The sequence below is a fragment of the Pagrus pagrus genome (assembly GCF_965226575.1).
Source record: "Pagrus pagrus genome assembly, chromosome: 6".
Classification (NCBI taxonomy): domain Eukaryota; kingdom Metazoa; phylum Chordata; class Actinopteri; order Spariformes; family Sparidae; genus Pagrus; species Pagrus pagrus.
Genome location: NC_140190.1, coordinates 21779026 through 22019851, shown reverse-complemented (window position 1 = coordinate 22019851; position 240826 = coordinate 21779026). Strand labels below are relative to the sequence as shown.

Here is a 240826-nt window from a genome sequence, read left to right as displayed (position 1 = left end):
CACCCCGCTTACTGCATTTCATTGTCTCTATACTTGTACTGCACACAATGACAATAAAGTTGAATCTAATCTAATCAAAGAATGGATGAATTTACCCCCAATTTTATTTATATACTGTGAACACACAAAACTTCATGAACTTTGTCTACATCTGACTTTTCCTAAGCAAGTTATAGCCATTTATTATAATATTATTTGAAACAGGTGTGATCCCATATTTCACTTACTGACCATGTTGATGTGTTTAGAGTAAATATAAGGGTTATTAAGTGATAACACAGATTGTTATTGGTCAGTGGCTTTTTGTCTTTGTTGATGTTTGTTCTAGTGTAACATGAACCAGACTCGTTCACAATGAACACTTTATTTTCACCATGAAAAATAGACAGTATCTCAATTAACAATAAACAATTTTTGTCAACAATGTTTCAACATGTTCTTCCTCATGTCTTCCTCTGGTTTCAAATATACATTCTTTAGTCTTTTATTTACACCAGACAGCAGGTGTTTTATGCTAACGGCCAAACACAGAATACAGAGGCATCACATTTATTACCCACAAAACACAGTACAGCACAAGTATAAAAAGACAATCTTTGGGTTGGTGGGTGAGTTAGTCCATGCAGATGTTGTTGCGCAAGCTGCCTATGAATGCAGTAAATTCTGCGTCCAAAAAGATCACCTGCAGTTAGTCAGACTACATCTGTTTTCATCATTAGCTGGTTTCCTTTAGTCACAAGAATAACTTTGGATTGAAATCCAAGATTTGCCTTCACTTCACAGTCTCATGTGCTTTGATGAAACCAAAACTGTGCAGATTATGTGCCTTTTCTCTCTCACTTTCTGTGCATTTATTTATTCTCTTTGAACCTCTTTCATGTTTCACTTCAAATGCAGCTGAAACAGCTCGGCAGAGAATGAAACACAACATGTTTTCTACATGATGCAGATGGATGAGAGTGGATGAAGGCACAAACAGCATTACCACATCCTATTTATGTGCATCGGAGGTACAACCACCTGTGAAACACGCTGTACATATCAGATGTTTGAAGTCACAAGATGCTTACTGTCTCTATCAGCTCCATTCCTGCTGCTCTCAGTAGCCCCACATTATTCCTTCAGGCGAGCCTCAAGTTCAATGTTCCCAGCACGTCCTCTGCATCAGTAACCAATGTCGGAGAAGCAGTTTGGCACAGTTGAGTCTGGGTTTTGAAACCCTATAAAGAAAGAAAGAAATGCCTACAAATGAGGCTTGTGCCCTCCTGACGTCTTTACCCGCAGAATACAATAGCAGCGTTGATGAAAATCAATTTGCATTCATACACACGTCGAGGTATTTTTACATTTGCAGCTCCACACCTCACTGTGACTGACGGAACATATTCAAATCTGCTTTGGCAAATGCTAAATCATGACACAGTCCACAACACAATGGATTCAAATGTGCACATTTTCATTTAAAAGCAGTCTGGGTTAGGAGGCTCGCAGCTGGGGCGTCTTGTGGCTGAGCTGTGACTTGCCTCGTGCACGCAGCAGTTCTGAACTGTGGCAGGTACAGCAGAGAGAAGCTGTGCAGCTCGCTCGAGTCCTCAGCGCCGAGCAAAGGGTGCGACTCCGCAGAACAGTCCTCTCTGTTCAAGACTACACTTTTAAGCAGCCCAGTTGTTGTCTCTTCTTCTCTCTCCTCCTCATCTTCCTGGCTGTCCTCGTCCTCTGCTGGATAGTCCATTCCTAGATAGCACAAGTCCTTCTTCTCTCTCGCCTCCCCTTCGTCTTCTTGCTCTGATGTTTCAGAAAGCTCCTCCACAGAGTTGTAGGAGCAGGAGCGCCGCGGGTCGTCCAGCTCCCACAGGCCACCGTGGAACGATCCGGAAATGTCTGAGTTGTTGGCAGAGAAATTGCCCTCGTCGCTGGAGCTGCTGCCACTACCATCCTTGTAGCGGAGATGAATGGGCTGCTGCTCCTGCTTGGGATCAGAGAGCAGCACAGTGGCGTATGTGACTGAAGACTGAGCAGAGCTGTCTGTGCTGCCTGGGGGCTGCTCTGCGGGGGGGTCGACCAGCTGTAAATCATCTAGTCTTGGGCAGGAACTGGTTAAAGCGTCCAGATTAAGTGCAAAGGAAGGAAGTCCACGTCCCTCAACGGGTTGGGTTTGGTCGACCTCCGAGTCAAACCCTGGAGGGATTGAGATAGATAAGGCAGAGGCTGGGTCTGGAGTTAGGGACAAACGCGGGGCTTGGACTAAAGCTGTGGTCAGAGCTGAGAGATCAACTTTGTCCACTATGACAACTTTGGAAATGTTCTCAGAGGGCAGGAGCAGCGGCCAGGCTGTGAGGCCTTCTGCAGGTCGGAACAGGTGGTCAAAGTTGTCGGCCTATAAAGATATGAAAAAACACTTAAGGTACAGACTCATGCAAAAGAATCACATCCAGGAGCAATCAGCATATAATGAATGTTTGAATGCATGTTACTGTAGTTTTATGTTCATTTGTACCTTTTTGAAGTCGAGTCCTTTGGCCCAGGAGCACTTGTTTGGGTTGGGCACATCCTTCCACACAAACTTTCTCATCCTGGAAGGAAATACAGCGGATATTTAGATTTCATCTCTCTGTCTAAAGGCTCCCTTCCTCCCCTCAGCTAACATCAAGTGTAATTACACCCCTGTGACCTGTTAAATGTCACACTACTTATTTTTCATGCTGGTGTCCCTACTCTCTAAATTAGACTTCATCCCAGAGATTTATATCATTAATCATTTCTTATAGGTGTCTGAGTAAAAAACTAATTTGATGTACACAGATGTAGTGTGTACCATTAGTATTGTACCTGGTGCAAGATCTGCAAGTACTTGCAGAAAGTAAATTGTCTGTTGTAAGACAACATATTGCTGTTGTAGTAGTTATTGAAACACCGCAAACTCATTTAGTATCGGACGTTTTACACATTAATTTTCTGGGTGCAGCAAGTTTTTTTCATTTCTAGTACAGATGTCTCTTTTTCACTGCGCAGGAGCTACTTACTGGTTTTGGGAGAGGACCAGGGTGACAAACAGGACGATGGAGAGGAAGGAGATGATCATCAGCATCATATAAGCTGCAGGGTCTCCTCTGGTGGCTGTAACAGTTAGAAAAAATACACATCAGACCTATAGTTAATATCATAATGAAAGTGCTGGCATTGTCAGTCAGCCAGTCAGCTGGTGCGTACCTGTAGTGTACACTGGCTCGCCCTCTCCATCAGCAAACACAGGGTACAAGTAGAAGCCAAACTCCTCAGAGCCGAAGAAATCACCTGAAACGATGCAATGAAATCATGTTGGCTGAGTGTACTTGCTCTTTAACAGTATCACATACTGATCAATGTAAGAATTTTGGCCAGTTCCAAGGAGCAACGCGATGCTGACTACAGTTTACTGAACAACAAACTGTGTCATTAATAACAATTATTTTTTGAACATTACATATAGTGACTTTAACAGTTAAATCAAGAAATTAAAAAAAAGATAACAAACACAGAGAAGAGATCATGTTACCTCTCAGATAGATGGGACGATCAGTGTAGGGCAGTCTGGCCCACATGTCTCCACTCTGGCCTTTGTGATGAGACCACTGGACCACCATGAACAGGGGGACAGAGCTGTTGTCCAACAGAGTCCAGGACAGAGACACACAGGTGCTGTTGATAACCAACACGCTGAACGAGCTCACACAGCGACCTGAAGTACAGAAAAGAAATATACTGACTGAATACGATGCTTTCAGGTGACTCCAACTGTTGTGGTTCAAGTTATTACACAAACTAATCACAAAAGTTTACTTCTCTACTTCTTCTACTTCTCTACTGGAGGGATGAAACACCATTATACCAAATAATGTTCCCCTTTTTGGTGTTTTGATGGTGGTGATTGAGAACAACAACAACATCAGCGGATGGACTCATTTATCCTGCTGCTAGTTTTGCTGCGAAACACATTTTCTCAGAATACTCATGGAAAAATGTCGAACAAACATGTTCTGCGAAAATAGTTTTCTCTGACTCATGAGTATTGGGCAAAACAACTGTTAAAAAAAGTGCTGCTAATAGTATTAATGTAGGACACTCAAGCTAATGGCAGCAGGGCTCAATTAGAGCCTTTATGGGCTCTCCAGGGACGCATGGTTTAAGCGTGACGCCTAAATGGATGGCTGTTTGTGTCCTCAGCTTTGACGTACATTTCTCTGCTGTACGCTGGTCATGGTGACAGAATGAACAGACAAAAAGGAAAATCTGTTTAAAAGGTAAAAACAGGTCCAAAGCACTGTATTTTCTCAGCTCAATAACTTTGAAGGTAAAGTGAATAACAAAAAAAAAAAAAAAAAAAAAACCTGCCATATTTTACATAGTTTGGAAAGAAGGGAAAGCTTTAGCAGCATTTCTTTTTATCCGAGTCGACCTTGTTTTCTTTCTGAGGACATGTGCTGTCTGTAAGTGTCGGCAGTGACCATGAATCAGATCGACTTTACATTTGTACTTTTTTCACAATGAAACAACTATTCTGATCACACCTACAGTTCCTCTAAAATCACTGCTGAACAAACTGTCTTTCTTCTGGCTGCTTGAATCTTGATGTATCTATCTCACAGAGTTGTTTTAAATTGGTCTCATTTGTATCTCTTGTAGATTTTATAACCACATTTACGTTTAATTAATACTGTGTGTTACATGTCTGTATATCCTGGTCATGAGATTTGTGATCTCAGTGAGGTTTTCATGCTCAAATAAAGTATTTTTTATCAAGCTACTGTATAGTTTAGAGAGAATAATAGGTCAAAAGAAATTAAGAAAAAAGAGAAAATAATAAATGTTCACTATTTTCCATGCAGTTGTTTCAAATCCAATCCATCCCTTCTCACTTACGTTTGGGCTGCCTCTCCAGCGTCATGTCGATATTGTGCGGCGAGCTCCCCAGACTATTGTAGGCCTCCACAGTCACAGTTTGGAGCATCTGGTTCCACTCAAAGCTGTAGGAGGACGCCAGGTCGATCTGCTCCCTCGTCACAGAGCCACTGGAGGTCTGATGCTGCACAATAAATCCATCCACGCAGTAAGAGTGCCCTGATATTTGGAGACGCTGGGGGAAAAGAGCAGGAAAGCCAACATCTTTAATCCCACGTCTTAATTACAAAACCAGAAAATGTTAATATTTGTGTTTGTGTACCTCAAATAGCAGAGTGACATTAGTCTGGTTTCTGTATGGATCGTCTTGAAGAATTCTCCAGAAATCTGGACCACGTTCAGGAGCTGAGGGGGAGACGGACAAACGCATCACATGACAGCTTTCACCTCTGATGGTGTGATGTAACATGTGTGCACGTCACAGTTTCCAATAGAGCTAAAATCAGAAGGTCAAATATAAATGTAAATGCATCAAGCGCCATCTGTCATTATCTTTAAAAAGTGTTATTTGACGTGTTTCAGAGCGAAATGAGTGGCATTCAACATTACCTCTGCTGTTTTGAGGTGTGGAGAAGACCGAGTCGCTCCATTCGCTCCAGTAGCCGGTGCCGTTGGTGTGCATGCAGCGTACCTGTACCACATACACCCGGCACATGTCGGACACTGCGACCTCTGCCCACGGCACCCTCACTGGACTCTGGACCTGCAGAACGTGTGGCAAACAAAAGTTTACAATACTTGCACTTGACCACTTTTATGATTTTTGGATAAAATCAACATGGTCGCATGACTTCAAGGTCACCACCACTGAGCTTCCTACTACAGTATATTATAAATTGATCAATCTACTAGTCGGAAATGTTTAATTAGTTTATGTGTTCGGTGTGAAGATGTTCAGTGTCCCCGACAACCTCCGTAGTCACGCCTTTTTTAAGAAACATAAAAGCTTCAAAATTATATTAGCTGAGGTATTTTATGTGGTAGAACCAAACGTGAAAATCTCTTAAGCTTGTGCAATCCATCCATTATCTGTTACCGCCTGTTTGCTGTGAGGCAACGGCGCTAGCCACTGTTTCACCGAGACAGAAAGTGGAAAAATGCTAACTAATTTTGAAGTTTTAGGCTCTCTATGACCTAATAATTACAAGCAAACTGATATTTAGACAGTTTGCAATGTTCTGGAGGACATCGCCTCTACCTCTGAATAATTGGTTTTCAATAAAGGTTGACTGCTGTCCATAGTGCCTCTAGTGCCCGTGGATGGTCAACAAGCTCACCTTCCAATCCGGCTGGGCTCTCACAGCGGATGGCGAGTGGTACCGAAACTGACACTGGAGCCCATCGACCGGCAGAGACGGAGGCTCCCATGTGACTGCCAGGACCCCGCTGCTCCGGCTCACTGCCTTCACATTAGTGGGTGTGTGAGGCTTCACTGCAGAGGGGAAACAGCACTGATGAAGAAGACTGTGAGTTTGTCTTTCACACCTTTTTCACTTCTTCTGTGATGAATATGAATCACTTCTTTAACCTCAACATTTGAAGGTTATCTTCAAGCACACAACTCTTTTCCTATAAATATTTAATCCAGCAATGGTTTCCTTTGAAGTTCAATACTACAGATTATCTAGAATATCTCAGTTAAACAGGAACAAATTCATATTCTTTAGATGTTTCTACATACACGTTTCTAGATATTTTAACATAAAAGACATAAAAATCATCACAAAGAAGTGCTGTTGCAGAAGGAGTGCCACAGTTATGAGGCGAGAAGGATCTTTAAATCCGACCTCCGTGCTCACCGTGATCGATGGGGGACAAGTAGACGGGTTTAGACCTGATGGGTCCAAGTCGGGACGGCACCTCCAGCCACAGCTTGTAGCAGTTCATCCTCAGAGGCTGGATGGTGCAGCTCTTCTGCCTGGATGGCACCTGCAGGCAAGGAGGTCCCATCTCCCCTACTATCTCACCCGCTCTCTCCCTCTCCTCCATCACATCACATGTTAGGTCCGCCCACCTGCCATCAAGACGAATGAAATGAAATAAATGACGTCAAGATGTTGTCATGTTAGTCCTGTAGGATTTATTTATATATATACAGATTATTAATTGACTAATACTTTTACTTTAGGTATTTTAATGTAAATTTGGTGCTCATACTTCTGTAGTTTTACTTAAACGTACAATGTAACTTCTGCCACTAGGGGGCTCTCTATCAAAACAAAACATTAAGACATTTGCCAAGCGTGCAGCGGTAAGAGTCGCTGCAGCTGCTCAGAGCTGGCGAGCTCTGTAGGAGAGAGTCAGGTGCAGACTCAGACCCTCTGGAGGATAAACAGTTGTCACATCGGTCTCGCTCTGATCTAAATTTACTTATCGACAGTGGAGCTCGGAGATTACTCCTGTTTATCAACCTGACTGCAGCAGCGAATTACATTTCCTATCCTTGTTTAAAAGATTGAGAATTAGAGGAAAAGTAAAAAGCAGGCGGGGTTCAGTTACAATGTCGTGTTGCACAAGAGGCCTCTGAGGAACATCAGTTAGAAACGTTTCATCACTCAGTCAGTTCCTCATTGTTGTGGTTTCGCCTTCACTTTTTAAAATGTGGAGACTTTCTGTTGCTCTGAGGTCAGAAGTACCAAGGACGCTGACCTCAAAAAAACTTCCTGTATCACTTCACACAACTATCTCCAGGGTGTGTTCAGTAAACGAGCTGTCCGGTACACTGTGTCCACTCACTTCCAGGTTTTCACTGAGTTCTGAGCTTTGATTCATGGTTTCACTAACAATGCTTGCACTAACATCCGAATACACTTCACTAAAAGGAGATAGCTACTGTGAAATGTAAAATGCTGCATTACCTGGATCTGAACTTGAGTTTAGTCCTCTGTGTGTTCTTCCAGCTGCAGGCCATGGCATCAATATCCCCGTTGGTTTCACAGTTTATATCAATTGAAGCTCCTGAAACACGCAGGGAGACACACTCAGGACTTAGGTAACAATGACAAACTTCTGAGGTCCGTGCAGGGGGATTATTTTGGTTCACATTGTTGTGCTGTCACATGCCGCCACCCTCTTTCCTGTTTTTGTCTATTACAGTGGAAAACTGGAGCAAAAAAGGGACACGGACGTCCAGCAACTTGGAGGGAAATGTTGATGTTTGACTTTCAGTCATACACTGTACATAAAGCATGTCTTCCTTTCTTTGGATGTGTTCTAGTATTTTCTTTGACATTGCATAACAAAACCCCAATTCCAAAAACAACTGGGACGCTGTGTAAAACCCAAATAAAACAGAATGTGATAATGTGATCATCCTTTTTGACATACACTCAACTGAAAACAGTGAAAGACAATATATTTCATCAACTTCATCGACTTTTGTAAATATTTGCTTATTCTGAATTTGATGGCAGCAACATCTTTCAGACAAGTTGGGATAGGAGCAACAAAATGCTGGGAAAGTTGTGAAATGCTCAAAAAACACCTGTTTGGATGGTGATAGGTGAGAGTATCATGACTGATAATCAACTGGTAAAATACGGCAGCTTGGTCAGTGGCCTTAAGGTTCAAGCTATGATGCTCTACCTTTCCCTCTAGCATCTATAATGCAAATGAAGAGCTCCGCTGTAAAGTTAGCAATAATTTGCAATGTGGAACATCTGGTCCGACTTTCAAAGTAAAGTTATAATTATAATCTCACCCTCTACATAGATCTGGCTGTACGGGATGGTCCACTTCTGAGTGCACTGCAGCAGGTCGTACATCTGAGTCTCTGACGGACGCACTGTGATCTGGCTGACCTGTTTTTGGAAAGGAAAGGTCTTAGTGCATAGACAAAAACACAGGAAAGTCATTGAACTTTTTGGGGAAATGTTAGTAACATAAAATGAGTTTTGCGTACCCATTGGTTGACCGGGTGGTATTGGCTGCGATGGAGCGGCTGTTGGAGGTTGAGCATCCACATGGCCGTGCTGGCGTTGATGTTGTGGTCGTTGAACACACAATACACTGTCACGTTCTCCCCCGGTCGCACCACCACCTTCTCAGGGATGTAGCTCACCGCTGCACACACACAAACAAAACATACTTAAGTCACTTTCCGGAGATTATATAGACTTACATTCACCACTTGCCTAACCCTAACCCAAAGACTTTTTCAGATATTTTACAACTTTTCTTTTAATCGCAAAGTCTGAAATGGGTTGAAATGAGTTTATGGGTGCCTTTATCTCACAACCTCCTCAGATGTAGCTAACAGAAACATCTGGCTGGAGTTTTTGCTGTTCTTCCAGCTAAAACAAAAGAGATGTGACTCATCTGCAAACCAGGTGATAAGCCCAACAAAAAAGCCTTTCAAATTAATCTAAAAAGAAAGCTGTTTGTGACTCATTCAACTGTTTTTGGCTGAATTTTGCTGCTGATAAACATTAAGAAACTTTCCAAATGTCGTTCTTTTACCTTCCTCAAACATTTCAATCAATTCAGTTTGCTGTTTTTGGCAGACTTCCTCATCATACATATCATTTTCGGTAAGATGACTCAGAGTTGTAGAGTATTACTAACTTGAACCCAATGACACATAGACACATTTTTTCACCAGGGTCAAGGTTGTTTCTGTGACACGGAGTAGAAGAACAACCCTCTGAAAGACCTGAAATGCCCAAAGACCTATGATAGACATACAAGCCCTCAGGCTGATGTTCACATTTTAATTAGCAGTCTGATGTTGCAGATCACAAACCAACAAGCAGCAAACATGACCAGTTCATAGTCTCTGAAGGATCATCTAGCGTTCTTGCTTTCATTTCTCTATTCTCAGTTTCATTAAAAAACTTGGATGGCAAAGATATTCCTGTGTGCCATTTTCCATTCTTTAAAGCCATTGTGTCACATGATTTGCAGCAGGTCACTGTCCTTGGGGACGGCCTCTGATTCACAGTCTATTGACGCTGGCCACACTAGAATGAGCTCTTCATTAATAGCTCAGGCTAATGAGCTTGACTCGTTTCAATAGTTCAGCACTGACATAAATCTACCTGAGAGATAATTACAGCCAGCGTTTGAATGTAACACAGTCGGTGAGGAATCCTCGTCTGCTGAACCTCTCAGGGGGAATGAGCGTTGAATTGCAGCCATCGGGAAAGGTTTAAAATGTTAGCTAACCGAGTTCACTGCCTGCTAAAAGGTGACATTAAATAATTTAACTCCCTGATTTTAGAGCCATCAAATACCCAAATAACCTCTCAGTTAAGCTTTTTCAGCTCTGAACCAACACCGTTAACAATCGAGTTTAAAAACATCAGCATTGTTTTTCCTGGTGTTTTTGTTTCATTCTAATTTAATTTAACAAAATTTAAAAGAACATTTCAGTTCGATGTTTTGCCAGTTCTGTCATTTGAACACAAAATTACACCTCACTCTACACAAAGACGTGCCAACATTTAAGGTCGACTGACGAGAGCAACCAGCAACGCAAAGAAGAAGGACTAGTTTTTGAGAAGATCTTTATAAACTGCACCGCAGATTGTAAAATGCCTTTAACTTTTTTTAAAAATCATGTATGTATTTGTTACAGTAGGAGGTTTTCTAAAAACATTTCAAAGATTCAATCCTGCTCCAAAACTGCAGGTCATCATTATATGTGATTAAACAAGCTTTTAGAGGCTGTACTGAGGCTATTCTATGCTAATCAGCACTAAACACAAGATATATTTGAGGCTGAATGTCATAATTTGGTATTTGGTCATTTGAATTTGATCTTCAATCTTTGACATGATGATGGCTCTAGAGTAAAAGTCAGAAGATCATCTAAGTAATTAAGATTCATCTTAATGGGAATTTTTCAAACAATTCCCCAAAAGCTTATAGAAACAGTGCAGGGTTGTACTGAGCAACACGCTGACACTGATGCAAGATGCACCTGCAGTATTTGAGCACAAGTAACAAAATAATAGTCTTGTATGTTTTATCTGCCTCTTTCTTAACAGTTGGAGGAGGCCGGTTCTTACTGTCTAGGTAGATGTGGTGAGGCTCACTCCAGTCGCTCCACAGCGGAGGCCTGTCCAGGCTGGAGCAGCGAACCTGGACGGTGTAGTTCAGTTTGGCCTTCAGATCCAGAGACGACCTTGGTGCTGGTGCTGACACCACCTGGAGACAGCACAGAGGGAGTCAACAAACACACAAGCGCACAAGCACATTAAACTGGATGAGATAGTCGGGCGTGTTCACATGTGAGAACGATGACTGAATCAAACAGTCATGTCTGTGGTTGATGTCTGACGTCTCATCAGCTCTGTTACCAAAATACACAAACCGGCTACAATCACAGATGTGTTTGTACACCTGCAACTTCTGGCAGTTTCCCATGAAAGCGTTTTTGCCATGTTTTAAATTAAAAAGGTGCCTCCGTGGAAACACAACGCAACTGTAGCGGTGAAAACTTTCATCATATGACCATTTTAACCATGAGCCAAAAGGCACTCGGACACCTAAAGTTGCCTGCCCTCCTCCAGGATCCATATTCTTTATATATTTTTATAACCTATATATACTTTTTTGATGATAATTTTATTTTCAAATATCTATATCTTTTATCTTAGTCCAGCCTGAGAGGGATGTTTCTTCCATTTTTTCCCTTTTGGAGTGTTTTTCCTTATCAGAGCCGAGGGTCTAAAGATAGAGGATCTTTGTTTATCGTATCGTATCGTATCGTATCGTATCGTATCGTGTAGACCTTCAGGCATACTTAAGATTGATTTCATTTGACTACACACCAAGCGGGACTTCAACACTCAAACTAAAGGAAAAGATATTGAGAGAATCACTGAGACCATATTTTACTGATGCATCTACAGGAGTCTTTAACAGCAGGATTAAGTCTCACAGCTGGATGAATCATGGAGCGTCTGATCCGCTGCAGGACACTGAGCGCACTGTTGAATGCTAAATGCACCGTACGAGGCCATTAAAACCCCAACTGCCTGCGAGCGAGTCACACTAAACAAACACAATGTCTTGTCAGTGGAAATGTGTGCTGACCGCTGCAGTGAAAGACTAATACAGTAATTGTGCATGCGTGATTCCCTCAGGACATGACTTGAGTCACATAACCAAACTTCTATAAGTTTAACCAGAAAGTATATTTTCACTTCTCCTTTTTAAGCATGACTTTCATTCATCGCTAAGGCTTCTCTGTTTTGTATTGAGAGTTTGAATTGTAACTAGTAGCTACAACTGTTTGACAGATTAAAATATGCCTTTATTAAAGCATCTACAAGGAGTTTCCTTTTTGTGTTGATTGTGGAGGCCTCTGAGCACAAAATCGATCTTGATCTTGTCAAGCAAGTGAGAAAAGACGCAACAAATTTTTAAGACTTCTACCGTTCCCTGTATCCTTCTGTTTCCCTTCTCTTCTGGGGGCAATCACAGTGCTTGTGGTAGAGTTTGGTGGGAAGATGCCGTGGGCAGTGATCGTCTGAGGACAGCTGCACTTTTTTTTTCCTATGTTGATGAGTCTATTTCTGTCATTGGCTGCTAAAGTTCAGTATCAGCCCAATTTAACTTTTGATACAGCCTGTGCCATATCTGCCAAATTTGATGTCAACAATAAAATAATAAAATCCTCCACAGACAAATCTTCTCATGCTGCCTTCTAACTGGCTAACGTACAACCCACTGCCAACTTTTGCCTGGGAAAATGTAAACATGGGCTCCTTTGGTTTGAGTGTGGCACCCATTAGGAATAACAATACAGAAATAGCACATCTTCTCACTGGTGGTCTCATTTGCTTATAGGTTATAAAGAAGCATCAGTATTAGATTGAGACTGTTTCATAAACCGTTAAAAAGAGTTTGTGGTACATTTAACAACCACGTTTGGGTTGTTGGGTTGTAAAAAGTAGGTAGTTTGACTTCAATGTCCACGTATTAACAACGTATTAACTTTTTCACCTGCAGACTAGATTGATTATTACAAAATGAAAAAACCTCATGAGCATTTATTGATGGATGATCAGCCTGTAAGTTTGCCTGTCTGTTTTTGTTCCCCTTGTGTGTCTTGTTTATCATCACAGCTGTGCCGCAAAAACAAACAACAGTAGAAAGCAGCAGATCATATTTCCATCAGACTACATCCAGAAGACGTTAAACTTAAGTCTTAATCAATAACATTCTGGATTTGACACATAGTTTTTCCCGAGCGGACAACAGAAGCAGCGAAGGAGTGAGACATCTTGATTAAATGCCATTTATACAAATTGTGAGTCTTTTGTCCAGTGTGGAAGAGGCAAAAGAGATTTTTAACAACTTGGAAACCCAAATGTTGCTGTTATTAACAGCTTATAACAGATCGATTACCGAATACAGCCTTTAATTACAGTTTACAAACTCCTTAGTATTTTATTTCTACCATGCTTGTAATGCTTTGCTTGATGTTACCTGCCAGGATGGGTGAGTGGTGTTGGAAGAGTATCGGACCTCGTATCTCAGCAGGCTGGTATCATAGTCTGGCGGGTCGTCCCAGAGTACAATCAGTTCTGCCTCAATGGTCTGGATGTGCGACAGGTTGACTGGAGGACTCGGTTTCACTGTAGACGAACAGAAGCATGTGTTTACAGTACATTTTTTTTGCCACAGCAGAATCAATAGACATCAGATACATTACTAGCAATCATAATGCCAATTTGATCCTGTTTTAATATCAATTCATATTCTATCAAAGATTACTTAATCCTGTTGATCAATACAATAAGTGTAAAATAAAATTAGAAGATCATTTTTGCACGATGGCTCACAAAATTGCATTTGTAAGGGATTTAAATTTCCACTGTGCAGCCTCAAGGTCACTTAATATTGCCTATAATATATTATGTCCGAGTATTTATAGCTGGGTAGTTATGTCTAATATACGTCATAACAGCACTGTGCATCTTAAGGGGATATTTGCTGTATCTCAAACAATGAAGATCAATATTCCAGTTCTTACGCCATCAATATTAGATAAATAAATTAATCACATCCTGAGTTTGAGTAAATGAAAAATATAGATCGCATGTAATTCAATTCATCTGCTTGGCATTAAACTCGTGTCTTTACATATATGTGAAGCTTACGCACTTAAATGTCAGTGAGGGGGGTTTGACTTCATATCCCATGATTCTTCACTGAGCGATCGGTTCAGGTGGATTTCAGAGGTGTGTATTAACTGTCATTAACTGAAGTGAGATGAGGTGTAGCAGGCCAGATTACAATCTCCCATTTCATCACTTACTTATGACAAACGCAGAAAGAGATAACTGAGTCTCATTTAACCGCAAAGATGCCCGTTGGGAGAAAAGATATGACTCAGCATTATGAGTAATGGTGCAACAATTTTTTTTTCCAGACTGTGCGCACGTTAAGGACATGAAAGGCTTTTAATTCTCCTATGAAAGGATCAGTTTAACATGTAACTCGAGGAGAAGCAGTGATTACTTCCTTAATAGAATTATAAATCACAAATCAAGTGCGGTCCAACAGAACACTCAGTGGTGGCTGAGTGCAGTAACTAGAGATGCAGTGAAGATAAGATAAAGGAGCTTCAAGTTTCAAGCAGAAAAGTTGTTCCGCTTTAATTTTTTATCTTAATCATCCCCATGAATTTACACAACACCTAAAAATGCAGATAGTCTGCTGCAGTCTGTCTTCACTCATTCAATGTAGCCAGTTTGTTTAAGAACATTAACTTTAGTGATTATTATTTAAAGTCCATAGCTTTTGTGGATCGAGGTTCTGTTTGGCTGCATTTCTATCTGTCTAGTATTAATAATAGACAAGCAATATAGTACATTAAATAAGAAACTTCGGATAGGTCTGAGCACCGTGTTTGACTCTGTAACTTTACACATTACAGCTACGGTCAATAATAACAGCAGGAATTAACACGTTTGTACCTGGATGTTACTGTTGTTTTTACCTACAAAAACAGAGTGAAGTAACTACACATTCAGTGAGGGATAAAACTGCAGAGTTGAGAAAACCTACAAGTCTGGACAACAGCATTACAGTTACTAGTCGGTTTCTGATCCGCTCTGTCAGTTTAACAAAAAGGTCTGGTTGAACAAACACAGCATGGAAAGTCCTTGTCTATCACTGTGGAGATCTCACAGCTTGGATGCAGTTGCGCACACATGAACACACACATCCACAAGGTCATGGCCCAGTTCTCCTCCGCTATTCCGGTCAGGTCTGCCAATGACAGCTGAATGAAACTCTTTCTCCTTATCTGTCCGGATTCATCCCTTTGAAGCAGCAGGTCGTTGGAACATGTAGGTGTTTTAAACAGTGAGGAGGCCTGCATCATCTCCATACACGGCTTTATTGAATTTATTACCAGCAACTGAGCGACTTCGGAAAGACGGTGAATGTCGGGAACTAGCTTCTTTGATGACTTACTGTTATGCACTTAAACCAGTGTAGCGAGCAAGTTACAGATAAGTGGAGTCATGCTTATACCAGAACGTACGTGAACATTTAGTCGATTCAGATTTCCAAAGGGCATCTGGAGTAACTCTTGCTTAATTAATGTTGAATAAATAATTTAGCAAAAACTTCTCCGATCAAAGGACATGCCATTAGATACAACTCACATATGAACTCTCATTTCTCAGCCACACTGGCTCACTAGCAAACAGTTTTACATGTGTATAAGATTATTTCATGGCAGGTTTTTAACTTTTAATTTTGCCTCATTAAAGTGTACTTCAGCCAGTAATGTCATACTTTTCCCAAAATCCATCCGTGAAAGCAGCACAGGCAGTGCCAGATTCTGCCCCTCTCCTATTTGACTCTGCAGGACTGAAGCTTATTCGTTGTTTTAACTTAAGTTGATATTTTATCTTAAACTATGGGAAAGCAAATCGTTTCACTGATGTATAAAACAAAGAACGAGACAAAAACAAAATCCTTTTCTCACCAGGTCGGGCAGGGATTCTGAGTAGGACCGGAGGAGCTACGGCGTCTGAGATGCTGACGGTTACCACGGTGACAAAGCTTGTCGTAGTGTTGAGGGTGATTGAACACGTAAAGGAATCCTCCGCTTCACAGACAACAGGATTATTAGTTTCCTCTTTCTGCGACCTGGGAAATGGAAATGAAAACACTTCAGCTTGTTTTCTCAGTGGATGATCAGAGTATGAAAGACCAGTTCAGCAGAATTATGTCACATCTCTCCGTCTTGACTGACTTCAGACTTGTTAACAACAATGATGGACTGTAACTAAGTACATTTACTCAAGTACTGTTTCCATTTTCTACTCCTTTGTACTTCCATACCCAACATTTTGGAGGGGAATAATTACATTTTTTACTACACTACATTTATCAGCCACATGATATAAACAGAGAATAAAACAAATTAAGTTGAAGTTAATTAAGTTTGTTTGTTTTAGAGATTTTTTTTTTTATTTGATTGTTTTTACATTTTATTGTTGCAAACAGCAGTTGATAACCTCAGCTCAATGTTTGTTTATTACCTTTGATCGCTTTACATTATCTTACTTAGCTCTGATGAGAAGTCTTAAAAGTGCACGGGAACAAATGGAAATTTGAACATCTTTAACGTCATTAAAACTGGGAATCTTTATCTGCTGATCCAGAATCTAAGAACAGTGTTTGGCAAGTAAGAGCTTTGCAACGTCTGGCGTCTTTTAAAAGGTGTGTATGAGATCAGTGGTGAATCGGTCTCCTTATCCCCGCCATAATAAAAGCCTGGAGCCTGTGTGATTTCACACAGCTTCCTCTGCTGACCAAAGTTAACACACATACTTAACCCCCCACTGAGCAGTTGGGAAAGGTTCGGATTACATTTAAACACACACACACACACACACACACACACACACACACACACACACACACACACAGGAAGACAGACAGGAAAGAAAGAATGATAAGAAAATGCAGCTTCATACTCACAGTAGACGCTGTAAGCTAACTGCCATGAGGCCAGCTGCCAGTGTGGTTGACGGTGGACCGTGAGGCTGCAGGTCACAAATTAAATTTTCCCAGTTTTCATCAACTCTGCACAGTATGTCCAAACAGGTGCCTGACGAGAAATTACATTTGCATGTTAGTAGAGCGACCAACACCAGCTGACTGTGACCTCCTAATGACGGCTTCTGAGAAAATGGCCAGGCTTAATATTCTGAGAACTCTTATCTGAAACTTAAGTGAGTGAAATACAAGCAGCAATGTGGTGGTAGAAGGGCTCCAGCCTGGTGATTCAGTCATTGTGAGAGCTCAATTTTACAATTAAATCATTCGTGGCTAAGGTAGGGGTGAACTGGAAAAACCTGTGTGCGACAACAAGACTCAGTCTACAGTGAGTTATAGTTGTAATATCTGTAAAATTATATCACGTAAAGGTGGAACGCCAGCAATATGCTGCAACATCTTTCCACGAGACATTAATTTGACACACTATGTACGAGTACCACTGCTTCCCAACCGAGCAGCACGTCCGTTACCCAGCCTAAATATGCAGGAAGCATCATGCAGGTAGGTGCTTCTCTCTGCAAAGAAAAGTGTTTTATACTCTCTTTTATTATAAACTCAAGTCTCATCCCATATGAAGCACAGTGATGCTAACATGCTGATGTTGTGCCGGTATAATGTTTACCATGTTCCACCTCTTAAACTAGCAATAAAGTTGTCTATTGGCTTTAATTATCATTCATGAAGTAGAAACCGATTGCACAGTGAAATGTCTGTAGAAAAATGATTCCATCTGGTTCCCTATAAACCATCTGTGTCTGCCATTAAGCAACCAAAACAGGAGGAGGCATTGTTTTCCTCAGTTTATCCCCAGGTACGATGAAACAGCTGGAAAAAAATACAGAAATATTGACACATCCAAACCCAAACGTCTCTGTTCTAGGATTGATTTTCATATTAAAAAATCTATGTCTATGCTCAGTAATGTAGGGTGGATGTGTATTTTACACACATTTTTTCTCAAAAGAAAAAGAAGCCCACTGATGGAGGAGGCAGAGAAGGTGAGAGTGATGGAGACCGAGGTAAAACAAGAGCTGCGAGATTAGTGAAAAAACCTGCTGACTTATTAAAACAACCAGTTGTTTTATTCTGCCTTTTTCATATCGCTGAGATCAGGATTTCTACGTCAAATTTGGATTCTTGCGGTTCTTCTTTGCTTTGGACAGTAGCAAGACCATTAACTGTATCCATGTTGCCCAACAGTGATACCACAAGGACATGTTAGGAGTTGGGACTTTGAAAAGCTGTCTATTTCGGCTTTAAGTTAGCATGTTATTTAGTAATATGTGCAAATTAGTTTTGAATATTTAAAGGATAAAGTTCAGTATTTATGTCAGACACTTTATCTGCAGCAGGACTGATCATCAGAACTCCTAACACTGAACTTTTGTTCAATCTCGGCCTTCAGCAGTTGTTCACCCACACCTGTCTTTAAGACATCTTTAGTCCTGAAAGCAACAAAAGATTTGGATAAAGTAAATGTGACAAACAAGCAGAAACACAGATAAGCAAATGACCAGGGACCTGAGAGCTGAATCACAAGCCTGTCAGGAGGCACAGAGTGGTCCTCTAACCTCTGTTTAATTATCTTTGTTCAGACATCACTGGAAGGTCTTAACTAATCACCATTGATTTTAATGCGTCACAGCGCCTCACAGATCGATGCAAACAAACACATCCTCCTCACCTCCTTCATGTCTCTTTATTGCCTCACCTCCACGCTGATAACACCAAGAGAGCATCATATAATTATGACTCACTTCACCCCAGAAAATTTTTTTTTTTAAAAATGCTTCTCAACAATCTTCATACTATCTCATCTTTATTAAAAAGTGGTGGAGCGCAACAATTTCCAAGCTCAGCAGAGGTGATAAAAGATAAGAATCAGCTGGTGTGATTCTGTTGTGATCACTGATTGAAGCGAATGCTTGTGAGCCGGAATATCACAGACTCACATGGTCCCTCACCCTGACACGATGCTGGGAGGGATTCCAGCTGAAAAGCCATTAAAGTGTAATGAGCCTGTCAGGCTGATCGTTGGGGGCATCTCTATTAGTGACAGGTGACGCAGCTGCAGGGAGAGTTACGGGCTCTGTCACACCAACCTGCTGTTTGTTCTGATGAGCAGGAGCAGCATCACACAGCTACCCTGCTGCGACTGCTGTAATGTCCTCGTGTCAACAAACACAATGCGCTCATGTTCCCTCAATCAGAGGATAATGTCTGTCTCGTACATCTTTTCGATGTACCGCTCGGTTTGGTTTTTTAGTTCAGCTATTTCCTGTTTTATTTTGTAGATTCTCTCCTCATGTGTCATGTTTTGCTTCACACTTCCTGTCTTTGTCTTTTTCGCACCTTCTTTCCTGTTCACCTGTGTTTCATTTGTTATTTGTCCCTAGTTCCTCCCTGGCTTTATATCAAGTTTTAGTCTGTCAGGACGTGATATTTTGTGGAATTATTAAGGATTTGTCAAACCAATAGAGCCCCTCTATTTACATTCCTCTCACTGTAATAATAATTTTTCCTGACACGGTTATCGTACCATGAAAATCTCATACTGTTGCATCCTGCAGCAAGTTGTGAAACACAATCGTAAGAGAGAGATAGACACTAAAAAGTCCTGCTACACTTCACTCGAGTCGATGCAGGCAATTCTTGTTGCAACAAGTCTTTTGAGAGCCTCGAGACCTCATGGAGTTAACTTAATTATACAAACACTTGTTGCTTGTCTATTAATGAAAACCCAGTAGAGAAACCTTGAAGCTTATGTCACTACTGCCATTGTATTTGTTGTGGGAAAAGTTAATTTTATCATTCATCAGTACAGACTCTCCCTATGAAAGACAACAATCTTCATATTTATGGAGGAAAAAGTTTTGAGCGTTTGCCTCCAGCTGCTCTCACTAACCTGAATCCTCACAGCATTATGTTTGACAGAAATTTCAGCCTGTTTGCTACATGTGAAAACACAGACACGGTGTGAAAAACATGCACCGACTCTCCACACAGGGCTTATTGACCAGAACAGGAGCAACTCAACAAGCCTTAAATGCATAATTTCTCTGTACATTTTTGATAAAAGTGGTGAATGAACTCCTACCAGCGGAGAGCTCATGACGATGTGATTCGGCTGTCGAGCTCCTGAAGCTGCAGCGGGGATAGTGTGGGAGGTTTGAATCAGAGCGGTTTGTCTCTGGTGCGTGCACGTTGCTTCCCTCTGCAGTGAGGTGGGCTGAAGGTGAGTCACAGCACAGCTCATCCTGCCAGGGGAGGTCCACGGCACCTGAGAGGTGGGAGGCTCCCTCGTCAGGCTCCAGACTCTGAGCACCTGCTCCAACACAGGAGGGAAAGAAATCGATCGATATAATTGATAACTAAAACTAACTTAACTTAACTAAAAATACTGTATAAAAATCTCTCATCATACTGGCAGCTGCTTTGTATTCATGTGTAGACTAGAGGAATAAAGGTTTAGTCCGAGTTTCTTCTTTTTGCAAATATACCGTACATAATATAACGGGTGTCATATAAACACAGGCTACAATCTACATGTTTACTAAACAGTGTATTCCATATATACAAATGTATGTATTCCCTTATGACTATGCAAGAAGGAACACATGATTTAAAAATGATGCAAAGTAATAATACTATAGTCACACTACTAATAATAATAAATAATAAATTAAAAAAGGGGAATGTTCAAAAGAAATCACATGCATGTAGTGCTTCACATTAAAACAAGACAGAATAAAACAAATATTTTGATTAAATCTGTGTGTTAAAGTCTTGTAAATTCTATAAAATGTATTTTTGTTTGTTCTCCAAATTGATAAAAATCTGCAAATTTCTTTAAAAGCTCTAAAAGACAGCATTAGTGGGAAAGCATGTAAGGTTAGGTTAAGGTGAAGAGTGACAGAAAGAGTACATCCATTTTCATTTTGGCAGATCTGCCCACATGAACCTCACCTGGGAAATCTGTCAACTGTAACTCAATAAATCTCAAGGAGTCGTGTCAACACTGGTGTGAGGCGGCTGCACCCTGTGTATCTGGAGATTTTGTAGACTTACACGTCCCGACCAGTGTTACTTCTACAAACCCTGAGTACTCCTCGAATAGAAATGTCTGCACCTGTTTAAAAGCTCCTCTGTTCACTCCAGAGGTGACCAGGCTGGACGTGAATATTTTCTAAGACAGACAACAAGAAGAGATCCTACAAGCTGAGAGGCCACAGCTGTTGTGTTGGGGCTGGAACTCACCCTGGGACACCAGGAAGATATGCAGCAGGACTGTCAACATCACAGACCGAGCCCTGGAGAGAGACGGAGAGGGGGTGGACAGAGAGAAGGACAGATATTGAGATTGCAGCTGTACAAATGAAACTGGTGCTGAGGTGTAGATCAGGTCTGGTGTATTTGTTTAGGATTATGAACGTTGATTTCTTATTCCATCCTTTGAGACACTTCCCTCTGATGACTGTGTGTAGATGTGTTCTCCAGTATATTTCATCTTCAGTCCGTCAGTGTGTTGTGTTTATTTAACTGTCTTTGAATTTGAAGCTCATTTTGAACAATTATTGATTTAGAATCGATATTGTGTCAGCCCTAACACTGAGTGAGTCAGGTGTAAAGGGAAAGAGTAGTTGCTGTATAGGTGTAAATGGGTTTCATACGTTTTGAGCAATATCTTTAAATCTAGATTTCAACTGATGCTGGAATATGACGACTGGAGACGTGATCTACCTTTCTTCCGGCAGATGTTTTTAAAAAGTAACGCACTGAAATTAGCTGGAAAAAGGCGTGAGCTCTGCAGGAAACACATGACAAACAAAAGTCCACGGTTGATGGGATGACAGAATGAACTACTACCTCCACAGATTAAATGATTGCTCAAGAACTGTTGAAATCGAAGATCAGTGGGAGGTCTCGGCATGTACAACACCGTTCCACAGAACAGTGGAAGAGCAGGTGGACCAACTTCTCTGCAGATGTCATGACTCATGTCTGTTCAGTCTGTGCTGAGAAGCATTGCAACACAAGACGCCGGTCAGCAGTCTGGATTTTCGGTATGTGTTTTGGATACTGATGGTCAGACTCATACTGTCCAGAGTCTTTGTGTCTGGCATCCCTCCACATCCCTATGAAATGACCTCCATGACCCTTTTAACCAGAATTGCCACTGTTAAGGCTTTTTCTCAATTTTGGTCTAGTTTGCATTTGTACTACTATTTGGATTGGCCAAAGCTGGATGTCTCAACCATATATCTCTTCTTTTATCAATCACTTTCAACTTCTTTACTTATTTACTAACTAGCTTTCACATACTCTTGATTAGAGCCGCAACAATTAACCTATATTCAACTGTCTTCATAATGAATTGATTGGTTTGAGTAGTTTTTCTAAGTAAAAGAAAGAGGCCAACTTTGTAAATGTGAAACTTTCTCTGGTATGACAGTAAACTGAATATCTTTGAGTTGTGGTCCGAACAGGACATTTGAGGACGTCATCTTGGGCGACATTTTATCGAGCAAAAAACTGTTTAATCAAGAAAATAACCAAATATGAAAATGATCATCAGTTGCAGCCCAACTCTTAACCGCAGTAAGTGATGTTCAGGCGCTACAACTGACTCATGAATGTCTTGAGCAATCATAGCTTGCAGTTTTATTGTTCCTTGTTCCTTGTCACAATAATTACATTATGATAAGCATCAAGCAACGTGTAATCCAGTGTTTATCTTTGTCCTAACACAAATATGCTAATACATTTAGTCATAATCTCTGTTGAGTTCAGATGAGCGGAGCTTCTTCGAAATCACTGCCCTAGAGTAATAGACTGTAGGTTTGAGTAAATAAGCACTGACATGAAATCATATAATTATAACAGACACTTAAATATTTGTACCTGCAACTCACCAGAACCACACTCACTGGGCTGAGCTGTTATCAGCTGCTCCAACATTAAACTTCAACTCTGTGCCTGTAAGTCTTTTTCTCATTAAGTTGTGCCCCCGAAATCCTCTAAAACCTTCATCTCTGCAAAGTTACGCTTCCCAGCTGCAAAGAAAATAATTTCATCCACCTGAACTGGAAGTTCTCTTTCCGTCTTTCTGTCTGTGTGCGGTATGTAGCTCCCTCCAGTTTCTCAATGTTCACCCGACTGACTTTTCATATAACTTGTTTGGATTTGCACGCAGCATTAACGGAGACAAAGCACGTTTTGAACAGGCACCGCACTAGTTTTCGTAACTTCATGACTGCCACGTGATTATTACAAGATGTATTTCAACTGATTATGAGGCAAGAAATCATGAATTGCAAATGTCTTCTTCATCTTCATCTTCATCCACCTATCTGTGGTCGGGTCGCAATGGCAGCAGGCTCAGCAGGGTGCTCCAGACATCCTTCTCCCTAGCAATGATTTCCAGCTCCTCCTGGGGTGTCCTGAGGTGTTCCCATGCCAGATGAGATATGTACTACTAGCTCTACTCCGAGCTCCCTCCGGATGTCTGAGCTCCTCACCCCATCTCTAAGGCTTAGCCCAGCCACCCAACGGGGGAAACTTATTCTGGCCGCTTGCATCGACGCTCTCGTTGTTTCTACCCACAGCTCGTGGTCACGGTGGGGGTCGGAACATAGATGGACTGGAAATCAAAATCCTTTCGGCTCAGCTCCCTCTTCACAATTGCAAATGTGTTGATTCATCAAAGCACTTTCAAATCCATCCTTCGAAGGTCGGACAATGTTAGTGTTTTGAGACTGAATAACATCCCTCATCTGTCAGAGTGGAATATTGCATGCTCTGTCATAGCTGATTAGTCTATACATAATGCAATACTTACATTGTAGTTGTCATAGCTTGAGCATGGCCTAGCTGGGCGCTGGTAGAGGTGAATCTCACTGAGGAAAGAAGGAGAAGGCTTTCAGAGACTTCTCGAGGTGATAAAACACAAGGGTCTGAAACAGTGCTGCGAGTCAATAGTGACTACAGCTGGAAGATGAACTGAGACATGATTAGAACAAATGAGGATAAGACAAAAGCCAGCAGTACTTATATTAAAAAAAAAAGGAAAGAAAAAAAGATGCTTCATATTCTCGGCAAAGGCAGAATGCAAAGGCAATTTCTCTAGTAGTGGCATTAAAAGACTTTCCCAGACACATCCAATTTATAGGGGCAGATCTCTCTCTGATAGGAGAACCTCCCACTCACCCTCTCCAACCTCCTCAGATAAGAAATACTCCAGAACTGCTGGTGACTCATGAGAAAAGCTAATTCTGGCTGACACCGGGCACGAGGAAGTCACTTTGGTCCCTTTAAATCACTTCTTTATTTTCCCTAGAATTCAGTGGAAACATGTGCCAGAACCATTTCCCTGAACGAGAACAGGACGTTGCTGTATGCGTTTTGTTTTTGTCTTCCTGAAACCCAAACTTCCACTCTTTTCTTGACTAGAAAAATGCAATCATTTCCTTGCAGATATTTCTTCCCTTACTCATTTATGTTGTGCTCTATTTTGATCGACACTGCCCGTCATTACAAAGCTCTCCGCTGCTTGTTTCAGTGTCAAACCAGCGCAGCAATGTTATAAATGAATACAGTGAGTACATCTATTAATACACTGAAACATTAGAACGAGACGAACACGGCACGCAGCGCCATGGACGAGCTGAAGTGTGAACTTACCGTATCCGTTGTGTAAATAAGGTGATCATTAGCAAATTAATCTGTAAATGTGTACTCAGTGTTGTCAATGTTTGGGAGAATCTGTGTCCGCAGCACACACGTCCACTGGAAACAATAACAGACTGGTACAGATGTTCTACGATCCAAATAAACAAACATAAAACGAACGCGATTAATTGATTATGGGATGCGTCACCGGCATGAGGAGGGACAGTAGAACAAAACAGGATCTCATGTATTTAAACACAGCTCTTCCCACACACCTGTCATCGCCTCCAGGTGTTCAAAACAACGCTTCAGCATCAGTCGCTCCTGAGACAAGTGATGACATGTCACGTTGTGTTAATTAAACAGGTAGAAATGTTTTCCACGTTAACTGAAACACAAGCCTCGTCGAGGGCGCCACTGTTACTGATTAACTGTACACTCAAGGCTGCAAAGGTCTCACTGTTTCTGCCCGTGCAATGTTAATCTTTGATTGTGCTGGAAGTTTGTTGTGTTCTTTTTTAAAATAGTGGAATACATTCAATGCAACGCTTTCTCACAACGATCATAGAAATCATCAAAACATCAAAACATTGCCAAGAAAACATCGATATGATTCAGTCAGAGATATTAACAGGATAACTGTCACAGTATAAACAGAATTAAGAAAATCTCTGACACATTAATTTCATCCCTGTGCACATTATCATAATGTCGCCCACATTTAATTAAGTTAATCTCAAAGCAAACAGTAAGACTCTACTCACACATACAGAAATGTGTGTTGTCTCTGCACTGACGATGCTGCGGTGTTCGGATTTAAAGCTTAAAGAGACTCGATTAAAAGAGCAAACGCCAGAGTGGCTCAGGAGCGCTGCTTTACAGACGCAGGTAGCTCAATAATCAAAAAAAGGCTTTGGATTTCTTTGGTTATGACTTATTGATCACAAAGCAAAGCACAAGTCTAACCTCTGTTTTCCGGTTGCTTAAACAGAATTAACTGTTGACTCCAAAGATGTTTTGTTATGTTGCTGGTGCGACACACACAACCAAACATCAGAATAATAAATGAAGGTCATCTTAGCTCCACTGCTAACAAAACATCCCTGAGTAAGCTGATGGATGCCCCAAAGACAAAGAGAGAGACAGACAAAAGAACGGAAACGTTGAGGAAAGCAAAATACAAAATAAATAAAAACATTGAATACAAGGTGCACAGTAACATGTTAACACAATCTGCAGATGGAACAAGTGAAAACTGTCTAAAAACAAGTCCCAAGTGATCCCAAAACAGGTGATCTGCATTTAAACTACATTTAGTAAGAGAGTTTTTGCGATGAATTTAATCTGCAACTATTCCGATAATCCATTATCGGTTTGGGTGGCCTATTTTTTATGAAAAAAATCTCTGACTCCAGCTTCTTAAATGTGAATATTGTCTGGCTTCTGTCCTCCTCTATGGCAGGAAACTGAATATGTTTGAGTTGTGGACAAAACAAGACATTTGAGGACGTTATCTTGGAAACGTCTTCAACAACAACAACAACATTCTTCACCATTTTCTGACATTTTATAATCAAAATAAGTAATCAATTAATTGAGTTAATATTTGACAGACGAACCGACAAGGTGAAGGATGGTTAGTTGCAGCACTCGCTCTAAAAGAATAAACTTTGTTTTTCAGCCGAAGCAGGAAAATTGTCTTTGGTCTCACCTGGGAAAACATAAAAACAAACCTGTCGACAAGATTAAAAACCATCACATGTACAGAAAAAAGCTCACTGAGTGATGTTAAGGTGCTAAAACTGATACAGGAGTCTCCTGAGCCATCGTAGCTGTTTCAGTATCACAATAAATACACTAAAGATCGGCATCACAGCCATTTGTAATCCAACTGATCAGTCGAGACGATCATCAACACATATTTGCAGCAGCCAAACAATCAATGACAGATGGTCAGTGTAGCTTGTTTATATTTAGTTTTTAATGAATCGTGCAGCGTATGTCGTACCATAAAAACCAGACTTCAGTTGTGACAGCAGGGATGTTAAACCATTGATGCTCATTATCTTCAAACTGCAGCAGGTAGAACTAGAGCTCACACTGCTGGGTATTCATTCCTCCTCCCTACTTTAACTCTGCTGCTGCTGCTGCTGCTGCTGCTGCTGCTGCCATGTGTGACTCCAGCTTCCTCATCCTCTTTGGAAACAATTAGGCTACATTAAGACACCCATCTGAAACTATTTTCCACATGTAAGGGAAGCTCTGCCCCTCGAGCTCCGTCTCCTCCAAGGCCTCCACCTCGCCAACTATTCATCTTGGTCTGACTCACTGCCCGCCGGTCTCAAGCTGCTCTGCATGGAGGCGCGCCGGGGCTTGTTCCCTCCCCTTCTCATAAGAAGCAGCATATTTCTGACAAGTTGATCTCTGCCCTAAACAACCGGTGAGCACAAGTTCTCACAATCTCAAACTGCTACGTGTTTATTAAATGATGTGATAAAGCAAAACCTGACTTTCACCTTGAGAGGTGGAGCTGATGGTGATGGAGTTGCAGGAGACGAGGTTGGCAAGAACAGTGACCACTTCGTTTGGTTTCATTTGTAGGTGATACCATTTGATGTTTTAAAGGAGACTTCGGGACAATTTCCAGTCGTGTTTGTGGCAAAAGACAGATATATTTAGAGAGAAGTCGAGGCATCTGCAGCCGTGTTTGTGGGAGTGTTTCACAAAAAGTTGCTTCATCTGTAGGTGTGTTTGCAGGAACACAAAACGGATAATTTTGGCGAGAAATCAGGCAATCCGCAGCCGACAAAATGAACATAATTTTAAGGAGAAGCTGGACAAGTTGTGACACTTTTCACTGGATGTTGGGCATCTGCGGCCGTACTTGTGGTGACAAAAACGGATATTTTGACAAGCAGGCGTGTCATCTGCAGCCATGTTTGTGAAGACAAAAAATGTATAATTTTGACTGGAATTCAGGGCATCTGCAGCTGCAGCTGTGGCGGCAAAAACTGAGATATTGACAGGAAGTCAGGGCATTGATAGCCACATTTTTGGTGACAAGAAAACTTAATTTTTAACAAGAAGCTGGAGCATCTGCAGCCCTGTGTGGTAACAAAAACGTTGTTTTAACATCTCCTGCTATGTCTGTGGCAACCAAAACATGTAGGCCAAAGTATTCAGACCAAATCAGGATGTTTTACGAACTCGAACCAAGTGGTTTTTGTGCCAAAACCAAAGCACAGCCGTGTGAGAAGCGACAAATTTGAAAATGAACTTTTTGAAAAATGTTAACAAAGTTTTATCCGTGGCTTTGTAAACTTATCGACAGACACTACACTGCACTTTTCCATTAGACATCTATCTATCTATCTATCTATCTATCTATCTATCTATCTACTGTTAAAACACAAGTGTAAAGTGCTATAAATGGAGCCTGGAAGTAGAAAACATCTAAGCCGTCAGTCAGACAGAGAGGTGAGTAATGTCTCACCTCCGTGTGACAGACAGGGTCTGACAGGTCACAGAGCGGCTGAGACCAGAGAAACATCCAAACACAGTGAGATTCAGTAATAATGAGACTGTTTCCTTACGTCTCTCCTGGAGATGTCTGCTGGGTTAGTGTCCAGGTTTCCCTTTGTGCGCGTCGGAGTTGGTTCAGGTGAGTTTAAATCCTCAGTGAAGATATCAGAGCTCTCCGGTGTCCATCGTGAGTCTGAGGTCCAGTCCGATCTCTCTCTCACTCACTCTGTCTCTCACGCTGCTTCACTGACGTACAGCCGGGCCTCCCTGAGCGCAGACACGAGACTGAGGCTGGGAGCAGACCCGGAGCAGAGCAGCCACAGAGGAGGGGCGGAGGAGGGAGAGGCGCTCTGACAGACACACAGAGCCCAGCCCACCGTGAGGCGTTCACTGACACCTCCGGAAATCACAACACTCACGATGTAGATGACCAGCAGCCTACTTGACACAGACATTTGTTCGGGAATAGAGAAATACAACACGAAGTGTTGGAATGTAACAAGTACTATACTTCAGTCACACATTGAGGTACTTTTACTTCTGAATTTACATTGTATTCTATTTTATACTCCACAACATTTAGGTGACAACAGTTTCTTTGCAGATTCAGATTATGAATACAAATTTTATGATAATGGCTATTGTATTATTATAGACCACCAAGCAGTCACCTTTACCAGCTGCAACCCAATGATATACACCACTCAAAATTACTCAGGGATTTGGGGATATTTTAGTGTTTCACTTGATTGTTCATGTATGAATATACTTACTGTACACTGTGGGTCGATTGATTATCAGACTGACCAATTATCAGATCGATATTCGGCATTTTTTGATTACTGGAATCAGTGTTTGTTAGTTTGTTTTCACCGGACTGTTGATAAAATAAGTTAATTTAAACACGCACTCACTTGGCTCTGATGTATGTCAACATGTCAAAGTAACTAAGTTAGTTATTAAGTTAGTATGTAGTCAGTAAGTATTAAGTTATCTGTTATTAAATTAATGTAGTGGAGTAAAAAGTACAATATCTGCCTCCAAAATGCAGTGGAGTGGAAGTATAAAGTACTGGAACATGGATGGGCTGAAGATTCACAGCACACTGCAGTAGAGAGAATGAAGTAGATGGAGACTAGTTTTAAAATGAATAAAAAAACAAAGAATGGCAAAAAGTGTGTAAATATTGTCTTTTCAAATCAGTTTGTGTCTTCCAGAGACTCCAAAGATTCGACAGTGTTTTGTTAAATAATGCACGTTCCTAAAGGGCAAGTCACATTTTGCAGATCCTCCCATTTCCACTTATCATCAGCTGTATGTGATGATAAACAGACTGCTGGCAACATGATAAATGCTTTAATCAACCCAACAGCTCTGTCTTCCTCTCAGCATCACTCCCCTCTGTTTTCTGTATCTTTGAATAAACAGACTTCCAGAGAAAACGGTCACTGTCTGTTAAAAACCACGCCAACCTCACAGATGTTCCACACGTCTGTCACGCAAATACATCTTGAATTTGTATGAAACAGGAGTCGAGAGGAGAAGAGACTGCAGACAGAAACGGAGAACAAACAGTCTGGTTACCCGCATGCTTCTGCAGAGACTCAACTACTTTCTATTCAAATACTCCTTAAAAGCACAGTGTTTCAGTCCTGGAAAAAGTCTCAGTTGTACAGATGTGGATTCTTGGCCACACCGCTAAGTCAACCTACTTTTCCAAATGCAAACAGACGGTCCAGTTAATAATCTGGTATTTGAATGGAAAGTCTGTGTCGCTATTGACGATACAGGGAGTTCCACATAGACCAGTGAATAGTGATTTTGTTGTTCTGGTCAAGTGGCCTCATATTTCTGTATCATATTTATACTTCAGTCCATGTTTCCCCACATTTCTAACTTCCATTACACACTCGTTGAAAACACAGAGCAGACTGTGTTACTGTACTGCTGCCTAGTCTCCATACATTACTTCAGTTTTATCTTACAGATTATGGCTTTCATTTGCACATAACATACGTTTTTTGTTTTTTTTTCATATTTTGTTTTACTTACTCTCTTGCAAATATAGCGCATTTCATTCAGATTGATTTTGTATATAATTTCATTTTTTAAATATGTATTTGTCTATTGTCTCAAATGTCTTAAATATGCCTTAAACACACAGTTTGCATGTAATATCTTTCCTGTGTGGGTGGATTGAATCCGGTGTGTTTATTTGTTTATCAATGTACTCAGATTTACTTTATCTATATGGGTTTTGATTTCTGTACGCAATTTTGTAAAAGTAACTATAGAAAGGACAAAATAAAGTATAAAGTAGAGTATGTAATGACAAAAAGATTAGAAAATCAAGGAATGTGCTGAATTTCATGCTAATATTTATTAATCGAGGAAGAAATGTTATATTGAGCCATGTTATATTGTTTAGAACAGTTTGTTTTTGAGTGTTTTTCTCTCACAATCATATAAAAACGTTAACAGCACTCCTGGCTGTTTGTTAAGTTTCAATACTGCATGGATGTAATGAGATAAAATGTAATATCATTACAACAGGTAATCAGTTCCAGCCGGACAGCTCAGAGCATTATACATTAGTAGCATTATGGAAAGTGTCATAGCGAAGACATATAAGAGAATGGCTGATCTGTCTGTATTCAGTTGGGGCTGTAAATTTCTAGTCCCACACCTCCGATTATACTTTCTTTTTTATTGGTATGCTGTCATCAGCCAATCCACACTGCAGAGTTTTGCTTGATGGTTGTCAAAGGACACAGTGTGTGTATGCGTATGGTTGCTTAATTACAAAATCTGAGTACATATGAGGACTTATTAGTGTTACTGTTATTGGTTTATTTGTATAGCACATAAAAACTAGCGCTACAAAGCTTAACAACAAACACAAAACCTAACCAGTGAAATACACAGTAAGTAGAAGTTTGGATAAACAGGACGGCATAAGAAATAAAATGGGAATAGAAATGATAAAAAATTGATGATTAAAACCATAAAAACACTAAGAATGAAATGTAAAAATAAGACAACAAACAAACAAACAATGGGTAAATTACAGTAGATGTGCGATGTCATGATTGAAGTTCATCACTCAAAAATATGAAAGAGAAACAAACCCAAACACACCTCTGGTCCTCAGAGAGTAAACCTTTTTGGGGTTCTGACTCAGACTGCGCTAAGGTGAGCCTTCAGGCGCTGAATGTACACCATACATCTTTCACACAAGTGCATTATTGTTGGTGGGGACAAAACTACCATCCACACATGGTTAATTATTTATTTTAGGGCTAAAATTGATTTTAGGGTGAAGGTTAGAGGTATCCATCCATCTCATCTACACACTGCACAATGACTGAGAAGCAGGGAACACTCTGGAAAGGCTGACAGTCCACAACAGGCTTAACATGGGCTATATAGGGATAAACTGGTATGGGAGTCTCCACTTGCATGCTTTTGGGCTCTGAGATGAACCCAGAGCACCTGGTGAAACCCAGACACACATGGTGGAAAGTATGCAAAGTCCACAGAGGACACAGCTGGCCTGGCTAGCAGATTCAGAACCGTGAAAGACCTTCTTAGGAGGCAGCTGTGATAACCTACAACCAGGCTCGGGTCATGTTTATGCAAATTAATGAAAACAAGCAAATAATAAATGAACATATATAATTTAATTGTGGAAAATTCTATTCATATGTGAAAAAAAGACAATCACTTGAGAAAATGTCCAGCTCACGTGTGATATCATTTTGCTTTCACATGTTAAAATATTGGATCACACGTCAAAACAGTCAGTTGTTACAACACTTGTCACATTCACCCGTTCATAGACCGACAAGGGCTGCAAGGTGCTGATCTGCTCATCAGGAGCAGTTCAGGTTTCAGTATCCTGCTAAAGGATGCTGTAACATGCAGCCGGGGGATCCTGGGATTCAAACCAGCGACATCCCAAGTGCTGACCAACCTGCTCTACCTACTGAGCTACAGCCACATTGCTTCAATGAATTTCTGTCCACATGTGAAAAAAGTCAGTCACATCAAAATGTATGTAATTCTCATGAAAATAGCCAAAGATATAAAATAAAGTCGTGAGAGATTGAGGTACAGGTCTGTGTGTGTGCGTGTGTGCGTGTGTGTGCGTGCGTGCCTGCGAGTGTGGGAGTCACTATCACACTTTATGACGTAGAGAGGATGCGTCACTGTGTTCTTGCACACATTTCCCTATGAGGCGGTTCATTTGCATGTGGGTTCCTTGATCTGCGTCATGATGGAGGCAAATCACTTTAATTTTACAGCCCACTGATCTTTATAGAGATGGATTTGCTCGTTAGTGTCAGCTAACTGGTGTGCCTGTTGGGGATTGGAAGCATCTGGTTTCACATCAAATTTCCTCAGAGGAGCAGAAAGTTTTAATGAAGAAGACAATTGACTCTTTTGTTACATTGTCATGTCCAATAACATATTATTGTCAGATGCTTTATTACATGATTTCACTGCAAAAAGTCAGCTTGCAAAGACATGAAATCTCATGGAAACATGAGATAATGCTCTCAGTTATGTAATCGTTTCTACCTTCATGTTAGACCTACATATATTTCTTGAATTGATCATGAATCTGTCTCCAGAAATCTCCAAACTGAGTAGTTTACTGGTAAAATGAGCTACACTAGACAGAGTAAAGCCACATGCAATTCTCCTTCAGTCATTTTCCACTTAAATAGTGGATTTTCTTCGTGTACCTTCGTCTTTATGTTTTCCAGATTAAACTGACAAATTTCTTGCACTTTTTTGCATTTTAACTTTTATTTTTTATTGCATTGTGCAAAAAAGTAGACGAGCACCGATAACAGATCCAGGTCTGATTTCTAATATTAAAAAATTATGATTTCAAAGAACAAAACAGAAAGCAGCTTCTCAATGCTGGAACCCGATAAAAATATTTGAAAAATACTTTTTGGTGGAAGCTATTTTTGACACTGGAAAAACACACAGTCTCGTTCACTCTTGCTGTCGACATTACTCATAAAATCAAAATGCTTTGGATTCTTGAAAAAGACTGAAGAAAAAATAAACATGCTGCCAAAGATCATCGTTTATGAGGTTATTCCCCCCAAACCATGATCTCCAAAGCATCTGTGTTCCTGTTTTGGAGAATATTTCCCATTCCATCCTAACACAGCTTTAAAGTGATACAGGAATGTAACATTCACTTACAGTTCGTAAAACTAGGTTAAAATGTAAGGTTCACTGAGCAGACAGCGATGTGGAGGACAGCGTGAGCAGCCCTGCCTACAGTATGCATTCAAAATGAGGAGGTGACATCATTCCCTCCAATGACATCATCCCACCCTGTGTGGAGGAATGACATCATCCTCTCGGTAGGTAATCCTCATGTGTAGATGTTTGTGTGGTGCAAAAACAAACAAACAAATTAACAAAAAAACAACTAAATGAATGGATAAAATATGATAATTATCCAAGATTGACATGTTTGATCAGTGACACCTCGCTTGCATGTGCTTACACATAGAGCCAGAGTCAAATTCCTTGTAGGAGTCAGCATACTTGACCTTTGAACTTAATCCTTTTTAAAAATACATTTAACAAATATCATCCACTTGGTCCTTTAAATGTCATCACCACAAAATGTATTTAAAATACTATTTTACCCTTATTTAACTAGTCAACAGGACATCAGTTCATTATCATTATTCCCACCTCATCATTGCTTTAGGGTGGAGCAGAGCAGCAGTATCCTCACTGCAGTAGATGAGTGAAGCTTTTAACACTGCACCAACATTATGAGTCCAACAAACAGAGGCCGCGGTGTAAAAATGTCTCGGCAACTCAAGCAGGGAAGCCGCTCATGAATAATCAATTAGATGCTGCACAGGAGAAAGAAATCTTCGGGGGTGGAGGGATAACATACCGAGAGGATGATGTCATTATTACAGACTGGCTGGGATGATGTCACTGAAGGGGTTGATGTAATCTCTTTATTCCCGACGCATGTGTGATCCTGCTGCAGCGTGATTCCCCTGAGTGTTTCACATGCAGAGAAAATCACGTTGGTCACTGAAGGATAAAATGTAACTTGATTTTGTATAATAGGCCGTGAATCTGATATCTTTCTATCACCATAATGTTCTTTCTATGGGAGCGAAGGCTTGAAATAAGGTCACGGTTTCATGTGCGTGTTAGTGTTCTTTTCAAGGGATGGTTTGACATTTTGGGAAATTGCCTTATTCACATTTTTCATGAGCATTAGATGAGAAAATTGACTGTGCTGCCACTGTGATGTCCATCTGTGTGGCAAATGTTGTGTTACAGCCAGCAGTCGATTAGCTTAGCTTAGCTGAAAACAGGAGGGAACAGCTGACACGAATTTGTCAAAAAAGTGAAAGGGCACTTCTAAACCTCACTAATTTGTACTAGTTAAAACCCACAGCGTGAAATAACAAGATGTGGTTTCACGGGGGGATATGTGCTGACGTTTTTATGGCCTTGAGTCTCCGCTGGCTGCCTGGCAATGCCAAGGCGATGACAAGACAAAGCCAGCCTAGCTGTTTCCCCTGTCTTCAGCCTTAATGCTGAGCTAAGCAAACAGTCTCTTGGCTTCTCATCTAGCTCTCAGCAAGAAAGTGAATAAGCATATTTCCTTACATGTTGAACTTTTCCTTTAAAACCTCTCCTTAATCAGCTTTGACTAAAAATATATCCAAATCTAATTTAGTCCAAATGTACAGTAGCTTTCTGTCCCACAGCTGCACGATGACATCATGAATATTGTATATTATAAAAACAGTACTATTGGCATGAGAACCTTTAACAAGATTTCTATATTTACAGTATGCTTTCTGAATAAAGTCAGGTGTGATCCACTGCCAGGATGGTTACTGGTCTGCTGATGTCTGAAAACTCAAAAAAGTAGGTCATCCTCTTGATGCTCATTTTCCTCTGGGAGGACTGCATGGAAAAGGTCGGGGCACGGAGTGTGTCACACAATCGCTGGTTTCATCCTCTGCAGGATATATATAATGTACTGTACTGTACGTAAATGCAAATGTTTTGTTCTGAGGAGACGTTTAGACTTTTTGTACATTCAGTCTGATCTTTTCTAATGAGTGAAGTCCAGCGCAGCACGAGCAGTGCGGGAAGTAAAGTTTGTCAGTTTCTATGCCAAGTGGATACAAGGCCAAAACCTAATATTGATATAAAAAACGTAACTTTTTGGCTCCACCTTCCTGCATCTTTTCATCTAAAGGTCAACTGGATTTGTTGTGAGAGGTGAGACAATGACTTCAAACAGCTTTTGAAGCTCTGCTACACAGATTTTCATTTCATGTTTACTGGAATACATTTCCACATCTGGAGCACATTTTCATATCTGATCTTCCAATTCTATAATGTTTGTACTATCAAGCTCTGTGTCTTACGTTTGTGGAAAGTTACTGGACATCTTTATTTTCATTGGCATTCAGCCCATCATGTGACGATGAACATCCTTGTTCCTGAGAAATTCAGCAGCAGCAGCCACGCTGTGTGAACACATGGATCAAACCAACACCTCTGCCTGCTCTCAAGAGCTCCTGCTTTCATATTAGAAAGACAAAATCACTGAGGCTGCATGTTAAGGTCATGCACTGACTTCATCAACATGTGCTGACAAAGTTTGAGCATGATGTCTTTTCCAGAGCACGGCTGTATGTCATCTCCCTGAAAGCTATACGCATGCTGAAATACAAGCTGACCCAGCTTTTTATTCAAGAGTTCTGGTTATTGCAGGTGAATTATAATAAAACAGATGAATAGTTTGAACCCATCAGGAAGAATAATAAAACCTGCTGTCACGTCACCAGAGGAGCGTGTTGCTTGTGACGAGATCTTGCGCATGACTGTATAAAACTATGTAACTTTATTCAGTGATTTGGGTGGAACTGGACCTTTACTTATTGCTAAAATAACTGCTAACAAATGTCCTGATGTACTGTACTGTAACCAGCAGCTTCCATTGAACAGCTCTAGACTGGGGCCAAACGTGGCCTCTGAGAACGACAATGGAGGTCAACAGAGGAGTTTCCTGGTTGACAGACACTGGTAAGAGGGAAATATACATTTTTGATGTCAGGGTGAACTGTCCCTTTATTATCAGGATTATCTATGTATGTCAAAGTGAAAAGTTTTCATTTTTTTGTGCAGGTGATAAACTTTTGCAATTCAACACACAGACCTGTGGTTTCCCAATCGCTTTCTCAAAGCAAGCGAGCCCTAAAAACTTCACAGGTTCACAGTTTTTGCCACAATGATGGATATTTAAACCATAGAAACAAGCTGGAAACACGTCACTGACATGCACCTTTGAAGTTAATCTGGTGAATTTGTTGGCAAATAGTTTATTTACACACCCTGCAGGTAAAGAGCATCACTCCTATTCATTTTCAATGACATTTCGTGCCACCTCAAGGATTCAAGTTCAGTATTAGCTAGTCTCCAACTGTGTCTGTCTACAGTGATGTACTGAGCAGGTGTTTTACAGTGCTTTTCTGTTTGTTTAGTTTTTTTAACTTAAAACAACACTATGAGAGTGTTGACAGCCAATCATAACAGAGATGTTTTATTTTATTTGCTCATTTTGCACTGTCGGGATCGTTTCATCAAAAGCAATGAGAATGGTAGATCGGTCTGGTACTTTCCCACAGATGAGTGGCTGTTTATCAAATTAAGAGAAAAGATTTCCAATTGCAGAGCTGCACATGAGACACAGCACCTGCCAAACATCAGGTCCAGTGAGAGATGACACATGCAGAGAGTGTCAGCGAAACAGAGGAGGGAAAGTGAGTGAGTCAACCACATGGCAAAAAAAGTTTTAAACTGTCCAAAATTACTGACATTTAGATGTGCTTTTTTTTTTGCTATTTGCAGGAAAGGACAAACCCTTTCATACATGTTGCCAGCTCTTTCGCCTCCTGGCTTTCCTTAATCGGTTTGTCCACAAGATTAGCTGACTAATTAGTTTACAACTGTGATGACTGATCAATCTTTGAAGTCATTCATCAACCCAAAAAACTTTTCTCTGTTATGTAACATTGTAAACTTAATATCTTGAAGGTTTGGAGACCTCAGGCAATTTTAGATGTATTGATTAACCAATCAAAAACTGATGTAATGATATAAATAATCAGTAGCTACAACCCTGCTTCACTATTTCCTTTCACTTGTTCTTCCATCTCCTTCTTCTGTGGTCCTCTTTCCCTTTTTCTCTCTTTGGAGGTTTGCCTGTGTGTCGCAACATAACTGGAGCTGATCTGAGATCATGTGCGCACTTATGACACAATAAACCAACCCAACCCAACCACTGTGTGTGTGTGTGTGTGTGTGTGTGTGTGTGTTTGTGTTCACAGCAGTGTATGAGACAGCCACAGCTCATAGATTTAAAGGATCTTAGTGATAGTACTCATCTGCTGGCACGAAATCTGGCCCGGAGAACACAAGAAGCTGAGCTGTTCGGGTTTGTGGCTCCACAACATGTGAACAACACAATTACGCACCAGATGTGAGTGGTTAACATCTGATAGTGACACCAGCAAGGCTTAAAGATGAAAGTTTGCGGGGTAATGTTCGGCATCGGGGGCCAAAGCGAAGAGCCTGAGGGGTGAGATGAGCATTTCTTATTCATCCTGTGGTCCTTCCTTGCTTTCTTTCTTCCTTTCTACCTCGGCCTGACTACCACTCTCTGTCTTACACATAAACACGTGTCAGCACACAGCAGTGTGTGAGCGGTGATGTGATGAAATGACAGCACTGCTTTGACTCTCAGCTCGCTCTCTGCACTGCTATAATCACATCATCAGAGCGTGATGGAGTCACTCATAAAACCACAGTCGCAGTGGACACAATCTCCAACTTGTTTTCTGCACACATACACTCATACATTCATCTGCTCTGTCGCTTATTCCACACCGAGTGGCTTATGGGCTCATACACTCACACAGCTCCCCTCCGACTTTCTCCTTTGAGAGACGAGATGGATTATAAGGAGAGACCTCTCGTCTTTCCATCTTCTTGGGGGAAAAAAAAAAAACAAACGTGGAAAAAATTTGAGACAAAAGAGCTGAAAGAGAGAGGCGTCCCAATGCCAAGCATGTGCGTCATCAGATTTTATTATCTAAAACCTAGTGAGCCATTCTCTCCCAGCCAGCACAATAAAACAACAGCAAGGGCGTCATCATCTGGTGGCAGACGGAGGCTGTTAGCGCTGCTGTCACCTTGATATCATTTTGCGACTGCCTGAAAACAGATTAGGGTTTGAGAAGAAAGGGTGAGCAATTTCAACAAGTTGTTCTATTGTTGTTTTCACCGTGCAGCCAAGAAACGTCTTTGGTGTATGCGCGAGATGAGCAGCTCTCATTGGTTTGAATGTTCGCGATCTTTGCATCTGGTATCGCGTTATCATATTAATCTATATAAACCGCCTGGCTGGGGCCTTTCTGTGGGTTTTCTCCGGGTGCTCCGGTTTCCTCCCACAGTCCTAAAACAAGCACTTCAGGTTAACTGGTATCTCTAAGTTACCCGTGGACGTGAATGTGAGCATGAAGGCTTGTTTGTCCCTGTGATTAATTGGCAACATGTCCATGGTGACCCCACCTGTCGCCCAATGTCAGCTGGGGTTGGCTCCAGCTCCCTGCGACCCTCTAAACGTCAGCAGCTATAGATACTGGATGGATGGATTTTTGTTCCATCCTGCAGCTTCTGATTAACCATCCTGCATTCACACTGACAGATGTATCAGAGAACCACGTTTTTAATCTCATAAATACCAAATTAGCATTATTATGTCATTAATAATTATATCATCACAATGTGAAATTTCATATGGATTCAGATTTGATTCAATGTCCATTTTTGTTGAATCAAACTGCAAAAATTGTTCTTCTTTGTTGTTTCATGGCTCACTAGTAAGCGCAATGAGCAATACCACAAAATGTAGCACACTGACTGAAAATATGCACATTCAAGGTCTACGATACAGCCTGGAGTGATCAAGTTTCCTGAGGAGCAACACAAAAGGTTCAAAACGTCTGTGACTAACACATAAATCACTGGACAAGCTAGGCAAAAAAACGTTGCTTTGCTGAGTGGGAAAGAAAAGAAGATGTTAGCTAGTCACTCAGTACAGCACCAACATTAGCCGTATTGTCAGAGCTAAGCTAACGTAAGGTCACTGTGGCTCGTTTTTACACTCTTGGAAGAGCTGCCAACTGACCTTGTTGCTTATGAACTTGATGGTGCTTTTCGTCATTTTACTAGCCAGCTGGTTAGCTGAAAAATGCTAAAAAACACTAGCCTATATAGGCCTACAAAACCAAATTGTAGATACTGTTACTACAAAGCTAACTGTGCCAGGTGAAGTAACTAGTTGAAGGATGGAAAAGCACTGATCATTAAGGTTGGAGGCGAACGTAACGTTACTGTAGAGTTGAAAGGAAGTAAACAAACCTGCAGTTTGTAAAATACTTCAAACTACATTGTGCAAATAGAAAACCGGTGAATGATACGTCAAAGCATGACAGAAACTGATGCCATCAACTGATGCAAGCACGACTTCAGGCGGAAGTGAAGAGAGCAGGTCACGCATGTCCTGACCACCCACATGTGTCTGTATATGAACTGATGTTTCATACAATGCTCTCATGCTGAATCAGTCAAACAACAATCAATAACATCCAGGCAGCTCTCTCTTTGAGTTAGACCCTTGTTCCCTATTCAAACCCTCTTTTTTCTGAATGAGGCATGAAAGCCTGGCAGGCTTTGTGTCATTTGAATGCACAGGAGAAAGGTTTCTTACAGTGTTTTCCTGAATGAGAGCGCTGAATTAGGTCCTGAATGAGGCCATATAAACAGCTTTATTGCTTTGTTTATATTCCATTGAAATGATTTCCAAAAAACGTCACAAACCACATATCTTATCTCTTTTATGGATGGCATTTAGGGTTCTTGGTATTACGAAAATATGTTTCCTCGCTGCATTTAGGAAACTAATCCCTTATTTTAGGGTATGGTTTTTTTCTATTACAGAGCTGATAGGCTCTTCAAACCTGACGGTCAGTTCAGATCAAAGATTCAGAACTAGACAAGCTGAAATTTATTTGCAAAAGAATGTGGTCTGCATCAAAGGTACAGAGAGGCTAACATCGATGTTAGCTTCTCCAACAGGCTAATATCAATGTTAGCTTCTCCAACAGGCTAACTCCAAACGGCTTACATTTTACACCTGTTGGAGAGGCTAACATCAGTGACAGCCTATTGGAGATGTTAATATCGATGTTAGCCTGTTGGAGAGGCTAACAATATTCTTTCTAATCAAGCTGCTTCTTCATAAAAGCCATTGGGGCTGGGAGCATTGATAGTTAAAAAATGTAGAAGTAAAGAAGACTCCAAACTTACTGTTTAACACGTGAACTGTGAATCCATATTACTGGCACGCCACATTAATGCAGCTTGACATTTGTAACAATTTGCACAGATCCGGCAGTGACTAAGGAGCACTCTGTCGTGTGTGTGTGTGTGTGTGTGTGTGTGTGTGTATGTGTGTGTGTGCATGTGTGTAAAAACCAAACACATAACAAGAACATACCTAGTAATTGGGGGTTATTTAGTGTGAGAGAAACAGGAATGAGGACAGTAATGAATGAAAATGGAAACAAGCAGAGGAAACAACACAATAAATGACCCAAAGTGGAGAACTTCATTTTACTTGACGTATGTGATGTAGATATTTTGCAATGGAACAAATCTACAAGATTTGCCTCGAAAAGCATTATTATTATTGTTATTATGATAAACCGAAAAACAGCAAGTAAAGCCAAATAATTTGTTGACAGACTCTCAGCTCCAGAACATTTGGTCATGATGTGCTAATTTAGCCTTTGAATGGAACGGATCCAAGCTGATTCACGGGAGGCCAGACAGACAGACAGACAGACAGACAGACAGGGAGTGGGTTGAAATGATCAACAAACTGCACAGAAACACAAAACATTCACAGATAGACGTTTGGTCTGCACAGGCCCATGTAGTTTATGTTGGAACTCAATAAAGTTATAATTCAAACCAGGGTGAATCCAAGTACATCTAGGCTTAAATGAAACCTTTAAATGTTTGAATGTATTTGTCATGTGTTCATCTGTACATTAGCTCTGCCATCAGCTCCATGTGACCTTGAAGAGCAATAAGCAGGTATAGAAAGTGCAGGATTGACCTACTGATTAAAAACAACCCTTTTTTCTTCCATTTAGCATTTTCAGGACCTGGGTTTGTACCTGCAGGCTTGCATTAGCTGATCTGTTATTTTCGTGCCTTAAAATAACATGTTTTTGTTATATTCTGTGATATAAATACAATTCTTTTTTGTTGTTGACAACAAGTCGGGACATCTCCAGCCTTGTTTCTGGCAGCCAAAACAGGGGTTTTATGGTAAAACATTATGTTTCCTAACCTTAACCAAGTGTTTTTTGTGCCTAAGCCCAACAACACCGTAAGTACAGCGTTGTCACAACATGATAGAAAATTGAACATAAAGAAATGAAAAGTTGCAACATGAAGAAATGGAAAGTTTCAACATATCCATGACTTGCAGAAACGTAAATGGCAAACATGTATCTTGGTGACTGCCTTGGCTTTTGATGCTGGTGGTAGTTACCTACATTTAGTTACCTATTAACTTACCGAAGCTAACCTGTCCAGCTGCTGGGGTTAGCAGACATTTCTGCTAACCCCAGCAAGAATGAATTCAGATTTGATTCAATGTCCATTTTGTTAATTTAGCCACAAAAGTCTCACTAGTAAGCCCAATGAGCAATACCACAAAACGTAGCAGATTGACTGAGAATAGTCGAGGGGAACAGCTGATCATGCAGCAAACCAGGTTAGCTAAAGTCACAGATAAACCTACACTATAGCTTTTAACATGATTCTGTTGGAGAGGCTAACATCAGTGACAGCCTATTGGAGAAGCTAATATCGATGTTAGCCTGTTGGAGAGGCTAACAATATTCTTTCTAATCAAGCTGCTTCTTCATAAAAGCCATTGGGGCTGGGAGCATTGAGAGTTTAAAAATGTAGAAGTAAAGAAGACTCCAAACTTAATGTTTAACACGTGAACTGTGAATCCATATTACTGGCACGCCACAATAATGCAGCTTGACATTTGTAACAATTTGCACAGATCCGGCAGTGACTAAGGAGCACTCTGTCGTGTGTGTGTGTGTGTGAGTGTGTGTGTGTGTGTGTGTGTGTGTGTGTGTGTGCGTGTGTGTAAAAACCAAACACATAACAAGAACATACCTAGTAATTGGGGGTTATTTAGTGTGAGAGAAACAGGAATGAGGACAGTAATGATTGAAAATGGAAAAAAGCAGAGGAAACAACACAATTAATGACCCAAAGTGGAGAACTTCATTTGACTTGACGTATGTGATGTAGATATTTTGCAATGGAACAAATCTACAAGAATATTTGTACTGCTGCCTCGAAAAGCATTATTATTATTGTTATTATTATTATTATGATAAACCGAAAAACAGCAAGTAAAGCCAAATAATTTGTTGACAGACTCTCAGCTCCAGAACATTTGGTCATGATGTGCTAATTTAGCCTTTGAATGGAACGGATCCAAGCTGATGATTCACGGGAGGCCAGACAGACAGACAGACAGACAGACAGACAGGGAGTGGGTTGAAATGATCAACAAACTGCACAGAAACACAAAACATTAACAGATAGACGTTTGGTCTGCACAGGCCCATGTAGTTTATGTTGGAACTCAATAAAGTTATAATTCAAACCAGGGTGAATCCAAGTACATCCAGGCTTAAATGAAACCTTTAAATGTTGGAATGTATTTGTCATGTGTTCATCTGTACATTAGCTCTGCCATCAGCTCCATGTGACCTTGAAGAGCAATAAGCAGGTATAGAAAGTGCAGGATTGACCTACTGATTAAAAACAACCCTTTTTTCTTCCATTTAGCATTTTCAGGACCTGGGTTTGTACCTGCAGGCTTGCATTATATTAGCTGATCTGTTATTTTCGTGCCTTAAAATAACATGTTTTTGTTATATTCTGTGATATAAATACAATTCTTTTTTGTTGTTGACAACAAGTCGGGACATCTCCAGCCTTGTTTCTCGCAGCCAAAACAGGGGTTTTATGGTAAAACATTATGTTTTCCTAACCTTAGTGGTTTTTGTGCCTAAGCCCAACAACACCATAAGTACAGCGTTGTCACAACATGATAGAAAATTGAACATGAAGAAATGGATAGTTTCAACATATCCATGACTTGCAGAAACGTAAATGGCAAACATGTATCTTGGTGACTGCCTTGGCTTTTGATGCTGGTGGTAGTTACCTACATTTAGTTACCTCTTAACTTAATGAAGCTAACCTGTCCAGCTGCTGGGGTTAGCAGACATTTCTACTAACCCCAGCAAGATGCAATTCTTCCTAAAAATACACATCATGTAAATGTTTTGAACTGCAAAATACAAACTGCTCCCCGGGTTGCTAAACCCCACAAACAAGAGACTGAGGATGAGGCCTTTGTCTCCTTACTGGAAGCTACAGGTCTGCCTTAAGTGTGCACATGAAGATCAAGTGGATTAGCACAGGGTTAAAGAATCATTTACACATTTAGCTCCTGTGTAAATTAAGCCCAAGAGGTCCAACTGAGCAAACAGCAGAGTACAGAAGCCCCTCATCACCATGGTGATCTCAGAGATCATAATCACACCTGAGCGCCTGTGCAGCTTGAATAAACCAAATGGACAAATGGGCAGCAAACTGCCCCTTGCACATCAACCATGGCTGTTAACTGTGACACAGATTGAAAAACCAGAGTCTGACCTCTGAGAATCTAACACTGGACTGTCGATCGAAGCCAAGAGCCCGAGGCTCGTCTGAAATGTGTCTGCGGCCAGAACACCTAATGTCAGCTCACTGTCTTTTAGATAGTGCAGTCTGTAAACAAGGCAGGTTGAGGATCATTTCATTCATTTTGTACGGACAGTGGTGCCCGTGTCAATGCCGGACAAAATCCTCTTGTTGGGCTCTGAGGTGACATTTTGCCCACTCTAAACTTTGGTACAGTATTTTTATTACACAAATAAGCAACACTTTCCTAATAGTCATTGGGTCACAATATGCTTTAATACTGAAAAGCACCTCTTGTGCTATGAAGCTGAGAAAACAAAACTTAAAAATTGTGTATTAGAAGTGTTTCAGCTCTTCAACTTTGGCTTTATTTAAACATTCAAAGCAACCAAATAAATGTATTGTGGTCCATTAAGCAGTAAAATTAGCATGTTCAGCAAATCCTGCATCAGTGGAGCAACACAAACACACTGTCCTCATCCACAACTGTTTTACTGACCGGGAACCCAAATTGTTCTTAAACAACTGAGTTAAAGGATGCAGGAAAGTCTTCAAGCTATAGCATTGTTCTCGCCGATCAGCTTGTTGTGCTAACCTCAACACATCGCAAAGCACACATGGCTAAAGATATACTACGTGTACTACATACTGCCCCCATTCCCTGATGGTTCACTGCTCCTGACCGAGAAACAGTCCAGCATATAACCCTTCCTTAAAACCCTAACTTGTCATTGTTACACACAATTTTTCACCAATCAAAGAAATAAGATAGTGTAGACATGTTTTGGAGAGAGCCGGGCTAAATGTTTCCACGTGTCTACCTTTTTTAGGAACCTGACAAATTAACATTTTGAAGGACTTCTTGGTAGAAAACCTGCACAGATAACTCTGAGCTCACGCCACATTCACTTTTGTTTTCTGATAAAAGCTTAAGACACACAACTGTCTGTGGTTCCTGTTGCACTGCCTCATTAAAATTTAAAAAGAAACAAAAAGGAGATGGAGGAACAATGTAGAGAGAGAAAGCAGCAGACATGTCATTACAACAAAGACAGTTCAGGGTAATCAATCAGAGAAAGGTGACGTACAGGGAGTCTGAGGGAGGACAAACTGCTGCTTGAACAGGACAGAAGAAAAAGAGCTCGAGGCTGCAGCGTTGTTATTGTTAATTCCCACAGTGACTCAGTGTTAAAACAATAGGTGAACTGACAGTGTTTTAAATTTCGAATAAAGTGAGTCACTGTGGACAGGTTGTGTGTGGGGTGTCGTTCATCTCAAATGTTTTGTTTCAGTTCTTGTGAATTACTCACCACCGCCGCCGCACCAGCAGATCTCCAAAAGTACAACTTGGAAAATAAAGTTTTCCTTCCTCCTGATATCCTGAACATGCGATTGGAAACTGACATGTTGCCGTCCCACAGACAGAGACCTTTATGTGGAGCAGTGTGTCTCTGGGCATGAGGGGCTATTTCTGAGACGGGGAGTCAGAATACACACCAATCACACAGGCCAGGGTCAATGTGTTTACACTGATCGGTATCTGCAGGTGTGTGTGTGTGTGCACTCTAAGGGTTAGATTTTACTGGATAAAAGCCATCTCTATTTTTGTGTGCATGTATATAGCCTGATGTGTGTTTTCATAGCTGTGGACACATGAGGATTTCACACCTTAGAGAGTTTAGTGACAAGCCTCAGTCAGTCATCGCCCTCACATTTTCCCCTCTTGTTGAGGTACAGAGGGGTTTTCTGTGTGCCAGTGTGTGTTTGTGTATGTGGGCGAATGATATTTGATACCATAATTCCTCTGACGCACTCCAGCCAAGAGCTGCCTTTGGGTTGCAATGTCACTCGGTTTACAACAGCCCCCTCTGTGACCACAATGATCCTGACCAGGCAGAACCAACTTTTTGGGAAGAAGCCTGCTTTATTTATCAGGTAGGACAAAAAACACCTGAAGGAAATATCCCACTGCTGCCAGTTCACACAGAAATTGTGTTTGTTTAGGTGACAACAGTCACACTGCAACAGACATAAAACTTAAAGGACAAGTTCACCCGAAAATGAGAATTCATCAAATCTTTAGCTTGTATTGTATAATCCAAGTCTACAAAAGATCCCAAATTAATTTAGAAAGAGGTTATTTACACCAAGTCAAAATCTGCTGCCAAACTAATATCGTCTGAAGTGGGTGGCTGAGCTTGACCACGTCCAGGGTGTTGATACGTCTTCTTAAATCAGTTTGGGATCGCAGGACTTACGGAGACTTGGATTAATTACACCAGACAAGCTGTTTGGAGCTACATACTGTTTTGCTGTGAGGCTCCGGTTTTGTGGACTAGGAAACTTCACACATCTTTCCATTGGCATGTAGGTGAGTAGATAATGACTGAATTTTCCTTTTTGGGTGAACTTCTCCTTTAAAGCTGCTATACTCAATAAGAACGAAACAAATGTTTATGCATACAGTGACAGAAGTTGCATTTCAGCATCTTTCAGTTCATTGTTTTGGTTTCCTGAGCAGTTTTCAGCAATAAAAGCTCCAACTAAAATGACTCCCTTGCAGTTGTATGCCTCTTGTATATGTATGTATATGAAGTGATGATGCCAGGTAGTGTAGTTCGAGGCTAAATTGAAGTTTTTTGACATGTATGAATCTAGTTAATTATTTTCAGTGACATCACTTGAAGACGATTTCTACAGGGGTCTACAAAAGACAATAGACTGGGATGAATAGACTACAATAGATAGGGGAATACAAGGACTGATAGAAAAGTTTGTCACATGGTGCAACAGCAAGCACCTGGAGCTCATTATCAGCAAAACCAATAAGCTAATAGCACCAAAATGCCTTAAATATAGATGTTGCTGCCAAGAAGCTGCAAATTCTATATCGCAGATGCGTTGGACACCCAAGACTAGCATCCCCAATTCAGTATCTGACCCAATGTGAAATATGGTCACAATCTTCCCTTCTGTTCTGAGTTATGCTGTTGAATAATGGCCAGAAAAGTGTTTCTGTAAAACATTATGATGTCAAAGAGAAGTTGTCCTTTGACCTTTAAGATATAAAATTGTATCCTATTAGACATTTGTGAGAAATTTTGTCAGAAGTAACATCGGAGTTCTTGAGTTAAATCCAAGAACATGTTTGTGAGGCCACAGTGACCATTTAAATCTATTAATTTCATCCTTGAGGCCAAGTGGACATGTTTTGCCAAGATTTAAGAAATCCACATAAAGTCTTCCTGAAATATGAATTCAGCGGGATTGAAAGGCATCCTGTAGAGACATAAAAAGCCACTGTACGCTACATAACAGACGCAGTTAACGCGTATCTGGTGGACATAGTAGAGCTTCCAGCGGCCAGAGAGAGGTGTTTCCCCCAGGAGTGTGTGGAGACAGCAAACGGCAACAAACCCCAACAACAGCGATTCTATTTAAAAAAACAGCTTATAAAAGTTATTATTGCCGTGCCATTGTTGGTTTCCATCACAGCTGCAGTTACATGTAACGCAGGTTGTGAAGTGGCAGAGCCGAAAGGGGGGAGGCCTCTATTTTTAAACTGCCAGTAAGATACTAAAACTCTGCTGACTAATGCAAAGTTGACCTGCATGACACCTGAAGTGGTATGAAAAACACCATGTATAATCCTGTGTTACACACACTAAGTGACCTCTGGCTTCTCTCTGGACAAGAGCTGTCTCTCTGACTTTTGTTGCGTTTCAGGTCTGCAATGACATTTAATTCCAGAGAATTATTAAAAACACATTAAAAAGGAACTTGAGGGCAGGTGGTAATGGTTACCATTTTTGTTTTGCCTCATCTATTTGTGGAATAATGCTTGTATAACAGCAACCCTGTAATGCAATATACACTTTTTTTCCTCGGACAAGTTGGGCTACCACAATATGTATACTGCAATGATGTCACATGAGTGTATAAATAGTTATGTGACCATAAAGACAAAAGACATAACATGAGTGTTAACTTTATTCAAACCAAACAGAATAATAAACATTTTTGGTCTCTGAAAAATTTCCTCACACATCTTGGCAAGCAGTGAAAAAATAAACATCGAGAACAACAACAAAAAAAAAACAATTATTTACATATATAAATTAGAACTGGTTCATTTTTTAAACATCCCTTTTTTTTAAACCAGAAGTCTAGCTGTGCCATGCCTCGAAGCAGTTCCTGTCTGCAATGAGACAGAGGGCCACATCACACTCTTTACACTTCCACGGTGTAGACTGACCGACCTTCCTGGTCTGCCTACAGTGTATACAAGTCTTTCGTCCATAAGAGGCCCTCCTGCTAATATCTTGTTGAGTACAGATTGCCACGGGTAGGTGGCTACTCTGGGCCTTGGCAGGAGGGATCGCAACTGAGACTCCACACAGCTGGGCTGTCAGCTCCTCCAGGAAGGCCCTGTGGGTCAGGGGTTCCTCCTGCTTCTCTCTGCATATTTCCTTGTGAAGGAGGTAGCTGTTTGTGGCTGCAATGTCCAAGAAGTGGTAGAACAATGTCCCGTACCAGCGCATGCTCTTGTGGTGAACAGAGTAGTAGTGGATCAGTTGGTCTGACAATTCAACACCTCCCATGTTCTTGTTATAGTCAACCACAGGTGTCGGGCATGGAATGGATTTCATGGCCCACTGGCCTTCGAGAGTCTTTACCCTCCTGTTCACTGTGCATCCAGAGTTTGCCGAGTGGATAGTAGAGCAGATGGTGACCTCTCGTGAGTCTATCCACTTCACAAAAAGCAATGGGCCATCACGAATCCACCTGATGGATCCTCTGGGATAATTTGACACTGAGCAGGGGCAATCTTTTCTATTGTCTCTGTAGGTGCCACATGCTCCGATATTCAGGCTTAACAGATCCTTGAAGAGTTTTGGACTGGTGTAGAAGTTATTTACATACAGATTAAAGCCACTGCCCAGGTGTGCTGGCTTTACCAGGGACATGACAGAGTCATATGCAAGTCCAGCGCCTGTGGAAAACGGTGTCTTCCCAGTGTACACAGAAAAGTCAAAGGTGTAGCCATTGCTGCTGTCAGCGAGCACAAAGAGTTTGAAACCGCACTTGGCTTGCTTCCCTTTCATGTATTGTTTCAATCCAACTTGATACCTTGTCGGCGCCACCTTCTCATCAACTGTTAGGTTCTGCCTGGGGTGGTAAAAAGCTTTGCAGGCATTTTTGACGGTGTCCATGAGTGGCCTGAGTCGAAACAGGCGGTCATAATCTGGCGCCCCCTTCTTTTTGTCATTCTCAGCATCTTTCTCAGGATCACTCATGTGGATGTTCCAAGAAATCATCCTGTACCGGTCCCGTGGCATGACGTTAGCTGGAAATGGCACACTGAAAATGGTGTTCCTTTTCCAGTAATCCTGGATGCTATTCAGTTTCACCAATGCGAAGAAGAAAGTTAGTCCCACATACTTGAAAAACTCCTGGACACTGATGTCAGTCCATGTATATTTTTTGCCTTTACTGAGGTTTTTAGCAGCTTGTCTATTTGTGTTTTGACAAAGGGTTTTAACTGCATCATTGCTAAAAAATAGTTTGAAAAGGTCAAGTGGTGTGTATGTGCCATTTGAGTTCAGTTGATGTCCAGGGGGTCTTGCTGGGATGAACTTTATTGGGCTTGGACATGAGTCTGGATCACTCTCCGTTTTCCAGGATTTGACAGGTCCGAGTCGCCTTGGCCATTTCCGAACTGGAGATCTGGATCTCGTTCTGCACCGGCTTGTTGATACACTGCGTTCCTGAAGTGGGGATCTTGATCTTGTTCTGCTCCGGCCTCTTCTGCGAGATTGTGATCTAGGCTGCTTATGCTCTCCTGAAGAGCTGGCCTTTTCAGGAGAAGCAGCGGGCTCAGCTGTTTGTTCTGCAGTAGATGTACCAGGCTCTTCATCCTTTTCAGAATCGCCACTTTAAAACAAATAAAACAGATAAAAAATTAGAACACATCAGACTAGGGACTTGTTTTCACACCTCACACAATATATGAGAAGAATGGCTAATGTTGCTTTATACTGATCCCCCAACCGTCCCCAAACTGAAACCTGTTGAGTGGGCCTGCACTTCACACTTTGTGGAGACAACTTAGCCAAAATCGGCACACTGAATTTGTGAGGTAAAGCCTACCTGGAGACGATAGGCTCTTTTGAGATGAATAGTCAGGGGAGGTATCAAAAAGCTGCCTGAAGTCGAACGGGTCAAAGTTGACATGACTCAATTTGTTGCCAACGAAGTTGATGAGATAGAAATATAATTGTAATATTTTTGTATGGAGAAGGATATGATGAACACAGTCAGCGATGGCAATAAAATAATTTTAATAACATGTTCAATAGTTTCATGAGGACTGTATGTATTAAATGCAAACCAACATGAAAGCACATGACGAATACACCTCTGCTCATAAACAGCCGGTCATCTCCATTGATAATGGGAGTGTATTATAAGGGACGCACCAACAGCGAATCGTTTAGCAGGTGTGTAGTTTGGTTGCACCATCGTCATGTGAAGAGCGTGGAGTGAGAAACAGAGCCCCGCTGACTGAGAGGAAATTATGAATAAAAAGGGACAAGTCACCTCTCTGGTATGGCAGTTTTTTGTTTGTTTGATTAAAGTCAGACAAATATCAGCTCACTTATGCGTAAACTGTGCATAAAGACTGCCCAACGAAGACTTATTTTAGCACCGTAGCCGCTCCCATTCATCGGACTACACAACATGTCATCAATCAGTCCCATCTACAGCTGCTACATGTCAAGAAGCAACCCTCAGGCAGTCCTCCATGGAGAGGAACTCTGCAACACCATATGCTAAAACATTAAAATGGTTCAAGGACATAACGCGCACAATATTGCACAATATTGCTGAGGATATCCTGTGTGCCTTGATAAAGTGGGTATATTCAAAATAAATAGGGTTAAACTTTAACAAAGGATACAAAATAGGAGATGTCATTAATAATGATATGAAACGACTATCTTAATTGGATTCTCAGCCATTTGGCCCAATTGTCCGTCAATATCAGTATAGATGTAAAAGTAGCATCTATACCTGCAACATAGGTGTGTACATAAATGTGTCTGCAGTTGTCGTGCATGCAGCAGCCACACTTTCCCTGATGACTGAGTGTAGTAATTTGGGTTAACCTTAGATTAGAGGGATAAAATAATTGCAAGGAATAAGCCCTCAAAATAAATTATTGGGATTCAAGAGTCTATTCAATTTAAAACTGTGTGAAACCACTCTTACTTTTCCAAATAGGTAAAGCCCCACCCCCCTATCAGCGTGAAGGGGCGGACACCGAGCAGCAAATCACCACCAAGTGTACGAGTAAGTAAAAGAAAACACCCATGTGCATGTTTCCACTTTCATTTCCCGTGTACTGAAAATAAGTATAACGTTTCTACTTACTCTTCAGCCGGGTCGAGGCCCTCTTGGTAAGCCAGCTCGTCATCCGTCAGAAAACTTTCTGCCCCGGACTCCCCGTCATCATCGTCGCTTTCGAGAAGCACTTCAATGGCTGTTCCATCTTTTTCTGTTGTTTCGTCGTCCCTTGTTATTTCATTGAACTTTCGCCGTGATGCCATTTTAGAGAGAGGAAGCAGAAACAGCATCTGTGTGAAGAATAAATTCCTCAAAACATCTTGTGTTTATCGGTCCAGTAGTCTCATTCGCGGCGTGTCTCTGTGCGAGCGAGATCGCTGCCTACAAGCCCAGCCCAGTCACAAACACGGCCTCTGATTGGTCGGCAGTTAAGAAACACAGTCTCTGATTGGTCGGCAGACCCATTCCCCGATGCATGATGGGACGGAAGCGGACAGCTAGCATGTCTGGCTAATTTTAGGAAAATATCGGGTTTCGGTATCGTATTAACAAGACCGACAGAGTACACACACACACAGAGGAGGTCAGAGAGGATGTAAGATTCAAACATGGTGCTGTCACACAGGAGACCTCGATCAGTTTTCCGTATGAAGCAAAGTTGTTTTGACCCGAGCGTCTTTCTCCTTCCGCCATTATGAAATAGCCCGCGATTATCAGAGGAAACGGAAATGAGACGCTACCGTCTGAGAACCAATCACATCGCGACGTTTTGCATACTAATTGGGTTGAGACAGACATGAGAGAGGTAAATGGCCTTTTTAGGTTTTTTTTTTTTTTTTTTTAAAAGTGAAAGTAGTAATACCAGAATGTATAATATATACTCTAAAGTTACAGTTAAAAGTTTAAAATTCTGTTAAAAATTAGCAAATCTTCTTCTTAATCTATTCATCACTCACTTCATTACAACAGGGTACAATTTTTTAATTTATATCTGCAAAGTAACAAGTAACTAAAGCTAAAGAGTGAAAAAGGGCAATATTTGCCCATGCTATGTAAGGGAGTAGAAGTACACAATAGCATGAAATGGAAATACTTAAAGGGTGCACTATGTAGTTCCAGGGGGGGGAATACAATTTAGAAAGTCAATATTTAGAATATTGATAAGGTAATAATACAAACTCAGAAATAGTTATTTGAAATATGCTATATAAAAAAGTTGTTCTCGAGGAGAATAAGGTTGCCAGAACACTGTTTGACTCTAGCAAGATCGATATTTACAACAGGCTGGGCACACTGGACTGCGTTGTAGGCTGCATTTACACCAAATCCGGCGATTGGTGCTGCAGTGTGGGAGCGTCACTTCATGGTCCCCGTGTGTTATGTGTTGGGAACCCCCACTGATACTTTTGCCGGAAGACGAAGCTGCTATGTTGTTATGCTACTGGCACGCTGGTCCTACTAGCAATTGTTTGTCCTCATCAACGGATTAAAAATAAAAGTAAACAACCAGGAAGACACAGATCATTGCTGTGTTTTAAACTGGTGCACAAAGCCAAACTGAGTGAATACACACGACACATAATTGAGCTGCTGCGGCTCACTTGCTTGTTTATGTTCACACAGGCTGCGTGGCCCTGCCTGCCCTATCTGTTTACATGGAGTTTGACTTTGATAATTATCGATAAATACAATGACGTGATTTTCCTTTACCCCGCTGAAAGAGCGAGAATGACGGAAGGCCGTGAGGTCCTGCCAATAAAAACAAAGATAAACAGTATGAAATTGAGTTGTCCTTTTTAGGGATTCATCAACATGTAGGCAATGTTACTGATCGATATGTTTTGAGTATTTCCATCAAAATGTTTGGTTTCGAGGATGATTGTGCTTTGCTGCTGAGTAAACCAACTCATTCTCTGTAAAAGAAACAATAGAGCAGGAAACATTAAAGAACATTAAAACTACATCAAATGTTCTGTTGGGTTTGTGCTTCCTGTGTGAAATCTGCTGCATTATTCAGCAGAACATTTCTTTCAGCAAGTGCGCGCACACACACACACACGCACACACAAACCAATATTTCTTTATTATTGCATCACATACAGCAGCTAGCAATTTTTTTTCTTCCTGTCAAGTCACTATATGCAGCGAGGAGAGTTTAGATAGTTTATGACTGACTTTCAGTGCACTTTACTGTGTCAGAGAGATGTTTAACTGCATTAAAATTATGGCAGAGGAAGTCTATTTCATTGTGTGGAAAAATTCAGTAGCAGTATTAAAACTGTTCAATGTTCATCTTTAGGAGTTTTACCAAGACATAATGGCTTTAACCTTTTATGCATCCCTAAAACATGATTCAATTCGTTGGTCAACATCCCCTCATTAACCCCAGTATCTCTGCCAAAACATACATGTCCTTTCAGTCAGCGAAGAACTAACAAAGGTCCTTGAGAATGGCCTGAGTGCATCTGCACTTACATTTCAGTCTGCATTTTAATCACTCGACAACAGTGCTGTATTTGAGTACAGCAGGCAGTGCAGGGTCATGGACAAATTATTACAATGTCACTGAGGTCTTGCTAAAGTGAGCGAAGGCCAGAGAACACTTTAAAATCTTATTTGCCTACTGATAAACATAATAATAAATGTTGTTTGCCAACATTAACTAGTAGCAATGGATTTTAAATGAGGCTGCTTTTCAGTTTTGCCTGCTGTGGTGGTGCTGCATTCAAACCACCTGAAGGTCAATAAGAGCAGGGGTTTTAGCCATGATTGCAATTTAGCTCTGTGGAAATGTCAGTGTGTTGTTCGTTTTTGTTTAATGACATTTGGCATCATCAGGTTCAAGTTTCCAATAATACTGTAAAATATTGCAACATATACTTGATGGATTGGCACAAAGTTTAGCACAGACTTTCCTAGATGATGACTCCTGATGGCCAAAGCTATCCTGAAAAACAAGGCCAGGAGTAAGGAGAAGTTGAAACAAGTAGGCATATAAGACTATAAGGGGGAAAAAGTGATGAAAAAAAAGGCAGAATCACATAAAAGCAATACAAATAAAAAATAAATAGTTAAAAGCAATAAAGGACAGTAAGAAGACAACACCATGTGAGACACTTATGGTTCTAGTAATTTAAATTGTGTAAATTTTGAAATAATTTTGAAATATTTTTGCTTTAGATATGCCTTGCCTGTAGTTACGTTGTCATATTCAGTTTTAGTACAGAGCTCTGTCTTCTGCACATACACACAATCACAAAAGAGCTGTAACACTAGGAAGATAACCAAATACTTCACAAAGGAATAAACCTTACACAATTCTAAGTATTTTTTAATGACCATCGACCGGAAAGGCCTTGTGAAAACATATACATTCCTATTGAGTTCCCAGCCTTGATGAGTAGCATCTCTGGAGATGTGAATGTCCCAGCTGATTTGAAGAAAACGCCAGTACATTGTGTGCTTGTAAAGCAACCGAGTTTGCTTAAAAGAGCATATTATTTTTATGTACTTATGAAGAACCGTACATGCACCGTTTTCAAGACATATCCAGTTTCACAGGAACACAGTTGCAGACGGTCAGTCCGAGTGGGAGGCCTTTTCTCTGAGGACCAGTGAAGCACTTGGGGGTTAAGTGCTTTTAATTGAGAGGCATTATTTGTTCAGTCTCCACCTTCAATTCTTCACAGCTTCTCTGGGGGAACAGTCTGTGCCCTCAAAAATAATGTTCTCATGGGTAAAAACCATCTGTCATTTTGTTAGAACAAGGTGCACCCTGTCAAAGTAAACCTTGCATTTATTCAAAACATGACCTCTTCCCGGACAGCATGTTAGTCTTTAACCAGGCATTAAATCTGACCTTTTCTTTGCACTTCAGACAGTTGGATCTAATTGCAGAGTGTGATCACAAGTACTTTTAAGACCACCTCACACGTCATATTGTTATTTATGTGCACTTTGGTAGTGTTATTAAAAATGTGATTTTATTTAATATTGTAATTTGTCCACTCTTAGAGCAGAGGTTGTGGCATGTAATTAACTTTAGATCGTGATAATCAGCCACAGACAGGATACACATTTCTATATGAACAACAAGCTCAATCAATCAAGAAAAATCCAATCAAATTACATAAAATAGAGCACTAGTGCCCACACTCTTTACCTCAGGGAGATGAAAAGTTGTTATTTCATACTTGAGACTGAGTTAAGAGGTTGAGACCAAAACAGGACCAAGACATTGAGAAATTGAGACCAAAACAAGACCAAGACATTGAGAAGTTGAGACCAAAACAAGACCAAGACATTGAGAAGTTGAGACCAAAACAAGACCAAGGCTTTAAAAGGTTGAGACCGAGTTAAGACCAAGACTTTCAAGATCTCGATCTACAAAACAATTAGGTATCCAGCACACCTGAAGAAAGTAGGTGCAACTGCTACTTTACACTTCTACTCCACTACATTTAAGAGGCAAATATCAAACTTTTTACTCCACTATATTCATTTGATAATGTAGATTGTACAATTTATCAGCAATTAGAGAAAAAAACACTGATCAGAATCACAATCATATTAGATCCTACATGCATGTAAATGTATGATTTGCTTTTTTCTTGTACTTTTGGTGCTTAAGTACATTTAATGTCAGATACTTTAAGGCTTTTACTCAAGTATTTCCTTTGGGTGACTTTAATTTATTTGCAGGATATCTTTACTTTTATTCGAGTATGACTTCTGGGTACTTTTTACAACGCTTCTGGTATCAAGAAGCTTATTTGAAACTCTCGGTGTGTCTGCATGCATACGAGCTTGACATAAAAATGAGACTTGTGCCTAATGTTGTAGGATACCATGAAAAATACAACATCAGCCTGTGCTAATGGTTTACATCCATCAGTGCTGAAACTCTGAGAGGAAGTACGTCAGTGGCATCAGCAGAGCGAGAAAGACCAGGGAAAAACTGAAGAGGGCTGCAGGATCTTTATTCTACAATGAATCACTGATTGGGTGTGATTACCCCAAATTTCCCTCTGGATAGTCCAACACTGCAGCCCAGCTATTCCCGGATCTGAGCCCCGAGAGAAAACATATCAAACCCCATAACTGTTAACACATGAGAGGAGTTTAAAATGTAGTCAACAGCAGCATTGCAATGCAGCATGTTGTTATAATCAATTTTCATTACAATCAGTGTTGAAATGCTGCACCTCCCCTGAAACTAACTGCTTTTCTGCAGTACTTTTCTTTAATACATTATACAGTATACAGTATATTTGTTGATAATACCTCTGTATTTTCTGAATGAAGACTTTTACTTGTAATGGTGTATTTTGTATTACTGCACCGGTACTTTTACTTAATAAGTACTCGTTCCACCAATAAGCACACTGCACTGGTGAGGTTCACGTGTTGCACTCTGCTGCCCTCTAGTGCTAAAATAAAAGTATGAACTCCAAGAGACACAAACCCTGATGAATAATGCTCAACACTTTGCTGTTTACTATTTATTTTCTTGCACTACACTTGATAATTATGTACATCCATAAGGAGCTTAGAGGTTTTTTCACTGTTTATTGACACTTGAACATACCATGACTTCAATATCGGTTAGTTTTTTAACATAGCCATGAGAATGCTTTTGATTGGTTTTTTACCTCTAATGAGTATTTTTACAGTACAGTGTGTTATAACAGGGTCTGAACCACCAGCACTGTTAAATAAGAGATTTATAAAAGGTAATAGTAAATTAGGCTACATGATAAGATTCTTATTAAATGGCACTGACCTAAACCAAATAATGTCAAAATGTTCTTCACTTAGTTGAACTACGTATTTTTGCATTACTACTCAATTCTCATATCTACTCTAAATTAAAAAATAAATAAGTATGTGGTGTTACTGGAAGGAAGAAGAATGACAACCAGTTCCAAACCACATGAAAAGACTTTCTGGGAGTTCCTAATCTCACAAACACCTTGTCACTTCAATAATAAGAGAACTGAAATGTTTCTCCCATATCGCTCCCTCTAAAGTTTCCCAAATTAAATTAAATGGAAAAATGAAATGTGCACAAAGGGATTTAGTGAAGATAAACAAGAAAGAAACCTTCAGACGCCAGGATATTGAAAAGCTCTTGCACAAATAGCACTAAGCCCCTGATGCAAAAGGTGACTTCTTAAATAATTACTCAACGAGGCCGCAGAACGTTCAAAGTTTCCCTCAATCAGAAAGAATAAAAGACAGCAAGGGAACCTTAATAGGGCCTAAACGGACCAGAGTTTCAATTGAAGTTGAGGTCTGCAGTGTGTCAAGGAATGAATCTGAATTACCCAGGTGTGAAGGCCCCCAAAAAGACATGGTGCACCCTGATTGGCCATGAGGGAAATGTCCCAAGCTGCTCTCAATCACTAATTAGCAGCCAGTCTCCACAACCTGCTCCACAGGCATCTCGATCTACTCCAATTCATGCAGAGGGACTTTGACAGTCACCGTAAATGAAAAGATAGCAAGTACCAGATACTGGGACTGCTACAAACAAACAAACATACAAATAAACTTTATGTAGGCTACAGTTTATCTCACGCAACAACGTTTAAAACTACAATAAGGACTGTTTACCGATGGCAGGAAGGCTCAGAGATTACTTTTGGGATTAAAAAGTGGATTTATCTTCATTCCTGTTTATCAACCTGCTGCAGCAGCAATCAATCAGTGGAGCTGAACTCCATTTCCAGCTACAATGTTGACTGCTGACTGGAGCTGGAGGAGAAATGTGCTTCCTGAACGTAACCCTACAGAGAGGAGAGGGGAGAAGAAGCAGAGTCTCTGGTGAGAAATGTTACTGAATTCACAGTTTAACCACACAGGGATGCAGTAAGTCAGTCACAGTTGGGGGTGGTGGTGCTGAGGGGTCAGTTTATAAGATGACATCAAAATGGTGCGCGACATTCATGTGTTTTGTATCAATTTGAATGGGCAGGATATCATGCATCTGATAGTGATGTGATGTTTAATTTCTGTGAAGTCTGGAGTCTCATTTAGCCACTTGTTAGCAACCACCGTTTTTACGACACATAAGTGATTTAAAATTAAACTGTGGGACATTTAATGATGTATTTAATGCTGTAGAACAAACTTTCATTGTTAATTCATATGCATTTTTATCACATCCATTTTTTTTGTGTAGTTAATGATGAATGTAAGACACAGTAAATTATAAAACACGATTCTGTTTTCATCATATCACAACTTCGGCTTTGAATTAATCAGATTACTTGACAATTAATCAATCCATTTTTCATGTCACTTGCATTTTTACCACTTTATTTTTCAATACAAATGCATCTTTATCACCTCCATTGTTATCATTTAATTGCTGTTACTTCCACTCCTCATAAAATAATACATTCTGTTTCTGTTTGGTAAATATTCTCAGGTTGTTAAATCCCCAGAAAAAACACAGAAGGTGGTAGCTACGCCTTGAGCTGGACTAGACTGACTTTTACTAATGACAGGTATGTAATATTTATCATATAATCTATTTAGAAAGTCTAGATCCATTGTTTATTATAGTCTTTATTATAAGTGTTTGGCTCCCCCCAGTGGTGTGACTTGCATTGTGAGAACTATAATGTGACATTCTTGCAGTGTGAATTTGAATCTGAATATAGTTTTTGAAGTAGAGGCTTAAAAACTTATCTATGATGCCTTTGAACAAAATGTAATCAAAACAAAACTGAACTGAGCGGTGGACACAGCCAGGCGCTACAGTCACTGACATGTTTTTAGAGAGGTTATGTTCATAAGTGTCAGAAGCAGAAAGTGGCCGAATGCTTGGCAGCTTGAGACCAGGATTTATGACTTAAATAAATAAAACAGCCTGTTTTATGTTTTGTGATTTATTTGAGGGCCTTTATTAACCAGATCTTCCTTGGATCCATGCTAAACATACTATTTTAGCGTATTTTTGACTAATTTAATAACACATAAATAACAGTCACTTCTACCAAGATCCAGCATGAGAAGACATCATATGTTTTTCTGACGGACACTCGCATATTTGGAGCAGAATCTATATGCGAGTTATACTCAATCATTTTTAAAAGAACTGATTTTGTACTCTCAGTTTAGATGATAGGACTTGAGTTTGCCTGACCAGGATGTTTAGATTGGCACAGAAGCCTGGCTCAACTGGTTCAGCTGCATTGAAGACGAGCGTTGTCATAACAAACACATTTATTCAATCATGCGTATCAGTATCAAATTACACCTCATGTCAGACACAACTGAGTGTGATTTGTAAAACCTCAACCTGGTATGACTTTGGTTGTACTATATTTTGTTTATGTGTACGCAACGCTGACCTTAAACTTCTTCTACATGCAGAAAAAGGTCATGTTTTGCAGATAAGTTGTAATTTAATGTTCAAATCTCCATGCAGAGACAGTGAAATGTAGTTAAAAGCTCCAGGAAAAGTTTGTGTAAGTGGACCTTGAGTTAAGGTTATTTTGTCTAAGTGTTTATATTAAATGAATATTCTAAATAAAATCTAAATATTTGATGTTTTTGGAAAGTTAAATTATATTTGTTAGGCTGCCGTCACATTTCATCTTGTGTGCATTTGAAGCAGTGCATCAACACAGTGCATAGCAACCCAGTAAACTGTCAAGTCAATTTTATTTATATAACACCAATTCACAACAGAAGTTATCTCATGACACTTTTCACTTGGAGCCGGTCTCGGCCATACTCTTTAATTAAGATCAAACCGTGTTTGAGCTCTTGAGCAAGGCACCGGGTGGAGACACTCAGTGGCTGACAGCAGCAGACTGTGGTTTAACTGCTTCCAGAGGAGAGTGCTGATGAATGTCTTTCCGTGGATTTAAGAGTAAATCTTACGCTCATGAGGTCGTGGCAAAACAGCATCACACAGGCATGGAGCAGAGCAGCCACCGCAGCTAATGGAGTATCAATTAATCAGACTACTATTATTTTTTTATGAATCTTTAAGTCGACAGCAGCAGTGTCAGGCTCAGAAACAAAATGAAACTCAAATGGGCTCAAAAGCTCCAGAACTATTTGTTGGATTTTGTGGTGAGATTGTTTTGTCAAAACTCACTCATGTCTCCATCATACCTGTCTCACTGCTCTGCTGTTTAAGTGTTTCGGGAGGAAGGCAGAGTTTTCTTTGGAGATGATATAGAGATAAGTCACATTAATTAAACAGAAAATATCATGTATACCTCTCTTTAAATTGTCTCCTATAGGCAGTGTCGTAAAAAGTACACAAAAGTCAAACTTTAGTAAATGTAAAGATATCATGTTAAAATTTTACTTTGGTAAAAGTTAAACTTACAGATACGAATAATACATCAGTGAAAGTCGTAAATAACTAGTAATCAGTACAATGTTGTCCGAAATGTAGTGGAGTGGATTTATAAAGTAGCAGAAAATGTACTTCAGACTTTACTCAAATACAGTACTTGAGTAGACTCCATCACTGCTTACAGGTAAACTTTTGTTTTAAGTTTAAAAATAAAGATTTAGTTGTGAAAACGGTGATATCAAAAAATTTATTTGTACTGGCTGTTATGGACATTATTCAGTGTTTTACTTGATAAACAGTATTTCCTGTACTGTTAACTTTTTTGTGTGTTTTCACTCCTGTACACACCGCCGACAGAATGAAGTCACATTTATTTAGTTGATATTGATTTAGTTTGAGTGCTGCTGGCCGTAGCAAAGCGTCACTGTAACAAGTTGCACAATTAGGCAAAAAATAAAGATGTGTCAAAACACTTTTTATGCCAAAAAAAAAAATCCTGTACACTGTCCTTTTCACTTGCAATCAGGTAAATTTGATAACAGTGTTATGGTCCTTCATCAGGTTGTCCTGATCAGGCTGTCCTGTTGTTGTCCTGTCCTAATGAAGTTCTGTGCACTGAGATGTTGGTATTAAATGTTTTTCTGATTTTTCTATCCATGGTCTCCTGTCAACCCACAGGTGGGTAAAGGTTTTGTTCATGCTCAAATTTTGCAACGTAGAAAATCAAATAATTCAAATAAAGAGATTTACCTCTTAGAGAAAGACAAAGGAAAAGTCCAAATGGGAAAAATTATATTAAACTACATTAATCTGTGGCCCAGATTTAACAGTATATTCTAAACAGGCAGGCAGTTATTAATATTAAACATGAGCAAACTGCCTGGTAACACTTTATAAATCAAGTCAAAATTCTGGTTGAACTCGCACACAGTCAGCACTGAGCTGATTAGAGACACAACTTTTCAGTCATGAACCTTCTTCAGGCGTGCCCGACTGTCTTTTGTTGAACTGGTAACTACAAGTAAATCTTGAGCTTGAAAGTGTATTCTGACATGATAAATACCTTGAGTCAAAATGAATTGCCTTTAATTAAAGTAATTTGGATAGCTCTTTAATCTCCGTCTTCAGCGTCCTGTTTTCGTTTTGGCGTCGTTACGCGCCACAAACCGAGCAACATCAGCAGCAGTGAGGACGCCAGCAGGGTGGAGATGGAGAGCAACCAGAGAAACATTGAGAGCATGTTATCACATAATGACAGTCCCAGTGCTGAAAACACACACTGTAGTTTCTCCAGGAATAGATGCTCAATCAAAGCAAAAAGCAGCAAACTGGTCAACGTCAGCGAGGAGCTGAAAACCAGCTGGAAATTACGAAAACACGTTTTAACAAATGGCTTTTATTCTGTCTTCATCATGTACAAACGTCTTGGACAGTTGAGATAATAATAAAGTCTGACAAGTTGCTTTGTTCGTGGTTTTTCAAGGTCAAACCAAATTCAGCCACATATATAGCAGAGCTTTTAAGTACTTAGAGTTCAAAACATTAAATATAGGCACTGGAACAGCTTAAAAGGACAAATGTTTTAAGACTACAGCATTGTTCAAAGGCCTCCTCCGCCACTAGCAGGGAAAGAGCTCTTGCATTCAGATAATAAGCATGAATCCACATAAAAACGTCCTGTATAGGAGGAGCAAAAACACAAGTTAAGCTGTCACAGACTTGGAGGTTATAGTTGCAGCGTGTGTTGCTGTGCTGAACTGCAAACCACAGGAATGACCTATTTTTGGAAAGATCTCCTCCTCTGAGAGAAGAAAGCGCAGCTCGCCTCCTCACTGAGCGTCCAGGATGTCTGTGGGTAGGATGTCTGGTGTGCCACTTGGGCTCTGTGATGTCTCCCCTGACCAGGAAGAAGAGGGGGTGACCTGATTATAGAGGACGTCCTGAGAGCCAAAAAGCGGCTCTTTGACATTCAGGGTGTACATGAGGAACAGATTGAGAGCCAGCATAGCGAGCAGTGGGAAGACTGTCAGGCCGGAGCCGAAGCCTCGCCAGGAGCTGCACACGTTCAGGCTGACCCAGTAAACAAGCCTGTGGAGGATTGAAAACAACACACAAACAGGAAATCAGATCAAGTTCAAACTTCACTGATAAACACTCAAAACTTCCCTGATGGTGGAGCAGCTGTTAAACCAGGACAGAGAGAAGAGTTTAAGACCTTTTTAGCATATTTCAGTACCAATACAACAATATTATAGTACTCCTTTCAAAGTTTCAAAGTTTTAATCACGTCAAAAGTACAACAGGTTGTACACGTAACATTTCACTGTAGGGATGCAAGACAGATTTTTCGCAGATTATAGTGATTACCTATAATTACCTGCTAGTCATGGCTGATAAGATAACTGATAATTTCACTTTTTTTTTTCTTTTTTTTTTAAATTCCTAACCTGTAGTTTGTGCACACCTGAGGGAAAGAGAGGCCAACAAACCAACTTCTGTATCTGAGTGTCAAGATGCTGCTCTTGTTAAATCAATGAAAACAATGCGACTCTGTATTATTGGCTCTATTTATGTAATAATTTAATTGATTAATATAAATTTCCTAATATCAGGTGGATCATTTATTGGTCCAATACATATTGTTAATTCCTACTTTACTGTTGGAACAAACTACTTTAGACTTGAACTTAATATTGATAACTTTGAACACATTTCCTGATTTTACACATTCCTGCACAAAACTGTCCAGCTCTTTGATTTAAATCATCATATTCTACATATTGTTTCTATTGTTTTTAAAGTGCAGTAATTGACTTCACTTTTATTGATTTTTTTCTTGCGCTATGTTTGTTTTTATGCACCAATATACTAGGCGATGTCCTTGTATGTGAAAATATACTTCAATAGGTCAATAAACCTGATTCTGAATATCAGTAGGTGGTTGATAATGATAATATAATTGATAATATAGGATATAAGAATAAAGAATAAATAAAGTTTTGCCACATGAATATATATTCAGTATTTGGGCTTTTCTCAAATCTTTCTTTTTTTTGGTGAAATATTTGATAAATGCAGTGAAGGAATGTAACTAAGTACGTTTATTCTAGTACTGCACCTAGGTACAATTTTAAAGCACTTGTACTTTACTTGAGTATTTCAATTTTCTGTTACTTTATACTTCCGCTCCACTACATTTTGGAGACAAATATTGTACTTTTTACATTTACATAACATTTACTTGAAAAAACAGATTCTGATAATCTGACAAATGCTGAATATCAGCTCTTATAATTAGTTGGCTCACAGTATACAGTGTATACATTCAGGTAAATGTATGTATACATTTACTTTTACTCAAGTACATTTCATATGGGTGACTTTAACTTTTACTCAAGTATGACTTTTGGGTACGTTTTACAACACTGGATAAATATACCTCTTTGAGACTGAAATAATGATACAGATGACTCGACCTGAGAAGAGGAATCAACTTAAAACACCAAAAGTAGGATACACACAGCAACCAAAAACGCTGCCAACCACTGATGTAAACCTGAACAATTCATTGTATGTTATAAGCTTGTCATGTGTTTGTGTAAAACCTGAGAGGTAACTTGTAACTATAGTTGTAGAGGAGTAAAAAAATTACAATGGCTGGGACAGGTAACTTCCTGGAGTCCTTGCTGGTTGCCAAGCAACAGCTCACAGCCAAGAAACAGTCTGGCGTGTAGTTACAGCACACACATAAAATGGTGAATGGTGTCCTTTTTACACTTTTGAATTTGTTTGTAAACCAACCAAAGCTGCAAACTCACGAGGGTAGAAAAGGGGACAATGCAGAGCCAGGCTAGCTGTTTCCCCCTGTTTCCAGTCTTTGTGCTAAGCTAAGCTAACTGTCTTCTTGCTCTAGCCCAGCCTCTCATGTTACCTGGCAGGAAAGGAAAAAGTGTATTTCTTAGAATGTTATGGTTGTTATTCAAATGAAATTAAGCAAACACTCCCTCTATTTGCAAACAAAAAAAAGGCAAAAGGTGTTTAGACAGGATTTTCCCTCCACCATGTGAAGTTTCTCGTCTCACTTGCACAAACCGAGTGTCACAATCCAACTGACAGAGAACATTATGTGCTAGAAAATAATAATCTAGTTTCTGTGAAATTAATTACTTGGCTGAGGCCGATTTGATACTTCAGAGGTGCTTGATGCTGGTGCTTTAGACCTTATACTTTCATTTCTTCGCACTTCTGATGCAAAGAAAATTAAATCAGTCACACCGCTCTTGAACCCACCATGGTACGATTAGAAGCAGAGGGCTTCAACAAACTGAGCTAATAGAAGAGTTCAGTGAAGTTCAGTTTAACTTGTCAGAGTCTGAACTCACTGTGGCTCTACGACACGCTGCCAAACGTTCTCTTTGGCTTTGTTAATGACAGTGGCTGTGTTCGTTTTTAGCCATGTTAGTGGTGTGGCTCAAGAGACGGCAAAGTTGGTCTGTTAGTCACCGCTTTGTTCCAGACCGAAATATCCAAACAACTACTGGATGGATTGTCATGAAGTTTTTAAAAAGGCAGTCATGGTTCCCAGAGGATGAATCCTGCTGACTTTGGCAGTTTATTTATTGCCTCCTGCTGGTCAAAATGTTGAAAAATGGATTGGTATTTATAGATCTACATAGCTGCTGGAGGATGAATCTTAATGACTTCGATGCTCCCCTCACTGTTTTTCTTACGCCACCATGAGGTTGACATTTGTGGTTTGAGTGAATTGACTCAACCACATTGGATTATCATTAAACTGGTTCAGAAATGTGCGTCCCCCTCAGGATGAGTTGTCATAACTTTGATGAGCTCCTGATGTTTCTCATCTCTGGTTCATGAACAAAAAATGACATCAGCCTCTGTTGTTCTTTGTGTTTAGCGCTGATTAGGGAATGTTACCCGTTAAACATCAGCATGTTAGCAATTAGCTCACAGCCGTGTCTAAGTAAAGAAGACTTTGTCCTGTTACAGTATTATTCAATTCTTCAAACCATAGTTGCAAAATGAAGAGGTAGAAAAAGGCGACTTTACAGAGCGATGCTAGCTGTTTCCCTATGTTCTCATTTTACATGGCAAAAAAGCAAATAAACATATTTCCCATAATGTTTAAAGGTATGCAGGATTTTCCTAAAAAAATAATATAAGTAATAAATAATCCTTCTCAATCCACTAGAAGTGTGTGACGATGTCTGTATTGTCTTAGTGTTTTGTTTTGCAAAATCTGAAGGGACGTGCAGAGTCGTTGGCTGTTTGTGCTTTAAAACATAACTGCAGTGAAACGATTGAGAATCACTTAATTCTCTGATTTACTGCTTTGTTCTTGCTACTTCCGCTCGCTCTCTTCATTCACTCTCTAGCTGGCTCGACCACCACTGCTCTCTCTGGCCCTGTTCAGACCTGGTATCAACATACATTCTGAGCAAAAATACAGTAAACCGTAACAAATACAGGCAACTTATTTGTCGCCTGCGAAGAAAGTCCCCAGAGTCCCTTTAAAAATGGCTCTGTTTTGTGAGTTGTTAAGGTTTTGTTGTGGAAAGTGTTTCACAAAGTTTCTAAAATTTCTTCTCACTTAACTATTTAAACATTGTACACATAGAACATTTCTTTCTTTGTGTAAAAAAAAAAAAAAAAAAAGTCGATTGTCCCAGTGATGTAATGTTTATTTGCATATAGAGCAGGGAAATGAGATCCGACCACAAGTGGACAATTGAGACACATGAAATGACGTCCACTTGTGATTGGATCATCAGGGAGCAGGGGCCGAGTTTTCTTTATTGTGAATTGATCTGCGTTTAATGTCTCATGTCTGTGTATCAAAGCCATGAAGGAGCATTTTTAACAAACATTTATTTGAGCCTCACCTTCCAAAGATGAACATGGCAACGAGTATAGGGACCAACTTCAGCTCGTCTCGTGGCAGCAAAACAGCCATAACCACGAGGTTGAGGACGTAGAGGAGTAACTGCTCCAAGGACGACGTGACAAACAACTGCTGAAGCGCCCGTCCTCTGGGGAACGGCTCCTGCAGATTGAAGGAGGCGCTGCAGAACTGGCACGCTGCACCCATGAGCATTGCTGCGAGGGATAAAAGAGCAATAAGTCAGTTAGCATCTTGAATTTTAGCCATCTTTCCACCAACAGCTCTCAACTTCCTGACAGCCTACTTTGTTTTTATAATATCTTCATTTGAATACAGCAGGATGGCCAACATGCAAATCCTCCTCGCTGCCATGAGCCTGACAAATAGGTGAGAGGAAACTGGTCTGGACCAGCTGTGGTTTGGATGTTTTCGCCACCTGCCCCCTCGTTCAGGTCACCCAGGTTGGGAACTGATTAAAGTATTCTGAAACAATTAGGCCACAGCCTGGGAGACGAGAGACGCCGCCAACCTCTCATTGTAGTTTCCATTTAAAGCCATGAGCAGCAGAAGGAAATTATGCTTCTCTCCAGAGGCCCGGGGAGACGTCTGCTGCACTGAGGTTGAAAGCTCATGAAATTAAAGGGGACAGGAGACACTAAAACATTCCAAGACGAGGCGGCCAGACAAACCAAATCCTCTCTTAATCTTTATCTTTCATTTGTGGCCGTTTGTGAATGTCAGTCTGCAGGTGTGTGAAGCATACCGAGCAGGATGGGGATGGCTGCCACCACACAGCAGCACAGGACGAAAACGATGCGGCTGGCTGTGTCGGGGCAGTTGGGTGGTTTAATTGGGACATAGAAATAGAGTGCGTATAATATCCCGGCTGCACACAGAAGAGATGCCAGGACTGAGAAGAAAGCGGGAACTCTGCCACTCTGACAGCATCGACACTGGCAGCAGCGGCAGCAGCACCGTCCCCGATCTGAAGCCTCCTCTGCAGCCCCGCAAGTCTCTCCCCGCCCCTCTGAGCTCCACACAGTCAGCTCCACGCTCTCCGGCGGTGGGCCGATCAGAGGTCGACCCTCATCCAGCGCGCAGTCCAGAGTGGTGGATTCTGGACTCCATCTCGGCGTGTCTGTGCCGTTGGGAATGTCTCCCTGAGAGGCCGGGGTTGGACAGCTGATGTAGTTTTCCGTGGCAGCGTCCAAATTGTGCGCTGTGATGATGGGACTGGAAAGAGTTTGATCCAGCTCCCCCTCCTCCTTCTGATCTGCTCGTGGCTCCTCTAGGAGGTCGTCTCTGGGCTGCTGGTGGCAGGGAGCAGAGCCTGTGCAAAACAGAGCACAGTTTAACACAGAATCCAAAACCAGACACTGAAAGGAGGCAACCACAGACTCGCACTAATCAATCATTCCCTCACTGCAGGTCAGGCCTCTGCTCTGCCCGAGTCTCTAGTAACGTTTTGGGCAGGCGGGCACAAGGCTGGATTAACCTATTAGGAGGCACCGGGGCCAGAAATTGCAGTTGGGGCCCCTATTGACCTTCTGGGCATTATATTTGTTCCCAGTCTATTTAAAGCTCCCACAGTTACAGAGACCAACCAGGACTCCAGTGCAACAATATTATAACATGACCACAAGTTTCCTTTGAGTCAATTAGTGATAATTGATTAACCAAAAAGTAATATAGTTAAAGCACCCTGGGCGTAGGAAGCATTGTAAATATGGGTTGGACAGTAATTAAGTACTAGATAACTGAACAACGAGGCTGCTGTCAGTCATATATAGAGGCTTTGTAACAAGAACCATCATCACAGGCTGGGACAATCGGCTTGCTAGGATGGCTTCATATGAACGGGTATCTTTGTCTCTGCTGGGCAGGACAGAGTGGTTTTATTTGAATTGGGAGAGATTTGCTCACTACATTAACAACCCTTTAAGGTCCAATTTGTAAGAAAGTTGATTTTGGGTTGGTAGATCAGGTCGGACGCCGACTCAAAGTGCTAGGACATGATTTGTTGTGTTAAAAATAGACTTTTTACGTCCTCTCTGAGCACTTGTGGAATTTCAATATTGGATGATATAAATGTCCTATTATTCAGCCAATCATGTTTCAGCCCAGTTATCATGAAACCCTTGGGGGACTTGTGGAAACGTTCATTAAATACTCAGAGTGGTTGTAGACATCCACAGATGATCTCTCAACTTTTCAATAGTTGTTGTCACTGTTGCTGCAGGCTATATCTACATTCATTAAACAAATAAAACCCGAGGTCCCTGTCCCCAGATTACTATTTTGAAAGTCTTCTGTTTTTCAAAAGTTTAAATGTGATGGAAAATACACAAGTCCATATCCATACATACCAACAAAAAAACCATTAATTTACACAACATAGATGGTAGACCACTCATAATTCGTTGTACAACATGTGAGCAAGCTAACCTAACTTCACACTAAATCACTGTGTGGCACCTTAGTTAGATATTTTATACAGTATATGTAGTAGGGGCTCCCTACACCTCTATCAGGGGTCCTTGGCTTGAGAAATGTTGAAGACCTGTTCAGATTCAAAACGATTTCTTGGTTGAAACACGAGCTCCCAGCAATACTGTCAGAGATGACTCACAGATGGCTCTAAGTACTGCTCTAAATCGGTCCTAAACTTTCACATGTCTGTTTTTACTTAAAAACAGAAGGACTTTATAAGACCACACATATACTGTCACTGCTGTTAAAGCCAGACAACAACGTAACTTTTTACTACAACATTACAATAAAAAAACACTTTTAAAAAAAGGACTGTTGCTTCCCTCCCCGGCTCAACAAATAAAAACTGCCACAAAAAAGGCTCCTTTTCTAAAACTCTGGTCAAGTTTTTAAATAATCCGTACAGAAGAAGAAAAAAGAAAAGAAAAGCTTTTACTCTCCATGGAGTGAATTAAATGGGCCTGTTTCTAAGGCTGATGGTCATGTACCTGAAAGCTGACTCGCTTATTCACTGATTAAAACAATAAAAAGTCAAAAACATATTTTTTCCACCTCCTGCTGCTTGGTTTTGTCCTCCCTAGCACTACAAACAATCTGTATGAATGATTTAAAGGTCCTTAAACTTTTATGCCTGACATGGATGTGATTTAATCCAGAGCTCCTGCAGGTTGATCTACACATCTGCTCAACTTTAAAACACTCCCTCAGCATTATTTTCAAGATTGGAAAGACATGTTCAACCGTTGCTGTGCTTTAATCAGTCCTGACTCTGTCTCAACTCTCTAAGGATCCTGTCTGGACTCAAACTCGACTTTAGCCTTTGCTAATTTGCTCTGGCCTCCCCTGAATCCTACAGCTCCGTCACACAGTGAAAAGCAGCGGTCATAACTCACTCCTTGGCTGATTGGTTGCTGGTGGCGGTTCAAGGGAGTGCTGTGAGCCGGAGACGGAGTGGGAGGACGAGTGAAGCTCCTCCACCGACGACTCGGGACTGTCTGACACCGGCGCCAAGGAGATCTGAGTGTCCAGGTCCAGGAAGGGGGAGAAGGAGAGCCTGGTGGGGTCAATGTCCTGGAGCTGGTTGATGATGTCGCTGATGGACTCCTTCATGCTGTCGAGCTCCTTCGCATTTTGCGGGTTAGTGGCCTGAAGCCCTGAGGTGCTCATAGTCACACAGCCTGGGAAAAAACAAAAACCAGGCCAGAAACCAGTTAGAAACACCAAACCAGGGCCACACAAGGCAGGAGAACCCCCTCATTCCTCCAAGTATCAGAGGAGCCAAATCAGGACACAACGGCACTGTAAAACCTAGTGTTTCATCTTTACTTTTTATTACAGAGTTCACTTTCTCTCAGGCATCTGGTGACACGATATAATGACAGAATAAGGTCATTAAAAAAGCTTTTGAAAACAGTTTCGAATCCAAAATGAAAAGTTATTTGAATCCTGATTTCCCCCCAAAAGAAATCATGGAAAAATCAGCAGAAGTCTGTTGAAGTTGGAGTCAGAGAAGTCTAAGAAAAGTTTTTCTTGTCTTTTCTGTCTCTCTTATCTCCTTTATTCCTATTCTTCTACCTTTAAACCACTTTTTACCTATTTGTTGCGAACTTTTTCTTTAAGTATAAACCCTTAAAACTTCAACTTTATTGGGTCGTTATGTTGAGTGATAGAACTGGTTGTGTTATGTGAGGAAAGAGGCTTTTTGGGACTGCAGGAAATCAGTGTTGATATGAGTTTATGTCTGTGGTTGTACAATCATCATCACTGACGGGAAGTCAGAGTTTATCTTCCTCTGTCAGGTAACGCTGCCTGTGCAGGACTGGATTGTTATTGTTGAAGTTTTTTTGTTTTCTTGAAACGTTTTCCTCACAAAATCCCTTCAAGAAAAAGATATCATCTGCAGTTTTACTCTGATAACATGCATGTTTCTGTGGAGCTTATACATGACTAGGACACATTACATGGATACATATTTGTGGTTCCTGTATACAAAAGATGCTGCACATTTAAGACTGCAAAGGTTGATCATGCAGACAGGACACTGACGTCATGTCCTCCTGTTTTTTTTTTTCTGGATGTTATTACTACCTTGGATGAAGTTAAAACATTAATGGTGGCTGATTCCAGTATGATTAGACTCAGTAGATTTTTTAGGCTGTCAAAATATGAAGTATGGGACGACTAGGGTAGGAGAAGTTTAGAAGATAATAAACCTGTTAACTTCTTTGTAGTTCGACATTTTGGAAAATAAATGTATTCACTTCGTGGCCAAAAGTTAAATGAGAAGATGGATCATATCTGTGAAGCTGGAGCCAGGACACAGCTGAGGTTAGCTGAGGTTAGCTTAGCTTAGCATGATGACTGGAAACATGGGGAAACTGCTAGCTTGACTTGACGTGAACATGTCTCAGGTAAATGTCTTACTGTGCTTGTGGGTTGTGAGCAGTGACTTAATTTCTTCCAGGATTTTAAAAGATTGTAAGGATCCTACAGAGTAGGTCTGTCATGATAATTATGTTAATGACTTATCATACAGATCCTATCTTATCGACTCATCAATAAAAATGACATACATGACCTCTGACCTCCATATGTTTACTGTTGCCTTTACATGTAGTTTTTGTTAACAAACCCCAAGAGTCCATTTCATTCATTGCTTTGGTTTCTGTGGTTTAATTATGTTTTCATATCAATTCAAGGGTTGAGAAGGTGTACTTGCATTATTAAGCTATTATATTATCTTTATATCGGTGACAAAATAGTCTTAAAATGACAATTATATCATTTCTCAGGCCTACTTAAGAGGTCAAAGTAGCCAGTATCCCATTTTGACTATTTTAGGAGGCCTGGGGAGGTGACTATATACAATATTTAACTAATTAAGTATAAACCCGTCTGCAGGGTCCCAAAGAAGTGAGAAAAAATAAACAAGTTTCTGTAATAGATGTTGGGACCCTTTGGGGGTCCTGAACTCTACTATAATCTTATAAAGCAGATGGGATGATCAGAAATAACACACGGCAGGATTACGTCACTAACAGAGCAAATCCAGTGAAAGTTAATGTAGAAGAAAAACATTGAGATTTCTCATGGGGGGGGAAACTTCAGCTACACGTCATCAAGAGGAAAAATCAGATAAATCATGTGTTACCAGCAGTGCAAAGTAACAAAGTACATTTACTCAAGAACTTATCGGAAAACATATATGACGATCTGTGATATCGGCTGATAATATGGACGGACTGATGTATCAGTCAAGCTCTTTAACTACTTTATACTTCGACTGCACTAATAATTGCATTTCCTGTCTATTTAACAGCTGTAGTTACTCTTCAGGATGTGTGGAGTAACAGGAGACGTGACGGGATTAGGATACAAAAGGTGACTATTTCTGTTAAAGTTAAAGCAGGAAAGATGTAATCAGATTACAGATACATTAAGTAATGATGGGGATTACTAACAGGATTATAATTTTTAAAAATGTAGTCAGTTACCAGGTAATGAGTAACTGTATCAGAATACATTCTAAAAGTTTTCAACCCTGTTAACAGGTTTAGAAAATCTGATGCATTGTTATTAAACTACCAACAATGTTCAGATTAGCTTCAACTTGACCAAGAACAACAGGAAAGTAAAAATCAGAACCAGACCCATACTCGATTTTTGGCCGATAAACTTTCTGCAATGATCGCTCAAATGTGGTTATCAAACACTTGTGACAAAGACATTTAACGGAGGCTGGATATTTTCCTGTTCAACAATAAACGTTACTATTCAAAACGACAGCAGTAGTAGACTGATATGTCGGTCTGCCGATATTGGCCTTTCGCAGATATATCGGTATCACTACACATGTGGCCAATATAAAATTGTTCCCAAAATGGATCAAGCATCTGCAGCAGCAGGCGGCCGCCCAATGAGGAGGAGCAGCGCCCAGCGTCTTTTTTCCCCAAGCGCTCCGCCTTCATTGTGCGGCCGATCTGAGTTGAAAATCTCTCAACTTTTCAGAATCGCTGCTGGTGACGTCACCGTCGCTCTTTTTCTTTCTCCTGCCTAGGTGATGATTTTCAGCGTATTTTTGTCTCCTGTGGATCATGTCATGCACCCACATCCTCCCTGCTCTGATGTCCCGATGTCAAATAAACAACAAACTGATAGTAAACTGCAAAGGGGCAGCGACGATCATACAGCAGCGGCTGGCAAGACATTTTCATAGCGATAAGATACGTGCAGCGTTTTTTGCAAACGCCTCATCTCAGCGCTCTTGAGCGCACAGCCTCCGCTTTTATACCCTAAAAAATGTGGATAGGTTTTAAACTCCCAGTTTATTGTTAACTGTGACATATCCTGCCTCCATTACACCACATATGTATCTGTAGTAACGTTTTCAAAAAAGTGTTTGATAACCACATTTGAGGGATAATTGCAAAAAAAAAAAAATATATTTTTTTTTTTGCTCCCCAGTATCAGCCTCTATAAAACTGTTAAACTTCTCTGGGACTTTAATAACTGAAATCATCCCAAGCATTATAATCTCTGAAGGAAACTAAAAGTTCTCATATTGGTGTATATCGCACTTCATATATCATGATACTGATATCTTTTATAGGTCAATATCATCTGATAATATCGGCTTATTGATATATCGGTTAAGCTCCAGTAACAACAAAGCCACATCCTGCATAATGACTTTCACTGTTTATATGTACTATTACATTTTGTTGCCAATACTTTACATCTGAGTAATACTAATCCAGTACCTGTACTTGTAATGGAGTACTTAAATAGTGCGTTATTGCTTCTATGACTTAAATAAATGACTTGGATACTTCTTTTACCAGTATTTGCGGTCACTTCTTCCCACTTAAACGCCAAAAATATCCGTACTGTGCGACGATCTGAACACCAGCGTCAGACAAATGGATGTAATGTAACTCCAGTCACCAGCCTTTGTTGGTCTGAACTCTCTCAGAGGCTTCACCAACATCTGCACATTGAATCTTGAGCGTTTTGTTCTGGATGGATTTTGACGCACATCCAACGGTGGCGCAGAATCGGCACGCAAAAGCACCTTTTTTCCAAAACAAATGAGGACTTTACCACGTAGAGAGCGCAATTAGGAGGACACGTCTGGCGTTTTTTCGGTCGGAGGGGAATAAATCTCGGTGGTGATCAGAGTCGGCGTGGATGTGGAAACGCGCGTAAAAGGGGGGGGGGGGGCAATGTGCTTTTACTCCCCCGCTGAAAAATGACTTTTCTCCCGCTGCTGGGCAACTCTCTCACACAAAAATGTATAATTCATCTTCCACAAAGCAAATAGAGCCTGGTCGTGTCTGGTTCAGTGCGAGGGCTGCAGGAAATGCCTCGTTAGGTGATAAATAAATCAAATGAGGCGAAAACGCGCATTAAAAGTGTGCGTAAAGGAGACGCAAGTCATTCTGAAAGCTTATATTTACTGGCCATTCAGCAGCAATTACAGCACATTCAAGAGAAATATGAGTTAATGCAGCTCCATGAAATGCCTGCCTAAGCGCTTTATTCAGTCAGAAACATTCCTGTGTAAATGGACTTACTTTAGTCGGAGGTCGCAGAGTATTTGGTGAGTTTACTCTTCTCGCAGTAGAAAAAACAGAAACCCTCCGTCCTTCTCTTCCCTCCCCCTCCGTTTGCTTTTTGTCTTCCAGGATCCTGAACTTCTGAATCAAATTTCAGGACGGACAAAATACTAGGCTTTTTCCTCCGCCCACACAGGAGTTTTTTTTTTCTCCCCCCTTCCTGGGTACCATGTCAAACACCATATGGAGCAAATAAAGCCAGAGGAGCTGCTGCACCAGCAGGAGGAGGAGGAGCACTTTCTCAGTTTACCTTCACATTCAACATTAACAATCTCATCCATCACAAACACGAGTTTATCTAAACAGGACAGTAAACATTTAGACTGGAACTAAACCTCAGTACTCCTCTAATACTCAGACACAGGAGGGTAATGTGGACTAATGACTTTACTCTCCGAGTCCTGTATTTATTACTGTCACAGCATTAAGAAAAGGAGATTCACAAGCTGCTCACAAGTAGTTTGATAGTGTTTTACTTTAAATGTGGGCTCATGGTTTAAGCAGTGGTGGAACATAAATCAGGTATGTTTACTCGAGTATTGAAGTAATTGTACTTCACTTTCCTGCAGCCTCATACTTCCACTGCTCTACATACTGGAGGCATATACTGTAACTTTTACCAGGGGACGACTGATATCGCTTTATCAGGGCCGATACCGATGACTAGAGATCAAGGAGACTGCAAACTGATATTTGGGACTGATATTCATTTGCAGTAAAAATGAAACTGCGTCAAAATTTCCAATAACTATTGACAGAATAAATTGAAGTACAATTCTCAGGTACTTATTTGATACATTTAGTTACTAGTTACTTTGCAAATTCAGATGATTCAGTGTTTATAGACTATTAATTGTGATGTGTTACTATTCAGACAGTGTTGTTAGCAGGACATTGTGTGAGAGGTAATGCATCAGAGTCAAAGTAGCACATTTTAAAATATATTAGTTTATATATAAGTAGTTTTTTATCGGCTGAAAAATCAGATACCAATATTTGTGAAAAAACTGAATATCTGCCCTGATAATCGGCCAGGGCCACAATATTCTCTTGATAGCTGTAGATATCTGAAAAAAAGAGTGCCAACAATCACATCTATCTTCAGTTTGGTTTACTGTGTTTGTCTTTTTGTCAACATGTGCAGGGCGTTTCATGTGATAGTATTCTTTTATTAATGCACTGTGAAGTGATCCCACCGATCTCACATCTTTTCCATTTGTTCTTCTATCACTCTGCTGGCTCCTTCCTGCTGCACAGGAAGTGTTGAGTTTCATTTTTCCAGCAGCAGGAGCAGCCTTTTTATAGGAAATAAACGAAGAGCAGGCAGCACCACTGTTGTGACTGAAAACCCGGGAAGATGTCGACAAGATAAAACCATCAAAATCAACATCAATCCCCTCACACGTTGAGAAAAGTAACTCTTCTACTAAATCAAATATTTCTTCGCAGACGTGAGACAGATTAAACTGTGTGCTGAAAAGTAAAAGCAAACATGTTTTTTTTTCTCCCATTTATTGTTCGGGTAATTTTATTTAATAAAAAAGCATATCTAAAATATACAGAGATAACAGCTGTTGATTAGCAATATAATCAATAAATAACAATCCTGACTATAAACAACATATTTCAAGTTTCGTCTTGTAAATATACACAAATGCTGGGGAGCAGTTTATTGCTCTGTGGAATGAGTTTCGGAGAATTCGGGGGTTTCGGTGACAAACGACCAGCAGCATGTTTGAAATGCCGATGTGCCGTCCTTTAAAGTCGTCAGGGAGGACAGAGGAGGTCCACCACAAACTAACGGGATTCAGGTTCGTTCCAACTGGTTCTGCTTTTTAGCCAAAGCATAAAGAAAGCAAACATGATCTGTGAAAGTCACATAGAGTAGTTAAAGTGAGGTTAGAGAGGGAGGAGAGTCCTGTTAGTCCTCTGACAGCAGCCTGTGGAAGTGATCCTTCCTCTTCTTCAGCACCTCCCGAAAATCCTCCTGAAAAAACACGAGAGGAGATATTCAGGACTGAACGATGAAGCCGGGGGAGGAAAGACGACAGGCAGATGCTGCTGCAGATAACCAGCTGTTTTATCCTCAACTGACGGTCTGGTAAAACACTGAAACATCTACTGGCTGCACTGATCACGACTAAAGAAATAAAACTGATGTACAAAAACAATCTGGTTCACACGTCAAACAATAGAAGTAAAACACATTAAACTTCTACCTGTTGATGGATCAATTATTTATCATTACGAACAGTTTTGATGCTTAAATACACTCTTCACCGATCTGATACCGGCTCTGCCTTTCTCCTAAATTTTCAAACCTATTTATTTTAAACCTACCTGAAGAAAATTTGAAAAAAGAAAATACCATCAGTCAAATTCATTTTTAACTGTATTTTGTCCAATTTCTTTTCATAGACTCAGTCTATAACAATATCTGTACAGAAGTGTACAAAAATAAGCTGATTATTCATAAAATCATTGGCTTTATTTTTATTTAAAGAAATGCCAGAAATCAGCCACGCCCAGCTTCTCAGAGCAGAATATTTGATGCTTTCTAACTGAATACATTTTGTAGATTTGGACTGTAGGTTGGACAACACCTGACAAAAAGATGTCAACTTGGGCAATGAAGAACTACAACAGGCAATTTCCACTATTTTCTGACATTTTATAAATAAAATGATGTTTAATAAGTCTTTACTGTCTGTCTATCTGAAAACAATGAAAAAATGTCCATCACAACATCCTAGATACTGTCCTAGTCAGAAAGTGTGTTTACAGGTCTTGGGGAGTTCTACTGTGCATGTGAGAAAAAGTAGTCTAAAGCTTTTCGTGGCTCCAGAGGAAGCTGCATGTAATTTGTTGAATTGCCTCCAGTGATGTCACTCAGTGGATGTTGCACTGTGGGTAATGTAGGCACCGGAATTTCAAAACATCCAATGGTCTAGCATTGCACTCATAAAAATGTTGGACTCATTGTGAACAGTTTAAAAACAAATGATCTAAATTGATGCAGCAGTAAATAAACATCAATAAATAAAAAAAGCTGCCAATACATTTTATTTTTAACAACTAGTCATTTAATCCAGCCATCTTTGCATCTCAAATCAAACTCAACTGCATGGAAATAAGCCAACTGCTACAGTTCATTTAAAAAAACATCCTGTATTTGTCATCGATCATTCACATTGTGTGACTGACCTAGTTTATCAGATCAGTGCATCTCCACACATTTTGACTGTAACAATAACTTTTATAATGTTAGTATAAAAAAACTCACTGAAGGCAAACGTCTACAATCTATTGATTACAGCCATCACAGTCATTGAACCTTACGGTGAATTTTATAAAACAATTAAAAGGGAAATAGGGCTGAAGAAAAAAATGATCTTTCCATACAGGATGCAGGAACAATGCAGTGACTTATTTCTGCCACTCAACAAACAAAGGGGATAATCATAAACAGATGGACTTACTGCTGCAATGAGTTTCTCCATGGATGGGATGAGCTTCAGCAGTTCTCTGTCCTCTGCCTCCCCGGACCAGCTCTTGATGGGAATTGTGTTCATCAGCTGGCAAATTACCAAAACAAAAAAAATCTTTTGACTGTTTTCATTGTGCAGATGATACGATTTCACTTACAAGACTGGCAATAACATCTCAAAAGTATTTTGATGCATCTAGTGATATTTTATCCATTTGTTATTATCAAAAAAATCCCATTGTCATCAACTGACTAAGAGATGAACTAACATTGTTGGTTTTGGTCTTTTCATTCATGGGATAACAACGAAACTGTAGAATATCAGCTATATCCATTAAATGCAATGAAAATGTTAAACAGGTAATCTAAATCACAGCTCTGGTGCCTACATGGTACGGGTATGTGTGGGGTGCGTTGTCCAGGACTACGGTCTTGGTGAGATCCCTCCCGAGGACGCTGAGATCTTTGATGTAGTGGCCGAGAACACAGGCGCAATCGTCCTGGTACAGACGATGTCTACAAGGGAAAAATCATAGACATTTAAAAAAAACAAAACATGTACTCTTGTTTGTCAGACAACTGTGGATGTGACAGGCCCCGTGTCCACAAAATGTTTTCTCCTAAGCGACGGCATCTTTTTTCAATTGTTTCCAGTCCGAAGAGAATGCTGCAACATGCAGCCAACTAGAAAAGTGTGTGTTTTCAGTGTGCTGCTCACAGACGGGACCAGCAGCAGGCTGACGCTCTCTGAGTCTGTAAACCTGACGGAGTGCACGTCTCTGCGGTCAAGCAAAGAGTTTATGAAACACAAGTGGTAACAGATCTGACAGAGACATACCGAAACAGTTTTCTCTGCGGGTCCAGGATGTTCAGAATCTTCTCGGCGTATTCCTTCTTCGCGCACGTGTAAACAAACAGCTGCAACAGAACACAAACAGCAGCTGAACTCAACGGGCATAAGGACACCACGAGAAACTGCACTGAGCGTCATTTATTTTAACATGCAAAGAAATATAGAATAACGGTGGAAATTAACGGGTTCAGAAGAATTACATGAAAATAAAGGAGAAGGTTTGGTGGAAGAGACACAGTAGATCAGTTCATCAGACAAGCTCACAATAATTAAAATTCCACCAAACATCATATTATTATTAATGATAAAGTTCACCTCATCTCACTGAAAACAAACAGACTGTAGACAGAACTTGTCTCGAGCCAACTGCACCAATAAACAATCAGACAAGTCAGTTTTACGTGGATTAACACATACCTCGTAGATCTTTGCCATGGACTGCAGGAACTCTTTGACATGTGGTCGTAGGATCATGTACGCCTGTTGGCAACAGAGAGGATGAAAGAATGAGTAAATACATATCCTCCATTATCTCCTCAGTTCATATTCAATTATCTAAAACTTAAATGATGCTTAATCTCCGAGTCTCTCTTGTTAGAACAATCTTCCACCAGTGTTATTGTTAGTTCTGCTATTTCTCCACTTCTCCTGCTTCCTGTCATCCCTCACTGAAGAGGACAAACACACTCAAGTGATTCTTCCAGCCTCCCTTCACTCTTCTCACCATCTGCACTCGTTTGCTCAGCATGCTTCAGATTCAAAAAGCAGGTTTGTGAACAGCCACATGCAACGGGCGGTTACCTTGTACTGACTGTCCTGGAAAGCTGTGTAGAAGGTGTACTCTGCTTCGTCGATAACACTCAGAGAGCTGAACATCAGGGTCTCCTCCTGCAATGACACAGATCAGGGTGACTTTGTTTATTTTAGTATAAAAATCCATGTGGGTGATGATATTATGTGGGTAGTTCTTTAAAAAAAAGAATGGCGCAGCTCTGTAGCAAAAAGCTGAACTTTTTTAACACAATCCGACATCAAGCTGCAGTAGCCAATCAGCAGTCAGACTGGCTGGTCAACAGTAGTGTTGTCCAATGTGTTTGCATTAATAAAATGCCACCACACTGATACTTATAATGGAAATGTTTCCTGTTTTCTGATAAGCACTGTTTGACATGACAAGTTTGATGTTGGTGTGAAATGGGTGCTGTCACATAGGCCAAAAAAGAGACACTCGCATCACATTGCCCCAAAGTTTCTACTATATTGCTCGTTTCCTCAAACATCAATGTGCTGCCAGCAGGGGAGGACAAATACTCTGCAAACTTGTTGCAGAAAGCTTCTCTGGAAGAGTTGTTATTCCCGAGCCAGGACAACGACACTCTCGCCGCACAACCCTGCTCCAATCACAGTCATGCCTGATAGTCTGTCTTGAAAACAGAAAACCAGAACAACGATTGTGTTTGAGCCCTAGAAAACAACGTGCAGCTAGTTTGAGGCAACAACTGTGTGAGGTACTTCCAACTAACTACTTTTATGACAAGATACTATACCAAGTACACAAAGTTCGAAGGTGTGCACTTTGGAGTTTGAACTTGGCAAGCTCGTGTCAACACAACATCACCAGCTCGGCTCCGCGATTACACAACTACTTGCCAGTGAAAAAATGATTTCAACTATCCAAAAATTAAAATGAAATGTCTTAAATTGCCATGGAGACATCAGGGCCAGTGTAAAATCTGATCTGAGAGGGCTTGCATAGATAAGACTGCTCCTCCCAGGATGATGACGACGACACTGATCATGAGCTGGGTTACTAGCTGCCAAGGCGCCTTCACATCTCCAAAACCAATAGAGCTCATTTCCAAACAGGGATTGTTGGGACACATCGGTCACATGTTCAAAATCTAAGCAGTTACTTTTTGCCTGAATAAATATCAAAACTTATTCACATTACATAACAGGAGCCAAAAATCAAGAATGCATCCAGTCATCTGGACTGTACTTGGCTGGATTTGGACTTTAAATTGGAAGAGGACTCGAGTTGTGAGTGATGATGTTTCACAAGAAGAAACAAGAACGCACACTGAGAAAGGCCTTCTGTTTGGCAAAGACACCGAGACTCTGCTGAGACCTACTCTGCCACAGCTGGTGTGGATTTCAGCTGCTGATGGCTCATTTGTGATCCGTCTATCTGTGGTCCACATTCACATCACTGCAGTCTTGTTCATCATGTCTTATTAAGTTAAAATATCACAAGTTAATTTTCATTAGTCAAGTTCAAGTTCAAGTTTCATGTTGGCTATTCCTGTGTCTGAAGTGCGTGTGAGAGCAAGAAGCTCCAGGTGATTAAACTCACCAGGTCGACCACCAGCGTGGCCTCTGGAGTGCTCCTGGTCTTGGGGGGAATGTCTCGGAGTCGGGGTTGGGAGTGCTGAGACTGTGACGGTATGTTCTTGATGAACCTAAAGCTGGAGAAGAAAATAATGATCTTAGAATAGAAGAAAAATCACATGGAGCATTACAACAAATCAGTAACAACAAGTTAACATTAGGTACATCATTAGCAAGCAAGACATCAGCAAACTAGTAGCAATTGTTGTATTGCTGTTATAAACAAAAGGATTATAATACTTTACGGCGACAACAATGACTTCTTATAACCCTCGGTTTGCACTGTGCCCCTGAAAAAACCTGCGTTTGGAGGGCCACGTAGCCCCAACACCTATATGAACATGCAAAATGGAGGGGCGGGGCTGAGTGGTAGAGGCAATAGGGGTGCTTTGAGACGAAGTCAGGACTCTTCTTTAATACCCATTGCTCTCATCTTGTAATAAGTCTAAGTTTTATACACATTTATTATTAAATGTAAAGATTGTTTGTAAGATTATTATAAGTGTGTTTTTAAATCCCCAGTCATGATATGATGATGTAATATGAGAAGATCGATCTCATCATCACCTTCAAAATGAGCTCTTTCACAGTCTATGAAACGGTTTCTTAAACTGATTTTGTGCATAACGGACATGAATGGGACAGAAGGCGGTACAAGGCATGAGTTCAATCTCTCGTCAATGTTTGACCTTGTACACGTCTTTATATAAGTTTTACAACATTCAACTCAGACTTGAGCTGTGTTGAAAATTGTACAAAATGTTATATGGCTCAACATAGTAATATTGCTGCTGTCTTTTGGGCGTGTATTCAGACATGAGACTGACACGTTGAACTCCCATGAGATTAATGTGAAGGAGTGCAAGTATGAAACGTTATTTATACTCACGGATTGAAGACGTCATCCTCCTCGTCTCCAGCCAGAAGGTCAATGGAGCCGTAACCGAACACACCTTGCTCTGGGCTCATCAACACGTTGTTTTCAGTGCCTGCACACTTCACATCTGGATAGAAAGAGCCACATATAAAAAGGGTAAGCAACACGAGTCTGTTCATCTCTGAGCAACCTGGGAAACTTAACACTAAGATGAGTCATGAGATGAGATTTCAATGCTTCATTTATTGTCATTCCAGTGGGACTGGAGCCTCTCACTGTTAAAGCTGTTTACAGCATCAACATTGTTCCTGACTCGTTCAGAATTGAATAGTAATGACTCACACTGGATCTGAATTATAACAGGACAGCGAGGAGGAGTCTCCTACCAATACAATAAATACCAACAGTCAGCTCACCACATTAAAGCCTGCCAAGCATTCAAACGGCTAAAATTGTTCTTTGTATTTGATGTAACCAGGGTGGGAATTTACCACAAACCACCAGAAAGAAGCTGGTCGATTTAGGCAGTGGTTGGTATGTGAGTTTACCAAAACAGCCTCCAACAGGATGACTATCTCCTACAGTGAACTGTAAGGCAGCGGTTCAGGCAAGTGTTCTTGCATTCACATAAGTCGAGTCTGTTTAAGGCCCAACAGCTTTTATTTAAAACACAGAATTGCAGTGACAGAAGCTGTACTCACTCTCTTTGCTGGGAGTGAGGAAACGCACGATGGGCGAGTAGATGTTTCTGGCCGTGGCGTTACGAGGAGTCGCTGGGTTGATCTCTGACAGTATGTGCTCGTGGCGCAAGATGGGCCTGATCGGAGTCTTGAAGGCCAAATCTAGACAACAAGAGGAAGATCAGTCAGAAAACACAAAACAAGTCATTGAAACATTAGAAAGCAAAATGTTACAATATATAAAAAGCACTGATGAGAAACACTGGACTCTGCCACCACACCTGTTTCTCTGTCATCAACAGCGATGGCTCTCTTCCTCGCCCGGCCACGGGGCAGTGGTCGCCGAGTCATTGTGGGAATCTCGTCATCCGAGTGATGGTCATCATTATCCAAGGTGGGTTCATTCTACACAGTGAGGTCAAAAAAAGTCATGATGAAAACTGAGACACTGATAGCGGAGTTTCGTTTCAGCGTGTTTGAATGTCAAATCACAAGGATTCACAAAAAGCACATCTCACATTGACCCTTTAACGTCTGTTCAATGAGACCGGCAGCATTTACACAACTATTAAAATACTTGGATATTAGAGCCCGACCGATAAAGGATTTTTAAGGCCGATACCGATACAAATATTAGGTGATTTAAAAATCCGATATTCCAATATATCGGCCGATATATATATATAGAAAAAAATAAATCCAGAAACGCGTAACAAAACATAAACAGATTTCCGTAACATTAGTTATTTGTAGTTATTTATGAGTCCTCACTGAAATAATATGATAATGCAGTTTAAAAATAAACTTGTTTGTTTTATTGTCACAACAGAACAGAGGAACATCAAAATTACTAGCTAAGTCAGTTTCACTCTCGGCTTACACGTAACAGCAGCAAAACTGGACATGGTAGTCACAAATATTGTCATGCTTATTTGAGTTAAGAGAACTGATGGGGATGTTCTTTTAATTGTTATTCAAGCATGGAACGCCAACACTCATAACATAGTTGAAGGGTGTTTCGTCCGTTTTTATTTTATTTTTTAAATATTCATTTATCGGCCATTATAAATGCCGATACCGATAGTTTGGAAAATGCCTAATATCGGCCGATAATATCGGCCAGCCGATATATCGGTCGGGCTCTATTGGATATCACAACAGACGTATCGATACGATCTGCTGATATTTAGGGAAAGACTGTTTGTGCTTTAATAAAGAAATCTACACCCAAGGAGTTCAAGACTTGACTGGCCAATTATGTGGAGGCATTCATTGTTTTTGTTTTTTTAGAAGAGTCAACTCTTACCAGGTACATTTTTGTGGAACCTGTATGTTTTTGAGTGTTTCCTTTTTCTAATTCTTTACACGGCCATGACACTACATGCATACTCTTTTACTTTAACTCCACTACATTTATTTGATATTTAGTAACTACTGATGTTGGAGATTGCACGCTGCATCAAAGCAAAAGTAGTGCATTTAAATTTAGTATTTTCTACAACTTACTATTACCATTTCAGAAATTCTCCAGAATGAAATAAGTAGATTGAAAGAATATCATCTAAAATATATCCAAACATTCATGTGTAGTTGAAGTAGAAAACATGCACTTAAAATACCATAACCTTAAAAAAAGCATTAATTCCAGTTACTCACTACCTCAGTAAGTGTTCTCGACTGCTTGACTTGGTGCAGCACCGTGCATAAAGCCTGAGCCTTTACAGGCTTTAGAGCTACTATTCAAAAAAAACAAGTTACCTATGACAGAGTACAACCTGTTCAGAAGAGCTGCACAAGGTAATACCGGCATATCAATAGTGCATAGCCAAAAAGAAAAATAATATTGGTATCAGTGTGTATTGCAAGATTATGCATCAATATCATGTTTTCATTTTGCACATGAATACGTCAGTGCCAGGACCGTCTGATTTAACCCTTTTTTACGACGCAGCAGAAATGCTGCCTCAGTCCTGAACTGCATGTATCTGTTGTATTTTACTTTGTTCTTTCATTCTGCAACAGTCACATCAACGGCACATGCCCACATGTGAGCCATAAACCCAAATTACTGAAGAGAGCGTGCAAATGCTGCCCAGGTCCTCAGTGTAAATAGTCTGCACGCAACAGTGTCTCGCTGACCTACTTTTACTGGGACCCTCTCTCACATGTTACTGGGCTGTTTAATCCTCTGCCGCAGCATCAATCCTCTGTCAGACACCACGTCACAGATCCGTATACCTGTCTGGAGTTTATGGTTCAGAGATGCGACCCATAAACCCTAGACTGGGATGAAACCCTGGTAGAGCAATCTCAAGGGAAAATACTGTAGTTAAGTGGTGTCTACATGTTGTAAACATTCAGTGGCTGGAAAGGATGTGCAAGATGAGTCAAAAGCAGGGAAGAAATTCTTAGACACAGTTTTCAACTCTGCACTGACAGATTTATTAGAAGTCGACCGAAAGTCTTGAAAAAGGTCCTTGTTACCAAAATGTCTGCCCTTTATAATAAATCTATCAACACAGAGTCATCGTGTGGTGGAATTACTGTTTTTCACTGAAATTTTAAGGGAATTTGCAGCCAAGTGTTGAACAGGACGGGGTTACTACGTTCAAGGTGATTTACTTCTTTGAAAGCAGGGCAGGATGTTTACAGTTTTTACTTGACATTGATGAAAGCATCCTGAAACCGAAGTTAAAAAGTGGTGAGCTCACAGTCATTGTTCATTTCTTACTCCATGTGTTTGATTTGAGCTAACTTAAAAAGGTGCACTATGTAGTTTTGGGGAAGAAATTTGAATCAGAAGAGAAAGATCACTTTATTTTCATGACTGAATAAACAAACCAACCTTAAAAAGGGTAACACAGTTTCATACTGTTTTACTTTGTTTATAAGTGGCGGACCCTGCCACCTTTCTACCTTCAAACAGTGTTCTGGGACCTTATTTTCCCCTGAGAACAGCTTGTGTATTCAGTTATGGAAAAAAATAAAATATTTCGGTTGTATTATCACCTCATTAATATTTTACATAATAAAATGCTGTATTTAACTTTCTTCTCCAAAACGACATGTTGCTCCTTCTAATACACAACCAACACAAGGTAAGTGTCCATTTACTTTAGTTGCACTACAGAAAGACTCAAACACAACAGAACATATAATATAGCTAATAAATATAACGTTAACTATAACAAGATTGTGTCCATTGTGGGTAATGTAAACACAAACTACAGCCTGCACAATGGCGGTGAAGTTGGATCAACAGCTTCAACAAAAACTTACCACTACAACCTTCGTGGGGGTGAGGTTAAGACTGACTGCATTATATCTTAGCTTAGTTTATGAATCAACTTTATCACGCCTTCTTTAAATATCATCGTTTACTCGAACAACTCAGGAGGAATTAACTTCAACCATGCACCTATAACTAGGCTTCAACACAACAGCAGCTAGCTAACAAGTTAGCATCGCCGTCTGCTGTTTTGTTTTGAGGACGCTAGCTACCCAACATCCGGGCTACGTAGCATCAGAACGCCCGGACGGTTCCCACTAACGAATCTGGTGACAGACACAGTGTTTAATGCGACCACTAACATTCACGGTGATATTATAAAAGGTCGCTGGCTGATGAATGAATCGTACCAAACCGTAGTTTGTTACCTTGGTTTGAGGCGAGCTTTCGGTCACCGACAGGCGCGTTCGTCTCGGCGTCGCTTTGTTGGACGGTCGGCGGTTGCTCCTCGGCGTCTCCGCACAAGTTGTAATGGTTTTTTGAGACCTCAGCCTCATTTTTGTTCTTTATATGTGACTTTAAAACATCTAAACAAATACTGCTCCACTGAGGTGAAGGTGATCGCTGAGACTATTTGCTTTTCTTTTCCACACGGCTAGTTTCAGTATTAGTGAAGACCCGCCCCCGCTCTCCCTCTGATTGGCTAAACCAAACTGTAACTCTACCCTAACCAATGAAACTAAAGGAGAGAATGAATGCTATCCAATCATAGGCAGAGTAGGGCGGGTCTTCGGTGTCGCCCCGCCCATCCCCGTGTCTTCTCGAATCAGTTTGTGCGTTTAAATCTGCCGGGGTGCGATAGGTTCACCACCGCGGACACTGTTATTGGGCGGTGCTTCAGAAAACTCCAGCGTCAACGTGAGACGGGAGTCACGTTGCAGGCCGGAGACCGTGTGTGTGTGTGTGTGTGAGCGACGATCTAGATTCTAGATCAATACAGACAACAGTGCAGTTTCCTCCATAAAACGTCTTTTATTTCAAATACACAACAGGTTCAGTAGTTAAAATACTAGAAAACGTTATAGTTGGGTCAGTCCATGCCAACTCACCCAGAATCCAGAACTCTACCCAGTTATACTGCTGAAAATTCTGCACTCCTTACAATTGCACTATTTTTTTCATTCTTGTAATAATAATAATTTATTTTTTTAGATTTAACGTTTAAAAACTATTTCCTGTACATTGAGAGCATATTTAACTATAATATATATATATATATATATATATATATATATATATATATATATATATAATTCAAAGATGTTATAGTATTTCTTCATCATTTATTTTTTAAATTAGCTAATTTTTTCCACTGGTCATTGGCTGTAATGATACATTCAGTGGTTTTATTGTTAGTTTGTGATGTTTACAGTCAGAATACTTTCTATTGCCCAAAAGTTCTCTCTCACAGGTTTACTTAAAAAGTTGAACCTTTGCTTTGCTTTTTTCCCCCCTTTTTACTAGGATGGCGATTTGTGAAGACCATTAATGTTTTTATTAGAAGATTTTTTGGCTGCTAGGTGAGTATACACTATATAACCCCTGTGACTTGCTTAAATATAGCTACTAGTTTTTCCTGTCATTTTGTTGATTATGAATCTGTTTTAAGTTTATTCCCTGTAATTTAAAGTTAATGTAATGTTGGTTTTGGACAATTCAATGTACCTTATTTCCCCAGGTTAATCCCCTCATTATCAGTCAAGGAGTACATACTTTATGTCTAAAAGGCAAACTAGACTATAAGGCAATTAAAAGATTGAGTTAGTAAGGTAAAATTTGGTCTCTCACACCAAGGCTAACCAATTAAAAGTGAAAGACTGTCATTTTTGTTATCCTATCTCAGGGAACATACAATAAAAAACCTGAGGCTCTGGTAACATTTAAGAAAGGTGATATTTTATTAATTTCAGATTCAAAATAAAAGTATTCACACAAACACATATTGAGTAAATAGGCAAGAATAGCTCTTCACCCTTCAAAAACAAGAATAAAATAAACAAAAAGGAAAAAAAATAAAATAAAGACAGTTGCATTGCCCGCCGCCACTTCACTGTTAACGTGGTTACCGGGAAACATCCCATTCATCAAAAAAATTTAAATCATTTATAGAAAAAAAAAGGAGGAATAAGCACACATCAATAGACTGAAAAAACGATCCGTAGTACTAACAGTAGTACTAGAAGCAGTACTTTTTGTAGTACTAGTAGTAGTTAGCTGTTGAGCTGGAGGTTCCCTCCAAAACTTAACAGCAGACGTGTTACGAACCTGTAACACAGAGAAAAACAGAGCTACAGAGGAAGCCACCTCAGTGTCCAAAATGAACCCGTCAGTTCACCTACAGGGTGACGATTATATCTGTTTATTCCAAGATAACAACATAAATACACCACAATACTTGTTCTCAATACAACCTCATGTGCATCATGAGATCACCACTGTATCTGAAGTACTGTACTGGTACGTTGAAGTTCATTTCGGACCCTGGCGCCCGCCCTCTTTGTGTACCCACTAAACTGTAACTTGAGCCCTCACTGGGTTAAATGCATCAAACTGGAGGTAGAGGTAGATTTTCCTGAGAAGTTTGTAAAAGACAAGATCTTTGTTTTTTTTAAAGTTCTGAAGTTAACTCGAAGACACGTGAAGCCCCCCACATCAAGTCACATGCTTCCCCAAAGTAATCACATTATTATCATAATCATTAATTAATCTGCTCCAAATGTAATCTCTGTGTGCCGGGGTTGCTACAGCAAAATCCAGGAAGGAAAATAAAAATTTAAAAAGCAAGGAGAGAGCAAAATAAAATATATAAACATGATATAATTCACAGCCCTAAAAAGCCATATTTTAGAAATATTCTATTTAATTAATCTTAGTAATACAGGTTAATTCATACAATTGTCACAGCAGAAGGCATCTTGTTATTTCTCATCATCATTTTCTTCATGAAGTCAGTGGTGAAGTCCAGTCGAGAGCCCCGAAACCCCACATGCACCTTAACCCGTAAATGTCGCAGCATGTCTCATGTTGGCAACATGTGGGAACAGGAGTCAGAGGCAAACCTTTTCATGCAAGACACTCTGGACTTATTTCAAAAGGTTCTTAAAGCTACAGCTCTGGTGGGAGTAAAAGCAGCAAATATTTAAATGTCTTTCTTATGACAGTTTGACATTGAGCGAGCAGGACAGCCACAGAGACTCAGAGGGTTTGTGCTGATTGGAAGCTGCAGACAAAAGCACTACATTTGCTACTTATGTTGTCGGGAAATCAAACTCAGAGACAAACAAAAAGCATTTGATGAAATTAGTCCAGCTAAGTCATTGTTCTGATCTGTACAAGAGCACATGAATGCACCAAACAAGCAGACTTTTGAAATCAATGCAAGCTTTTACACAATAATGTAATGGTGACAGGAAATGAAGCCTATGATTGAACATACAGACACATAAATGCAGCTGAAGATAAAAGCCTGAGACCAAATCTGCTCAAAACGCAGAGTTGCGACTGATCCACCATTCAAAGCTACTTTAATGTTTTTTTTAAATACCAGATGTGGAGGAATCTGCCTGAACACAGGATGATTGATTAATGATTGTTTACTGTGTCTTTAACAAGTAAATACGCTCTTTAAGTGACTGACCTCTCTGATTTTACCGTTCCATGATGATCTAAACGCAATTGATGAGGCTTTGTCACCTCAACAAGGAAGAAATAAAGATATGAACACTTAAAATATGCCTTTTATTTTTAAAGTAAATGGTCGTACTGAAGACATTACATTTTCTCAGCCTACATTGTTCCAGTGTTTCTGAAAATACCAGATTTGGAGGAACCTGCCTGATCACAGATACAGGAAATGTTTCCATTCAGGAAATCTAACTGATTGTGCGTCATAACAAAACCTTCCACTGAGGGGAGCTCTCAGTAAAGAGGTTGAACTGAGTCTGCATCCATGCTGACATCTGTGGTCCCGAAATTGATTAAAGGTGAGAGCCACATTTTTCAGCTGATATCTGATTGCCTGAGGTTTTTAAATCCTGTTTCAGAAGTCAAAGTCTTATCGACAACGTTGTGATGAGGTTTTCCTGCGCGGACCTTCAACAGGCCTCTCAGTTGCGGCTGAGGCAAATAAATCTGCCAAAGCTTCAGTTCTTGAGGTAGAAACAGGGCTCGATTGTAGATGAAGGGATGTCAGAGTGTTTGGAGGTATTCAGTGTTGTCCCCTGATTGTCGCTACCACGCAATTAAAAAGATGCTGCCGCACACGTTACTGAAAGAGAGAGAGCTGCAGTACCTCCGCTGTTCAAATGCAAATACCTCACAGAGCCTGTCAATAGATATACAATAAACATGGATCCACTGAAGGGGGCCAGGTGCTTGAATGTTGCCTCAGGGGCCAAAAGGTCGCAGGGTCAAATCTTAAAAAAAGCAACGTTGATCCTTTAGATCAGTATTGATTGAATTTTGTTATCTCCAGCAGCCCTCCCCCAACCCAATGCTTTCAGCCTCAGCATGTCTCTATTTGATTGTCAGCTATTACCAGCTACTGTGACATCTGCTTCTCATACAGAAACAGACAGAAACAGAGGGAAATTCTGGGCTTTTTGAGTTTCACTAAAGCAAAAACATTGGAATATATGAGATTTAGAGCAGCATCACGCATAGTGTTTGTTTCTTTTCATCTCTTTTTAAATTGTGGGTCTTTTTGTCATAGTTACAGCCTATATATACCTATATATCTAAAGGTTAGTATAGCAAGTATACATTACACATTACCGCATTCTAGAAACGTCTACATAGCTGCTTCAAAATCTTACTAACTGAGTCTGTTGTACCCTATAAAGTAGCGCTAACTAGCCTCATAGGCATAACTGCTGTCTGTTTGGCCTCCGACTCCAGTGGAAATCATGAGATTTTATGAGATTAAGCTACGGTTACATCATCTATTCAAAAAGTATTTAATTAGGGATGAATTTCTCTTAACTTAAACGTACAAGAGAGCTGAAGAAATGATTTGCAGATACTGTGTTTTCGATTAGAGCGCAACATTCGTTTCTAGTTGTTTTTTTTTAAAGTTGTGTCATAATGATTAATAAAATGAATTAAGTTTTTACAGCTTATATGTCTGTTTCAAAGTTCGGCTACGAGCCTTCAAACTTCACTTTCTTCTATATTTCACTGTTTCTGGAGTTACTCGCAGACTTTGTAAGCAAGTATGGATGAGTGCTTTACCCACTGATCTAAGGCAAAAAGATCTAAATGTGACGACTGTAATGTGACCTGGCTAATTTAAAGAATGCCGACACTACAGCAACAAGACCCAGATTGTGAGATAAAGAGATTTTAAGATGACCTCTGTTAGCTACATGTGCAGAAAAATGCAGAAAAGCCAGTTAAGCATTAGCGTGCATCTGTCCACGGCTGTCGACACAACTCATCCGTCTAAAGTGAGGAAGCAGAGCCTGTTTAATAAGTTACATTTTTCACTGTAGAAATAAAGTGCCTTCCTCTGTAACAAATCTACACTGAGAACCAAGATGTGAGTTTTAAAATTAAACCAAAAATCATTATGTAAACAATGCATTTGACTACCGGCATCTCCTCTTTATCTATATCTTTGTATGATCTCCCACCGATGTAAGGCTGCTGACACAAAGCTGTAATCTCACACTGACTGCAGTTTCAGTTCTGCTAAATGTTTCTCACATATAAAAACAATTGGTTAAGTTAAGCCTCTGTGGTCGGGTTTAAAAAGCAGCATCACACTACGACCCAGTGAAAATAATGCAGATGTAGGGGAAAGAGAAAGCTGATGTGAAAGCTAGTTAGACGATGTTGTTGCTGCCTTAACATCAGCCTTAAAATAGACTGAATAGACTTCATAAACAAAAACACATAGTGGCACCAACGACAGGTAAGTTAAACCAGACTGTGTTATCCAAACTGTGCCACCTTTAGCTGAGAAAAGCTGCAGTTTTGGCACTTGTGCCACCTGCAGGAAACAACTGTTACAACTGTCGTTCTGCCTTTTTATAACTTCTGTTTGTGGGTGTTTGAGGGTTTGCACTTATTATTTTAAACTGTCAAAACAAGCTTCGGTAACACGGTTCACAAAGTTCTGTATTTGAACTATAAACTCTGGAGCTTCTGAAATAACATATCTGTTGACACTGAAAAAACATTCAGTATCTGTCCTGACTATGTTTATTGGTAGATCAGTGACTCTTTCTCCAAATAATTAACATCTCAGCTCACTCTGAAGGTCAGGTGCCGGAGGAAGCTTAAGGATTAATGGAGGAAGGTAACAGTTGTTGGAGTTATGTTTCTGTTTGAATGTGTAATAACCACTGAAGGTTAGTATGACACAATGATTCTACATGATTATTTATTTATAGTGCGATGGCCACAGCGCCCTGTGTAGTTTGTGTATGTTTGTATGTGTGTGTGTGTTGTGTACCCTCAGCTGGGTGGAGCTGAGGTACTTCTGTGGTAACCGGGAACATCTGGCCAGAGTTCCTTAATTATTTAAGCCTGCCCGCCCAGACGCCAGTGTGTCGACCCCTTCACCACTAACCAAGCTCTGTTCACCACTGTTTTCTATACTGACCTCGAACCTCATTGCACTTATTATTGTTATTATCACCCATTATCACGAAAGGCGCTCTATAAGTAAAGTTGGTCTGACAGATACCACAGATTTTTATAGAGTCAGAAAGTGAACGCAGAGATGGCCTCTCTTCAGTCCAAAGAGAATCGCTCGCCTGAGGCATACGCCAGAAAGGACTTTACATTGTGACGACGTCACAGATTTGTAAATCGCTTGGGATGACATTATGTCTGTTACTTTCTTAAAAGATGATCCAGTTTACCCTCGGCTAAAGGTGATAAAAATGGCTGCCACTTAGACACTCTTCCAAAGCAAAAAAGACTTTTACGGAACGACCGCAGCCCTTACAACGACCCTTTGTGAAGAAGCTAAATGTAGATAAGTCAGTTTGTGAGTCAGTTTTAAAAGGTCCACCGTGTGGAATTTAGGGCATCTAGCAGTGTAGATGCAGATTGCAACCAATGAAATACCCCCTGCCTCACCTTCAGCTATGGTGACTGATAACAAAAACATTACTGTTGGTATTTTATGTTCTATATTTTGATCGGATTTCCTCAGAAAATGCTTTATTGAAACATAACTCAACCAATGAGATATCGTCTCTGCCCCTAACAAACGTTTGAAAAAATCCACGTAAAGCTCCATTTTTCTTCCTTGAAAGTAATAAAACAAGTGAGGTCGGACAGGTCGCTCCTGTGCCTCACGATTTTGCTAAACTTTTAAGATTCACTTTTAATGATCATATGTCTCTTTGGATGAGAGTCGTTGGCTGCCTGAGTATAAAGACTACTTCTCAGAACTGACCAGTGTTTGTGTAGCAGCTGGTGGTGATTTCCCACCAAGAAGCGAGTCCAGAATCAAAGCCGCGACAGCCATCTGGTGATATTTGACTGGAACAGTAAAAACTGATTAGACGGAGGTACTGCTTGCTCTCTGGTCATCTCATGCTGTGTTAAGGCCTCAGAACAGCACCCACATACAAAGCCTGATTTACTTCCTAACGTCAGTAGGAATGAGGCTGCTTTGCGTTGGGGGTGGGGTCGGGGGGAGTTGAGTAACAATATTTAACAGCCAACAGTCCAGAGAGGTAACACAGGTTAAAGTTCAAAAAGCTGAATGATTGAAAGACACAACTACTTCTGAATGATCTCCACTCTGGCTGATTTAACTTTTTTTAAATCTAACCTCAATGAGTGGTCGCGCAGACGCTAAAAGACACAAGTCGCAGCTACGATTACCTCTGAGCTCAAGTTGTCGAAAGCCCCTATTAAGCAACATCTCAAAACAGTCAGAGGATCACAAGACATTCTCGGTTATATCCTTGACAGGTGACGAGCTAGTCCTTGTCACAGGCCAGGATAAGAAGCACTTGGATCAGAAGAAGCACTAAGTCATGCAAAACACAAAGCTGAAACAAAAAATAACAGCATCTGTAATCTATAACACAAAAAGCAAAACAACAAAACGAGTTGAAATAACTGCCAGAAGTTTCCTGACACCTGATTGTCCATGTGAGCGTCTCCACAATGATGAGGATTTAGTGGATACATGACTCCTGTGAATTCACAACAGGATATCGCAGCTTTCCCGCAACACTCCCGATCGCTGAAGGGCTTTATCTACAAATACGGGCATGAATCTGACCTTAAGACAATCACTCCACTAGAAGGCCGAGTTAGAAAAAAGGATAAAAATTTGATCTTTCTGCAGAGAAAGATGTTGAAAAGCACTGTGCTGTCAAGATATTGTACAAAGCAATTAGCAGACGGACACCTGAGAACAATCGAAAAAATGTATTATTCACAACAGGAAGAGTCTGTGTGGACGCCACTGAGGCTCAGACAGTCCAGCGTGTTTAGGTGCAGCGAGAGGAAAAAACCTCACAAGGGTTTTAGGTCATTGTCCCTCCTGCACGACTGACCTTAATCATACAAACAGCCATTTTGAACACTAAGCTTGACAATTAACATGCGAGATTGGCGTAGATGTGGATTGAACTGGCTTCATGTCAACAAACAGGTGAGGATTTGGATAAAAATCAGCAAGCGGTCTCAGGAAGAGGAGCCACATAAGCTGCTTTAATTCAGCAGGGACGTCAGCGACGTAGCATTCTAGCTAATCAGCTGCTACCTAGACTCTGGTAGCAATCGATAACGGACCTAATGTGTTTAAAAACTGAACCAATATCCCTGCATATTCTTGAAATTCAGCTATTGATTTGATGTGTATCTGGGTACACAACAGGAGCGCAGACCTGCACTCCACACAGAGATCCAAAATGGCTGCCATGTGAATAAGGTTATAAGGTTTTCCACAAAATGAGGTCACAACGGTACATTGTTATATGCCCTGAAGAAACAACATATACCTTTAAAGCTTTTCTGATTAAAAATAGAGGATATTCATATTTTCTTTTTTTTTAATATAATTCTAAATATATAGATTATTTTTTCCTGCAGTGAGAGGATTGTTAAAGATTTAAATGATAAAACACAATAAGGAGAATAACAATAATGATAATAATGACAATGAAAAGATAAAATAAAATAAAAAAATCTCTCCCCTAGAGGATAAAACATCGCTGTCAATCAGTAGCTGTGTCTGTGTGTAAACAGTGCATTACCCTTTCTAGTTATTACCTTCTCTTTTGTTCTCCGATAATCTGTACATTTATGCAGAAATAAATAATTCACAGGTTGTGCATACATATTTGTTTAGCATATACTGGCTCTCAGTTGGGATAGTTTTTTTTTTTTTCCGAAATCATTTTTGGCTATGAAGAACAAGAGAGGTGAGTTGGTGAGAGAAAACCTGAGATAGTGTACTTCAAGTGATGTGAGTTTCAGTTTGTGTCTGTACAGTTTATGGTTCTTTTCTTTTTGGCATAGATTATGTAGAAAATGAGGTTGATTTTTGGCTTTACTTAGCGTGGTAATTAAAAAAAATAAACGGGGAAAGGCTGGGGGGTTTGTTAAGACAATGAGTTGCTGGAGGTTGAGGTAGGTGTGTTGAGCTGCTGCTGCAGCTGCTGTGGAGCTACGACGCGACTGCTGACGGTCTTGTTGGAGAGTGACGATCCAGACGCACCGGACAAGGCTGACCCTGCTGCTGCCTGAGCAAAAAGAACACCTGGACAGAGAAAGGTACAAGAAGGCCAAAAATGAAGGTCAGAATACAAAATATGCCTGCTGAAATTAATCTCCATTTTGAAATCAAACTTATAGGAATAGTTGCACATTTTGGGGAAAAACACTCATTTGCTTGTTTCCCCACAGCTAACCTGGTGCTGTCCAAAGTTACTTAAACTGGCAACAGGTGACTTTTTTGAAGAAGAGAATTTTTTTCCCCTGGTGACTCTTTCTAGGTAACGACATTGCAACTGGAATAAGTGTGGAAAGTACACTGCAAAAGAAAAAGAACCCCGCGGATGGAGGAAGGAAGGGCATTCACGCGATGGTGTTGTATCAAAGTCTGTTCCCTCGCTGATACGTGTTTCCTCTTACCAGTAGCCATGTTTTTATGAATTATGCTTATTCACTCTGGAATTCCTTCATCACATGACAGCGTTACTCACCAGTGTACACCACTCCATTGAGCTCCACCGACATGCTGATGCTGCTCGTGCCGTTGGTGGTGAGATTCAGGGCCGAGTCCTGCCTGGCTTCTGTGAGGAAGACAACCGAGATGTAGAAACAGTCACTTATCATGTAGTTTTATTCAGTATAAAGACTACAAGATGTCTTTTCAGTCCAGCGTTAACTGTGTATAAACTAAACAAACTTAAGCAACTCAAAATCACAATACTCTCTCAGAACAGAAACATTTCCTGAAAACATGAAATTCAGCATTTCTCTGAAGTCACCTGTATTGTCAGTACTGAGAAACAGTTTGCGTGTTCCATCAGATAGACAGAAACCAAGACAAACACTGCTATACGATCAAAGAAGGGAATCCCCACGCAGACTGACACACATGTTCTGTATGCATGCATGCATGCATCTGCTTCTATAAGTAAAACGGGTCAACATATAGTCCTTCCTCCTCACGGTTTGGTGCTGTGGCTTGTGGTGAGCTAACAAGAATGTCTTAAGGTACAAACTGCGAGGAAGAATGCTCACATTGTCTGAATGTCTTGGAAACTCCAGCGTGAGTTCAGTACCTTGGTTATTGATGCGGATGTTCATGGGTATCTGAGCAGTCATGGCTAGCAGGTTGTGTTGTAGAGCTCTCTGCAGCAGTCGGTGCTGTTCCTCAGCTGGCAGTGCCATCTTCTTCTCTGGAGGCTCGCCGGCCTCCAGCTTGTCCCTCAGCTGCTCCAGAGCCGCCACCTGAGCCGCCATTGCTGCCTGAGCCGCTGCCGCCTGCACGGCAGCCATCGACTGACCCGCAAAGGCTCCCACTGGCAAACGAGCCATACCGATTCCCGGCAGCGAATGGCCTGCCTCCTCTTCTGACCCGACACCACAGAGAGGGAGACGGGGGAATTAACTCAAGCAAACTTAAATACTGCTAATGAGTAATGCAGACAGGATAAAAATGTCATTCCTCCCTGAGCACACTGACAGAAAAACTGCTGGTTCTCCCCAGCTGAATCTCACCTTTCTTGATCTTATGGATGGGGGTCAGCGAGGCCCCATTGGTGCCCACCTGCAGGCCCACACTGGGCGTGGGGAGCTTGGGCGACGAGAGCATGGTGGGCGTGCCGTTGGGCGAGTACGTGAAGAGGGAGCTGCCGAAGCTCTGTCGTCGGCCCTCCCGCCGATTACTGTCGATGGCTGCCTGGAGCTCGTTGGGGTTGCTCAGACCCCTCTTATCACATTCATATGGGTACAGGTACTTCATGTATCTGAAGGGAACACAATGTTGTTATAGTGAGCCACTGGGGCGCCCCAAAGACAACAACATTTTCACAGAAATACTGAACTAAAAGTTGTCAGTCCATTTTTATTTTGACCATTTGTTCATAAATTTGTCTCTTAAAAGTCCACAAACGTTAAGTAAATACAGAATGAAATTAAATTTGTAGTACCCTTTATCAGCTCTGATATACACAAGATATTGAGTGATGGACAATAACTTGTAGCAATAGAAGGAGATGCTCCTGAAGATAATCTTGAAATTGCAGCTCTCACTCTGATATTAATGGATCTGTGAGACAGCTAATGAGGAGTGAGAGCGTGCTGCCATTTGAACCAACTACAGGAAATGGCTTCGAACACAGAGGTTAATTGGTCAAACGAAATGGTTGTTGACATCCGATAGCCAGCAGCTCCACATGCTTGAAACGCTCAGCAGAACAAACGGTTTATGAGTGTGGAGAGTGGTGGATAGCTACAGATACAGAAATCAGAAGTTTTATTGATCTCTATTCTGGCAGAATAACAGAAATCAAAACTGTCCAATACGGTTTGTTTACAGGCGCTTGTGGTTTGTAACTGACAGTTTCAATCCAAACAAACAGCAAAGAGTCACTAAGTAAGTAAGAAAGATTTTCAGCTACAAATCAGATCAAAGAAAAAAGACGTGACGTGTGATCACACCAGTGTGTGTGTGTGTGTGTGTGTGTGTGTGTGTGTGTGTGTGTGTGTGTGCGCGCATGTGTGTGTACTCACTGTGTGCGGAGGGTGAAGGCTGCACTGGTGATTGAGGTAGGCAGGTTGAGTCCCTTGGTGATCTCCCTCCACAGTTTCTTGTTGATGACCTCCACCAGGCCGCCCTTCTCTGTTACCAGCCTATAGAGCATGTACAGATCCAGGACCTGTTTGGCCATGATGGGAATACGATTCACTGGGGTTCCTGGAATAATACACACACACACACACACACACACACACACACACACACACACACACACACACACACACAGACACAGACACACACACAGGGAAACTCATTTTCATATCAGCAGAAATGTGTAATACGCTGGTCCTTGCTGGGAATCTTTGGGGTTTGACACAAGAGCAGACGACAGGTAGAGGTTGCTTTAACCATTTCACCAGCCAATTACTCATTTTAAGCTGATCAGGACTCAGAATGACGCTGCTGAGGTGTCATGACATTCACATTTGCTTCCCCCTGAAAAGGAAGCTATCTCGGGCTGGATGTTCTTTTGATTTTTCACCTTGAGAAGAAACACACAGCAAGGAGCACACCTGCATGATCTTCAATGGAAGTCCGTCAAATGTATCAAAATTCAGTCGTGACTTTTGAAGGGATTGTACAAGGAATCTGGAAACAAACTTTTGCTGTGAAACTCCAGAAACTCTGTTCTGGGGTCTATGAAACCTCACCTGACTTTCCATGGTCATGAGAGTAAGCAGATAATAACTGAAATGTCAATGTTGGGTGAACTAACTTTAACATGTAGAGCATTTAAATGCGTGTCTCAAAATATACACCCAGTATTTGAGTGGTTAACATTATTCAACCTGACCAGGTCATTCTTGTCATCAAACTAGAGAGGACATGAGTGTGTGTTAATGACAAACCAAGTTTGACTCAAAATGCCTTGGGACAAGACTTAATCAATACCTACAATTCTGAGTTAATCTGTGACAAATGTCCTTTTCCCATCAAGGAAAATCAAAGCCTTCATTAATCTTGGTTTTTCCCTTCACATAGTGATTCTAACAGGCCCATGTTTAATATAAACTATAATCAATCCTCCATTTCCACATAAAGGAGTAATGCCTAAGTTATCTGTACGACCTGCAGATGGCGCTGTCACATTCCCAGAGCAGACTCGTCAGATCCGCCCACTGCCGGTGGCTCCGATACTGTAAACATGTAGTGCTGGTGGTTTTTCAGTTGTGAGCACATGTCTGTTGTCTCTCATGCCAAACGTCTGCACGTTGATATGATCAAGCCATGAGTCAAATTAACAAGGTTCATGGTATTTATGAGGGTGGAAACATGGGAAATGAGTCGTTGCAGCCAATACATGCAAATACATCATTGCACAATTCATAATTCCCTCATGAGTGGTCCGGATTAGGACAAACTGGATTTTTTTTTTGTCTTAGTTTGCTGTTCTTGTGTGTGTCATCTGTGTGAAGACCCTGAACGATGGCTGAGTCAGTGTTTGTGAGAGTGTGTGTGTGTGTGTGTGTGTGTGTGTGTGTGTGTAGCGTTGTCAGGCAGTTGTGTGGACAAGCAGCAGGATGGGAAGGTAAACCAATCCACTCCCAGGCATTGATACGATGTGTGCCTTCTAGTTATAGCCTGGGAACGACGAGGGGCTGCGCAGCCATAAAGCAATCATCTCCGAAATGAATAAAGACCCCACCCATGCAAGTGAAAGATGAGTAGCGGGTGCTGTGTCGTATATCAGAGAGAGAGACAGGGGGAGGGAGGGAGATCCTCTCTATGTATCCAACTACTCCGTAACACTGGCTCAGAGATATAACATGACAAGATAAGAAAGGATGTAGGTTTTACTTAAATGAGTGAGAGCAACACAAACACATGGTTACATACCTCGTTTTTGCATGAAGCTGAAGAGGTCGTCCAAAAACTCTTTTCTCTTTGGGTCTCTATCCAGTTCATACAGCTGTGGAGAGGAAGAGGAGAGAGAAAGATGAAGCAACAACTCATGATTTTATATCTGACAACAGCAAATACATTTTTTTTTAAAATACCAGGGTGAATATCTGACGGAAAATCTTCTCAATGCTTCCACTGTTACCATGACAACACGTGCCATAACGTGTGGCAGGCAGATGTTTACTAAGCAAACATATAAAAAACAAAATCTGGACCGTTATCTTTAAAGAATCTGTCATGAGAAACCAATAAACGATCAGAGGACGAGACGACAGAGAGAGAAACATAAAGAAATGCCGTGGACCGGTCTGACTTGATGAGAACCTGATGTGGGTCTGGCTGCTGGCGGGGCCCCGGGCTCTGGAAAGTTCGGTGAAAGTTAGCTGTAAAAATGGGGCGCCCGCTCAGGGGGAGTACAGTGAGGCCATTGAGCCTGCAGTTGTTTTTCCAGCCCAGTTCTCCAGTGTGATAGTGAAATATCTTGTTGTTATGGGTCACACACACTTGATGCTAACTTGGAAACGCTCGTAGGTGAGCGAGCAGAGATGCAGCATCTGTATCTAACCCATGGACACTTCAGCACTGTTATACAACCCCGATTCTCAAAAAAGTACAACAAAACCAGAATCCCATCATTTGAAAATGAACTGTGTTTACCATTAAGGGTTTTATGAAGTGTTCCTGAGCCGATGTAGTAATATACTTTATATAATCATGTGTTTCACAAACGGGTGAACCTCGCCCTGTCGTTCATACTTGCCCTCCCGATTTACCTGGGACACTCCTGTTTTACACCACCCTCTCTCCCGGGGTCATATTAGACAGACAGACTATCTCACCTATTCCCCATTACGTTACCTTTTAAGACCTTTTAATTCCTAATGAACCTGCAGACAGAGCTTTTGCTATCAAAAGTATAGGTCAGTGGTGTGAACAACTTCTCAAAGGAGCAGGGGCAAAACATGAATTAATGAATAAAAAGTTTATCGTTATATGACAGAGATTCACACAGGTTCACGCCAGAGGGGACGATTTTTTCTGCTTTGTTCTCTGATAAATAAAAGTAAAATTAAAACAACTTAACAAAAAAACGCTGTTAAAGTCACCATAATGCAGGAAACAAAGTGTCTGAAAGGACGCCTCTCTGCATGACGCCCAGAACTCAGCTTTGGTTTTATACTCAATCAGGATCCTATCACCTGTTACCAATGAGCTTGTTCCAAACAGGTGTTTTTGGAGCATTCCACAGATTTCCCAGCATTTTGTTGCACCTGATTCAACTTGTTTGAGACTCGCTGAAGGTATCAAATTCAAAGTAAGCAAATATTTACTGTTATGACTTGAGTATATGTCAAAGAGGACTCGCAATCATTCGGTTTTATTTTTGCTTCATACAGTGTTTATTTAGACTCAGGGCTGTATCTACCAGTCCAGACGGCGCATACGAGCCTTGACGGCTTCAAGTCACACAGTGAGGTCACAGAGTTTCATAATGTGTTATTGAAAATGACAGGGTATGACACACAGTTTACAATCAAACAAAGGCAGCGTATTGTTACTACACAGACATGACAGCCGACAGCTAGCGAGCGGGCCTAACCACAACGAACCCCGAGGCCGAGGCAATAACAGAAAGCTTAACAGAAGCTGTTCTGATTAATGCAAAACAGTGTCTGGTCCCCGACTCTCAACTGGGAGAGCGTGCTGCTTCTTTTTGTCTTGTGAAAAGATATTTAACCTCTTTGGGTTTTGGACTGTTGGTCGGACAAAACAAGAAACTTGAAGTTGTTACCTCAGGCTTTAGGCAATAGAGGTGGCCACTTTTCACTCTTTTCTGAAATGTTACAGACCAACAGAGAGTCTTATGCACAGACGTTGAACACCGCAGAGCTGTTCATATGTGCAACTTATCATACAACAAACTAAATCTGACAAGTAGAGCCGCAACAAATTGATTAATCCTTTAGTTGTCAACTATTCAATTAATCGCAAACTATTTTGATAATGGATTATTCATTTTAATTTATTTTTAAGAATTACATTTACTTAAATATGAATATGTTCTGGTTTATTTGCTCCTCTGTGACAGAGAGCTCAATATCTTTGAATCATGGGCAAAACAAGTAATTAGAGGACATCATGTTGGGCTTTGGGAAACAGTAATCAACATTGTTTTTTGTTGTTTTCTGTCATTTTACAGGTCAAAACAACTAATTATTTAATTGAGAGAATAATAGAAAGATTCACAAACAGTGAAAAACATCTTTAGTTGAAGCCCTATTGACAATATGTCTTTTATTAGGCCTACAACTGTGTTGTATTGACTATTTTCAATATCTATGCTGACTACTTCCTTGATTAGTCTTAAAAAAAAAACACTTTAGCATTTCCCAGAGTCCACGGTGATGACAAATAACTTGTTTTATCTGACCAACAGTCAAAACCCCCCCAAAATATTAAATCGTTTAAAAACAGAAAAACAGCAAATCCTCACACTGGAGTATCTGGAACCAGAGAGTATTGGACATTTTTGCGTAAAAAGGACTGAAACCAATAATCAAATATCAAAAGAGCTGCCAATCAATTGTCTGTCAGTCACCTAATTGATTGATCGGCTGCTTGTTTCAGCTATATTCTCTAACATGCAACGGTTGCATCACTGATAAAATCACGATTAAATGAGTTTGTGTGTCAATCGAAGAAACTGCATGCTTGTCAGACATTTCACCCAAATTTGCATACTGAATTTAATTCTGACTTTCTTGCTACTAAGCCAACACGTCAATAAGTGAAGGGGATTGAAAACTGCAGTCAGTTACTGAAAGATTTCTGTCGCTTTACGCACTCGACTGGAGAAAATGAAAATGAAAGGCTCGTCCAGCTGAAATCTGGTATGATGGTGACAGCAGTGGCCTCTAACCACTAACAGCCTGTCCCTCATTGTGGCATTCAGCCCTCATTAGAGACAGCGAACTACCATCAGATCTTGTTATGTAGTGGGTCGGGGGGAACAGAGGGGTGGGATCTGAGAGGTGGATGGGGCGGCAGGGGATGCCAGCTAATGTACAGGCCTGCTGGAGGCAAGGGGGGAGTTTTAATTACAGGATGCATGCATTTCGTGAAGTGCCGCACCATAAATCTTGGAAATTAACCCCCCATCTCCCATCCCCCATGTTGCTTTTCTTTGCTCTCTCTCTCTCTCTCTTTCTCTATGTCCTGATCACACAAACAAATATTTCCCTAGTGGCACAGTGGGAGCACTGTCGCATGGAAACATTGGGGATCTGATGCGTTTCCCTCCGGTGCTCCAGATGTGGTCAGATGGCTGCTCACCGGAGCGCACAAATACATTTTGAAGGCAAATCCTATAAGAATAAGATATAAATCTTTTCTTGTATGACACCAGCAACACTGAAAAAACTATTAAAGCAGAAATTTTCACATGATTGTTCATTCACAGCTGCTCAAAGACGTGTTGATACATTTCACTGTTTCCCTGTCAAGTGAAGGAGCTGCAAGTCTACAGTGAAGTGTGAACTGTGTTAACATGCTCACAGTATCCCTCTTACTGGTGCATATCCAGTTTCAAGTCTCATTCAGTATTCGTTGTTAACACGATCATGGACACGGTATCCTGCTTGTATCCACGAATATGTGACTATAATCTAAATTCTTGCAGCTGTTACCTTCTCTTTCTGTGTCCCGCCTTGTTTCTAGCATCAAATTGTTCTATTGAAGGTTCACATAAAAAAACTGGGTTAAATGTCAGTATATGAGATAGTGTTTGTATTTAGTTTGTCCAAAACCAGAATATCAGCTCGTCTGGGCTCCTTTAAACAGTATGATTTTAGCCCACAACATATCAATAGAATAACGTACAGTGTAAAAATATTCAAATATTCTTTAATTAATCCAATCAATGAGTACTAAAATATTGCCTTTTAAATATTATTTTCTAGCTACTTTAAGCTGAATAAGCGTACGCTCAAGAGAAGCATCGACGAAGACAGAAGGTCACAACTTCCTCCGCACATCAGACTGCTACATGACGCATGCTGCGCCATCGGAATCTGTTCACATGTATAACTGTAAAAAGGACATCTTAAAAGAAAATCTGCTAAGAGTTAAACCATGTTAACACCTCGACAGAAGGGTGGGCGTCAAGTTCAATGCTGAAAATAAACCGATGCTGCTACACGCTTAAGATGCTCTGCTCTGCAGCCAGTAATGAAAATGTAGACTGAACACTTCTATGTGGGACCAGCTTCATTACTTGACCGCTGGAATCATGGCCCTCTCATAAAACAGTCCGCAAATACTTTTGAATTTGCTACATGACCAGAGAAAACAAGACATGAAGGGCTGTGGTTTTCTCTTCTGCTCAACAACCAGAATACACTGCGCCTGACCAGACCAACAAACACAAGACATACTGCGAGTTTGGTGGTGCTGGTAACAAACAATATCATATTACACCTAAAGAGTGCACTAAAATATGTTTCTGAGAATATTTTAGTTGAGAAATAAACAATAAACAGGATATGTAACATTTATCTACATGTTTGTGTTTATATTTTCCTGGGTGAGATCAAAGACAATGTTCCTGTTTCAGCTGGACAATGAATGTATTCTAACAATTTTTCAGCCTCTTTTCACTTTACTGAAACAATATGGCGGCTTCCAGTTCATAATCTTTCTCTATTGCAGCTAAAATATGTATCTGAAAGCAATTTAGGCAAGAGATTGGCAGTAAGAGAATCTTGGTTTATGGTTATAAGCACTTCCTTGTTTGGACAGTGTGACCGAAGTCACTCACTCGATATTTTTACCAGCAAAAGGGGGGGGGCTCTGGGTGAAGACAAAATGGAGAGAAGTTGTCTGTTGTTCATTTGCATATATTTCCAACATTGTAAAGCAAAATTGGTTGAAAATTGTCCCCAAAAAAATGTTTCTGTCTAACTTCGAACATTTTTTTGTTGCTGTCTAGACCAGGAACCCCTGGTAAAATAACGGTTAAATGAAAAATAAAGATAAAACAACATACACATAACCAAAGTCTTGTTTGCATTCCTCATCCTTAATGTACACTGAAAGAAGGAAAATGCCATGACATCATTTGATGGGTGCAAATATTCACATCACTCTTCATAAAACACATGTGTCAACCTGTGGCTCTGACACAAGCTGCTAATGGACTCGCTGCATTATAAAGGGCAATAGTTGTTGGAGGCTTCTTGCCTGACTAACTGCTGCAATCAGGATCCTGTCCAACCAGCAAGACCACTAACCACCCCCACCCCCATTATATCCCTTATCTCTCTATACCTCTAGTTTCTCATTGTCTTTTTGTATCTGTTGATCTCTCTCTTCTGTACCTGTGTGTCTCTTGCTCTCTCTCCATGCACAGTATATAACCGTTATATATGTACACACACACACACATACACACATGCATGTACAGACTTTATCAGGCGGCAGTGGGTGTGGTTATTGTAGGCTTACATAGGTTGTCATGTCTATAGTATGTGCACTGGGTCAGGGGCCACTCCTGGATTAAAGCCTTGCTATTCAGATAATTGACAAGAAACTAGATAAACGACTAGAAACTGGGCCAACTGGTAACGCTGGTAGCCAGTTCACGCCCCGCAACAAAGACGTCCACTGAAACTGCGGAGCTGACAAGAAGACCTCAAATCTCTTGATATCTGAATAGGCTGCAGAGTTTCTAAAACTAAGACAAAGCATTTTCCACAATTTGAAACAAATAATGAAAAAAAAATAGCCGATCTCGTCGAGGCAAACTGCGAACTAGCATCAAAGACAGATTTGTGGCGACAAATGGTGACAGTGGAAAGTCAACCAAATGCTGTCTGCTGAAGTGCCAAGACTTCAGACTTCACAGCCACATCTGAACAAGTATTTAGTGTTTGACTGTTGTCTGATAGTTTCCCGCCGTGGCTGTGTATGTAGGTCAGCGACAGCCCGTCTGCAGATAAATTATAAACAGGCCTTAGACCCAGAAAACAAGTGGTTTTATACTGCAAATATAATCAGTAACCAAAGAGCAGCCTGTTGCTGCAACTTTGCAGCCATCAAAGTGGTGGTGATGGTGGTGGAGGTAGGTAATACTGTAAGGTGGGGGGTTGTATATGTGCGTGTGACGGGGGAGGGGCTCACTTCACCGTTAATGCAAATGGCAGTTAGCAAGCCAGCAGCACACAAGTGTCACATAGCACATAATGGAGGCTTTGCAACTGAAAACCAAAACTGAGAGGAGGCCGGGGTATCGTCTACATGCTCCCTTACACCTGCCAATCACCTCGATCACCTCGAGGTGAGGCTGGCACACACACAAACAACTACACACAAACACACAAGGTCAAATTTGAATTTTGCAAGTTGTAGCAAGAATAAACCAACGAATCTCCGTATTAAGGCTCTTTATGGTTAGTTTTTAATACTGTATTTGCCTCAAGGAACATGAAATGAACAGATCTGTTTGGTTGTGAGTCCTTGTGTTTAGACGGTCTATTAGAGAAACAGAGTGATAACATTGAGTTAATTTCACCCTCCGTTTGCACAATGTTCATTTTATTTAACAGAAGTCTCGCCCGTGCCTCTTATGAATTGTTAATCACAAGGACTAACAAGCAGCAGACACAAGGTTTACACTGAGACTAAATCCTCTTTAACCAAATGTTGGAGGACAAGTTTCACAACTTCATATTAATCCTTGAGTTTTTCTTCTCATGAGAGAGATTAGTATGATCTTGTTTTTTCACACCGTCCTGCCTGACTGGAATGGAAAAATATGGCTGTCTCATTCACGTAAGGCTGCTGTGCATCAGACTTTTAAGTGTGGCAAATTAACTGCAGCGAAAAAGACACAATGGTGAGCGGTGGACTCACAGAGCTGATAAAGAGAGCTGGAAAGTCTCTAAAATGTAAACATGCACACACACACACACACACACACACACACACATGTAAACATGACAGCGGGGGAAGGGAATGTATGGCGAGCGGGGTGAGGGGTCGGGGGGGGTCTTGATACGGCTCATGAACACATGATCAGCTATATTCAAACACTGCATTGTTCCAGACCAAAGCTCTTTTACGAGTGCCATTAATGAACCGGAGCAAAACACAACCACCAGCACAACATCACGTCAGTTTTCTCACAAAGAAAATAGACTGTGGTTTCATGACATGAACATTATTTTAATCCCACAATGCAATGCTTCGCCTCTGTTTGTTGAGATGACTGATGTATAAGTTACAGCTATGTAACAAAATGCCTGCAGTGACGTAAAAATGATTTCATGATTCAAACCCTAATTCACCGCTTGTTAATCATGTGATTAGTAGGAACACATGATGTTGTTGTTTACTCTAATCCTGTAATAACTGTTCACTTAAAGGGGAAGCCGGTCGTTAGTTTATGTTAGCGGACGCAATTTCTAAGCTAACATTAGCTGCAGTTGCGTAGCGGAGCGTAAAGCTACATCCTTTGGACCTCCACAGTCCAGCAGCATTAAACAACATATACAAATCGTCCACAGGTTTGTACAAGCGACCAAGAGAGACAGGGGAAGGTCTCATTCTTCACGTCATGTTACAATTCATCCCACATATGGCCACAAAAAAAAGTAATTTTTTTTCTGTCATCTTGTCATGAGAAGCTGCACACTACCGTCTTTTTATTATCTTGAGTAACCGATATTTAACCTGTATTTTTGGTGGCGTTATGCCATTATATTCGAGAGAAGGCAAGCATCTACAAATCTCAGCAACTCTCTTCAAAACAATCTAGATGCATGAATAGCACTTCAGGTGAGAGGAAATTAAGATTAAGTCAATATTTTTGGGCCCTAAAACAACTAGTGAATTGTCTTTTTTGGCTTTGTTTTTGAGAAGAGGTTCACTCTGGATAATGAAAATAACTCTATTGTCAACATGAGGATATCCTCGGTGAAAAAAAGCTCAGAGAGAGGTCATGGTCAAAGTCTAAATGTGGTTTGTAAAAGTGGTTCATCAGCTTTAGCTTCAGTAAAAACATAGTTTCTTCTGTGTACAGAAGGAATTTCTCTGAGTGGGTTCAGCCCATAATTCAATTTTACTGCACTGAAGTCTATACTCCGACTGTTGAAGCTGTTATCCGATTACCTTCATCACAGTAGGCTCATAAACCGAATTGGCACGGTCATTAATGCAGCCGAGATTCTGTTGAGTCTCTTTACTATTTTAGGCACAAAACAGTCAAATGTCTTTTGTTTTCATCAAAAGCTGCAGGTCAAAGTCAAGTGACACAGTGACACACAACAGGGTGTACTGAGGTACAGAAGACAAGCGGAAAGCTGCTGTATTTGTTCTTTTTTTGGATCATTGTATTGAGATTGGACTTTTATGCAAGTTTTTTTCAAGATAACCAACTCACAAGTGTTAATCCCAACAGAGCCGGAGATCTGAAATAGCTTGTGACAAAATAAGACGACTTGTACAGACTTAGATGTACCAGATGTACAATATGTCTTCATATCCTTATCGTGTAAGACTGAGTCATCATGTAACTGGATCCAGACTGTGTGAGTCACCAGATATCAAAATGACGCTCAACTGATTTCTTAATCCGTCTGTTCTGCTTCACCACCAAATCAAAAAAGAATCAGATTCTTGACGTGACAAGTCGTGTTCTAGTTTTTCTCTTGTCTATTGTTGCTCAGGTTTGTGTTCTGCTGTTGTTTGCACGACACTTTTCACCCACGTCACGTCTCCGTCCTTTGAAGACTTTTCCTTCTCTTTGTCTTTTCTGTCATGTCATCCATCACTAGATAATAAAGAGTGTTAAGGATGAGGAATGCAAACAATTTCAGCCAGTTTAATATCAGTGTCGTTACAACGTACTGTTAAAAATAGCTGCTGGTTTTGTGCCCTAGTTCATGTTTCGCCATCAGCACTTCAGGACCAAACAGTGCGTTTACATACATTTACTCAAAGAAACCAGGTTACAGAGGTAATCAGAGAGAAAGGTAATGACATTTAGCACTGAGACTCCCTCAATCATTATACAAGGAGAAATGACGAGGACACATGGCTAAAACTGAAAAGGTAAACCAAAATCATTTGATCACAAAATAACTCCTGGAACATGTTTAGCACGGCCAACTGCTCAGATCTGACAGTCGCTGTGTTTTTCGTGTAACTGTCGAGCGAATGTGAAGTGAACATCGCACAACAATTCAATTTAGACGCGATTCCATCAACTGGTTTGGAGCGAATTAAAAGAAAAAAAGAGGAGGGAGAAGAACAACAACAACCAGAGGGAAGAGAAGGATAAGGAGAAGAAGAAGACAAAGAAGAAGAAGATGGAGAAGGAGAAGAAGGAGAAGGAGAAGAAGACGAAGAAGAAGAAGAAGAAGAAGAAGAAGAAGAAGAAGAAGAAGAAGAAGAAGAAGAAGAGTTATTTTTTACATATACAAGGCTGAAAAAAAATATATTGCAAGTGCTTTCTTTGTGTCTCAAATACAGTGGAAATAAGCCATCACTCTTGACTTTGTCAGTACCAAATTTAATTTCTTCCTTGTGCGTCTTGCGTTTAATTGGAAAATAACTTAATCCAGTCAGTCGACAGAGCTGACAGCGGCGTGACAGAAACTGCACTGACATGTCTCTGTAAACTGACATCTATAATGAATCCATCTTTGTCTCCTCGGCTCCGCGCCCTGCCCCTCACCATCCCCCACATGCACACAATTAACAGCAACAATAGAGCTGTCCGATTGCAGATGCATCGAACAGTGTTTTATTGACAGGCGGGATCAAGCACATCATAATCCTAACTGACCGGCCGACCTCGTAAAATTCAACTCAATCGACCGAGGATGAGGAGCCAGCAGCCGCGGCTGACTGTATCTGATGTCATTTTATCTGCTTCCGCCACATTTACCTTTAAACTAGAAGAAAGCGATAAGAAAGTTAGAAAAAGACTGAGAATAATACACAGGAAGCTGCTCCACAGACCTGATTTTAGTTTTCAGAAGTGTTCATCCAAGATCTATAAAATAAACTCTATCCTGACGTTTCTCCCACATAAACTGAAAACATTAACTTCTATAAATATATTCTGCTATAAATGTCTAACGTGCAAGACACTAGGATTTTTCTCATGCTGGATTACACCTCTGGATATTCAATGATGTGGAAAAAATCCAATGATCTCTGAGGATACGGTGTCTTTACAGTGTGAGAAGCTCTCAGTGAGGCCTCAGTCTGCGAGGCTTTGCCAAAGAATTTTTATGCTCGGCTTCTGACAGATATAATTGGATATACAGTATCCCCTGCCGACATGAGAAAAAAGGTGAAAACCAGTTGATGAAGACAGAACACACAACCAGAATGAGCACTATCCCACGCTCCACATGCACTCCATTCCTGCCTGCTGCCATCAGCTGCCATGGCTTGTTCATTTGGATAAGAATCAGAAATAGCAGCCAGCTTTCCCAAGGCCCTTGAGAGTCTGATGTATGTAGCTGTGCGCAATCTGTTCTAACCGCGACGCTAATGAGTAGTATCACGATGATGGATGCCAAAACTGGGCAGGGCAAAGCAGCTCAAACTGAAGGAGGGGAAGTGGGTGTAACAGCAATTAAAGATCATAAACCAACATGTTGAAAGAGAGCAGCTAAATAACCGATACTGCACTCAGTATCAGTTATTCTGTATTTTCTGGCACGAGGCCTTATAAGAGGTACATCTGTAACCTCGACTTCGCTTCAGAATGGCAGAAAAACTCTGACCTTGATTATAATCTAATGAGTGTTTGTGTGAACACTGAAGGTATTTATGCAGCGCCAGTGCAGATGCCGTGATAATGTTTGTGTCTGAAGGCAGAAAGATGGCGATGGAGATAGCAGGGTAGCTGAAGGTTCAGGGGAAGGTCTGTCACAGTGCTTGTATACAAACAAGACAAAGACATCTAGACATATTTCATCTGACCTGGGGAGGCTAACAAGGCACATTGTGCACGGTGCTGCTCCTCAACATGGAGCACCTTGCTGTGCTGCAGGGAAGACACATGGTTGGATGATTGCGCCGTCAATCAGAGTCATGGATCAGCAGGGCAATGAGAGTAATGGTTGAACAATGATGGCCTTAACAAAATATCTGGCACACCCAGCCACATGCAGGGCAGATGTATGTCCATGTGGCTCATCAGAGACTGAGATGCTGTTGCCACGTGGCTTGATCAATATGTTGATGGGTTGCAGTTTGACCTCAAGCGACCCCTGGGTTTGTCCTCTGCATGGAGCAACAGTCTTTAAATTCACAGTTTCTCAGCTAAATGCTCTGTGTGTATTCTTCTGGCCCAACAAATATACTGAACGCACTGAATCTGCTGCGTTTCCACTGCGAACAGGACTCGTACATGTAGGCGCGGTTATTACTAGCTGGCTTCAGGGAAAACCCCTTTTGCTTCCCGCTGTTGGAAAAACAACAATGGAGACTTGTCTTGATTCTTGAGAATCAGAATATAACCCCACCTTTAAGTATTGATCAGTTTGCTAGGTACCTCAACAAGAAAGCTTAACGGAAAAACCGGACGGCAAGGAGCGGTTCTTTCTGTTCTATCCCCATCTTTTGAGAATGAAAACACAAAAATAAAATGCTCTGAAGTGTAATGAACTGCACTGAACTGAACTGAACTGCTGGATGGAAATGAGACCATACAGTATTAAAAACACTGCTCCACAGCGTGACTAGTGGTCAAAAACACCGGTTACCTTTGAAAACAGAAAGCTGAAATATATCGCCTTTAAAATTACAATCAGCAAATTGCCAATTTCAGTCAAAACTTAAAGGTAACACAAGTTAATGAACAAAACTGTCTTGACACATTTTGTCATAATATTTACGCCACTTACTTACTCAGTGGAAAGTCTGATGTGAAATATGAGTTAAAACCCCTGTTTGAATCTTCTGTCTGAACAGAGCTCGACGACTCAGACCTCCTGCCGTGCCCACACAACTAAAGGAGGTTAGCTATTATAGTACTGACAAGACAAAGCAGCCGTGTGTTGTCACAAGGGTCAAATGTGCCTCGATGATTATGGATCATAGCACTCATGGGGGGCTTTCATGACACAATGTCAGCAAAGTGTGCCCTTCACTGCATATTGTTTGAGCTGCTGACTGACAGGATCCAGACCTTGAAAATGTGCATCTAAGTGTCTCTAGTTGTGTTTGACCTATTTCTTAATCGATTCTTTCAAGAATGAATGCTTTCACAGAGGCCACCTTTTCAAAAGCATGCGAAGGTGACAGCACGCACTGCTTTTGTTCAAATGAATGCTTTCTACGGAGTTGTTGAATGAAAAGATGTCACTCAGTGCTTGATTTGTTGACAACTCCAACCTTTCAGTGCAGATCTGCGGCACAATAAGGGAAAAGCAAGAGATGAACAAGCGCTCACACATTTCCTTTAGAAAGGAAGAACAAAAAAAACAAAACTAAGACTCGCACACAACAGGACGACTCTCCTTGGATCAAAATAATCATTTCCTCATTCTATATGAAGGCCTCCACACACTCAAGTCAGGAGGAAGCTTGAGGGAGTAACCGCACCCGTAATCAAGAAACGTGCCAGAATTCAATCAATACCGTACAACACAACACAACAGCCAAAGAAAAAGACAGGGCGAAAGAGCTAGCCTCAGCCTTTATGCAATCTTTGTTTACATTCCTGCTCCAACCCCCCTCTCCTCCTCTGCATTGAACCCCTGCCAATTTCCAGAATCCACATGGCTGTACAGTTTCTGACATCAGCTCCACACTGCAGGCGAGGCGTTGGACATGACTCTAATGCTCTGCAGCGCTTCACAGTTAAAATGAGCGTGTACTACACACACTACTTGGCAGTGGTTCAAGACTCAGCGCCAACTGACTGACTTTTTTTCTGTTCCTTCAGTCACACCGACTCTTTCCCCTCCCGCTTTTCCTCCTCTGCTCTACAGGAAGACTTTCAGAGGTCTTCCCATGCTGCCTCTGCCTGCCTTTGTTTTCATGACACGAACAGGACCCATTAACCTCTTGTTTGCTTTTTGTTACATGCAGATCGCTGCACACATTGTAGAACATTGTACATTTGATAAAAACTCCCCCTCTGCTCATTAGTTTCAACTCCTGCAGATGCAAGTTGAGGAAACTGGTTCCAGCTGATGTGATAAGTTCAAATGGTTTGTTGCACTGGCGTTAACGTAATCTTAAATAATGAGTTAAATCCAAGCAAATAGATCGAAAGAAAATGAGAAGGAGGTCCAAGATGCGCAAAGTCACAGTTTGGTAAATCTTAAACATACATTAGTTATTCATTAATAGCAAAAGGACCAGAGGATCTGAGGATGTAACAAGGACAACAAGCTGACTGTTGCATGATTTTTGTCAACGTATGAACTTTTGATTCTAAAATTCAAGGCAGCTCTCAGCAGATGTTCCCCCTGCTCTTTAACTAAACAAATCTACAGCTGTGAAAATGCACAACTTCATATAAAATACAAAAACAACACAGTCTGGCCTATTCATACAACCCTGAAGCAGATCAAAAGGCCTGGACGAAACTAACAGAGGAATATAAACCCAGCGAGCACTTATCAGACAGCTGTATCAGCAGAAACCTGACGGGCAATCCCAATAAGTGTCGCTCCCAATTGGCTCTTATTCGAGCTACACTTCCTGTAGTCACTAACATCCCCCTCCCCCCGCTCCCAATGAATGTATGTGTGTGCGTGAGCAATTTAATGTTTAATGCCAACTCCCCTCCATTCGCCCTGATCATGGTGAGTGCCATGAATTTTTAAAGACGTCCCTACTTTACTGTCCATCTGGGCTCCATCTGCCCAGCTGCTGGTGTTTAAAGCAGACAGAGACACAGGAGAGGAGACTTCAAAGGCTCCTCATGGCCTCTGGACGATTTGGCCTGAGGAGGATATTGTTTATAAAGGGGGCAGCGGAGTGGGGCAGTTATAGTAATGTAAACCATAACATTGAAGAGACAACATTAATAATGAAACCAGATTTTAATCGTACATTCACAATTAATTTGTTGATAAAAGAGCTGCTCTGAAGCCAAAGACCTATGGTGTTTCTGGAGAACAGATAGCATTAAATGATTTTTGTTATCCTTTTTTAATGAGTCCAACAGCTAGTTAACAAGTTTATCCATATAGCTATTGGCTAAATATTAGCAAGAAAACTTTAAAATGGAAGGGTAGGCTAACTAGTAAACATAGTTGAACATTGAAGGTGCCAATGCTGTATCCCTTATTAGATTCATGGTTTATGTAGCATGTACATAGCGTATGTAGCTAACATAGCATATGTAGCTAACGTAGCTAAGGCAAAATAGTGAGACTTTTAGTTCATATCAAGATGAAGACAGTACTTATGTAGCTAACGTAGCATATGTAGCTAACGTAGCTAAGGCAAAATAGTGAGACTTTTAGTTCATATCAAGATGAAGACAGTACTTATGTAGCTAACGTAGCATATGTAGCTAACGTAGCTAAGGCAAAATAGTGAGACTTTAAGTTCATATCAAGATGAAGACAGTACTTATGTAGCTAACGTAGCATATGTAGCTAAGGTAGCTAAGGCAAAATAGTGAGACTTTTAGTTCATATCAAGATGAAGACAGTACTTATGTAGCTAACGTAGCATATGTAGCTAATGTAGCTAACGTAGCATATGTAGCTAATGTAGCTAAGGCAAAATAGTCAGAGTTCTAGTTCTTATCAAGATGAAGACAATACTAATTGCAATGCCTTTTTAATACTACTTAATTAAATGTGTGTGTATTTAAAGCCTGTTGAGAGATGTGTGGCCTGTTATTAATTTAAATTAAGTACAGTAGCAACATTCATGTGTTGCTAATTTCCACTTTTACAAGTGGCTCCAAATGTTGACTTTTCCCAAGAGTCATTTTATACATACTTTATAAGACGTGCATATTTTGCCTTCTTACTGGTGGATATTTAGAGGGTTTTTTTTAAGATGCCCTTCTCTTTTCTTCTGCTCAAATACAATGGAAGTACATGAGTTTTGTTTGAGGTGCTCAAAGCCTTGAATTATACATCTCAAATCCCACAATAAGTATCCAAAAACAATGTCCCCATTACTCTGCATAATCTACAGACCTCATTTTAACTTTCAACTGAATAAACTGTCACGATAAAAATTTTCCCACAAACAGTCTCTGCATGTATAGATATCACTGAGGGTGACAAGATGTACTTTTCTCTTCTCCTCAAACGTTAGCAGCATCTGACCGGTGGTTGATTGGAACAGATGCATGCAAGCCAACTGGCTGTCGGATAGCATGTATACCACTAACTTTAAAAGGACCGTTGACGTTAACCGGATGTAAAAATGCAGAGAGCAAGGCAAAGAGTGATATTGATATGGACATCCAAAGGGGCAGATGTATGGGGGAGTGTTGCGTTGGTATCACTGAAATAACTCAGTTGAAATGGCACCCCAGCAGCAAAGCAAATCAGTTTCAATTACAAAATTATCCAACCATGCTGGCATAATTTGATATCTGTACAAATCCTTGTTCTTTATTTAATTCAGCCACACTCTGCTGCCACAGACAGATATGACGCCGCTGGCAAAGAGCCTTGAATACGTTTGATTAATTCACTTAAAAACCACAGCGTAATCAGACATCCTTACAGACAGTGCCTCCTGGCTTGATTTAGTCTGACCTTTCAGCCGAGAGTGTGGAGAGGAGAAGGTGGCCGGTTGATCCACCAGGAATGCAGGTTGGCTGATATATCGGAGCCAAATACAGCCTGAGGGCAAACATCACCTATAAGTGGGGTTTATGTGCACGTTTTCTCACCTACATAGCACTTTGGACCTCGATAGGTGTAAAAAGCTTGTGTTAAACTTTCATTAAAGCTATTGTGCTGCACTCATTTTCCTTGATCGGCTTATTTCTTCTGGATTCACTACAAGGTTTTGTGTGGTGAACCCATAGGGTACATAATATTGGCTATACCAATGACACAACTTGAAAGAAAGACAGAAAGAAAGAAAAAGTTCTCAGTTTGAAGAGCTCCAACTGCTGCAGACTGATAGAGGCACGCCAGGTTTCTGCTGAGGATCTGGGGTTCCTAGTGGCCACATTATCACCCTCCCTCAGGCACATTCCAACAGCCTCCACCCACCTGCCCAAAATAAACCGTACAGCCTTAACCCCTTCCTCTCAGCCCAGGTCCCAACAAAACACTCGACATGCACATGATTTAACTCAACAGCACATGGAAGTTTACAGGGAATTGTTCCACAATGCTGCTCAAAATGAAACTGCACATTTTTTGTTTTGTTGAGATCATCATGTTTGCTTCTGGCTTCAGAGACTTACGATGCTCCATTTCTGTGCCAACCATTTTGTCTTCCTCAAAAATAAATTGGGTTCGACACTCTTTTTCAGTTCTTTCTGATCTTTAGGGAAAATGTAGACTTCCAGAGATTAAAACAACGACTACACATTCGTTATATATTTTGTTGCTATCCCAAATGTTTCCAACAATGTTAAACCCAGAGAAATCTTCATTCATGGTGCATCTCATATGGTCGCTTGTCGCTAGCTAGAACTTACAGGGAAACATCTGATGACACGTCAGAGAGGGAGGAAGGAAGTCGGTGAACATGACTAAAACTAACGTGAATAAAACTTTAACACATTACCTCATCCATGAACAACTGACTGCCTGAGTCACATCCCATAGATTCGTTGTTCTACAATGAAGACATCAACTCCCATGATCAACTCTCCCCAAATCTATTTTGACACAGAGATTAATCACACAAAAATTGTCTCATTGTCTAATTGCATTAAATTAGATGGAAAGTCGGGTGGCGTTTCGCAGTCCACAAAAGAGAGAGAGGAGCTTCAGAGCAACAGTTTCGCAGCACTCAAGTAGATGTGGACTCGGTCAACCGAAACAGTGTGTAAGCCTGACTCTCCATCAGCATGAGAAGTGAGTAGATAATGAATGAATTTTCATTTTTGGGTGAACTTATCCTTGAATCTTTAGTATGACATTTGAAAGAAGAGTCGCAGGAGGGCCCTGGAGAAGCATCAGTTCTGTGTTTTGCACATTGATGACAAGCACCATATCTCATGCCACCTTAAGTCATAACCTCTGAAGTCAGTTTTAGCCTATGAAAGCTCAACGGACACCGCACAGTTATGGGTTTTTGTGTGGCCAAGTGACGGGGGTTTTCAGTAAAGTTTTTCAGGCTTTAAAAACTGCCTCACGATGAATTTTCTGATGATGTTTTCAGGCAGCTCATGGTGGCACATTTGCGTGCGTGCAGCCCTGGTAAGTTATGACATTTTGCTTGGCGCTTACATGACTCACCGCTAACCACTATTACAGTTATTACAATATAATTTCAACATTTTTACAGGTATTACCCGTCTGATCAGGAAAGAAGAATGTGGAAGTATAGCACAAAAAATGCATCCAAAACTATGGTGTTCAATCAACTACCGTTTCTTTCTCACATGACAAGGAGAAACCACAAATGGTGGTTTCAGAAGAAAAAGAAGAAGCAGAAGAAAAACCCACCAAATATAAATTAGGCTGAAATCACTGAGTTCGATTTGCATGGGGTTAGAATTATCAGGGGACAGACTATCTTCATCTTTGCAGGTCTGTCATTTTTTGCTTTACACACTGCAGACACAGCACGTTCACAGAGGATTATAATCACAGGCCGAAGCTGCAATTATTACTAATCACCGTAATCATCCAAGGTCAGAATTAGTCCTGTGCTAGACTGAAATCCTGGATTCACAGTATTATAAACTCTCAGCGGTCATGAGGCTTGACACGTATGTGACTGTTGCTGCTCTGTTCCCTATATGATGTAAAAATGCAGAAGGCTTTAAATGACTGTCTGTGGTTCGGTGAGTTTCGCGTTGTATAGGCGTGACATATGTTTGAATCAACAGTCGAGTGGGTTACACTATCTTAACAGTCAAGATACTGGCTGTCTTGATTATGTAACCGTCGGTGACTGACTGACATGTCATGATAAAAATGCACTGCATGTCCTACCTGACGTACGAAATCCACAAACTGTTGAGAGTATCAATTCGCACAAAGCTTTACGGAGGGAGGGGTGGACTATTTGGAGAAGCAGAGTATAGGTTTTAGAGGAGTTTTTATTCCATACGCTCTGTAATTACAAGAAATAGGCCTGAAATTACAGAATCTGTGGTTAGGTTTAAAAATGAAGCACATGCAGTCTGGGTGAAGTTAATTTACCTCCAACATACTGAAGGTATTAATATAAATGTCTCAAAAACAACAACTCCCAAACAACTATTCTCCTCTAGAAGACAAGCTGCTGCTGATACAGTCAACCACGTGTTATAGTTTGAGATATTACCATGGGCCATGAGTGTGTTTGCATTTCAATAGTGGCTGCCATGATGATGTATACGCTTTAAGCCTTACTTTTCAGGTTTTTACACAAAAGCAGAGGCAAGTTTCGAGGGTTTCTAGATCTAGGCTAGATCTGTTACAGATTACTGTACGTGTGTAAGTGCTGACTATGTTTAAACCTTTTCATTCTTGTTTTTAAACTGTATCCTGTGAACATTTAAGTGCTGACAATTGTATTTGTAGAAACGTTTTTTTTCTTTGCTATCTTCTTAAGTATTATTTTATCTTAGTTTATTCTATCTTTACCACTTTAACCTATATTCTGCACTACACTGCTCAGGTAGATGCTTTGCTGCTTTGTTGTTTTGCACAGTGCCAATAAACATGTGAATCCTGAATCTGAATAGCTAAATAAATTCAGTTAAGAGCTGCTCAATGTTCCTGCTTTACATTTGACAAAGACAAATTACTTATCTGTAAAATGCTGGAATTTAAAAAAGAAAAGGGCACGAGGAGGCTACTTGTTGAAGTCAATTATTTTTGTTCCTTCATGATGTAAATAACTTCATTTCATACTGCACTTATGGTTAGTGGCAAGCTAGTTTGTAGAACTATCCATGTAAACTACTTTGTGTAGCAAATATGACAGAAAATGCGAAGAAAATTATGTATACATCAACAAGAAATGCCGTTTCTATCACCAGTAGTGAACAGGGAGTGGATTACACATCGTTCCAGTCTCTCGACAGCAGCCCTCCATCCAAATTTAGCTGTTGACAGACCTAAATCTCTTCACGTAAACAGCCCGTCTTATTCCACCGGGGCCTCCCTCATAATATTCAGCCCACTAGCATGTTTACAGTAAACGCCAGCATGGTAAAGCTGTTAAATGCACCCTTACCCACCCCCCACTCTTCCTGCTGCCCTCAGCTTCTCTTCCTCAGCTCGCAGTCCTATTCAAGACAGGAAACTAGCTTTTTTCTTCTTCTTTTTTTTTTAACTCTTAGGCCACATTAGTTAGCAAATGTCAAATCTCAGCGGGCACTAAGCTGCTCCACAAGAATAAGTGATTGTTTAGACCCCAACCTTCAACAGATGTAGCCTGCGAGAATGTCAGGTGGCAAAGACAAACTTAAAAGCCTCAGCTTAGGGTTTATCAACATTTGGCCCGTGGCTGGTGTGAATTTCCCACCCTGGTCAGATTACTTTATGCGCAGCTGATGTGAAGGGTGTGACAGCCAGATGTGGCTCAACGGTCAACAAAACCAGATTTATGAGGATCCACAGCAGCTGACTTTAGGATACTTCAGGAATTCAGCTGATATGGTTGCAGATTTTGACATGACTGAATAGCCCCAATTTAGTCGATAAAGACACAAAGACATCCTACCTGTCTGAACTGCTCCTCATAGGTCCATTCTCCATGGTCCTGCCCACCCAGATGGCCGTGTGTGGCGTGGGGAGGCAGGATGGCTACACGGGGCTCCTGGTCGACACTGGGACGGGCCTTCAGCAGCTGGGAGTGGGGGTGGAGTTGACGGTGAGGCAGCAGGAGGATGCCCTTTCCGGGAGCCACTGCTTCATGGCCCGTTGGCAGACCCTCCTCCGCCAGGTCGTCGTCAAAGTCTTCTTCCATCTCACCTTCAAAGTCTTCCTCGTCCCATTTCCGTTTGCTATATATCAACAACAGAATAGTGTTTGAAAAAGACGACCTCTGGCACAGATTTTCAGGGAACTTAATCAAAGAAATGCTGTACTTACATCTGCTCCTCCTCATCTGACCCCATCATGTCCTTGTAATGCTCCTCCCCCTCATCGTTGTCATCATCATCACCTTCGTCCTCGCCGCCGCTGCTGCGCTCTGACATCGGGCTGTCCGACACCCTCTGCAGCCCTGCTGCCACCGCACGCATGGCTGCCAGTGCTGCCATCTGGGCCTGCTCGGCCTCAGGGGCCGGGCTCCCCATGGGCTCATCCCCTCCTCCTCCACCTGTGCGGATCTGAGTGTGTTGGGCAGCGGCTTGCTGCTGAAGCTGCTGCTCCATCAGCAGCTTGGCCCTCTGCTGCCTGTGCAGGTTCTCCATGACGGCCTGCAGCTTCATCTCCGGGGAAAGCGGCACAGCGTTCGGCTGCTTTCCTCCCCCTCCCTCCCCCACTGGAGGAGCACCAGCCGGGGGACGATGGTCGATCCTTCTGCCCAAGCAGAGCAACTGCCAACTGTGTCCGTGGTGAAGCAGCTAGCAGCTGGCTGGAGATTTAGAGGTTATGGTTATGTGCAAATGGGGGTCCTTGAGGAGAAATGGAAGGAGGAGGAAGAGGAGGGGGGTCGGTCAGAGCTCTGAGACATGCAGTCAGTGGTCAGCTGCAGTTGTGGAGACAGAGGCCTCTCTCTCTTGTCTCAATGGTTTTTCCTTCAGTAGGGAGGAAACCAAAGCTGGCAGCAGAGCTGAGTCGCACAGTGTTCAATGAGGCACGAGCAGTGGGTGTGAAGGTAGGAGTACAGGAGTCTGCTGACAGACTACAAAGACCTGAGACAGAGAAAAAAATAATAGTGTCAGACTGCTGCTTCCCGTCTGTCTGTTGGAGAGTGAAAGCTTTTTGTTGTGACAAAGCTCCACAACAGCTTAACAACAACTTTCCCCATGGCATCAGACCTGAGATCTTCTGAGATTTTCCATCCATCGGCCTTTTACTAAAGTGGACATCTTTAGCACCCTAAAGACTTCTGATCAGAGTCTTATTTTGTGTATGTTGAAATGTTGTTGTTGAGTTATTGAGATTGCATTGTTTGCCTGTTTCGCAGTCTTACATTAGAGCTGAGACTAATGACTGTTTTCATCTTTGATTAATCTGCTGATTATTCTCACGACTCACGGTGTGGATCGTGTCACAGTTTTGACTCACTTTTTTTGAAAAAAGGAAAAAAGCAAACAAAGAAAAGCAAATGTTTAACATTTTTGCTTCAATTAAATGATTATCAAAATTGCTTGTGATCAACTTTTTTTTGATCAACATATCAACTGATCCTTGCAGCTCTTCTGACCATAAAGAGTTCAAAAGATAAATGAAGTTCATGGATGATGCAGCAAGAAAAATTCCAACATATTGTTTGAGGAACTACATTTTATGATTATCAAGTGACTAAAGTTTTGTAAAAGAGAGCAGAAAATTACAACAAAGTAGAAAGTTAAGAAAATGCCCTATTTCACACACAAAAATGCCAAATTCAGTCATGAATATACAGTCACTGAGTTCGCGTCTGTTGTGCAACGTGCAGGATTACTCACACAAACAGACTAGACAGGCTGCCCACACGGGACAAAATGTTTTAGCCTCAACAACAAGAGGAAGTGAAATCACAGGAAGAACCGTCACTTTCTTCACCTGGTTAGCTCAGAGCCAAGATGAGTTTCAGCCCACCAGCAAATATGAGCGATGTCAGTCTTTACTGTCTCACTGTCTGTCTGTTAAAAACACACAGGATTAATAATCAGAGGTGACTGCCGTGTGCTTCCCCTTTATAATGTTTTATTGCAGGTTAGAGACACAGAGGGGAGTTTTTGTACAACTTCTGTGGGCAGTAAAGCTTCACCTACATACCTGTTCCCAAAAGTGCTATGGTATGCACAGCCACATGCTTCAACATTATGGTATCTATAATGTCTGTTCCCTATTGTCAACTGTTATGACACATCAGGGATGCCGCCTTTACCAGAGAGCTACACCGAGGTGAGAACGCTCCGTCCTGCCCACTCTCTGTTTACTCAGAACTTGGTCTAAATGTTGAGAAGGGTTTGGTGACGCTGCAGCTCAGATCAGCCAGGCAGAGATAAGACCTGCACACACCAAGTCAGCAGCGTGTGGGGAAATAAATTTCATGTGCAGGTGCTGCTGGACACGCTGAAGTGCGAGTCATGACAAGAGGCAGCAGTGACTGTATGTGACCACTCATTCAGCTACACTGACTAATACATGAACACCTCTGTAACCACCACCTGCCCCGGTTTCGTACTTTTTGAAACTTCAGGTTTTGCATTGTACTTTTATACTGACTACACCCTGAATGAAAGCATGAATGATGTTCCTGAGTAACAGTTATATGTGTGTCACTATTACAACCACCCTTTAGTGATATTTCTTGATATACAAGACAGAAACAGACAGAGGGTGATAATCGAATGGATAGAAAAGGTGTGTTCGCGTCTCATATCTGCAGACCCTGCAGCCTTCAACCTGGATTTTCTTATTTTCTCAGTTCGTGCTGCGCTTGGGACGCTTTACCAACCTAAAATATCGGTATCTGACGTCCTGGGAATGAGACTCAACAATCAACTATCGTTCACAAACAGCTCAGACAAAAACTTCTGATTCTACCATTAAATTTCATATTCTTTCCACAAGTATCGTTCCTTCTACTTGTAAAGAAGTGCATCCTTTGCTACCTCTGATTACAACTTTAAATAATTAAAAGGTTTTTAATGTTTTAGCCACATTTGTATTTATGCCAGAGTGCAAACAGCCTCAGTGCAACAGCATTATCAGACTCGTGAAACTCAAAAACTTCCCTCCAATTAAACAAGGTTTGATATACTATATTTCAGTCAGCAGCTCCTCCAGGCACAATGAAGGTACTAGCTGCAACTACATACACTCAGGCATGCTAACCTGTCTAAAATGTGGCCACCACAGTAATCCTTCCCCCACGATATACCTCGTCATTACAACGAGGATCTAACCAGAGGGGATCATTTATCCTAGGGAGGGTTGTTTTTCTCTCCAGCGTTCGGCTCATGTGGCTTTGAGAAAATCATACCAGCATTTCATGGGTGTAGTGGCGTAATTAGGGTGGAGGCATGCTCAGAACAAAACAGAGGCATAAACACTATAAGTCCAAGGTCTCTGCAAAGGCTGGAGAGTGAAATTAAGTTCTGCTTCCATTCACAGGAAAATTGACAGTTTTCCATATCTTCTGTTTACACAGTCATGAATACATGATGAGAGGAGAGACAACACCCACAAACATCCTCTACCACTCAGCAGTGACATGTGTTTCTCAATCAGACAGTGGGACAATAAGTGGAAGCCCAGAAAAACTTGTGTAGGCCCAAATCTGTGAGATCAGAATCGGCTTTATTGGCTTAATATGTGCACATACATCAAATGTGCCACTAGTTTTAAGTTGTTTTCTTTGTACTTACACAGAGAACAATTTACAGGAAGAGAGAAATAAGAGCAGCTCAGATTAACACAATATCAGTAATCTCCAAATGAGTAAGAAACTGTGTCACAGGTGTCACATCAGATGAATTACAGTTCCTCAAAGAATAAAATAACTTAATATTGACTTCTCAGCTGTATTTACATGACACTAGCTGTTTTCCACACCTTAAACAATACATTTATTTTAAGGTTGCTCAAAATGGTAAAAACAAAAGAGTCATGTTGCAATTATGACATGATTCCCAGTTAGTGGAATTTTTTTCATTTTTGCATGGGGATTTTCATTTTCACTGAAAAAAGTCCTAAAATGTGACATTTGTTGAGGTCTGTACCAAAGAAACCTGTGTTTTTTACATCTTGAGAAAAGATTTGTAGGCCAGGGGTCATCTCTGCAGCACCACAGTACTTCATTATGAAGCTGCTTGGTCGCACATTTCACCTTGATCAAAAGACTGCAGCTACTACTATATATTTAATTTTGTCATGTTGCGATTTCGATAATATTTCGATTAAATGTTCAGCTCTTAATCATTTGCTGGAAAGATTAAAGAAAAGCTGAGTAACTTCTCATAAAATGTAACAATTGAGCTGAGCCATAATAGTGAGTTTGAAGAAAAACAAGAAGACAAATGCCCTCAGGTCCAACCAAACACCCACCCATTAGCAGTCAGCATATACAGCTGACACCCTTTACTGGTCTAGTACCACAGCCACAAATGTACTTTAAAAGGCACAAAGTTTTGCCGCCACAGCAAAATGTCTACAAAGGTGTGAAATAAAATGCAACACATCGACAAAATGTTATACAACAGAGCTATATCAAGCAACGGTCAAGAATGAACCACAGCCAGCACAGGAAAAAGTATTTCAGTCACGCTATACTATGGCTGTATGTTAGAGAAATGTTGCGCAAGGAAATAAGAGCTGTGAAACTTGTGTTTCTTCAGCGGGTGAAGGAAGTGACAACTGACGGAGCAGATGCAGCGAGGCAGCCGACAGATATTTAATATTGATTCATTACATATAGAGGCACAACTGAACGCCTGCAGTTGTCCGAAGAAGAGCAGCACCAGTATAAACTGGATACCTTACAGGATCTGTTCTGACTGAGAATACTTGTTTCTCTTCTACTTAACTACAGAAAAAACGTGGCACAGAGAGACACCAAGAACTACTGGTGGCACCTCTTTAGGATCCATGTACTTTGCATTAAATGACTTAGGCAAATCCACTTCAGAGCAGCCCATACATATTTGTATGTGCACACTATAATATTTACAATACCCATTACACAACATGTCAAGGAGCCACACACTTTGAACCCGTGTGCAAATAAGCATAATCATGTGTTCACTCCATGTTTGAGCCAAAAATAATACTGCCTCCTACACAGTCTCTCTCCTGTGTGTCATATATGTAATTTCAAAGACAGAAGTGATTACAAAAAAGCTGTTGACTCTTCCTGTGCAGAGGGAAGCAGAAGTGGTCGCTTTGTTTCATGCCACTGCTCATCACAGGCAACATGATTTCCGACATGCTAGATGGTGAAAATTACATTGCGCCACTACATATGTTCTCCTTGCTTCCCTAAACGAGAGGCAGGTTTGACGTTTATAAAGCCTGTTATATATAACAGCAATAATCGTGTGAATAATGCATGAAAACACAGAACTAGATGTATGTACAATGGGAAAAAAAGAAAGGTCTAATGTTTTCTACATATGTGCATGTAGCCGCCTGAAAGGAAGGATAATCAGCAAGGTGCCAAACAAAAACCTAGCACTGATACATCAGTCTATTTGTTTACAGTCATATAAACCGATGATTGTGCAGGCTTTACTCTTTTAGGTCGCTGGGTATCGACCTATGATACTTCTATTGCACCGACCGATTTGCCTCGATACTATCGAGTATCGACAAATGACTCGTCATTCAATACCAAATTTCAATACCAAAGGAATTGAACCCATCAGTGTCAGTGATACAATAAGCATGCCAAGATTGAGGCATGCAGGGAAAAAACATGAGTTTAAGCCCAGAGACTGTGCTCACCACGCTCACATCTATGTGCAATGTAATCTTTTGTTACAACACATTTCATAAAATTGGTGTGGAAAAATGTATCGTTCAGGAACCAGTATCCGTATCTACATTTTGTTAACCATACCCAGCCCTATGAAAAAAACACTCCAGCACCTGATCTCACCCCTCAAGACGCCTCCAACTGACCCCTCACACTTATTCTCAATAAAAACAAGCAACAGGTGGACACAGGCATTCCACATCTGTGCACTCTCTTCACGCTAAATCTCAATCTCCTGGTGCAATCAGCTGGTGTTGTGTGACTGCACATAAATCGCCTTCTTCCAGATATTTTAATCGAAATGGCATCTTAAATTTTGTGATTTCTAAACACTAAAAGGGTCCAAAATTAGCAACCACTGAGTGCCTAAAGCTGGTGGATTTAATGTCAAATTGGCAGGTAAATGTTTGTATCAAAGTAGTAATGTAATTTTAAAAAAAGATGTCGACAGTCTCTAACACGTTTTTGTGATATCATGTCCTCTGCTGCCTGTGTCAGAGTTTGACACAAACACACAAAAAGGGATTTCACATGGAATGATTTTTTTTAGTTTAGGCTTGAATTCATGGACCGCTGATCAATTTATTAAAATAATTTTGCTTCAAATTTTGTATTTAACATTTTATTTTTTATCTCTATGAAATGTACTGAAATGAACACATGTGACGCACAACAAAAAGCCAGTGAGTTAAAAAGTTAATTTCAGACACTGCGTACTACTTCATATTTCAGTCGATAGGCCGGCCATAGATTTGGGGTACAAACAACATTTTAGGAAGGTAGTAAAGCTACGCTAACCCTTTTCGGGTTGTGCAAACAGGCTAGAGGTTGTCTTTGGTATCTCCCTCTCACACATTATGAATAACCAGACCTTGACCAGAGAGATAAGGCATTCAGTATCTAAACTATAGCTGAGTTTCAGTGGTCCAGGGATGAATCCCCTTAAAAACCCCTGTTGAGTCTTCTATATTGTGACCTCCATGGGAAATCACCACTGTACTTTACATTATCAACCCCCTTGGGAGGGTAACCTGCTATTATATGGAAATCCTCAAAAACTGCGGCTGATGAAATAGCTGATGAATTCTGAGAGTAAGGGAACTAACATGTTTCATGGCCCGTCTGTAGTCCGTCTCCTGCCAGTCAAACTCATTTACAGCAACAGTCTTGCTTCATGGATTTTGCCCCACAAATTCTGTAACATTAACCATATCTGGGTTAAAGGCCAATTGTCAGCTGAGGAAACACTTTGCAAACTAATAGAGGATTTCCTGCACAATTTTATTTTCAGTTCTTTATGAAAGCTTTCTAAATGCAATAGTCTGCCACCACATCAAAACAACTATTTGTCATCTTGTGCTTCCCAAAAAGTACAAATGTAAATCCTGGCTGCAACTAATGATTATGTTCATTGTTGATTAAATGTTAATAGTTGTTTAATTGTAATTGATAATTGATTAGTTGTTTTGTCTATAAGATGCCAGAAAATTTTGAAAAATGTTAATCAGTGTCCTCAAATGTCTTGTTTTGTCAACGTCCCAAAAATATTCAATTTACTGTCAAAGAGGAGTAAAGAAACCAGAAAATATTCATATTTAAGAAGCAGGAAAGAGAAAAGTTTGACTGTGTTTTCTTAAAAAATTACTCAAACTGAGGAATCAATGATCAAACTAGCTGGCGATTAATTTAATCATTGGCAACTAAAATAATAAATCCCCTTTCTGATACACCTCAACACTGCCAGTTTGTCCGTTTGCTGTCCGACTCGTTTTCTGTCTCGCACATTCATTTCATTCATTCATTTTAAATTTGCATTTATGACAGGGTGGAAAGCTTACTCGACCTGGGAGAAACCAAACCAAGCGTGCACCCTGTCTTTGAGCGATACCCTCATGAGTATACAAATGATCATGTGATAGAAAGCTTTATACATGGACGATTATGCGACAAAATTTCCCCACGATTTCACCATAAGACACACCATAAAAACAAACATAAATGCAAAAGACAATGCATAGCTGACGCTTTAAGCCCCTTAGGCCTCATTTAACACCTTAATTGGCTAAAGGGAGGCCGGCCTGCTGCCGTAAGTGGCAGGGGACCCATGTGGGGGCGGGGAGGAGCCACCGGGACGGAAACGTTGAGAGTCGGCTGAATGAAGGATAAAGTAGAAACGATGAGAGCTAATGGGTTAATCCTCTTCTTTTTTTCTTTTTTTTTCAAACCCGCATTTGAGAGGTGGAAGATTGCAAGGTCTGAGCAAACAGGGCAGAGTGATAAGGAGGAGAGCTAAGGGTCTAATTCCAACGAGATAAAGAGACCAACGCTGCCTCACATACATGCACATATGCACATATATATAAGAATGGCTGCTCAGACTGACGAAACCTGTAAAATGTAGTCTGGAAAGAGCATTTAGGTTTTCTAATACTGCAATGAATGTGAGGGAATTACCGCACATGTTTTTTCAACATTTGTGTTACAAACTTGCAGCAAGAGTGACTGAAGTTCTCATAAAGCAACACACACACACACACCAGGGTTCATCATTGGTAAGCTTACCGATGATGCAGCTGCCAACCTCCGTGCAGATACATATCTTGCATTTCATTTCAGTTTTCACTTAGTGTACTGAAGTAAATCGTCTTGTTTTTGCCTGATAAAGCTGTGTGGTTTAAGATAAAACGGCTGAGGTCTTTTGTGATACTTCAAAAACTAACTTCTGTCTCTCCTGCTAGACTGGAAAATCAGACAGAACCAGATTCTCAAAGCAGTAATGATGAATTATGATTTTCCATCTCTGGTGCTCGGCGCTGATGTTCCTGCTCTTCACTTCCTGAAGATCCCATGTAAATCAGTGTGGGTGGCACTATAATGCCTTCCTTGGCTCTCCTGTTGATGCAGTTTGATTTCTGAAGGTGGAACTTGATGTACTGTACTTTCTTTATCAAATTAACGATCGCGTCTTCTGCTCATGGTACACCTGCTTTGAATAAAAGACTCAAGTCTGGTGTACGTGTGGTTTGGAGAGTCGGGAATTATTTTATTATCTCTCAGCTCTGTTGTTATGCACCGTGTCAGTGTGTACATACTGCTACGTTAGTGGTGAAACAGGCTTTGTACTGATGTTATCAACACAAACATTCCTGGACAAATATGACACTTCACTTCTGGTTTCTGACCGTTCTATCTCAAGACAGCTTGTATCAGTCCATCTCTGTTTCTTTGATATTGATATAACTTTTGAACTTTCCAGTCCTGACACGTGAATATACCATATCACACTAAACATGCGTGAAGGTATCATGCCTATCATTGCCTGCGAGTATTAAAGACACGAAAAGACACAACACCACCTCAGTGTTGTCATATCTTTAAGAGGAAAACAGCCAGGCAGCAACTTACTTCAGGGCTGTTAATAAAAAACTACTCGTGCCGATTGAAGGCCAGGTGTAGTTTCGTAGTCCACAAAACATTTGTGAAACTTAAGAGCAAAACAGTGTTGCAGTATTCTCCTAAACGACCGAAGTCGATGGGGACTTGTTTTAAAAAGTAAAAAAAACAACAGTGCCTTGTCGGGCACCCAGAAATCCCCAATTGATTTTAAAAGATGTTATTTACACCCTATATAAAGCTAAAATCTTCACTGTAGCTTGCTAAGCTAAAAGCATTAGCACTAACCCTGTCTGAAGTGGGTACATTAGATCCACCACACCTCGAGGGTGAAAAATAATGTCTGTTCACATTCACTTGATATCTCAGCACTTCCGGGGACTTGAATCACACAGGACCATCTCTATTGAGTCCTTTTATGCCTATGACTTTTCCTGTTGTTTTATATGTTTTGTTTTGTTTTAAAACAAGTCCTCTTCTACTTCAGTTGTTTAGGAGAATGCTGCAACGCCATTTTGCAGTGACGCTCCAGAAATGTTTTGTGGACTACGTAACTTCACCCAGCTTTCAATCGGCATGGCGGTGAGTAGATTATGACTGAATTTTTATTTTATCTTATCGTTTAACACAAAAAATGTATTTGCTTCAATTAACAACTTTGAGCTCTTCCCTGCAGCTAAATCACAATACGACCATGTGCAATATCCACAGGAGCTGCAAAGTTTTTGATAAAAACAAATGTGCATTGTAATAAAGGCGTTTGAGAGCTGTATGTAAGAAAATACGTTTGTTTGGCATAAAAACCCAACAAATCATCATCATTTTAACAGTTTCTCAGAAAATGAAAATTGCAGTGGTCATTCCCACTAATCGTGAATCATATCGCAATATATGTAAAAAAAAAAAACGCATTATGATTTTCTTTTACCATATTGTGCAGCCCTAGTTCAATGCCGTGCTGTGCAAAGACATCATGTGTGGTGGCAACAGACAAGATCTCACTTAACGTCCTGGTGTTTAACAGGAAATGTCCTTTATCTTAAACCTAAACGCTTATTTTAATATAGTATTCATAAAAATGAAATGCATTAAGATTTACATCATACATTGTGTATGATAATTCATTTCGAGGTAAATTTCATTTTATTTTGATCCAACAACTTTATATCAAAGTCAGTAAAGCTTAGTCAGACTTTTATTATTGAGTGTTTTGAAATAGTCTGGTTTATGACATAAACTACTTAGCAGTTAATATGACAGAAGTTAAAGAGTAACTGTGAAGGGAGTAGCCAAACAGTAGCCATTCATGTTCCTTTCTACATAAAAAAAAGCATAAAAACAAGAAGTCGGTCAGTGGTGCTGGTCTTGATTATGCGTCCCTCTCTCACATTCCTTGCAGTATTACCTCGCAAGGCAATAACACAGGCTCCATTGAGCCTCATTGCACCAACAACAAGATCATTGAGGAAGTGTCGCGCTGGCTCGTCACGCACTTTCCACTGACCCCTTCCAGCGAGCCGAGGCAACACAGCGAGCCAAATCTGATTAGCCCCAGCTATGCCATAAATTAAGTGGGCATATAGCAAAAATAATCCAGTGATCCACTGCTCAGCAGTGAAATCTGTGGCTATCTATCAAGCAACAGGAGTCAGCTGTGCAGGCGAGCGAGGCTCAAAGTGATCTGAACTGATATTACAGCAAGAATGAGCGGAAGTTCGATCTAATAAATACAAAAAATCTGGAGTCAAGTGTTGCTTTTCTCTTGAAAATGGATGAAAGAAAGAAAGGAGAAAAGACCTGGCTCTGTGCTGGTAAATTCACTTGTAATGTAGTTATTCTGCTCAATTAAAAGTACGGTAAAACTTTATCATAACCATCATTAATAAATGTTAAATTAGTCAGAATAATATTAATAAATAAATTGTTTATTGCAAAGTTGCAACTGATGTTTATGAACTTTATATTTCATTGGTACACAGCATTTATATAACTATACATTTACAATTTGTTAATGATGGTTTATATACGTCGATGGATGTTGGCAGAAGACTTTAGCTATGACTGACTCAGGTAACAAAATATCAGTATTAACCTAAAAGACCCGCCTACTTTAGTCTTTGCTCTTGAATAAAAAGGATCAAACGCTACAAGTGGAACAAAATATTCCTATGTGGGTTAAAAAGACTGTTTTCTATTTGTTAGACGTGCTATTTAAAAACAGGGCAGCCCCCGGGGAAATGCACAGAAAACATTTGAACGTAGCTATATGAAAGCATTTCCTCGAACCATAAAAGAAGTCATCAGACGAATAGTTAAAATGAAAAAAAAAAAAAAGGATCTGCTGATTCAGCAGCAGTGTGGATATTGACCTCCCCATGTTACAACCTCACCTACAGCTTTACATGAAGACTGCATGAGAGCAGACATAAATCCCATGTGATGACAGCTCTAGTGGAAAAACACAGGCCATTCTTATTCACAAGGAGCAAACACTCACTGCTTAAGGAAAAAATCTGCATTCTGTTTGTGCCGAAATCAGACAACTAACGCTTCTGTACTTGTACTCATATCCATAGCTTCCTTTAAATGTGTTGTCAGTTTTGCCAGGAAACCATGTGAGGGTTGTGTAGGGGGAAACAACTCTAGTACCTCTACAACTCAGCTCGCTGCAGAGACAACCCAACTAGTCAAATTCCTCAAGTGTGTTAACCGACTTTGCCATAAAAACTCTCAGCGATTCAGGCGTCTGGCTGCATGTTGCTGCTCGCAGCGCTCAGTGCACTGCTGTTGTAACTCTAGACTGACGGTATGATAGCTCCTCTAGTGCGCGAGGGGTGGGGTAGGGGGTTTGCATTTTCATTGAATGGCATGAACGTCCCAAACTGGATTAACGTGTTGGTTTATATGGTGACTGTCCAGTCACGTCATGGCATTGTGATCTTTAACAATCAAGTCTTTTGTCTGCAGAGAGGCGAGTGGAAATCTTAGATAAAGAGCTCTGTACATTGTGCGGGGGAGACATCCAGAACAAAAATTGTCACTTCTGTGCTAAATGTGGGTTACGGTTTCATGTGCCTGTGCTTGGCCTAATGAAAACTGGCAGCTACGCCTGCTCCCAAGGGATGTGTATCTTTTGGCAAGGGTCCAATTAAATTAGCTTTTGATTGCTTGGGCAGGCTGCCAGCGCATGCAGACGCCAACATGAAATACAAATGCTTTAGGTTTGACAGACATGTCAGCATGTTGCAGCTGTGTGTGCTGGTATCCAGGCAGATATGTACCAGGATAGATCACGCTGACACTGACCCAAGTGTCGGCCACTGCCTGAATACACAAAGCCTGCAACTGTCCTGGCAGCTCGGTGCAGGAACTGCAGGGTATCCCAAAAGCTCTCAGACCTTTCCTTAGCCGGCTCTGCCTGCGTCACCGTCAGCCCTGCTGGGATTCCCCCATGGCTCCGGCCCAGGCAGTGAAGTAAGTTTTTTTCCTGCAGTTTTTGGCAGCATAACAGAGTTGAAGCCCCACGTGCTGCACAGGCCCTTCAGAAATGTAGCTTTTGGCACAGGAACAGCTGAAAGCCAGCCAAGCCACGCTTCTTCCCACTTCTTTAATGGCAGGAAAGCTTGTGGTGCACAGACAGCGCTCACATTCACTCTGATACAATTAACGCTAATATTTACAGGTGGGTTACTACTGAAACATTCTAGTGACACAATGTAGGCCTTAAGCCAAAGCCCACGCCTTTCAGCCTTAAGGGTGAAGCAGTGACTACATAAAAAGCTGCCCTTACAACCTTGTAAAGGATTATACTTTGATAACAAGAAAACAGACGTCAGACCTGTTTGTCTTGTCTGTACATGTTTGTCTGTCATTAGTTCACTGCCACTAACCAGCTTGCTGGCCATTTTCCAGTGACTACCACTCACTCAGTGTCAATGCTCAGAGGCATATTACACTTACTTCTTCCAAATGCTCTTTAAATACCCCCAGGCTGAGATCAGACCCGAAGATGTGTGGATTTCTTGTCAACATCTTAACTACAACACGGCCTGCTTTGCATCTCAATGTGTGCAATGAACAAACTTAAACAAACTGAGGTGTGAATCTACAAACAAAAAATGCAACTCGGACTCCAGATGGGATGAACATGACTGACACACTGGCCTTTGTGTGAACCGGAGTTGGTTTCAGTACAGATCTCACCAAGCACTTGAGGACAGGGGGACTGTTTTACATGGCAAGCGAAGGAAATACACTCCTGGGAACCAAGAGCACACTACGTCAACGCTACAAGACACACAGGGATGTTGGCCAAGTAGAAATACGTCTGTCAGCTTTGACAAGCCCCATCTTGAATACATTTTCTGCTGACCAACCATTTTAGTACTCCATTAAATTTCTATCAATGAAATCTTTTTGAATGCATTAACTGATTTTCTTACAGTACTTTCTGGTAATGTGTCAACTGTTACAGACATTTTTCTTGATGCAATACTTGCAATTTGGTTATCTTTATATTGACATAGTCACTGTGACATAATGTAAATGTTTGCAAGAACTACTGGTGCCTGTAATAAGATTAATTTCCATCAGCTACAACAGACTAATAACTTCATGAACCTGCATTGCGTAACTTTCAACCCTGGACAGACGCAGTAATCAAGCTATATCGTGATAGTTTGATAACTAGCATCCTACAGAATCAATCTGATTCTGATATATCTCCACGTTTAAGGTCTACCAGTTATTCAACACCTATCTTTGATGTGAAATTTTATCTACAAAATTACAACATAAGCGTCACTTCTTCAAATCAAGAGGGACAACAAGCGTCTTTATATAAACCTGCTTTCATAACAAGCTGTGCAACTAACATTACTTATTAGCGCCAGCCAACATTATGCAAAAACAAGGGAAGGCCTTTTAAGACCTGAACTTGATCGCTGGCCATACGTTTCTAATCCACAACATAAACGCCCACCCACCCCCGAGCTCCCCCCCGCTGCAGCAGTATTTCTCTCCGTTGGAAACACTGACTGAGCTGGTGCCGGCCATAGATACCATATGCCAGATTGGACCAAACAGATTAGTGTGGCAATGTATGGGCAAGCCTATAAGGTGATTGGAAGATGGTGGGGTGCGGGGTGCACTAAGGGCTTGGAAATCTCTTAAGAATTTCAGTGCTTAATAATCACATTGTGAGGCTGCGGGTGTTATACAATTTAACATTGTACGCGTTCTTTATCGTTGTTAACTGAAACTGTTGACGAGTAGTCGACCAATGGCTGGTGGTCGTTCACCATAAACATCTAAAAGTAAACTTCCAAAAGAAAACACTCTCTTGGCCTCATCCTGTTCCTGTCATTCAGTTTCTTGGTGGAGGTTTCTGAATCTCATTTCCTCATTAACTTGTGACGTCACAGTGAACCAAAGATGATGTTAAAATATATGTTTAAATAAACTTAAAGATTTTGATTTGACAAGGTGGAAACACCTCCAGGACAGACACGTTTACATCAGCCCAGAACAATGAAGTTCTCTACTGAAACCAGACTTTATGTTCTCAGAACGTATACGTTTAAGGTCATTAAGACAAAGTGCTATACGAGGCTTTAAAACCAAACTGGCTTCCTGTGCCTGTTCTTCCCCACCCCCGCTCCTTGGTGAGAAACTATAACACCAACCACAAACCATGTCAGTTTTGGTTGTGGCTGTGAGGTTGGTCAGCTTGACACAACCAGCCAGTATCTCCTGAAAAAAGGAGAAGGATGGCTTCTTTTTGAATCCACTTGGGATAAAAAGTTTGCTGCCCCCCTTAATGTCCACTGACATCATACACTGCCTTTTATGTACAGCAGATTTTCCCACCACCCTGCTGTAGCACTGAAGGCAGCTCATTGTGTTTATATCGCTCCCCTGACATGTTGGATTTGACTTGATCTCAGCAGATGCTGACAGACTCTTTTATCCACTGACTCCGCCTTTGTTTTGCGCTTCCACAGAAATACCAAGCAATTTATGTGATATCACCTGCGGGAAGCCAAACAGCCCAAGGACTTTATTCAAATAACACAATTTAGATGTTAATCGGGCACTTGGTAGTTGTGTAGGAGAAATTCAAACTCAACAAATATTAATGAGATAATAATACAATCGTTTCCATAACTGAATAAACGAGCTGTTCTCAGAGGAAAATAAGGTTCCCAGAAAACTGTTTGAAGCTAGAAAGGTGGCAGGGTCCGCCAGACATAAACAAAGTAAAACTGCATGATACTGTGTTGTACTTTAAGGTCAGTTTGTTTATTCAATTTATTCAGTAATGAAAACGAAGAGAGTTTGTTTAATTAGTTTGTGTAGGCACTAAAAGAAAAAATTAGATTAAAAATTCTTCCCCAAAACTACGAAGTGCTCCTTTAAAACTAGATAGATACAAGCCTGTGTTGATCCTTGACAGGTATTTGTCGCATCTTTAAGTGCATGTTTGCAGTTTATACATGTCTAACACAATAATAAAACATCACCACTCAGCCTTTTATCAGGGCCAATATTCAGCATTTTTCCGCTTATCTGTGAGTTTTCTGTCCAGTTGGCAATAAAATAAACTAAAATGTGCGACTTTGGCTCTGATGCAACATCCTCTCACACAATGAACCACCCACATTTCATCACAATTAATAACCTTAATACACTGAATGATCTGAATCTGCAAAGTAACTCGTACCTTAATTTATCAGATAAATATCTTGGAGGGGAAGCATAAAGTAGCAGAAAAAGAAAATACTCAAGGAAAGTACCTCTAAATTGTACTTAATAACAGTACTTGAGTAAGCTGTACTTGGGTTCATCCCATAACTGGTTGATCTAAATGTTGACACCTTGATTTCTAATGATTGGCATCGGTATCGGCCCTGAAAAAGCCCTATCAGTCGACCCCTATTATTAATGTAAATTGCAAAACATAAGGCCTAAAAAGCAGCCTCGTCTTACTGTCTCTTCTTTGACCCCAAACATTTTGTCAGGTCAAACTTTCCTTCAAAGGCCCAGTTGTTGATACTGCCACACAGTGCATGTGACGTGTGGGTTGTATATCCGACGTAAAGGGCGACAGGATGTACTGTCACGGTAATGAATGTTAAATATCGTTGTAAAGGACACTCAACTTAAAAAAAAGGTGGGTTTGACTTGAACAGGACGAAGCCTCCCCCCCACCATGAGTAAAATAACTTGAACATCATCTTAATTAGCTATTTAGCCCACAAATCTTCCACGACACACACACGAGCCGTTGGTTTATCCGACACTGACCTCAAGCTAAATAATCAGCTTGTAATATTAGCTGAAGCGGCTAGCCAAGTTAGCATTATGGTTTTACGACAAGAACATCAAATCAAGTTTACGGTCGTTACTCGAATGTTAGCAAGCGGCTAATAAAGTTTCAGTTACGCTAGTTTTTTGGTTTTTATTAGCGTACAGGAAAATATGAAACACGACCTCTGCTTGCTTGTGACACACACACACATATTTATTTTTTTTATTCTTTATACTCGGTTAAAACTCGGTGTAAAAATCAAACACTTATTACAAGAAATAGTGCCGTTACACCCAGCGTACGTTAAATAACGTCTGCTGACTGACATATGGCAGGTGAGTACATCCGCTACCTTAGCAATACACTATTGATCAGGCGATGTGATAACGTCATATCGATAAAAACAAAACAAAAAAAAAAGATAGCTGCCTCCTCTGAGTGACAAGTAAACCAGAAGCAGCGGAAAAAGAAGGAAGCCACACACACACACACACACACACACACACACACACAAAATGATGTATAAGACAGTTATAAAGGCGAACGAGAAATAAAGATAATTTGAACTCACCACATCGGCTTCCGTTCCGTTTTTACACTCTTTGGAACCGGAAGAAACATTCCTGCTTTCCCCGTCTGTGAGCGCAGTGAGTCTCCCTCTTCGCTTTTTCACACACTGAGAGAAAAGCACCAGAAAGAGGAAGAGGAGATGTGGCTCGTGTGCTTATCGGCTACAATTAAAGTGGTTTCATGTGACGGCATGATATCCACGCATTCGGCTTTTGCGTGTGATTGTGTTGTCAGAGTTTGAGAGCCCCGGAACGTTCACACAGCCCGACAGACGCACGGCAGAGAGAGAGAGAGGCGTGGAGAGACTCTCCGGCCTGCACAGTCAGATCATTGGTTGACAAACAGTAATCAGATGCAAATTCCTAACCTCTGAATCAGCAGGGGCCAGCCCCCCCATACACCCACCACCCACCCTCCCTCCCTCCAGAGCAGGGGATGTCGGTAAATGCGAGGGTGCGCGTTATCAAGTGGGCAGGGAGGGGGCCCAGAGAGAAAAAAAGAAATTGGTGGAGATGTACTCAAAGATGATGCATCCGCTCAAACATTTACACTTTATCTCTCTGCAGTCAAATGTTTGAGCAGTGTGTCTGAGGAACTGTACATTTCCACCAAGCGTGTCACTATATACATACATACAGTACATATATATATATACCGATGAATCATATTTCAAAATGTGAAGTACTTTCACTGAGGCATGGGCAGACATATTTTTGCACAATTCTCAGACCCACAATCGTGGTCAAAAGTTTCCATACGCTTGTAAAGAGCATTTCCTGTACATCATGGGCAGTTTATAGTTATTTCTACAGCTGTCATGTTTCTGTGATGAATGAGAGCAACACAAACCACTTTGTCACAAGACACATTCATTAAGTTTGGTTCAATAATGAATTTATTACGGGTCTTCTGAAAATGTGACCCAATCTGCCGGCTCAAAAATATACAGTGATACTAATATTTGGTTAAATGTCCCTAGGCCATTTTCACCTCAATTAGGTGCTTTTGAAAGCCATCCACAAGCTTCTGGTCGTCCTCTGGCTGAATTTTTAACCACTCCTCTTGATCTGGTCACATTTTCAGAAGACCTATATTAGATTCATTATCGAAGCAAACTTCATGAACGTTTCTTGTGACAATGTAGTTTGTGTCTCATTCCACCACAGAAAAATGAGAGCTGTAGAAATCATAGGAGCTGAAGACTGCCACGATGAACATGTTCTTTACAAGTGTGTGTAAACTTTTCACCAGGACTGATGATCAAAGCATAAATCAATTAATCAAGACGTGCAGTCGAATTGATAAAGAAACTTTGTGAGGTGCAGCCCTAATAAATCTTTGTTTTCTGACTTTTCTCTTATTACCAGACAGCATCAGCTGGTAATGTTTTCCAGTTGTGAGTCTGTTGTGTGTGTGTGTGTGTGTGTGTGTATGTGTGTGTGTGTGTGTGTGTGTGTGTGTGGTGTGTCACCATGGCAAAATGTGGTGCTGGGCACACCTATTGTATGGGGAACCGCCACAGAAGTGGTTTTGAGTACTTTGCCAGGTGTTTATGTCTGTCTGATTTTGTCAGCACAATAACAAGATGAAGTCATGAAACTTCGCAGCTGTGTACGAGTTTAAAGATAGATGTGGTCAAGTATTAAAGGATAAGTTCACCCAAAATTTAAAATTCAATCATCTGCTCAGCCTCATGCAAATGGTAAGTCAGGTGAAGTTTTGTTGTCCACAAAACATTTCAGGAGCAACAACAGAAGTAGACAGGGACTTGTTTTAAAGCATAAAAAAAACAACTGAAAATAAACATAAAATAACTCCATACAGCTCATGCCACTAAATCCAACTCCAGAAACCCAGAGGTCCCAATTTAATCTGAAAACAAGTTTTTTACACCCTCCACACGTGGTCGGGCTTGTGCCTCCACTTCAGTTGTGGTGCTCACTAACACTCTTAGCTTACAGTGAAGGTTTCGGCTTAAAAAAGGGTGTAAATAACATCGTCTCAAGTCAATGTGGGATCTTCTGGCTTCTGGAGACTCGGATTATACTGGACTGGAGACATTTTATGTTTTTTTCCTAAAAAAGTCTCCATCCTCTTCAGTTGTTTAGGAAAAAGTTGCAGCGCTGTTTTGCTGTGAAGCTCCAGAAATGATTTGTGGACAACGAAATTTCACCTGACTTTCAGTCGGCAGGAGGTTGAGTAGATAATGTATGAATTTTCTTTGTAGTAATAACCACTGAGTACTCAACGGTCAGAACATGAACATGTTGACAGGCGGCGCAGCTGGTGTGACCCATCACAAGTGTCTACTTATGTATTTTTTTTCTTAAGAAATACTTGATACTTTCCTGCAAGTCTGTATTTGTGTTGAATACATTTGTACAATGTAAATTACAGTATTTGTCATGGAACTTATTGTGTTATTGTGCGTTGTCTTTACATTTCCTTTCATTGTTGATTTTTGTTGACGGTCCCTTGGAGGAGAGCCAGAATCAATACTGTGTTTGGTGTGATAACTGCAGCTAGTTTGATGTAACCAACCATTTATATCCCCGACTAATGTGTTATTACATTTTTCATCCGTATATTAAATAACTGTCATTAGAGTAATGAAGCTCTGCACATACATTTTGAAAATATGAAGGTGGTGAAGGGGTTTATTTAGTTGAGGGGAACTTACACTGAGCTGCTTTTTACTTTCAGAATGCATGTGGAGTGAATGAATGACTTAGACTGAGATAAATCAATTAAGCACAGGATACTAAACTGTTACTGCTCTTATTAGACACGGAGTTGGAGACTTAACTTTACATAACACCACAGAATATCAAAAATCCCTCAGTACCGCTGTCTGGTTTTGACGTTTTATCAAAATAAACTAAAATCAAAAGCTGAAAACACTTCGTATTTCTCCCCCAGAGAATCCAACGTCACTCAAAACAATATACTGTAATGAGACCTTTTCTAGTTTGATTGAGATAAACCTGTGTTTAGGAGACACGCAGTGAAACACGAGGACTAATTATACATTTCAGAGTGGAAAAATGATAAGCCACAGCGCAAACAAAGGACTAGTCTGCTCACACAGACCAAACTCTGTGGTAAAAACAACACATTTTTGAAAAAGAAAGCTGTGATTTAAAGGAAGCCATTCTGTCACAGTTAAATATACTGCAGTCTTTTCTGCCCTCATCCCACAATTGTTGACAGCTTCTCAAAGACACTGGCCATGTCATCTATTTCCAAAAATGATTTTACGCTTTAAACGTCCTGTGAGTGCTGACTGGTTGGTAGCTGGTCGCAGCTGTTAACTAAAATAAAGAGCTTGAGATATTTAAAACAGAAAAATGATCCTCTGTCTGCCTCATCAGATGCAACAGGATCCAGAGAGAGGAGAGAGAAGTACGCTGACACGGAGAGATATAAAATTAAAATCAAACAGGCTGTCCTCTGTGGTGATGACAACTATAATTTCACACTTGGTATCAGAATTATCAAACACCGATGATGCATTCCAGCTCAAACCGGGCTTTGCCAGGGTGTGGTCAACAAAGGAAATTACTGGTTGTATACCCACAATGATGTGAGCATCGAACAACAAGAAGTAGAAATAGCTGATAAAAACAGCTCGCGAGAACACAACAAAACACGAACGAGCTAAAGATAAAGCTTTAAACACTTCAGGTTAATATTAACAGGATTTGTGCTGCCTGATGTTCTTTTCCCAAAGATAGGAAACTTTGACAAACAAGTGCTCATAGTTATTCTCAGTATGACTTATACAGTTTGAATATTCCTGTTTTTAATGTAAACACTCAGTGTAGATTCAAAGTATCCAGCCTTTTCTAAATGTTGTCTCTTATCTCGGATACATGGCTTCATGATAAAAGGACTCATTTATTTGATTAATTTGTGTTCTTAATATGTAATAATTTAAAAATACATGCAAATGCAGCTCAGTTTCAATATGGAGCCAAATTCCTCTGAATTTTTTGTTTAAACTTTTATAAAGCTACTTTTTAAGCCAAAACACAGGCTGGGAACAAATACAGCGAGGATTCATTCATTCAGTTAAATATCAAACAGCAACATCTGTCAGGTATGTGTGATGAATGCCTGCTGCTGGACTCTGTTAGCGGTCTTCTTGTTTTGAAAACTGCTCCATCTAAGAGCAGATGTCCACACTTGTTTAATAGCTGAAAATATGCTGCTAATTGACCTTCCTCCAGACACGTACATCGAAGTTGAAGTCCTCTTTCATTGAGTCGTGACACGTCTTTTCTACATCTTTCAAGGCTGGTTCAGTGGAAATCAAACTAAAAGATAAACAGTTTTCAACTTCTAAAACTATAAACCATGTGTGCAGATGGTCCGTATGGTGCATTAAGTGATGTAGAGGCTCCTGTCTGGCCTGTTTTTGTTTGTACTAGTGCGCCATCTAGTGGAACAACTTTGAGCATAACACACAGGTGTATCTTTTTTAAGAAACTTCACAAAACACCTGCATTAAATTGTTTGAGAGGATCACATGTTTACTTTAGCTCAACAGTCTTTCTAAAAACTAAAGGGCCCATCCTTGGCTTCCCATCATGAACTTAAAATCCTTAATTAGATTATTAATTAGTTTGTTCTATCACATAACATGTTTAGTTCTGCAGTCGACCCAAATATTATTTCAGGGTTTTCATCAAATCATACTGTTGTTTTCTGCTCCTGCTGCATCAGTATGTTTCCCAGATTGACTCTGATTATTATATAGTCATAATTCAATGAATACGCTTGACACACACACACACACACACACACACACACACACACTAAAGACTAATATTAACAAAGGGAATGTGGTCACACAGCAGCATCAGTTAATTAAGAAGAGAGGTTTGCTACTTTCATTAGCCTAAGCAGTTTTTTAAATGGTACCCAAAAGTCATACTTGTGTAAAAGTTAAGATATTGTGTTATACTATTACTTTGGTACAACTGAGGTCACCATTATGAGTAATACTTGAGGAAAAGTCTTAGTAACTGAGATTAAATGTACATAAGTATCAAAAGTAAAAGTAAACTATTCATATATTTACATGTAGATAAACTGTATTCTATGTATCATTCTATGTATTTTTTTATCCGACTGCCGATAAAACTAGATCGTAATCCTACTGACAAACCAACCAACCAACACACAAACGGACACAGGTGGAAACATAACCTATTAAATACATTTTAAAATCCTCTACTTTGGCTCTGATGCAGCAATCTGCAAAGTAACTAAAGCTATCAAATAAATGCAGTGCAGTCAAATGTACAGGATTTGCCTCCAAAATGTAGCAGAGTGGAAGAATAAAGTAAAGTCTTTTAGCATTTTGAAGTAATAAGAACACAATGAAATGAGACAAGAGAAAAAATATCTTAAATCCTTTAATAGTTGCAGTGATAATTATAAATAGGTACCATAGCACATACATACCATCATATATACACAAAGATGTGTCAGTCTGTTGTATAAAGCTTTGAGACGTTTATAGGCTTCTTCAATCCAAATGTTGGCACAGGTCAATTATCTGAACTGTATTTACAGCACAACTACTTCTACATGTATTTAAAAAGTTGGCAGCGCCCCCATGAGGTGGGGGTGAACATGATAGTAACAAGTTCATCTTGAAGTACACAGAAAAAATGACACCGTGTGAGATCACTACATGACATTCAGAGTAAAAGCCTGAGAAATTTGATTTCCTCACATAAAAAAACAAAAACCACAACACACATACTTTGGTTGTTGCACCAACAGGTCAAGTTTTGTTTCACTGCCAACGACAGTATAAAAAGAAATCAGGCTTAAGATTTTCTTTTCTTCTCTCTCTCTTTTTTTTTTCATACAACCTGTTTCCAAAATCCAGTCAAGTACAAATGTAGAAATATATGTACAGAAAAACCTAGAAACCTGTTTTTATAAGGCAGAAGTGCTTTTCTGGGGTTGTACATGTTATTATTGAGATGAAACACACCTAAGAGTCAAAACTCAGCAGGTTTTGTAACACATCTACTGTACCTACAGTATACCTTCAAACCATATCACCCGTTTATGTAAAAAAAAAAAAAAAAAATGTTTTTAAACGTTAGAGTTGTGTGTTCGGTGTAACCTGAATGACAACTGTGGAAGAAATCTATGACTACATCTAAAAGTACAGGGATGCTAACAGGTTTTAACTATAGTATAGTTCCTTATTTTGTCTTTGATTACTGATGATGATTTAAGTTTAACGTTTACACCTCATCTACACCGGCGTGCCATGAAGGCAGCACGTCACATCAGCAGCTCCAAGTGTCTGTAAGTTTCTACACCGGATCAACCAATCAATCATTTACTTTAGCTCGTAAGTGGAAACAAACAGGGAAACACTTCTTTCCAGAGATTTTGATTGGTTAAAACGTCAGCGTATTCTTGATCACTGCTGAATCACTGCTGAAAAATGCAGCTGAAACACAGCTGGCGTAGACGAGGTGACAAAGAAAATGCAGAGTAAGATAATAAAGAAGTCGATCCTGAAGAAATCCTGGGAGTTTTCTTCTCAAACATAATACAGAGATAATTACAGAAGAATCACTTTACATTCCAGACCTGTTATTTCACCACCTTGACGAAAGACATTTGCATCTTTACCTACAATGATGACTCATGTGTTTGTGCATATAATGACGAGAGACTATTAATATTCATGCTTCACTACTTACACAGATCCTACAGGCTAATCCTTCAGGCAGTGATGCATCAGAGCGGCTCTTCCTGTCTTAGCACCTTTACAAAGTGTCAGTCAATAGCTCCAAGTAGATTTTCCACCATTTTTTCAGGGTTAATATCGTCATTATTCAACCTTATTAATTTGTGTTTTAATGAAATTGATATTAAATGAGTTCACACATGACAGCAAAGTACTTATAACATTTGAAAAGTCCTATTTTATGTAAACATGTAAACTTAATAAGTTTAATTCTTCAATTTGCACTATGAAAAGGGATCAACTGTTCATTTACCTGTTGCTTTAAGGATTTACAGCTCATTAATCAGTTTGACATAATGCCATCACTGGGCTGAAAGACAGTCGTTACCATCTCTCTTAAATGTAATTTGTTTCTATCATGAATTCATTATTGTAAGTTTAACATCACAAAGCAGGTTGTGAGATCAATTATCCAAATTATATTAGTGGATTAATGACTTTACTTAATAGTTGGGAGAGATAATTCATTTTATTCCCAATGCTTTATGGAAACGGTATTTAATTTGAGCCACACAGCTCCATAGTTATGTACTCCAAACTGTTGGATTAGGAAACAGTTTCGATGTCTCTGTTAGTGGGGCAGAAAATGTCAAATTTGGCCTGAGGATGGTGTCGAGAGCTCACGTTAACTGACAAAAATGGTTGTCCTCTGCCTCAGGCGTGTCACCCTTATGTACTCGAGCTGAGCTGTGCCTCGAGCTGAATGCTAACCGCAATGTTTTGCATGTAACGCGTAGCTTGTAGCCTCTGTGAACACACAGGGTCTCAGTTTGTTCGTGGTGAAAATGAATGGAAAATTTACTACAGAAACCAGAGAGCAACCAGAGAGGAGGAAGCAGACTTTTTTTTTTTTCAGCTTAGTTTTCTGAGCTTGGCGGACATCAAACAGACATTACATACAGACTGCGCACCTTATCTACACCTCTCAGAGCTCCTGCCTGCAGCAGAGTGCGTCTGTGGCCTCAGCTCATCTGCTCCACGTAGGCAGACAGCAGAAGCAGAGGAGGCAGGAACTGTTCTTGTTTGTTCACCACTTCAGTCTGACGTGAGCCGTTGTGGTAGGTGCCTGAGAGTCCAACAAACAGACTTTGATCACGATCGTGTGACTGAACATTAAGCTGGTAAGTCCAACCAGGCTGAGTAAACAGGATTATGTAAACAGAGCAGCAGCAATCTTCCTCAAAACATTTCATATAATATTTTTGTGATGAAAACTGCACATCGACGGTGGACAAGCGCTGACTGGTCTGACATTACAGCTTTACTGTGGTATAAAAATGAATGGTTATCCTATCCTACATATTAGTCCAGTATGAATAATTTGTATTTGCACTTGCACTCACTTGCAGAGACGAGGTCCATGTACTGGCAGACGGCGTGAAGCAGCAGTCTCTCAAAGCTGATTCACAAACACAAACAACAGATCAATGACTCACCGTCCTCTCACCACTCAAAACAATCACCCTGATCCAAACAGAGTGAACCAGTGTCCCAGCGTCGATCAATACAGTCAGTCTAAGTGTGATTTTAAGGCCAATTATTTGCCAGGAGTGCTCACATCCCTTTGTTGTGTGTTGTGATGCGTTTCCAGCAATGACTCTGCTTCTTTGTGTGGATCATAGACAGGATCCATCAGTCAGGAGCCGGGCTTTCAACATGGATATCTGTCAGGCTGCAAGTGTGTTAAAAGAACAAATGGGCCGCGTCGATGGTGTTGTTTTGTTTCAGACATGATAAACGATCCAGGGAGCCCAGTTTGACGCCAAAACACACCCCTGCAACCCTCACTGTATCATCTGACTGGGCTCATTCACTTAAATGACAGGGCTGCGTTTTGTCTCGCAAGGCTGAAGCCGTTCTGAACACGGGCCAACACCGCTAAAGGACGAGAGCTGATAGTGAGCAAGTGGACTAAAACACCTGCCATGATGTAAGATGTCAGAACCTACAATCTTAAAATTGTCCAATTTTTTCCCAATATTTTATTTAATTACTCAAAAACTGTATATTTGTAGAAAGAAGTATTTAATGTACTAGAAGCCTGTAAGCATACAGAGTATCAGCAGCGTTCATAAAGCTACGATATGGTCTTGAGTTATTCACTATCTCACACTTCTTTCAGTAATTCCCCACCTGAAAGAAGAATATAAACAAGGATTTCTACCTGCTGGCGAGGTTGGTCGTGTAAACTGAGTGTGGCTGAGCGTTGAAGAAGCCTAGAAGGTTTTCCTCAAGTGCTTCCAGAGTTCCCTGCAGGTGACAAAATACAGGGAGAAAGATGAGATTGATATTGTCGCTTTGTTTACATTGTTCACATAAGAATGTCACCAATATTGTGGTCAACGTGACGCCAGGATAAAAAGCAGGGTTTGTCTACCATTTAGAGACGCAGCACCTCAATATTTTTAAGGATATTTCCAATGACTTGCTCTTTGAAATGATGTACTTTAATGGCATAAAAAGATCTTAAATTGACAATAATATCGTTTATCACATTTATTTCTGGGACAATATATCATCCAATTAAAACTGAAGTTATCATGACATGGCTCTGCATAGTCTTACGGCTTTAATAACTTCAGTCAGATTACAGGAACTGAGAAATAATCAGGAACTAAGTGTTTTCCGGTGTCTTGGTCAACATAATGTTTGACACCATTTTCTGAACAGTCAAAAATACCCAATGACAAGATAAAAATCTATATAGTCTAATCAAAATGTGGTTATTATATCACCATAGATGGACAGAAGAAGTTGTGGTTTTGCGATCAAACTTCATGTTAAGCTTGAAGCCGCTGTACGTACACAGACCGATATGATCGCTGACACATCGTTTAGACACGACACTCACCATGGGGATTTGTTTCCGTCGCAGAGTCGCTCGCAGCCTGCGATCAATTCTCTGGAAGCATTCCTGAGCAGTGAAGGCAACGTTTACTGTGAAGTAGATGGGTGACGGTCAGCCAAACAGACACACTTAACACAACCAGGACACAAACCGGCACACGAACCAGGAAGCTCACCATTCCTCTCGTCTTTTGGGGGCCGGCTGGTGGTTTTCTTCTTGGCCACCTCCTGCTCCAGCAGAGACAGCAGCCTCTCCTGCTCCTCTCCAGAGCAGTTCATGAAGTCGTTCCATGGCTGAAACATCAAGAGAGGAGTTAGGTCTATTCTGGCTTTTGAAGGGAGTACAGCGTCTGATCTGCTGAAGACAACTTACCTCTATGTAGTTTCCGTTGGTGCAGGCCTCAGTGAAGATGGATGGGATGGCCGGGTTACTGCAAACCTCGAGATCATCTTTGGAGCACTCATCTCTCTCGAGAAGATTAGCAAGGAAGCGTGCTGAATTTCAGAGAAGGAGAGAAGCGATGGAGGGATAGTGTTGATATAAGCAAAGCTTCAATGACAGATTCAAGACTTTAAAGTGTTAATTACTGAGAGAAAAACATACTTTGGGGGTTTTAGCATTTTTGCTGCAGCAGTGATTCAATGTAAATGCTCTTTTCCTTTGTTGAATGCTTGTCCAGCATTGTTCAGCCTGCAGTGGATGACAACATCTCATAAAGTGATCATGTGAAATGAGAGCTTACTGTTCTCCTGCCGGCGGAGGCTCTTCTTGCCTTTGGCTCGTGGAGTGAGGTCAGAGTTGCGGATGGCTTGGTTGATGTAGAACTGCTTCTTCTTGGCTGGAGACACTCGCTTGGCGGGAGAGCTGGGCAGGGAGGTGCATTTACGCTCCTCTATCAGGCTGCAGAAACACAAGAAAAGATGCAGAGTTGGCCAGTTTAGCCACAAAGATCCTGAAGAGGGAGTATCAGCTCCTTAAGTCTGATCAATTTTAATTATTTATGTTCGAGTGATATAGTTAAATTTTAAGGTGTGCTCACTTTCTCAAGCTGCTGCATATATTATTCAGTCTGTGATTATTTTACATTCCCAAGATGTCTTTGGGCTGCAACTGCCGATTATCTTCATATTAGATTAGATTTCACAATGTTGGTTAGTTGTTTAGTCCATAAAATATCAATATATATTGCTTATTTTGTTCAACCACCGGCCCAAAACTCAAAAACTCTTTAATTACCATCATGAATGACAAAGAAAAGCAGCAAATCTTTATATTTAAGAAGCTGGAAACAACAAATGTTTGACATTTTAGCTTGAATATGCCTGGCGATTCTCTTTTGTTCATTTCATAGCTAAATAAGAGTACATGAATGTACACAGAAATATTCATTCAGCTGTGGGTTACAGGCAGATTGGCGATAGTGAGAGGCACAGCACACGAGAGCACGCTTTTCTCAGCAGACGGGATATGTAAGAGTTTTGTGTGACCCAATTTTCATCCATTTTGATGGATGAGTTTTTGCTGTGTGCGCTCTTTGATTTTGACATTTTCTTGAGCACTCAGGGTGCAACGCTTCAAGCAGGAGGCGGATGCTATCTGGAATAGCTTACTGCAGAATGATGGTGTAAAACGGTGCATCTATATGAGCATGCAGTATATACACCCTCATCTTATTCTGCATGTTTGCAAGAACACACCAAATAACTAAAGTCACTAAAACACCCTAAATCAGCTGTTATGGATGTATAGCCCTCCTTTACAGTTTCTGTTTTATCCCTGCAGTATGCTCGTATGGATCAGAGGCAGTAAGCTTCAGATGTAGGTCAGTGGGCTGTGTGAGCAGGACCGCCTCTGCTGGGTCTTCTGCCTGTGAGCTGCCAACTTGCTCAGCTTATGCCATTTTTAGCCTGAGCCCTGCTGGCTGTTAAGCAACACTACAGAAACATAATATGATGTAACCTCTACAGTAACTGGGTTAGTTAGCTTGGTTTGTGCACAGCGAGATAGCATATTATTTCACAAAGACATGCAGACATTAGCACGCTTGAAACTTATATTGCAAGGCAGTGGCCTCATATACTTTCTGCACCAATTTTAAATATTAAAATGTTTCTTTCTTAATCATACTTTGTCTCACTTTTGAAGCTCGAGCTGTACACGTTAACAAGAAAATACTGTGACTGAGATTTAATGTGTGAGAAGCCAAGAGCAAGGCTAATAAGCTTATTTGTTTGTAGAGACACCCTGACGTGGTTTATATTTGATTTAAAGCCTGCACGACAAGCTAGCTTAGCTGCCAACTGCTAAAAGGCTAACAGGGAAAAGATAACAGCGGCCCTTTAAAACATGACTATTAACGTCAACCCAACTAGCAACTATCAATGTTTCCAGTTTTACTGATCAGCAAGAAAGCTGGCAAGATTTCAGCTGATTTACAACCGTTTATAACTCCTGGTGTAAAAAGCGAAATTAGCTATTTAAAGGGAGTTGTACTTCAGGCTAATGCTAACTAGCTTGCTACTATTAGCTACATACTCACATATAATCCTGTTCCTCATTGTTGTTTGTCAAAACGACCATCTTATTCCAGCGAAAACAAACAGAGAGAACCCAAGCTCTGGATTTGTGTGTAAAGTGTAAATAAATAAATGCACCTGGGAGGAGAACCTAGAGTTAAACAGTGAGTATGTTTGCTAGATAATCTTGAGTGTAGCTAGCTCCTTGGCTGCTAGCTCGACAGTGGGCTGAAGCTCCAGAACACAAATAGCTGTTGTCCTCCCACTACAGACAAAGAGGGGAGAAAAAGTGAGAGCTCTCACTCTGTCTCCATGTAGTCAGAGTATTTCATAGCATTTTTAGTTGTGTTTTTTGATCCAGTTTCTGACATTTCATCTATGTCTTAACATAGTTAGATTCAATGTGTAACTATTGTAGTTTAAACCACAATATATATATTACTATTTATAAAATAGCTGCATTTTCTGCAATGTCGTGTTTTTTTAAAGGTGCAATATGAAAGAATTTAACTTGAAAACAATTTTAAAAAATAACAAAAAATATCAACATAATGAGAAGAAATGTCAGTTTTGTACGGAAGCCCTAAAGGGCCATGCATTCATACATTTTATTTCCTCTGTTTTCCCGTGATAACGAGTTAATTTAATTTGTTTACTCGAGATCTCGAGTTATTATCTCGAAATTACAACTGCCGTTTTCCCGAGATAATGGGATAATTTCCTCGAGATCTCGAGATAACGAAACTTTGTTTTCCCGAAATAACAATATAATTAATTTGAGATCTCGAGATAATGACTGTGATATGATAGGCCTGAGATTATGGAGATGCCCGGGACCTCGTAGCTGGTCAGCTATGTAGTCAACGACGACATCAGGCTCACTTAGATTGCGCTTTATAGCTGAAGCCTTGCTTAACGTCTTTTTAGATTACGCACACTAATGTGTATATTATCTGTAATAGCAAGGCATAATGCTATTTCAGCCTGTGTCAGGCCTTGATTGAAAATATATGTGACACGGTGATCGATATGCTCCTGCTCCTCTGACATTGCTACACTGAATGATGTTTCCTGCAATGATTTAATATACTACACTATTTTTGTTTTGTTTTTTGTTTTCTCAAGATCTTGAATTAATTATATCGTTATCTCGGGAAAATAAAGTTTCGTTATCTCGAGATCTCGAGAAAATTATCCTGTTACCTCGGGAAAATGGCAGTTGTTATTTCGAGATAATAACTCGAGATCTCGAGAAAACAAATGAAATTAACTCGTTATCACGGGAAAACGGAGGAAATAAAATGTATGAATGCATGGCCCTTTGTTGTGTTTTTGGAAAGTTGTATTTTCTGAAATGTCATTGTGTTTTGTGAGATGTTGTGTTTTCTGGAGTGTTTTCTGAAATGTTGTTTGTTTTGAGCCTCAGGGCCACCGTAGTCTGGTGAGAGTGAACCAAAACAGTTATAGACAGTAAAACCTAAACTTGGTCTTGGACCCACGTATCCTCCTACTAATAATAAACAAATGTAAGCCAATGTAAACAAGCTTTTTTTTAAGTTAGCAGTTCATACACATGTAGCTGCAACATACAGATACAAAAGCGTAAGACTGGATTGCTGGAGGCAACTTTTTTTTTTAAACTTCTAAGTGATTCATCCTGTCAATAGACAATCTTTGGCAAACTCATTAAGTACAGTCCTCTCATATTTTGCAAAATAAACCCACTGCTCCCTCCATTATCTGTATAATCCTGCATCTTTGAGTGGTTTAGCTCAAACACTATGAGAATCTGAAGCAACAATGACCTTTTTCCACTCATTAATTGTTTGTGTGCATGTTACCATAACAGCCAGTTTAACAGGCTGCCACAGAGCCTCCTGATTGTTCTGAGCCTTTTCTCACTGCTGCTGGTGAGAAACAGAGTCTGTGAGACAGTTTTTTTGCAGAATACAAAACACTGTGTTTGGACATTTATTTTTTATAAATAAGCTTTTTTTGAGAGATGTTTGGAGGATACCAGAGAAGACTGTCAGAGGTGACTTTGTACAAATTTCAGGATGTGGAAAGAGAAGAAGACAAGGATGGTCAAACCAGAAAAACATGAACCAGCCTTTTGTCCGATGATCGTGGAATCAGTTCCCTCAATATCCAGGATGAGAAGTGTGAAGTCAAAGGAGAAGATTAAAGTCACCACATCGAGAAGCAAATGCCTCACTGCTACATGTGAGACGTCAGAGAACGTGATGAGGCTTTGTGTCAACCTGATGCCTGTCCTGGCTGCAGCAAAGGAGCCTGTAGAGGAGGAAGGAGCAAGAAAACAAGAAACCAGCACCAACAATGACCCGTCTGTCAGCGAATCAGTGGAACAAACACAAGATTCTCACACACGATTACATTTGGACATCGAACGACCACTAAGTCCTCACTTTGTGCTGCCACCTATCACTCAACCCAAACCAGCTCCTGAGTGTTGTGACTGTCAGAAGACCAAGAGGTGCCACACACCTCTACCTCCCATCAGTTCACCCAAGCAAACCAGGACCATCTCTTCAAACTTTGCTATAAAGAGCTTTGGAGGCGAGGGGCCAGTAACAGGACAAGAACCAAACAGCAGGCCCTGGATAGACAACCCACTGTTCTCTAAAAGTGTGAGTAAACAACAAAGCTGACAATGTCACGGACAATGAGCACGTGAGGGTTTATATTGTACCTTTACTGGCAACCAGGAGGAACTTCATCACGATGGGCAGCTCTGTGGTTGAGGGTAAACGATTGAGTCAAAGTTTAACACAAGAGGAAGTTGTTAGCCAAGTAGAGTCGAAATCACCCAGGTTTTGAGCAATGGGGAGTTTTAAAAGCGTCTTCCCGAGCAATGATTGAGTCACTGATCAGAAACTACACGGAAAACCACATGTTCCCCTCAAACAGTCCAAACACACTGCAGACCTCTCTGTCTACCCAATAAATGTGTAAACAGATACCTGTCAGTATCAGTGTTAATATTTCATACATATTAGCCCGAGAGATGTTTTTCTACAAGTGCTTTTAGTTTTGATACTTTCACTACATTTTGTTGTTAATACTTACATACTTTTACTTGAGTATTTATACACTGGTGTTAGTACTTTTACTTAATGAATGGGTCTGAGCACTTCTTTCACCCGTCAGACACTTTACAGCTGACAAAAACACAGAGTGAAACAGGATGACACTGAACAAGTTTTGAAAAAACCTGATTTTAAATTTTAAAGCAATTTTAAATAGGAGTTTTGTTTTCACACTACAGCTGTCTGACTCTCCTCTCTTGTTCTCTGCGCAGAGATCTCCTGAGTTTCGTCTTCCTGACATCTCCTTGTCCAGCCTGGATGCCCTGCTGCAGACGGTCACACAGAAACTGGGGAGGAAGAGGAGAGGTGGTGCTGAAGGACCGTGGAGACGTGTCCAGTCTGATCGTCTCCTCATGGCTGTTAGTGAACAACGTCTGGGAGGGAGGAGTGTCGGGCAGCAGATCAATCACTGCACAGAGGACGTAAAGCCAGCCAACTTGTATGTTTGGTGTTTTATTAGTACAATTTTAATGTTAGTATTTATTATATTGTAGCTCTATTACGAAAGGGGAAATAGATTATCAGGGTAACATTATTATCCATTTGCTTAGACTAACCCATTAGTGTAATTACCTTTAATGGCCATAAAAAGTATCAAAAATGTTGTCACTTAAAAAGTTCTTGAAGTAGGTTTACTATGTATTAATGTGTGTGCATATAGTTTTAATCACGAGTAAAGTTTATTTATCTGATAAATTACTTGTCCATTAACTTTAGTTTCTCTTTTTCTTCTAACAGTGAAGCACTAACAGAAACATCAGTGTGGGGACGTGGAGTCAACAGACACAAGAGCCTCCCTCCACTTTTCTCTGCACCAAAACAAACGCTCGTCCTCAGCATGACGAAGAAAAACCTCCTGACTGCCAAAACGCTGCGGTGATGGATCAAAACCAATAAACTGCACTCAACAACACACGGCACAAAAAAGATACAGGAAACAAAGTTTTATTTTCCTTCAGGACAAAACATTCACAACAGACATTTAGCCTTTTTTTCTATACTAGCATATTTCAGTATATAATGTACATCTAATAGATAAATTCACGTTCAAGTTGAACTTTTCAAACATAATAAAAGTACATTCAGTAGAACAGACTTTCATTCTAAAACATCCACCATTTTAATCATCCAGCATCATTTCAGGCTTTGTATGATTTCAGTTTAACCTTCTTAAACATTATATTTTAATACAACAGTTGGTATTTTGGGATGAAACCCTTTGGATACTTCATGTTTGTCTCATGCTTACAGTTACTATGGTAACAAACTTTTGAATATGTAACACTACCTTACAGTGAAGTAAAAATCTGCTTTGGACATTCAGTCAGCTGTGTCATTTTTTTTATAGGAAAAAAAAGAAAAACAAACTTAAAATAAAAAAATGAAGTAAATAAAAAAACAAAACATCTGTTTACCAAAAACAATGTAGCTGCATCTGGTTTCGATAGTTTGAGCTGTTCAATATTTTTTGGCGTGATGTAGAAGAATCTGTAACGACACGACACAGCTAAAACTGTCGAGTCACACCGGTGTGTCTGGCCTTTTTCGATATATTTGAAAAATATTTTAATATCTTGTGAATGAAGTTTCCAGAACTTTCAAGAGCAGTGTGGGAAGCCTGGATGTCCATTTTCTCTCAAATGAAAAACAAAACAAAATTGCCAGTAAATACCAGATAGAAGTAGAAGTTGTTTGTCCTCATCATATGTAATACCCTCTCTGTTTGGACAGTGACACTTACACAATGACAAATCACATGTAATAAATAAAAAAAGACATTCTGACAGATAAAAGACAAAAAAAGTCTTGATTTACAAAACAATAACACTTTTAAAGTTAATCATTAAACATTTAAGAGGTATTGAACAATGAACTTGCAATATGAATTCTCTCCTCGTAAGAGACAATGATCAGAAACAACCCCTCATCAGCTGTTTTATAAAATACATCAATAATCATCTTATATTAATGATCCACAACTGTTAGGGTTATCAGTGTTTGCAGCATTTTCTTTTTTAAAGTGCTTTCTTCAAGATAAAGATGAGATTGTGAGGGGTCTGATGATTGAGCCCTGAGGAACACCACCTCTTGTTTTAACATCCAGCTTTGCATAATATTGTTTCAGGAAAAATAAACCATGACCTTTGGAGTGATTAGATTGATACAGAAAGAGAAGACACAGTGTAAGATGTATGAACCCAAATAAAGGGTATAAAGCTACCGATCTGTTAACCAGGTGAACAAGGCACCAAAGCCATTTTAGGAAGCGGTAATGGTTGTTTCTTTCTACAGATAGATTCACCTCTAATGCCTCAGTTTCACCAACAATAACAAGTCCATCTTTTTCACTGTGCACTGATCCATGTTGCATATTGAGGATGCTGCTAACAGTGAGCAACATTCAAATGAACATCAGTGAGTACTAAAAAGATTTTAACTTTAGTTGGTGCTTTGAGCTTGTGTTGCAACAGCCCCGGTCACAGTGCACTGTCTTGTGTGTTGCTGTCGACTATAAAGAGAGCAGAAGGATCTTTACTGGAGCTCTCTGCTCTGTGTTTGGACCCACTGGATTTACTGGATTCTCCCTGAACTTCACCGTTACTGCTCGCCTGATTCGTCTCCTCTGGCCGAGGTATTCTGGTCATCGCCGTGCTGCTGCTTTTTTCTCCTTTGGATTTGCCTTCTTTAGATTTGGCCTTGCTAGCTTTCGCCTTCTTGGATTGACCCTCTTTCGGTTTGCTGTCAGATGATTTCCCCTGCTGCTGTGGAGTCTTGATGGGCTCAGGGGGTGTGACTGGCGGTGGAGGTTGGATGGTGGGAGGGTTAATCCTGACCGGCAGCGCAGTCTGGTTGGTCTGTGCTGGTCTGTTGCCGACGACCACCTCTGTGAGGACGTCGTCGTCAGTCTGCTCCTTGGCAAAGTTGACAAACACCTACAGAAACGAACCAAATTCAGTGTCACATTAATTCATTCTTTAAAGTGGCAACAGACAACATTTCCCCCCTAGCATTGCTGTTTGCAGTTTGCTTGATGCTGCTGTGGCAAAGACAACTGGATTGTTTCCATTTTCCTTAGAGTCACAAATAACAACAACACAGAATAAAACCTGAGTTTATTCAATCATTTAGTCTATAACAGAAATGGAGCGCAGATTAACCTTCCTTTTCCTGGGTGACCGCATGCCCAGTGGCAGACAAAACTGTAGTGACAGCAAGGTTTATAAGGAACTTGTTTATAGAGTTTTTGCAGTGTGATGGAAAATAGCATCATCTGAGCAACTGACACATTGCCTCACTTCAGGATATCTGGGATGGATGCAGAGCTCTACTTAATTGTATTTAAAGAAGATCCCCGATCGTTTTAAAGAGACAGAATGTCTGAAAGCTTTCATCCCACTTGTATCGTCCGCCTCACCTGGTCCAGGGTGGTCTGTGAAACGGAGAAGTCGACGATGCCGAGCTCCTCGTAGTTGTTGGCCAGCATATCAAAGACACGAGCCAGGCAGCAGGCGTGTGAGGGCAGCTGGTACTGCAGCACGTTCTGGTGCCGCTCCTTCAGCTCGATGCTGGGAAATGACTTCTTCATATAGGCGCTGATGGAGCACGAGTCCGGGTCTGATTTACTGTCTGTCAGACGGAGGATGATGGTGTAGCCATCACCAAACCTGGAAAATAAAGGACGGAGGGAAACAAAAGTCGAGATTTTATATGTGCTGTTGAAATAAATACAGTTTATTAGAATTTGGTCAGTGCACAAAGGACTGCTTGGTTTTGAGCTGAGGATCTTCTCTTCTGTAATGATTTTGTTTCAATGCCATTAATTATGATGATGTTTAAATTGAGCTAAGCTCTGTTGAGATAGACGGTACACCACGTCCTTGAATACTCTCTTTGGTGATCTCTTTAATTCACAACTTTTCAGACCCTGGCTGCTGACCTCAGTCGTCTCATGACTGTAAACCTCATCAAGTGACTGAGTCAGCTGCTTTAGTGTGACAGTAAAACTATCAGCACACAGACAGTTGTTCACAGATCTCTTCACCTCCATGTTGGACAACAGATTTATCAAATCAGGAAGCAAACAGGGCCAGCGTAAATGTAGCAACTAATACAACTGAGGCAGGGTAAGGTTAGGCAGCGTGGGCACAAATCTCCAACATTCATTGACTGAGAAACTGTTAGTGGATTTTGACTTGTATTATTGAGGTTGAACAGAATATGTTAAACAGGAGAAGATAGTATGGTGTGTTGTGTTTACCTGTTCTTCAGGTGTTGTACAGATCCGAGACACTGGAATCTGCCGTTGACCATGATGGCCATTCTGGTGCAGAGAGCCTCACATTCCTCCATACTGACCATGAAGGCACAAGATAAAACACATTAACATGTAACTAGACTCAAAACTGGATGTGGTGGGTCATCCAGCCATACAGCCATGCACTGTATATGTAAGAATAATGTGGTGCACATCTCCTCCTACCTGTGAGAGGTGAGAACTACAGCTCTTCCCTCTTTGGTGACGCTAAGGATGCAGTTCCACAGAAACCTTTTGGCTTTTGGGTCCATGCCGGTGGTGGGCTCATCCTAACAAGAAGAAAAGAAATCAAAGCATCAAGGAAAAGACTAAGCATCACGTTTAACAGGTGATATTCTCTAAGGTTCATCTCCTCCAGCTGTTTGTGAATCTGTTCGATTCTCACCAGGAATATAACAGGCGGAGCGCCGATGAGGGAGATGGCAGTGGAAAGCTTTCTCTTGTTGCCTCCACTGTAGCCGCCAGCCTCCCGCTCAGCGTACTGGGTCAGTCCCAGCTTCTTCACCCCCCACTGCGCCACCTACAGGACAGCAGAGAAGGTACAGTTCTCAATATGATCCTGCACAGTGGAGCTGTGTTTAGATATCACATAACTCAATGTCTTAATTTCACTTCTGAGTTGAACTGCTCCTTTACGTTACCTTGGCGACAGACTCCTCTGGTACTCCCCGCAGGCGGGCGTACAGCTCCAGATGTTCCCGACCCGTCAGCAGGTCGCTGATGGCGTCAAACTGTGGACAGTAACCCATCAGCTGGTGGACTCGCTCCATCTCCGTCAGCACACTGAGGACAAGAGGAACACAGTTTCACACTGCAACAACAACTACTGCTGTTGTAGCTTTTTTCAAAGTTCAGGGATGATATTTGAGTACCAAATATCTGAATAGTTGTTACTGAAAATCTCATTATGTTTTGCTCACAAAGAAGAAAATGCTTTTTTAAAAAGTTGAGTAACTTGTTCACGGAGGAGCTTCGTACCTGTGGTGATGAAGGAAAGCTTCTCCGTAGGTGATTGCCGTGTCTCCGGTCAACATGCGAAAGGTGGAGGTCTTCCCTGCTCCGTTCACCCCCAACAGGCCAAAACACTGCAGGACACAGAAAAGACACAACAGCAACAAAAAGTTACAAATATATCTACACATCCAGCAGCTGTTGTCAGCAGCTACGACCATTTCCTTGAGTCAAACATAGCTAAAATATAATAGATGTTTCTCTTTAGTCGTGGTTGTAGCAGTAGAAGCAGCTGTAGCAGAGCTATATTTACAACAGCAATTGAAATATTAGATTGAGAGTATCCAAAGATGTGACTTATAAATGGAATTGGCAGTGATTTACAATGTTGATCTAGAGCAGCTATACATGGCTGACAAACAAAAGTCAGACACTGTATGTGTTTTTATCTTACTATGATGTAATGAGTGCATCTTTTGAAGTGTCTCACCTCGCCACGAGGAATCCCAAGGCAGAGACGATCCACTGCAGGCTTCCTGCCCACCTTATAAACCTGCAAAACAAGAAGTTCTTTGTTTTATGATCAACTAGGAATTCACAATGATGCGGTCAGAGCAAGATGTCTGCCAGTGTAGGATCAGTAGAAGAGGTTTATCAAGAAGTGCGCTCTCAGTGTGACTGAACACAGTGACTGTTTGTGGGAGTGCAACGAGATTCTGTGACAGTTTACTCATGGATTTTCAGTAATTCTAATAAAAAGACACAAATGTGACTCTTAAAAACAAGAATCTTTGTTATCTGAAGGCAGAGATTTGCTGCCATCAATGAGGCAAACAACAAAAGCAGTTACAGTTTTACTTTTTGAGCCTGCATCCTGATTGTACCTTGCTCAGGTCGATCATGGTGAGGATGTCTGATTGGGCTTTGCCGTTTATGACCCTCTCTCTCTCCCTGGCGACGTCCTCGTCCTCTGGGCCAAGAGGAGGCATCTCAGGCTCAACCCACCATGGCCTGAACAGAGAGATAAAAGATCACCCTGAATCATTTAGTTTTACTAAGAAAACTATCAGTCTCAAGTTTCTACACAGAAATCATGAACATTAATTTATCTTATCTGCTCCTTTTGAAATCATTTTGGTTCAGATTCTGCCACTATGTTCCAAAAAAAGCCAAATATTTGCATCTCACTAGTTACCTGTTATCACCGTATATATGGCTGAGAAGTACTGGCATCAAAAACAGGAAGGGTCTTCTGCCCATTGAGAACTTGTTTTAAACATACCTGAAGCGAATGAAGAACTTGTACTGCAGCAGTATGGTGAAGATGAAGAAGAAAACTCCTTCAGCCGCCATTGCAAACAGGTTCTTTCCTACAAAGTCCCACTGAAGAGGGTCCAGAGTCTGCTTCGTGCCTGGAGGAGGAAGACATTTTTTAAATATCATTATATACCATAAGTCCTGTGTGTTTGCTACAGTCTAACATATAGTTCAAGTGTTTAAGTATTCATGCAGTAATGTTCAGTGGGATGCTAACAAAAATCTCCCTTGTTCAACGAAACAATATACAATATACTGTACATTATATATTCAAACTGTACTGCACAATCTATTCAGAGGTGTACTGTATGTACCCAGTCTCTGGAAGGCGTCCGCCATGGCCTGGTTTTTGGCCATGTCGATAAGTCCTCGTCCCAGGCAGAAGTGAGGGAAGATGAGAAACACCTTCTTGAGGATCCTGTTCACCTCGTTCAGATGCTGGAAAGAAAAAAATCACAAAGAAAATGTGGACTAGTTAAAGGAGCAATAAATACAATGATTTTTTTGGGGCACAGAGTAACTTCACTCAAGCTCACCTGTCTCCCTCAAATAATGAATCTGTAAAATTACCAAACCTTTCAAGTTAAGAGCTCAATGTGACTGAATCGACTGATGAAGGTGGCGTTGCTGTTATGTATAATTATATATTTGCTGTATAGTTTCATGTTTATGCATACCCGGGCCTCGTTTATCTTATCGTTATCATGTAGCCAATAATAAGGATGACTAAATACCTCGTCAACAAACAGCTCCAGGACAAATGTGGCAATGCTGCCGTTGATGCCGATGAAGAGGTTGATGGAGGTCAGAACGACATAAGCTGTGCTGGGAACGGTGAACACAAAGGATGCTGGGTACATCAGAGGGGTGATGGACCACCTAAAAAGGATAATTAATTATGTTATTCAATTATTTAAGACTGATACATTACTTTTAGTAAAGACCACGATCCAGCTGGGACACTGTTTGTATATAAAAATGACACAATTGTGTGTCACAACAGCCAACTGAAGTAACATGGAAGTGATTTAAACTTTTATTTTTGGCTTGGGGGCTTCTACAATATTATCTTTGGTGAATGAATGAGACAATTAGATTAAAATATGAAGACACACAGATCAATATCTCTGATCATTACCCATAGAGCAGCAGCAGCAGGACGAGAGCAGGCAGGTTGGTCTCTGAGACGTAGGACTGCTGCTGGAAACAGATGAAGATCAGCACCACCATGGTGGCCGGGACAGTGTAGTTCAACTGACAAAATGACAAAAAGAGGAAGTCTTACATAATCCATACATACAAGGCCTTAAATCGCTTAAACGTGGCTCCTCTTTGCTCCCAAGTACTGACCATGTCCCAGGTGAAGTTGGCCAGCCAGTAGAGGATGGGTTTGACGCCGCTGACAAACTGAAGGTGTTTGGCTTTGCTGACTCGCTCCTCAATCAGAAAAAGGACGAAGCTGGCCGGCACAAAGGACATGGCAAAGATCACACAGATGGAAACCAGAACGTCCACAGATGTGGTCATCCTGAAAGAGAAAGCAGGAAAAAACACATATTAAAATAGACAAAATATACATTGGGGTACTATGTTTTTGCCAACTAGTGCTTTGTCCTCCTTCTTTACTTCTGATAATCAATTTATAAATTCTGTTCAACTTTTTCAAGGTGGTATCTGTAAAACTTGTAAGTCGACAGATGCTGATATTTTTTTTATCGTTTTGATTTGCTTTATAAACATTTCAGTTCAATTTTAAAAGCCATTGGTTTCCACTTAAATTTGTTAAAAAAAAGGCATCTTTATTGCAGCTGTTTCCTTCAAATTGTACTATATTGGACTTAAAGTGTCCTGATTAAGCTGAATCTACCTCGAGACAAATGTCTCAAGGTAATTTAACAAACACAAGATACCAAATCTACCAACATCAACCTACAAACTGCACAGCAGTGAACTAACATGGCCATTTCAGTGAGTTGTTCCTTGGTGAGGTTGAGTGGGTGGTTGTAGGCAGTGATGCCGTATTTTCTTCTCTCTGAACCTGGTGGGAGACTCGCTCTCAGCAGGCCATTGTTCATCACGTTGACAAATGACACCATGGCATGCCATCCTTTGTTATTGTACCACACCTGAGTACAGCAAAGAGACATATTTTTCATCATAAAACTCAACTGCAGCTGTTGTTGACAGAAAAAAACAAAGATATAGCAAACAGCTACATGGAGTCACTCACACACACAAAACACGTAACTTGTTAATTGTGTCTTAAAGAGGTTTTATGTTCGATTTTACCTTTAAAGAAAAGATGAAGAGAGAAGACAAACACATATTTAAACAAACACACATTTACCTTGACATTGTTTTCACTGTTCAGTCCTCCTAGAAATCCCGGCAGTCTGTTCAGCAGATGATCCAGTGAACTGTTCTGTGATCAAAGAGCATCAAGAAACATTAAGAACATTCAGGAAACAGCAGCATCAGCTGACCGTGTCTTAAACCTCATGTTTACCTGTGGAACCCGATAACGAGTCCTGATCGCCATGACTGAGTCTTGGACATGGTGGACCTGAGATAGAGTCTGGGTGGCGCTGCCCCCGAGGGAGAAGCCTCCGTACCTGCAACACAGAGATGACACTTTATTTATGTTTTGGAAATCCACAATATAACAGGTTGTTTCTTGCCTTTAGAAAAGTAAAGTTCAAACCTCAATAATAAAGAACAGTTTTTGGGCGCCTGACTGTCCTGCCATATGTCATTTGACTCAGGAGAACCTCAAGTTTTAGTCGGGCTCATTTGCTTTGTCGGAGAATGGATGAATTTACCAGACTTAAAATTTGTTTTTTAAAAATCTCTTTACAAAAGATATACCTGGATGTTAAGACTTCCATATATTTTTTTGTCTACACCTGACCTTTCCTAAGCAAGGTCTTTAAGGGTTAAACAAGTCAAAAACTGATATCTGTAAGTGCAGCAGATATTTTGCTTCAAAAATGATGTTTTATTCCAGCAGCTTACCTGAATTCATTCACCCACTTCTTGGTTTTTAGGCTGTGAAAGAAACAGAGTGAAAAGATGTATGAGAAATATTCCTGAAAGGAAACACAGAGATTATAACAGAGAAATAAAGACCCTCATTGTTCGAAGTACAGCTGCAGTAACTGATATTGAAAACATGTCATTCCAATATGGCATTCACTCCAAAATGACCCATTTTATTATCTTGAAAATTACATTTCCAGTCTTATATCTGATATCATCAGAGACAATTTGAGTCTCACATGATGTTCCGATTACACAGATACTCTTTGTTATGTCTCCAAGGATATCACCTACTGGCAGCTTCGATATAAAAGTCAAAACAAAATTAACAAGTTTGAGTCATAGAGTATGGAGGCTACAAATAAAGACTAAAATAATGTATGAATGCCTTTTTGCATTAAGAAATAATACTAAATACATTTTTTACAATTGTGTCACTTTCTACATACCACAAAAAGAGAAATCAATGGTTATGTATTTTAGACTCATGCATTCATTGTCAGTTATCATACTGAACAAAAGTAATACAATTCAATTGAATAGAAATACAAGTTATTTTTTATTTTGTTTAATGAAGTACCTTTTCTTGAGGATCTGAGAGTAGGTTTTCACCAGGTAATCTGAGATGTTATAGCCTGTCAGATTTTGGAGGACGTCTCCAGTCAGCCTCTTGATCTGAAATCCAGTGAAGATGTGGACACATGCTGCAATTTATTTCACCACATGATACCATAAACAAACAAACATTTCAAGAAAATGCTACAGAAGATATCAGCTGTGTTTTGGCTTTATATTATTTTCAAATTAGCATCACATATACAGTTTAAATTTAAGTGAATCATTCAACTGCTTTCTGGATTTAAGTCCGTCCTGACCTGTGGAGGCGGCATTCCACCAGCACCCTGCGGGCAGTCGGGCAGCATCCGGCGGACGTCCTCAGTGCTGCACTGACAGTCAGGTGAGGGTCTGTCGCTGCTCCAGTTGCCTCTGCTGAACATTTGCCAGGTGGAGTAGACGACCTGTGGTCGCATGTACAGGCCACCTCGCTCAGCTTTACACTGAGGACTCCTGCAGGAAGAACAGGGAGTGAACCTGGAACCTCTGCTCCAGGTAAAGGCTTGTGTGGTTTAAGCACTAAAATGTTGCCTGTTTGTGATGTTTCTGAATGTATTTTAATCACCAAACTTCCTGTTTCATCTCCTATTTGTAGTAATTGAGTATGAATATTTATAAACATTGAACATTTTTCAGCAATTTTTTGCAGGATGTTTAAGATCCTGATGCCTCAGAAGCATGTGTCCCACTACCTTTACTACTGTTTCTTTCAGATCATGTTCCTTCTGACGCTGCTGAGACAAATTATTGTATTTATTGTATTTAACTTACGTGCTGTTGTCTTCTTCCTCTTTCTCCATGCACTTGGTACCAAAACCTGGCCGGTCCAGCAGAGCTTCTAGCAGGTTCTCCATGGCGGGGTTCCCAGGCGCATCATTGCTGTAAATACCAAACCACAGTTGAGGAAGCAAGTCAAAATAACAATAACAAAGCATTCAGCGAAGAGAACAACCTGTTTTTTCACAGTATTACACCTTCAGGAGTAGACCAAACTATGTCACAGCAGAAGAAACTGATAAAAATCTTCTCTACACAAGCCTACCTAAAGAAGGTGAACTGATCGCCATACATCCACGGCTGCAGCTGCAGGGCAGGATACTTCCCAAATGGAGGCACGATGAGGCTGAAGAGCAGAGCGACTAGCACGAACACAGCAGGCAAGACAATCTGAAGCACAAATCAAAACATCAAAATCAACTAGAGATGACAATGACTGACAGCCAATTCACCACAGAAACACCATGAAATAAATAATCGACAATTGTTTTAGGCAACAAAACAACAATCGACAGGGTTGCATTTTGAATCTATCTGCCGTTTGTCTTCACCTGAGCGAAGAAGCCCCTACGGCTACGCCTCGCATAAAGCCAGCGTTTGATGAAGAGAGCCCTCAGCTGCTGCCAGGTCAGCCACCAGTCGGTCACAGGGATCCCACCTCGGCCATCTCCACTCAGCAGGTCTGTCTCCTTAGGTTCTGCAAGCAGGAAGAAACAGGGTGAGAGCTGCTGTAGACTCCTTTCGAAACTGATGGAGACTCTTTTCAGATAAGAGTAGAAACATGGCATGACAACTGACTCAAGTGTTGTGTTTCCATTTCATAATGTTTTATCTAAAGGCAGTCGTAACTCACGGTCTCCCTACTACTACTGAATCTGGTTTAAACGGCCACTAAAACTGAATTAATTGGCTTTAGTGGAGAGCTTGTGTCTTATTATGGTTATAACTGACATTTAATTCTACAGGGAAACTAAAGAGACATTGAAAACAAGCTAGTTCAGTATGAAAATGTTGATGTATGTGTTTGCTTTCAGAAACTTTTAATTAGTTAAATCCCCTATACTTGTCAACTCTAACAGGTAGAAAGTGAAATTAAAAGTTTCCTTTTTCAAACCAATGGTTGCTTTTCAGTCACTGATGTTGATATACCTTTCTTACGAAGCCTTTTCCTTCCTGGCAGCATTATGGAAACAAACAGCAACAGTTGGAGACAAAACAGCAGACAGACAGTACATGCAACACAGTGTGGTATGGACATAAAACTATGTGTTTGTGAGCGTGAGTGTGAGTGTGCATACCTGTTTCTGGTTCTTCTTGTCTCTCTTGTCTCTCTGTCCTCTGCCCAGCTGATGGCTGCTGCCTGTGCGGAGATTCGGCCTGCCACTCTGGTTCAGCATCCACGCCGGTTTCCTCTGCCACTCGCAAAAAGATCTGAAAAAAAGACATTCATTTCAACTTTCAACAATCTTTTTGCCAGTTTTGAAAACACAAGAATTTCCTATTTTCAGTTCTTTAGGCCCTGATAGTGAAGCTTTAGGCAGCAGGTGGCAGTAAAAAAGCACCCAGTATTTTAACACAAAGGTCAGGAAGGCAGAGAGTGGGCGGCTTATTCACACTGAGTAAACATACCAGGCTCAGTAAGTCCACTATCAGGGCTAATCTGATGCTAACATTAAACCCATTAAGATTCTGGCTGCGCCACAAATATCTAGTCCTCCTGAGAGGACGTGGCTGAGCTCCTTGTAGATCACACTGATGAGACGACTAATGCCCCACTATGGGTGATTCTGTCACGCACACACACTCTAAACACACATAGCAGCAGGTAAGGTTAATGGGAAAGTGTTTCAGGGCCACACAGGCTGATCTGTGGTGTACTGTGATGTTTCAGTTGGACACAAGATTTATTTTGAAACCAGCAGTTGGTTTCAGTTTCACAGCTAACCAAACCAGCCGCTATAACTAGTCTGAGCCTAGTTTGTTTGCTAACACAAGTTCTAAGAACCTGGTAATTACTGTTGTGAGTTTTATTTACTCTTTTTACTTTTACTCTTGTAGACTATGTTTTTTTTTTTTTTTACAGTATAGTCACATACATACGATTATTCAGATAAAATTTGACATACGAATGTCTAAAAGGACAAAATAATGAAATGATGACATTTGTTATTCAAAAGGCCAGAGGTTAAATGCACTCTGTCATCATAATATTCTGCAAAAACTGTTCTGGTCATTATTAAATGCTTCAGCTCAGGAACAGCAACTTGACTGGTGCACAGAGGCAAACAGCCACAATGCTGTAATTCTAGTTTCCCATTAAATGCACACAGGAAGTATGAACTACATCAACATTAGCAATCAATGTTACCCTCCCCGACCTTTTCACTTGTAACAAGTACATTAGCAAAAAAAAAAAGAAAATATATAAATCTATGCATGTACATAAAGTATAAACATATACTTTAACAATGAAAGTCCCCAAATCTTTTCATACAAATTCAATATACATCTGCATGTAAATGATTTTTTTTCCACTGACATCAGTTGAGCCATAATCTTATAATCTTGACCCAAGAGCACTGGACTGCAAATAATGAACTTCCTACAGTTACTTTATTGTTGATCATTCACTGATGACACTTTCTTCCTGCCATGAGAGGCAATGTAATCAATCAAATCAATGTAACATTGAATCTTTATTATTAAAATCTAATTTCTTTGTTACTCTACTTATTCATTTTTACAATCCCTTTTATCTGACTGACGTGTTTTTCTGATTTGTATAACATATGTGTATGTATGTATGTATTTCAGAGTTAAAACTTTACAGTATATTGTCTTAAACCTTTATTGGTCGAGGTTTTTGAGTGTGTGCAGCTGGCTTCAAACTGTTGCTGTGGATCTGTATGCATTGTGAGGGCAGAAGAGCCTTTGTATCAATCATGTGTAAGTACCTATGACTGAGTTTCATATTATTTTCTTACAGTAATTTTACATTTTTTCTTTTTTTACATTTGTCTTTTTAATGAAACAGTGAGTGAAAGTATGCTCTGGCTCCCTGACTCATTCATCTATTGATCAAAGACAATGTGAATGTCTCACCTCCTCCAGTGTGCTGTCTGACAGGCCGTAGCTGCTGATGCCCAGCTCGGGCAGCCTCTGATCCAGGTCGGACAGGAAGACGCCCAGGCTGCTGTCCTTTGCAGCAGCCTGCGGCAGGTTGAGCACCGCCTCACGCCCTGACTCCTCCACCAGCCTTGCACCTGGGATGTGGTGCTGTGTCAGGGAGAGCAATGCCGCCAGATCTGCAATGAATATGAGGATAAGGAGAGAGATCATGGATACAGTAAGAGCTTTACCCTGGGTGTCCTACAGTTCTTTCTTATTTGATCTTAAATACTTAACTATTGGTTGTACCGTCAAATGCACATAACTGCACTTAACTAACACTGAAGGATTTCAGTTTACTGTGCAAGTCACACAGCAGTTAAACACTCACATGAGCTGCTCTCTTCACTTCCCAGCCCGGTGTCTTCACTCATGGATGATTCGCTGTCCTGAAATACAAAAATTAGACCCTTCACAAAGGACACTATATATAATAAATAAATATGATGACAAGACATTAACAAATGATGCCAAAATGTCAGCACCCAATAGCACCCATTTGGAGTAAAGCATTTTGAAAGAAAACAAGCGTGTAAACGTAACTTTTCCTGGATAATTAAAGTGCAAGAAAAAAAAGAACAACTCTGACCTTGAGAGGAGCCATCTTGTTGATGCTGGTGCTGGTACTGGTGCAGATACTAGTACTGCTGGGAGTGCTGGTGTCCAGTCCCTCTCTCTTCACCACAGTGAGGTAGTAGCCAGATCCGAGGCGGGATTTTAGAAAGAGCGGTGAGCCACAGCAACACAGCTTTCCCTGGGAGATGATGGCGATTCGGTCGCCAAGCAGCTCAGCCTCGTCCATGTAGTGGGTAGACAGGATGATTGTCCGGTCTGATGGAGAAAGACGGCACAGACGCATATTGACTTATCTGACAATACGTTTTTACCTTTCAAATGTTGTTTCCTTTCATCCCCCCATTAGGAAATAACTGAGATCCACTGCTCCATAGCACCACTTGACCTGTACCTTTACGGTATTTGAGCAGCAGATCCCAGATCCCCCTGCGGGAGTAAGGATCAACCCCGGCTGTAGGTTCATCCAGAACAACCACCTTCGAGCCTCCAACAAATGCTATCGCCACAGATAGCTTCCTCTGCATGCCACCTGAAAGAGAGACAAAGGGAGGATACAAAAAATCTTCATTTTAAAAGGACAAAGTTTACACATTCCTCCACAAAAAATATATAGTGGATCCACAAACTGATGAAAGTGAGGGTCAGGTCATGGTTTTATACAAAAGTCTGAGTTACCAGAGAGGTTTTTAGTTTGTTCATGTCTTTTGTGCAGCAGGCCGACGTCGTCCAGGAGAGTGTCCAGCTCAGCTTTCACCTCTGCTTCAGACAAACCCTTCAGACACCCATAAAACCATACATGCTCCTCCACTGTTAGTCTGAGAGACAGAGATAGACACAGAGGGAAAATATGAAAATCTGTTTGAAACCAATCTACTCCTCAAACAACATCTGGGTAATTTCTGGAGACAGGCAGACCTTGCACATCCATCATTTATTTCTGAGTCATGCTACGTTGTAAACCACTAATAATAAAAAACACAAAGAGAAGACTCTTGAGGAAGAAGCTCGTGGTATGAAACCTACAAGTGGGATTTCTGTAAAACAATGTACAATGACAGCTTGATACCAGTGTTTTATGTCGGAGAGACGAGCCTTACATGTCAAACAAGACGTTGTGTTGTGGACAAACTCCAAGCGTTCTCCGGATGATGTCCATGTCATGGCGGATGTCCATCCCTTTGACGTACACAGTGCCCGAGGTGGGTGGGAACAGGCCAGTAAGGACAGATCTGAGAAACATCAGACACATTATGATAAATATTTCATTTAAGCAAACTGTCCACTTTAAATTAGATCCTGATCTTATACCTTTAAATGACTTCACTTCACTCAAACATTTTAAAATTGCTGGCTCTTTGACTGCATTCTCTGCTCCTTACATGGTGGTGGTTTTGCCGGCTCCATTGTGGCCGAGGAAAGAGGTGATCTGGCCCTCGTAGAACTTCAGGTTGAGGTGATTGACGGCCAGTTTGGCTCCCTTCTTGTAGATTTTCACCAAGTTTCTGATGCTCACACCCAGCGTCAGATTAGTGGGTTCTGGTTCAATGTGATCTGCTGACAATTGACATTTTATACATTTAGAAGGGACAATATGTTGTTTAAGCTTCTTGAAATGGCCTATCAACTGGAGCCAATTCTGCTCTCAGAGTGATTCATAATTGATTATAAGAGTGTAATATGTGAGCAGAAATGATCAGGCTGACAGTCACAATTTATTTTTACATGCTGAGAACATAATTTCACCAACTTCACTACAGGACACTAGTCCAGAATGAAAGGGATTATGGGTAGCACGAGTCAGACGCAGCTCCAAAGTCAAGAGAACAAACAACTCAGCTCCAGTCTCCTTGTGGTCTTAGACCTTGTAGTTAATGGGTTTATTGTCTCAGCTCATTAACTTGATTAGTACTTAATTGGCTTTAACTTATAAAACTACCTATATGGTCTTTAAACTGGTATTAGGACTGGAGAGGAAGACTGCAGTCTGCTGCCAAACACTGTGACTGGGCAGAGTGGCAGACTACTAAAACTCTGTCCAATAAACAAGCAATTTATCAGTGATGTGACTTCTATTCACAAGTACATGGTTGCTTGTAAATACATTTTTTTAGGATGGTTAAGACAAAAAATTGCCATGAGAGAAAAAAAAGAGAGAGAAGGTCGAGGGTCTACCTTCATCCTCTTCTGTTGGTGCAGGGGGGATCGGCATGCCTGCCTCCAAAGGGACTCCACCCCAGTAGTTGATCTGGAAGATGAAGTACCAGGGCCTCGGGATCCCATATTCACCTTTTGTGAAAGCAAACACACATATGCAAAAATTCAGTCATGATGAAACTTTATAAGTCCAAATCAAGCACAGAAAGTTCTTGTGTTTTTGATGAAGGAACCAGTTTAACCAGTGTTTGTTTTGCCACACTGCATTCCTCTGTAAAGCTGTTTTCAGCAAACGCTCATATCGGCTGTCACTAAAATGGTGAGCACAATGCAGAGTTCCCACACCTTCTTAAACATCATATAAAGGACTTTTCAAGAACCGTCCAAACTGAATTCCCTCAAATTCAAGAACACAACACGCCATAGTTTTAGAAATGCATCAAGCATAATTACTGTTACAACAGTGAGATTTTTATAATGAGAACTAGCAGACTTTACAGAAGAACAGACAATAGAAAGAGAGAGAAGCACGAATGTGTTAACTCATTGTCAGCATTATCGGGCCGATATATCGTGCATCCCTGGTGTGAACACTTCACGTCAATTGTGCTGTGTTCGAAAACTGCGGGAGACACTCATGCAGACAGTGGAACATAACTTATTTACAGACGTTAACTAATTAAAAATTAAATCAAAAGAACTTCAATTTCTATTCATGCACAATATATATAATTTGAACACTCCCAATGACCCATGTCTATTTCTTAAAACTTCCAAGGCCTTCGACAGAACAAAATACTCCTTTACAAGGGAAAACTTCTCAGAACATTATATAAAAAGCAAAGGCAGCACACCAGAAACACAACAAACTATACATGGGAAAAAGAGTCTGGGAGTCTAATTTGCTTTTTTTAACACGTGCTTTTCTTCACACTAGTATTTCTAATCCTGTCTCTAAAAACTAAAACTCAAGTCCGACACAATTTTCAAGGTGATCTCAAAACAGAAGTCTGTGATTTGCTCGTTCGTCAGTGACAAGACACTGTGATCATCTTGCATTCAAAGCAGCTATTAAACCTAACCCTCTAATTGTAACAAAAAATAATTACAAACTATACTTTCAATATTTATAGCGAAGTTTAAGTTCCGATCATCATACCAGGAAACACTGCTTCGATGTACCAGGCCGAGGTGGCGTAGATGAAGGCGTCGACATAAAGCATGACTATAGAGGTAGTGAAGCTGTAGGAGTCTCCTTCCACAGGGCTGGAGTGGAGGTTGTACCACTGGATGCCCACACCTTGCTCTTCATACTGAGAGAAATACTCACAGCCGAAGCCGAAGGCCACAGGGGACAGGAAACTCTGTGGACAGAGAAGCAAACCATTTTCATTACTGAAACAGAATCACATACATTTAACTAAACTATTCTCGCTACTAATGTCTTGTGGAATTGATTATAGGGAATTGGGGATTGTGAGTTTGTTTTACTCACGGCGAGGACTCGGTAGGTGGTGTTGAGGCGGTCTCTCCAGGCCACACATAGTACATAAGGCAGGTAGAGGCCAAAGTAGATAAGTCCTCCACATGCAGCAGCCAGGTTGGCTTTAGAGAAGAAGGTGCTGATGAGGAAACACTGCATGATGGTGGCCGTGGCAAACGCAGTCAGGAAGAAAAACACAACAGACGGGTCGCTGTATGGAAGGATGTCGCCCCACTGGAAATTAGACGGAGGAAAAGTTAAAGAGTGACTGCACGAGACAAAAGTTACAGATTAAGTTAAAGTCACAAGACGCTATAAAACTATAAAACTATTTTATAACTTTAAATATTCCACATCTGTCCTCTCAGGACTTTAGAAATCTGACTACAGACTATTAATTATTCTAATTCACAGCTTGATTTGTGTATTTTTTCTTAAATAGATTTTAAGCAGAGTTAGAGGTCATCTTGCCTTGAGCAGAGCGATAAGGAGTCCAGCAGAGACCAGGAAAGGAACCAGGCTGCTGATGAACCAGCTGAGCCACAGCGTTCCTGTCCCAAGACCCATAATCCTCATGGTTTCCTTCAGCCGCGCCTCCTTCTCGTACACCACGCCTTTGATGATCATGGCCACAGAGTAGATCCAGGCCAGCGTCATGAAGAGGGGCAGAGATCTGTTCAGCACTCGAAGGAAACTGTTACAAAGGTAAACAGAGTTAAAATTCATATTCGAATGCAGTTTATAAAATAAGTAATTTACAACAACATATGACTCACACATCATCCACATAGCAGGGGTAGGGCATCTGCTGGATGTAGATGCCGGTTGTCTGCTGAACTCCGGTCAGGATGCGGCTCACAGCTCTCTCCACCAGGTCCTGCACGTACACGAAGCCGCCCCAAATGTAGCGCATGTCATTAAACGGATCGGCTGCTGGACCAGGATCCCAAAACCTGAAGAAAAAAACCCAAGATTTTATTTTTTGAGATTCACGCACTGGAGAAAGTCAACAGCAGGAAATAAAAGAATCTCCTAGGTGCTAAGTGAAAATTAAAAGCTTGTTTTTGGCTTTATATCATTGTTTCCTATGGAACTGAATACACCTGAGAGTAGTAGGTAATCCTTTCACCCATAATAAGATGTAATAAAACTACTTCTTCTCTTTTAGTTTTATCGTAGTTATTATCGCAGTAGTTATCGTACTTATTTAACTACATTTATCTTTATTGTTATTCTATAAGCCACTGATCTTACCATTAACTCCTTTAACACCTTATATTTATCATTCTGTTGTTTTTATTCCTGTTACTTTAATTTACAATTTAACAACAATTTCCTTAGTATTGATAAATTATAAGCTATAACTTTTATTGTTCTTTGTGTTTGGAATTCTTCAAATAGAAAACATTGGCAGTATCTCAGTCTGGTTTGTTGAAAATGGTCTTTATTTTTCAGAAATAGTAAAGTAGTAGAAAGAAAATATGGCTTAAGAGTGAGGTAGCATGTTTAGGAGAAGACATATAAAGTTGTTTCCTTGTAATCCAACAGAAAAAGTTCTAAATATGAATGTAACAGGATAAAAGCAAACTGTTTTGGTGCTTCCTCCATACCTGTCCTTGATCTTGTTGGTCCGTGTCACATCATCGATGTCCATTCGGATTTTATAGGTGACGTTGGGTGGCAGATCAGGGGATGAGGAGTTGGGCAGCAGGAAAACCACACCTGCCCAAAACTGTCTGTCCTCCAGTAGCTCCAAAGCCCTGTCGATCATCTGACCCTCGGTGTCCAACCCTTCTAGTTTGTTCAAGGAGAAACACTGAAGGGAAACCAGCAAAAGGAAAAGATATAAATGACTTATACTTTAATTTACTTATATGTTACACTGTTAGGTACAAAATTAAAGTGATTCTGGCTAAAAGATTCATTATTTTCCTACTCAAAATTCAACCAAACGTGATTCGTTCTGTTCTCTTCTCTCTTTAGTTCTTTTTTCAATGAGAGGCTGTAATATCTGACAGGAAAACAAGAAGGAAGAGAACCTCAGTGACTTGTGCGAGGGTGGTGATGGTGTGGCTGAGGTCGTTGTAGACGTCCAGCCAGCTAGGTGGAGCTCCAGGCTTCCTCGGGGCATCTGGCGAGGGTGTGGACAGGAATCGTGCGATCCGCGAGGCTGTCCAGGACGTGTTCTCCAGTCGCAGGTTGACCAGAACTGCTACCTCTGGCCGCCTCAACAAATCCTATCAAACACAAACACAAACATGAGATTACATGTGTAACAACACACTGAGCCCTTCAGTAGAGAGACAAACAGACCTGCAGCAGCTGAATCTCCACACTGCTTTCCATGTAATTCTTGATCCGAGGTCCGACCTCCATCCACGCTTCATTCAGCTCCTGGAGGATCTGCAGGTCCTCGAACGTCCTGTTCACCTTTAGAAGACACAACTTGTAGTTAGTTTTGATGGATGTATTTGCTTCGTGATGCCTACTGCTAACTTATAACAAGTGTAACTGCAGAATACACTTATAATCTCAAAATCATTATTATTTAAAACAACTGGTTCCAGTCTGAAGACATTGCAGTTATGTGATGGCTGATTTTTTCCAGCTGAACCACCAGGACAGCCCAAAACAAGGACATTTTAAATTCTGGAAAGATTATCAGCTTCCTGTTTCAGTGCACGACAGACAACCAGCATTTGCCCTTTAGTTACACTCTAAACTAAAACAAAACAGTCTAGATGTATAATAGCACTACAGGTAAGAGAAAAAATAGGTATTTTGATTTCGGGGTGAACTGTCACTTTAAAATGATGGGGATTAATCTTGATAACATCCCTAGTGTACAAGAAGTTAACTTCCTTCTCTCATTACGTCTTCACTTTAAACAACAGGATAGACTCTCTGAGGTTTGACCCTCTGTACCTCTTTCATGACTTGTCGTACTGCAGGAGTGTCAGGTGTGTACAGCAGTTTTCCAATGAACAGCGGTTTGATTCCTCGCCACACAATGCGAGACAGAGGGTTGGACTCCAGACCTTGGATCAAACTTTTACAGAATGGAGCTGCACAGAGGAAATGTTTAATAAATGTTAATCAAAAACCCATGGTTAAATGTTACAAACAGCACACACAGAACACTCACTGATTTCTGGGCTCGTTATTAATCTTAAAAGTTCCCAAATGATTAACTTAAGCTACAACACAGGAAGCTATTCATTTACTCTTATATTATTACTAAAATATCAGTACACGTTCATATCAGCAAAAGCAAACAAATTGCGCACGAACAAGGATGTCCAGAGCCTCTTACTGGTGTTGTTGTCTCGATCCAGGTCTGTGTCTTCAGTGCCATTTTTTCCTAAGAAGGACTTAATGTCATTGTCTTCATACCAGTTGAGTGAGGGGATGCGCTCACCGCCAACCTCAGGGTGACCACACATGATCCTTGAAAAAGCACGAAAGCTCTCCCTGGGCAGCGCTGAGCGATTCTCCGGAGACAGAAGATGAAGAGCTGCACTCATATCCGTAAAGCTGGAGAGAGACGAGAACTGAAGGAGGACAAAGAGGTGAGAGCGAAAAAAAGACATTTTTGTGATTCCTGAGACTTTTTTTTAGCAATTGTCAGCCATAAAATATTAACAGCAGTACATAAGTACAGAAAAAATCATAATATTAAAAACAGAGGCGGTCCAATCTACAGGCTGCCATTAGAACAAATGGAAAATCAGGTGAGTTCTTACATCATCAATGAGGACAGTGAGCTCCTGGGAAACAGAGGTGACGGCCTGACTGATGACCCTGAGGTCTCCAGCGTTAGCCATCAGACGGTCTCTCTGACAGGAAGCACAGACATAGAGGTTTACTGTTGGCACTTCATATAGTTCATCAGATATACGAGCAACAATGTCTCACAGCACGCAGGAAGAAAACTGTAATTGAATCCAGTGAATTTTGCTGGTTTGCCTGTTCACTGATTCTTACGGTGAAGAACTTGGTGAAGTCGAGCTGGGTAAGGAAAAGGCGCTCCGCTTCTTGCAGAATGTCAGCTGGCAGGTTACACAGCTCAGTCTGAAGATCATTCATGGCGGCTTCTCCTTTCACCGTCAGATATTGTCTCAACGTGCTCGCATTACACACCAAGTCCTTCAGCTGCAGCTGAGCTCCAGCTAGAACAACCTGGAGGGGATAAAGATGTTGATCCACAGCTACTTTTAACAGTGTTTATTTTTTTATTTAACATTTATTTAACACAGCCAATAAGTCCAACAGTTCACATTCCAGATTTTATTTGTGAAAAAACCTTATTTGCTGCCTTTCGTTCTTTATAATAAATTACACCTGTTTTTATTTCTGTGTTGAAAGTTGAATTGATTTTGCATCTTTTTGGAAAATCACTTGAGTTGAGCCAGAACAGATGAACTAAATTTAACAAAAGCCAAATGCTGAGTCCTTTAGCGGGTCCTTGATCTATAAATAAAAAGTTTGTTGTCCAAGGATTTACAGCTGATACCTCACCTGAAAATTTAGACGAGCATCCAGCAGATGGTCCACAGTCGTAGGCGACAGGCTGCCATTGGTCAGGAGGAAGGTGGAGAACGTCTCATTGGCCTTCAGGTATTCTCCTACTGGGAGATCTACAGAGGAAACGCAAACATTAATTACTGCCCAGTGCTAAAAATAAAACACACTGTGTTACAAATGAAAATATACATGTACATACATGTGCACAAGACAAACAAAGCTGGTTGTAACTTGTAACAGAACTTCTCCACAACACTACTCGAGGGGACAGGTTATCATTAAGCAGGTAGTCAACCATCATTTAGTAAACCATAGATTACAGGCCAGGAAGCACTGTGCATGACGGTATGTATTATGTATCATTATTTATGTTTTTTGCGGTTGTTTTTCTTTTTTACGTTTTTTATGATGACAAAAACCTTTTCCTATCCTTTTTTTTCTTTTTCTATCTGTTTATTTAAGTGTTTGTAACTTATTGTTGTGTTTTGAAACCACTGTACTGTTTTGTCAGTCACATATTATTTTAAGTTGAAGTTGTAGGTTTATGCAGCACTAATGCCCAAGCATAATTTCCCCACAGGGACAATAAAGTTTATCTTATCTTATTTGCGCAACTTGTTTTTCTTACAGTGCCAGTAATGTCCTTAAACATATAAAATCATCTTTACAAACAAACTGACACTGTTTTTATTCCTAAATCCTAATCCATTTTTCAACTCAAGTCATTTTTCCACAACAAATATTTCCTGCACTATATCAAACCATTGTCTATGTCTGGGTGGGTCCCTAACCCTAACGAGTCAGTTTCTTGTAATGACCTTCCCGCTATCTGTGACCAAGTAATTATGTGTCTTCAGCACCATATTAGACCTCATTCATGACAAAACTCACTCTATCACAAAATGGCTCTGTCTTTGGCCAACTACAGGAAATATGTTGCATCTGCTTGACCACCAACATGTTTGTTACCTCTGAATTTGTTTGTTTATTTTATATTAGGTATAATAAAAAAAACTAATTATATTTTTTCACTTAAATTCTCTCTAGGTATGTAAATATGTAGATGTCTGTAGTGTATCTTCAGGGATTTTCAATGGACACCAGGATTATTAATAACCTGAGTATGAAGACAAACTTGGTCTTTTGCTCAGCCCTGTTATTTCTGTGTCCTGAAAAGCTGTATGACTGTGACATCTCATAACTAATGTGATAATGTCCCTAAATGTAGACAAGAACAGTTTGTAGTTACAGAAACCCCACATTGTAATAAGGTATTTGCAGTATCAGTGGGTCGGGATTTTAGAATTCAGCAGATGTCTCTTCAGATTTTGTTGCAGGAAAACCCTCATTGAAGAGCTGCTTTCATTCATCTTATTGTTTGTCTTGAGTGGTCGTGTAATTTAATCTGCCCAGCGAGGAGAAGCAAACAGCCACTCTGTGCTGCTTTCACAGCAGCAGTAAATGGCCACATTCAGCCGGTCACTCGACACCTGTTGAAAGCCGACAGATCAGCTACTGGTTGCACTGTAACCTCTCTGATAAGTCTGAGAACAGTGCTGGCTCAAATAAAAGAAAATCTGAATTCATTTAATGCTTTTGTTGTATTTCATGGCTTGCAGGGACTTAATCCTGCTGTCCATGACATTTCTTCAAATGCATGTTTGTGCTTTGCTTAATAAAGTTATTTCAAAATCAATATTTGCAGATTTAAAGGCTTCCTCCTGTTAGTCCATGTTTGTCTTCCTGTATTTTATCACAGGAAGTTTTAAACTGCAACAACTTTACTGACAGAAGCTGAGGCTCTATTGTGTTTCTTCATATACATTATTTATTCTGATTCTTGGAAAGCAACCTTAAAGCGAACCTTGACAATACATACACATGTCTAGGGTTTTTGTGTGTTTTGTTCCTGGTAGTATAATGAAATCTATTTAACCTTCTGGCTGGTCATTCCCACCCAGGGTTTGTAATTGGGAAGACAAACGATTATTCATCAACACCAAAGTGTTGAAGTATCACTGTGTCAGACTGTCAGGGTATCTCTCCAGCACTGTGCTAGTCTAGAGGATATTAAAACAAGCTGTGGTACTTGGCCAGGCTCCTGGTCTCTCTCCCAGCCTTCGGACGCTCTCTATTAGATCCTGAAAGCCAGAGAAGCTCCGGTTTCCACTGTAGGACAGAACAGTCTGGGCATCGACGAAGAGACGAGACAGTCTGAAAGAGAAAAACAACAAGAGGAGTCTTCAGTGGGACAAATACACACAGTTAGGTTACATTTAACCATCATGTAACTGATTTTTTTAGTTAACCAGAAACTACTCATCATCTGCAAACACTACCAACTGTGTTCAAAAGTGTTAAATGTAAATTCTGTTGTTTTTGCAGGAAACAGGTTGTTCTTACTCTCAGATCTGATGTAGTACTGACACAGAAGCAACTGGAGGTACCAAAGAGTTATTAATGGTCTCTGTATAATATTAAATATGAAACTTTGACATAAGAGTGGTTCATCAACTAGTCACAGGGTTGGTGGTTTGATCCCCAACTCCTCCTGTGTCTCTGGGCAAGACACTATCCCAAAATGTTCCTGAAAGTCAGGCCAGCATCTTGCAGAGTGCGTGTAATCACTCATGACAGAATAGCAAATTGTTTAGCGCTACTGAAATGCAGCCACTCAACATTTACATTAACAAAAGAAAGAAATTACCGAATTAATAGAAAAAGGCAACTAAATGTCGACAGTTTCAAGTTGATTTTCACGTCACAGTGACATGAAAAGAAATGAGCTGCTGCCTGGAAAGTAGGGAGAAGTCTCCTCTGGTTGTCTGGCATACTAATGGTAAAAACAAGACTCCTGTGAGACACTGCACCCTTCCACCAATGCCTGACATATAACCACATATATGTCAGGCATTGGTATATATATAAAACCACAACTAAGTATTTATACACTTTTGTTTTGGTGCAGATTTAACAGAGATTTGTTTTAATAATTTGTCAAATGTAAGGTGCTGCGAGGCAGATGTTGTCACCTTTGTACCCATTTCCAGTTTTTGTGCTAAGCTAAGCTGTTAGTTGTAGCTTCATGTTTAGTACACAGACATGAGCGTTGTATCCATCTTCTGAACTAATTCTCTGCAAAAAAGTGAACACCAGTGTGCGTATTCCCCAACATATCAAACTATTCCTTTAAGGTATGCTTATGCAAAGCCATGTTACTGTTGCTAATAAACTAGAACATGCAAAAACAAAGGTACCGTCTGGTGATTTCCTACATGGAAAAATCCGGCCATCTTGCTCAAAGGTTACGTATGACTTTCTCTCGTAGTTAGAGTACAGGTATACAGGAGTCTACCTACATGGAGTTGTCAAAGTTGCCGACTTGGCCTGCTGTCTCCCCCGATGTCGGGTTGTGGAAGCAGGGGTTGTTGATGTTGCAGATTATACCCTGAATCCAAGGTAAGGTGCCTGCTGATGGCAAGGCTTTGTTTGGAAAGTGACCTACAAGCAAAGGAAAGGAAAAACAAAACACAAACAGTTTAGTACCAGGAGATTAGCCCGACATGGGAAACAATGGAAATACTGTGGCAGTGACCTGAAATAGAATCTAGAGACAGCGGACTGAACAGTAATCCTAACATAACCCAAGCTGCTGTTATTTAATCAAAAACGTTTTTATACAGATGATATAACATTCTATGTATTCATATTAATATATTTATTAGCATCGGTCTAATGTGAACGGCCTCACATGCAAGACTGATCTAAAGTAAGTAAGGCATGTTCTCAAGTTAAATAAAACACATGGAGAGAAACGTACAGTTTTCAAAGTTTTCATGCTCACAAAGCTTAGATTTTGTTTTCTTTTGAATACATCCAATCAACAACAAACATGCCACTTTCTATAAAATGTAAACATTCATAAACATTTACAGCAAACGCAAACACCTCATACAGTAGCAGCACTATATACTTAGATTTTGTATGGGGTTTTCTTTACAAATGTATTACCATCTTTGTAAAGTTAACAAGATAAAGTTACCATGATGTAACTTGACATGGTACTGCTGGCCAACATTGTGTTGTGTTTTATTACGTTACCATGCCACGTAATGTCACCGTATGCTAATGCAGGACGTCTCAAAGTAGGTCACAACAGGTCAGGAAAACGAATGTGCGTGTGGCACAAGAATCACTCTCAGTGAGTCGATCCTCTTTAGCCGGTTGGCACAAAGCCATCTTTAAGACCTTGTAAGAGAGTGTGTCTGAAAACACACACGTTACATAATACCACTCACATTGGCTCTGTTTGTAAGGAGGGTGTGAATGACGAACGGAAATGAGGATGACGAAGAGGAAGAGCGGCCAGAGGAGCTCGATGATCAGCTGGATCTGTATAAGAGGAGAACGTGGGAGCAGTTACAGGTGCATCAAATCATTTGCCCTTTTAATGTTCAAGCTGTTACTCATATTTCTTCTTACAGAATCAACAAACTATTCTACTGCTTTCTGTGAAGTGAAAATGTGGCCACCTTATTCCTCCTGCGGTATGTGATGTTCTTCCAGAGCAGGAGGAGTAGCTGCCTGAAAAACGCCATCCCTACGAACAGCTACCTGGCCATGATGCAAAGCTGGAAAAGACAAAATGAGGGGAGAAAAGGACAAGTTGTCAAGTTGTTGGGAAAACCTGCAATGTGGCCGCTGTGTGGCTGCAGCGGTATACTGGTTTTAAGGCATACCATGTACATTTCCTTATCTATGGTTTGAATTCTACTGTATTAGTGTTATTGAAAATGTAATATATTCCAGGTTTATATCAAGTTTCATGTCAGTCAAGACTAAATATATTGTGATATTATAATAAAGCTATTATTTAACAAAAAAACTCTACTGTCTTCATTACTTTAAGGCTCATGGAAACTGATAACATAAATGTGTAATGCTGTATATTGTGATACTGTGACTTTCTGACTGTTTCCTGACTTACTGTGTCCCTCACAAAAATAAAGTGCATCTTAGAAAAAGGCAAAATGCTCAGAAACAAATCATAAATACAGACAACCGTTCTGAAATTTGTTCCACTGATTCTACAATTGCTTTCGGACACAATTTCTCTTTTGAGGTTGTTATCTTCGATTCTTTTAGTTGATATATTTTCTTTTAATATTTTAAGTGTGTTAAAGTGTTATATCTGAATCTATGCGTGCTGTTTTTTAGCTGTTGTTTTTTTTAAATCTGGTGATTTGTCCTCTAATGTTGACTATACATAATGAGGAACTCTTCCTGACCTTTTCCCTGCAAAAGACAGAAGTGTAGCTGAGGACAGTAGAGCTTAACCCTCAATTGAAAACATATTTTATGTAACTTGTATATTTCATCCTTTTATGTTATACAGAAACACGCTGAAGAAGGTTAAAATCCTGTATGTGATACATTTAGCGGGCTATTTTTATGTTTATTGTGAGTGAAGGTTGTCTTGTGCGCCTGCTGTGATCTACTAAAGACAGACAATCCCTTGCTTCATCCTGAAATCCTCCTGATCCCAACAGCTTACCTGTTTCACTCTAAGTCTTTTAAACATTTACTTTTGCTCTGTGAACGCATTCACAGTGTGGTCCCTTCTTCCTTGCAATGGCTGGGCTAATTTCCCTTGCAAACCTGTGTAACCTCAAAATCAAAGTTTTTTTTGTTTTGTTTTTAAAGCATACATCTGTTTACATTTCAAGGCTTTGCAAATGCAAGCACAGGTATATGATACAGGTTTGGTAGCCACGGTATTTTCTCTGACACAGGTGATAACTGGATTTTAATACATTGTTCCTAATGTAATTACACATCCTACACAAAAATATTTACCAGTCATAATCAACGTTACGCACTGAAATAAGCTGTTATATGAAGACATTTCGGCATTTCATTTGTGAAGCAACTTATTAAAATAAAAAGTAAAGTAAAAGCACAATTTAAATACTATTGTTATCCGTTAATCCAACACTTGTTTATAACTGCTAGCTGACATGAAGAAAATATTAAGCTAACAGCTATGAAGGAAACTTTAAGCTAACGTTACATTCTCTCTTCCTAGCATGTTACAGTGATGCTTTAAGCGGTTTAAATGACATTTTCGAAAATAATATACATAACGTTATATGCTCCCGAGACTCGTAAAGCTGTTGTTAATGATTACCTTTCTGTAATACAGGTGATAAAACCTCCTTTCACCGTATCGGACACACCAACAGCCGGCAGCTTGTCATTGACTCTCCATTTCCCCGTTTGTAACAGCAAGTGTGAGCGGTACAAAATCCCGCCCATGAGCGACGCTGATTGGTCAAGGTACATTCCAGGGGCGGGGGCAGGGCAGCCGGTAAAGTATCTGATTGGCGTTCGTTTATGTTTTGGTAAATGAAGGCTGCTGATTGGCCAGGCGTTGACAGAGCCGTGTTATCTACATGCTCACACTGCCTTAGATAATAACTGTCTTATAATAATATTCACATAAATAAAAGGCATTACTTTATTAGCATAAGCAGTATTTGATTACATTTTATAGTTAAAGTGTGAAAATATTAATTACATTTTCAATTATTACATTTTCTTATAGAACTGTGCTTTTATCGATTTATTATCAGCTTTTTAAAATACATTTATTGCAAGACAGCATAAAGACCTTTTAAAATTTAGATACACAGTGGCTGCAGCTCATACGTAAAAAGGCATGTAGTTTGTTTTAAAAATGATCTCATTTTATATATAGCCTATAACACAAAAGCAACTTTGCATCTTGAAACTTGTTCACCAACCACTGGCTGTCAATAAATAACATCAAGAAGATATCTTACAGATCATTTTAATGAACATCCCACACAGCAAATTCTTAAAAATATATGTATCTGTCTATCTGTCTATCAAAAAAGGCAGTTACCTTTAATTGTGCATGATATCTGCTTCCCGTCAGGCACAGTGAGGGAAGCACTGTGTGAATGAACCAGAGCACTTGACTAAATAGCTCTCTCTGAAGTGAGTGGCAGACACTTGTTGATATGCATGTGTACGTGAGGGACTGGAAGTACATCACAATGAAATACAGAGACTCTTTGTCCTGATTCAATAAGGTTTCCCCTGCAAGCACGTTCAGCTCAGGCACACTGGCAACACATGAGGCCGGAAGACCAAAAACTGTACAGAACAGTACACTCAACACCATCACCTCCATGTAAAAGTTAGTGAAGTCAAAAAATGTTCCGCTTTTGAATTATTTCATCTTCGCTACTGCCTGAAATGTTAAATATCAGATAAATATAAATTGAGAGCTACCATCTATCCCTGTCGCTTTAAAATATCTTTCAAAATAAAATTCCAATGTACTTTACATCTCAAAAATAATATATAGCTAGACTAGTTTGTTGCATTCAGTGGTGTGACAAACAGCTTGTGATATGCTGTGTGATCAATTGCATAATATTTTCTGAGTTTGGCAAAAAAGTTCATGTAGCTTGAACACTGTGCAGTATTTTTGTCCTTGATGCTGCAGGAAGTGCTCAAAGAAACACTGGCTGCTCTTGTCCCGTTAAGAGTCGATAAGTTGAGGCTGGCATGGTCTTCAAGTGAATCTGTACAGAGAGACAAAATCAAAATTTAAACAGAATATGTTATAATCGGACTGTAATACATTTATGATAATGTAAAATCTTATTGCGCATGTAAGGACTCCTTTCATCCCTCCTCACCTCTCCGACAGCATTCGTCAGGATCTGTATGATCTTGTCGTGTGGTGTTGCGACAACACTCTGCCCGTTGATTTCGATGATGCGGTGCCCGACACGAATGCCTCCTCTCTCTGCTATACCGCCCCGCATCAGACTGCAGATCTGAAAGAGTGAGATGTAGTTATTTAGTACAGCGAAGTCGTTGGCAATGAAGTTCTTTAGCTCACTTCAACAATGCTCAAAATGAGAAGTGAGGAAAAAGGAGAGTCAAAGAAATAAATAACACAAGTAAAAATATAGAAATAAAACATAATATACTGTATATAAAGATGATAAAATGAAATAGAAATATTATAATTGTGACAACAAGAAAATATGAATATTGACTTACAATGCCATCCTCGACACTGAAGCCCAGCTGAAACTTGGGATCAGGCCTCCTGATGATCGCCATGGTGACTGGAGGGCAGTGGACAATGCTGAGCTTTACATACTTTTGGCTTTTTAAGTCCTGAAAATAAAAAAAACATTAAATTAAAACATTAATGTCACAGCAGCTTTTCTGAATGTGTTGTCAGTGTTCAGTGGCTTTGACCCTTGATCTCCTTACTGATTTTTCTTAATGTTCCTGTCTAACAGCAGATAAACCACTTTAGTTACTGGAAATATTATTTTCAAGGTCAAGATCAAGATCAAGATCAAGATCAAGGTCAAGGTAAACTTTAGCATCCCCAGGGGGCGAATCGTTTTACAACCAGCATGAATAAAAACAATTATATTTGTTTGCTGTTAGTTCAATCTTCATCCCAGTGATGTGAGCTGCATTACGACCCTAAAGGTCTACAAACACTTCTCATTTGTCTTCTCAAATCACAGATTACCATAAAGTTGACTGACACAGCCTCAAAACATATACATATACATATCACAATAATAAAATTCAGAACATGGCTTATACAGGTGTTTAGGATACTGTGTCCACCACAGGTAAATGTTTCAAAGGTTCTGCTGCACCATAACAGGATGAAACAGGATTAAAAAATAATAAAAAAATTAATAACAGCACCAAATACTGGCTATAAACAAGTGATGGATACTGATGTTGTAACTGTAATGTCTGAATCCACTCTCAAATCAATACTGGTGTTGGTACACTCACACAGCATGGCAACACAGTGCCATCTGGTGCAAACTCAAGACAGTACATTTGCTTTGAAAAAGGCAAGATCACTTGAGCATACAGTGTTAAAGGCATTTTTTCAGAAGCCACATCTAAAATTCTACCATAACAACAACAACAACAATAATAATAATAATAATAATAATAATAATAATAATAACTCTTTGTTATTGTTGATAAAGTAGTTTTTGTTATTAAAATCCCTATGATTGTAAGTCCCCGTCTTACCCGGATGATGTTCTGGCAGGTTGTGATGGGCAGACCCACCATGCTGGTGCTGTTGACGGACATGATGCGGTCACCGATGCTAAGCTCGCCGCTGCGCTCAGCAGGACCTCCGTGAAGGAGGTTGGCCACCACCACCGTTGGAAGGATGGAACCCCACCCTGACTCCACCACCGCCAGACCCAAGATCTCTCCAGCAGCCTTGGTGATTACCACCTGAACCACAGACACACACAGGAATGAAGTGTTTTCAGCCCGTTAGCCAATTACTTCCCTACAAAGTTGGAATATTTTTTAACTTTGTTATTGCATTATTTTATAGGCAGCTGTCGAATGTGGCCAGGGGTAGGTGACAGCCAAAGACATGTAAAGTCTTCTTAACAGGGATTTCTTTCCCTGTCTCCTGGACAACAGATGGAAATTAGCTTATAGTTAACTCTGGTACAGCTAAGAATGTGTGCAATGAATACAGCTGTAACTTCCCAATTAAATAAACAATAAATCCAAACAAATACAAATATTATTGCACACAATCAGTCTGTTGTTAGCTGTGAAAATATCAGGAAAAGAGCAGGATGGTCAAACATTAGAGAAGCAGTGGGAGATAACAGTGTGTAGAGCCAGAAACAAGAGTTTGTTGATGTCAGAACAATGGAACGACAAATCAAGGTGAATTTTATTTATTTTTTGTCGGAGTTTGAATGAAGTATGTATCAAGATGATAAAGTCCCTGTTTTTGTAAATAGAGTCTGGTGGATTTGGAGAGAGCTACATTGTTTTTTTCTGGTTAAACAAAAATGCAATTTTAGATGTTTCCTGCTCCAGCATACCTGATTCAAATGATCAGCTCGTCATCATAGTCTGTTGAAGCCTGATAACGACCCATTCATTTGAATCAGGTGTGTTGGAGCAGGGAACATCTAAAATATGCAGGGCAGGAAGCCCCCAGGAACAGGATTAAAAACCCTGGCCTACAGATATAGACCTCTTTGTGAGAGTAAAATCCTTTCTGTTTAACCAGAAAAAAACGATGTAGCTCTCTCCAAATCCACGACGACCAGGAATGGAAAAACACAACTGTATAACTTTGATGTTGTCAGAAATATTGAAGATCGATTCAGTAAATTACCACAAGCATTGTTATATTTATCATTTCGTAAAAATCTAAAGTTGTATGCTCTGATGTTGTGTCCGTTTTTCTCTGTGGTATAGAACATCAATATTTTTTACAGTATTGGATCGAAGTTTTAAATTGCAGTATTGTGACAACATTAGTAGGGATATTTTCCATAATTTTGTCAGATACTTTGAATAACAATCTCAGCTTCTCAATGAAAACAAATCGAGCACTTTCAGTGGCCTTATTTTACAGTCAAAGTTGCCCTCTGGGACTTGGACAATCAGCCTGTCTCACATGATTTACTGATCTATTTGTCATTTACACACCAGAATATTTAAACATAAAGCCCATGTTTAAAAATACCGGAATTCTCCTTTAAAGTTAAACATCAATGATTAATGATTTAAATTATGCATTTAACCACTACACCTCACAAGTGCACCCTAAAATCCTTAATAACATCAAATTGCATCTTAATGACATCTGTTAATGGACACTGCTTACATCTCTGATGTTCTGAGAGTCCGAGAAGTGGGCCAGGTCTCCGTTGTAGAGCTCTTGACTCTCCAGGTATTCGCTGTACTCTCCAGGCTTCAGATCACCAGCCTTGATGCCGTTGGCCTGAAGAAACTGCTGGTAGGCTACTCCAAACGCCTGACCGATAGCCTGGGCTATGGTCTGAGCCTGGATGGAGAGACAGGGTGGAGGAAAAAAAACTGACTCAGGTTTCAACACTGTTATCATGTCTCCAGGGAGGTTTTACATATTATTGTTTAGGGAACGTTTAGGGAATAAATATTCGTCCTGCACTTATTTACCCTCCATTTTCATATAAACAAATTGAAGCAAATGAACAGTTCATTTGAAATATGTCACATCCTCAAACTAAAACAACAAAAAATAGAGCATCATGTCTGAAAAGGTTCCCTACTTTCCTATAAAAGGTGATCTATTTTTTTCTCATTTTCATCAACTATTTGTTAAATTCACTCGCTTAGATGCTTCTACCGACTCTAAAGCTTTTCATATAAGCAGACTTAAGTTGGGAAAACCTAGCAGTAAATGCAGTGGCCTCATGGCCTTCAGTATTCCACAGCTAATTAGTTTCTAAAAAGAAACTCTTCCTCCTCCTATTCAGTCTTGCCAACAGGGAGAAACTGGGACGACAGCCAGACCATTTTTACATTCAGCAGAACTCGCTGGCCGTCTGGGGGAAGGAAACCAGGCCAAGCTGAAGCTGAAACTGTTGTCCGGCCGAAAAAGAGCACATTTGATCTGAGATGCGGTGTTGAGGGGATCAAAAGACGCTTAAATAATGTCTTGAATTGTGAGCCCATTTGTGGGTTTTGCAGCCAAGGGCTTAAGACTAGAAGTGAATTGACACAATGAAGTTGTGGCCACTACCAGGATCATAAAAGCTGAGCAGGAAACACTTTTTTTTAGGAACTGCCCCACAGCTGCTGGTCTTCACAATATGAGCGCTAATGAGTCAAACACATTAAATCAAATGTCACACTGGTTTCAAGACCCTTCGATGGACCAACTCACATCTTCAGAGGAGAAGACGTGGCAGATCATCAAGCACTTCTTCTGAGGCCCGGAGGAGGATGAAGAGGGAGAGCTAGAGACTGAGTCATCATCCTGCCCTTTACGTTTCCTCCGTGCCATCAGGACCACAATGTCACCGATGTCTGCAATGTAAGAGATCATCTGCAGGGCGTGATCCATCATGGCTTCCTGAGTGGAGACGAGACATTAGGGAGGTAATAATAATAGAAACAGAGAGAAGACAGGAAGGTCTGGTTTTTGAGTTAGTTTCAAGTCTCAGCAAGTTAATCTACTATAATCTGCCACACCTTTATTTCTATTCTCCCTTCATCAGTTGTTATTGCCTGCTTCATAAACTCTCACTGAAGCATTCTAGGACACTTTAATATGAAGAAAAAGGCAAAAGCTGCCAAAAAGCATGCATAAATGAGCTCTGTTGATCAAAAGGTTTTGGGATTTCTCGTATTAGAAATGAGAGAAAAGATTTCTGCTCAAAACTTGATACAGTAACGATGAAATAATGCAGGCAAACTTCCCTTCGAATACAAGTTGGAAATGAAAAAGTCAATTTCAAACTAGTATGAGATGCAAAAAATAATTTGCCTCAAATTGTCGAGATCATTATTTGTAATTCTTTCACTGAAACCCCCAAAAAGTGATAATTTTACATCCATAAATCTGGTGCAGTGAGGAGCAATGAGCCATGCACAGTGGGAGCTGACAGTAGATGACCGATGACCCAGTTTGACAATTCAACCACAAAGAAGGAAAATAGACTCGACTGTCTATAACTGCATCATTACTGCAGAGCTCTCATATCAAATCACTACACAGTTCTATATTAAGGATTCTTGCTACAAGTGCTCAGCTTGAAGGCGCAATTTAGAAAGTGCAATGCTGCTTAATAAATGTTAACTAATGTAAGTTTATACAACAGAACACAAAACCTAAATTTAAGTATTCAGGCATTCAGAATAATTGAAAAAATTAGTTACAGACTAGGAAGATTCACGTGAACAGCTGCACCAAGTGGGAACAAAAACTTGGAAAGTCTGTGAAAAACTTGTTGGAATTCATATCATGTATATCAATGTTTTGCTCACATGTAATTTGTAATATGTTATCAGACCTTATGTGTTAGCTGCTGTCCACATAAAGCGTTCCCAAATGTTTTATTTGTATTTTAATTATGCAAGTTTTCATTTACTCCTCCACTCAAACCGTTTCTTCACTACAAACTCATTGGAAATATTGCCATTCATTTCTGGATGAAGCAAGTTGAGGTTAATTATTTTATTTGACATTTATCTTATTTTATTTATATTCCTGATCCCAAAGTCATCCATAGCTAAAGCTAACTGTACAAACTGTTATCACGTTTCGCTAGTATGCACCATCAGCATTTCTTAGCTCAAAAGCCAGAAAACTACAGATTTAAATGTGTTGTATTAACACTTTAGTAAAGTGGTTGTAAAGTAACTACTAATAAGAGAGTAAAACATTAAACATCAAGTGCTACAGGCAATGATAAAAACAAAACTCTGAATGAAGGGAAAAGAAATGAAAAATGGAGTAAAGACATTCACCCACATTCTTCTGAGCAGTTAACAAAACACACCTGTGTGTCAGCGTTGAGCACTTTGATTCGCTGGGTCGAGATGAACAGATCCACCTCGGTCATTGGCTGAGTCTCTCCCTCCGGAGCCTGAGAGACACAAAGATACACTGATATCAGATGTGTTCACCTATCCTAATGACAGCAACCCAACAAGCTAATTTATACATGACAGGAACATTTGTATTTCAAAGCTGGTATTTTCAGTACAAAAAATGCCCAAAAAACAAATCTTGCATCTGTTATATGAGTTCACCTTAATGCGGTCCACAGCCTCCTGAGCCTGGGCCATGCGGGCGCTCGTAGATGGGTTCTTCTCTGATTTGAGCTGAGTGGAGCCCAGGTACTTGGCACCAAATATTACTCCATCCAACAGGTCTTCAGGGTCACACGGACCAGGCACTGAAGAGTGAAACACATTTACATCAACACAGTGACTTGGCATCATTTCTTTGTGACTTCTGGCACAGACAAAACATTTCTTTATGATGAAAGAAGTGTGTGAAGTGACTCACCGTCTTTATAAGAAGGATGATCAGCACTCTGCAATGACAGCAAAAAGAGAACTTAATGAACTGTCGAGACTAAATTGCATCTGGTACATAAAGAAAATAAAAACGTCAATGATTGATGAGTGGATCAAGAGAATTTAAAAGATTTGTGTGATCCTTTCATTGAGTTTGCGAGTCAAAAAGAACAAACATTTGCTATTTGTTACCACATTACAAACACCAACCTCAGGATTAAGCTGATACAAATCTTTTTAACACTTAATAGTTTGAACCGTATGTAGGTTAAGTGAGTAAAAGGGTCTTCTGTAGAGAATAAACTTAATAAATTGACTAGTTTGGAGTTTACCTGCTCGCTCTCTGCAGCTGCCTCTTCTTCTTCTGGAGGCTCCTCACCCAGCTTCATCCACACTGGCTCAGGATACTCCTCATCAGGCAGGGAGGAGAGGGATTCCTCCCTGTGCCGCCGCTGTTGACCATTCCCATGATGCCCCCAGAACCTCTGTGCGTCCTCCTGGCTGTATGAAACTGACACCACAGCATCCACCTCTCCTCTGTGGGGCAGAGAGGTGGGATGGTGTGTGGCGCTGATCTCTGTGAACTGCAGCAGCCCCAGCAGGTCTCTCTGGTGGCTCTCAGAGAACAGCAGTCCTGTCGTTTCAGTGCTGTCATCTGTTATAAGGGAGGGAGCGCACGCATCCAGCTCAGACCGGCTGGGGTACTGATGCTGGACAGGGTGAGGTGGTGTCTGTTGGCTAGGGTGAGGCTCTTCCCCCATCAGCTGGAGCTGGTTGAGGAGGCTGTGGATACGGCTGTGGTCTTCATCACCTGATCTCCTGTTAGCAACCTCAACCTCCTCTTCACTTACTCTACTCTCCTCACATAATGTTCCCTCTTCCTGGTATTCCCCAACACCCTCCAAGTCCCCTTCCTCTTCCTCAACTGCTCCATCCTCTTCTCTCAATTCTTCTTCAATATCTTGGACTGGCTCTACAATATTTCCCACAAGCTCCTGCTGGGACACGTCGAGTGAAGCCACGGTGTCACTCATGATCAAAGGTAATAATACTGGCTCACCTGGACTGGCCTTGTCCAGATTTTCAACAGAGGGAGGGAAGCCGGGATCATCCAGGTCATCTGCCGTGCCCACCTCACTAGAGGAGTCAGACCTCCAGTCTAATGGAGGAGGCTCGATCGGGTTGTAGCAGTCCAGATCCTCCACCTCTGAACCTGGCGGAGCTGCCACAGTCTGTCTGGTGACCTCAACCTCAGAGGCTCCATCAACAGCCAGGCTGGCAGGACAAAAGAAGTCTGAGGATGGTGAGGCTGACTGATCAGCAGGGCAGACATCGGAGTCCATTCTGAACAAAAGCCTGTCACAGGAAAAAGTGAGATTACAGTGCAGCAGTCTCAAGTAATTGATGCACTAATCGAACTGCCATTAAAACAAAAAACTCTCTCACATAATGTCTTAAGTGTCAGCAGACTCCCTTTAGCTTTAGTGAACGAGCACTATCTGAGAAGTAATCAAACAGCCCCTTGTCCTTATTGCCCCATCACAATCTAGATAGAAAAGGCAGCAAAAGCTCAAAGTACATGAACAGCATGTACAATGTGTAACAGTCAAAAAGACCCCACAGTAATGTCAGTCAAATACCATTACATATACACGAATGAGTCATAAAAATCAATTGCCTGGGGAACAGGGAACCTTGGGAATTCCCTTCCCCCGTGTATCACATAGCGCACACCAGACTACATTCAAAAGTCTGCAATTTTTCAAAGCATTCTTAATTGGTAAACGTAAGAGTCTCTTTAAACAACATTTAAAAACAATTTCACAAATCAGGCATGTCTGCTGGTAAATTCGGCATATAAATGATCCACAAGGGATCACAGCATTTGATTAGAAAAAGGTGTTTTTTGCCTACACGTCGGCCAGGCTACTAACTTACTTGCTATGTCGCAGTAATGTATATTTCAGAGAACAAACCTGTCTCTTATTAAATATAAAATGTACATTATACAGATAACTACACCGCTTGTAATAATTTGATAGATGTTACAACAATATTGATTTAAAGAGTCACAAGTTACTCAGAAAAGGTTGTATGTGTGACTCCTACATGCTCAGAAAATGAGAGTAAAATTGTGGACTAGCGTTAATGGAATTTGGAAGTTGCTCTTAGCTTTCCCTTAAAGGCAGAGCATAGCGGGGCTAAACAATGAGGGCCAGGAGATTAGAAAACTAACGGTGTCTGTAATCTGGAAGAAAAAAACCCCAAATCCTGAGTAACGTTACAGTTTTACACTGAGTCAAATAAGCCTAGTTTGGCTAACTAAAGTAGCTCAATGCTAACGAGTTAGCCAATTCCAAAACCGCAGCATCCAGGGAAGAGCCCGTTAACACGGTGTGTCATTTCTGTGTAAACACTGTGTTTTAAGCAGCATAAAGAGCAGCTCTCACCTGGTGTTTTAGCTCTTTGTCAGCCTCTTTGTGCCCACACACAGACTCCTGATGGTGCCACGACAGAGAAGTTGACGTGGTTTGGGATTTGAGCCTTTTCCAAAACTTTGGCGTTGTTTTATTCGTCATACTAACAACCGCAGCACAGTTAGATGTAATAAGTCCACATGATTTAAGTGTAAATAAAAGGGTCACGGTATAAGACAGAGTAGTCCTGCCATTGTTGCTGCTGTCGACTGGACAGCTTTTAATTATTCGCTGACTCTGGACTTGTGCTGCGTTCAAGTGCTCTCGTAGATTCACCATCGCTTTCAGTCTCTCGGTTTCTTCTTCCTCTTCTGCAGAACTACACTTGTGACTTAACCACAAAATCTATTCATTACACCTTTCCACATACCAAGTTACAAACTAACCTCTATTTAATTGAAAATGTTTACTAGTAACTTTTTTTTTTTTACTTTAAACAACCGATATTTGATCTAATCTAGCTATTCTACTGCTTGATTTATAATTAAAGTCAAGGAGGACAACAGGTACTAAACCCTACTCTTACAGAATGAAACGAGGTATATGAATTGAGGTTTATTATATGAGCTCAAATTGCTTTTCTCTCAATTCCGATCTGTCCGTCAGCACTTGAAGGCACCGGTTGCACACGTCAAACTGAACCTTCCAGACCTGCTTAATCAAACGTCAATAAATGATCCAAGAGAGGACAGGATTCAATTTATTTAAAAAGTTCATTAGTTTACATAATCTACAATAACTTTACATATAATTCAATTTACATATCAAGCAGCTTTTGCCCAGTAACACAGACTGTTTCTGTATAAAACGTTATCAGTGTTGTCTATGAGCTGTTTACTAGTGATTCGTTCATGCAATATCAGATTTACGCAGATAATTTCACCAGTTGGTGCAGCTTTAACACCTGAGTGAAACCAGTGAGGTGGTCTTCAAAATATCTGACGGAAATCAATTTGTTTCTTGACTGATCCATGTAGTCCACTCCTAAAAATCATTGAAAAGGCTTGGACCTAATTAAAAAAAACACTGTTAATCACTGTCATGAAAAACACAACAGATTGAAAATTAGGCATACGGAGTGTGAATCTAAGGCAACAATTTGCCAGTCTTTTCACATTCATACATGTCATTGTATCTCTCTTAAAAACACCATACAGGTTTGATTTCTGAACACAGCCATTATTAACTAAATGTACATTGACCTCAGTGTCTCGTTGCTTCTTCACTGCACATAAACCTGTAAAACCTGGTGGTTGTTTCTACAATCAGCACTTGTCCTGTCAGGTACAAGATGAAGTCACAGACCACTTTGCATACTGACAAAGAAGTATACACAGTGTAAAGATATACTTGAGTCAGAGGTATGATGTGTTAACCCAGGAGCTGCCTCCAACTGAACATGACGATATTCAGACTCAATAGTCATGTCGGATCGGAATCCTGCTTTCTAAAATCCTCCACACTGTACTAACATGACATGTAAATACTTAAATCTACACGTAACAACACATTAAAAGTAAATTCAATGTTTGTGATTGTGATTCTGCAGCAGTTAACTGAGAAATTAGAGCTGAGCAAAGGAATCTTATCATCTCATCAGTTCCCCTCCCACTGTCTGATTGATTTAATTTTCACAATTTTTTTTAGGAATCTAATGTAACTGAAATTAATCCCTACACAGAGCCTGACTGAGGTCTGATCGCATCAGCGATTTCCACCAATAAACATCATCCATACAGTCATCAGAGCATCTGATCTGTTCCTCACTGTGAGGTGAACACTATGTGCTGTCCGTCTGGTCGCTGTCGCCTGCGCTCATCTTGATCAAACCAATCAGAGACGAGATGGTGCCCATCAGCCCCACAAGCCAGTTGGGGAATTGTCCCGCCCACAAGAAGCCTGGCGGCATCCAATGAATGGCGTTGCTGAGGTCAGCCATGCTACTGAGGATGGAGAGGGCCTCCCCTTGCATCTGTCTGCGGAGCCGAGAGCGACTGCAGGAGGAAAACACGCAGGTGTACTTTTCTATTACAGTGCGAGACTTTCTCTTTACATTAACAGCAGATAAAACTGTAGATACGTCACCTGTTTCCACCTCCGTCCCTCCCATTTCTCTTCAGCTTCTTCTTCAGGAGCAGCAGAACTCGGAGTGATCTAAAGAGCAAAAGATTCCCATGATATTTCAGACTGACTGTGTTTCGTGGCTCCATATTCAGCAAGTCAAGCAAGTGACTAGATTTGTGCTCAATCTTACAATGAATCACAAGTTAATCTGCTAACTTTTTAACATGATCAGCATTTCTAAGAGCAGATTTGATTAAAAAAAAAAAAAGATACAGCGTAATATAAATCCAATGTTGATGTATTTTGACTAATTTGAGGTTAGTAAAATATAAATATAATATATTTAATTGACTTAAAGGGTAAGGCTTATTTATTCTTATTCTTAATGTAATTAAGCCTGATGAAAACTCTTACACTTGTATTTATTTCTTTTATTCTACTTTATACTTGTATTTGTTTATTCTGTATTTTAAGTTTTAGCTGTAATAACTTGTGTTTTTGTTGTTAACTGTTGTGTTCTACATCCAGACACAATTGTAGACGAGGATACATCCTAAATGGTATTTTGAGATAAAATAAAGCTTAATAATAATAATAATAATAATAATAATGAAAAAACAGAACAAAACAGAAAAAACACTTTGTCTCATTGTGTTTTTTGTGTATTTCTTTAACAACAATGACGCTCTGTGGCACAGAGGAATATGAAATATCAGGCTTTGTCTACAGAGGAAATACCTGCCAGAAGAATCAACTTCTTGTTGCTTTGAGAAAAACATAGAAACATCCAGTCTCATCCCTTTATTGAATGTAATTTAGTACTTGCCTATGAATTCTGTACACATTTGAATCATATAAGTGATATCTGTCATTTCGGCACTCCATTATGTTTATTAATTTATTTGATTTGATGTTGGACAGATGATCTCAGACCTGAGTATTCCCAGCAGCAGTGACGTTCCCCACAGCACCGTGCTGAACAGCCACCACTTATCAGACTTCACTTTGATGAGCTCGGCGTCCGCAGCCCACGCGATGTGCTCACAGGGGTAGTAAAGCTGGTCGGCCATGTTGTTAAGCACTGATATCCAACGCACGCATGCGTCCTCCTCCTTTGAAAAACATGCAGCATACATTAGTGCTGCACAGAACATACTCAATATTACAGTAAATTTTTTGGTCCATATTGCACTTCCCATATTCTCCATCCAAATACAGAAGATAAACCCATTTTGCAAAGAGTATGGACAAAGACCTCTTGTATCATGTTCCAAGCTAATCCATCTGTCCCCGTCTGAATAATAAAGAACAATACGACTTGAGGAGGGAGTGTTGTTGTGCTGCTCACCCCGGTTCCCGTCCCATAGCTGTGGGAGTAAGCCAGCATGGACAGATCATCAAACAACCTCAGCACCGTCCGGCACTGGCTGAGCTGAGCAGAAAACAGCAGCAGACTTTTCCCAAGCTGCTGCGATGAAACGTCCGTTTCTGCCTTCCTGGAAAGAACTCCTCCGACCAGCTGAGAGCCATAACACACCGTCCTGATCTGACCACACACAGAGGAGGCAACAGAGGTGAGACTCTTAGGGACAGGACTGTTTATCAAAGAGGAGATTTTACTCTCAGGGATGTCATAATTCTGATCTAATTCTGATCTCTGGTTAAACATTTCTTTCTTATTTTTAGGCTGACATACTTCTGCACTGTATGGATGGGTGTCAGCTGTTGATTCTCTGTAATTATTCCCAGCAGGTTTTGCTTATTGAAATTAAACAGAACAGCTTGAGCGGCCAGGTTTTGAAAAAACGCTCCTTGACAACTTTGACTAAACTGCTGCAGAGCATCTGGACCAAAATTAATTTATTCACAACAAAGTCACAACCAAAACTTCAAAACTGATGGACTGTGAAGTGAGAATCTTTCATTTTATTGTCATTATTGAGTAATCTGCTGATCATTTTTACCATTACTGTAAAATGATGCGTAAATAAAACGAGAAACCTGAGAAAATCACAGTTTTGCTGCACATGTATCTTATATTTACACTCCAGTAACACTCTCTAACAGGCCCACTGTCTTCTCTGGCATCATTAACGGTTAACACTGGAGGATTTACTGTTAACTACACGAGTACTCACAACTTTATCTCTTCCTCTGTAGGACTCCAGCACCTTCACCAGAGCCTCCACAGACTGCTGCATGTCTGTCTGCTGTCAAACACTCTCACAACGACGAACGATTAACAAACACCGACCTGTGAAGCTCCAGTATAAACATCACTTACAGCTGTTATTACTCGACCTGTCACTCAGCTGGACTTTGATACAGGAAGTAACAAATACAGACACAAGTAGACGATCGTCGATTCAATCCGACTTCTTCTTCTCCTTCTTCTGCTTGTTCTTGCACACCACACTGCTGCCCTCTTCTGTTTGAGCAACACAGGATCATTTCTACCTCAACAACACTGGCTGATGCGTGTATTTCAGTGCAGTACAACAATGACAGAAGTAATGCTTTTGCAGGCAGGTCGAGGTGTTGTGGTTGTATGAAACTGCCCTGCTACATATAAAAGACATTATACTTTGATAATTATATTTAAATTGTTTTTATTCCCATGTTTCTCACTTTCAGTGCCATTTCTTTTCATGACAAATCAGACTTGGAGTTTTCTTTTCTATACCCGTACCTTATTAGGTTGGCGAATAGTCTTGTATTTTTTTTCAAACATAATTTATTCAACCTGGCTGTTGTGCTCTGGTAAGGTTAGGGTGTATTTAAAGGTCACAATGGAGATGATAAGTCTGAGCCAAACCACAACCACGTCCTGCTCTGGTATGGAAGCGGATAAGCCAAAGATGTCTGAACTCTGTAACAACTTGAAGATGGCGTATGCTGCAGAATGCGTGGTGATATGAAACAGGTGAACATACTATGTAACATGAAGAAACATGTTGACACCTGATGAGGGCTGCACAATTCATTAAATCAAAATTGTAATATGGCCAAATTAAATATCAAGACCTGATTAGGCTAGACTAATATGTTCTCGCCTGTTGCCTAAACTCTAAAGGGACCATCAGTCGCTTTCCTGAGGAGATGCAGTCCCTGTAATTATTTGACGCCTTATAAGTGGTGTTAACTTCGTCAACATCCTGTCGTACTGATCTGGTGCAACTCAAGAGAATATTACAAATCCAGTCTTCACTTCCCTTTCGTTGTCTTCTTAATAACCACTCCTTGCTCTAGATTTATTTACTTTATTTATGATATTCTTAATGACTTCTAAACACAACAGGGCTAGGAGTGTCTACAGTAAGCTAGGTTCATTGTGCATGTGCCAACACTAAAGCATCTTCCTGTGCTTCACTAAGAACAAAAATAACTCATCACTGATGGCTAAATGAAGAACAGTGTCAGTGGTGTGGATCCTAACGTTAGAAGAGCTTTCTTAAAGAACATATTCTGATAATACCTGAAATGATCATGAATGTTATACACATAAAAATGGAAACCTTCAGCAGGAGGTCAGAAGTAGCTCCACGTAAAATTATAGGAAGATATTTGACAATTAGTAAAACAACAAACATGCACACTGTCTGTCTTAAATGATAAAACATGAATTTGAGTGTGTATCTGTGTGTGTTATCCATCTAATCAGAGTGATCAGAGTCACAGTGATGACAGATGTATGTAGTTTTTTGAGGGGGTGTTTGATGTTGGACTCCACCGCAAGTTGATATGCAAACTTCCTGACCTAAAAGAAAGTAAAACTTGTTAGTCAGTTAGTTGTACCCCATGGTACATAAATACACATATATAAAGAAATGATGCAACTAATTCCTACTTAGGGCACACTAATCTGCACCTGTCAAATGCTCAGTAGGCCTACCTCATGTGGAGTGAGTCAGTAGTACAAGTCTGCTGCCTCAATCAAGTAACCAGTCAACACCTCCTCTTGCTGTGCATCGAAGACTTTTTGACATACTTGGCATACTGAAAAAAAAGGAGTAGGATAGAGAAAATATGTGAATTGTGATTACGGGGATGGTTGTTACATTTTCTTATAAGCTGTTACAACCATCCCCAGCCCTGTCAGCCATTGTTTAGCTAGCTGTATCAGCATTGTGGTTTGTAATTAGCAGATGAAATGACTCACATTTTACATAAGAACCTACTCTTACTAACTAAAGAGCTAATACAAGTTACCTAATTCAAACTTCAACAGTATCAGTACCAATCAAAATATAGACTTGGTCCCAAAAATTACTTTCTTACCTGAAAATGTATGTTTTGGTTGTAAAATCTGCACACTTCTTCTCACAGCCATGCAAATTCACATGCACGATCAGGGAGGGAGTGGTTATACATGAAATTGATCACATGACTCTTACGTTATCCCTTATTGGTGAAAGTGATGCTGTTACAACTATCCCTTTGTTACAACCATCCCCGGTCTCCCCTACCTTTTTTTGGGTACCAAGACCCTATGTTTCCCACCTCCATAGGGCTCCGTGATCTACAAATAGGTCCATATTCTTTCTCCACTTAATTAAAAATAACACTTCCAGAGGTGAAGCATTTTCCTTATGTATTGAAAAAGAAAGAGAAGAGCTCAAACTGGAACACAATTACCAGAAAAAAACTTTATTCATTATTTTACATTATCTCAGAAGTCGAGCAAAACACAAAACTACAGTAATAGTGTATTCATTTTCTATACAAGCAGTTTGACGAACAATGCAATGTTGACAGTTTGTTATTTTCAGCACAGGGCATTTACAGTATTTGTGTGTGTGTGTCTTTCTATCATGTATCGTTTTAGTTTTAAGTGAGATAGTTTGTTTGTTTGTGAGCCATACAGTACTTTACTGTTTCATCTCAATTGTGATAGGATACCTTGCTGTGCAGCACGGAGTCAAATAAAGCAAAAATCTGTATCGATATATTATATACTTTTATACAGTTTTTAATTTATAGTTTGTTTCTTTTGTCTGCGTGTGTGTGTGTGTGTGTGTGTGTGTGTGTGTGTGTTTAGTTTGATGTTTTAATGATCATTGTGTGGAGAGTCGTTGTCATAGATGTCTGAAAGAAAAAAGTAAAAGTAAATAATTCAGATCACATTGGAAATGAGAATACCTCAGTTTGTGTTTGCATTTGCATTTATTGCAGAACATGAAGATGCAAAGATAACTCACCGCCTGCATAGTCAACATCGTCGTAAATGTCTCCTTCCCTGTAAAGGAAGAATGATTTCTATTGATATTTTTGTGAAGTCCAAATTTAGTTTTTCAACCTTTTAATGGAATTGTGGATGAAGACAAAATGCTATATATTTAAGCAGTCGCTCGAAAGATGTGAGTAGAATGTTTGAATTTATGAAACGAGGTGCATCCAGTACAATTTGTATATGGCAGATCATCTTTATGCATCGTAATATACAGTATACTAAATATGAATGACTAATCTATACAATCAAACAAAACAACAAAGATCTCTATTAAAGAATCAAAGTTTAAGATGAGCTGTTGCCATACCAATAAAACGTATTTACAGAAAAGAAGTCCATCCTTATTTGTTTATAGTATAAAAAGACTTAATTACAGAAATTCTAATAGTTGCACATATTCATATTAAACTGATAAAAATCCACTTACATTGGGAGAAGAAGAGATCTGGACACATAACCATCTGTGAGAGGTGAGACAAAATACATCTTTATGTAAAACTGTCACATTGAATAAGTAAAATACACCACCTATCTGCACAAACTGCATGTATCATGTGCTGCTGAGTAAAATAACAAAGAGGGATGGGAGTTGTTTACATACATTTTCCAAACTGGTTGCGACACAGAGCTTTCTTGCTGTTGGTGAGCTCGATGATGTCCAGGACTTCTCCCTGAGTCACCTGCAGATCTTTCTTATCTGGTTTCTTTATGACACAATTAGGATCCACCATCATGGTGTGCAGCACCCTGAGAGGCCCCTCGTACTGGGAAATGATAGTTTGAGTGATCGATTTTTAGCATTTTCTGTACACATTTTCTATCACCGTGACATGTTTGTTATTTGCATCAAGTGGAAATTCTGCTTCTCATCATCATTGTTATTTTTATTTTTATTTGTCCCTTTGGAAAAATAATTTCGGTACATAATAACATACATAGTATATAAACATTTACTTTCACTACTATGCTGATGACACTCTGCTTTATCTGTCATTAAAACCAAATAATCTGGTGTAATCTGAAAATGCCTTACCTTAAATTTCTTTTTTAGCTCCTTCACCACTTTGGGATCTATGCTGTAAAAAAATATAAAAAAATATCACCAATAGAGGTTTAAACATTCCTTCACCTGGTCTCATCACTCATCCGATCTACATCAGTATAGCTTTACATTATGCTGATTGTCAATCTGTACTGAGTTTTCAATATATCTAGCTCTCATTTCCTGTTGACCTTCAGTCAACCAGATGAACGGGTACCTGATTTCAGGCGGTGGTGGGGGGAAATCCTCCGGTAGTGGTTGAACATCATCGTAGTCGTCTGAGGACAAAACAAAGTACAGTAAAACTAAAACTATTTTTGTTTTTTTCTCAGACATTTGGGAAAAACAAAAAATAGTTTTAGTTTTATGTCTGAGAAAAAAAGATTAAAATAAAGTACAGCTAACAAGATCCACAGTGTGAGATAGCCAGGCATCTTATTTCATAACCTATAATTTCTATAATATCCAAATATATGATGACATATGTCTAGAATTGAACAATAATAAACTACAACTTTAACTAAGTTTTTCCCCAATGGTTAGTGGTGTATGCTCATGAGTCTGTACTGTGAATCCCTATTCTATTAAACTATGTGATAGCAGAAAGAGAAGAAACAAAAGAAACAATTATTTAAAACAATCAATCTGGTCTTTATGTTACATAGACAGCTATGTGTGTTTTGTTTCTATTGAACAATGTGAGTTTTCCCCTTTGTTAATCTGCCAGTAATGTTTATGAGTGGTGTGTTGTCACTTACCATCATCTTCAAGCATGCTGCAGATTAGAGGAAACACAATATGTTATGTGGAACAGATGTGGGTGAAAATGAAAAAGCCATGCAACAAAACAAATAGGTGAGTAGCTTATCGATGATTATGCATAAATGTATATAAAACCCTTGGGAAAAGTTGGTTGAAGAGTGTAAAGACATTTTTCCTCACAGTATCACAAAAATAAACTTAAATACAGCAGGACTAACACAATCCACTGTACCTGTCTCTGTTATTAGACTCCACATTTAACATCAGTGGGGGGTCTGGAGGTGGCGGTGGCAGCTGTGATGTGTCTATTTTTCTGGACTGGAGCACTTTGCGCTTCACTGCCTCATAGTCAATATCCACACATGTGTTACTGATGTATCCATCTGCAAAGGACACAACATCAAGATAACGGACTTTGACTCTATTATGTCAATTCAGTGTCTGTTTTTGGAAAATATTGGATTTTGATCTAATAGAACCATGTATCACTGTTTGAGCTTATGACATGAACATAAAGTTGAGTATTTATCATGTGATTTTAATAAATGTTGTTCTCTGCCAATGATTGATATAATACAAGGGAAGATTACTGATTCCATCTGAAACAACAAACTGGGATTAACATAAACAGTTGAAAGTACTTTTTTGTTGTTAAAGTTTTGTCCCCATTAGCCAAGTAAGTATGCTAGGCAAAAATAGTGTACAATAAGTATTCATATATACAGTATATTTACATCATTGTCACATGAAACACTTGTTTCTTAGTTCCAGTTGACAGTTTTATGTTTTACCACTGTCACATATTAATCAGTGTGAAAGGTATAATAAAAATGGGGTTCAATGCTTTCATGCAACATTAGCCGACCAGTTAACTTACTGGAGAAACCAACATAATCATGTACTAAAGTGACTCCCAACAAACTACAAAAGTGTCTCAATACTTGACAAAGCCTTGACTTTCTCAGTGGAGAAAATATTACTCTGCTTCACTTTAAGGCATCTTTATTGCCCTCAGCCTGTCTAGTTCTTCCTAATATTGGGACATCTTGTGACAATTGTGTGCATATTTTACTAATAGTACTGCGGAAGTATGAGATAAGACAGCAAGTTGAAAGAGATAAGGCCACCAGGATTTTTTGATTTCAAAGATAGAGCTGAGTATCATTTGCATAGAGTGATTGATAATATTTTTGTATATCGCATAATAAAGTTAGAGGAAGCAAGGACCAGAAAAATGTCTTCAGTGCAAAGATATGAACTCAAATAGGACCTCACATACACATGTTGCTTGCCAGAGCACAATAATTGCAATGTCAAGGAATATTTGGGAAGAATTCCCACATATAAATATGCCAACTATGCCAAGTGTAAAAACATGCAGTTTTTCAGCTTTATTTTTCAATTTCAGATATTTCCACTCAAGTTTTTGAGAATGCAAATTAAGAATACACATCAAGTATGATGATTACCCTAAGCCTACCACTCAAACATTGCTGCTGGATATTTACGAAAAGTGGGCTACACAGGACTACCAGCCTGTTTCCTTTTAATATATTTATCAATTTACACATTTGAAAAACAGAATATTTTAGATCAATAACTTTGAGTTGTCTAGCCTTCGTATCAACTGCTTGTCTGCGGTGTTTGGTAAAGGGGTGAATTTGCTGGAACTTCTGATCCATGCTGAACTCTGTCTGGTCTAACTTAATGGCATAAAAGAGAGGTCCAGACTGGAACTGTTTTTCCGTACATGCCTTGAGAAATTTATAGTGAAACTCACAGTTTCCGTTGAGAGAGCGAGCCAACCATTTGCCTCCTGGGTTATTCTTCACTCGGAGGATCTCCACACTCTCTCCCTGTCGTACACTGAGGTCCAGTTTTCCTCCTCCATGCCAGTCATGCCGAACTTTGGCTGTATGAAGAACCTCCATCTCCCCTTGCAACTACAGAAGGACAGAAGGATGTAGTTGCTATTTTGAATTTCAAAGAAGGAACTCTTTGAAACGTTAAACTAGAACTAAAAATAGATGTTTCAACATGTATTTGTTTGTACTGATTCATGATTGTAACATTTGTGAAGTTGGAAGTTCACCAAACTGCTGTTGCCTAACTAACCTTGGTATGGCAAGATTATTTTTTTCTAATCAGTAAAATATCTTTACTTTTTGCTTTTCAACTTGGAATTCAAAAAAGTTATTCTTCAGCTTGACCCACTTAAATTTCAAACTCTTACATTACTAAACAATCAATCTGCAAATAACCTTCCTGTTTTGTAAGGTGGGGCATTTTCTCAGAGAACAAGTCATCGTTCCCTACCTGAAAGTTCTTCTTCAACTCATTTTCTTTCTTCCGACGCTCCATCTGATCTTTCTTCTCCTGCTCCTGTCGCCTCTTTGCTTCTTTTTTGTTTTTCTTCTCAGCATTCTTCCTGTTCATTTCCACCTGGTCTCTATAATGCAATATCAAAATAAGAAATGACTTTTCAGTTCTTCAAATCAGCCTCTTAAGAATTTATCATCTGCCATGTGCTTTAAGCTAAATGTTCTAACATACAATAACATTCTGATGTTTAGAGGTTATAATTGTTTACCACATTTGACCTATTAGTTAGCTATCTCAAGATACAAATATGAGCTAAATGGCACTGCACAGTGAGAATGTCACTATTGGCTTTTAACCAAAGTACTGGACAGTTCAGAGGATCATTAAAGACAGGGCCACTGATACTCTTGCCTGTGCCAAGGACAGGATGATCCCCAAAGGTCCCCACGGCAGATCATTTCAAGGGTTAGTGGTAAGTTAAGACGACACTTAAGAAAATGTCACATATGAAATTTATGAAGTGTAAATCATCTCACAAGAGAATGGAATTATTACCTCTGCCAAGGAGGTTATGGTTTCGCCTGTGTCTGTTGGTTGGTTGGTTTACACAAAAACAACTGAATGGATTTTCAAAAAAGTTGGATGGAGGATGGATCTCAGCCCAGAATAGACCCCACTAACTTTTCGTGCAGATCCAGATAAAGGGATGGATCCAGGATTTTTTACTCACTTTCTTAACCATTGCAAGATGGGGTGTTTTCCAGGGAATGATGGGAATAATGCATGGATTTTGATGAAAAATGTATGTACTGTACTGAGTGACGTTCTAGTTATACATGACTTTTCCACGTGTTCATACTTTTATAAGAAAATAAAATTATGTCATACTTAAACGGGACATTTTCAGAAGTGAATGAATTATTTCACATATGAATGAACATTTCCACATGATGAGTTTACACTTTCACATGTGAATTACACACATTCATACACAATTGGCTTTTTTTGTGGATAAGAATTTCCATTCTTAAAACTGCAAATGTGAATCTCCTGATGTGCGAGAGGAAAAGTCAGAGGATTACCAAAGTCAGTAGGCTTAATCATCAGCCAACCTTAGCTTTTCTCATAGTATTCCCATTATTTCACTCTCTGTAAAGTAGTTTATACTGTATTCATGGTTAAATAAAACTCAACGATACATTGGTAGCCCGAGCACTTCACAGTTAACTGTTTTACCAACTCCAATATGCTGCAAACATCACCACCTTTTCTTTTTTTCCGTTTGTTCCAACCTGCCCACATTTTAACAGTCCGCCCAGTGTTTTGTCACTATATCCTGCTTTAACAGGAAATATGTACAACTTGTAACCATAAAGCAATATCAATCATTGCACATAATGTTGTGACTAAAAGTTGCATTGGTTTCAGTTAAGTGAATTTAAGCACATTGTGTTAAATGCGTTAAACCTAAACTCTCGGTAATAGCAGTAGCTGTAGTGATACTTGCTCTAGTAGCTGCAGTAGGCGCAAAAATAACAGCAGCAATAACAGAAAAAATAGAAACACATTCGCTTCAGGTTCATGCAGCTGCAGTCGCTTTCTACTTTTAGCCAGTAGAGCCCTTTACATACAGAGACACAATGATTAAATGATAAAGGTAAATTTGTACTCACTCATCAATAGACTCATACACGTCTTCATCATCCTACAAGAAAAAAGGTTTTATTTGCACTTTTAAAGCAAAAAACATTTTCATACAGGAATTTTCAGATTACAGGGAAATGCCACCCATTACAAGAAAATCAGATTATAGCCGACTAAAGAACAGTTTGAATGAATAATCAGTCTTCTTAAAGTTTCACCAATAATCTCCCACAAGAGGAGCCCCGTGGGTTTATATTCTTAAAATGGGTGTTATTTTCTCTTTACAGTAAGTTACATTTCAGATTGAGTTTTCCATCCTTACCCCGTCCATACACTGTGAACTGTTGTCACTCCAGGACTCTGTGAAGTCACACAATTTAAAGATGTGAAAGTATGTTTCCCATTTTAAAAAGTGGCACATAAATGTTTGATAATAATAATAATGCAAGTAAATGAACAAGCTGTAGTTGTTACCGTTCTTCTCGAAGCTGGCAATGTCGTCGTAGGTTTCCTGGTTATCATCAAAGTCCCTGCAATAAACAAACATAACGGCTGTTCATTATTCAGCAACTATACAGTTTTTCAAACAACATTTTTCATTCATTATCAATCAGAAAATCTGTGTGATGTTAAACACTCACAAAGAGGCGACTTGGCGCTGCAGGCTGTTGGGTTTGTTGGGTCGTTGAGGCGGGTTTGGAGGACTGCTTACTGCAGTTAAAGACATCTTTCTGCCGGCTGAGCCTGGAGAACCTGCTGGGAGAACTAGTGAGAGAAGGAGCATATCATGTGAAAACAAAAAGAGACGGATAACCAGCAACAAACTGTCACAGTCTACACTCAACAAAAGGCCGAAAATATATAGACAAATATCCCGAAGTTTTTCTGTTTTTCTTAATTTTCTGTTTCATTTTTCCGAACTTTACTGCTAATAATGACCACAGAGACACACTGTGGTTAATGAAAAAAAAAACGTTTATTTTAAAGATTTGTTTTTAAAAAGTCAGATTCTAATGTGTAATGACTCTTTTCTAGTATTTGATGCTCTGCCATCAACATTTAGATGTGAAAATGTATTCATTTAATGCTCTTAACTTTCCATCAAAAGCTGCAATTTTCAACTGTTGAAAATTACAGGCAAACAACTGTAAACATTTTAGATCGTTCTGGCTTTTTACTATAGTAACATCTATATGATATGAACAGATTTATTATTCCCCAGTGACATGTAAAAATGTCCTCTGTGAAAAAAGCTAAATGTTAGCAGGGCAGAGAATGTACAAGTTTGTCCTTTCATATAGACAAGCGGCAGCCACTGTCATTATATTGCAGGTAAATTATTTTTAAACAGAATGAACCTTGACTGTTTGCTGAAAAATGAGCCTTTTAATAACATTAAGCCAAAGAGTTATAAGCAAAAGTTTGGTAAGGACCCAGGAATGTCTAGATTTGTCTTCATTTATTAGTTGAGTCCGACATTATTACATGTGTCTGAGTGAGTAATCCAAAGAGACTCACCGTCCCGCTTTCTTGGGCCAGGGAGTGCAGGTCCTCTGCTGAACTTCTTAAAGGGCTCCAGGTTGACATTGGGAGGCCGTTTGGGCTTCAAAGGCAGGGGTCCTTCAGGGGGCAGATGCTTCCTGAGTGGGGTCACTTCCCCTGCGCTCCTCTGTCGAGACTGTTGTCGAAGTGGTGGAGGGGTGGAGGCGTGAGCTACTGCAGGGGCCTGAGCTGGAGCTGGAGCAGGGGATGGTTTGGTGCCTGGAGGCCTCTGGTGCCTCAGCATTATGTTCTGTAGCATCTCCCCTGTCTGCTTCACCTTGGTGGCGTCTGCTGGCTGGATAGACGGTCTGACTCCAGGATTTGGAGGTGGTCGAGGGAAGCCTGCAGGTCTGGAGGGGATGGGGGCTGCCATTGGCTCGCCCCTCGGGAACCTCATTATGCCGGGGCCAGCCATCGCAGAAGGAGGAATTATAGGAGACAGTCTCTGATGGGTCAGATCGTTGTCTGTCACAGGCAGGATCGCCCTCCCAAAGCCAGGTCGTGGAGATTTCGGGGAGCCGCTGTCTCGGCTGCTGGTGTCCGAGGTGCTGGTCTTGTTGTTGAACCTGGCCCTCAGAGCCTTGACATCAACGCTTTCCTCCTGACAACAACACAGGAGCACAAACTCAACTGCAGCAGCTCTGGTGCTAAAGCAGGAAGTTAGCAGCACAGCAAGGCATGGTCCCCACGCACACACACCAGGCGTCAAAACCCCTACGCTATCTTTATAAAGTGAGAATGCACCGTGCAACAACACAGTTTCCTGGTAGTTTGGAAGTCTCCTCCACTTGTGCAGCCTGAACAGTGAGATAGTGAAGGCAGCAATCAAACTTCTCAGAGATTGTGATCATTATAAAGAGATTACCATTATTGATACATTTAAATCTTATTTCTGTTAAACAAGTTTTATGATGGAGTAGGTAAAACAAAGACACTCTTCTGTCTTAAAAGCCTTTACTCTGATGTCTATTTCAAGGAGAAATTCATAATAACTTAGATAATACATGTGAAAAAACAATGTGTCGGCACAAACAGCCTTCTTCTTCTTTTGCCAAATTTAAAATCTAGACACCTCACCACAGTTGGAATAATTTTTATGTGAAGTAACATGAGGTCAGAGATTGCTGTGGCACTAAAACCTGCAGCCCACAGCAGCAAAAGCAACTGAAACATATCTTATAGTGACACAGACAAAAACATGTGCCTAATAAGGTCAATGCCGGTGCTGATACTCAACCATCATACTGAGCAAAAGTGGGTCATTTTACTTGAAGCTGAGGGGGTTCCTGACTTTGATATGATTTCATGACAGATTTTTAGAGGGTGGTTATGCCTCTAGAGGTTTCTCTTTCTATGCCATGCGGATGTTATCTTTGTTGCATCTTTAGCATTTTGGTCATTTAGGGTCACTGAAACATGCAAGTGCCACCAAGGCTTTGTGGCTTTTTCTCATTGTGTGTTATTTTTATGGTTCTGTGTTTTATGTGCACCTGTGAAGCACTTGCTTACTATCTTAAAGGCATTAAAGTGATAGTTCAGGTGTTTTGTTGTATGAGGTACTTATCCCTAGTCAGTGTATTACCTGCAGCAGATGACCATCAGCTCACCCTCTATAGCGCTTTTCCAGTCTACAGACCGCTCAACACTTGTCACATTCACACACTGATGGTAGAGTCTGTCATGCATCAGGAGCAATTTGGGGTTCAATATCTTGTTCGTCATTTTGAAGCTGAGGATTTGAACCAGCAACCTTCCGTTTACTAGACGACCCGCGCTACCTCCTGAGCTACAGCCACCCCAAGAAGAAGCAGAGCATTGTACAGCTCAACGGTATCGACAGTAAGATGTATTTTAGACACCTGAAAGAAGGCCCACATAATATGACATCATGTATTTATTACATTTACATTTAATCTGACTGTGTCTTTACTCATTCAGATTTAGATATTTAACTGGAGAGCTTACATTAACAGATGCTTTTTTCTTCTAACTTTTGATTAAGTACAACCAACGAAATCGGTGGTCAGCCACCAATGACAGACTCTCTCAGATTTCAGCACACATACTGTACCAGCATCATGTAATTATCAAAAATACATAGTTGAGTTAACAGTAATTTATACTTATTGTTTCATTATTTTTTTCCCAGGATGTGGGGGTCTTAACACAGAGAAGGTTTAAAATAAGATAAGATGTGACTTTATTGATCATCTGGAGAAGGAATTGAATTTGGCACAGCAGTAACTAGAAGTAGCGGTGCAAGAATAGGAATGTCAGGAGAGGAAAATAAAATAAAATGAAATAAAGTATACTCTTAATTGATTTTTTCTTCTCCTTTTTTAGAATTGTCGACAATGAGTTTGGGTCGTCTCTGTGTGTCTCTGGGAGTGCTCAGAAGAGTTTAAAAAGAGTTTAAAATAAAAGAGAAATAAAATATATCATTGGTTGACTTGAATAGGCGGGGTCAGAAAACAGAGCAATGGTTAGCGAACAAACCTGGTGGAAAATAAAAGCAAATTCTGTTATGGATGAACTCGTCTTGTTCTCGACAAGAAAACATGGCAGAAATGAAACAATCCCATCAAGATGTGTTTTGAGCACCTTGTGACAGAGGTTGCGAGGAGAGCAGGAAGCGCTCACGACCACACACCTCTATACCTCAGCCAGCATCCTGCGACTGTTACCATGGAGACGTCTGCACCACTGAGCTGCAAGCTCTGCTCGCAGTCGTCTGTCTCATTACAGAGAACAAAGGAAACAGACAAAACTTTTCTCTACACCACAAAACACACTCACACGCAGAGAGGGGCTCCACTTTCAGTCAGCAAGCAGCTGCAGCAGAGAAAAGACACAGTGTGTGTGTGTGTGTGTTAGTGTGTATCTATATATGTGTGTGTTGCCTACTTTGGCACTGACACATCATCGCAGATGTTCGGTCTCGTCAGGTTAGGTCAGAAGACAATGAAGAATGCGTACTAAAATATCACTTAAACATGGTCTTTTCTTCACAATTTCTCTGGTGTGTGGAAAAAATAATAATATTCATAATTATCGAATGCCTTCTTTGTAATACTTGTACTGTCTCATCAGTTTGTCAGTCATGTGTGAGGCATTTTGAACAAACCTGCATGAAAGGTGCTATGCAAATTAAGTTGTAAAGTTGAGTTACAACTCATCTGTTACAGCCAGTCTCTGCTACAAAAACAGACATTTGATGTAGCTAATCAATTTATTAAATTCTGTCATTGCATTTTATTGTAATTAAGCTCATGAAACAACAATAATTAAAGCCTCGTTTCAGCTGAGTTTTGCGGTCAAGATGATTTACAGTCTTTGTGCTCACTAGCTCGGGGAAAACCTGGAGGATCCTTAACATTTGCGACTAAATTTCAACTATCATTACCTCGTTTCCCTTTAAAAAACCTGTGAAAATACAATTATTATGTGTAAGGTAGGATAAGGAAGGTAGAAATGTAAAAGTACCGCGTTAGTGATTATCCTGTGAATCATTAACCAGAGCTAGCTGTGTGCAATAAAGCTCTCTTTCATCATCAGCAGCAGGAACATTTATTTTCTGTTTCCAAACTTCCCCCTTTACTCTAAGAAATGTGTAGCAGCTGGAGGGAACGACTGCAGCTCAACACATCAACATTTAACTGAATCTAAACACAGAGGATCTGCTATTTCGTAACATCAAATCGAGGTTAAATGTTAAAAAAAGGAGAGTATGTTGTTACACAACAGAAGGAAACTGAGGGTTTAGCCACAGTGAAATAATAAAATCTCTCGATGGCCTTTCAACAACAGGCAGGTTATTCATAGACGCCTTGATGGTCAAGAGGAAATCAAACAGAACTAAACACATGAAGAAAAATGTGAAAGGAGCGGTGGATTCATATATGTAAATAAACCAAACTGTTTCTTACCATATTTGCCTTTACTGATGCTTTAATGGTGGATAAAGTGCTCCATGTCCAGCAGTGAGTCAGTATCCAGGCTGATGCTACTGTAGAGGAAGCTACATGACAGTAAACTTACTGCAAATAAGGAAATGCTCAGTAATTCAGCGTGGGCAATGAGGTGACTGACAGCGACCCTACGTATGATCAGCAGTAGAGACACATGCTGCCAGCCAGTTTGTTTCATTTCTTCTTGAAAGGTCAGGTTTTTCATTTTGTATTTGATAATGTACAATGACATGCATCTGGGGCAATGTGACGACATTTCCAGAGAAGCAGTGTTATCTTTTTCTCATGTCTTTCTGGCAACTCATGTCTATACATTTTCTCTCTTCTGTTGAAAAAAGCAACAAGTTCAGAAAAGCAGAAAGAAGTAAAACAGAAAGACACAATATTAGTCTTCTTTTTTTTTATTGTGCATGTGCAACAAACGTGTAAACCTGGAGGAAACTTTTTTGAAAAGAGAAAACTGGAGTTAATTTGATATCTAGGAAGCATAAACCAAATAAAGAGAGAAAAAGTCATTTCAGGTATTAGGTGAAACTCAAAAAACAGAACACAATAAATCAAATATTATTAGAATCAATTGCTGACATCTTTATTGATATTATTTTATGATTTCAACTGGGATTTTTTCATGAAAAGAACAGAGAGTCTGTATTGTTTTGGATCACACCACAGTATTTTCCAGTTTATAATGACAGTAAATATCGGCTAATCTTCCAGTCCTTTTGAACAGCAACACACATATTTGATTACGAATAAAGGAAGTCAAGATTTACGCAAATAGAGAACACATTTCAAAATTAAGTTTTGTGGTTTTCAATAAGCAGCTGTTTCTTCTTTCTTTCATGTATCTTTTTTGTTATTGTTTGTGGTGGTGGTTACACAATTATCACTTACTGCGAGGTGTTTAGCTAGGCTCACTGTGGCTGTCGTTCGAGTGCTTTTAAAAATACATTTAACTCCTCCTTTAACACTGAAAACAAAGACCTGCATCATAGATTCACATGTTTTACTCTCCACTTAGGCTCCTTAAAGCTGCTGTAAGTGTTATTTTCTTATTAAAATAAGTGATAAATAGCTTTATATTCCAACAGTAGTCACTGTTATAGAGTGTTTGGTCAGTAACTCATGTCTCTCCTCGCTTTGCTGATGCAGTGAAAGAGAAACCCTGCCCGCGTTATCCAATCAGGATAGAGAACTCCCTAAGGAGAAGCCTGTCTGCTCGGGGGAAAAGGCAGAGAGTAAGATCCTCCTGTTTACCGGCAATGGCGGAAAAGTGTAAGCTCCAATTGACAAGAGACAAAGAGAGCTGCCTCAAAAAAAGAAAAGAAAGTCATGAAAGTGTGGCGACATAAAGATGAAGGAGGGGAGTGCTAATTGCAAAACAGACAGGAAATTAGCTAGAACAATGCCAGCACTTGCAGCAGCTGTGATGTTAATCCAACCTTCCACGTAATTCAAAATCAGAAAAATTCAGAGGCCTTAAAGGAAAAGTTCACAAAGAAAATGAAAATTCAGTCATTATCTTCTCACCCTCATGCTAATGGAAAGTCAGGGGAGGTTTCGGACTTCCCAAAACATTTCTGGAGCTTCACAGCAAAACAGTGTTGCAGCATTCTCCTGAACAACATTTGGATAAGTGCACTAAAAAACCCATGAAGGCTCCACAATCCAAGTCTCCGCAAGCCTAGAGATCCCAAATTAATAAGAAAAGATGTTATTTGCACCCTTTTAGCTGTATTTACGCCAGATGAGCTGTATGGAGCCATTTTATGTGTGTGTTTTTTTGTTTTTTGATAGTTATTTTACGTTTTAATACACGTCCCCATCTACCATCTGCTGTGAAGCTCCAGAAATGTTTTGCTGACTCCCAACTTTCTATCACCATAGGGGTGAGTAGGTAATGAGTGAATTTACATTTTTAGGTGAACTTCTCCTTTCGTACGATATCAAAAAATTATTAGAGACATATTCATCAAAGCAGCTAAATCCTCTCTGGACTCATGGCAGTAAGAATTACACAAATTACATAATCCAAACCACACCAACAATTTTTAATCTCATCAGATCAGATTCTGGTTTAAGGTGGGAGTCGCTGACTGCACTGGTACTGTTGCTCCAGAGGCAACAAGACCAGTCCAGAGGGAGTCTAAAGGGTCGACACACTCGTTGACAGCAGTGGGTGAGGCGGGTGTGTTTCCTCCGCTAACGGTTCCTGGTTGAGAGTCGTGAGCTTGAACCTGGCCGCCTGTAGGGGGCACTGTGAAGCCTACTGGTGCCCATGCTTGCACACCGTCGGGCACCGTGGGCCAGGGCGCCCCAGCTGGACCTGCCCACTGATTACCCACAAGCCCCTGCTGGCCCCAGGGCATGTTGGTGGGGGGGTAGGTAGGAGAGGAGTATGGAGAGCCCCCCATTTGCTGTGTGGGGAACATGGAGAGGATCTGAGAGCTGGAGAGCGTTGGAGGGTAGGAGAGCTGTGGAGACTCTGAGAAGAAGAAGGAGGTCAATTAAAGTAGAGCCCTGGTTGCACCGCTACATGTTTATACTTATCACACTGAACCCAAAATAAAACATAAAAATAAACTTATTTTATTTTAATCTTCTCTTTCCACTTTCTTTTTTTACTTTGGTTATCACTGTTTTCTCCTTTAAAGTCATTTTCATTTTTCATTTTTTTCCTGTAATGTGTTTTATTGGTGTGTAGTGAGTGGGCAAGGAAAGAAAATACGTGTCAAGCATCAGCTTCAACAAACATGTTCGTATTCTAGTAATAATCAAGTTAACTGTTTATGGCTGTCGTTCCCTACGTGGGGATTTTAGCAGAGTGAGAGGTGAAGGTTGAGACAACCGAACTGAACCTTTCAGTGTGGGAACTGAGCATGTGCCGAGAGAGGCGAAATAAATCTGAGATAACTCGTTTCATCGTTTATACACAGTAAGCACGGCACATTCCTCTCACATTAAAGCGTGACAGAAACTTGGCTGTTCTTCAGCTGTGCCATGGGAATACATATATCAAACATGGGAACATGGGAAAATACTGTGTGCATCTCTCGGGTACCTCCAGGTCAGGTTATTGGTTTAAGAGGATCAGTGAGGCTCCAGATCGCTGCCTGATCTCTTGACTTGTTTATAGTAAGATAAAGTCGTTTGTTGAAATCTGGTGCAGACTGAAATATTATCTGATGCTCAATAAAGATGTGAATAGAGTTTTATTGGGCAGGCTCCACCTCAACAATTCAACCACAGTTTGGATACCACAGTGTGAAGTGTGGTCACACAATGCAGATGTGTTAAAGCTGTGATTCAGTAAGACAGCGATGCCAATAGTGATACAAACATAACACCACAAACGGTCGTCTCTAAAATTCAAGGTATACTATGCAGGATTTGTCATTTGCTGTTTGTAAACATATCATCCCCGGGTCAACAGATACCATCACTTTGAGTTGGGAATGAGACTCAACAAACAACTATTTTTCCTCAAGAACCGCTGACTTCCAGAAACACTCAAACAAAGCAAAATAAGAAAATACAAGCAGATGGCAGAATGTCTGCAGATACAGCAACACTTCTAGTGCATCATAAGTCATGATTTAAAGGGATTACTTTTTATATGAGTCGATACATAGTTTATTTTAGGGAAAATCCTGCATGGTATACCTTTAATCAAAATAAAGTAGTCCCTCTTCTCTATTATATCATATTCTCTATGTATATTATGTGTAGATAGCGTTGGTTTCAGATTAGTGCTGTAAAGGAAGTCCAGTTGATCACAATTGAATGCAAATTAACAGAAAATAAATTGGAAATTGCATGAAATGGTCAGAAAAACCTAAAACTTAACGACTTTAAACTAGAGATTGAGACCATAAACCCATTAGGAAACTGTTTACTGAGGTAATAAAGCAAGTGAGAAGTATGGTCATTTTCCCACAAGCTTACATACAATTGGACTTCTTTTTGAAACCAGTGCCCACTGCTCGCCATTAGAATGAATTCAGGTTTAAGGCACTTCCACATTGGCTCCACTTTTCAAAGTGGGAAGCTTCCTCCATGTTTTATACAGTCACTGGTTCACTAACCTGGCTGACTGGTACACGGGCTCTGGGTGGGCAGCATTGGTACTTCCATCTGGGGGGAGAAGACTTCCAGCAACTCATTAGTGGAAGAAGCCTTCAGACAGAGAGAGAAATCACTATAGTCTGTGTATAATAAAACAGTATTGTCTCAATCAAACATTTATCAACCAACTATTGACTGGATATGAATGACAAACCATCCCTCATGGTGCTGTGAGACAGTGTGGATTAAAACATTCACGTGTTACGGTTTTGTTAATTTACCTGGTGTGAAGGTCCTGACGAAGAGACTGGCTGTGGACTGAAGATATTCTCTAAAGCTGGTCCCTGAAAACAACAGCACATTGAAGATGTTTGTTTCTACATGTGACCTTCACCATTTTGGGGGAAAAAAAGATAAAGAAATGTTCAACGATAAACTTTAGAAAAAGATCAGGGGTTTTAAGTGTTGTTAAACTTTTTTTTTTTTTTTTTTGCTCCTTCATTTACCTCAGCTGGAGGGGCTGAAATGTCATTTGGAAGCAGTGGAGGACTGGTCTGAAAACAGACGAACAACACGGGTAAAAAAAAAAACCACACATCGACGAAACATAGACAACATAGATATAGATAGACAAACAAAATAAAGATTTTCTCTGACTTGTGTTGGTGCCTCTGGATGTTCCTGCGGTGTCTCTTGCTCCAGACCCCGACAAACTATCTCGATGTCAGCCAGGACTGGATCTGCCTGATGGACACATTAAAACATCACACGGTGGACCAAACATGATGCAATGTGCAGACAAGTCCAGTGTTACAATAGAGTGACTGGATGTTTTGTCTTCCAACAGCTCCATTCAGCAAGTAACACTCAATTATTTAATGAATTAATTAACTTAGTTTAACTTAGCTTGACTTAACTTAGCTGGATTTAATATTGCTTAACTGAACTTATCTTAGCTTAACTTGGTTTATCTTAAATTATCTTAACTGAACTTATCTTTGCTTATCTTAGCTTAATTTAACTTAGCTTTACTAAACAAAGCTTAACCTTGCTTAACTTAGCTTGTTTTAGCTTTGCTTAACTTAGCTTAAGCTAACTGAATGCAACCTGACACCAGGTATTTACTGGTCGTCTTATTTTCATTGTTTAAAACATAACCATGACTAATATTCATGAATGACACCATCCATGGTTTGGACAATCAAAAAAACAATCTGCATGTGTCCTGTGTGTTGTTACCAGAGTGGCTGTCTTGATGTAGAAGAGGATGTAGGTGTCTTGGTGTTGGTAGATATAGGACAGAGCTCTGGGGTCAGATTCATCTTTCTTTAAAGAGCTGATTCTGCTCCTGTCATGGTCATAAAGTACAGCCTGAAGAACAGATAATAAAGCAGATTTGAGTTTTTAGTGATGTTACAACATATGTAACCACGATACAACCAATCTGCAATAAAAACAGACTAACATCTCAAACTCTTAGTCTGGCTGTTGTGGTGGAGCTTATCTGGATATTGCTTCATCACCATTAACCTGATAACAAAAGATAAGGACTGGATACTGTAGTGTGCTTGGAGGAGCAGAAAATACATTTATTTTTTTGAAAATGGCAGGATGATAAATAGTTGTACGTTTGTGCTACTTGGTGTTGCTACAACCTGCACTTGACACAGAAATAGGCCCCGATGAGTGCAGATGTGGAACCAAAATTAAATCATTTCCAAACACCGACTTCCACATATGGAGGAGTATTAATTTCACATGGGAAACACTACTTCCTCATTTCAACACATTTTTTTAAAACCACCAATGTTTAACAGACTATCATTGGAGGGAGATTTTTACTTCTAACTGAGGTGGATTTGTGTCAAACATATCTTTGCTGGACTAAACTGGCTCACTACAAATATTCTCCTTTACCTCAGGAAGGAATAGTACAAACTGCTGTTTGAGTTGTAGTCCAAGCTTTTTGTCCACTAGAGAACCAAAATGTTTGTTCTGGTTACACACAAAGAGCAGGCACTATTTCAAGATTAACAATCAACCTGAGGAGGGCGCTACTGCTACAGGTGAACAGCAGACTGAGGAGAGAGAGAGCTGGGAGTCGGTGAAACTCACCCCTGTCCGTTCATCCTGGATTTTCAGGCCGCTGGAGAAAACTTTGAGCCAAACTCTCTGCTTGTGTTTTCCCTGTCTCCTTCCAGCTACCTCAATGCCCTGACACAGAAATAAATAAAATAGGAGCACAGTCAGTCAGGAGGAGTTTACAATGTGCAAGAGACAGAGCAGACATGTCCAAGAGTGAAACTCATGTTTATATTGATTATGATTTATATTAAAGCCTCTATGTTTGGAGATTTTTTTGTTGCATCATGTTTGTTAAAGCCCTCCCCTCAACATTGTCTTGTACGATAGCTTAGCAACCAGAATTTAACTGTAATGCCAAAGTGGAGTCCAGCTCTAGTAAGATAATCAGTATAAGAGTTTGCAAACAAAAAGAAAAGAAAAAAAAGAGGCATTGTTCTTCCTGGTCAGTGTCCCCCAGAAGAACTAGAACCACCATTGTTTCTACTAGATCAGGAAGTAAAAAAAAACTGCCTACTTATCAATATTACTCTGCCTTTTCATAGCACGGAGATCAGGGTTTCTTAGTCAAAGTGGGATTCTTACAGTTGTTGTTTTTTTTTTGCTTTAGCCGGGCAGCTGAGGGTAGCCATGTTGCTAACGAGAAAGTTGGAAAGTTGTCTGTTTTCACTTTAACTGTCACGAAAAAGTGGCGTATGGCTCTAAAAAAATAATAATTCTGTTTATTTGTCAGGGACAGTAAATGAACATTAGGTCTAATTTAAATAAGCCAGAATTAGCAAAGAGGCTAGTTTTTATCTGTAAGTTAGTTCCTGGCCAGGTGTAGCCTAAAAGATTAGTGACTTTTTTGTTGGCCTTTCCAAAGCCTAAAACACAAGAGCAAAAGCATAAGGAATTAATTGAATTGTGTGTTTTTCTGTTCAGTAATAGTAAGTAACACAAATGTCAAGAGTTAGCGTATCATTCATTAGTTTGATGGGTTATATCCCATGTCAAATACTACACAGCTAGCACATCCGCTATGTAGTAGCTATTTCATCACTGTGGAAGCCTGGATGCTATCAGAAGCCCCTTTTAGTTAGAAAATGCGCCACATTTGCAGCCAGGTAAAGGCTGCAATCTGCTGCCTTGTCTGTGTGAGACGGAGGTGTAATATTCCTCCTTTGCAAAAAAGCCACCACTGGGGTAGGTGTAAACATGTGACGTGACATGAAGCACGAAGTTGGGCGTGAACAGTGACGAGTGATCTGGTTATTGACGATTCTCTCGGCTGTGATGGTTGGCATCTCCCGGATCTCAGCGGCTTTCCAGTTGCTCATCTTGACGTCTGCGGATGAAGTGATGAACTGACTGCTGTGATCAGCTGTTTCCTGCTTTTAAAACTCCCGGCTGTGGGTCACACGATGTTTTTTACTCTCACATACCCGGCATAGCTCATTATCAGAAATCACGTCATGTTCATAAAACATAGAGGGCAACCACTGCTGGCAGAGTTCCACAGCAGTTAACTGACATGTCCACCATTTTGTCAGAGCTGTGACCATAATGTTGTCAGGCGAGTTTTATTTACTCCACAAATGACCTTGTTGGATAATTATGTGCTCTTTTTAAAACTGCTGTTTTGTGATTGTTTGCTGTTTAACTTAGTAGAACTTAGTTTTTCTGCGAGTAGCCTATAGTGAACCAATCTGTAGCTATCTGAGGCTAACGTGTTGCTAGGCGAACAGAATGTTCATAGTAACTGTTAATCCAGTAAAATCAGTCAAATCTAAATTATACATATGCAGGGAACAATATTTTGGTGGGCTGGATGTAAGAAGGTAAGTGCTATTAATAAGGGTAAGTTGATTCGACTATGGCTAACTATTTTCCTACAACGCTGACCAACATCCATGTTCAACCTCTGTGTCATGTTGTTTTTCTTTGTTGTTTTTTAAAGCTTTTCCACACTACTAGGCCTATATATGTATACACTTGCTCATGAAAGTCCTGGGAGATTAGAGGGCCTGAAGTCACTGACATAAGAGTGAGCAGGATGTCAGAAGTCCATTTCTTTTCCACTGCAGGAATTTTCCCACAAACTTTTATCAATCCAAATAACCTGTTTACAGTTCATACATAGTTCATATAGTCTTTCATGATTTATTGTCTCACAACATTGAATCAAACTAGATGTAATGTGGCTTTTCTTTTACATCGACCAACAGAAAAAGAAATTAATTACAATATAAAAATACAAAATACTTATTTCTTCCCCTCCAAGTCAGTATGATCTCCAGAGGATGAACCTACTGACTCTGGTGATCCACCATGTCACATAAAAACAAATGGTCAAAATTGATACAGCTGAACCTCAAATAGATATTTTTGTATTCCTTTCCAAAACCTGCTGCCTACATTACCAACAATGCAACTGAGTGACATTACTGGAGGCAATTGATTAGATTACATGCAGCTCCCTCTGAAGCCACACAATGTTTTATACTACTGTCAACACACTTAAATGTGTAAAATTGGTGAGGTTACCCCTTAATGGTTTTTTATTTGCTAATTAGCAAATGTTAGCATGTTAATACACTAATCTGAGATAGTGAACATTGTTAACACTAAACATCAGCATGCTAGCATTGTCACTGTGAGCATGTTAGCATTGTGATGTTAGTAAGTACAGTACGTGCAGCCTTACAGAGCTGCTAGCACCATTAGCATTTTTTTATTTCAAGCCGTTCATACCTTTGAATAAAGCTAACTTTAAAGCTCTTTTTCTGTTGATCAGTTTCTAAAAAGCCATTTCAAATGTAATACTACTAAAGCATGGAAACGTCCAAGGGGAATTAGTTCCTTTATAGAGTTTTCTTTACTTAACGTTGTGGACCGATTAGTCAGATTTAGTCTCTATGAGTAAATGCTATTTTTCATTGCCACTGCTGTGAGGATAACATCAATCTCCAGAGTGTTCTCCTTCAATAAAGGTCTTTAAAAATGATCCCTGAATCACACCAAGTCATAACAACCACTGATGACATATTTTATCTCACGTCATATGATATATCTGATGTTTATTTTAAATTTCCCTCCACGGGACTGACTGAAAATGACTGACAGAAAGTCAACCAGCTTTAATTAAGAGAGGACAAAGATAAGTTGATTTTGGCTGTGGAGCAGAGGTCACCTTTAGTTTCATCATAGAGTCCCAGCACATCTTGTCTCCCTGGGCGTCGGGAACCACGTCCATCCCGATCAGCTTGGCTTTGTAGCGAACGCCATCTCCCTGAAACCGTGAGACCATCTCACTGAGTATTCCTGGGAAAGATGAAGAGAAGAGAAAAATGGGGTCAAACACAGTGTGAGAATGAGGAAGTGTGTGTCTGTGTATATTTGTGTTACTAAGATGAGTCTTAATTATGTTTGTATGTCAGAATTTAATCAAAGTATGTGTGTATTTGTGTTTCTAATATGTTTGCACTTCTGTGTCTTTTCCTGTAATGCTTCTGCACTCATGTCGCCGGTAATGTTGTACATGTGTTTTGTGTGTATTTGTTTAGGTGTATTTGTAAATGGGTAATCTGCTCAAGCATGTGGTGTTTATATGTTCTGAAGTATATTCTGTCTGTGTGCGTGCGTAAGCAAGTTGCTGAGCGAGTGATTGACTGATACATGGTCAATGTTTCATCTGGTTTCCTGGAATAAAAACAGTAATTTAGTTACTATGAAAATGTCAGTATGTGCTGTTGTAACAAAGGTCGCCTCTAAAACAGCTTCATTTGCACTGAGTAACAGTTTACTGGCCTTTAGTCACAGTTTAGTTTAATGTTCAGCAAAAATACGGTGTTATACTGTTTTACTGTGCTTGAGAGTTGAGTGCAAACCAATAGTCTGTCAATGACCTGAGCTGGTGCCAAGTAACCACACAAATTCACGAAACATATCTCAACAAAGGCTGCGAGTTTAATGACAGTAAACTGGGAAAACAGCCAATAAAAGTTATATTTTCATTTGGGCATGACCACATTTCAAGTGTGTGGGATAAAAAAAAAATCCTGTAAAAGATGAGGTACAATCTAATCTCTCTCTTGTTACGTGGAGTCTTGAAGAGGACGGATTTTGCCCAAGAAAGTGCAACGAGAGACCGTCCTGTGATGGGATCACACCGGCTGCAACGCCCGTCCACCTGACGTTCTGGCTGATGAGTACTCAGTTGTCGTGACAACATTATTACATGATACTCAGTAGTCACGGCTCAGGCCACATCCAGACCACTTTAGTTTCATGACAGCATCAAAACCAGCATTTTGCACTGTTGTAACACTATTGTGTTGCCAAAATCTATCCGCAGAGACATTTTAACATCTGGCAAACTATTTCCGTGGAAGTTCCCGCTACAATAGTCGTCCTCCAGGACTGAGTTGGCCTCACTTTTAGAGCTCTGCATGTTTAGACACTTGTGAATTAGTGAAACATAACAGCTCTTTATCACCAGTCCAGCTAGAAATTATATTTATATCCTACTCATTTTTGTCAAAAATGTTTTGCAGGAAATGTAATTGCTTCCATCACATTATGAGTAGGCAACAAAGGCACTCTAGTTAGCAATCTTGGTCTGTTCCATGTTTATAAAGTCATTTAGACTTTTGACTTTTTCTACATTCGACAGGACATGACAAAAGCGGAAAAACACATGTTCTGTATTTGCAAATTAGCAGCAAACAATTTCACAGGATTGCCCCAGTGGGTCACTGAGGGTCAGATTGTGCCTCTGAGGTCACAAAATGTACAACGTATACTCACCAACTTAACATCTTAGATTTAAAAGCAGCATCAAACTCACATTTGTATCTATTCTTCTAAAGCATTTGCGATGTGATGTCTAGAAGGGTGTCGCACACGACAAATAATCATGACATATTTACATAAAGGGGAAACAGACAACTTTTCCACCCTCTAGTGTTTCCAAATGGTGTTATTTTTGGTGCCGCTGTCGCAATGAAGTTGATCTCTGGATCACCGGCCAGCCGTCATTTTCTCCAGAGATATTGTGCCTGGTGGGAGACTGAATTGTTGGTGAAAGCTACACAGGGAACCAATCTAAACCCCAATGGTGACATTAGCCATTACATTGTGCAATCAACATTTACTTCATAATGAGGCATTAAAGTCAAAAACATATTGCCAGTTTCACTATGACCTTACTCTGAACTCAAAAACCAGCTTATGTAAGGTGAGAACACATCATCTGATTTCAGGATACTTTATAGACTTTTACAATCCTTCCTCCAGTATTTTATTATCAAAGAATGACTACTGCAGGTTTACTACTGTCATCTGGGGATCACATTCCTATAAAGTCATCATTGGTAATGGTTAACACGTTGGAGAAATGTGTAAAACCGACTACTGGTATTTTAAATGAACATTTTTAAAGCCTGAATAGACAAAAGGAAACAGCTTTTTTGACAAATCAGATGTTTGAAAATGGAAACATCTAAAAATAAGTTGCAACATGAACTACCATTCAGACAAACAGACATTAATCCAGTTGACATCAAAGTGTTTCCAGTCCGGCAGTAATGTATACTGTAACTCAGCAAATTACATCAACAGTGTTTCTGAAACAGCTGGACCAGCTGGACATCCTCCAGTGGTGTTGCGAGAAGGACGAACAAGGAACAAGAACAGAACAAACAGTGTAACCTGAAAACGCTTCTATTTCCCATCAGATATTAACAAACTCGCTGTCACAGATCAGACCAGAGGACACACTGTACTGTACTGCACTGTACCAACAGTGTGTAGAAACACAGTGAACACATCGTTTCAAAATCAAACATCCAGTAGCCATGAAGTGTCATTTATTGTCACCAAGCTAAAGACAAATATTTCTAATCAGACAAAATTGACTATTTTTTCTCGTACCTCTCGTATTGGGAGGGAGCCAGGTCCTGACAGCAGTTTGGCCCTGAGCAAGAAAACTCCCAGCTTTCTGCTCCATCTCCATCACCACGCGGCCTATTTGGAAATTCAAGGCTGGAGTGGTCAGGATGCAGTGACAGCAATGTGGCTGTCAAAGTTGTTTGCTGCAGGAGAACAGAGACACTTCAGTCTTCAGTTGCTGCAGAGAAAATCAAAGAAAGTCAGATGTTCAAAACTGTCAAAGTGCAACGAAAAACACGTTCCAGATTTAAGACAGGTGTAGGATGAATCTGTGTTTTTGTTCCCTAAAAAGCAGAAGAGAAATCCTTAAATCAGCCTCACCTGCTGGAAGTGTGTCTCTGCTCTGGCTTGACTCACCACTGATTCTTCCCAGAGTCAAAGGTCAGGCTGCAGACTCACTGGTGATATATTAACATCCGCTGGGAGCCGGAGACATGGGAACTCTTGCAGAGGACTGAAGAGGCTCTAACTGTAAGTATAGCCAGTACGTGGCGGTGTCCCTCTCAGGGGATGAGTGAGAGGTCATGTGTTGTCCTCAACATGATGTTTGGGTGGTATTTTTATTAAAATAACAGCTGAATGTGCCTGGCTGCCAGAAAGAATATCCAGCCTGCTGAAAACCTCTGCAGGAGAGGTTGTTGAGGGAAACCAGAAAACAGAAAATGCCAACAAAGCGCTGTTTAAATAAAACATCCATTCAGTCTTCAGCACTTGGAAGGATTTTGATGGTTCACAGTTCATGAACCCGTCAAACAGCTAAATGACATCTCGCTCCACAAAAAATTGCACTTGTAGATGTTGTGTAATGGCTCGTGAATACACAACTGTAAATAGACTGACTGTTAAAATAGTATTCAGCATTTAATTCTTAGCAGTTTCCTTTTTTTTTTTTTTTTGGAAACAGAACGACTGCCATGCTGTCCTCGCTGTGAGGCTGTAGTGAAGCACAGCGGTGCTTTGAGAGAAAAGTTAACATCAGCATGCTAACATGCTCATGATGACAATGCTAACATGTTGCATAGCAGGTGTAATTTGCCATGGTCACCATCTGAGTTTAGCGTGTTAGCATGTTAGCATGCATTTCTGTCAATTAGTTTATCATTGTGTTTACACCAGAACATTTTGGGTGGATGTTCAACATTTTATTTGTTTTACACCGTTCATATTATTATTATGGAAATTTCCACATCAACCAGGTGAGATGGACAAACTCTAAACCAAATTTTGGACTTTAAAAAAAAAAAAAAAAATGTTATCAAGAACTGAAACAATATGGCACTAACAACAACAAATAAACAAAAAACACATTTGGTACAAACATTCCCTCAAAGTGAGGAACCAGCACAGCAACACTCACATTCCTAACTGCTCGCTTGTCTAAATCGAACAGCCACTATCAAAGCAGCAGGATGTACTGACGCCTGATCCTACACTTCCCGTAATGCAATAACGTCTTTCATTTGACCCCCCAGTTTGTAATGCAGGCTTTCAGTCTCAAGCTGTGTCTGAGATAATGCTGACGACATCACGATGACATCATCGTGTTTATTTTGTCGAGCATGACGAATGTCCTCTCGAGGCCCCAGTAGACACGACAAAACTGTTTCCGCAGGCTGAGTAGTCCTCCCCGTGATGAGTAAGCTGAACAGCATGTATAAAATCTGTGGAGTGCTCCTTTAAAGCAACAGTCTTTTTATTGAGCCTGTTTTAAAAACAAACTGCACACATTAACTTTAAAAAGCTTACTTTATTTTGTGTATATCTAGGCACAAAGTATTTAAAACAAAGGAAGGAAGGCAGGATTAAAACGCTGGCGAGTTAACTCTAGAGATACAGGGAGTGATCCAGCACCACTGGAGCTGGCGACAGTAATCTGGCACCGTGCAGAGAGAAGGTCTGGGTACAGGAGCAGGTGCTGATTACACTCAATGCGCTGCAGGTGTGTGGACCGGCACAGCTCCGACCAGCAGCAAAGCCACGTCCAGCCTCACCGAGCACCTCTGAAACAACAAGCACAGAAAACTGATCACAAACAGGCCACCACAAAGTCCAATACACATCATGTCATCAACCTGACTGCAGCAGGAGCTGGAGGGGAAATGAGAGAGTACCAGAGTCTCTGATAAATGCTGAGTTGAGTAAGAGGTTGATTTTAATTCAAATACACACACACACACACTCACACATTCGGTCAGTGCCGTTGTTCGCTATTTTACAGCCAACATACAGTACAGTAATCTAGCTGTTTGGAGCGAATAGACGCTTGTGTGAGTAACTGGTGCCACACACATCATTATCATTGAGCGACCACCATCGCAGCATGAATGTTCACAAACAAGGTCATGTTTTTTAAGATGTTTTCTTGGTGGGGCGAGCAATACTTAAAAAACAGTAAAAAGATTTTTTTACAGTAAAAAATCTCAAACTATTCTTTTCAGTAAATGATCTGATTACTTCTTCCAGCAACACTTTTTCCTTTGTCACATAGTCCAAAATGTAAAGCAGACGGCTGAGAACAGCGTAAGAGGATACGGAGAAGGTGGCCTCTACTTGAGAGGGATCAAAATGCGAGCAATGCACTTTCTCAAATAAATATTTATGAGCCAGATCAGTTGTGACACGATATTTAGTTTAGCAAAGAGGCTTCTCTGCATGTAGAAACATTTTCTCAGGAAGCAAAGCTAATTTGTTGAAAACCCCCAGAAACAGGAAGAGTTTTATATCAGATTAGGCCCGGCTTTCTCCAAAATCTCCTCTAAATGAGAGAGATTCTTGTTCAGTCTTCTAATACGCAAAACCAGAAAATGTAGGTCAGATAGAAGAATGGTGGAAACTTTAGCAACCTGCGGACAGGAAATATCAGATTTAATCCAATTTATCAGTAAATCTGTGGTAAACACTGAGAGCGGGAAAGGGTCAGTTAACTGTCATGACAGCACAGAGGGGGGTTCAAATTCCCTTATTTACAAGGGAAAGTGTGGGATAACAGTCACAGCCACATTTCCCAAGAGTGACAGTGAAGAAGTCAGGACCTGTGACCTTCCTGCTGAGCCGAGAAGGCCCCACGCCCCAAACTATGGTTGGTTGCTTCCAGTCAAGTTATCATGTAAGTTCACTAGAAACCTTTTGATTAAACCCACAAATTCCCAAGAAGGAAAGACAGTATCAGTATCGTCTGTGGTAATTTCAGCCTGCGGGACTGGAGTCGTGAAGAATGATGCTAATAATGAGCTCACATTTGCCCAGTCGCTGCTAACTGGAACAGACCACAAGCCAAAAAAAAAAACCTCAAGTCTAGCAGCCATATGTGGTCCTCTGATGTTGAAACACAGCTAAACAGAACAACGATTCTCCAAATATGTTCAGACTTTTTGAACTATTTTACGGTTGGCGTTGATGAGCGGGTCAAACAAACGTGGGATTTTGCCTCAAGAGAACGGTGTTTGGTACCGTGTGAAACCAAAGGTCATTTATGACTTTTATTAAAGCAACATTATGTTAATATTTTACCTCAGAATAACAGCATCGAAATCATTTCAATGTTACAGTGGCTTGTTTCTTGCGCGCCGTAGCATCACAGTGTGTAACACTTTACAGCAGAACAGCACCAACGATAACTGATTTTGGTGAAACTCTGATGTCCTCCGGCTGCTCTGCCTCAACCTTCTGGGATTTACGGAGTTTCCTGACACCAACCTGTCACTGCTGCATACTGTAGCTACAAGTTAGCTCTGCCAGCCTAGCAGACTCTGCTCGCAAAGTATGTGTGGTCGCTATCACAGCAGAACTGGAGCCAGACAAGCCGGAGGTGAAGAGACCGAAGAGGATGCTAACAGAGGGAGCTAAAACGTGACAGAGAAACAGCGACCGGGCGAGAGAGAAGAGTCTTCGACTGGCTCTTTTTTTTTTTATTGTTGATGACAGCTTTGTTAGATAAAAGGCTGCAGACAGATGCAGAGCTGGACTTGTTGCTATTAAATAGTAGTAATGTGTCTTGTATAGTTGCACTTGCTTGATTTTTGGCTGTATTGGCAAATTTATCAACCTAGCATGTAGCATGTTACAGCCAGATGTTAGTGTCTCTGGTTCAGGTTACGTTAGCTCGGCATGCTATTGTGTGCAGTGTGCAGTGCAAGTTTTTGACTGCTGCATGGTAAAAAAATAGAAATAAATACATTTTTAAAAGGCCTGGACATGCATGTTTACTTTACTACTACTATCACTACTTACTACTACTTCAATGTTGCTTTAACTCGTGTCCAAATTTCATTGTTTGTTGATTCCGGCGGCCCCTGCGGACAAAAGATGAGCACCATCACCTCCTGTCGTAAAGACTTCGATCAGACTAGTGTTTGTATTTGTTTTAAAAGTGACACATTTTTAATCCTATATTATCTTTCTTTTTTAAACACAGCTGTTTGCAGGATGCATGGAAATGAGGTAATGTATCTATTCGTGGTAGTGTATTGATCTTCAGCTCGTTTTTCTCTGGCCTTGATCAAATTTTCGGCCTACCATAACAAAGTATTTACACTCCTGTAAGGTCACAGTTTAAGAACCAAGATAAGCCAGGTACTACCACTGAACTCTTGCTCTCCTGGGTACAGTTTGCACACACAATGGAGATGTTTGTTTAACTTTATGAACGGTTTACATTCACAGCACAGTAGCAAAGTTAAACAGAGCAAACAGGATTTTGTGTTACAACACGATGTTTACTCAGATGTTATCATGGAGTGAATTAAATATCAAAACAATGATACAGCACGTAGGGCATTCCACACAGAGCTGATTATTCTCTCAGGATGAAATCAAAACAGTTCCTGTATCTGTTGTCCAGATAGATTTGCAGTAAGATAAGTGAGGCAGCAGCATGAGTTTCACATTTGTGGTTCTGAGTAAAGTCTCAACAATTGAAATCCTGACCAGTCATGTTCCTCTGAAATTGATACTTAAAAATGATTTGTTTTTTCCTGAGTTGAACTTTGCTCCTTTTGGTTGTTCCTTTGTTTTAGCGTTTGTGTTACTACTTTGTATTTTTGGGATTTGCAGTTCTTGGTTGTTTTTGGTTTTTGCTCTTATGTGTTTTGGATTATTCAGCTTTTGTTAAATAAAGCACCTTTTGTTCTATATCCTGACATTATCCCTGGTGTTTTGCATTTGGGTCCTCACCTTTTTACACCAATTTGTAACAACTCCTAACCAAACTGTGACTTTTTTACATGACGAAGAAGGTCCGATGCACAAAGGGCATGTCAAATGACAAAAAAATTAGGCAGAAATTCATCCTGATTCTGAAATGAGTCGAGGCTTTGAATCCATGCAGCATCTGCTCATCTTAACACAGAAGTTTAATGTCTGTCTCGCGTTCAGTAGCGAGTATGTTATGATTACTCTGGTGTCACTTCAGTTGCACATGAGATTTATTCAGAATTATTGCGCTGAAGATATTTGCTCTGACTCATGCCAACACCTGCGCTTGGGGCGGATGGATGAAACCGCAGAGGGGTGGGTGCTTCCTGAAGTCGACAGTAACTCAAACTGCTTCAACAGAAATTCGTTGGAAAACAAATCCCAGTAGTAAGCACGCTAATAAGAGATTGACGACAACCAATGTCTTACAGATTTCGACATTTCTGCTCTCCATAAATGAATCCCCCCAGCTCAATAGCGATAAAGTCCGGGTAATGATCCCTGGAAGTAGAGACCAGACAGTGGATGACGGTGCTCGATATCTTTACCATGAACTGCGTCAGTTCTCTTGCTGTAAGTGCAGGAATGTGACTTACAGTGTGAATTATTTCTAGGAGATGCAGTATGTTTGCAGCACAGAGCAACATCTTGAAATGAGAGACCAGCCTTACATGTACTCTTTAGGCATATAGACGCAGCGCTTATCAGCTTTGTGTAAGAATGCAGTCATGCTCCGGTCATAACCTGCAAGTGAAGGTGAAAGTAATGTTTTTCATTACATCCAATGAAGCTTAAAGACATATGAGCTGCACTGAAGTTAGAAAGAAGTTGTCTTTATATGTCGGACTGGAAAACAGAGAGTCAGTAAAGGCAGAGAGGCAACATCTCTTAAAAATGTGAAGGAGGAGATTCCCTGTACAACAATTTTCAAAAATAGCTGCATAATTAAAATGCTGCAAGAACACAGCATTGTGTGTTTACTTTGGTTGATGATCTGTAACAAGCACCTCAAGAGACTACAGATTCCCTTGGAAGCCAAATTAACTCGACATGTGGATTCCATTTAACTTCATTTTACTTTGGATGACCATTTGCGATTGTAACAATGTTAAGGTTCACAGTCAAAGTTGCAGGCTACACGCGCAACGAGGTAAGATCATTATTCAAAATATGAAAAACAGGTGAACAGAACAGACAACTCAACAAAGACTGACAGGATTACTGGACCTGTTTACATGACAATAGTTCGACTAAAAACAGAAATGTCTTTGGACGGTTCAATCCTTGTACATATGGATCCGCAAAAAACATTAAGAAACACCCTAAAACCCAACATATCTACGTCGTATGAAGAAACGCTTCCACATAATGAACACACTACAGAGAGTAGGTGGTGTTTCCAGCCCTGTCAATCATTTGGGTAAAATAGCTTCTTTGAACATGATTCTGTCACAGGGTGTTGTAAGAAGAGTTTTATTGTGTCTGATGTAATGATTATAAAATGACCACTCTCCTCCTCCACACTTCATTGTTCATATGTCATTAATATTCCAGCTGCACTAAAAGGAAGCAGATGTTTCTGTGCAGAGAAAATCAACTGTCTTTTTGTAATATATGAAGTGAAGAAAGAGCAAATACTTGTACACAGTACACAGGCTGGATTATGTTCTCTAGTGACATAATGAGGAAATGTTGTATCTGGAAACGTATCTGATAAGTCGTAAACATGTTCATACTTGACATGTCAGCAAAATGCTCAGTGGCAACATATTTCATGTGTTCTCCACCAAAATATCTGATCTTGCCATACAATATCTGCTTACCGTGAGTACAGCATTATTAAAGATTGCTTTAATTCTCACAGCGCTTGGTTAAAGTTGAGGAAAGATGGTGGTTTTTGTTAAAGGTACTGACTTCAGTCACAAAACACAATTAACAATTAAACGCAGACCAATTTCCCAAATTTAACCAAAGTACCTTTGTGCCTAAACCAAACCACAGACTGAAACTTGGATGTGAACCAATACTGTAGTGTCATTGTAGGGCACTTTGTATAGCCCTTAAAGGTGCAATACATAAAAACTTCAGAAATAGAAGAAGAAATAACAGTTGTGACGTGATGTCAAAGACGTGTTGCAGAGATATGTACTCAAGTTGGCATGCTAACCTGTTAGCCCTGACCTATCCTGTCTTGTAAGGACCCGTGTCCACATAGTGTTTTTTTCTGAGTGGCAGTATCTTTTTTAAAATGTTCCCAACGAGGAATGAGCATCTGCGGCAGCTGTTCAGAGAAAAGGCACAGCGCCCAGCGTGCAAGCGCTCCGAGCATTCTGAGTTGACAATCTCTCAACTTTTCAGTAAGTTGACGTCACCGTCGTTCTTTTTCTTTTTCCTGGCCCAGGCGATAATATTCACCGTATTTTTTGTCTCCTGTGGATCACATCATGCACCGACATCCTGCTTGGACACGGGCCATAATACAGCTGTCCGGATCGCTAACTACATGAGTAGTTAGCGGTTACCCTGGTGATATGCTGCCCCCTGTTTGTTTGGAGTATGAGTGAGGTGACCATTTCTTACATACTGCCCCTTTAAATGGGAAAACAAGCAATATGTGTAGTATAAAGGAGGTACGAATAAAATGAATATAAATGTACAGTATTGAGCGCAACATCACCAAAATGAGAACAGGACTGACATAACCACTCAAGCTTCAGTATCTAACAGGAAGAAAATGCACTAAGATTGATAATCTATTAGTTTGAGACCTTAAGAGCTGATTCACGTGTTAAAATTAGTTTATAGACCAAATAATCCTTGATAAAGACCTTTTAGGGATATATAATGATGTGTTCTGTTAGTCATACTCAAAAAACTTTATACACTTTTATAGCTCCAGCCTACTGCAGACACCACAGACAGAGATAACACATTATAAGTGCATATTACTTTTACGACATTCAAGAAAGCTGTAAACCATGCGGGGACCTCTTGTACGTCCCATGATTCACAGTGAACTGAAGCACATTCCTGTCGGCGTTGGGAGTTTCCAAGCCTTGGCATCACTTAAGTGCTTTGTTGTTTTTAGCTCCCTGAAGTCTGCAGCAGGAATGAGCAGCAGCGGTTTACCTCTCAGAGAGGTGTTGTGCTTTGTCTTTTAAGGTCGGCAGCAGACAGAGACCCCTCGCCGCCGCTCCTCACTGTAAACATAAGTCACACTGTAATGGATGTGCGACGGCTGGAGAGTCGGAGCAGACTAAGTGCACTGACGTCCCGTGTGTTCCACGCTGTCCGTCAGCCGTCTGTTGTTCCTCACAACCATTTACAGTCATCCCTGTTTGGGACGGACTGCACTGTGATCACAGAGCAGTGGGAAAACACCAACCACAGCAATACTGGAACACTTTTATCCAACCAGTCATTTATGTGTCTAATTAAATATTCTGCAACTTTTTCACTCATCAAATGCCATTCTCAGCAGGGGACAAACGACCACATCACAGCAAACATTTAAGTTGAAATCATCCGGATTTTAATTCCACAGTTATCAAGAAAGGAGGCAGAAATATTCAAGTGACCTATTTTGCGAGAGAGCAGGCCAGAGGTCAGCTGTGCTGCAGGTTAAGACTCATTTATGCTCCCTTTACACAATAGATACGTCCGTTTCAAACAATGTAACCATCACTACCTACATGCTTCCATGCGCCCTTCACTTTGACAAGGATGTCAAGCAATACAACCACTAGAGGGCGCACGTCAAATCTGTCTTGTACGGGCCTCCACTTTTTCTTCGCCACATTTAATCCCCATCCAGTCTCCTCGAAGTTGTTCTGTAGTAACTGTTTGTCTCTGTGCCCAGGCGAAGTAACATCATACAGATGTTTAAAACTACTCACCAACTAGCATAACCTCTCCTCAAAAAGTGGTCGTGTCTCACTTGAGCTATTGGCTATGCTGCTACGCTGTCCCCCACGATCACCTGAGGTAGGCTACTGGTCCGTGTCCGTATGCTTTCATAAAAAGTGCAAAAACACGAACGAGATTAACGCAAGGTACGGACAGAAGCCTCCGTCCGTATCTAGCTTAAAGCATAAATGAACCTTTACAGTCGGTTCAAAGCTTTTAAACATCACTTGATGGCCTCTCTGAGCTGTCACCATGGACGAGGCTGGCAACGTCAAGACTGAAGGTTTGAATTTCCAAGTTCCAACTTCTGACCTCAAAGATGCCAGAAGTGAACAAAAAACTCAGCTGACTGCAAAAAAAAAAAGAAGAAAAAAGTGTGCACACAGTTGAACCCTCAGCGTTGCAGCCTCCATGCACTATTGGCAAATAAGAGGAGGAAAACGATGGCACTGTTATGCTGGGAAACATGTAAACCTTATACAAGTATAATCTTGCTCCCCTCCCATGGGTGCTGCCATTGTTGCATGTCCTCAGGCAACCGCTCCCTCGTGAGGCTGGTGTAGATTGATTTGCCCCGACTTTACAAATAGGAATTTCAACTTTGAGCGGCGTTCGTTTGTACGTGTTTTAGTAGGAAGTCAGAGTTCTGAGTTGTCTGGAAGCAGCATTGAGCCTTGAGGAAGCCCATTCTTTGAGATATGGCACACCACATTTTCTTGTCATTGTTAATTGTGTGAACCCCTTGTTTTTTCTTTTTTTGCGGTCAGCTGAGTTTTATTGTTCACTTTCAGCATCTTTGAGGTCAGAATTTGGAACTTGGTTTTCTCTGGTACTCTTGCCGCCCCCCAATTGTGACAATTGCCAAGTTTGGGAACCACTGCGTTACCTCATAGCCAAAAGTCTGTCTGCACCTCAACCACACACCCAAAACCACTCCCAATGAGTGCCAGTCAGTGTGGAAGTGATGACCTAAACGTTTCTCTGTCTCATAGTTTCTCCACTGTTGAAGATCAACGTCAGTATTTTAGTCCTATGAGCTCCACTCATCAGTGGTTGGTTAACGGTTGTGTGTGCCAGCATTATGTTGCCACAAACCTGAAACAAATCAAACTTCATATGAACAATGAGCATCATTTATCTGTCATGAGCAAGCCTCTCCCTCTCAGATGACGTGACTTCACTTGAAGGGCAGAGGAAACACAAGAAAATAAAACTTATCAGCGCCGTTGATTTACAATCAGTGAGGATAAACCAACACAGTAACAATAATTATTAGAGTGATTGATTGATGTGTGTTTGAGCAACAAATGAAATCCCCCTCATACACTCCACACTCATTAAATGAAACTCAAAGTGAAACTCAAAACATGATAGAAAAACATTTCAGAAACACGATCAACAACCACACCCTGAAAAGACACCAGAGGAGGAGCATTAAAGGCTCAGTTCACCCAAGTTGCTGGTAACTCTGGCAGATCCCAGAGCGTCATTATGTTACGATTTGTGAATGAGTCTCAAAAATATATTTTTCTTACAAATGGCACCTTTAAAGAATGCATCATTAATAATAAGGACCGAAGCACTGTTCTTACTTAACGTATTTGGCTGGACAGTCAAAAAAACCTCTCCTTGTGGGGCAGATTCATCTGTTTGTAACTTGGGTGAACTGACCCTTTAAATAGAGATTTGTTTGTTTCTTTGTGTGTATTACTGTCTGTCTGTTGTTTTTGTTCTCAGTAGTGTTTTCATGTCCCTTGTGTCATTGTATATTTAAATGGCTTTTAACAACTTGCCAGAGGACTACAGTTGGAAATTAGCCTCTGGCTAACACTGGCACTTTTACGGTTACGTTCATTAATGTGCACTGCCCTCTTTAAATAAAGGTAAAAAAATAAATAAAAAAAATAAAAAAAAGATGGAAACGTTCAAACGCAACAAAAACACGGTTAATAACTGTAAAAATGTTTTTTGTGTGTTTACTCCATCAAACCTTTTTTGCAAGTTGTTCAAACAGCTGCTACAAATCTTAAGACGCGTTGGTGCATCTGATATAATCTGCTGTCATCCTGCTCTCCATGTTCACTCAGACAGTCCGTTGGCCTCCTGTCAGCTGCCTCAGAGATTACGCAGCGCAGCCATGACGCCAACACCAGCGAATGAGACGTGAAGCGGAAATTAAGAGAAACAAACAAACCTATTTTTCCCCCCCTGTCTGTCTAACAGCATCCCGCCCTTCCAGGCTGTCAGGCTGCGGGGTGGGTCACTACATGGGAGACAGCCCGCCTCTGTGCTTAACCACATCTGGATTACTGGAAAGCGGAGGGGATGAGACTACCAGAGAAAATACCCCAGCTGACTTCTTATCTTCTGCTGCAGGGGGTTAAAAGGGACATGCATTCCCAAATCCACAACAGACCAAAGGAACTATCACTAATCAACACCAGCCTGTGGGTTTGTGTGGCGATGGAGAGCCCGAACTTTACGCACGGACCTGCCGCCTCAAACGAGACTCTGCTTCAGCCGTTACGAGCGTCCAGCGAGAAAGAAATCGCGTTGCCGATTGTTATGTTTGCTGGAGGCGCCATTGGGAATTTAATTGCAATAATCGTCCTTTCAGTGTCGAGACAGGAGCGCAAATCTTCAGCCTTCTACACGCTGGTGCGCGGTCTGGCGGTGACGGACCTGCTGGGCACCTGTCTGGCCAGTCCGCTCACCATCGCCAACTACCTGAACCAACAAGTGCTGAAGAACCCACACGTCTGCGAGTTTGACTCCTTCTTGTTGCTGTTCTTCGGAGTCACAGGTCTGAGCATCATATGCGCCATGGCAGCGGAGCGGTACCTGGCTATCTGCTGCCCGTACGCCTACCAGCGGTGGGGGGTGGACCGACGCTTTGCGCAGAGGTTCCTCTTCATCATCTACATCAGTCACATCTTCTTCTGCTGCCTCCCGATGATGGGCATGGCGAGGAGCGAGCTGCAGCCGTCCGGCACCTGGTGCTTCATCGACTGGACGGCGAACGAGACTGTGCCCGCAGTCTACTCCATCCAGTACGGCGCGGTCAGCCTGCTGCTCATCCTGGGCACCATCGTGCTGAACCTGGCGGTGTGCGGAGCGCTGCTGCTGATGCGGCGGAGGACGGTGCAGATGCCCGTCACCAGAGCCAGCGTCCGGGAGAGGTGGAGGGCTCTGTCCTCGGCCGCGGAGACGCAGATGATCGCGGTGCTGGTGATGACATCCGTGGTGGTCCTGGCCTGTTCGGCCCCGCTAGTGGTGAGTCAGTGTGGGATTGTTGGAAAAGGAAATAAACTGTTTGCATTTGCCTATAAATACATGTGCAGTGTGGATCAGCAAGACATGAGGAGAAACAGGCATGCCTTCAGCTGGTGTTATCTTCTCTCTGTCTGTGCAGAGGCACTGTGTAGTTATAGAGAAGAAATTCAAACTCTGAATTTGAAGATGTATAATATTAATGAGGTAATGATACAAACTTAGAAAAATGTATTTTTTCCAAAACTGAATAAACCAGCTGTTCTCAGAGGAAAATAAGGTCCCAAGATCACTGTTTGAAGCTAGAAAGGTGGCAGGGTCCGCCAAAGTAAAACAGTATGAACCTGTGTTGTCCTTCATTTAGTTTATTCAGTCATGAAACCAAAGAGAGTTTGTTTATTAGTTTGTGTAGGCAGAAAAAAAAAGATCTTTCTCTTCTGATTTAAATTTCTACATCGTGCACCTTTAACTTACTTAAATAAATCTGCAGTACCTCAGTGTGCAAATACTTTACTACAAGAAAACCTCAGTAAAATAACAGTAAAATGTATTTAAAATCTAAAGTATGACTGTATCATTATTACCCCCACTGATGCATTATTGTAGATGTAAAAAAAATCTAAATCAAACTTCACAGTGCTGCTCAAAGAGCCGCTGCTGCACCGAGGCTTGTGTTGTATGCAGGCAACAGAAGTTCAATGTCCCTTTGGTTTTCACCGTTTATTCATCCAAAAAGCAAGCAAAGCAGAAAGAGATCCTGCATGCCTCTCATGCTCTGGAAAAAAACCTCAAAAAAACATAGACCCACACAGGTGCATCATGGTCCCACAACTATCCTTCTAACTATATAACCCAGGGGGCTCACAGTGTTACCCTACTACCAAAACAAAACATTAATTAGACAAAACTAAACATGCTTAACAATAAATAAAATAAACAAATAATCTAACAAAACACAATATCATTATAACTAGATGCTTAATTGGTTAATTTCACTTTTGTATCCCGGTGTAGTTTAATCTGACGCATCATTATTTGCAAGATTATAACATGTTTTATAAGTAAAATCTGTATTTACTGAAATAAAACTGTCAGATACAATAACCAGAAAAGTACAAGTAAAAGTACCTCAACATTGTGAGTATAGTAAGTAACTGATGTCTCAATAATACTCAAGAAGTACTTTTATGTGGATTATCACGGTAATCCTTCATATATATGTGATCATCACCAGTTTTCCTCCAACACATCAGGAGAATCTGATAATAAGAGAAAGATATGAGGCCATGAGACTCAAGTTAAACTTTATAACTGCTGAAGTCTGTTAGTAACGCTGTCCTGCAGCAGATTTTTGACCAAAGTCAGTTTAGAGTTTCAAGCTATTTTGGTCTCATGTTCTCTCTTTTGTTATGACACACAGATTAATAATCTGCTCAGACATGTTATGTATTCTGTTGGTTTTCAGCCTCGGGGGGTTAAAATCCACCACAAGATGAATCTGACGGGTCACAAGATGATTAGAAAATTGTTTCTCTAATTATTATTTTTACTGTGTGTTAAATACTTGATAGTTTTGCCCTTTTAGACCTCAGGAAGCTGTTTGAACTAAACATTTTGAGAAGGGAAATCTATTTTTTTTCCAACTGCACACATTTCATTGACACAATAAACCCCTGACAAGAGAGTAGCACGTTTGAAATTAATTCATTTCATCAGCAATTAGATAAAAAAAAAAAAAAAAAAAAAAACACTGATTCAATTCATGATAAAAAGCATGAATTTTGGATCTGACAATACTTTTACTTTTCATAAATTACTTTTGATACTCAAAAAAACTGGAAGACTTTTACTCAATCTGACCTTTGGGTACTTTTTACAAATTGTAATAAATTTAGGAATGATGACCTTGAGTTTTGAGCTGGTAAACCTTAACAATAATGAAAATGAGGATTTATTTGATGGTGTTTTAAACTCTTATTTACAGTATGAAGATCTGAGCTGTACTAACTTGTTTTTGTCTTTTAGGTGCGAATGTTTGCCAACCACTTCATGCTGAAAGACGACCAAGCTGACCTGGCTGCCATCAGGATAGCGTCTGTCAACCCGATCCTCGACCCCTGGATCTACATCCTCCTCAGGAGGTCTCTGTTTCGTCGGTTACTCGGTTTATCGAGGCATGGCAGCAGCACTCGCAGCGGTTCACCTCCTTCACCACAGGAAAATCTGTTTTATCCTCAACTAATGACGGACAGCAACGTGTTCGCCCAGTTGATGTGCAACGTCAACGTCATCAGTCAGCTGCCGGCTGCCGTCAAATTCACTCCGTACGACGCAGAGAGCCTCTGTCAGACTTGACTGAAGACATGTTGATGTCTGTGGATGTTGGCTGTCTACTCAGGCTGCAGGCAGCTCGATGCAGGGCCAGAGACCTCAACGCCAGTGACATGGAAACACTGTGAAGAGGCTGGCAGCTCGCAGCTCCTGTAGGATTATTTATCTAAAAAAGGAGGGCTGCTCTGGTCGCATCTGAAGTGACACAGAACAGATGAGATGAACTCTCTGACTTGGATGTTTTTACAGAAGTGCAACAGTGAGGCATGACCGAGTCTTTAGTTTGTGCCTTTCACTGTCGTCCAGCCTCATCCTCTCTCTTCCTCATCACCACAAATCCTCCTTCCACCACACCAGTCAGTCCTCCAGTTCGTGACAATCAATAAACTACAGGATTCATTTATGGCTCATAAAAACATCATAAAAAGCTTGGTGGGATCCATCACAGCTATTTTTCTGAGATGTGTTCAGGTGGATTTGGACCCCCGTCCTCCCCCAGTTACAGAGAGTCAGACAGGACGTTTCTGTCAGGAGTCGTTTCTGCGTCAGGAGAGACATTTGAAACGCTGACATGAGCTCGATGAAGCACTGATTAAATGCTACTGATTTATGTATTCATTAAAGATCTTAAAGCTTGAACCTGTCGTCTCTGTTGTTTGACTGTTTTAGCATTGATTGAAACTTGTGTTGCTGTGATCTCCAGTGAAGGAAAGTAACTACTGAACTCAAGTACTGTTGTTATTGTAGTATCTTATGCTACTTTATACTTCAACAGGGACATATTTTACTTTTTACTGGTTACCAGATGGTTTAACTTAAGGGGGCACTATAGCCATTTTTAAACATCTATTTTTAGTCTCTGCAGGACTTTCTTTCTAGGATGTTCTTCATATGACTTCCAGACCTTCTGCAGATTTCTATCTTTCCATGAAAAGTCTGAGTAAAGATGCCCTGCATTGAAAACATCAGTTAGTAAAGTTAGTCACAACTCTTGAAAAAGTGCTTACATTCATTTTGAGGGCTCCGATCTCGTGGAAGCTGAAACTGTTGCTGCAGTCGATGATTATTGGCCACTAGAGGGCAGAAAAACTCCAGACAAGCTTATAATAACTACGATTATAACACTCACACACACTGTAATCTGTTTTTCAGCATTCATTTTTGGATTTTTCACCTTCTGCTCCTGAGAAAAATATCTGGTCTTGAGATTTCAACATGCTCAATTAATCTTTGTAACTTAATGAACAGAGGATTTGGTTCAGACGGAAAAATCTAACTTTACACGTGCTCTTCTTACACATCATTCACGCTGATTGTTACAGGAATGTTCAGATGTTTTAACTAGAGGAAAAAACAATTTAAACTGGAACCAACTGGGCAACAGTTTGTTGAAGATTACAGGTATGTTTAACACCTGTTCTCCTTAAATTACACACAGCATATAACAGTAGTGTCATCAAAGTGTGACTGAAAATATTCTAATTTCCATCTTTTCTGCATTCAAATGTTAATACAGAGCTAAAGTTAATACATAACCCTGCTGCTGTATCACTTATACACGAATACAAATAGACATTCAACATGTTCAGTATTCCATAATGCATTTATTTTTCCCCCAACATTTAAAAATAGCATTTACTAAACATAAGCAGACGAGACTGTGCATAGCTGCACCTCTGTACAACATTTTTGTACCTTGACACCATAAATAAAAATCTATAAACATCGGTTAAGTAAAAATTCTGTCTCAAGATCCATTAAAGACGCACAAAAATAATAATTATACAAGTTTTACAAAGTAACCTCCCCGTTCCTCCCTTCATTTACATTTACATCCCAGTTAAAAGCTTTACAGGAGAGAGCCAGCAGTCCTCCACGCTCGCTCGCTGCACAGAAACAAACAGCCAGCAGGACCCTGGAAGCAAAATCATCAAGAAACTCATAAACTGCAACACGTGACAAGTTGGAGTTTATGAATTTTTACATGCTGTCCACCTGCAAACAAGGCCTCCATCCTGCGGTGCATCGGCATTAAAAAGGTTATACACTCTGCTTTTGGCAACATGAGGAGCGACATGAAGAAAACATAAAGAACATTTTGCAGATTTTTGGGGAAATGAGTACAAACTCTGAATATCAAACTCCAGTCCATTGAAAATATTATTTCTTTGTTGAATAGTTTTTTTTTGGATGTTGTCTTTCGATGTCACGCTGCCGTTTAACACGTCACGTCATTTCTCAGGATGAGCGGATACGTTCAGACTTCTTAGTAAACTCTAAAAATCTTTTTTTTAAATCTTCGGGGCATGCACGATATGTCACATTTCACTTGATTTGTTGCACCAATCCGATATGCAGATGAGTTGATTTAAGGGCTTTTTATATTGAAATATGTGTATCAGCTAATTAGGATTTGAAAATAGCTTGTTTCTAAAAGCATTTATGATGATTTAAGTCTTTTTTTTTATGAGGCAACAGTGTTAAAATGAGCTTTCTGAGTCAACAAAGATCCACCTGTCGTAGATAAAAATGTGAGAACAAAGCAGTTACTGTAAAAAAAATTAAAGACGTGTGTGTGCACCCCCTCAACTGATTGAGGGTGCTTAGTGTTTAATGATTCACCTTCATAAAAGTGGCAGAAACCAAGAAAATGTAGGTAAAATATGAAACATGTATTCATTAACACTGTTTGGTGCATCAGTTGTTAAATGCTTCATTTTGTTTTCCAACCACTCAGACTGAGTGACTTAGTGCATCCGTCTGCTTGTTAGGAGGTTAAAGGGTAACTCCACCAATTTTATACATCAAAGTGTGTTCACAGGCCTTGTGGAGTACAACTGCATATGTGCAGAAAGTAGTATAAAGCCTTTTGTGGCTCCGGGGGAAGCTGCATGTGATCTGATTAAATGTCTCAAGTGATATCAATCAGAGACCAAGTTGCATTGTGGGTAATGTAGGCACCAGATTTAGAAAAGCAGTCCACTGGCTGACACTGTTGACTCATTTTAGAAAGTTACATTTTTTTAATCAAAATTGATACAGCAGAACCGAAGATATCACCTTTTTAATTTCCCACACAGTCTTATTCCTTTTCAAAATTTGGTGCCTACATTACCCACAATGCAACTTAGCCACTGAATGACATCACTAGAGGTACTTTATCAGATCACTTGCAGCTTCCTCAGTCATGGAGTTGCAGAGATGGGTGTTCATTAATGCTGACACCGTCTCAGAGGTTTTTGAGGAACTCATTTTTGAAGCAGCTGTTTGTGGTGTTGTAACGCACTAAATCATATTTTCTGCTCGCGGACTTTTCCCAGTTCATGTCATGGATTTTCTCAAAAGGCTCCATGTAAAAACTTCTATTTAATTCACGA

General features: G+C 40.4%; 11 protein-coding genes, 1 long non-coding RNA gene and 1 pseudogene across 23 annotated transcripts; 3 read left to right on the top strand and 10 right to left on the bottom strand.

Annotated features, from left to right (window-relative positions):
• Window positions 1–348: 348 nt before the first annotated feature.
• On the bottom strand, window positions 349–45519 carry lepr (leptin receptor). Of its 2 annotated transcripts, XM_084355207.1 has the most exons (22): window positions 45411–45501; window positions 28233–28599; window positions 23810–23867; window positions 21229–21281; window positions 20069–20296; window positions 16891–17020; window positions 15890–16053; window positions 13375–13523; window positions 10947–11085; window positions 8840–9000; window positions 8639–8738; window positions 7797–7896; window positions 6738–6952; window positions 6216–6370; window positions 5488–5641; window positions 5201–5283; window positions 4900–5113; window positions 3536–3718; window positions 3211–3294; window positions 3024–3117; window positions 2498–2573; window positions 349–2377 (listed from the first exon to the last, which is right to left on the bottom strand). In XM_084355207.1, the coding sequence occupies exons 3-22, from the start codon at window positions 23821–23823 to the stop codon at window positions 1457–1459; spliced, it is 3417 nt and encodes a 1138-aa protein (XP_084211333.1). In that variant the 5' UTR covers window positions 23824–23867; window positions 28233–28599; window positions 45411–45501; the 3' UTR covers window positions 349–1456. The 2 variants fall into 2 exon arrangements, with proteins under 2 accessions (XP_084211333.1, XP_084211334.1); XM_084355208.1 differs by lacking the exon at window positions 28233–28599 and having other exon boundaries at window positions 45411–45519.
• A 2553-nt stretch (window positions 45520–48072) lies between these two features.
• On the bottom strand, window positions 48073–52160 carry LOC311258752 (piggyBac transposable element-derived protein 4-like). The gene is made up of 2 exons (XM_084355312.1): window positions 51535–52160; window positions 48073–50034 (listed from the first exon to the last, which is right to left on the bottom strand). Exons 1-2 carry the CDS (start codon window positions 51735–51737, stop codon window positions 48267–48269), a joined length of 1971 nt encoding a protein of 656 aa, XP_084211438.1. The 5' UTR covers window positions 51738–52160; the 3' UTR covers window positions 48073–48266.
• Window positions 52161–57922: 5762 nt separating this feature from the next.
• LOC311258000 lies at window positions 57923–76222 on the top strand. 2 transcript variants are annotated; one of them, XR_014622690.1, is made up of 4 exons: window positions 57923–58272; window positions 58880–58958; window positions 72481–72542; window positions 76034–76222. It is a non-coding gene; the product is annotated as an uncharacterized lncRNA (long non-coding RNA). The 2 variants fall into 2 exon arrangements; XR_014622691.1 differs by lacking the exons at window positions 72481–72542; window positions 76034–76222 and adding an exon at window positions 69949–70048.
• On the bottom strand, window positions 61901–74990 carry LOC311257998 (uncharacterized protein). Of its 2 annotated transcripts, none has more exons than XM_084354021.1 (5): window positions 74735–74990; window positions 70055–70339; window positions 67435–68001; window positions 66673–66886; window positions 61901–62857 (listed from the first exon to the last, which is right to left on the bottom strand). In XM_084354021.1, exons 2-5 carry the CDS (start codon window positions 70326–70328, stop codon window positions 62599–62601), a joined length of 1314 nt encoding a protein of 437 aa, XP_084210147.1. In that variant the 5' UTR covers window positions 70329–70339; window positions 74735–74990; the 3' UTR covers window positions 61901–62598. The 2 variants fall into 2 exon arrangements, with proteins under 2 accessions (XP_084210147.1, XP_084210148.1); XM_084354022.1 differs by lacking the exon at window positions 74735–74990 and adding an exon at window positions 74000–74051.
• A 92-nt stretch (window positions 76223–76314) lies between the features above and the next one.
• On the bottom strand, window positions 76315–86963 carry ctdspl3 (CTD (carboxy-terminal domain, RNA polymerase II, polypeptide A) small phosphatase like 3). 2 transcript variants are annotated; one of them, XM_084354023.1, is made up of 11 exons: window positions 86719–86963; window positions 83343–83466; window positions 83083–83223; window positions 82394–82508; window positions 81470–81581; window positions 79918–80004; window positions 79534–79596; window positions 79102–79181; window positions 78653–78779; window positions 78256–78351; window positions 76315–76763 (listed from the first exon to the last, which is right to left on the bottom strand). In XM_084354023.1, exons 1-11 carry the CDS (start codon window positions 86845–86847, stop codon window positions 76698–76700), a joined length of 1140 nt encoding a protein of 379 aa, XP_084210149.1. In that variant the 5' UTR covers window positions 86848–86963; the 3' UTR covers window positions 76315–76697. The 2 variants fall into 2 exon arrangements, with proteins under 2 accessions (XP_084210149.1, XP_084210150.1); XM_084354024.1 differs by lacking the exon at window positions 86719–86963 and adding an exon at window positions 86341–86543.
• Window positions 86964–88224: 1261 nt separating this feature from the next.
• On the bottom strand, window positions 88225–137837 carry arid3a (AT-rich interactive domain 3A). Of its 4 annotated transcripts, none has more exons than XM_084355867.1 (9): window positions 137528–137837; window positions 120713–121479; window positions 120342–120624; window positions 100431–100503; window positions 98567–98750; window positions 97553–97800; window positions 97114–97404; window positions 96529–96618; window positions 88225–96083 (listed from the first exon to the last, which is right to left on the bottom strand). In XM_084355867.1, exons 2-9 carry the CDS (start codon window positions 121051–121053, stop codon window positions 95926–95928), a joined length of 1668 nt encoding a protein of 555 aa, XP_084211993.1. In that variant the 5' UTR covers window positions 121054–121479; window positions 137528–137837; the 3' UTR covers window positions 88225–95925. The 4 variants fall into 4 exon arrangements, with proteins under 4 accessions (XP_084211993.1, XP_084211996.1, XP_084211994.1 ...); XM_084355870.1 differs by having other exon boundaries at window positions 97114–97401; window positions 137528–137836; XM_084355868.1 differs by lacking the exon at window positions 137528–137837 and adding an exon at window positions 136635–137001.
• Window positions 137838–142930: 5093 nt separating this feature from the next.
• Window positions 142931–150078, bottom strand: r3hdm4 (R3H domain containing 4). 2 transcript variants are annotated; one of them, XM_084355873.1, is made up of 8 exons: window positions 149698–150076; window positions 147901–148058; window positions 147531–147652; window positions 147334–147451; window positions 147162–147247; window positions 146475–146560; window positions 145654–145709; window positions 142931–145376 (listed from the first exon to the last, which is right to left on the bottom strand). In XM_084355873.1, the coding sequence occupies exons 1-8, from the start codon at window positions 149736–149738 to the stop codon at window positions 145273–145275; spliced, it is 771 nt and encodes a 256-aa protein (XP_084211999.1). In that variant the 5' UTR covers window positions 149739–150076; the 3' UTR covers window positions 142931–145272. The 2 variants fall into 2 exon arrangements, with proteins under 2 accessions (XP_084211999.1, XP_084212000.1); XM_084355874.1 differs by lacking the exons at window positions 142931–145376; window positions 145654–145709 and adding an exon at window positions 145741–145982 and having other exon boundaries at window positions 149698–150078.
• A 1511-nt stretch (window positions 150079–151589) lies between these two features.
• LOC311259045 (uncharacterized protein) lies at window positions 151590–153661 on the top strand (the record flags this gene model as incomplete). Its single annotated transcript, XM_084355871.1, has 3 exons — window positions 151590–152322; window positions 152994–153220; window positions 153520–153661. Exons 1-3 carry the CDS (start codon window positions 151732–151734, stop codon window positions 153659–153661), a joined length of 960 nt encoding a protein of 319 aa, XP_084211997.1. The 5' UTR covers window positions 151590–151731.
• A 49-nt stretch (window positions 153662–153710) lies between these two features.
• Window positions 153711–181970, bottom strand: abca7 (ATP-binding cassette, sub-family A (ABC1), member 7). Of its 3 annotated transcripts, none has more exons than XM_084355864.1 (50): window positions 181885–181970; window positions 180230–180328; window positions 179996–180089; window positions 179057–179198; window positions 177787–177911; window positions 175692–175810; window positions 175158–175352; window positions 174917–175009; window positions 174487–174724; window positions 174099–174238; window positions 173487–173603; window positions 173213–173410; window positions 172784–172989; window positions 171950–172126; window positions 171645–171867; window positions 171186–171407; window positions 170850–171054; window positions 169709–169822; window positions 168916–169090; window positions 168634–168765; window positions 168212–168351; window positions 167928–168065; window positions 167550–167791; window positions 167292–167349; window positions 166895–167097; window positions 165091–165223; window positions 164942–164965; window positions 164344–164489; window positions 164058–164182; window positions 163787–163894; window positions 163276–163468; window positions 162981–163075; window positions 162377–162409; window positions 161871–161976; window positions 161712–161786; window positions 161321–161490; window positions 160715–160892; window positions 160503–160618; window positions 160099–160243; window positions 159679–159802; window positions 159330–159459; window positions 158932–159058; window positions 158538–158600; window positions 158075–158181; window positions 157738–157879; window positions 157482–157616; window positions 157262–157365; window positions 157040–157132; window positions 156197–156446; window positions 153711–155714 (listed from the first exon to the last, which is right to left on the bottom strand). In XM_084355864.1, exons 2-50 carry the CDS (start codon window positions 180293–180295, stop codon window positions 155259–155261), a joined length of 7140 nt encoding a protein of 2379 aa, XP_084211990.1. In that variant the 5' UTR covers window positions 180296–180328; window positions 181885–181970; the 3' UTR covers window positions 153711–155258. The 3 variants fall into 3 exon arrangements, with proteins under 3 accessions (XP_084211990.1, XP_084211991.1, XP_084211992.1); XM_084355865.1 differs by having other exon boundaries at window positions 168916–169087; XM_084355866.1 differs by lacking the exon at window positions 164942–164965.
• A 230-nt stretch (window positions 181971–182200) lies between these two features.
• LOC311258805 (amyloid-beta A4 precursor protein-binding family A member 3) lies at window positions 182201–192332 on the bottom strand. Its single transcript, XM_084355404.1, has 11 exons — window positions 192071–192332; window positions 189953–190976; window positions 189610–189637; window positions 189351–189496; window positions 189098–189184; window positions 187480–187668; window positions 186436–186615; window positions 184815–185027; window positions 183798–183917; window positions 183428–183568; window positions 182201–183310 (listed from the first exon to the last, which is right to left on the bottom strand). Exons 2-11 carry the CDS (start codon window positions 190961–190963, stop codon window positions 183239–183241), a joined length of 2187 nt encoding a protein of 728 aa, XP_084211530.1. The 5' UTR covers window positions 190964–190976; window positions 192071–192332; the 3' UTR covers window positions 182201–183238.
• Window positions 192333–192781: 449 nt separating this feature from the next.
• On the bottom strand, window positions 192782–196632 carry pex11g (peroxisomal biogenesis factor 11 gamma). The gene is made up of 5 exons (XM_084355405.1): window positions 196300–196632; window positions 195510–195707; window positions 195095–195273; window positions 194183–194251; window positions 192782–194091 (listed from the first exon to the last, which is right to left on the bottom strand). Exons 1-5 carry the CDS (start codon window positions 196360–196362, stop codon window positions 193878–193880), a joined length of 723 nt encoding a protein of 240 aa, XP_084211531.1. The 5' UTR covers window positions 196363–196632; the 3' UTR covers window positions 192782–193877.
• A 2135-nt stretch (window positions 196633–198767) lies between these two features.
• On the bottom strand, window positions 198768–210704 carry LOC311258413 (uncharacterized protein). The gene is made up of 16 exons (XM_084354666.1): window positions 210630–210704; window positions 206680–207304; window positions 205803–205926; window positions 205636–205691; window positions 205484–205521; window positions 205191–205222; window positions 203512–203644; window positions 202976–203138; window positions 201428–201578; window positions 201192–201208; window positions 200651–200711; window positions 200425–200467; window positions 199993–200155; window positions 199819–199852; window positions 199360–199397; window positions 198768–199246 (listed from the first exon to the last, which is right to left on the bottom strand). The coding sequence occupies exons 1-16, from the start codon at window positions 210630–210632 to the stop codon at window positions 199209–199211; spliced, it is 1719 nt and encodes a 572-aa protein (XP_084210792.1). The 5' UTR covers window positions 210633–210704; the 3' UTR covers window positions 198768–199208.
• Window positions 210705–232061: 21357 nt separating this feature from the next.
• LOC311258213 (prostaglandin E2 receptor EP4 subtype-like) lies at window positions 232062–238041 on the top strand (annotated as a pseudogene). The gene is made up of 3 exons (XR_014624893.1): window positions 232062–232131; window positions 234072–235121; window positions 237144–238041. The product of XR_014624893.1 is annotated as a prostaglandin E2 receptor EP4 subtype-like (transcript).
• Window positions 238042–240826: the final 2785 nt, after the last annotated feature.

Coding starts and splice junctions, on each gene's coding strand:
- lepr (XM_084355208.1), bottom strand. Junction 11,086..13,374: donor CCACTCACCCATCCTGGCAG/GTAACATCAAGC, acceptor TGCTGTCTCCAG/GTGGTGTCAGCACCAGCACC. Junction 2,574..3,023: donor CTGGTCCTCTCCCAAAACCA/GTAAGTAGCTCC, acceptor ATTTCCTTCCAG/GATGAGAAAGTTTGTGTGGA.
- LOC311258752 (XM_084355312.1), bottom strand. CDS start 51,737: ATGCTGTTTCTGCTTCCTCTCTCTAAAATGGCATCACGGCGAAAGTTC. Junction 50,035..51,534: donor GGCCTCGACCCGGCTGAAGA/GTAAGTAGAAAC, acceptor TTTGTTTTAAAG/TGGCGATTCTGAAAAGGATG.
- LOC311257998 (XM_084354021.1), bottom strand. CDS start 70,328: ATGAGCACCTCAGGGCTTCAGGCCACTAACCCGCAAAATGCGAAGGAG. Junction 66,887..67,434: donor AGCCATCCCCATCCTGCTCG/GTATGCTTCACA, acceptor TATCCCTCGCAG/CAATGCTCATGGGTGCAGCG. Junction 62,858..66,672: donor GCCATGTTCATCTTTGGAAG/GTGAGGCTCAAA, acceptor AATCCTCCACAG/GCTTGTTTACTGGGTCAGCC.
- ctdspl3 (XM_084354023.1), bottom strand. CDS start 86,847: ATGAGGCTGAGGTCTCAAAAAACCATTACAACTTGTGCGGAGACGCCG. Junction 79,182..79,533: donor CCATGGCAAAGATCTACGAG/GTATGTGTTAAT, acceptor GTTCTGTTGCAG/CTGTTTGTTTACACGTGCGC. Junction 78,780..79,101: donor CCGCAGAGAAAACTGTTTCG/GTATGTCTCTGT, acceptor TTTCCCTTGTAG/ACATCGTCTGTACCAGGACG.
- arid3a (XM_084355867.1), bottom strand. CDS start 121,053: ATGAAGCTGCAGGCCGTCATGGAGAACCTGCACAGGCAGCAGAGGGCC. Junction 120,625..120,712: donor TCAGATGAGGAGGAGCAGAT/GTAAGTACAGCA, acceptor GTTGATATATAG/CAAACGGAAATGGGACGAGG. Junction 97,801..98,566: donor GCCTTCACCCTCCGCACACA/GTGAGTACACAC, acceptor TGTTCCCTTCAG/ATACATGAAGTACCTGTACC.
- r3hdm4 (XM_084355873.1), bottom strand. CDS start 149,738: ATGGTCGTTTTGACAAACAACAATGAGGAACAGGATTATAT. Junction 147,653..147,900: donor CCTCCGCCGGCAGGAGAACA/GTAAGCTCTCAT, acceptor TCTGAAATTCAG/CACGCTTCCTTGCTAATCTT. Junction 147,452..147,530: donor CCAACGGAAACTACATAGAG/GTAAGTTGTCTT, acceptor TTGATGTTTCAG/CCATGGAACGACTTCATGAA.
- abca7 (XM_084355864.1), bottom strand. CDS start 180,295: ATGGCGTTTTTCAGGCAGCTACTCCTCCTGCTCTGGAAGAACATCACA. Junction 168,066..168,211: donor ACAAACTAAAAACCTCTCTG/GTAACTCAGACT, acceptor TCTCTCTTTCAG/GTGGCATGCAGAGGAAGCTA. Junction 164,966..165,090: donor ACAAGAAGAACCAGAAACAG/GTATGCACACTC, acceptor TAATGCTGCCAG/GAAGGAAAAGGCTTCGTAAG.
- LOC311258805 (XM_084355404.1), bottom strand. CDS start 190,963: ATGGACTCCGATGTCTGCCCTGCTGATCAGTCAGCCTCACCATCCTCA. Junction 189,638..189,952: donor CAGCTGCAGAGAGCGAGCAG/GTAAACTCCAAA, acceptor CTGTCATTGCAG/AGTGCTGATCATCCTTCTTA. Junction 189,497..189,609: donor TCATCCTTCTTATAAAGACG/GTGAGTCACTTC, acceptor TTCACTCTTCAG/TGCCTGGTCCGTGTGACCCT.
- pex11g (XM_084355405.1), bottom strand. CDS start 196,362: ATGCAGCAGTCTGTGGAGGCTCTGGTGAAGGTGCTGGAGTCCTACAGA. Junction 195,708..196,299: donor ACAGAGGAAGAGATAAAGTT/GTGAGTACTCGT, acceptor GTGTGTGGTCAG/ATCAGGACGGTGTGTTATGG. Junction 194,092..194,182: donor AGGGACGGAGGTGGAAACAG/GTGACGTATCTA, acceptor TTCCTCCTGCAG/TCGCTCTCGGCTCCGCAGAC.
- LOC311258413 (XM_084354666.1), bottom strand. Junction 205,692..205,802: donor CAGCGCCAAGTCGCCTCTTT/GTGAGTGTTTAA, acceptor TGTTTATTGCAG/GGACTTTGATGATAACCAGG. Junction 203,645..205,190: donor GTGTATGAGTCTATTGATGA/GTGAGTACAAAT, acceptor ATTGCATTATAG/AGACCAGGTGGAAATGAACA.